The following is a 288,358-nucleotide window of genomic DNA, read 5'->3' on the forward strand; positions in this document are numbered from 1 at the left end:
GTTTTTTGTGGGGTTATTGTTGCTGAGGTTTTCTATTTTGGGTTTTGTGAACTGTTGTTTTTTCTGTTGGTATTTTTCTTTATTAGTTTGAACGTCCCGCGTCTGGTGCATATATAAAATGGCTGTCCTGGTATCTACTGTGGATTCATTATTATTCGTTGGATAGCAATTTTCTTAGGTTTCGTTGGTACAGGTGAATTTAAATGTTCAATGAAATAAAAATTCCCACCACGAAATGACATATCCACTAAAAATCAAGTTTTCAACAATCATCAAAGATTGTTACCCAGGGAAAAATGACTCCAAGGTATGATGAGTTTATTTAATACCACTGGTTCGATGCCACTACTGGTGATATGTTTATTAACCGATGGTATCACCAGCCCAATAGTCAGCACTTATGTGATGACATTAATTATCATTGATATGGTCATAACTATGAATTAACTTCGAATTGTTGAAATAATAAGGCCTTTCTACCCCAGGAATAGATTACCTTGGCTGTATTTGTCAAAACTTTTAGGAATTGTTGGTCCTCAATGCTCTCCAACTGTGTACTTTATTTTGGCCTTTTTAAATAAATTAAGAAACGCGCGTCTATGAAATTTATATCCTGATGTCTATCATTAGTTAATTTGCAACCGCTGGGTCGATATCACTGCTGGTGCAGTTTTTATTCCCCGAAGATATCACTAGCTCAGTAGTCAGCACGTATATGTTGAAATGTATTATCTTGTATATGGTTATAACTTTAAATTAACTGTTTACAAAACTATTAGGAATTTTTGGTCCTCAATGCTCTTCAACTTCGTACCTTATTTGGCCTTTTTAACATTGTTTTATTCAAGCGTCCCTGATGAGTCTTTTGTAGACAAAACGCGCGTCTTGCGTTAGTATAAAATTATCCTGGTATTTATGATGAGTTTATTTGATATCTTTCGGATTTCTCTTTTTTTAAACGTAATTTGTAAACGATCGTCGACGTTTTGACGATCATTTAATTAGACACAGAAAACACATATTTAATAGAATTGTTGTATGTAAAAACATCGAAATCTTTTCTATGCGAATTTTTCATTTTAAATATAGATTGCTCCTTCTTCCAGATTTTGACCTTATACTGAGTGTAGAAACGCTATTTTTTTTCGACAAACCAGTCTAGCTGCTAAGGCGATTGCCGCGGTTTTTTGTATTTTAGATTGGTTTGTATCTTCTAAACGGATTTATGAATAATGTAGGGTGCATCTAATGTATAATTCAATAGAAAACTTTCGAGTTCGTTGCATTTTCATCAAAAACTTTGGTATTAGTTCGTGCGTTTTCGGAACGACGTCACATCCGTTCCTATGTTGAGTGATATGGTCATAGTTTGTTAATTCCTCAAGAAACAATTGTGTGTATACCAATGGGGTCCTATAGAAAATACATCACACATAATTGCGCTCTTGTAACCATCAACTGTAACTATGAAGTCACTGCAATTAAACAAGGCGTTTATATCTAGTGATAATAGTGTTAAAATTGTATGAATCTTGCGCGTCCGATAACTGTTAAACCAATGTATCCATATGAACAAGTTTAAAGTGTAAAAATTAGGGAAAAAATTTTGAATATAAAAGGCAATGGAAAATGATGATTATAAACAATTTTACTGAAATGCTTTTTAATCATTCATTCCTTAGTTAGTAACAAATGAACGTTAGTCTTCTTGTTTTACACTCGATTGCTTTATATACTCGGTTCCTTTATTATATTATAGTTATTACATGTGTTAATTGACCTTTTATTTACTTCTTAATATCTTATTAAGGAGACTATTATGGTCAAGAGAGATAAATCATCGATAAATTATTCATCAATTAATAACGTGAAAACGAGTGCTGAATGTTTTGTTTTAAACTGTTTTTGATTATGATGACGTCGTAAAGATGAATCTCATCTCAAGTCTTCAAATCTAGTTTGTTCTAATTACGCAGGCATATAATCAGATTCAATAGTATTAGTTTGTAATTTTGAAATAGAACAAATAGCGAAATGAGTGTTTTTTTCATAAAATGATTTTTTTTATTACGCTCTGTATTTAGAATTTGACCGGAATTGTTTAACTTTTATTATGTTGGAAATTTATTGGCATGCAAAGGATTAGACGGCAATCGGGAAAGTACACTCAAAGAAATAATCTTAGCGGGTTTTTTTTTTTTTTTTTTTTTATAGAAAACACATGTAATTAAGATACAGTTTTGATCCCGTATTTACAGTTTAATGAAAATTTCCATATAGGCTTTTTTTGCCTGATTAAATCAAATATGTAAAAAAAATATACCGTCATGTGCTATTTTTTGAGTTAAATGAGGTCGAAATTTTGTATATTTGCTCAAAATTTGGATTTGTGGCCGTATTTTCTCTTTCTAAAGAAAGCCATAACTTTTGTGTTATAAAAGAAAAACACAAATTGTTTTTTTTTTAAATAATTTGTAATGTCTGTATTTCATAAGTATCCTAAAAAAATGTGCATGTTTTATTCAGAAATAACTCATATTAATCAAATGGTCATGAATTGAGAAAAAAACGTAATTTTTTGCTGTATATTTATTAACATAAAAAAAATTCCACTATTTACAGTTTTATAAAATTTGGTCCACATAATCTCCCTGCAGAATGAAACAAAATGTCGTTTTAAAAATAGGGGTCCATGCACTCGTTTTCAAATTAAATCAGTTTGAATGATAAAAATCAGTCCAAAAATGCATCTTTTCTCGATATGTCACAGTTTGACGTCGCGAAAATAACATTTTACGTTAGCAACGTCATTACCTCCCCTGTAACTGTATCGTATGCCCTTAAGCCAACAGAAGTTTACATATGGTCAAATCTCGTAAATCGATTCATACGCAAAGTCTCAGACGCATTTGGAAAAGTACATTCAAGGACAAATTCTTGGCGTTTTCAATTTTAAAAAATCACGTTAAATTAAGCTAACAGAGGTTCACAATTACTCAATTATTGTTAATCAATTCAGAAGAAAAATCAAAATGACAAACAATGAGGGGAAATATAAAAAAGAAGATGCGGTATGATTGCCAATGAGACAACTCTCCATAAGAGATCAAATGACACAAAAATCAACTTATATAGGTCACTGTATGGCTCTCAACAATGAACAAAGCCTATACCGCAATGTCAGTTACAAAAGGCCCCGAAATTACAAATGTAAAACAATTCAAACGAGAAAACTTACATCCAATTTATGTTAAAAAAAATGAACTAAAAACAAATATGCAACACATCAACAAACGACAACCACTGAATTACAGGTACCTGACTTGGGATAGGCACATACATACCAGAATGTGGCGGGGTTATTAGTTATCAAATGTACCAGGATTATAATTTAATACGCCAGATGCGCGTTTCATCTACATATGACTCATCAGTGACGTTCTGATCAAAACACTTAAAAAGCCAAACAAGTACAAAGTTGAAGAGCATTGAGGACCGAATATTCCAAACAGTTGTGCCAAATACGGCTAAGATAATCTACTCATGGGATAAGAAAACCCTTAGTTTATCCAAATATTCAAAGTTTTGAAAACAAGAATTTATAAAAATGACCATATAATTGATATTCATGTCAACACCAAAGTGCTGACAACTGGGCTAGTGATACCCTCGGGGACGAAACGTCCACCAGCAGTGGCATCGACACAGTGGTGTAAATAGTTATCAAAGGTACCAGGATTATAATTTAATACGGCAAACGCACGTTTCGTCTACATAAGACTCATCAGTGACGCTCAGATCAAAACACTTAAAAAGCCAAACAAGTTGAAGAGCATTGAGGTTAAACACGTTACCGGGATTTCAACCCTCCCTCTAACTTGTGACAGTGGTGTAACGGTACACCATAATAAGCATGAACTCGGAAATGAAAGAAACCGATTTCGTTGACAGTTTGCCTTCTGATATATGTGCATCACACGCCTCGAGTTACATAGACTGCTTTTCATCCTAGAGGTATGCTTGGCAGAACGTTCCAAGTAGGCAGGTTTAGCCACATCGGTAACAATAATATTGGATGGTCTTCATACTTAGGTAAGGGTTTGCATGATAATAAAATGAATTTGAAGTGTGATATTCCTATTCTCATGGAAATATCGTATTATTAGTTTAAAATTTCTTGAAAATATAAATTGTGCATAAACTGATGACGAAATGAAACATCATTGAAATAGGGATGACCATGTTGCTCATGTCTTTAAGAATGTGACCTCAAGTGAGAAACTTTATTCCGTATTTGCAGTTTTCAGTCTTGAATTGTTCCATGTCAAATTACAGATAACGAATCATCGTAACATTACTTATTACACATGGTAATGCTTTCATTCCATCATGTATTAAGAAATGATGATTTAATGAACACATGTGTTTTATCTGGTGTTTTCTTCACTTTTGTTCGTTCTATTTGGCTGTCCTTACATAATAGTTATCAAAGGTACCAGGATTATAATTTAGTACGCCAGACGCGCGTTTCGTCTACATAAGACTCATCAGTGACGCTCAGATCAAAATATTTATAAAGCCAAACAAGTACAAAGTTGAAGAGCATTGAGGACCCAACATTCCAAAAAGTTGTGCTAAATACGGCTAAGGTAATCTACTCCTGGGATAAGAAAATCCATAGATTTTCGAAAAATTTACAGTTTTGTAACAGGAAATTTATAAAAATTACCATACATTTGATATGCATGTCAGCACCGAAGAGCTGACTACTGGGCTGGTGATACCCTCGGTGACGAAACGTCCACCAGCAGTGGCATCGACCCAGTGGTGTAAATAGTTATCAAAGGTAACAGGATTATAATTTTAAACGCCAGACAAAGAGAGACAACTTGAAAATGTTTCTTAAATCCACATCGCTTTAAATATGTAAAGTTTATTTTTCCTTGGTTACCTCTCTGTACAAAATTATATAAAATAATTATATATATATACATGTGTATATATAAGATTCATATTCATGGCCGGTTCCGGTTCTATTTCAGATCCCAATTCTATGGTATATATCAAGTCATGCCATCCTAAATCTTTAAATACAAACCTATGGCAAATTTTATAGTTACCTAATCAATGGCAGATTTTTCAGATTGCAGATATTCTACCAATGGAGGACCAGTCAGTACATATCTGACAAAGGACTTTGCTATAAACGAGTGGTCTTCTCCTGAAAAAGATTTAAAAAGCCTTCAAATGTATTAAAAATCTAAGACGGCAGACCTTCTCCTTTTGGTAGTTTCCTCATCTCAAGTTCACTGGGATAGATGATATATATCTGTTGGAATTTATTGAATTTATTTACTCAAACTCACTTACAGAGAGTTTACTTAACATGAAATCAACATGTTCAACATAAAAACAAATTAGTGTTTTAAATACAATTACATTTATGAACATATGACTATAGTAAATTAGTCTATATATGTGTATTATTCAGGCAGGGATTCCTTTAACATAAATTACTTAAAACCTTTTGTGGCGATGTTAGTTTATTTTCGAATAATGACTTTGAATGTGCATGCGTTATATTTTGTCTCTCTTTGTCTAAGATCTTCAATGTTTACAAATAATTCGCTTGTATGTGTGACTGTAAATGTACAAAATATTTATAAAACTACCAATTCTATATGTGCCTATCACATGTATCACAGGTCAAATTTCCTTACAATCTCGAATTTTTCTCCAATTACAGAAGTCAAACAAATCTTAAAAATAACTTAGTTTCATGAAATTGTTCTTAATGTATAAAACCTAACACAACGAACTTTTTATTTGGGATTCTTTGATTCGATATATCAAGGGGCCCTGGCGATCCCGCCCCCTTTTTTTTGAAAACATTTGGTTGATTATATAGGGAATTACTGCAGTATGACTGGAGCCCCCCCCCCCCTTTAGACCAGTCAGCGTCCCTCCCTCCTAATGAAAAGTTCTGGATCCGCCAATGTATATCCAAATACTCAACAATGTTTTATCACTGTTGAATATAATTTAAATTTGATTTCACCCTTATTACTAGATATGACGTCAATCGTGTGACAGTTGGTAAATGCATATTAAACTCCGTTACCTTGTCAACGTCCCATGGCACCTGGTTCCGGCTTCGTTAAAATAAGATTGTCCCGCACCTTCATTATAAGATACATATCCTGACAATTATGTTGATCATGTATATGAATTAAAACACAGCAACCTCTATTTTAAAAAATTCAGAAAATCAAGATTTTTATAGATTGACTTTAAAAACATTTTAGTTGATTTGTATAACCCTAAATGTCTTAATTTAGCAATACGCGTATGCCGTTTTGATACAAATGATCAATGATTAATGAAAAAATCACTTATTCTATAAGAGAGAGGCGAAAGTTACTTAAGGAGTGTTAAAACTTCTAAGCCGAAAAGAAACTGACAATACCTTTGTAAATAACGGAAAACATCCGTACACAAAAAACTTTAGCGAAAACTTTATACATAGCAACACGTACCCTACCAAAAATCGGGGTGGTCTCAGTTGTTCATCTATTGTATAACCAATCACTATGTGCATTTTATTATTTTTCCTACAGATTAAAACCATGTCAGTATAAAATGATCGATGACCTCATTTTTCAATTTACGTTATTTTAATCTGAATATGATCGAATAATCGTTATGTTTTCAACAACAATCAAAATATCAATTTCAAAATGTACAAGTGTTTAGGTTTAATCAATTGAACAGATGATAAAGTAATGTTAAACTGTTCATTAATAAAAGAAAAATCTAACAATGAAAATATGTAATTGGTTCTGATCAAAAGATAGGCGAAATATACACAAATACCAGAGACACATTCAAACTCATACGTCGAAAATAAACAAACAACGTCATGGCTAAAAAATAAAAAAGACAAACAGACAAACAATAGTACACAAAACACAACATATAAATCTAGAAATTGGGCACCACTAATCCTGACCTTAAACTGGGGGTTATGTTAGTTGCTCCGGAAGGTTGAGCAGATCTTTTTCAACATGGGAAGACCGACGAGTATAACAGTTACCTCAAGGGTTGTGCTTTATAAAGATCTAATTATACTAATACTTGATCAACAATGCTATGATATACGTATTGAAGCAAAAACAAGTTAATAAGTCACCTTATCAAGAGACAATCAATGTGTGCCAGTTGTAATAAGAATATCAGGAATATATTATCAACGTGATATTTCCAGATAATTTAACATTTAGACACTCGAAACGAAAAAGGTTCCCGACGTTAGTACTTTGACAAAGGTTCATATTTACGGGTTGTGGGATTTTTAAAACAATTTTGATTAAACCAGTAGTACAACTCAATGGAAATTATTTTTTATAAATTTTATAGACGATATTGATATAGCGGGAATACTCAATTTAAAATTTTTTTTAAACAAGAGATGAATTTGTACATAACTTCAATACCTGTCCGAATCTCGTACCCTTTTCATCAAAAGCAAAAAATATTTTAGAACACTTTGAGAGTCTAGATCCAGATTAGTTTTTTTTAAATAAAAGTTAGAGCGTTATAACCACTCCTGTGTTCTCTTTCAAATACATTCTGTTTCTGGACCAGTGTGAATAACTAATCACCAAAATGACTTTAACAAAATAATCAATATATTTTAGTAGAGAATCCGAGAGTAAATCTGCTAAGAAATTAAACACAGAAAAAACATAAACATAAGGCGATTGTATTGCAAAATATTCCATAACTTGGGCTTCGGGTATACTCAATGAAAGTTAATCCATAAACAGATGTCGATGTATTATTGTGAAATTGGTATTATTAGTCTATCTATAATACTAAAATTACGAGGCCCAATTTGTCAGCCGTCATCACGTAAATACGACGAACCAAAGAATTCAACTTTATATTTAACTAATATAGTACAAAGGTGTAGATTAAAAAATTACACCACTCCAGGCCCTTTTGTTTTCCACGTAAGTAATATTGCCAATAATTAAGAAGTTCAAGGTCGAGTCCGATACCGATACCAATAATGTATTCACCTGTTACCTATTACCTTATCTGTACGTTCCTGACAGCACCACCAAACGATGTATTCAGGATTAATATGCTATATACACGGGTCATAATCACAGGGTTGACACTACTAAATTGTCAAATTGTTACCTATTGTAGTATTCTAATCAGTAAGACTTTCTAACATAACAAATCTGGACTAACAATAAGGCGTATAGGTACGGTTTTCAATTTGTTAGTGGGCATGCATGACACAAAACAGCGAATCAAAGAATTCAACTTTATTTATAACTAATATATGACAATGCTGTTGATTAAAAAAAATACTCAATTCCAGGACCTTTTGTTTTCCAAATAATTAATATTACCAATAATTAATAAGTTTCAGTTCGACGGGTTTAAACAGAAAGATTTGAAAGCAGAGATAACTGTGTATCTTATAATCGGCATGACTTTATCAGATGACAATACTAATACTAAAATAAGGCTTGCGCATAGTTATATACTTTAATTCATTCACGGACCCGCGATATCACGGGTGTGTTCTAGTATATATAATTTTTGTCATATGTTCAGGATTACAGAAATGTAAAATAAAAATAATAATAACTAATTTTGAAAATGTGGGTACTATTAATTGACAATTAAATCTAGTGGTCGGGATAAGAACCATATTTACACTATACATTTGAGAGAGAGTACCAAATACACAAATCCCTTTACTATAAAAATGAATAAAGGAGATTTCAATTTATGTGGTAGATTTTCTGCGTTTCAGTGTAGGAACATCACAGAAGCATATACTCGTTGAGCATGTATTTCCTCATAAAACAGAGCTTGTATTTCCCATCATAATTTCCTTCATATAGTGTTGCTTTTTGATGATAAAACCAAACTCTTAACTTCTAAAGTTTTACGAATGTTATTAGTTTAAACATATTTATTTTTGAGTGGATTGGGAAGCAAGTTTTGCAATATTAATCCCTTTCCACTTTGCGGGTGCGAGTGCTGCCTTGTAGCGGCATTAGCCTGCTCTTTTCCGAAATCTACAAGGGTGTCTTTAACGTGCAAGAGATATGGCTCTCTCTTAACACGTCAGTCATTTATCATCCCCTTCCGACGGACTATCATCGTTTCCTCAAGACCATACTCGCAAATGGTGTCAAGGGAGAGCCGAAAATTACGGATGTTATTATGAATTGGTTGACTGTTATGGAATTATACATGTATATCCATACAGATCTAGGTATGTCCTATTTATTGTGGGAAAATTCCCATCCGATTTTAAGATGAGAACTAATGAAGTAGTGCATTAAAGCAGAGAAGCAACTTTGTGAAACGAAACCATAAACACACCTAGAATTAAAGAAATAATGAATTTTAGAGTAAGAACCTGTTCTTCCAGCGGGTCAATTAATATTAAGAGTTACCAATTATAGTCAAATCATTTACATTTATGTACAATAGAACATGGCTAATAGAGCGACATCGATCAATGATATAGGTTACCCCACCCTCTATAGTACACAACAATCTGTTACCGTGGTGTGGGATCGACTTTATTGCAACAATCAAAACAACATTGTAAAGCCTTGTTGTTTGTGCTAGAAATTCAAAAGAAATATATATTGATCAATAGAATCCGTTCCTAATTAGACGAATTAAGGAGAAACCTCATTAAAACTACAGTAAATATAATATTTATTTAATAGTTAGATGTAATCTCCAATTAAAATCACCTCTATAGAATATTCATTAAGTTTATCAACTTCTTTTTATTCTTTCTCGTCATACCATACATTTTTTTCATAACATCCACCGTGTAGAACGCCACATGCGGAGTGCCGGCTAAGTTTGATATGGGAAGGAGGTTTTGGAGCGAAAAAAAAACTATCAAGGCAAATTCAAGTATCAAAATTCTTTTTTTGAGAATTGTTAGTACCTAATAATGTATTGCACCGAACCATAATTGTTTTCCAGCAAACAGAAGCAGACGTTTGCAGTGCTCTGGTTTCTCAAATACTTCTCTCTAGTTTCCGTGCTACAGATTTTTGGGCTTCATAAGCAAGTTTCAGGATAAAACACTGCTGCTTTTGACGATTGTTTCCCGTATGATTACTATAGAAATACATTTCAATCAAGGAAGTTTACCAGTGCCAGGTTCCGACCCCAACACTATTGGTTTCAAAACTGTTTTTTCATCAAAATATAACATGTTGCCCGGGTTGTCAATTTTGCGTCGCAGGGTAGAGGCATTTATTACTTTGACAAATTACAAACTTATGGTATTTCATTTTGCTCGGGGTTTTTTAGTTTGATAAGTTGTGTGCTTTTTGATTTTAAAAATTGCGAAATAAATTATCGGAGTATTTTGTTTTATACCTGAACATGATTTGTTTTCCTTTACATTCATTATGATAGTCAGGAAAAGTCACGACCATGGCTCAATGCATCCTAAAAGGAAGCAAAATCACTCCAAATCAAAAAGGAACTACGAATAAGATTTGCCTGAGGTCACCAACAGTTAAAATCCATCAACTATCCTCAACAGTTTCCTCTATTGGCCATTCGTGCACGCCGCAAAAAGCGCTCACTCCCAAACGATTTCGATAACTCTCTTCATAGAAATACTCACCGGCATCTATATGAACAAATGATAATACAGCTCCAAGTAGAACAGAAGACGATGACGCGTCTATTCTAAACGATTTCAAAACAGCATTCTCAATTATACAATGTTTCTCTTCTTTTTCGGGAGACAGTCAGATTAATGTCAACAATAATTACAACGGAAATGTGGAAAGCCAAAAGATACTATCAGATTTCATCGCCATGAACCTTGATTATTCAAAATGACATTCTCGAGGAAAAGAAGCAGAGCAATAATGTCTACTGAAAATTTGTCTACTTTTGCCATTTGCAATGAAGGAATGAAAGAACATCAGCAGCAAGTTTTTCTAGATTCTGAATTGCTGTTTTGGAAATCTTGCAAATGGAAGTGTTTTCGTCTTTAGTTCTTCTTGAAGCTGTTTTGCCATTTGTTGATATAGATGCCAGGGAGTATATATGTGGAGAGAGTAATCATGGTCTTTTATAATTATTTCTGAAATTAAAAAGCACATAACTTATAAGACTTAAAAACGGACAAATTGAAATACCCTAAGTTTGAAATTTGTCATCATAACAAAGTAGGTTCGTTTGAATTACAAAGTATCAGATAAAAGTCGAGTTATATGCAAATATCTTATTTTTTTTAATAAATGCCTCTACCCCTTGAGACACACAATCTGACACCCAAGCGACACATTATATTTTGATGAAAAAATTGTTATAAAACCAATAACTAGGAAGCTGATATGTGGTTAAGTTCCTTGATAGGAATTCATTTCTATATAAATCATACCGGGGAAAATCGTAAAAAGTATTTTTTTATTCTAAAAGTTGCATATGAAGCCTCAAAATCTGCAACACAGAAAACTAAGGAGAGGTGTTTGAGAAACCAGAGCACACTGTATATATATACATGTTTGTTTCTGCTTGCTTGAAATAGATTATGGTTCGGTTCCTTCCGTGCAATCTTATTATTTGGTATAAACAATTGTAAATATTGTTATTTTGTTACTAGAACTTGCCTTGATAGTTTTTCTACGCTTCAAAACCATTCCTTGTCAAAAGTAGACGACACCCGCAAGTGACATTTGAAAAGAGAATTTATACCATTAACTTTCGCTAGAACAATTATAGAAGAAGAAAATCTATCCGGGTAAAGTATTTGGAAAGTATAATCATGTTTGTGTAAAAACGTTATGTTTACTTTGGTCAATATTGAAGTCGCTTCAGAGGGGGGAAATAATATCAAACTTAATATTATCTACATATATATTCTATTTTTTACTTTTTGTCAAGCGAAATATACAAATGGATACAAAACACATAACCAGTCTTGAGGCATCAATAAATATGGCCAGTTAATAATGCGTTTATATATCTTTTAATTGTTTTCATTTATTTGCAAATACTGTGCTTAGTTTTTGTTTATGAATTATAAGGTTACTGATCGAGTTTGCAAATTTCCGATAATTGCTCCTCTAAAAAGCTCGTTCATTGAAATTGAAATTTTCAGAACCTTATTCCTGTGGATATTGAGTTGAAAAAAGGTTCACTAGAGTTTAATTTTTTTTAAACACTCAGCTCAGCATATGATCTATGGATCACGGAATTGCGATGGGCCTTTGTGTCTTCCCACAATTTAAGTTTGATTTTAGTTTTTATTTCCATTTTTTGCAGATAAGATTGCTTAATCTATAATGATGTTTTACAAGCTGGTTGAAAAAGATCGAGATCAATATAAAAACAATTAATCGTTGAGCTGTAATATTTTTTTGTCATATGACTAAGATTAGATCGGTAATAGTTCTCATCTCAATTAAAATATCAGATTTAAAATTACAACGAGTAAAAAATGTGACAATTGTGTTTATAATGTAGCAACTTAATATTGAAGTATAAGTATTGTATGTACATTCTGTCAATATTCATGTAATAGGAATGTTCACTACTTTAAAGCATATAGTTTTACAAGTATCAATTTAATTATTACAAAATATCACTAGTTATAATAACAAAATTATTATTATTATATTGAATTACCATCCCTATGAGATAATGGAAAGGAGAGATGTTTCCTAATGTTTGGTAAGTTTTTAACTTAGTTTTGTATGTCGTTGTGCAGGTTTTAAGTTAGATAAATAAATCTAATCTGCTTAACTGTTATGAAGAGGACGACTGAGATAGTGCTTGTTTAAACCCAACAATAAAATGTTATTTAAAGGCAATTTTTTTTTTAAATCTAACAAGAGCTTGCATTGCAATTGATTAACCACAAATCAACCCATGGTTACAACTTAATTAATGTTTATGTAGATCGTGTGAATGAATACCAGGGAAATACCTTTTCCGTTCCGTCTTTTATCTGTTTGCCATGGTGTTACGTGTGAAAGAATCATGATTTTCGTGTCTGTTACTACACCTTGGTACTCTCTAACTTTTAGTGTCAAAGACGAACGGACGTACTCAACGATCAAAAATATAATATGCTATAAAAAAAAACACAATACGAAACCGTTCTTTTTACGGAAGAAATAAAGCAGATATAGATAACTTTAAAAGTGATGCTTTACAATAAGTGTAGCAGAGCTAGCAATATAAGTAGAGAATTGTTCCTAAAAATATATCAACAGATTGATAAATGCCTGTTTAACGACCATCGGCATATATTACATGAATACTTAAGACGATAGCATAATGATATAAAAGAAAAATAAAAATAAGTATATGTGGTATGAATGTCAATTATACTACTATTCCTTTTATACAACACTTACAATCTGAATCGAGTTTATTGTACGAGGCTTGCTCGTGAGGTCCGCAAAATGATACATTATACTGACTTAAAACCGTCAAGTCTTGCAATTATCGCATGATTATTAGAGTATAAGCACCACATACAAATCTTTTTAAAATTCTTTGGTTTGACTCACCAATGATCCCTTGCGTTTGAGTCGAGCACACTTCCAGTTTACCATTGAGTTGTGTTTTTTTTTCTAAAAACAATTATATATATATAATAGTGAAGACTTATGTTATAACTTTAAGAGGTACATGTAAAAACAAAGAGATCGAATAAACTGGTTGCCATAAAAACTAAAAGTATTTTAACAAATACAAAACTGTAATCAATACATTGGAACTATGATTATTGCTCACATTGTAAAAGGTAGAGGTTTTCACAAGATTTATATGCTAAACGTTTATAGATTTCGTTACAATTACTTCACTTTATATAGTAAGTTCGTACAGGGTGTTACTTTGTGTAGACAAGTAGATCAAGACAATAGCTTATGGTAATATTTACACGTAACATTGAGTAGCGTGGATTTTCATTATCAAACTGACATAAATCTGTTCAAATCAACCACAATAGATGCATATAGTCATGTGGTTTCTAGTTTACTTTTTATTAAACTCTAGACATTAATTTGTCCGTTTAATATAGAAAAAGACCATAGTTCCCTACAATCAAACTCTTTGGAAATAGATGAAAGCACTTGTCTGGGGTTTTTTCATACAATAACACTTTGATACAAAAGCGGACATGAACTAGAATATAAGCACGGGTGTCATTCGGTTTGACGAGAGAAATGATCGTGAAAGAATAGCTAATGGTGGTCAAGTATTGCGAGACGATCGTGAAAGCTCTGGTACCGGATTGGGAAAGACATTTAATGTAAATTCTAGTTCAGTTTCTGTGAAAAAATCGCTTAATTTTCAAAACGCGGAACAAATCCGAAGAAAAAAATATGTCTGTCAAAATGGTTCAACTTCCTCAGCATAACTGTGCAGTAAGATAAAAAAAAATATGCAGTACTTTATGAAAAAACACAAAAGGCGCAATGCATGTCTATTGAATTAATTTTAAAAACCACGCTATTTGTACCTATAATGCTCATATTTCAATATATCATGATATATTTGAAACTTAATCTTTAGTGTATCTGATAGTACAGTAAAATAAAGGTATGCTCTTTCCTTAAAAGCGTTAATTTGTTTATGAAAACCTTGAATTTTGTTGAATTTTCATCAAACTTGATCGTGAAAGATCAGGCAACGCATTATTTTGATCGTGAAAAATAATGCGTGACCAGACTTTATACTAGTAATCCGAAATCAATATTTCTTTTACCATTTGATATACCTGCAATTTGATAAATATGTTAAAGCCTGTAACTATTTTGATAAGAATGAACATTAAAGCTATCCTTTTTTTTTAATTCAACACTTAAACTCGAAAGTTAGGGAAAAAACACAACTTAAAACGTGTCTAAATCAGTTTGAAAAATTCAGTTCTGGGAATCGGTCTAGTTTAACGTTTCGTCCCCGAGAGTATCACCAGCCCAGTAGTCAACATTTCGGTGTTGACATGAATATCAATAATGTGGTAATTTTTATATATTTTCTGTTTACAAAACTTTGAATTTTACGAAAAACTAAGGATTTTCTTATCCCAGGCATAGATTACCTTAGACGTAATTGGCACCACTTTTTGGAATTTTGGATTCTCAATACTATTCAGCTTTGTTCTTGTTTGGCTTTATTAATATTTTGATATGAGCGTCACTGATGAGTCTGATGTAGACGAAACGCGCGTCTGGCGTACTAAATTATAATCCTGGTTCCTTTGATAACTATTAATTCAGGCAGACCGCCACTATTTACTCAATAATATGGGTATGTCACGTTTAAACTAAAATGTTAACCATCAACCATAACTTATAGCAAAAACAGCATCTTTCATGAACAATTTGAGATTGAAAGATAAGCAACATTTTGTGCAACAGTTTTTTTCTTTTTTATGCATCTTTATATACAACGTATCATATGTGGATTGATTTCCAATGAGATACCTATATACTACAGACTAAATAATACCAGAGCGCAAATGCTGAAATGTCTCGTCTGTTTTACTTATGATAGTATATTTGTTGAACGTCTGTAATATTAAGGGTTTTACTTGAAGTGTCAAATACACTTACGATTGTAAATGGTTCATAAAAAGGGGTCATGGTAAGATGAACCATGCCATACAGATCTCTACAAACATGCCGTACACCAAATATAGGTGTTCCGATCCTTACAGTACCTTAGAAAATGACAAATGTAAAAGTTATGTTCGGCCTATTAACTAACCTAATGCTCTCATTTTCCAACGTAACTTGGCAAATATATTTTTTTTTACCAAGTTTCAGATTATGTTTATACAAAATAACTATGAGAACCATATGATTCATTCAAATGGAATGCCCTTATTTGGATAAAAGTAGTTCATTTTATTAGAATTTGTGACAAAATCATGTTTGTTTAAATTTTTTATGTCATTGAAATGTCGAGAAGCAATCTGCATTTTGTTGTTTTGTAAAAACTATGTACTTTTAAAACGGGAATTTCTCATATATTGATCATAATGTTGAACCTTTTTGACAAACAGTTTTATTTTGTTGTAAAATTGTCTGTTTAATTAATAAAATTAGATTATTTAATGACCTTTCATATGTCTTCTCGATTAAATGTCTTTCATGATCCGGTACCAGAGCTTTCACGATCGTCTCGAAATACTTGACCACCGTTAGATATTCTTTCACGATCTTTTCTCTCATTAAACCGAATGACAACCGTGTTGAGGCTTAGCTCCTTTTCCAATCCAATTAGATCTTAAAAGATTAAAATGACGACGTTATGACAAATGTTAATAATTTCTTTCCGAACAATTCAGATGCATTGTAGATAGACCCATATTGTGCTATATCAATTATCGATGACTTATTGTGTTATGAGTATCAAAGCGGAAAATCAGTATTGTAGCTGTAATCTTATTACAAATGATAATATTATGCTTCATGGTTATAAAGTAAAACACCACCGTGAAAACTCTCTAGTTCACGTAGTAAACTTTAGTACAAATGTCTTTAATAATCTATGAGAACTAAATATTCACATGTTTCTAACTTTTGTCATTTTATGTCATTACGTGATTTTCTTATACCCTTTGTACTTTTTTGGGATTAAGAACGAATTGGTGTACTCAAAGATCAAAAATATAATATACCTAAATATATCACGATAACACAACCTTTATTTTTACTCAGTGATTAAAGTCAGTAGATATATCACAATTGATGATAAACCTTAAGTGTAACAGAACGAGCTATTAAAGTAGAGTATGATTAATGAAATAAATCAACAGATTGTTTAACGACCATCGACATATAGTACATGCATATTTAAGATGATAAGGTTGAAGAAATCTAAAAATAAGGATATATGGTATGTGGTATGGATGTCAATTATACCACTATTCCTTTGTACAACACCAACTATCGGAATAGAGTTTATGATACGAGGCTTGCTCGAAAGGTCCGCAAAATGACACATTATATTGACTTCTAGTCGTTGAGTTATCGCGTGGTTATTAATTAGTAGCACCGCATACAAATCTTTTTTTTAAATTCTTTGGTTTGAACCACCAAATGATGCCTTGTATCCAATTATATAATTGAGTTGGGATTTTTTCTAAAGACAATTATATTTATATAGTAGTGTATATAACTATAACACGTAAAAATAAAGAGACCAGATAAACTGGTTTCTAAAAAAGCTTTGAAGTTACATAAAAGTATTTTCAGCCAATGCAACGCTGTAATCAATAGATTGGCACTATAATTATTGTTCAGATACTGAACTTCAAGGTGGCGGTCTTCAAAAGATATGTATGCTAATCGTATATATAGATTTCGTAATAATCACTTACCTCATATAGTTAGATCGTACAGGATGTTACTTTGTGTAGACAAGAAGATCAGGACAATAGCTTATGGTTATATTTACACGTAATATTGAGTAGCTTGGATCTTTCATTATCAAACTTACATAAACTAGTTTAAACTAAACACAATAGATTCATATAGTTATGTGGTTTCTAGTTTACTTTCTATTAAACTCTAGAAATTAATTTGTCCGTTTTATATAGAAAAAGACCATAGTCCGCTACAATCAAACTCTTCAGAAATAGATGGAAGCATTTGTTTGTGTGTTTTTATTTTAATACAAAACACTTTGATACAAAAGCGGACATGAACTAGAATATAAGCACGGGTGTCATTCGGTTTAACGAGAGAAATGGTCGTGAAAGAATATCTAACGGTGGTCAAGTATTGTGAGGCGATCGTGAAAGCTCTATTCACATGTTTCTAATTTATGTAATTTTATGCTATTAGGTGATATGTAAATGGTCAAAATATCCTCAACGATTGCAGGCTTCAAATAAAGGACGTCTGGGGAGCGTTTCCTGAACATAAGATACATCAGTGGCGGTTAAATCAAACATATGGAAGAGCGAATCAATTACCAAGTTTATGCAAAGGACATCACGTCCGAATGAACTTCTAATTGACATTTATTATTTAGTAAATTACCCCTAGAGAAGATTATTATACATCTATTGTTCAGAAAAGGTTATTTATATCTTCTTCGATCAAATGGTCCTCGGATCATTTTTCGGATCAATCGATTTCTGGGAAGTATAACTATTTGTTTTAATTGTATTGATGTAGACCTCGTCTGGAAATAACACTCGAAGGGATTATTCAATTTGTTTTTTCTTCGAATAACAATTAAAATATCAAGTTTAAGAATTACAGTGTTATAATCTACAATTGTAGTTTTATTAATGGAATAATTGAAACAGATAAAATCTAACGACACGTACGATGAACTGTCCTGTGTTAAACAACTGTCCAAATCCAACTGGAAATATTGCACATTCTGGACCTACAATTAACAACACTAGCAGTACGGTTCTGACATTGATATCAGTGATAACCTACCTCAAGTGGACATCTGTTTGTGTTGTCTTTGATAATGATACCGGTAAGTTTTACTTTGTTAGTAGAATAACCATTTCTTCCAAATGACAATTAGAAAATTCAAATATTAGTAGTTCAGTGTGTATAACTAAGGTTACAAATAGGCACTTAATAGTTGAGATTTCTGTGTTTATAACCAGTGTTTCAGATTTCATTTATTATTGCGTAATGTTTATTATATAATCTGTATAAAAATCTGTAGACAAGTATGTGACCCTTTAATAAAATAAATTATTATTAATATATTTTACATGTGACTAATGGGAGTATCGTCAGTGAGTAAGCAACTCCATGACCCCAATAACCAAAAGACATCAGATTCTACAGTACTATGTACAGATTTTTAAAAATTGACAGGTGTCTCTACATTATGTCAAGCTGTTAATCGTTGCCAGTCTAAATGTGTTAAAATTAAATTAAATAGAAACTGTCAAAGATCCACCGTCTACCAATTTCTCCCCATTACAAAAACTTAGAACATGTGATAACCACTGTCGACTCGATGTTCAATATGTTTGATACTAAGTATGTTTTACTACTAATTTTACAAACACACAATCATATATGACAAAAAGTGTAATGACACAAAAACCTTATTTTGCCTAAAGTATTAGTGCAAATTACAGCATAAAAATACGTCATTTTATATTTCACCAAACAATGTTATAACAAAATGTGTATAGAAAAAAAAAAAAAAAAAAAATTCACGAGTTAACATGGCAAGATATCGTGACGACATTTTGTATGTTTTTTAATAGTTTCGCCTTTTTTCTTGTTTTTCATCAACTTTATAATAGAAATAGAGAATGTTAACTTAAAGACAATATTGCATTCCTTCGGCAATCGTTCGTGCTTCAATAAATAGAAATGATTGCTAAAAGCACCATGGGATATAGAACCCTGCAATCATATCACGGTGGATGGATATTATTTCTCTATCATGACCTTATTATTCATTTTTAATTATTTTCTAATGATTAAACTAAATTCAAGGCTCATTGTTGTGGTCCGTTATATACACTAGCCTATGCAAAACAACTTATACGTCATCGACGTTTTTGTTTGAGAGAAAAATATAGAAACAAAATTTAATATTAATTCAATTCAAAACAATCAAATGCTTCTTAGCTTTTTAAAAAAAAAATGTCTATTTTAATACAACTACCGGGGTACCTCAAAGATTCCCGAGCTCTACTGTTTAGCTAGCCTAATTGCGAGTTTAGAACGTCAACTATATGCGTTTCTCGAGTCGTCGTAAGTCAATCAGATTCTTTGAAGTCCAGAGTCCATTTGAAATAGTCAAATGTTTTTGCACAATATTGAATTTTAAAGAATAAAACAATTCCATCACGATGAATTCTAAAAGATTTTTTAATTATATTTAAAAATGAACTATTGATACTAAGTATCTTGGTTTTATCGTTTATCAATACAATCTATTACACGCTTTTAATATTTTCCTGTTTTCTGTGAAGAACTAGGAAAACATTTGAAATCTGATAATTGGATACTATAAACAGTATTTAAAGGTAGATATGCAGATACTACACTAGGAAATGTAATGGGGGTATCTGGTTTCATTTTACATATTTAAAATAGAAAATCATGACATTAGACATAAAACACTAAATATTCACGGTCTTATCAGTCTGTTCAAGCGTGATCCTTTATGTTAGAAAGAAAACAATAGAAAATGTCATAGAATTTTTAGTCCAAATTAAATTCGTTGTAAATAGATACAAGTAACATACACTCAGAAGCTTTTAATGAAAATACACTTCAATATAAAACAAACATAGTTTGTTAGATCCATGTCATCTGTATTCTATTGGATAATTATATCATTGGCAATCAAACCACATCTCCTTATTTTTATGTAGGAAGCATGCATGTATCAAAAACAATAGCATCAACATTAAAGCATTGGTAAAACCATTACATGTATAAGCCCTTTTTTATTTATTTAGGATGCATGCATGCAGAGGATTGACATTCCAGTAATATTTTGTAAAATTAACAATATGTTGTTCCTAGCGTGATTATTTTTTTTTAAACAATACAATTCAACTATAATACAATCACACAATTAGTAGTAAACCATGCAGATAAATCAATGAATATTTATGGTATGATTAGTCTAATCAAGCATGGTGCTTTATATATTAGAAAGAAAACATAAGACAAAATGATTTCAGAGAGATTCAAATAACACTGTTTAAGTTAGTTATTCATAACTCTTACAGAAACAAAAATATTAATCAACATTTACCTTTTTCTTTGAATAATGAATGACACTTATTGCATTGCGCAACTTATATATTCTTATTGTGGAAAACTAATCGTTTATCAAATCGTTTGTATGAATTTTGATTTGCTTTTGTTAATCAGATATTAAAAGGACGAGTAATATGCATAAAAAAGACACAGGCTTGGACTTTATTTTTTTCAGAATATGAGGCAATAGATTTACAAAATAGTCTATCAACTATTGGAATATTTGCTGTGTTGTACAGAATGGATGAAATGACTTCGTCTAACATAGATGCTCTTTCGCTTAATGAACCTAACAGCGATCCAGACAGATTGAATTTTACCGTCCTATGTCGTCTTAGCTCATGCCAGTCATTTCTTCCAAAGGTAATCATATTCATTTTCATTGCAGTTATCAATTTTTTGTTTCGTAAGTTGTGTTTTACGATAAACATGTTTATTATATTTCCTTTCTAGACAACAACCTTATGAAAAAAGGAGACAAATATTTTGAAAAAATATGACACCCGTTATGATACATAGGGTTGTGAAAGTCCGGTGATTAATCACGCTACGATAAACGGAAAACAATCCGGATTGATTCATGGTTATCTGTGACAAAGATATCATATATAATGCAATAAATGAAACATTTGAGAAGAAATGAGAAATCCAATATTTACAAATGAGAATAACACCTTAAAAGTTTCGTGCGTCCAAAGCACTTTTTCCAGGTTTTCCTCCACCAGGGATGCTCAAATCAAACATTTAAAAGCCCGGAATGTATATGCAAACGTACTGAGGATGTAAGGAGCTTGAAATAATATATTGTATATTATAAGCTATAAAAGGCCCCGGGATAACCAAAAATAAATGAACAAACAATGTTGGATGTGTACGGATTGATAATTTAGTCTTAGATGCATGATTTTTTTATTAGTTGTTTGTGGTTTTGAACTAGCTGTCAGTTAACTGCGAGTACTCTCAGATCTGTACCTAGTGTCTTTTTATTGTTGTGATGTACAAGTACCCGGCCACGTTCACTTGTATTTTTGTCCGTCTGATGAGTTAAGCCCTTGTTAACTGATTTTTATAGTTCGTTCTTATGTTGTACTTGTATACCACTGTCCCAGGTTAGGGGAGGGTTGAGATCCCTCTAACAAGTTCAACCCCGCCACATTATGTATGTATATGTGCCTGTCCCAAGTTAGGAGCCTGTAATTCAGTGTTTATCGTTTGTTACATATTTGTTTTTCGTTCATTTTTTGTACATAAATAAGGCCGTTAGTTTTCTCGTTTGAATTGTTTTACATTGTCATTTCGGGGCCTTTTATAGCTGACTATGCGGTATGGGCTTTTCTCATTGTTGAAGGCCATACGGTAACCTATAGTTGTCAATTTCTGTGTCATTTTGGTCTCTTGTGGAGAGTTGTCTCATTGGCAATCATACAACACCTTCTTTTTAAATTGAGCTTATGATATTAAATAATATCATGTTATGGTCGATTATTACCAACAAAAGACATCTGGCCTACAAGCTGCTGTTTTGGGGCAACTGTATACAGGATGTGGCGTGGATTGAACATGTTTGTGAACACTTAAACCACACACAATCTGTTTAAATGGTTTCTTTGAGTACAATTGCAGAACAAACTATAGAAATCATGTCCTTAATAAATCAGAGCTAAATCACTTTTTTTTATTTCAGCCTTTCGATTATGGACGGAAAAACATTTGGAGGAATTCCTTACTGTATTTTTCCAGTTGGTTAGTTGGTATATTCGACACAAGAAACTTGACGATCCTAGAAAGTAATAGTAGTTGTCCATTTGATAATATAGCTATAATAAATTATCCAACAGTAATGTTGAAAAGTGAGCATCAACGACAAGTGGTAAATTAAATTTTATAACTTTTCATTATTATTTCCAATTTATATATAGTATTCGAATTCATTAATCAAGCAAGCTATATATTGTATATTAGAAAGAAAAATAACCACAGTGATAATTCAAACCTTCTCCTTACAAATTGCATTAAATAGATTACAATCGAAACATATGGGACTATCAAGTTGCTATAGAATTTTCACAAACTCAAATCTTATTTGTTTTAAATATTATCTTTCAAATCAATGAACTTTTGATATGGAGATAAATTATCAATTGATACATGTGTTACATATGAAGTCCTGTTATGAACTGTATGATAGTATGGAGGATCATATGATGATAAAATCAAAGCGCTTCAACTTAGCAAGTTTAATTGTTTATACGTCTTATTAAAATTGCCCATCCAAACCGCATGGGAAGATTCTATTCTTAATTCATTTAAAATGAGTAACGTTGTAATATAAAACCTTCAATACATCATTCAAGTCAAGTGGTCCAGAATTGATGGATATAGATTCTGACAAGGTGAAGATAATCTACAATAGGGTTCAGTAGAAAACTTTTGGTCACTTTTGCCGCAATGTATGCTAATCAATGCGCACATTGGGAAGATCTTTGTTGAGGGGTAGCCCATATGAAGTCTACAATTTGATGAACACTTAGCGAATGGACAGTTGGTACCTTGTAATAGTAACCATCATATACTGGTCATTAGGACTACGTGAGCTAAATTGATTAAGACCTGTCTATTTTTTAAACAAATTACAAGTACCATATCGATGTTATTTAAAGTCAAATAGAAAATAAAAATCAACGCTATATAGAAAGTTGCTAGCGGATTTATAATTGTTTCTTTACAAATGATCCTGTAGTGTTACTTGTATGTCTTCAGGTTAAAGATACTACCAGTGATTGTGAATGGTCCCCAATCCACACGATGATGTGGCATACAAAAGGGCGTGGTTTATTACAGGTTGGATTTGTCCATTTGAATGGAAGCTTAATCAAAGTAAAAGAGATATTTCCGAATGTGAGATTTGGTTATAATCAACGAAAACTTCTTGTTAGCACCCTACCAGTAAGTAAACTATTAGTTTATGTATTGCCTGATAGACAATAAAATATATAAAAAAGTGTTCACCGCTATTTTCTATTTGAAAAATGATTGAGCAATTTTAGGGATAGCTAGTAGTCTATGGGACCTGATACCGTTCATTTTTTAGTCCGAGGTAGTATATCATTCTTACACTTAGGGTTACATGAAAACTGGTCTACAGTCGAATACCATCTGTTGGCTTCTTTTGTCATGTATGTTCTGCTTACCGTCTTATTGACAAAATAAACATAACTACTTTTTTCTCAAATTTAAACGAACTTTATGTATACAGGTGTTAACACGTTTTCGAGAAAAACTATTCGGATTTACAGAATAACAGAAAATGTCTAAATATTTTAATGATGACTTTCAGTTATTAAGATTTTTTGTGAAAAAGAAGATGTGGTATGATTGCGAATGAGACAACTCTCCACAAGAGACCAAAATGACACAGAAATTTACAACTGTAGGTCACCGTACGGCCTTCAGCAAAGCCCATACCGCATAGTCAGCTATTAAAGGCCCCGAAATGACTATGTAAAACAATTCAAACGAGAAAACTAACGGCCTTATTTATATAAGAAAATGAATTGCATGTCATGTAGTTCATGGTAATTGTTAAATTAATAAATAGACAATTTACGAAGATATGTTATAAAACAGTACCGGAATACTAACTTCTATGTTGATGATATTCCGTGGCTAAAAGTCGACCAACTACGGTATCGACACAGTGTTACAAATATAAAAGAAGAAAATAATGCTTGATAATTGTTTTTATGCGTCCGAAGCATTAAAAGGAAAAGCAAAATCCATACGGTAATTACTATTAGGTTATAACCTATTTAGGATTTGTTTTCCATCAACAAATTATGTACACATTCAATAAAAAAAGGAAGTGATTAACAATTAAAATATCAAATAACCAATAACGAATACCAATTAGCCACAGTTATAAATCGAATTATCATTTAAATCACGTTTTTAGCATTACAAGCGAAATCAAATAATTAATATCAGTCGTAATATGCGTTGGCACAGATGTTGACGACTCGACACATCCATAATAAATATGTAGTAATCGCAGGGATAGTAGTCGAAATTCAATATGATAGTGTTGTGTTGTTGGTACATTCAATTTCCACCCTAGCCTATAAGTATTATTTTTGATTAATCAATAACAAAGATATTGATGCTATTTTGCTTCTGGAATTTGTATACCATGAATAAAATACACATCTTTTTTGATAGAGTAAAAATGAATATTAAAAAAATACATGTACTGTAATGACGGTTCATATTTAAAAATGGTAATAATTTTCATTTTATATTTAACGTTTGTTGCTTTATTCAATTTCCTTGGTATTTTTCCAATGTCTGATGTGTATGCTTTGAAATTTTGGAGAAGATTGCGTATGCGTCTATTCCTCTTTTAAAATAAGCATTGTTTAAGACTGATTAATTCATGTTGTTCATTCTCCGAGCACAGGTCAGTGACTTCTCTTCGATTTTCTCTTCTGCTTGGTAGGGTGTTAAAATGTGTTAAATATTTTTTTCATCGTTGCCATGACATAAAGCAGAAGAAAACTCTTCAAACCCCATAGCTATTGTTTTTGTGTTGTGTTGTGTTTTATATAGTTTTGTATTGTGATTTGGTTTTAATTTTGGTATGATTTTGTTGTTGAAGTTCCGTATTTACCATAATCCCTTACACAAATAATCCAATAAATATATCAAAACGTTTCAGTGGCCACCGTTTGTAATACTGGATAATAAAACAAAACAGTATAGTGGAATAACAATTGAATTGCTGAAACAACTTTCTTACAATCTGAATTTTACGTAAGTACTATTAAAGATTATTATTACCTATAGATGAAATGAAATTGTGCATCCTTCATTTTTATGGGGATATAATTGTTTAGGATATTTAAAACTTCTTATGTTATACATGTATTTGCTATAAGGAAGACTATCACTCATGATTTAAGGGCATCTTATTGACAGTTGGTCCATTGTACTTTATTGGGCATTGTATCATTACGTATTTATTCACTATATTATGTATATCTTCTTCAGTTTATAAATCGATTTTACATGTTTTGGTTTCTGTTTTTCCGTTGTTTTACTCTTGTGGTTGATGTGTTTCCCTCGGTTATAGTTTGTGACCCGAATTTTTTCTTTTCTCTTATGTCTTTTGAATAGCGGTATACTACTGTTGTCTTTATTTTGCTTTACACAAGTCATGAAACATTATTGTTTTACACTTGATAATTTTGATAATTTTGATATTTTTTCTGTATAAAATCTATCTTGAATAACATTTATCTATTCTAAAAGATAAAAATAAATTAATAAATGTGTGCCAATGCTACCTAACAATAAAAACTATTAAAGAAGCATAATTGTATGATTATGATGCTACATACGAATTCATTCAGAGCACATGAATTCATTGATGTTGCGTATGGTTTTTTTTTTTTTTTTTTTTTAGGTTTTTATGGGGGTAAATATATACCACCTTAACACATCGCATGATTGTTGTCTGTCTATAAACTAATCGAATACTATATCAATGGAACGTCTAGTCGAAATTATGCATGAACAAGTTGATCTTTATAACTCCGCCAGTGGCGGAAACACGACTTCCAAAAATATAGAGCAGAGTAAAAAAGATCTTGACAAAAATTAAAAAAAGTTTCAGTCTCCTGTCTCATTCTCTTTCACCTTCGATTTTTTAAAACCAATTTTAAAATTTTATCTTCCCTATAACATTACAGATATGAAATAATCCCACCACCAGACGGGAAGTGGGGCGTAGGATCTGATAATAACTCATGGAATGGAATGATTGGCCAACTACAGCGCAGAGTGAGTAAAACAAACTTTCCAAATCGCAAGACGTAGTCAGTTTTCCATTCAGACATATCAAGCTATCAAATTATAAGCTATGTTGCAAGCAGATATAAGTCTAGTAGGGTTGTTTTTGTTTTAAAAAATACAAATTTACAGATTGTTGGCAGACAATATACATTCTCATTTCAAATATATTTGATTCCAATATGTATTAGATACCATATTACCACAATTTAATTGACGAAATAATGTATTGATCAAACTTCAAAATATCTTGCCACAGTGAATGCTTATGCAATATTATAGAGTTCTGAATAAGTTAAACTAAATGGTAGTTTTAAGGTAGATTATATGAAATTTAATAATTCTCGTATGTTTGAATTGATGAGTGCTGTAATAGTAACACTTTTTTTTCACTGTATCATGTAAAACGTCAAGAAAGGTCGTTAACAATGTTTGATATGTTTTGACATTGAATAAATTCTGCTGTTTACGGATCTCTAATTCTGTATTCTTATTTTCAGGAAATAGATATGATAGCAGCACCTTTGGGTGTCCAGTCACACAGAGAAACCGTAATGGATTTCACGCATCCATATTACTACGAGTTCTCTGCTATCCTAATGAAGAAACCTAATCAAAATGATACACGCTGGGCAACATTACTAGATCCTTTTAGTCCAACAGTATTAATGTACATTGGAATTTCATTGCCAGTTGTATCGCTTTTCCTGGTTGTATTCGAGAAGTATAATCCGTTTTACGGCTACGTACAGAACCGAATGAAGACAAGAGGACTCCATCACTTCTCAGATTCATTTTGGTATATGTATGGTGCATTGCTAACTCAAGGTAAACTGTTAATGATCTTTTGTTTTCTTAAAATTTCAAATACGAGTACTCGATTGTTAAAAAAGATATAAAAAATCAAATGTTTTACCTGATATTCAAATGTCATAAGACTAACAGAAACATAATAGCACGAAGACAAATAACAGAAAGGGTTTGAACAAAAGTCAGAGTAAATGTTTGCTTATAAACAACATTTACAACGGATGACGTTTTACAGTTATTTCGTTCATTTACAGGCGGAGAACATATTGCCAGGTCTTCGGCTGGACGAACACTCTTATGTTTCTGGTGGATCTTTTGTATTATAATGGTGGCAACATACAGTGGCAACTTTGTGGCCTTTCTAACAGTCTCCAAAACTAAATTACCGTTTACGGACCTTGAAGGACTAGTTGCTCAAAGTTCATATAAATGGGGCACAGCAGGTGCAACAATATATGAAACAATTTTTAAGGTACTAGTATTCTTCAAATGTAAAGAAAAATCAAACTATTAAGGAAGACAAAGAAAAAATAGTTTTATTAGCTTTATCTTTACAATACAAGAGATACTTTCTAAAGTTCATGCTTTACCAGTTCTATTGTAAATGAAACAAAATGCTATAATAGAATAATAGAATACTAGTAATACGGACAAAGATAGAAAAATACACATAAAAAAAAAAAAGAAATTGAAGAAAAGGAAGGAAAATTGAACAATTAATAGTCATGCATTTCATGTTTAAACTTGTTCATTTAATTAAAGTTTCATTTGAACAAGGTTTTTCAAATGTTTGCATTCCTTTTTAACAGAACTCTGAGTTACCAGAAAGAAAGGAACTTTGGTATGGAATTATAAAATACAATGCGACTGACTCGTCCGTATTAAGTAGTGATCCAGGAGTACATATTTCAAAGGTTCTAAAAGGAGAATACGCTTACGTTGCTGATAAAACATTCATGGATCTTGCAATGACGAACAACTGTGATTTAGCCATTGCTACATCCGACATTTTACCTGTCCAGTATGCTATTGGTCTACCTAACAATTCTCCATTTGTTCAGATGTTCTCTGATGAGTGAGTATTTTCTAATATGCGACAGTAGTGCAAAATGAAAATTAGTGTATTGAACAAATAAATAAATACAAAAATAGAAATAAAATGATACCCCGCAAATGAATAAAACTATCCTACTCACTAGAATAACAAAATATAATGAAATAATTGCAATAATTTCAAATTAGTATATATAAAGTATAATACCAGAAATAACAAACTTCAATGAATACTAAGAACGAAAAGTCCCTAATCAAATAGCAGACACATCAAACGAATGGAGATCAACTGTCTTACTCTTGACTTGGTACAGGCAATTACTTATGCAGAAAATAGTATATATTTATAAAGACAAACGTATTCCGGTTTTCAAAAGACATAAATCGATTGAGAGAAACAAATCCGTGTTACAAACTAAACCCGAGGGAAGCACAAGAGGAAAACAATCGGAATACTGAAGTGCAACCAAACAAAAACAAACGCCAACAAACATCTGTGTTATTCCTGACTCGTGTAGGGAATTTTATGAAAAAATTGTGAGTTGAACCTGTGATTAATGGCTATCCGAACCTCCCGCTTTATGGCAATGTTAAAACATATCACGGAAATTACAACACTACGTGACGGATATACATCTCAAACAAGCGCAAGGACATTCATCACAGAAAAATGCACAAACAAATAATTTAATTTGGACAAACATGCAAAGTGTAAAGCAACAACGAACAAATTCAATCAACGACATACACCACAGGATATATAAAAAAAACAGTGACGCGCTTACGTAACTATCATGCAAATCACAAACTGTATACAATTATTTTCACTGTACTCGTCCAAAGAACTTTCATGACAATGATGTTATGGAAAGGCAATTTTATAATTATTTGAACTGCAAGCGATAAGGTGACAAAAATAAGTATTCTAAAAACAAACATCTAAATATAATTAGACTCATTCATTTAGTGGTTAGAATTTGAAATTGTTTGATAGATGAAAGACACTTAAATATTGATCCAACTTTTTTTAGAAATTAAATCAAATGTCAGCTGGATGAAAGACGAACATTTACTCTTTCCACTAAATTCATATTACTAGTGACCGTTCGGCACCAAATTGGGATTGAATCTATTGACCCTTTTTGGATGAAATTGTCTGTTCAAGGACTATTTTCTCAATAAGAGGGGGAAATGTATAAGTTACTTGTCGATACTACTACTTATTGACTTTAGTTTTTAACAGAATCATCAGCTTAGTACTCCGTCAGTTCCCCAGCCGAACATATAATATTTTCTCGAAAAATATTACTAGTATTCTGCTCAATCGCTTAGTTCCAAAATCTAAAATGTGAAACACATACATCTTTTATTTGTCCTTCTTTTGACGAAACCATGATGAATTTAAGTTTAAGAACATCACTAATTCCTGATTAAAGGTCAAACTGTATATCATCAGCTATTCTTTATCTCGGTAGTTGTCTATCTCGTTTCAGAATAATTGCTATACTTGAAAGTGGTCTCATTCAAATCTGGATGATGCAGATCTGGCCTAGAAATGGGGTTTGTCAAAAAATGTCTGTCACAGAAGCAAAGACTATTGAATTAGTTGATATACAAAGCGGATTTTATCTAATAGGTGTAGGAGTTGGTTTGGCTTGTTTATTACTATTTTACGAATTTATCAGAAACAAATGCTGCAAACGGCTATATAGGAGTGAACAAATACAAAGAAGAAATTCACTCCGATATATAGGAACGAGGCCAAATATAACACCAAAGAACACCAATGCATTGAGATAATTTACAACCTACCCACAATATATGGTCACATCAAAGAAAAATGCATAAACTGATGATGTCAAATTAATCAGAGTCAGGTGGCCTTTTTTTAATTCATCGAATAAAAAAAGGATAGTCGCATAAGATGCTTGTCGATACCGCTGCGACTTGACTTGCTAGTCCTCGAAGGTATCCTCAACTCAGTAGTCAGTACTTCGACGCTGACATGCTTTATTACAAATTTTACTATTATTTCCCTTGATATAAGTTTCAAATGATTTTAAAACGAGGGTTCCAACTCCCTCAGACAAAGTTGACCTTAGGTGGATTGGGTTAATTTTTTTAAATTAATTTTTCATGAAGTAATCATATAGCTATACGTCCTTTGCGTTTTTCTTTTTTTGTTACGTCCTTGATAAATGTATATCCAATAAAAGCTTTTGACGAGTCAAATTCCTATTGGGTATTTTTCATATGCAACCGTTTTAAGAGCTCTGGTCTTGTTTCCTGTTACAAAACTTTGCATTTTTCGAAAAACTAAGGATTTTCTTATCCCAGGAATAGATTACCTTAGCCGAATTAGGCACAACCTTTTGGAATTTAGGGTCCTCAATGCTCTTCAACTTTGTACTTGTTTGGCTTTACAACTATTTTGATCTGAGCGTCACTGATGAGTCTTATGTAGACGAAACGCGCGTCTGGCGTATTAAATTATAATCCTTTTTCATGATAATATGTTAAAAATAATTTAAAAATTCATACGAAAGGTTAAACTCTATATTCTAAACCATTTCTTATTCAGATAGATGTCTGTCTCGTTTCAGAATAATTGCTATACTTGAAAGTGGTCTCATTCAAATCTGGATGATGCAGATCTGGCCTAGAAATGGGGTTTGTCAAAAAATGTCTGTCACAGAAGCAAAGACTATTGAATTAGTTGATATACAAAGCGGATTTTATCTAATAGGTGTAGGAGTTGGTTTGGCTTGTTTATTACTATTTTACGAATTTATCAGAAACAAATGCTGCAAACGGCTATATAGGAGTGAACAAATACAAAGAAGAAATTCACTCCGATATATAGGAACGAGGCCAAATATAACACCAAAGAACACCAATGCATTGAGATAATTTACAACCTACCCACAATATATGGTCACATCAAAGAAAAATGCATAAACTGATGATGTCAAATTAATCAGAGTCAGGTGGCCTTTTTTTAATTCATCGAATAAAAAAAGGATAGTCGCATAAGATGCTTGTCGATACCGCTGCGACTTGACTTGCTAGTCCTCGAAGGTATCCTCAACTCAGTAGTCAGTACTTCGACGCTGACATGCTTTATTACAAATTTTACTATTATTTCCCTTGATATAAGTTTCAAATGATTTTAAAACGAGGGTTCCAACTCCCTCAGACAAAGTTGACCTTAGGTGGATTGGGTTAATTTTTTTAAATTAATTTTTCATGAAGTAATCATATAGCTATACGTCCTTTGCGTTTTTCTTTTTTTGTTACGTCCTTGATAAATGTATATCCAATAAAAGCTTTTGACGAGTCAAATTCCTATTGGGTATTTTTCATATGCAACCGTTTTAAGAGCTCTGGTCTTGTTTCCTGTTACAAAACTTTGCATTTTTCGAAAAACTAAGGATTTTCTTATCCCAGGAATAGATTACCTTAGCCGAATTAGGCACAACCTTTTGGAATTTAGGGTCCTCAATGCTCTTCAACTTTGTACTTGTTTGGCTTTACAACTATTTTGATCTGAGCGTCACTGATGAGTCTTATGTAGACGAAACGCGCGTCTGGCGTATTAAATTATAATCCTTTTTCATGATAATATGTTAAAAATAAGTTAAAAAATTCATACGAAAGTTTAAACTCTATATTCTAAACCATTTCTTATTCAGATAGATGTCTGTCTCGTTTCAGAATAATTGCTATACTTGAAAGTGGTCTCATTCAAATCTGGATGATGCAGATCTGGCCTAGAAATGGGGTTTGTCAAAAAATGTCTGTCACAGAAGCGAAGACTATTGAATTACTTGATATACAAATCGGATTTTATTTAATAGGATTAGGTGTTGGTCTAGCTTGTTTATCGCTTTTGTATGAATTTCTCAGAAACAAATGTTGCCAATGGCTACGACGAAGTGGGCGAATGCAGAGAAGAAGTCCAGTCCAATATATGGGAACGAGACCAAACATAGAAGACTTCTTTTCATCAAATAGCAATGATTCGCCAATAAATCGAGCTATTTCACAACAAATAGGCAACAGTTGGTCACATAACAGACACAATGAGTCAAATGTGGCTACTGTTGCACATGACAGTCAAAATGAATCAAATGGTATTACTGTTTCACATGACAGACAAAATGAATATAATGGGATTACTGTTTCACATGACAGTCAAAATGAATCAAATGGTATTACTGTTGCACATGACAGTCAAAATGAATCAAATGGTATTACTGTTTCACATGACAGACAAAATGAATATAATGGGATTACTGTTTCACATGACAGTCAAAATGAATCAAATGGTATTACTGTTTCACATGACAGACAAAATGAATATAATGGTATTACTGTTTCACATGACAGTCAAAATGAATCAAATGGTATTACTGTTTCACATGACAATCACAATAAATCAAATGTGTTTACTGTTTTACCAAGTATAGACGTGTATGCATTAGATGGACTGTTCGAATAACAGTTAACGAACAGTCCGTAGCCATTAACTTCACGAAGTTCCCCCAAAAAATGATCATTTTAATGCAAAAAAAATGATAACTAATCATGTGTGTGATTAAATAAAAAGGAATTAAAATTTTAATCAGCTTTTTATTCTTTTTACAAGCTAACCGCAAAATTGATTCAATAATATACACTAAATATAAATGAACTATGGTTTATATTATTATGGAAACAAACCAAACCACAAAAAACTAACAGTTTTCAAATGGACCATGAGAATAAGGTCAAGGTCATTTGAACCCTGCCAAACAGTGATGTTCAACTTACAATCATTTAATACTAACAATATTATGAACACTCATCATTGACCAATGAGCCAAGAAAATGAGGTTAAGGTCGTATGAATCATGTATAAAGACAGATAAGTTCGCCTCACAATTGTTTCAATACACTAAATATAATTGAACTACTCCGTATAATATATGAGAAATAAACCAAACCACAAAACCGAATTGTTGTCCAAGTCTTATGAAACCTACCCGACGGATATGTTCACTTTAAAAAATTTCCATACACCAAATAAATTGCTTATAGTATCTGAGAAAAAGACTAAACAACAAATACGAAACATAGTCAGATGAACCATGAAATTCATGTTAAGGTCAGGTGAAATCTTGTCAGTCGGATATTTACACCTTACAATCATTCCATACATCCAATATAGTTATGCTATTACGTATTGTATCTGAGATACGGATTTTAACATGTAACTTCAACCTTGATCACTGATCCATGGAATAAGTTTGAGGTCTTATTGAGCATTATAGTCTACAAAACTGGCAATTCATGATAACTGTAGATTAGACCAACTATTATACTTTGAATAGAGTAAAGATAATGAATTGGTTTTGTACTATTTTCAACTTAACAATAAATGTTTTTGAAAAATAATATCAAACCGTGGCGATGGGTCCATATATTATACAATACTCTAAAAAAATTACAGCAGTTATGATAATGCCCAAGTCAATCAAAACTTTTTTTTCTTCAGGCATTTGGAAAGCATTTTATATATTGCTCTAAAGGTTGTTTAATAGTTCCTCAAATTTTGAAATTATCAACTAAATTTCGAAGACAAAACCACCTAGCGTTGATTACTGACAAACCCTATCACATACCATTATATTTTGTTTGTCATGCTTTTTTTTTTAGCAAATTATCTTAGCAAGTCTCATGTACAGGTGTTCTAGCAGTATTTTCAATGATGTCACATCTACCATTTTTTTCATTAAATGTCCTGTACCAAGTCAGGAAAATGGCAGTTGTTATCTTATAGTTCGTTTCTGTGCGTGTTGCATTGTCGTTTGTTTTTGTTGCTGTTTAGTGTTTCTGATGTTTCGTTGTTTTCCTCTCATAGATGTGTTTCCCTCGGTTTTAGTTTGTAACCTAGATTTGTTTCTTCTCAATCGATTTATAACTTTTGAATAGTGGTATACTTCTGTCACCTTTATTTACAAGTTTACATGAGTAGTTACATAAGTTTTTCATTAACTTGAGAAACAGGAAATGTAAAATTATGATAGTATAGTTTGTGGCTTCATGTTTCCATATGTTATCAAAAACTTTGGCATTATAAGAGAGGTGAAGAATGCAAGAGTTCATTACACAAGTAATACATCAAAAAAGATAAATATACAGAAAAATTCTAAATAGAACCCTACATAAAAGCTGGATCCCTAACTTTTTTTAGAAGGTCTGTCCATCCATATACGGTTTATTATCACCATTTCTTCAATGCTCTTCAACTTCGTACTTTATTTGGCCTTTTTAACTTTTTTGATTCAAGCGTCACTGGTGAGTCTTTTGAAAACGAAACGTGCATCAGGCGTAAATACAAATGTTATCTAGGTATCTCTGATGAGTTTATTCTCTTACAGAATGATTTGTAATTGAGAGAATTTTTACCAATTCTTTAATGTCAATTTTAGATGTAGTGTCTTATGAGGTTTAGCTAGCTATAAAACCAGGTTCAACCCACCTTTTTCTACATGAGGAATATGACAGTTGTTATCCATTAGTTTGATGCATTTATCTTTTGATTTTGCTATTTGATTGGGGACTTTCCGTTTTGAATTTTCCTCGAAGTTCAGTAATTTTGTGATTTTACTTTTTGTAAACTTATCTGTCAGACTATCAACAACTTATGATGAACCCTATTGCAGGCTTATAACAATCAAACATTTGACTCAATCTGGTCTAGATTCATTTACCAGTAACATAATGTCAATATGTGACATGTGACTATCATACAAACAAAATGTTCAGTCTTAAAACAGACTAGTAATATAAAACTAAAGAGATGTGGTATAATTGCCAATGAGACAACTATCCACCAAAGTTTAAATGATGTAAGCAATAATAGGCAACAGTACCACCTACAACAATAATAATAGATTGATATCACAGAGATATGTCTCGCTTTTTTGTAATTTCAATAATGTAAATGTTGAAATTAAAATAGCTACACTTTAACATGTTAGTTTTGTAAATATTCAAAGTCAATGAACCATGACTGAAGGTACATGCCTAAACAATCTCCATGGAAATGAGATGTGCCAATGCTAATACAACTGCATAATATACATGAAAATTAAGCAAACATTTCAAAGTCAATAGACCATGACTGAGGGAGCGGGGCCAAATAATCTCCATGGAAATGAGATATGCCAATGGTTATACAACTGCATACCAATTACCATTAACTTACTACCAGTGGTTCTCCATAAACTGACCTAATCACAAACTAATACATAAAAAATTAGCAAAAGTTTCAGTCAATAGACAATAACTGAGGGGGAGGGGCCAAATAATCTCCATGGTAATGAGATGTGCCAATATCACTACAACTGCATACAAAATATCACAAAATATCATTGACTTACCACTAGTGGTTCACCATAAAAACTAGACCTATAATCACAAACTAATACATTGTTGACGCCGCAGTCGCCGCCGACACCAGAAACAGTATACATATGTCTCGTTTTTTGACACAGTCAAGCGAGACAAAAACCCCTACCAAATAGTCGGCAATATAATCTGAACGATTACTTCAGAAAGTTTTTCCCTTCACTAGAAATGCCAAACAAATCAAGAAACTAAACACCTAACTCAAACAAATAATAATTGTACAGTTACTTCATCGTCATATCAGTAACTGTACAATAATTGTTGACAGATTTTGTTGAAATTCTCTGTTTTTGGATAAATGCACTGAATCAATTGGGAAATAGTATTATTCGGACATCAATATGTGCAGATTTTCAGCTTGATATAAAACAATTATGGTTTTGTGTAATGCTTCCTCTCTATCAGAGTGAAACTAAAGTATAACTGTTATCTGTGTACTTTACATTCTATAATCATGCTACAACTCATTATGATTTTATTTGACATAAAATTATTAGGCTTAAAGCACATCACTGAAGAAAAAAAAAGGATATTAAGTTGTGGTATATATGTATGATGGTGCTGTATCACTCTTATTAGTTACCAAACTGTTCATGAAATGTATGTGAAATATTTAGTTGTTGATAACTAAGGATAATAAACAGAAAGAAATACACATAAACAATGTTTCATATTTTATATAAAAATATTTATCACAGATATGACATCATAATTACATATGCATGATATGTAATACAATATGACAATGAATAACAAAATTGACATACAAATTCTATTTTCCTGGTATGGAACATGACTGATTCTTTAAGAAATTTCAGTGAAATTATTTATAGAACAATCATACTTTTGTAAAATAATCATAACTCGGAACAATTGGCTTAAAATTTAAGATAGCACTGTAAAAAATAAGGATTCCATTAAAAGTGTCTCAATACAAAATATGATAAAATTGGCAGGAATTGTACAACGAATTTACTAAATATATAACAAAAACAAAAACATTAACATTCTTATATAAATCTTTGAACAAATATATATTATTGGTCTATATAAAAAGTTCTTTACAGTCAAAATAGTTTATCTTAGAAATAAAAGAAAACTTTCATACAGTTCTTATGTTAACAACAATCATATTCCTTTTATTCATAGCTAACAATTCATCAGTTCCCAAAGTTTCTCATAAGTCTGTTTACAGAAATTGGTTTCTATAAGAATATTGTTTTTTTCCTGAAGAAATCTAACAATGTCAGCACAATTTTCTCCCCTAGCAGGAAAAATGTCTCAAGGTTTCCATGTGATCACTTTGACAGCAATATTGGCAGCTTTTACAACAGCAGGAATGGAATCTGTTGTTCTGTTTTTTATCTGTAATATAATGATTTTAAAGTTTAGTAAAGTATCCAACTTAACATAAGGAATTACCTTTTAAGGAGGCTTGAAGGTACAAAAAGTTCATTACAAATATTATCTATTACACTACTAGTTGTTACTTTATTATATGCTTCAAAAGTCAACCAAAAAATCAATTCGTTTTGGCCCCAGATGACTTTTAAAATGTTTATAGCATTGAAAAAGCTATAAATTATCTCCCTTTGGTGCAAAAATTCCCTTTTTTTGGCACTCATATTGAAAATCTTTTTTTAATTGATTGGTGACCTATATTTTTATTATTTTTTTTTCAAATAAGCTGTACTTCACCTAACAATTGTAAAATTTAAGCGATTTCTGTAATTTAAAGTTCTTTTTTTATTTCCATATTACATCTATTTTTCCTATTTATTATCCAGAAAAAAAGTTCCTAAACAAAAATGCATGCTACATTTGAAGGCAGATTGCGAGTTTAAATGACTGGTGACCCCATTATTTTATTTTTGTTTTCTATCAAGTATATGATAAAGTTCATTTATAGAAAAAATAGAGAAATCCTATATTTGAAAAAACATAGATTTTTACCCGGGAGCACCCTTAACTGATAGATTAGCACTTTGTTTAGAAGTTCATTTAGTCTGTCAAACAGTTAAAATAAAGATATAATTCGAAATTTGAACACTGAAGAAACAGTAAATAAAGTCTTTAAAGTGAAAGTAATTTAATCATATTTTTTATATTTTAAAAATGAAAAAAAAAGAAGGAAAATAGTGTGTGAAAAACTAATGATTGTTGTAAAATTAAAAATTAAAATATAAATACCTTTTCCACATGATCTAATAATACTTTTCTTCCTTCTGGTGCTTCTGATAAACATGTCAAAGCCTAAAAATAGAAAACAAAATAGTAAGTTAAAAGTATCCTCAACAAAACCTTTTAACGATAAAATACAATAATCTTGACATTGAATTTATTAGAAACGAGTGCACTCCTCTGTAGAAAAATAAAACTAACTACATGAAACTAATTGGCCCACACACATATTGCTTTATCAATCAGATGCTCAGAATATGTTGCAATTTTCATTCCAAAATCACCATAATAAAACATTTCTCAAAAATTCCAAGAAGTTTTCCAAACTTAATAAACAAAAAAGAAGAAACTTAAATATTCTTGTTTCTTTTGTCTATAGCACAACAATCGCCATTATAATTCATGATCATTGTTGACATTAATCTATTAAGATTTTTAGAAGAAAAAAAAAGGAACCCATATGCCAAACAATGAATGCATGATTCAGAATATTTTTTTCAAAAGTTGAAATAAATTCCAAATAAATGGGAGATAACTCTACCTTTAATGCATTCAGTCGAACTTCACTTTTCTCATCATCTACTAGATCCACCAATGGTTGAATTGCTTTTCCTTCATTTATTGCTGTGTATTTTCCTTTTGTTGTAATTGTTATCCTGAAAAAAAAACCATATAATAAAATTGAATCTTCTTTTGATGATGGTGTATGATAATTAGTAGAGACAAATGTTTTAATAATAAAGACTCAAAGTTGGATGTTAAGGATTTGAAAACAAGATAATGTATCTTACAAAAACCACAAATCTATCACATTTTTCATGTTCATGAACTATTATACCTGACTAAAATGGTATGAGTTTTTCTGATTGTTGAAGGCCTTAATGTGACCAACGATTGTTAACATTAACATCATTTGAACTTTGGTGGACAGTTGTCTCATTGATATCATACCCTGTTTTCATATTTTTATGTCCTCTACAGATCTATGAAAAGTCACCATTGTCTAACTTACATCATAAGTGCTCCTGCAGCATTAGCTCTGACATCAGCATCTTTATCCTTGAGAAGTTTGACTAATTCTGGAACTGATTTTACTTCAACTGCCTTATTTTTACCATCTAAAGGCACACTGTAAGCAAATAAATAAATTAATTAAATAATCTGTATTACCAGTACAAATAGCCTCACAAGACTAGAATTTACTAAAAAATTCAAGAACAACTAAAAACAGGTAAATTAAGGACCTATATATATATATATATAGTTAAATTGGTGTATACTGGTAGAAAATGTATTTGCACATTAGATTTGTTATTTTAAAGTTATGATTACTATATTCTCAATATTCGCTTATAATTGTTACCCTTAATATCAATAACGTTTTTTAAGTTATGTCATGTCAGGTTTTTGTTGGCAGATAGGACCAAGGATTATCTTCCCTTCAATATTTTGTAAGATTCTGTCTTGACTGTTCTTTTATCAGATTTTATGATTTTGAACATTTTCTTCGCTTTCAAAAAATAGTTTTACCGCTTTTTCCCTGATTTAATACTTTGTATAAGCTCAACAAAGTACATGTATTTACTTCATCAAATATTCTAAATAATAAATGCAACCATGGTGACCTTACCTTAAATTCATGATATCTCTTGAAGCTTTGGCCCTTATTACAGGTGACTTGTGTTCTAAAAGTTTGGTGAACATTTCCATAGCTCCAGCTTTTAATGCTTGTTCTGTGTCAACTGCCATGCAAAAATGTAGGGTATCTAATATTAATATCTGAAAATAAAGATAATTTCTCTGTGAAATGATAGTGAATTTAAAGAATATTGTTTTTTCAAATACATTGGTAAAATAATCCCTAAAATATGTTACTCAGAATAAAGTATGCATCATGAACTAAGAGACATTATTCTGTCAATTATGAATTTGTAGAAACAAATACTTGTTATATGTATTGTCATCTTAGCCAGGGTCTACACAGAAATTTATATTTACATGTATTAATTATTTTGTAATACTGCACTCTTTGATAATTGTCCTTTTGATATTACCCAATAACATGCATTGCAATTAAAATTGGATTTCAAGAACAAGCATACATTTTAGTTGTTCTTATTCAACTAAATACACAAACGTTCAAATGTTCAGTATGTTCAGCAGAACATTTAAAGAAACATGAATTCATAATCTGAACATACATGAAATTAACAGATAACAATGTCCAAGTCCTCTAAGATTAAAGTTATCTGGCCGGAATAAATATTTGAATAAAAGTGTTGGTGTGGTACCGTAAACATATGTACCATTATTTTACTTTTAAAATATTTACTTTTATTTCTTCTGTTTCTAAAGATAACTTTTTAACTAATGTTGGTACTAATTTGGCATTTACTATTCCTTGTGCACCTGAAAGTAAAAAAAATACAGTAATAAAGATTACAAACAAATTTAACTATTTCAGAGATTGTTCATTGTATCAAATTATTTTCAGTGAACTCAAGTTTTGTTTCAACTTGTTAGAATCTGTCAATTTGTGCATATTCTTGGAAAATAATTATAGACTTTTGTAAAAAAAAAATGATAGAAGTTAACAACTATAGGTCATTGTGCAGCCTTAATTTTCAGTGTTATTTTCTATTTGTTTAAATTCTTCATTTAGAAGATCTAGATTAACTGCAAACAAATTAAATCTGCTAATAATTAAACAAACTTTCATTTTGGATTCATATCTATTATTGGGTATATCATATTTCCTTTTTAAAAAAAAAATCACTATTGATTTCAATTTTAATGTTATGATGATTTACATATTGACATAATAAATTCATAAGATAAACTGAAAAATTTAAACTATTTATGTAAAACATAAAAAAAAATGCTGGAACCTTTTCATATAAATGTGGACTGTATTTACCTAAGGGTGTTTCGGAGATCATTTCTATTGCTTGGTGTGCATTTCTTCTGGCTACATCTTCCTTATCATCAAACAATTTAGATACTGGTTCTACAATTCCTTGTGCTAGAAAGGAGTCTCTTCCAATTGCATGTCCTATAGCAACAAAAAAACAAAATATTAATCTACTGAATTTAGGCATAGCTGTTTATTTCTAAGGCAAATTTCATGTGATATTTAAATGAAGAATGTATTCTTTTGGGACACAGATGATGCCCTAGTCTGCATATAATGTTATAGAGGGGGAAACCTTAAGAACACTTAAAGGGATACTACCCATATTCAAACTTTTTCCGAGTTGTGTGATAATAGGCCTTGTGTACAAGTTTCATCATATTTGGTTGAGGCTAACTAAAGTTATAGAATGGAAACCAATTTCATCTGAAAAATCAGTCACAATCAATATGAAAATGGATCTTTTCTCTACAAAGTTTTGACATAACTGTAACTTAATATCAATATAATACAATTGAATAAAAGTTTAATAAGATTCCCCTTTTTTTCAATTGACTCCCGGGGGGCATTCCAAAAGTAAAATTTTATGCCTGTATAAATTTAACATTGATGACAACACATGCTTTCCATGATGGATAGCTAAAATAAATCAAAGGCTCCTAATATCATGCATTTGGTTTTACATTTAGCATAAAAATTAAATTATAAGAATTGATTCTTTTTGCACTTTTTAGGCTTGAAAAAATGTTGAACCTGCACACATTTATTGTACATTGAAGGGCTTCTAGTTATTTGACAGCTTTAATTGTGTAAAACTCATTTAATTTACTTTAGCAAATGAAAATATTGTTGAACAAGAATGTGTCTATTGTACACTAATGCCCTACTCCCACTATCATTTTCTATGTTCAGTGGACCATGAAATTGGGATAAAAACTCTCATTTGGCATTAAAATTAGAATTATCATATCATAGGGAACATGTGTACTAATTATCATATCATAGGGAACACGTGTACTAAGTTTTAAGTTGTTTGGAATTCAACTTCATCAAAAACTACATTGACCAAAAACTTTAACCTGAAGTGGGACAGCTAGATGAATGGACGAACAGATGGACGAATGGACGCACAGACCAGAAAACATAATGCCCCCTACTACCGTAGGTGGGGCATAATAAAATTACTGTATTGCAAGCTCTCTACTACATGTTGTAATAACAATTTCGCTTTTATATTAATGTCAAAACATTATTTTTTCAATGTTTAAGATCATTTTTTATCAATTCATGTATAAGTACTGATGTGCATAAAAAGTCTTCTTTAAATTTTTAGGTACATGTCTCATGTGGTGATTTTGTTTTATGCAAATGTAATATTATTTACTATGACTTCACTAAACACACCTCCAATTACAAACAAACATTCTGTAGCTTTTTGTCGAACTGTAAGATCTGTGTCTGATAACAGTTTCTTCAAACTCTCAGCAGTGCCTATATAGAGAAAAATCTTCAATTGATCAATCATTATTTAGCAGACAGGCAAGTAAAAATTGCTTTTAAATCAATATCATTTCATCGCAATAAGTGCTGTATTTTTTGGTAAATTAAAAAAAAAAAAACAATTTGCTTCTGGTTTGAAACTTGTTATTCTTATCTATATTCTAGGTAGGGCTGAATGAACATGATTGCAGTTTTATAAACATATATTTTACTTGTGTTAAAGGTTATAACTTATCTAGGTTATATTCAAAATATGTGTTAATGATTTATTGAATACTTTTGACAACCATTTGTAAATCACACAAATTTTGTTTTTTTGTTTTACCACACTGTAAATTAACCTCTTCAGCAAATTATACTTTCATAAGATGCTTTTGCTAACATTTTTAATTGTGCATTCAATGTTTATACTTACTTTCAAAACTTGTTTCCATATAAATACAATTTATCTATGAATTTACAATACAGGTACAATGTACATAATTCTAACATACCGATGGCCAGAGCTTCTGCTATATGTTCAGGGTCATGTAGGTAGTCACATAATGACATAACAGCCCTCTGTCTGACAAGTAATGTGGAATCATTTAATTCTCTGTTCTGAAAGTAAAAAATGACAATATTTTAATATTATAGTACATTTTACAATATTAATAACCTGTACCAAATAACGTTCTTCTTGTTTTAAAAATATTTTTTACTAAAAAAAAGTCACCAAAAGGATTATATGGCAACCATATACATGTATGTATATCTTTTTTTTTATAATAAAATTAAAATAAAAGATCTAATACTATTATATCTATGTTATGGACCAAACCAATGATAAAAAGGAACAGACACAGTCAGAAAGTCTACTCCATAACAGAACTACATGTAAGGAGTAGGCTTTAGTAGTGTCTTGGCTTGAATAGTTTGTATTAAACATGTTATACATTTATATCTATTATTTTATCTTGCAGACAGTACATTGAGCCATATCATTATAGACATCCATTGTCATTTAAGCTTGTACAGTTGTTAACAATAGAAATGTACAAGACATATGTAACTTGTGTTAATTTCTTTGCCATGGATTATAAATACACCTAATTGCTATTTGGAAATCTCTGCCTGTTGACACAAGTACATGTAGGTGGACATGAGAATCTGCGCTGCTTGAACTATTGACATCAAGCAACAATTACTTTTCCATTGTCGCATCAGATATTTTGTATTATGATGTCAGAATTTTACAGGAACCTTTGAGATGTTCAGTTATGGGGGACAAATAGCCAGTGATATTGTTGGCTTTTTTCAAAACTACCTCTACCCTTTTTTATTGGGAAAATATGTGTAATTTTCAACAAATTGGGAAATTTAGAATAAACCATGAATTTGACTGAAACTTCAATTTACAGACCCCCTTTCAAGAGTCAAACCCTGCTTTGAAATAAGACTCCTTTTTGTCAGTGATGATACATAAATAGAACTTCAAATCTGCCCATATAGTCATTTTAGGCATGACAAATGTATAAATGAGTGTTTTTCAGTTTGTAATCATGCACAATTACTACTGAGACTGCACTGTTTGGGGAAGAAGTTGTCTTTTTGGGAATAATTTTTAGCCATTTTTTTTTCAAATTGGGATTCCTCTCCAGGGGAAAAAGCCTTTATTCTCCACTAATTTAAGGCAAACAATATCACTGATAGCAATTGATGTAGAACAGGCTTGTTACTGTAATTAGTAAGCAATAGGTCTTACTCTTCATTGTAGTTATATATGGGCTATTTCAAAAAAAATGATGCCAAAGTGTGACAAACATGGTAAAAAATTAAGTCATTGCTAATCTTTTTTCTATCATTTTTCTTTAATCCAGAGACATTCAAGTTTACAAAACTACCAAGGGTTAATGCAAAATAATAAAAACAAAAATTTTAACAACATTTTACTCATAAGAATTCATTCACTTTTCAAAGGAAACAACAAAATAATAATATCAACTGACAAACATAAATAAGAATATAAATATCAATGTAATTTTTTTGTTTGTTGCAATAAAGGTACTAAATGATTTTCCTGCAATTTTTTTTATTACTAATAAACATTTTTTTTTAAATATGTAAATTTCACCAATTTTTAGTGTATTCTTTAATATCTTATTTCAAAAGTTTTATATCTCTTTGCAAAAGCTTTAATTTTATATAAAAAGTATAAGGAAGCAAACATATATGATCTAATTACATCCTCTGAAAATTTCACAACAATTGCTTCAGTCAATTCTAAGTTTTCTTCATTTAAAAAATACAAACATGTGTTTTTTATCCTTTTGTTACACTCCTGACATATTTTTTCAGTAACTGTAAGACTGTTTTTTAATGGAATGTTTAGAAAATCAGTAATGATATCTATTTTAAATTTACAATCTCACAAATAAATAAATTTATTAGATATTTGATTACATATTTTTTTAATTTCTGAGCAAAGAGCAAACCTTTAACATGTTTAATGAGAATTACACTTTAATTTTTAAGAATCTTTGGTGAATAGTGTGCAGAAAAAATCACTTTTACAAGACAGATCGGCTTTCTCATTACATTGTAAAGATGTTACAATTATTTTAATAAAGAATCATGTTGAATTTTGTTATAGATAAGCTACATCAGAAACTTGTCAGGAGTGTAACACTCCTGACCATAATTTATTGCTACCATATTTTAACCTGAAACTGACCTGAAATCATGTAGAGTCTTTATATTTCACATATTATTTTAGTGCAAATTAAGAACAGGTTAAAAAAAATTATATACTTCTTACATATTTACAAATTTTGCTAATTGTCTATTTAAAAAAAAAGATGGCTTTCCTTTAAACCTTGTTCAGTCTCTTGTTTGATACTATATATATGCTGTTTTTATGTCAGATAATGTGTTATGATAAGTTTGTTCGTACTTCCAAAGATGGTAGCAGTATGTGCTCTGTATATTAAAAATTGTCCAAAAATGTACCCAAAAATGTCAGGAGTGTAACGCTTTAAAATGTTTAAGTGTAACATTCATGTCATTCTTTATAGAAACAATGTTGTTATTATTGGTTTTCTTTTCTGGAATTTGAGTGTGAACACCATCTGTTGCATATTTTCAGTAACAAACATGCCATTATTATGGCCTTTATTGCTTGTTTATGCTCAATACTTGTATGTCAGGACTGTAACACATTTAAACAAGCTAGTTCAATTGCAATTTTAGTTCAAAAATTTCAAAAGTAATGATGTAGACTTGTATTCTGTGTTAAGCTGAGGTGTAGTAATGTCATTTTATAATAATTGTCAGCTTGTTTTTCTTCCAATAACTTACCTTTGCTAATAAGATTGAAATAAGGCATTTTTTTGTGTTACACTCCTGACATTGAAGTATTGAGCATACAAAAGCAATGAAGGCCATAATAATGGAATGTTTGTTACTGATAAACTGTAACAGGTAATGTTCACTGAAATTCAAGAAAAAACAACAACTATAACAACATTGTTTCTAAAAAAAATACATCTTAACCCAGTTGTTACACTCCTGACAGACCTGGGTAGTCCTCTTATTGTAACCATAATATTCCAGTAGTAGAACTTCAGGATCAACTGGATGCACCTGTGCCAAGCTATGATACTAAACAAAAAAAATAAACCGGGCAAGATGTACAGAAACATGTTATTTCACCTACAAAGACATTTTCTGGCAGCATATTGACTTTTACTAACATTTTTTTTTTTTACACAAACTTATTTGACTTACCTTATGAGGCTCATAAAAATGTAAATATATGGAAGAATTGAACAAGAAATCATAGTCAAGATATAATAGTTGGATGAAAGATATTGTTTGGTATTGTATCTGCCCTTATTTATTCTATATCATCAATGAATGCACATGCTTTATTCTAAATATCACACTAAAAGCGTTACACTCCTGACATTTTGAGGTACAATTTTGGACAATTTTTTTTAAACAGAGCACATACTGCTATTATCTTTGGTAGTTAGGACCAACTAATCATAATACATTATCTGACCTAAAAACATTACAGAAATAGTATCATACAAGAGACTGACAAAGGTTTAAAGGAAAGGCATCATTTTTTTTGAAATAGCCCATATACATTATGTATTTATTTATCAGTTATTGTATATATAGAAAAACAATACATTGTCTTACTTTGTAACATTTGTACAAGGCTTAGAAACAGGTAGAAGCGAGGCTGTTCCGAGTAAAAATAACATTTATATTTCCAGACAATGACAATGTACATGATGTATGGTTATTCTTTATATACTGCCATTCTAATAACTGTTTCAAATTAATTATTTAGGGTAAAAACTATAATTTTTTTTAATTTCCCCGAAACTGCATATTTTATTGACGTCATATATAAAACTCTACGGAAACGCACTGTCTATGTCATAAACAAGGCGATATATATGTGGTCAGTGACTGTATATCGCATAAGAATATAAGGTCAATGCAATTTGACTGCACAAATAGCACAGCTGCAGTATATATTTTCATATACATTATACACATGTACAATGTATATATAATTATAATACATGTCACTGACACTGTGCTGATGAGCATTATTATTTAAACGGATACATGTCAACTCGTACTTTCGGCAACTCGTACTCAGCCAACTCGTACTTTCGGCAACTCGTACTTCTACCAACTCGTACTTCTACTAAGTCGTACCCTATATTTTTTTAGCATTATAATACAAGTTTTCTACGTTTATATCCGTAGATATGAATATTTTAACTCCCTGAAGTATCCCAATGCATCCTGAGGTAGATCCATATAGAATATGAAAAGGATATTTTTTAGTGAACATTGCGTTGAACATGCCTGTCTTAGTTTTTTCGTGTAAGTAGTAAATATTTATCTCTTCTTCCTGTTGTACTAGCTGATTATACAACTCTTTATAAATGCCTATAAGAATTAAAATGTATTGGTTTAATTTTTTATAATTATGATAGATAATTTTATTTCATAATCCAATTTACTTACAATTCTATGCAAAGGCACTTGACATCACGTATATTTAAACATTATTGATAATTTTTTAACCTATAAGAAATCACAAGTAATATGTGACACTTTAATAAACAAATTATGTATTGCAGTTCGCGTGCCGGTGATTCATTGATCATTGTTTCACACCTGAAGCATGTCGATTACCAGTAAATCGGCCCTTATTCACACACGAAGTGTGCCATTAATTAACCGTTATCAAAACAACTTCATGTCTGATCTAATCTTTCTGCATGTACGTTTGCACAATATTTTAATATGTATATTTCATCACAATACTACTATCATTTATATACGTATTGACATCAATTATACAGTAGCACATTTGGCTTGTAAAAGTATAAAAGTTAAAACAAAAATTAAGCCAATATTTAGAAGAATTATGAGAGACGTATTAAAAAAAAACTACTAGTATCACTAATATTTACACACACATTGTAAGAGTTTTATCATAAAACATTTTTACAAGGCTTTGTTGTTATATTAATAATAGTAATATGGGTTTCTCAAAACTTGGTTTTTTTCAACGTTTAAGCCATGCATTTTCTTTTCGGTGAGGATGGTGATTGTTTAAGTATAACTCAACGGTCTTTGATGTTCATAGTGCCGCACTTATACCGATTTTTTGTTTTCATTTACTTCTCTCTGATTATTCGACTTTTAACAAATCCATTCTATTTTTGTAAGTATGTTATCCACAGATGACCACTGATTAGCATATTTTAACGATTAGCATTACATAAGCTTATTTAAAACAATTATAATTGCATTTTATTAACATTGAAAGTTGTTTTTTCATTTGTATTTTGCTATATAATGATATACGAAAGAAAGTTACAATAACTATGCATATAAACTAGATAAATAATATCAAATAAAACATGGTTACGAGTTGGTAAAAATAGGGTACGAGTTGGTTGAGTACGACTTGCCGAAAGTACGAGTTGTCGTGTACCCTATTTAAACTATATAAGTCTAAAGTTAAGTTATTTACCAGTCTGGGAACTGCTCTGTCTCCATAAGCTAATGGTGTTCTTGTTGGGTCGATATGTGGAGGATATTTGGCTGAAATAACTGTGTGTGCCATTTTCAAAGGATGTTTTCATAAAAACAACCAAACTGTTACAAACAAGCTGTTTATGACCAACTTCCGTTTGGTCGTAACTATGGTTTGGCGCAGGTCGGCACCTGTTTAGACAAAGCTAGGAAGAACTAATAAATGTTTGATTATGTTTACCTGGTTTAATTAATATAATTTCGTAACAATGATTTAATTACTGGACAATTAATTGATTAAATAAGTAATATAAAAAAAAATAGTAGTTTCGTACAAGGAAAAACAAAATGGCCTGCAGCAGCGGGAAGATTTAAAAAGTGTTTAAAACCCTTTCTTTATTAAGTAATTAGAATGACACAGATTAATTATTTTTATCTTTAGAAACAGGTCAACTTTGTCTGTCTAATACATTAGACAAATATTCCTGTACGATTTATCAAGGTTGCTTAAAGGGATGTCTCTTGAAAGTAAAATTTGACAAAAAAATCAAATATTTATTATTTTAGTGGTTAAGAGGCTGCAGTGCATGCTGAAGGTCCTGGGTTAGATTATGACATGGCATCACTCACATGGGGTGCTGGAAATTTTAGTAAAACAGAAGGGGGGATTTTCACCTAATAAGTTATTGTAGTACTATATGCACATCTGTTGCATATCTAGTGTATGTTGAATCCGTATATTTTCCGGAACTGTACAATGTATTGCCTTATCCATGCTTGTTGTGATTGTTACATGTATCAGCTTTTTTTAGCTCGCATGGCCCAAAGGGTCAAGTGAGCTTTTCTCATCACTGGCGTCTGTTGTCTTTTAAATTCTCCTCTGAAACTATTGGGCCAAATTTAACCAAACTTGGCCACAATCATCATTTGGGTATCTAATTTAAAAAATGCGTCTGATGACCTGGTTAACAGACCAAGATGGATGCCATGGCTAAAAAGAGAACATAGGGGTAAAATGTAGATTTTGGCTTATATTTGTTACAGAGACAATAACCAGACAAAAGAGATAACAAAAGACTCATCAGGCGCGTAGCTCCATATACGCTAACACGCAGTTGCGTGCACATCGATTCGGCAAGCAAAAAAAAAATGCCAAAATAAAAATTTACAAATTAATTATGGTTAAAGGAAACACATATGTTGTTACTTTTTTAATTGATGAACTTTCATTAAATAACGGCATTTCAAATTAAACGTTTTATTAGAGATCATGTAAAAATTGGACAGTAACTTGTATTTTTTACCAGATTTGAATTTATTATACTCAGTCTAAGACGTGTAGTTTCGGAGCACATTTTACAGAGTACGGCTTATCTGTTTGCGATGCGATGTACCAATCAAGATTTATCAAAACCATTTGATATTATTGAAAATATGCCGAGGCGATGTATTCGACAGACTACCAGAGCCAATCACCCTGAAAACACACCAAAAGAGCATTGGAAAGTCTCATTATATTTTGTGTTCACACACGAAGACCATATGATAATGGAATTGGAGAGTAGAGGATGTCTGGTATTATCAGAAAATAGCTTCTTTGTGTCGTATCTGCTTCCTCGTGTTGTAGGACATATAACCAACGAATAATTCTCAACATTGTTTGAGACATTATGTCATACAAAATGACCTGGCATGTATTTGGCGGACAATTTCAATCGGGAGGTCGCTCGATGGAGAACACGTACGCTGGTTTATAACATCTCGCGAGTGCTACCATGCAGATCTATCAGTTTATTAAGTCTGTTGAAAATTAACAACGTCAGGTTATCATCGCTAGCATTACTGCATATTGATCGGGATTTCAGTGTGAATGTTGACAAAGTAATAGAGAAGTTCGTTTCTGCTTAGACCGGAAGAGCAGATTTTGGTAAATGTTGAGTAAATTCTGTAATTCAAACATGTGTTGTTTATGTATTAAATTAAACATGATTTACTCTATTTAGAAGATTCAAGTATTAATAGTTTTACGTTCATAAATTGTTTATAAGTCCTATATACATGTAGCTCCTCTTTAAACCGTCCTTTGACCGAAAACCGAAAAAAAAACATTTTTCTGCATTAAAGGGTCCCAAAAATTTTTCGCCTCGCTCTGCTCGGCGGTACTTGCTTGCACATCGTTTTCTTCTGGCTACGCCCCTGCTCATTAGGCCACCTACACAGTGAAGAAATCCCACACACATGGGCAGGCTTCCAATGGCCCTAAACAAAAATGTGTACTAGTTCTTATAGATTTATACATTTGTACAACATGTATGTAATAAGGAATTATATATAGATAAATTCATAAGCTTCCCAAACCCATTTCATAGTCATGATAGTTGTGAGCATTTATATCATTTAGTTTAAGGACTTTTATCATGTCAGCAATAAATCATTTTATTTGTAAAACATGGCATGCCTGGGATTCAATGTTTTACAATGCAATGTTTCATGAAATCCCTTTACATTGTTTATATCGATCACAAATTCATTTATATATATGTAAGACTCAGATCGACATCTGGTCTCTAATTATAGACATCCGTTCCTCAAATCGATGTCCAAATCTGACGTCACAATAAAATATCCTTCCAAATCGACGGCCAATTTTCTGCATATCTTATCGGCCTCCATTATTTTGGCTTCTCTAATCAACTTCCAATTTTTAGCTTCTCTAATCAACGTCCGTTTTGGACACAGAATACACAATTGACCAGAACCGACAGCAGCTAAAACCTTAAGACCTTTAAACATATTATGTGTGACAAATAGGTTATATTTTTTAAAAAAGAAGTTTTTTTAAAAAGATTTATAACATACTAGACTAAATATGTAAACAGGTCGTGATATAATTTTTATTTTATTTAAGAGGTTATATAAAACATGGAGATGGGGTATGACATGAATAATGTAATCAATTCAATTTATAAAAAAAAATCTGAATAACAAATATGACCAATGAAAACTACTGCACTACAGGCCCATAAAGAATATGTTGGGGTTAAACATGTGTGTGAGCACTTAACCTAGAACAGTTGTGTAACATAATTCCAATTTTCTTGCGTATATACCTCGTCCTAAACATGCATGACATATTTGCCACTGGACGTTTAGCAACCAACAATCATCCAATCTTGCGTATATATGTTTCACTTCAGGTGTAAAACTCTAAAATTTGGAGTCCGAATTATCTTATTAAAAAACAATTGGCTGTATTTCTTTATTTTGTCTTATGTTGAAGATTGAATAATGTCCTCTAGATGACATTTGTTTTTTTTTTGTCGTTAGGTTTCTTTCTCCTTGACATACACTTACATGCATGTCATTTATTAACAGGAATAGGAATGACTCACTACTATGTAGATCGATTGGATTAATTTTTTATCAAGATAAACTTTAATGTGCATGATAAAATTGAGAAATGAGACAACAGCCGAAGGCCACCAATGGGTGTTAATTGCAGCAAGAAACTCCCATACCCGGAGGTGACCCCTGAACAAATATGTATACTAGTTCAGTGATAATGGACGTCATACTAAACTCTGAATTATACACAAGTAACTAAAATTAAAAATCATACAAGACTAACAAATGCCAGAGGCTCCTGACTAAATAATACCTATTCAGGTTGAAAAAAAATCTGTATGGAAAGTATGTGTAATTGTTTGAACCCTACAAAACATGTACATGTATGAGTGTAAACAATTAAGTCCAGTAATTTATTTAATTGATATTTGACATCGATTAAATACGACTACAATCAATCAGGCGTAGTTTTGTCTGACAATACATGCAGATACATCAGATGTCGATTAGAGTTTTAAAATATTGGATGTCGATTTGAAAACGTGACCTCAGATTTGGACATCGACTTGAGAAACGGCCGTAGATTAGAGGCCAGACGTCGATCTGAGTCTAACATTTATATATATACATATATCATTTGTTTATTTGAACTAATATTTCACATCTATACACTTTACCATGTTTTCAGTTTTAATGTATAATTTATATGTTTTTGTGTTTTAGAATATGACCTCTAACCATTTCTAACACAATGTCTAATGGGAAAGAAAAACAGGAAAAGGTATAAAGACCCAATTTTATCTGAAATAGAAGAAAGAGAAAGAATCAAACAGTCTGTGCTACAAGGTAACTAACTATATCTTCCCAGTATTTCTTTAGAAAAACTAAAGTGTCTTCTGTATTTTGTTTTACTGTTAGGTTGCTGTCCTATTGACTAATACCACACATTTCTTTTTATTTATCATGTTTGTGTGTAAACTCATACACACACAAACATCTTGCTTTTTTCAAATTTTCATTCATTTTGTTCTTTGAACTGATGCTATATTTTGAATTTGTATTAACAGACATGACAGATTTTACTTTTCGATTTCTTTACCATCAATTTTTGAAAACATATTTGACGTGATCACTGCAGTGCTCATAATATAAGAATGCGTTCAATTTTGATGGTTTTCTTTTTTTCCCCAAAGTTTTCAGAGCAAGGTATTCAGTACCAAGTAGTAGTGGAGCTATAGTCATTGGAAAGGATCAACAAAGTTGTATAGACCTTACAAAGAGCAAGACAGTTCATGAAGTGGCAGGAGAGAGCTCATCTAGCATGAACGAGTCTGAATCGTCTACTAGTTCTGATAAAAAGACAAACAAAAAAAGACGAAGAAGGAAAAGACAAAAACCACAGAGAAAAGTGAAAAAGGTGAAACCATAAAATTTGATTATTACTGTAGTTTTCAGGGTTTGACATTAAAGGATTTTCACATTTTTAAAATACACATTTTGTGCATATTTAAACATGTTTAAAAGTACATGGGAGAAAAGAAATCTTAAAATTGTAACTCAAAATGGTATTATCCATCATCTTGCATAAAATATATGCTGAACATGCTTTCTATGAAGAGTGGTGCCTAATTTTCCGGTAAAAATTGATGAAACTTCAGAGGGGTTTATACATGAGTTCATCTGCTGAATCTTTTAATAAAACAAACGTAAAAAAACAAATTTAGTTAGACACAGCATGAAAAACGATAAATTAGATTCGAAATGTTTTTATCTTTATTTTTATTTCCATTCAGGTAGAAACGACAGACAGACATGATGTTGCCAAGCATCTGAAGATAGCTAATGATGTTAGTCATGTAAGTTTTTAGTTAAGTCAATATTTTAATTTTTGATTTTCGCTAACATGATCAATATGCAAAATTCATTTCCATCAGGTTAAATGATTTTCTTTGGTTCCTTTGTCAATTTCATAAACCTGGATGTACGATAGTTCTTTTTGAAGCTGAGAAATATATTCAAATATGTAATTCAATTTGCTGGGTTCAAAATGAGTCATTTTACTGCAATTTTACATTGCCCATAAAACAGTTTTTGATGCGACTCTTCCTATTTTCACACCAAAGGTTCTTTAGAAATTTATTTCTTTGCACTCATTAATTTTACACTTTATTCCATGATTCTCTGCTCTTCAAATCAGCACAAATGGCTAAGCTCACTGTCTGGCGACCAAGGGATATAACTCAAACTCAAATTTAAAACCTATCTATTCACATGCATATTATTGTTTACAATATCCATGATACCACTGCAAAGAGATATATTGAAGACCATACATTGACTTCTTGCTGTCTTTTTGTGTTATCTTTTGTTAACATTGACCTTTGCACCACATTTATATCTTACATGGTTTATATACAAATATGGTAAAGTCTGACTTGAAATTGATAAATTGTAATTGATAATTATAATTACTTTCTTCTTTCAGATATTGAGACCTACTATAGATCCATCTAAAGTTAGCAGTATATGTCAAAACAGATTGACCGTATGTTATATCTATTTGAAATATTTTTTTTACTTCTGCTTGCATTTAAAACATGTGTGCACAAGTTAAAAAATGAAGTTTGGGATACATTTTTAGCTCACCTTGCCTAAAAGGCCAAGTGAGCTTTTCTCACTACTTGGTGTCTGTCTTTCGTTGTCGTCCGTCGTTGTTAACTTTTACAAAAATCTTCTCCACTTAAACTACTGAGCCAAATTTAACCAAACTTGGCCACTAGTTTAAAAAATGTGTCCAGTGACCCGGCCAACCAACCAAGATGGCCGCCATGGCTAAAAATAGAACATAGGGGTAAAATATAGATTTTGGCTTATAACTCTGAAACAGAAGCATTCAGAGCAAATCTGACATGGGGGTTAAATTGTTTATCAAGTCAAGATCTATCTGCTCTGAAATTTTCAGATGAATTGGACAACCCGTTGTTGGGTTGCTGCCCCTGAATTGGTAATTTTAAGGAAATTTTGCCGTGTTTGGACGGTTATTATCTTTAATATTATTATAGATAGAGATAAACTGTAAACAGCAGTAATGTTCAGCAAAGTAAGATCTACAAAAAAGTCAACATGACCAAAATGGTCAGTTGACCCCTTAAGGAGTTATTGCCCTTTATAGTCATTTTTGTCGAGCCTTCGACTTTAGTCGAAAAAGCGAGACTAAGCGATCCTACATTCCGTCGTCGTCGGCGTCGGCGGCGGCGTCAACAAATATTCACTCTGTGGTTAAAGTTTTTGAAATTTTAATAACTTTCTTAAACTATACTGGATTTCTACCAAACTTTGACAGAAGCTTGTTTATGATCATAAGATAGTATCCAGAAGTAAATTTTGTAAAAATAAAATTCCATTTTTTCCGTATTTTACTATAAATGGACTTAGTTTTTTCTGCGGGGAAACAAAACATTCACTCTGTGGTTAAAGTTTTTAGAATTTTAATAACTTTCTCAAACTATCCTGGGTTTGTACCAAACTTGGACAGAAGCTTGTTTATGATCATAAGATAATATCCAGAAGTAAATTTTGTAAAAATAAAATTCCATTTTTTCCGTATTTTACTTATAAATGGACTTAGTTTTTTCTGCGGGGAAACATTACATTCACTCTGTGGTTAAAGTTTTTAGAATTTTAATAACTTTCTTTAACTATCCTGGGTTTGTACCAAACTTAGACAGAAGCTTGTTTATGATCATAAGATAGTATCCAGAAGAAAATTTTGTAAAAATAAAATTCAATTTTTTCCGTATTTTACTTATAAATGGACTTAGTTTTTTCTGCAGGGAACCATTACATTCACTCTGTGGTTAAAGTTTTTAAAATTTAAATAACTTTCTTAAACTATCCTGGGTTTGTACCAAACTTGGAAATAACCTTATTTATGATCATAAGATTGTATCCAGAAGTAAAGTTTGTAAAAAGATTACTCTGTTTTTTTCTGTAATTTACTTTCAAATGGACTTAGATTTTCTTACAATCATACAAGTGTGGACACAGATGAGTGTGGATAGTATGTATGGATGTTTGACAGTGTCTTATGACAAAATGAGTTCTATGTTTTTTCTATATGGTGTTATTAACTATGTTGCACGATGACAACCAATCTGAGCATTATGAGTGTTATTTATTAAATTTTTTATGCCCCCACCTACAATAGTAGATAGGCATTATGTTTTCTGGTCTGTGGGTCCGTTCGTTCGTTTGTCCCGCTTTAGGTTAAAGTTTTTGGTCAAGGTAGTTTTTGGAAAATGACGCAGTCATTGTTCCATAACTGCCGACCTGAACTTCATTACATTGCTCTGCCTACCGCGCTTGGTTTCGTATTTCCTATTTTCCAAACAAACTGGAATCTGCTTGTGTTATCATTATGCATCATTGTGTAGTATTAAACCAGCCAGGACCCAGTTTACACTGGTTTTTGCTTGTATTCCACTACACTCGAACAAAGTGTTGTAGTTTGACGGGAACCAGTTTTAGAATTTGTAAACTACAAAACGTAATCGGTTATTGTTCATTCCGTTTTGGTGTTTCATACCGACTTATATGGTTTGAATAAGCTTAAGACCATTCAAACATTAATGTGATAGGTATATTAAAGATTGTTTTACAAAAGGATTGAACTGCTTTACTTTCAAAGTCGTACAATAGGGATATCTGTCATATACGGATTTCCACTCTCACCGGTTAATTTCTTCTTTTACACGTGCTTTGGAAACTTCCTGTTTAATCGCAAGTTTTAAAATTGTTTTTGAGTGAATTAAACTTATTTTAACAATCATGAAGCGTTCCAGAATCATTTTAAAGCAGTTTCTTCTTCTCTTTGATGATGGAAAATAGGTTTTCTCAAGAAAATACCGCAAACGATCGCAGAGGAATTGAAACGTACAAGTCAAGTCGGCACCTGGTTAAATTGGCATCTAGTCAAATCGGCACCTATTCGACGTCAATTCGGCATCCAATAATATTTGATATAATATTTTCTATTCAATTAATTAATTACTGTTACCAAGTACATAGTGAATATGTTGTTGTGTATTTTGGTAAACCACGAAACGAAAGTGAATATGTAGTGTATAAAGGTAAACAACGAAGCCCTTTATACCAAAGCTGTTGTTTTAACAATTAGACAATTTGTGTAATTGTAAAAACAAGTCAATTATTAAAATAAAATGGAAAACTATGAGTCCCTTTCAATAAATCAAACTTTCATGCCAAATAATTAGCAAATTTAAGGTGTTTGTTTTTCAGTAAAGTTTAAACAGCATTAAACCAACAATCCTGTAAAATGCTCAACTGGTTAAAATAATGCAGAAAAATACACAATATCTCATGTATTAGTCCAAATAATTATGACGTCTGGCAAGGCTATTTTATTATTTTTCTGGGACGCCTTCCTACGACGTTCAGGTGCCAATTTAACTAGGTGCCAGTTTGACTAGAATTCTTTGACAAATGTTTGAAACTATCTGAGTTTCATTAGACCTTTGATAGCAGTAACAAAAAGATTATTTACTTAATATTTTGTGGGAGAAGGGGGTTCAGACTGTGTGGCATCAGGTCTGTTTGTGCCCAATACATTTTCGCACCCTACACGTTCGCACATTCACACTCTACTCATTCACGCCCAATTTTAATTCAAATTCAAGTTGAATAATTGGAAAATTATGGTTGTTGCTTTAAATTGCTTTGGTGTAAATACTGAATGTATTTATAGCTTGGTATGAGTAAAACATTGAAGATTTTAAAGGAAAAAACACAAAAGATAATTGTTTTTAACAGCTTGGTCCCATTGATCTGAAACAACGAAACAATAAAACATAGAAACCAAAATATAGCAATCCACTAATATAACCAAAACATGATAAAATTTATTCAACACGCAGAAACAAACATAGTCAGAATCTCACTTCATTTTGAAACAAGTCAATGAAACAAGTTATAGCAATACACTAACCAAAACATGATTAAGAGTTATTCAACACAAAATAAAACGTTGACAAAATACCACTTTATTTAGAAAGGATTATTATTATTTTTAGCAATACCTTATCCAAAACATAATTAAGATTTATTCAACACAAAAAAAAAATTGCTGTCTCACTTTATTTTGAGACAATGACAACAATTATACTTATAAGAAAACACTTGCTTACATAGTTATTAAAAACACAAAACCAATTAAGATTGGGTGCGAACATGTAGGGTGTGAAAGTGAAAGGGGTGAAAATGAGTGGGCGCAAACGTGAATGGAAGCGAACGGACTCAGATTCAGACTATGTACCAGTGAGAAATATACAAGCCTTTCTACGGTATTTATTTGTACAATTCAGCTAGTCTTGACCTATTCATTTGTCTTAAAAAACCAGCCAGTTGTCACCTTCACTTCACACACACACACATATACGAATATCAATTATATGCTTACGATACATGTTGCATTGTTAAACTAATTACGGTATGTGAAAATCAAGACTTGCATAAAAACTATCCCAATATTAGAGACAGTGGCGTCATTTTTCTTCAGAGCTTTCAGCTCTTTGATTGATGAAGCTGAAGTCCAATCAACTCGAAACTTAGTACACATGTTCATTATGATATGATCTTTCTAATTTTAAAGCCAAATTAGACTTTTGACCCCAATTTCATGGTCCATTGAACATAGAAAATGGAAGTGGGAGTTTCAGGTTAAAGTTTTTGGTCAAAGTAGTTTTTGATGAAGCTGAATTCCAATCAACTTGAAACTTACTACACTTGTTGCATATGATATGATCTTTCTAATTTCAAAACTCATAACTGCTCCAAAAGTAATCTGATAGAATTTCAAGCATTTTAAGCCAATATTATCAACATCTACTAATGAGTCTTAATATGTCTACATATCTAAAAAGTCATAGTATTCAAAAGGTAATGCAAAATTATTCCTTTTCATTTTTTTTGTTATATGGATACACATTTGAGTGATACATGTACCAATACAATATATGTTGTGGTATGAAAGTGCAGTAATTAGCATTTACTGTAACTATGTTAATTCACACAAATTGAAAAATAAACAAATGAATGGACCAGATGCTCCGCAGAGCCCAGCTTTATACGACTGCAGAGGTCGAAGCCTGAACAGTTGGGGCTAGTATTGACACAACATTCAAGCTGGAAACAGCTCTGAGTTTGAATTGTGATTAAATAGATGACACAGCTTAGGTTTCTGACACAGAATGAATGTGGTCTAATGAACTTAAATATTTGTTTTGCTTTTGTGTTAGGAGCAATTCACTATACTGCTGAATATTACTCCTTTCAAACAAAAATATCTAAAGAAATTTTCTTTTTAATTTCTGAAATGAGAAACATTTAGAGGAGACAAACTTCAGTTAAGAGATCAGAAACTAAAAAAATGTATAATTTTTCCATTTGTAAAAGGGCATACCCTAGAAAGTGCTTGCAATCACTGAATGGTTATTAATGACTGCTTTTATTTATCAGTTGGTAATAAAGTGAATATTGCATTGTATATTGTATAATTGATTTAAGTTGACTGAACAAAGAAAGATAACTCTAATTTTCAAAGAAGATTTCATAAAGCATTGGTATTAGGTAATTCAAGAACCATTCTGGACAAACTCCAATTAAGGGTCTTGAATTTACAAAAATGTTTGTTTTTGGTCCGTAATTATTAGACTGTTTGTCCCATAACCCACACAATATATCCGAACCTTCTACTTATGGTATTAAACATTGTGGTACAATTTCAGAACAATTGAAATACTTATACACAACTTTTTAAACCGACACTAGATTAAAGCTTGTTTTGGGCACCTTTGTACCCCTTATTCCTAAACCTTAGGGACCATAACCCCCAAAATCAATCCCAAGCTTCCTTTTGTGGTTATAAACGTTGTGTTATAATTTTGTTGATTTCTGTTGACTTATAATAAAGTTATTATCCAGAAACCATCTTTCGGACAGGATACCAATTTACGACCCCAAATTTTACAATCATAAAATAGTAACAAGAGGAATATTTTTATTGATTTTTTTCCTCATTGTTGTTGAGCCTGCGATTTACAGCAAAAATAGGCGAGACACTGGGTTCTGCGGAACCCTTACAAATTTTTTACCAATTTTTTGTAAATTTTTGTAATCTTTTACCAAAATCTTCTCCTCTGAAACTACTGAGCCAAATTTAACCATATTTGGCCACAATCATCATTGGGGTATCTTGTTTAAAAAATGTGTGCAGTGACCTAGCCAACCAACCAAGATGGCCGCCATAGCTAAAAATAGAACATAGGGGTAAAATGTAGATTTTGGCTTATAACTCTGAAACCAAAGCATTTAGAGCAAATCCGACATAGGGTTAAATTGTTTATAACATCTATCTGCCCTGAAATTTTCTGATGAATTGGACAACCGGTTGTTTGGTGACTCCCCTGAATTGGTAATTTTTGGTGGAAGAAGATGTCAAGTCTTCTGAAGACCTATGGGACCGACTTTAAATTCATTGAGCCTCCGTATGCCGCATTCGTTTCTGTGTATTACAATTTCATAACAACTTAAGATTCCCGACACCGATTTTTACACATGATTAAGCATCTGAATCATTTAATTTGTAAATTAGGATTGAAAAACAATCACTATCGTAAATATGACCTTTTTATTTATGTAAATTAATAGATTTCCTCTCATCCACATGAAATCCATGAACGTTATTTGTTTACTTGTAACCGGATGTTTTTACTGTAGATATTTGTAGTACGCATGCGTGAATTTGGTATCGGGACAACTCGCCCCGTTTACAAGTTCGCCCTTGAAGTTACGAATTTGCAATCTTGCAGACAAGAAGATTTTGTTTTTAATAAATAAAAAAGGATCTATTTCTTATTAAATTGGTGTCTTTATTCATTGTTTTCCTTGGCATGTGAATTAGATGCCTTTCTACTTCAAATGGTATGAATCTATTTATAAAATTATTTCAGTTGACAAGAGCAGTACGTTACTGTTGGGAGAATTTGATTAAACTCTAAATGGTCATAGAATAAGAAATATAATTGAAACTGAATGTACCTCCTTCTGAATAATTTATTGCAATATAAATATAAATCCCTTTTGACAAGAGAAATCTGACTATTGTCAGAAATATTTTTTCACATGTGCAAAGGTAATCACGTGTGGCGGCCATATTGGTTTATTTACAAATATGTGAAGAAGCCTCTAGAACCATGACCTAAACATAAATAGTCTCTGAAAGCGTAAACTTTATGCAATACTATTTTATCAATCATGATTATTTTCATAAATTTAAATTTGATTATGTAAAGAAATAAAATTATAACAATTACGATGTTAAATTAGAGATTCTACTCAGACATGCTTTGATCTGCTTATAGCCAAATTAGTTTACCTGTGTGAAAATGTAAATAATTTGTTTACTAAACAAGTAAAGACAAACTATGGATGGAAGATAATAATTTACATAAATATTTCAGGACATTTGATTGATTTTAATAAATATAGGATTTAAAAACTGCAAGTGGAAACAAATTTAATCATTAGCTACATAATCAGCTGATAATTTTTCTGCAAACATCGTGGTGATGTAACTGATAAAAATCACTCCATCAATCCTCCAGCCCTTTAAGCAATAGATCTACTTATTATTGTAGAATATTCATTGAATATACATTCATCGTCTAATTGAATATATCGGGTAATCGGATATTTTTAGCTGACATTTTGGGTATCCGATTGTCCGGAGTCTACTGTACTACCATAAACATGATAAGGATAGTAAATAGTATTTTTTTCACTAATTTATTGACACTGGTTGTAACATATTTTATTTTTGTATTCAGGTTGGGACCCTCCCCCCCCCCCCCCCAATTATGAGTGGTGTCCCTTAAATAAGGGACTGTTCCTAAAACAAGTGGTCATTTTACTGTTGAAAAAAAAGAAAGAACATTTTTAAGATTTATATTAAACTCAAAAGTAGGAAAATTCTTATAATTGGAACAACTTTTCTAAATGAGGGGTCAAATTAATAAAGAAGATATAAGTTTAGAAACAACAGAAAATTCTTTTGACATATTTTGACCATTTAGTACTTAATAGATGCATAGTTCTTTGGGGAAAGTTTCATCTAATAATATGAATAAAAATGTGCTCATTTTTTACAGTGGGTTGTAATGTTCTTCCAATAAGGTTACCCCTCATTTGGAGTATTATTCCCAACCTGTTAAAGGTCCATCTTTGTGTGCATAATTCAAAATTGGAAATTTCAACAAGCATCTAATATTCTTACGCAAGAAAATAAACCCTGATCTGCTAGCTTCATTTCTTCTACCGATTTAATAACTAGAATCATGCAAACAGACTTAAGAAAAAGGCATGTAAGTTCATCATACAAATATGACACTTTTTCTAGACAATCCAGATCGTGCAAAATACTTCGCTTAAAATTGTAACCTTAAAATTGCTGTTGTGCACTAAAAACCCCTATGGGAACTTTCAAAAGTTGGCGGGTATGTAACAAGCCTTACTATTTTTATGCTCCATTTATGGGCATTATGTTTTCTGGTCTGTCCGTTCGTCCTGCTTCTGGTTATAAAGTTTATGGTCGAGGTAGTTTTTGATGAAGTTGAAATCCAATCAACTTGAAACTTAGTGCACATGTGTTCCTTAAGATATGATCTTCTTAATTTTACTGCCAATTTAAAGATTTTACCTAATTTTCACAGTCCACTGAACATAGAAAATGATTGTACGGATGGGAAATCCATGTACTTATGACCTTTTCTTGTTTGAAGAAAAAAAAAATACATCATAACGATAATGAAACAAAGCAGCTTGGGTTAGTGGGGCTGCTTTTGTGGTAATTCAGGTTACCTTTTATTCACCTTCTTCCACCTCAGAGCTATCAGCTCTTTGATTAAGGAATTTTGCTGCTTTTGGTTATTATCTTGAATATTAGTATAGATAGAGATAAACTGTAAACAGCAATAATGTTCAGCAAAGAAAGATCTACAATTGAGTCAACATGACAACAATGGTCATTTGACCCCTTAAGGAGTTATTGCCCTTTACAGTCAATTTTTAACAATTTTCAAAAAAAATTTGTAATTTTCTGTAAATGTTAACAAAATATTTTCCTCTGTAACTAATGGGCCAAGTTCATTATAGATAGAGATAATTGTAAGTAGCATGAAATTTCAGTAAAGTAAGATCTACAAACACATTACCATCACCAAAACACAATTTTGTCATTAATCCATCTGTGTCTTTTGTTTAAAATATGCACATAGACCAAGGTGAGCAACACTTGATATACCAAATGCCAAATAAACTGTTGCATGTGATAAATGACGATCATGTCATGAAAAAAATCAATTTTAACAATTTTTATCTTTTTTCTTCAATCACTGACCACATCTTTAATAACTTTATTGACTAACTTTCACTTTTACCTATATACCAGATTCTTATTTTACTTTCACTTTCTATTTATATCTATAACGTCGTCATAACAACCTCAATTGTTCTGCGAACCATAAAACCGCAAAATTTGTACTTCACTGTTTGATTTCATGTGTAATATTGTCCTGAAGATGCCGCCCTTGTTGGCGAAACGTGTCGACCAGAGTAAACTCTTACCATGCGGTAATTGATGGATGTTGTTGTCTTTATTATCGTTTTAAGTGTAAGATTTTTAAATATGAAGTATTGGTAAAATTGTAATAGTTTGCTGTGCCCTGCATGGGCAATGACCTTAAGAAGTTCTAAGCTGGAAAAGAATAAGTTTTGCATATTGGGAGGCCAATCAATTAAAAGTTTATATATTTAAATTAGTAAATATGTTTTCCTTTTCAACCATGCAACCATGGCTGATAATAGTTATATGCATAAGTTTAACAAAGTTTTGTATAGATTTCAGATTTTGTTTTATTTGTTCTTTCAGAGGAAAATGGGTCTTTTCAATGCAGGAAAGAAATCTTCAACAATATCCAGAGGTAAATATGAGAACATCATAGCTAAAAGATACGGAATTGAGAAATATTTGCATGCATTTATCATTGTGATTTTTAGCAAAGGACACACATTGTGATTAATTATTACAATTTTACTATTTACTACATATGCAATTTAAACCATTTTTGTATCATAAGGAGTTTTAACTTTTTGCAGATCTTTTCTCATCATAATTTTCACCATAATTAATAAACACAGCAATAAACCCTTGGTACACCTGTAGCCCTTTAGATTTTGAAATTTGGAATGAACAGCTAGTATTTCCATTTAAATCTTTTATAAAAGAATACATGTATTAAGACAAAACAATTTTTGATTATCTGTTATTTTGTTATACATGTACAACATCACTACTAACATGACTAAAGTTATGTACTTTGTTTTCTCTCTAGAAATATATATTCCTGATGCAGTAAAGAAAAAAACACAAGAAGATTTGAAGAAGATTTTAAATCAGAGTGACAAAGAAGATGATAACCAGTCACATGATGATCAACTTAATATAAGTCACAGGTCTGTATGTTAATCTCAAATGAAAAATGTTCTACTTTTGTCAGCTTTACAGAAAAATTGAAGTATTTCAATACAACTTGAGTAAAAATGGATAAGAAAGTGAATTCATTTTTTGTTTGTTTAATTTTTGTATACATTCCTTATAAATAGTAATGATATTATCATTGATAATAATTAACATTAATAAATTGTTTGAAATTTTGTAGTCCTTTGATATTACCCAAACCAAGTTACAGAGCTTCATCTACATCTAACAGTAACAAGAGGTCTGATCTGGGATACAGAAGTGCTGGTAGTAATTCTATCACACCTTCATCACCAAAGATTAGAACAACAGTCAGGTAGGATTGGTTTAAATAGGGGTTAATAACAGTGTCAAATAAATCTTTTGTAGATTACATAGAATTAACCCTTTTTCAAAGGAGTCAAAATTGAAATAAAATGCAACAGTGACTTTATAAATACCCATGTTCAAATCCAATGAATCAATTATGAATTAAAAAATGATCGAAAACAAAACAAAATCACTTGAATTCACAATGGAGCCACACTGAATGTGTGGACAGTGTTAACCCTAGTACTGTAAGCTATAGATAGATTATCAGTTCACTGCAGTGCCATGATGCTAATTAGCCTCTGCATCTCACTGTGCCGAGTTTTTCCAGAAATTTATCAGTTTTACACCATCATTTATTGTTTTGTTAATTTTCTTTAATTTCTGATCATTTTAGAAAATAACATTGAATGTATTTGTTTTGCAGAATTGAATGCAGAATTTCATAGTGTAAAATAAGTGACAGTGGATTATGAAATTATTTAGTTAAATCAAATAAAAGTAGAAAAAAAGTTTATAGTGTATCGGTTTGTTTCTTCAACTAATTTATTTATGAAATTTTAATCAATAATTAAACTAAAGAAATCTATCATCACTGGATTTTGTCCAACAGCAGAGTTTTTACTTCTTCAAAGCATCAAAAGTGAGAACATGTGTATCCAGGTTTACACGTGTCCTCAAACGTCGTTATTTTTTTCATCATTTTCTAGATCATCCTCATCAAACATAAAAATCCTTTATTACATTCATCGTTTAGAATTATTTCTTCAACAAAATCACGATTTTCAGGGTCTTCTTGCTATAAAAACACATCTCTGTCCGCTACATCTTTGACGACTTCCATTGTTTCAAACTCAAATGTAAACAAACTACGGGGTCAACTTTGTCATCAAAATAATTTTAGAATGGAATGCTGGAAGCAACCAATGAAAACATCTTTCTACGGGGAAATCCTTCTTCTGACGTAATATTGACTAAAAATAAGAATATCTGCGTGATTTGATTGGCTAGAACTCGAAACCTTTACCTTATATAGAAAGTCTATATAGCGACGACCTGCAATGAATGAAACTACCGGAAGTTATCAATATATCGACGACCGGCAGTAGAGTAAAGTTATACAGATCGTCACTATATCGACGTCCTGCAGTACTAGGGTTAAGTTTCTCAAGCTATGTAAAATTGCACTCTGTCAAAAGATTGCTATAGGAATAAAACAAAGGTGGTAAATATACAGATTAAATTACTTTTCTATAAAGATTTAAGGCTGAAAACATGTCTCTTGTGAGTTGAGACTGGGCTATTGATTTTTTAATAAATCAATGAAAAAAATACCCAAACCTGTACATTTCTATAGACCTACATATTTTCAACAAGATACTGGGTTTTCTGTTTTCCAGATTTCCCAAAAATCAGAGCAAAATATTTCACAACTGCAATGGGAAAAAAATAGATATTTAACAATTGAACCATGAAGAATTTCTCTTGCACCAATCTATCATTTTATTTTGGTAGACTAATCCTTTGTAAAATCCCACTTTTAGGACCAGATAACAAATAACCTATTTTCCTAATATACATTTTTAACCCTGCACTAAAATTAAATGTTTATTTGGGATTTTCTTGCTTTAATAATGATTACTTAATATAAACCAAAATCTATAAAAGTATAAACATAAAGATTTTATCTTTTAGCTCTGCTAGCTGTGTAAGTGCTGCAAATTCTGAAGATTTGAGAGAAATTTTACCTGAGGTAAAGTACAAGCATCTGTTTAAGTATCTTAATTTAGTATCTGAATCGGATTTAAAATCTAAGATTAATTTTTTTTCACTGACTAAAACAGCTACTGAAAAGCCAATGAAAATGTAGCAATTTCTTATCACATAGCATTTGATTGTTGATTGCTTAACGTTCAGTGGCAAATATTTCATGCATGTTCCGGATGAAAGGTAATTACAGAAATATAATATTTAAATAATTTTGTGCCTTGCTGCAATATAGCCTATTCCATTGACATTATAGGCAATACATACATGTCTCTTCATGCAGGAAATAAAAGAATACGTTTTTATGTGTATTAAACTATTATATTTGATTATAATATTGGATAGGGAAATAGTACCTTACAATACCATATGTTGTGCCTGATTAATTTGAGAATGAATAAAACACAATCCACATGTAAAACATTGGCTTGTACCATCAGCATGCTATTTTAAGGTCACAATTACCATTGAAAATTTAACATGTTAATTTTCTTAATACTTCCAAAAATTATGATTCTATTTGTATAATGAATAGCTGGTGTAAATGGTCAATTAAAGGGAAATATAAATGCTGTGGAGAAGAAACTCAGTAGATTTTTTCTGTTTATACTTGATGCATATATTTTGCTGTAAATGTATTTTTCACAGACTTTGACATTAATACTTAGATTGTAAATTTCAGGAACCTCCAATGGAAGACATTTCTGAATTACTTATTAAGAATTTAAACTTAAAACAGTTCTTTCCTGGCAGAAGTAAGCAAATGAATTTCGTGGTTGAATATATTATCTTAGATCTTAGATTAATGTAAAACATGTACATATCAACACTGTTCTTTACGCTCTGGGTTATTGAATTTTGATAAGTTGATGTGATTTGATAGAAATGACAAATATGAAACAAAAATTGGGAAACATTTGTAAATTGTTGAACATTTGAAAAGACCAGAATATAAGATTCAGCGGTCAGGAAATGACACATGCAAATAATGCTGTCAAAAATATAAATTTGAGATAACGATAAATTTTGCAAAACTTATCCCATCTCACATTTTGTTCAATAGTAAAAGCAAATTTTTAAATTTTGCAAAAACATCTAAATTAACATTAGTGTATATTTTTTTTATTCTATGGTAAGTTTTGTATTTCCTATCTGTATGATTTCAGATTTGTTTGAAGAGACTGTAGAAGAACTGAGAAAGATTATGAAACAGAAGTAAGTATGATGCCAAAATCTCTATAATAGAATTCAGGGGCACTGTTTCATAATATCCTTGTTTCTAAGTGTACATTCATCTGTCCTGTTATGCGTTTGTCAAATTATTATGTTGTTGATATTAAACTTATTAAAAATTATTTTATATTTTTTTTAAAATTCAGAAAATGTTCTTCCCTAATATCACAAGATAGTGGTCTTCGCTGAGAACTGACAATCTATTGTTTTGGCTGATTATTGTAAGCATGATAACAGTTATTGAATGTAAGTGTGTCTATGCTGAATATTGAAGAATTAATTGTTGAATTATATTAAAATTGTCTGAGGATTGTGGTGGTTATTAGGTAAACGGGCAGAAAGTCACAGGACAAAAAGTGACAAAAAGTTACAGGGCAAAAAGTCACAAATAATTTGTTGACAATTGTTTTATTATATAAGAAAATGTCTTGAAATATTTACTTTTTAATACATATATTCATATTTAAGTTTAGGAAATGTGTCATTATACTTGAAAAATGAAGATTTATTTAATTTTAATCATGCAAAATATATATTTCTTGGCACCATGAAGCCATTTAAGTGCCAATTCACTTTGACATTTTGTTTCTTTAACAATTATTTGATCAACTTTGATATTTTTTATATCTGCCCTTTATAGTCGATTTTTAACCATTTTTCGTAAATTTTAGTAATCTTTAACAAAAATCTTCTCCTCTGAAACTACTGAAACTACTGGGCCAAATTAATCAAAACTTGGCCACAATCATCTTTAGGGAATTTAGTTTGAAAAATGTATCCGGTGACCCAGCCATCCAACCAAGATGGTCGCCATGACTAAAAATAGAACATAGGGGTAAAATGCAGTTTTTGGCTGATAACTGAAAAACCATAGCATTTAGAGCAAATCTGACGTGGGGTTAAATTGTTTATCTGGTCAAGAACTATTTGCTCTGAAATTTTCAGAAGAATCAGACAACCCGTTGTTGGGTTGCTGCCCCTGAATTGGTAATTTTAAGGAAATTTTGCTGTTTTTGGTTATTATCTTGAATATTATTATAGATAGAGATAAACTGTAAACAGCAGTAATGTTCAGCAAAGTAAGATTTACAAATAAGTCAACATGACCGAAATGGTTAGTTGGCCCCTTTAGGAGTTATTGCCCTTTATAGTCAATTTTTAAATTTTTACTAACATTTTCCACTGAAACTACTGGGGCACTTAGTTCATTATAGATAGAGATAATTGTAAGCAGCAAGAATGTTCAGTAAAGCAAGATGTACAAACACATCACCATCACCAAAACACAATTTTTTCATGAATCCATCTGCTTCCTTTGTTTAATATTCACATAGACCAAGGTGAGCGACACAGGCTCTTTAGAGCCTCTAGTTATAAATGGCTTCCTTAATTTAGTATGTCACAAGAGCATTTATATTATGTTTCTTTGATAAACCACCAACCCTACTAAATAGACTAGAGGAGCACTCATCATGGTGAAGAAAACAAATGTCAAAACAAATCTGTGCAGCTATAAATTATGATCAATTATTCACTTTTAAATGGCATATTCATTTTGATCTCTTGCAGTTCTTTTAGTTCCACTCCTATCTCCAAGAAATTGCATGTCCAGCAGTTAGATTCAGTAAAAAGATCACTTCTTGATGTATATTCTCCAGCAAAGCAACAAGGTAAAACATTTAAAATGAAGTAAACAGTTGGGAAAATGTTAAAACTTGCAAAGTGAATTTATTTTTCCTGTTTTATACATGACTTTTAAACAAATTGAGATGTGAAACTTCTACTATTGCTTAAAAGTCTGAGAGATGAAAGATCCTACTCCTAAAAAATTAAAAACAATTAAATAATGCCAGATGGTAAAAAAACAAAATATGACCAAAAAAAAACAAAAAACAGTACAAAAACAACACAGAATTTAAAAAAACTCAGCATCATGAAGCCAACCGAAAACAGGGTTGACATCAGTAACTCAGAAAAGGTAAGTAGATCCTGCTCCACATGTTGCACACATTGTGTTTCTCATTTAAGTACAAATCTGGTGACCAGTCTAATTCAATAGGTCACATTCAATTGTAATACACTAGCTTTAAGGATTAATTATGATAAAGAATATATTTTTCTGACAGTTTTACTGTCAATACAATATGAGGTTCAAGATTAATTATGATAGAGAATGAATTTATAATTTCAACAGGTAATGTCAATGTACCTTCAAGACCATCAAGTGTCAAGATTACATCATCAACCAATATGTCACAGTCTCCAAAGATGTCAAAGATTCAGCCATGTACAACAATGCATAAATCAACCAGATCATCCATGAACTGTGATAAATATCTTTTCCCTAAAACAAATGGTGTTACATATGAATCTTCTTCTCAAGAGAAACAATATTTAGATGGGAAAACTCTGATAAACAGGTGTAATAATCCTCCAATTTACAGCATGGCTAATATAAATTACAAACATTCGTCAACAGTAACTCAATCTCCTCGTAAATACCTCAGAAAAGACTCGGATGCAAAGACTTTGTTGAAGTGCAATGATAAGATGATAGCAGAAGCTTGTCATCAGATGGAGCAGTTAGTCTCCAAACCTCAGCCCATGGAAACAGATGATACAAATACTTCAGACTCAAATGCTTTGAATTTATTAAAGGTAATGTAACGTTTTTCGTTTATTACATGCATCATTGGATTTTATTATCATGGTATAATTAGATTACTTATTCTCATTAACCGTTATAAAGTAATTCCTTACAATCTATTTTTATCGCCTTCAATCAGATTGTACTTATTAAATGTCAAATCAATCATGTTAAATCAGCTGGTGCCCCGTTGCTTTGTTTATACAGGTGCCTCGGTTGACCTCAGTTTCGGTTGACCTGAGCTCCGGGCTCCGGGCTCCTGTAATATAACTCCTGTAGAATATTTCTTTGTTCAGAGTCATTTAACCATATTGTAATCAGGCTACTAGAGTAGTATAAAAGAGAGAAATAGATAGTGAGAAGATAGACGAGATACAATATACGAGGAAATACGATTTGTATACGAGAGGAGTGTACCTAGCAGATTTAGGATTATGTCACCGTATCGTTGAGCCTGCAGTTTTAGATGTTGTAAACTTGTATAACTGTAACATGTACTTTGGATTTTGAATAATACATTATTGAGCTTTTAATCGACTTTGTGTTTATGTAACTTGCAAGACTTCGTTCAGACTACACCAGGATCCATTTATTTATTTATGTGACCAGGATTCCCTTAATCACGCTACCAGAGATTTTTAGGGTTACCCTGTTAAAGAGTATACTTGGCATTTGTCGTCTGTAGACGTGTGAAACGTAGACACCAAACAACAAAGCACAAACACAAGAATACACACTTGAGTTCAAGTTGCATCACGGTAAACTAACCTACCAAACACTTTTTCGTCACAGGAATTATAATAAATTAGATATCAAAAAAACATTCATGTGCAAATAATGGACAAATGATTGACTTAATTTTTTCAGATTTTGCATCATTACTTTAAAGAGTGGCTGATATTAAAAATTTATTAAAATTTTAGTGTATCTTGAGGTTTACGGTATTCTATCATGTTTTATCTTTGTACTTGAATATTTGCATGATACATATCATGTGAAACGTTACTGTTTTTTGAGGTGTAAAACTAATTCAAATGACAGATGGATTAACAGAAGGCTCTCTATAGTAACGGTAGGATTTTTTGCCAGCATATTGTTATACTATCATTTAAATCAACCAATTAGCTTTTGAACTGATACCATTCAACTCTATGCTGTTTGAATGATTTTATTCCTCATTTACATAATGGCAGGAGACATCTGCCTCAGCGTAGCAATCTTGTTCATATGAAAAGGATTAGCTTATACCATTACATAACAGGAAAATTCAGTAACCTTTTTGTTTGCTTTTAAGTTTTATCTATCTCATTATAGCAAGATGAAGCAAAGAAAATGAGAAGACAGATGAGTTACCATGGTGATACACTTAGAGAAATTCAGAGAGACATTTTAAGCTTATTGCCAGATGACATTGCACAAAACAGTTCCCAATCCTCAGGTTACCAAGGCAGCCAGAACAGTAGATATGGACACGAAGAACAGACATCTAGGCTAGCTGATCAGGTGAGTTATATCGGTAGAATAGATAATTATTCTGTAGTTTTTTATGGTCACTCAGCTAACCCTTTAACAGTTAAGGTCAAGTAACAGTAAATGAACGCCGTCTAGCGGATTCCGCGAAATATTGCGACGTTTTGTACGAATTACGTCCCTTTGACCAGATTTTGCAAAAACTTCGATGGGACAACGTCAACGGTAAATTTGACGGAAAGTATGTTACTTCTTTTAGAATGAACTTGTTTTTCTAAAATTAAAAATTGAAAATGAATATGAAAACAGTCATGAAGACGATCTTTAAAATAAAAATCAGGAGTTTGACTGTATATCTACCGACCAGTGTGAAAACTGTTGCTCACTACTATTTCTACATAATTGTGACGAGAAAAAACAGCGTTGTCTCAGAAGTATTCTATATGTAGTATGTCAGAACTGTCCTTACAAAAACCCTTTATTAACTGGGAAAAGACATCGTCTAGCAGAAGGGGGTGCAAGTTTGGGATATTAATAGTTTATTGAATATAATGCACATTTGTACCCATATGGGTTGAAGGCATACATAAATCAACATAGTAATTTTACAATACATCATACAGAAAAAACCAACAAAAGAACCAAACATTATATAAATACTAAAGTTAAAACTTACGTATTGTACGGTAAGACTATATATCCCATATTTTGAAAATTATCACACCAGTCGGAACTAGTAAAACTATTTTCAAATTAGAGAAAAGGAAATGAACCACATAAACTAATACTGGTCATAAATTCGCCGCTGCTGTCAGTCAGTCATAGATGGCACTAAACTATAATACACTTAAATTAATTAACCTTGTTCACGGTTTGAACAACAGTTAAATATTCATACACAGTTTTTAGATTATAAAAAATTAAAAATAAACAAAAATGATGTTTCACGATCATTAATCCGTTGCTACATTTTGCATTCTAATGGTTTTTTTTTAATGGTGTTTTCTTTCACGTCCGCAATTTCGATGTTAAAAATAGAACACAAATCTTTAAATACGGATACATGTATAAATAGTATATGGTATGAAGATTTATACGTGGCTTTGTATCATAATAGTATTGATTCGTATGGTTGTCTCCTCAAAGGAAATTGTTATATATATATATAATTATATATATGGGTAAAAATTAACCGAAAAAAAAAAAATGTACCCTTGCTGAAAGTAGCATCTCAAATATAAAATAGAACTGTTCTCAATTCTATTTCACTCATAAAACTTGAAGGTTGAGAACGAGATTATATCGATCATTTCTATATCATACTACTACTATATATATACCCTACTGAAAAAAATGCCCAGTGTCGCAGACTTTCAGTACCTAAAGTAAAATGTAAATCCCGTAAGTAGTCAGTACGTCAATAAGATATCAACCAGACAACAACACAAGGCCAAAAGAAAATTAAAAAGGAAAAGACATCTTATGATAAGCATTTGTAAGGGGGGTTGCAGGGATCCTGATCCCGAAACCCCAGACTTTAAAACATGAAATCCTGAGGTCCCGAATTTATAGAAATTCAAATCCCGCCATCCTGAAATTCGAAAAAAGAATAGCCGGATCCAGAAAGGATCAATCCTGAAATCCCGTGCTTAAAAACACCTGATCCCGGAGTCCCGTGAAAGGTCCCCCCCCCTCATTTGTGTAGATGGACTAAATAACAAAACACAATATTTCCAGTTGTGTCCCAGCCTGTGTGCGATTGTTTTTTTCTTGTTTTTTTTCGGGGGGGGGGGGGTATTTTAGTATTTTTGTAGGTATATTAAACATAAATATGTACATCTGTTTTTATGTCATATCTCAAGCTCCGTATGTTTGGTTTCCTTGGAAATGTTTTTACACGATGTATTTTCTGGAAAATACACTGTACTACAAAGACCGTGCAATGTCTTGAGAGAAAGCGAAATTCAGAGAGAGAAGCACATTAATTTATTGTCACATATAATTAGATCTCAAAGGGAGTTGCAGAATAACGGATACTGGCGAATGTCAAAATTGAACAAAAAATTTTGCAAAATTATAAAGAATAACAACGGAAAATAAAATAATTATTTAATACAATAGTGTAGACCATGTGCAGAATTAAGAAATCATGTAATGATAGAAGAATGTCAAAATTGAACCAAAAATTTTGCAAAATTATAAAGAATAACAACGGAAAATAAAATAATTATTTAATACAATAGTGTAGACCATGTACAGAATTAAGAAATCATGTAATGATAGAAGAATTTTACAAAATCGTTAATTGAAGATTTTACATAATAAGCGTTATATTTAAAGATAAAGAACATTTAGGTCCACACTTAATATGGACCCTTAAAAAATCTTTGGATTATCTCGGTGTTGCTGGTCAGTAATGAATAAAAAAATCACTGGTCAATTTAAAGGTTGTTGTAAGTGATGCAATATATTCTTATTTTCCTGTTCCCCTTACGTAACTTCCAGTTTTATTGAAGTTTACATCCATCAAAGCCTTAGTTTAATTTAGTTTCCTGTTATTACTACCCCCCCCCCCCTCCTTTATTTGTCGCATGTTGTGTATCATGTACTGATTCTATATATACTTCGAGCATACATATGTACACTGATGGAACAATAACCATTTAGTAAACTTTTTAAAACGTTTATGTAGACTTGTATATAATAAATTTTATACAGAACAAAAAAGATATTAACAAAGATGTCAGTTTGTCTGCGTGTTTTACTTGTTAACTTGCAGATGTATAAATAACCACACGACACTCTTTCAAGACTTTGTAGAATCATCGATATAATGTTTGTTTATATATGCGATGTTAAGCAGCAGTATATGGACAAAACACAATCTGTCGTGATATTATAAGTACCAAAACTATCTTTCATTAGAGCAAATCTATAAGGCTAAAATAACGAGGTCCAATTTGTCAGCCGTCATCGGGTAAAAACGATAAATCAAAGAATTCAACTTTATATATAACCATGGAAGTATTATATTGACAATATAATACTTCCATGATATAACTAATATAGGACAATGGTGTAGATTAAAAATTACACCACTCCACACCCTTTTGTTTTCCACATAATTAATATTGCCAATAATTAACAAGTTCCGAGTCGAATCCAATACCGATACCAATAGGCAATAGTATAATCACGAGTTGGTTGACCTTTATGGAATAACCGTTTCACAAATGATATCGGATATGTTCCTTACGTTGTAACTACAATCTCCTTCCCTTTCTTGAATGTGACCTACTGAATTAGACTATTTACCGGATTTGTTATCGCATAAGCAACACGACGGGTGCCGCATGTGGAGCAGGATCTGCTTACCCTTCTGGAGCACCTGAGATCACCCCTAGTTTTTTGGTGGGGTTCGTGTTGTTTATTCTTTAGTTTTCTATGTTGTGTCGTGTGTGCTGTTGTTTGTTTGTCTTTTTCATTTTTAGCCATGGTGTTGTCAGTTTGTTTTAGATTTATGAGTTTGACTGTCCCTTTGGTATCTTTCGTTCCTCTTTTACCTATTACCTTATCTGTACGTTCCGCATCTGACAGGCGCACCCCCAAACGGTGTATTTAGGATTTTGCTATATACACGGGTCATAATCACAGGGTTGACACTACTAAATTCAATCATTGTCAAATTGTTCCCTATTGCAGTATTTTAATCAGTAAGACTTTCTAAGATAACAATACGAATACTAAAAATCTGGACTTAAAATAAGGCGTATATGTACAGTTTTCAATTTGTTAGCGAGGATGACGTAAAAACAGCGAATAAAAGAATTCAATTTTATTTACAATACTGTTGATTAAAAATTACTCCATTCCAGGACCTTTTGTTTTCCAAATAATTAATATTACCAATAATTAATAAGTTCCAGGTCGACTTGGTTCAAACAGAAAGATTTTGAAAGCAGAAAAAACTATGTATCTTATAATTGGCATAACTTTATCATATGACAATGCCAATACTAAAATAAGGCTTACGCATAGTTATATACCTTCATTCAGTCACGGACCCGCGATATCACGGGCGTGTTGTAGTATTAATAAAGATCAAAACCCTGACTACATGCAAACAGACAGCAAAGTGAAAACGTTCTAGGATTCAAACTGTAGATGTTTTGCGGAATAACTATAAAGGGGGACGGGCGGACGGAAGGACGGGCGGACAGACGTACAGGGGTAGTTGAGGGGGGGGGCATACAAAAATATAGCTTCAATTACATCTTTAATTGCGTCAACTTGTAGACAGCATAAACCCTGATGATTTCTATTTTTAAGTTTTTACCATTTTTGCGTTCATGTACTTACAATGTATTTTGGTCTGAATTAGTAATTGTTTTAGATATATATTGATAATGAACATACATGTATCATTTTTTTTACAACGTATAATTTCTTTTTAAAATGTTCCATAAAAGAGGGTCTGATTGGAGTTTACGGAATACAGAATAATGGGCAAAAATTGCAGAATAAAATGCAAAAAAGAAAAAAAGAAAAAGAGTATAATGGGGTGCTAAAATACAAAGAATAAAGAATATTGGTAATACTAAATAAAAATTAATGATAATTATCCAGACTCTTATGATAAAAAAAATCTATCAATACGAAACACATAATCATTGTGCATAATCAACACGAAGAACGTTGGAAATTATAAGCATGATAACTTGACGTTATGTAATAAACTTACGACGTCACGAATTTTGATGGTTTTTTTTTCCAAAATGTTGGGTTTGCGTCGCTTCTACAGGGAAAACGAAGTCGGTGACCATATATTTTTTTAATATTATCTAATTCGTAAGACAAAGAGGAACAAAATATTAATTTAAAAAAAAATTCTATGGAGCGGTTCACGTGATTTATACCGGAAACCGAAAATTGTAGAAGAAAAATATAGATTTCCCCTATATATTCAATGTAATTTAGTACCCTCTCGGACCATTTTAAAAATGGATTTTTCTTGAAAACGAAGTCGGTGACATATACTTTTTTTTTATATTTTCTGATGTAGATTTTCAATACCTAATTGAGTTCTAAATTTTTTTTAAATCTATGGACTAGTTCATTTACTGATCCTTGACCTTAAATGGTATTTTCAGATAATTTTGTAAATGTTTACATAGATATTTCATATTACCAATGGTTATGACCTGAATTATTTTTTTTAATTTTTTTTTACTTCTACTAAGAGTATATTTATTGCTGTTATTGATCAATTAAGTATTGAAATGAATTTGCAAGTGTCAAAAATTAACTAAAAAAAGTGTTCATACATGTAAGTAAGTAAATTGATATCAAATAGTGTTGTTTTTGCATGTGGACCCATTTAAGGTGGTACCAAACACCTTGACTAAAATTAATTAGGTTTGTTTAATTTTCATAAAATTTGGACAAAATATTTACTTTGACCCTTTGACAAAAATTTCGAAATTTCAAAAACATTGAGCCACCCACTTACTCAGAAAAATTTCATTGGATATATAGCAGTTTGACAAACACTAATTTGATCATTGAGAATTCCTTGACAATAGAACGTGATTAAAACGTTCAGCTGATTTTACAGAGTTATCTCCCTTTAGTGTTAGGTACCACTTAAAGACTTTCAAAAGCAAAAGCAAAGAATCAAATGTTTAGAAATGCATATCCAATAAATAAATGATTTCTTTCATTATACAGACTACAAGGAATACTACCTATATGCCACAGTTTCATACAAATAACCATGGCGATGGCAACGTTACTGATTACAAAGAAAATGTTTGTGAGGTATTAATTTAACTTAAGTCTTTAAAAAAACCAGATTAATGATGTAAACAACCACTAGGTCCAATGGTCCGGAAACGGTCATATATGCCAGTCTTGACCTAAACTGAAAGTAGTTTGTCCTAAATGAGTAATTGGGATTTATGACAAATTTTATTTTTTTACAGAAATAATTTCGGTCATTCAATGTCATTTCGTTGAGATCGAGTTTCTAACATTGTCTAAATCGCCATTTTGAACTTATTTTTTGTTGTTATCCTTTTCCTGTAATAAAACTGCCACTCCAGTAAAGTGTTATAATCCTGACGGCCCTCCTAATAACTATAGTAATGCCTCGGGGAAATATTGGCTAATGATCGCTAATCTCTTTACCTGTGTTTTTAATTAAATTTTTTATTGATCACGAGCTCAGAACTAATGTTTTAAAGAAATTAAAAGTTCATAACAACTGTCTGCATTATTTAATTACTTTTCTCAGCTTAGACAATTGTCAATTCTGATTTAAAATTAAATTAAAATTAAATTAATTTACGTAGAACAAAATATTGTTTCACTACAAACACACATGCTTTGTTTACTAATACGCATGCTTGAAATTCTCTTCCGCAAATTAGACACTAAATCGTAAATTAAAAATGATTTCATGCTAAATTAAACAAGTCCAACTATTATAATTAATATTCAAACACTATTAAAGGTAAGACAGTTAAAAGCCGACGATTTCCTGTGAATTTGATAAACAAAACTAATCTTGGAAATGAGTCCGGAATTGGTCGTTTTACTATTGTCGTAAAACATCCGGTTATAATATTGTCTTCAAAATCAAAGAAACGTAAGCGAAGTTTGAGAAATTTATCGTTTTGAGTCATTAAAATCATTTCATTTTTAAACTGGTGCATTCCTTTTATTACTCAAGATCGATTTTAAGGAACATGGTAGGGAAATTTCTGAAGTAAATGCGATGCAACAGTTAAACAAGTTCGTTGATGCTACGAGTATGACTGTATGAGCATTCACACAATCTTTGTTTAAAAAGGGCACCAACTTTTAAGTTATCCCAAAATGACAAAATTAGGTGAAAAAATTTCCGGATCCTTGACTAGGTCAACTAGGCATGTTTGTAAACATGTGTGAAGTAAAATCTCTTTAAAAATAAAAGCTTGAGAAATATCCGAAAAAATACACCAGTTATAAAGGAAATAAAAAAAAAAGATGTTTTGGGATCCCTATTGAGACAATTATTTATCATAGATAAACAAAAATTAAAAAATAATAGTGTAAGCAACCACAGGTCACCTAGGCATATGAACAGACATTTGGCTGCTTTTATAACTAATTAATTTATCAATTTATATTTTCTTAAACCTGCATGTGTGATCATCACACATGTTTTTTCAAAAACTATCAACATATTATTAAGTAGTAATTGATTTGTCATGCATTATATTATGAGCATTGTATAGGCAATAATTGATGTTGAAAATGAGTCCTCCCAAAAATGTTGATACCAGTAATAGGCAAATGTAGAAAAGACATTCATGTTTATTCTATGACGAGTATCTGTATCATTATGTGCGAAGGCATCCCTTGCTTTCTAATACAAGTAAATTTTATACATAATTTGCTTTTCACAGAAAATGGACATTTTAGACTATTTGGATGGTCCACCTCAGTCAGAGACAAGAGTGAGAAAGCAGACAAATCCTAGACAGGTGACATCAACAACAGATACTGATGGAATACAAATGTGGGTTCCTCCAAATGTACATGTTGTATTACTACCAAAGAAACCAACATTTGAATCACCAAGTCCAGAGAAAATGAGACCAAGATTTATGCACTAAATATGATTTTCTGTTTAAAACTTTTCACATTCCTAGATAATGGAAAATATATGTGAATGATATTAGCAATAATTATATATTTTCTCTTTGTTAACACTTATTTAATGTTATAAAGCCTATGAAATTTGATAAAAGTTGTTTTATTTAAAACATGCAATAAAAACATTGCATGCATGTTGTGATTTAGTTATTTAACATTTTAGAGTAAAAAATGTTGTTTTTATGTTTGCGAACACATGTTTAGTTAGGTAGGTTTATTTATGAAAGTATATCTTTGTTTTTATAATGAGATTTTCTAGTGCTGTATAATTAACTAGTGTTTTGTTTTTGTTTTATATTATTTTGTTAAGATTTTGTTGTTTTTATTCAAAACTTTTTATTTTATGATTTACTTTTGTTTCTGTTTTTGAAAATAACTGTTACTAGTAATAAAATCTATAACAGCTGTAGTGATTTTTTACTCGCAAAAGTTGGAAGTTAAAAAAAAAAGAACTGTCAATATATTTCTCCTCAGAATATGCATGAAATACTTGCAATAGCATTTGATATTATACAAAAAGCAATCAACCATATTATTGATTTGCATATCTAAAGATGTTTCAACTTTTACTTAACTATCCGAAGAAAGGCAATATAATGGTAATAGTATTTTCATTTTTGTCTCACCAGCAACAAATATTGCAGAATGCAAGACAAATGGTTGCCAATCTGGAAGCGACAGAGTAATCTATTTGTATAAAGCTAGATTTTCCAGGGGGTAGAAGAGCTGAAAAAATCTATCTCTTAATACTAAAGTTTATAATTATGTCAGGCAAATGTCAGTTGTATTTGACCTGTTTTCATGTTTCATTGAATTCATAACAGCAGTATAGAAACAGAATACATGTCCATCAGATGGGGTTAACCTGACCTTGACCTAATTTCAATATTTCGTAGATCAGTGCTTGATTTTTTATTGGTTTAGGTTCACTTAAATACTTTAAGTGAAAGGGTTAGATTTAAGGTATATGCAAATTTTCTATATGGTGTATACAATTGGTGTTATGTTTACATTTCTGTCTGACCTAGACCTCAGTTTCATAGTTCAGTGATCAACAAAGCCTTTGTAATTAGGTCAGGTTTTCCATCATTATTAGAAGTAGGTCAATTATACTTGTATTGACTCATTGTTCGTTGAACAAGTGTTTCTGATCAGGTTCACAGCTCTATGTCTGTATTGATCAACATTTAGTGTATTTGATTCTATAGTATATGTATATTGATTGATTGGTGTTATCATCACTCTTAGGACTATTGTGCTATTTCTTGGCGGTCATACTTTATTGGTGGAGGAATCCGAAAGAAACACTGACCTTCAGTAGAAAAATAAACAATCATAAATATTGAATTCGAGCCAACCTGCCACATGTGGTTTCAAACTCAGACCTGTTGACAAGCTTGTGGTACAGTATTATGACTACTAAGACCACATGGCTACCAATGCCCCACTATGTGTATAAGTTATGGATCAAATCTGTATATTTCATTGTCTACCAATAAAAGTAAACTAAGTGCCATGATATGATAAAAGTTGCTGAATGGCATAATACACTAACCCACAACAATCATACTTGTAAGCTATAAAACACCAACCCACAACCATCATACTTGGAAGCTAAAAAAACATCAACCCACAACAATCATACTTGGAAGCTAAAAAACACCAACCCACAACAATCATCCTTGGAAGCTAAAAAACACCAACCCACAACAATCATCCTTGGAAGCTAAAAAACACCAACCCACAACAATCATCCTTGGAAGCTAAAAAACACCAACCCACAACAATCATACTTGGAAGCTAAAAAAACACCAACCCACAACAATCATACTTGGAAGCTAAAAAACACCAACCCACAACAATCATCCTTGGAAGCTATAAACCAACAACCCACAACAATCATACTTGGAAGCTAAAAAACACCAACCCACAACAATCATCCTTGGAAGCTATAAAACGCCAACCCACAACAATCATCCTTGGAAGCTATAAAACACCAACCCACAACAATCATACTTGGAAGCTAAAAAACGCCAACCCACAACAATCATCCTTGGAAGCTATAAAACACCAACCCACAACAATCATACTTGGAAGCTATAAAACACCAACCCACAACAATCATACTTGGAAGCTATAAAACACCAACCCACAACAATCATACTTGGAAGCTATAAAACGCCAACCCACAACAATCATACTTGGAAGCTAAAAAACGCCAACCCACAACAATCATACTTGGAAGCTATAAAACGCCAACCCACAACAATCATCCTTGGAAGCTATAAAACACCAACCCACAACAATCATACTTGGAAGCTAAACAACGCCAACCCACAACAATCATACTAGGAAGCTATAAAACACTCCTCTCCTATTTTCTGAAAATGTATGTGTCTGTAGAACAGTGCTTTAACTGCGGTTCTTACATTTTGTGGTCTTAAACTTAAAGCTGGATCTCAACTCAAATTATGTTCAAAATGGGCCTTGGCATCAAAGTACAATGTACATTAAACGTTCTAGAACATAAGCATCAACATTTCAGTTTTCTATACCAGATCTTTACCAAACTTAGTTCAACAATGCCAAAGGAAAGAGCAAATTTTAAGGTCACAAAATCCAAGTCAAAGCAGCTACTTATATATTGAAATCATGTCAAAACTTTAGTTCTAAATATTTTGTTTTGTAGCATATGTCTAACATCCACTAATATAAGGTTCAAAATACCCTTGGGAAGAACAAGTTGGGTCAGTAAATCAAAGGTCAAGGTCACTTCATATAGATAGAATGAAATTCTGGATAAATATGTTTCCTGGACATTTTTTCAGCCTAAATTACAGCTTTTACATTAATGCTAGCAAGACAAATCTTTGTTTGGCTTGCTTGCTTTGTTTGTATCAATGTTTGCTCAAGCATGGCAATTAAGATAGGCGGGGCTTTAGTCTGTATACATCATACTTAAATTTTATTGGACGTTATGTTTGAGATTAAGGACACTAAATTTTAAAACCTCCCGTGACTCATATTCTCAAATGTTTCCTTATCTGTAACATGTAACATGGTTCATATGTGATTGTCAATTCATAAACAGAAAGTTTCTAACTAGAAATAGTACTATAAAGTTTTTGCTCTGGTACATTGTGCTTAACTGTATAACTGAAAATTTACAATTGGTGGAGTTCAATGCAAGTAAGCATCATTGTGTTTAGTGTTCCTGATTCATCGCTTGACCTTCTCACAAAAGTGACAATATTTAAACTTTTTAATGTATGAGCAAAATTCATATAATCCTTCTTGGACCAATAATTGGAGGATGTTGGCCACTGATTATAACATAAATTGCTTTAAAAATATCCAACAGCAATATACAGCTTGAATAAACATGTATGGACACAAATGTTGACCTCAAGATGATTTTTTGTTATTTGTGTTGTTGGTTTGCTGTCTTATTGGTGTATTTCCCAAATCTTCTTTTTTTCATACATGCTCATTGTTGAAGGCTGTACAGTGACCTGTAGTTCTTTTTACTCTCTGTGTGGTTTGGTCTTTTGTCTCTTGTCTCATTAGCAATAAAACCACATCTTCTTTTTATGCCCCACCTACGATAGTAGAGGGGCATTATGTTTTCTGGTCTGTGGGTCCATTCCTTTGTTCGTCTGTCCGTCCCCCTTCAGGTTAAAGTTTTTAGTCAAGGTAGTTTTTGATGAAGTTGAAGTCCAATCAACTTGAAACTTAGTACACATGTTCCCCATGATATGATCTTTCTAATTTTAATGCCAAATTAAAGTTTTTACCCTAATTTCATGGTCCACTGAACATAGAAAATGATGGTGGGAAGTTCAGGTTAAAGTTTTTGGTCGAGGTAGTTTTTGATGAAGTTGAAGTCGCATCAACTTGAAACTTAGTACACATGTTCCCTATGGTATGATCTTTCTAATTTTAATTCCAAATTAAAGTTTTGATCCCAATTTCAAGGTCCACTGAACATGGAAAATGATAGTGGGAGTGGGGTATCTGTGTACTATGGACACATTCTTGTTTTATAAAGACTTATAAAGAGCTTGTTTTAAAAGGCTACCATGGAGTGTATCTGAATAAATGATAATAAAAAGACATATGGTTTTATTTCATTATTTTTGTTAAACATTTAATCTTTCTGCATCAAGGTTGTGGTAAATCTGGTGCTTCTTCATCTGAATCAAATTCTGCATCTTCATCTTTAACCCACTTTCCAAATAAATCTTTCTTCCAACCAGCCCTGTTACAAGAAAAACATACTTAAATAATTATGACATGTAAGGAAAAATTCAATAATACTTTTAACCTTTTTATGCTGGTTATGGTCATGATGGTAACTAGCATGTCTTGCATGCTTTTGTGTGAGATGCAGAACCAAACAAATAATACTGATAAAAACAAAGAAATACATGATGGATATAAAATTACAAATGTAACTAGATCTCATGGTACAAGAGACATTTACTTATATTAGATCCCTTATCAACTCTAGGTCAATATCATATGTCACGCTAGCCAACAGGCTCGAGTGGTGATTTTGACCAAGGGCTGATAAAAGGTCTGATATGAAAAATTACATTTTATGTTCTTTTTATCATTTACTTCAGCAGAAGACATACAGACAAGAACTTTATCATGTTTATCAAATTTTATTTTTTTTGCATTTTGTAATAAAAAAATTCCTGTTCCTAATATTTGTTTTTTATCCTTCTACGTTATATTTTCACTTTGAGTGTACCATTGAGGTGTATTTGTCTGGGACTTGCAGAATGATGTCGAAATGACAAAGATAACATTAAAGAAACGCATGTAAAAATTTCAAGAAGTTTATAAACGAAAGTCATATCACATGGCTAAGACAATTCTTCAAATTTAATTAATAAACATATAAACTAATTAGTTTTATCAAGGGATACAATTATACCATTACTTTCTATATGTATATGATATACACTAATATTGATCATTGAAAAGCTTAATATTTCCTTAACAATAGAATGTCATAAAAACTTTCAGATGATTTTTACAGAGTTATCTCCCTGTGCAGTTTTATATACCACCTCAAAAATTGTCAAGGAGTAAATATCAAGCAACAACTTGTTTTGTCATTACATTTGACATTATTTAATATAACATTATTTTTTTACAAATTACTTTAGTCTTAAAATGGGATCACAGCATTTTCAGAATGCTACCCTGCACCAATATAATTTATTTCACTGGCTAAAAATTAAATAAAAACCTTACCCTCTTAAATGCAGGTATTTTTCAGCTTTTTCTGTCTGCGCCTGAATGTCACTATTTGATTCTGGAGTATTTTGTGTGACTGTATTATTAGGATGCTGTTTTTGGTGTTTTTTCTTTGGTTTATCAGATGGATCTTTCATAATAACACTAGGTTTTGCTGACAGCTTGACCTGGCATTCTTTAATTATAGACGACTTTGTTATTTTAGTTTGTGAGTGAGATGGTTCATCTACTGTAATCCTTTCAAGGAGACTGGAAGAAACAGTATGTCTAGATGATATCTGGTGTTTTAAATGTATATCTCCTTTGGGTTTCACTCGTATCTTTTTGCTTTGATAAGGAGTAATATGTATTGGTTCATTAAAAGGCTGTACAAATAGATTCTTCAGTTGATGTGAATGTAAAATAGGTCCTTCTAATTGTTTTTCCAGTATCATATCAAAAGCTGTGCCAGTCTGTTTTTGTTTAAGTTCATCCTGAGAGCTACCCTGTGATGCATTTAAATCTTTGTTAGGATTTGATGGATCAATATTATTACAAAGTTTATGTTTGTCAATAGGTTCTGTAGTGTCATTAGATTTCTTAGTATAACTGCTGTTTTTATCCTCACTGTTGCTAGGTGAACTATATCTGTTGCCAGGCAACTGATTAATGTTTGTTGCTTCAGGAACTGAAATCTGTCTATTATTCAAGTCTAGCTTGATCTTTGGCTGCTTATTTTTAGTTCTTTGACATCTAGGATCATATGAAGGTCCTAGACAAAGCTTCTTACTGTTTGAAACCTCTGGCTCTGCTGCCTAGAAAAGACATGAAACTTGTAAATGCATATTACAAAATATCACTGCAGGCCTTTTAAGAGTCCAAATCACTTGACTAGCCAGAGTTTTTAACTAATGATTTACAAATCTAAGATTCCCATTAATTCCAATTATGTAAAAACTGGGTTTTTTGTGTTAATCAGAGAGTGTCAGAAATTAATCTGTTATAGGATAATTCCTGCCATTCTTATTTTTTATATTGGTATAATAAAATTGAGAATGGAAATGGGGAATGTGTCAAAGAGACAACAACCCGACCAAATAAAAAACAACAGCAGACGGTCACCAACAGGTCTTCAATGTAGCAAGAAATTCCCGCACCCTGAGGCGTCCTTCAACTAGCCCCTAAACAAATATATACTAGTTCAGTGATAATGAACGCCATACTAATTTCCAAATTGTACACAAGAAACTAAAATTAAAATAATACAAGACTAACAAAGGCCAGAGGCTCCTGACTTGGGACAGGCGCAAAAATGCGGCGGGGTTAAACATGTTTGTGAGATCTCAACCCTCCCCCTATACCTCTAACCAATGTAGTAAAGTAAACGCATAACAATACGCACATTAAAATTCAGTTCAAGAGCAATCCGAGTCTGATGTCAGAAGATGTAACCAAAGAAAATAAACAAAATGACAATAATACATAAATAACAACAGACTACTGGCAGTTAACTGACATGCCAGCTCCAGACTTCCATTAAACTGACTGAAAGATTATGATTTCATCATATGAACATCAGGCACAATCCTTCCCGTTAGGGGTTTAGTATCATACCATCATAACATATATGAGAAGAACATAACCCGTGTCATGCCAACAACTGTTTTTAGAATAAATGTGTTTAGTTCTGATGCAAAGACCTTATCAGTGACTCAATATTAACGCCAAAATATAATATAATGTATATTAAATTGTTCTTTTTAAGACTATCCTCTTGGTACCAGAGAACCAACATAATTTGAATCTGGCATGGGAGATTTATTTTATTGTTTAGGTATGATTGCCAATGAGACAACTCTCCATCAAAGGCTTAAAATAAAATAATGTTTGTTTCCCCAATCCCGACCAACCCTGTAAAAACGGTGCTACTCATAAAATTGTATTGTCAAAACTAAGTCGAATATATTATTTTATTCATTTCCGATTTTCAGGCTAGCCGGAATGTCCAATATTGTTCAAGCTTTTTGGAAAAATAAAATTATTTCCCTACCTTCCTAACCCACCTTGCTGGGCAGGGTAGGGATTGGGGATACAAACAATATATTAATTTAGGCCCAAGCAACAATTTATAAAAGTAAACCATTATAGTTCAAGGTACTCTACGGCCTTCAACACGAAGCCTTGGCTCACACCAAACAGCAAGCTATAAAAATATATAGATTATGAATTCCCAAGTAATATGGGCATGTCAAGTAACAATTATTTTCTTTAAAGAAAAAAACCTTTATAGCTATTGTTTAAATTTAAATTTACAATACCTGTTTTATATATGTGGTTCCATCCTTCAGGTATTGCTCATGTTTTCTTTTCAGAATCAGCTGCTGAAGCTCTTTTTTCTCCTGTTTCTTATATTCAACACCTGAAATATAGATACATGTATACTGTTCTATATTTAACAACAGTAAATAAAATATTCTTTAAATATATCTTAATTAAATAATTTGCAAATTTAAATTGATAATGTGCATTTGATACAAAAATTTATATGTTTCTAGTTTAAAATAGAAACTTTAAACTGTTTCAAAATATGTTTAAAGCTTCACTGTGTTACAATTAAAATTGCCTTATAAGGAGGTCTCATTGGGAGGTCTAGGATCCTGCTTACTGTTTTGTCAGATGCTCCTATCCCGCTAACACTATGTAGGTAAGCAATTCTCATTTTTTGTAATTTCCCATTTTCATGGCACAATAATTTGACTTTCACCTGTCACCCTTACAAAAAAAATCAGCAATCCCGCGTCTTGCTTAGACCCCAATGAGACCCACTTAAAAGCCACGCTATTTAAAATTTTCATATTTCAATATGATAATAACATGAATAAGAGATGTCATAAAAACAGCAACCAAACAATATAATCAATCCAGAGAAACAATCAAGAGATCAAAATATGCTTTCAACAATAGATTCAAGTGTGCAAAATGCAGTTAATCAGCAAAAGTTCAGTCAGAGTTGCTTCCCTTTGAATCAAATATTTTCTTTAATATATATATTATCAGATTATCTCTACATCAATCCACACTGGAATGCATCTATTTCTACATACAGAAATGAATTTGATACAGATAACCACAAGTAAATTTTATTATAAAGACTTGATTTTAAAGTTATGAAATGTAGGAAAATATGCCTGACTGTTGGATTTTTTAAAATATTGTTTCACATTTTGTCATTTCATGGTCTTAAATGGCTTTATCAATGGAATATCTTTTGTTCTTTCTAAAGACCATAAAACTGCCTAAATTCATAGCCTTTTGTTAGTTGCTTCATTTGCAATCATACCATATCTCCTCAGTCGGTTAAAGAGCTCTTAAGAGCTCATGTTCTTTGTTAATATGTATATATGCAACCCGACTTTAAATAAAGATTACTTTACTTTACTTTACTTTACTATTGTCAAAATGGTATTTTTTAAATACAAGTAGTCAATAAATACCTGCTAAATGCTTTTTGCCTTGTCTATGAATTAGCAACATTTCCAGTGTATCAAATATTGGTCTGTGATAACATACAGTACAGGACAATCTGCAAAATAAATAGGTCACAATGATTTCAAGCAAAAATAAACTGTAAATTTATTTAAAAAGAATACAAATACAAAATAATAATTTATACATTTGGAGTGCTATATTTGTTTTTCTGTGCTTAAACACGACTTTTAAGCACCGCTTTTGGGCTATTTCATTGTAGTCAGTTGTTTTTATTGACGTGTGGAGAAAGCAGGATTGCATGGAGAAAACCACTGACCTTGGATAGGAAAGCTTACAATCCTAGTAAATTATGATTGGAGTGGAGAGGGGTTCGAACTCATAACCATAGTGTTGACTGGGTAGTGATTACAGTAGTAACTACTATTGTTGGAAGCACTCTTCTGGGTTAAATTTCATTATATACTTTAAAACACAGAATTGATGGTAAGAAAACAATGTTTCATGCTAAATTATGGGTGCATAACACATTTCTATGTCTGTAATATCATTTATCAGGTACATTCAGGACCTAAAGGCAAATAATTAAAAATACATTAATCCAGAAACAAAGGGGAGATTAATTCAATAGACAATACCATATTGAGTTAACTTTGCATAAGGGAGGCAACCTTTGTTTTTGTATAAGTATTTCATTTGATAACTGATAATTTGGAGATGAAAGTGACATCATGAAACATGAATACACTGGTACAAAAATGAAGGTCTGATTAAAAAAAAAGTAATATGGACAGAAAGTTGATTGAAACATGCCTGCCATTGCTGGTTAACAATGCTTCATCTTCAGGAATATTTACAGCTAACAAGTCTTTAATTCTTCTTTGCTATTAATAAACAAATAAAAGTTATTTAGACATTTGCCATTATCATGGAGCAATGGTTTTTGTACAAGAAATTACTTAGACAGTCTGATAGCTAAAAAATAGTAAAAAAGAAATTATCTTGAAATGAAAAGAGACAATCAGCATGTCCCTTTACTACAGAGCAATATAGAAATGTGGTAACAACTTTATCTTGATTTGCATTTTATTAGAATAATAAATTTGTTCTGTATGATCATGATGATTGAATGAATTTTCTTTGTTCTGCTTTTAGTCTGGCTTCCCATTGTACAACAGTATTTTGTTTTCTGAAATTTGAATGTCTACTAGTATTTGATAAAAACATATAGAGGCAGATGCTAGTTTAGCACTGCACAATTTAATATGTTGAACTTTTCCTTTACCAAAAAGACTGTCATATCATAGAAATATAAACCTGTACAGGTAGATCTCTGACAAAAACAAGTCTTGATGAGTACCTGTACCAAGTCAGGAATATTCAAAACAAATCAAATATAAAATTGAGAAGAGACATGTGGAATGTGTCAAAAAGGCAACAACACAACTAAAGAGCAGAAAACAGCCGATATAAATACATGATGTATATATCACTCAGCTTATTAATTTTGTGATTCAATCTGAAGCTTGATAAATCAAAGTTTTATAAGTTTACCCGTAATATTCCAAGCAAGCTTTTATCATCACCTTCTCTTTTGAATGACATCTCAAAACAATACTTTCAGCAGCCCTGAAAAATGAAAAAAAAAGATTCTTAATGTAATCCTTGAAATCAGATATTTTGAAGATACTGATATAAATACAATCAATCATCAATAAATAAACTACTTTGATAATAATATCTGTGTTTCTGCTAACATACTGAAAAAATTTGGAAGGTAGAAAGGTAGACAAAAAATGTCATCTTTTAAAAAGTTTTTGACTGGAATTAACCATGTTAACAGAGAAAACAGATGGCATATATATAGTAGTATATATAATCATGACTATATGACTTAAATAGTGCTTGTTCAAAAATTACAAAAAAAATCATCACAGTCCTAAATATTAATGACCAATTCAGTGTATTTGACAATAAACCTGAATTTCTTTTAAAAGCATGACTAGTTTAAAGGGACATGCTCAAATGCGGGCATGATTCCTTATATATTTATAAAAGAATGAACTTGAGCAAACCCCTTGAACATGTTGAAATGATGTGGAGTAAACTATTTTAACACAATAACAAACAACTTCATTTTCTGTAATTATAAAAGATTGGTGAAAAGGTAGAAAAAAAGGCTGGGACACAATTTATATATGTTGTTTAAAGTACAAGAATAGAAGGTGACTGAAGGTCACAGAAAAAGGTCATGACAGTTGTGGAGCTAAATTAATAAATCATTAAGATTTGCATCATGATCATGACATCAGCAGTTTGAAACAAGTTAAATGCACAAAAAAGATAAAATTCCTCCTATAAATGAAACAGTTGCATAATATGACAGTTATCCTGATTTACAGGGGATTTTCCCCATGAGAGGTATTTTGAAATTCTTTAAACTGAACACCTCAAAATATTCATAAGAATGAGTTAAAAGGGTATTTAAAAAGTAAAATCACAAAACTGATTGTCTTTACCGGGACTCAAACCTGAGACCTGTGTGTTAACATTTTCTAGGGGACACAATCCTGTCACAATATATTTCCGAGATTTAATACTTTTTCATCAGAAATTTAGCTATAGAACTGTATCTCTTCGGTCCTTCTCATATTCTTATTTTTGGTCCGCACAAATACATTGTAGTTAAAAAATGATGACATAAGGACCTAAGAGCTACGGTTCCTCAGTTACCAGAAGAGCTTTCCTACCATCATATATATTGCACTCCTTAGCCAGCCAACTTACTTGTTCCTGAGCAACTTGTCAAACTTGTTTGAAACAACAGCCGAAAGGAATTAATGCGACCCCATGTGAAAGGTGATGAACTGGCCAAACCATGACAGGGTTGCATATTTTGGCGTTAATATTGAGTCACTGATAAGGTCTTTGCATTGGAACTAAACACATTATTTTTTAAAAACAGTTGTTGGCATGACACGGGTTATGTTCTTCTCAATACATATATGTTATGATGGTATGATACTAAACCCCTAACGGGAAGGATTATGCCTGATGTTCATATGATGAAATCATAATCTTTCAGTCAGTTTAATTGAAGTCTGGAGCTGGCATGTCAGTTAACTGCTAGTAGTCTGTTGTTATTTATGTATTATTGTCATTTTGTTTATTTTCTTTGGTTACATCTTCTGACATCAGACTCGGATTTCTCTTGAACTGAATTTTAATGTGCGTATTGTTATGCGTTTACTCTACTACATTGGTTAGAGGTATAGGGGGAGGGTTGAGATCTCACAAACATGTTTAACCCCGCCGCATTTTTGCGCCTGTCCCAAGTCAGGAGCCTCTGGCCTTTGTTAGTCTTGTATTATTTTAATTTTAGTTTCTTGTGTACAATTTGGAAATTAGTATGGCGTTCATTATCACTGGACTAGTATATATTTGTTTAGGGGCCAGCTGAAGGACGCCTCCGGGTGCGGGAATTTCTCGCTACATTGAAGACCTGTTGGTGACCCTCTGCTGTTGTTTTTTTATTTGGTTGGGTTGTTGTCTCTTTGACACATTCCCCATTTCCATTCTCAATTTTATTGTTGTAAAGTATTCTGGTTTTGGCAGTTCGTCGCCTTTCACAGATATAACAACTGTCTCATAATGACATATGAAAAAAGTATATCCTTTTTCACATTATAATTTAATAATTCATTTATTGTGGTGTTCCTAAATTCAAGGAGGATTTCATGACACAAGAGCATGCCACATATAATACTAGTAAAGTAAAGCACATGCCAAATCTAATGACTGTAAGATGTAGAACGCCCTTTTCCACATAATTTACATACTTTTTATAAGGTAAATACTTGGTTTATTTACAAATTGGGATTGTTTTGGGCCTCCGTTAGATACTTGGGATCTCATCTCAGCCTCAGGTCAATATTTGTGTCGTTATTTCAGAAGCCAAACGTTATCGTAACGTGGAATTTTTGGTGAACGAGAGTTGAGCGATACATCCGGGTAATCTTACTGCGTTAAATTAATGCGCAAGAGTGATATTACTGTCATCAGTAATTTTTGAAGGGGAAATTTGTAAGAAATAGACGAAAGTAGAACCATTTACACACTTAAAATTAGGGTTTTATGAATGTTTAATGACATAATAACACATTTAAAAACAAACAAACGTCGTATTACCTACAGTTGAGAGTGACGAGTTGAATATTCTTGAAACGCCCGTCCAAAGTCGGTAGTTCGACCAGATTTAGAAATTCCCTTCGATTTGACTTCCACCTGTATAATATTTTTCTGAAACTCTTGTTTCCATTTATCCTATTAAGAGAAGTTAGATTTATTTTCTTATGATTTTAAAGAATGTAGACTGTGTACATTAAGTAGTTATTTGTGATAAATGGTACAGTCTGTTGGCATCCTGTATACTGGATATTTGCCAAGTAAATGTTGACAGTTGGTGACACATATTTGCATTCAGCTTATACATTTATATCAAGAATGGGGTGCAGACCTTATAAAAGATAAAAATTTGCCTATGATAATAAAACTAGCTGAACAATAAGCATTTTTCTAGATTCATCTTACATTTAATGTTAACTTACACAGGCATACAGTATGTTTGAAACTGTTTTAGGGTTTGTCTGACTAAAAAGATAGATGCTATTTCTACTATATTCAATTTAAAAATCTACAAATTTCTTTCCGACTTGACTGAATGATTTTTTGTCTGACATTTTGATGGTCTGACAGAGTTTGGGATACACTGTGAACAAGATAAATGTATCATACCCGTAGCCAGGGGGGTTCGATGGGTTCGGATGAACCCTGCCTTGAAAACAAATAAGCACTGTTAAAGTCAACGTTCTGTTCGAATTGTGACTGTTAAAGTCGTGTTCGTGAGTCCAAATACCCCTCCCCCCTTGGAAATTCCTGGCCACGGGCCTGTGTATACACCATGTACACCTTTCTGCAATTTGTTCTCCACAACGATATCAAAGGTCCTTGTACCATTTTAATGTAGCAAAAGAAAATGTTGTTGGGTCACAATTGAAAAGAGATAAATGTATGTCATCAATAGGTCAAGTGTCACCAATTTTTCTAGTTTTGATACATGTATACCAATATTTAATAATTCCATTGTTTGTAGTCAATGCTTACACCTCTTTTCTAATTCTAAAGAAATAAATTGTTAATGTCATCGAATTCTTAAGTTAACTTATAATTGAAAAGTTGTTGTAATGCTGTAACATTGACATACTAAGTCAAGTGCCAGATGGAAATGCAACTTCTTCGTCCTTTATGATGACCCTTATACATGTACATTTAATATAGATGACTTGTATCTGTACTGCAGTCACTTCGGTTACCGGTGTAATTTGCAGGCAGTTGATACATATTTCTGCATTAACAGAACTTTACAATTTTTAATGCAAAATTCTTGTAGTATCAGTAATTAGACTACTTACTTCTTTAACATTTATAACATACATTGTAACATGAAAAAAGTGAAAATTTGACAGAGATGACAGAAACACTTTGGAAAATAACATTAATGAGAAGTGACAATTACAGCTGAAATATGTTCCTTTAAAGTTTTAATTATACAACCATGAGACATATTAGATCAAAACTGATAGCATAACATATTGAAACTGGCATTTTAACCAGCAGGATAAGAAATTAATGCTTATTTTTTTCTCTTTAGAATTTTTGTCTGAGCATAAAGAGATAATATGGCTAGTGAAGAACCAGTAGAGGTAAGATGGAATATCATAAATTTATACTGTTAAGCTCCTGACATTCTTTTATACATTGAAAACAAACAATAAAATGAATTTTTCAACATAATAATTAATATCTCTAAGGTTGAAAACAACTTTTACTACATCTTCCCATTTGATCTTGTAATCATCTTGTGACTGATTAAGCTTGGAGGTAAAATGGTGTAATCACTACAGACTTCATAAGTATGATTAAGTTGTGTCTAATCCATTTTGCTTTAATCATTTGTTAATTCAGCAACTAAAATATATATATATGCTTAAACTTAACCCTTTCAACGCTACACAAAAAAATAGAAAAATGGCTGCTGCTGCTGCATTTTTTTTGTGTTCATTCATTAGAACAGTATATTCCTTTTCAGACTACTGTATCTTTTTTATTATAAGAGATACAGAAAAAGTTATTGCATGAAAAATGCTCAGGAAAGTATGAACTGTAATGTTAGGCAGTTATTTCAGTAAAATTTTTATCAGGTTACCTGCATTTTCAGGTAATTAACAGGTAAAAGGTGTAATTTGTTACATTTGTGTTGAATTTTGAATAAAAACAACTTTTCGTCTTCATCTATTTTGTTTTTTTATCTGCTATATAATAAAGAAGACACCAATTGCTCGATTCCGTAGCGTATTGCACCATACACAACGTATTATGTAATCATGGCACAAATCAGTGGCTCCGTCCTCAAAATTTCAGTCAACCTCCGTTTTCCCCCCTTTTTCTACGTCTCGTAATGATCGATCAAATCATATTTCCCACACGAATTGAATATAATAAACACATTGAGATAACAAGAAACCTTTTAACTAATCCTCGTCATCAGTTTCGCCATAGAAATGCTGAAATATTTCCATATTTACAGCTTCGTTTCCGATTTCCGCCATTTGCATTTGTCAAAATATTTGTTTTTATTTTCCTTCAATTTTCCTTCTACTGCATGATTTTACAATAAAAATTGCCGGGATTTCAAGCGCAAATGAGACCTTGCATATCCTCGATTCATACAAGGAAAAATTAGAGAGGACCCGAATGAAAACCGAATGGTTTAAGAGTCCTTATGAAAAATCCGTTGTCATCGCGGCATATGTCGCGAATAGCAGTGGCGGACGGCGTATGTCATCGCGGCATATGCCGTGTATAGCGTTGAAAGGGTTAAAACACTACAGAGATACTGGTTCTAAGGTATCTCTAGATGTAAATTAATGTCGAAATCTCTGAGCACTGGCATATTATGTAATGCGTTCAAAAGTTTAATCTGGACTAGTTTCTCACTTCTATAAGGTATATGTTGTAATATTTATTTAGATATCTATCCTGATAGACCACACAAGAAAATGTTATCATTTTACCTAAAAAAAATGCCATTTAAAAAGAACAAACGTAAGGGTACATGTAACCACTGATTTTCTGTTAAAAATAATCCCTAATTGAGATGTCTTTACTTGTGTCAAAATTGAAATGCTAGATATATATGTTGGTTATGTGGATTCATTATTTAACCAGGGCTACCAATGTTCATGGTTTTCATTAGTTTAGATTAACAACAAAATAGAATGTTCTAAAAGTACACATTTTCTACAGGCTTGTATGCAACATTTTCTATATCCCCTAAAGATGGTAACCACAAAAAATAAATGAATCTACAGCTTATCATGCTTATGAATTGGGCATAAATCATATGAAAATGTATTATTTATATTTCATTGTTGTTATATGTGCATCAGAAAAACTCAAGAAATGATTGAATTACTGATTTATGTCATCATGTTCATCATATGAAAATTATCTAAAAATGATATGTATAATTTCAGTGTCCGTTGTGTATGGAACCATTAGAAATAGATGATGTCAACTTTTTCCCATGCACCTGTGGATACCAGGTATAATATTCCTCACTTTATTTTATGATTAGTTGAATAGATAATTCATATTCATGGTAGAATGCAGATGAAATTATTTGTTTAATAGTGATAACTTCTTAGTCAACTTAGATTTATCTTTAGACAGACAGAAGTGATATTAGGTAACCTGTTGATTTGAACTTGCTGACATCAATTTAAATCATGTTTCATATCAAACATTCTTTTCTGTTTTATTGTTTTATGTACTTGTTTATATATTGTATCTCTTCTTTTGCAACTTTTTAAAAGTGAAATATTCAAGCCAACCCAGTCACCTTCACACATGTATTTACCAAGAAATAAATAAAATGAAAAACCTCATTTAATGTTTAATAGCTATGCCAAACACAAATTTTCACTGACAACTTTTTACTGACTGTAAGAATATTAAACATGAGTATTTCAAATACTTTTAAAGATATCAACATTTAATATTCTCTTGTTGCTAGGCTTTTTTTGAAAGATTTTATTTAATTTCCAAACATGCCAAATGAAATTCACATTGAATTTTAAATTTTTCTTCCATTCATACATGTATATTTAATATCATCAATTTTACAGATTTGTAGATTTTGTTGGCACAGAATTAGAACAGATGAAAATGGTCTTTGTCCAGCTTGCAGAAAGGTAAAGTTAAAGTAGTAAACATGTCTTAACTAATCAAGAACATTTAAAACTGAATCTATATGAAATAAAATGTTGTCCCTAAAGTGACTTATTTCTGGGATGGATTTGATATCTGACATCACATGTTGATTGATTCTGGTCTTCCTAGAATGTAAAAAAACAAAATTGAAGAAAATAGTAGACTGTTCATAGCTACTGTCAGAGTTGTAAAGTATAGTGAAAATGATATAATTTTGAAGGGCTATGTACAGATAACAGACTTTTACAGACATATGTCAGATGAACTTTAATTACATATGACCAGACTCAGCTTGATAGTTACTGGATTTTTACTATAAAATAATATGGGCGTTCTGACCCTATAATGTTGAGGAAAAATAACCTTAAACACATATTAATTTTTGGGAATATTGCTTAAAGTCTGAATTGCATAGTTTATTCATAAACCCAGACCCCATCCATAGTAATAGCACTGTCTGACTGATTATCTACTTTTGTATTAACTTGTTTCAGAATTATCCAGAAGATCCAGCAGAGTTCAAGCCCTTGACAGAGGATGAGTAAGTATTATGCTACATAAGTCTATATTTCTGTAGAATATATGTCTTAATACAGGTCTGTTAAACTTGATTCTGTAGTATACTTGTTTCTCAAATGAATTTAGGTTTGGTTCAGTTCACACTTAATATATATCAACCTCTATGGTTTCATTGAAGAGTATTCTATGCCCTGAGTTGTGGAGGTCATTATCAAATCAAAACCATAAGTATTTGTATTTGCTGTTTCTCTACTAAGCACACAGCATTTAGCATGTTAAGGAGTAAGTGCAAACATGTTGGCTTAGATTTAGACTAATTCACTAATAATATGATTACCATGGAACAGGAAAATAAACATAAAATTGTAAGTATCTATGTGTAATTAAAAACAGTTAAAACAAGCCAATATGTAAAATTATAATTGCAGACTCTCAAGAATCAAGAAAGAAAGAAAACAAAAAGATCTTCAGAGAAAACAGAAAGCTGCAGAAAATAGGAAACATTTAGCTAATGTCAGGTAAAATCAATGTTCTAATTATCTTTTACAGTCAAATTAAGACACATAGATAAAGACTTAGGTCGAAATTAGAAAAATACTCAAGAAAATGAACTGCATAGAGAACTTTTAATAACAGAGAAATTGATTTTAATTTTAAAGCCCCTGCAGAAGCAGTTGGGGCATTAAGTTTAACCCTTGTACGTCTGTTGTCTTAAAGTGATACATGTTAAAAAAAGGAATGTTTCTGTTCTCTTACTTTTGTTTAGCTCAACCAAATGTTATAAAATTTATACACAATGCTTATTACCACCTAAAAACCAGATCAAGTTTGAATTTTGGTGACATCACTTTTACATTGCTAGAGTTATGTCCCTTTACTAATGAAAAAATTGCGGAATTGCATTTGGTAATATTTATTTCCATAAAAAAGTAAAGGTTATTGACAAAGTAACAACCAAATAAATGATCAGAATTTTATGTTCATGACTGAAGGACTTGTTCTTTGATTTCAGAGTTGTACAGAAGAATCTAGTGTTTGTTGTTGGCTTGTCTAAAAAGTTAGCAGAGACAGAAACATTAAAGAAACAGGAGTATTTTGGAAAGTTTGGAAAGATTCATAAAGTTGTGATAAACCAAAGCACATCGTATGCTGGAGCACAGGTAACAACTACAATCCCTTATAAATAGGACACATTATAGCTCTTGATTGAATAGAATCTTCATACTGCACTTGACACACTGAATACTGTAGATAAAAGATGAAAAAATCAAAGGTCCGTACAATGTCAGACATCCTTTTACTGAAATTAGTAAAAAGGACTATCTTCAATAAAAAAATATCTCTATTTTGTGCATTTTTCATTTGATCTTTTTTGTGATAATTTTTCATATCATGCTACTCGCTTGAGATGGATAATTATCGCTAGAAACTAAAGAGGCACGTGGGGTTGCTAATGAAATTGACAACTTCGTCATAGGTAAAATAGCGATAAACAGATTATCATTGGTTATCTCAATTTGATTGCCTTTTTCGCTTTCGCCGTACCTGCTGAAGCGAGAAAATCAATCTCGGTGAGATGAACAACAATAATCTATAAGTCCTACAAACTTTGAATACCTGAAGATCTTACACCAACAGGTGATTTCTTCATTTAAGACATTTCCTTTATAACCATGTCAAAAGATCTACTGACCATTTGGACTTAACTTTCTGATGAAAACCAATTCATTACCATAGTCTTTATTAGTGGCAGTGTTCTCCCCAGTGCCTTTTAACATCATGGTAATGTGATGCTGTCTGAAGTGGTTTTCTTATAGATTATGTTATGGATGTGATGCTATGATTTTTAGAAAACAAAAAGGTATTTCAATTTTCCCTGTTTACCAGGATTCTTAATGAAATATTTGGGGAGAACGCTGAGTGGTTATCATGTATTTTCCACATTTAGATTTAAACTTTATTACTAAGGTGGTAAGTTAAATTGGCTAATTTTATCCTTTTATTTTTACAGGGTCCTAGTGCTAGTGCTTATGTTACATACAACAAAGCTGAGGATGCTTTAAAGGCTATACTGGCTGTTAATAATGTACATATTGATGGACGGACATTAAAGGCTTCATTGGGGACTACAAAATATTGTAGTCATTTTCTTAAAGGCTCCCAATGTCAAAAACAAGTAAGTTTGTGTTACATGTTATTATCTTCCAGATGCACTAAAACAGTGTAAAACTTGAAAAGGAAATTCAATTTTTATACGACCGCAAAATTTGAAAATTTTTTCGTCGTATATTGCTATCCCGTTGGCGTTGGCGTCGTCGTCGTCGTCGTCCGGCGTCCAAATACTTTTAGTTTTCGCACTCTAACTTTAGTAAAAGTGAATGGAAATCTATGAAATTTTAACACAAGGTTTATGACCACAAAAGGAAGGTTGGTATTGATTTTGGGAGTTTTGGTCCCAACATTTTAGGAATTAGGGGCCAAAAAGGGCCCAAATAAGCATTTTCTTGGTTTTCGCACTATAACTTTAGTTTAAGTTAATAGAAATCTATGAAATTTTGACACAAGGTTTATGACCACAAAAGAACGGTTGGGATTGATTTTGAGAGTTTAGGTTTCAACAGTTTAGGAATTAGGGGCCAAAAAAGGGCCCAAATAAGCATTATTCTTGGTTTTCGTACAATAACTTTAGTTTAAGTATATAGAAATCAATGAAATTTAAACACAATGTTAATGACTACAAAAGGAAGATTGGTATTGATTTTGGGAGTTTTGGTCCCAACAGAATAAGGGGCCCAAAGGGTCCAAAATTAAACTTTGTTTGATTTCATCAAAATTGAATAATTGGGGTTCTTTGATATGCCGAATCTAACTGTCATGACTGTGTATGTAGATTCTTAACTTTTGGTCCCGTTTTCAAATTGGTCTACATTAAGGTCCAAAGGGTCCAAAATTAAACTTAGTTTGATTTTGACAAAAAATGAATCAGTTAGGTTCTTTGATATGCTGAATCTAAAAATGTACTTAGATTCTTGATTATTGGCCCAGTTTTCAAGTTGGTCCAAATCGGGGTCCAAAATTAAACTTTGTTTGATTTCATCAAAAATTGAATAAATGGGGTTCTTTGATATACCAAATCTAACTGTGTATGTAGATTCTTCATTTTTGGTCCTGTTTTCAAATTGGTCTACACTAAAGTCCAAAGGGTCCAAAATTAAACTTAGTCTGATTTCAACAAAAATTGAAATCTTGGGGTTCTTTGATATGCTGAATCCAAAAATGTACTTAGATTTTTTATTATGGGCCCAGTTTTCAAGTTGGTCCAAATCAGGATCTAAAATTATTATATTAAGTGTTGTGCAATAGCAAGTCTTTTCAATTGCACAGTATTGCGCAATGGCAAGAAATATCTAATTGCACAATATTGTGAAATAGCAAATTTTTTTTTAATTAGAGTTATCTTTCTTTGTCCAGAATAGTAAGCAAGAAATATCTAATTGCAAAATATTGTGCAATAGCAAGATTTTTTTTTAATTGGAGTTATCTTTCTTTGTCAAGAATCAACTTAAATCTTTGTTATATACAATATACAATGTATATTCACTTTTTACTACCAACTGATAAATTATAATAAATAACATTCAGTGATAACAAGCAGTTTTTTTTACATCTTAATATTTTATGATGTATTTAAATGAGTAGTTATTGTTGCAAACTCCATTAGAAATTTTAATTGAGATTAGTTTTGGAATAAGGGAAAGGGGGATGTGATTAAAAAAATTGGGTTCAATTTTTCTCATTTGAAATTTCATAAATAAAAAAACATTTTTATGCCCCACCTACGATAGTAGAGGGGCATTATGTTTTCTGGTCTGTGCGTCTGTCCGTTCGTTCGTCCGTCCGTTCGTCCGTCCGTCTGTCCCGCTTCAGGTTAAAGTTTTTGGTCAAGGTAGTTTTTGATGAAGTTTAAGTCCAATCGACTTCAAACTTAGTACACATGTCCCCTATGATATGATCTTTCTAATTTTAATGCCAAATTAGAGTTTTTACCCCAATTTCACGGTCCACTGAACATGGAAAATGATAGTGCGAGTGGGGCATTCGTGTACTGAGGACACATTCTTGTTTTGAGAGGATTAATATTCAACAGCATAGTGAATTGCTCTAAGAGAAAACAAAAATTTTAAGTTCATTAGAACACATTCATTCTGTGTCAGAAACCTATGCTGTGTCAACTATTTAATCACAATCCAAATTTAGAGCTGAATCCAGCTTGAATGTTGTGTCCATACTTGCCCCAACCGGTCAGGGTTCAACCTCTGCGGTCGTATAAAGCTACGCCCTGCGGAGCATCTGGTTTAAGAAGGTGAAATATTTTATCCAACTTACATAAATGTGAGGATTAGATCATCCTCAAGCTATTTAAAGGTAGATTTTGGATACCACAGTACATTGATAAATTGTGAATGCAATTTATTGCATGGGTACTTTAATCGAATAATATGTATAATGACATATGTTATGGCAAACCTTGACTTCTTTCTACAAAAGCTAATTTAGCTTGATATAATGAAATAGGAAATATTAAATAGTGGCAATTTCAAAGTTAGAAAGCAATATATATTATTTATCTGATGATGAACCTTCAATTTACAACATACTAAACATGGTCTCACTTGCGTGTACATTTCCTGCTGGTGAGATTTTCTATTTCAAATATCCAGACAGAAGCTTTGACATTTTAAGTTCAGAATATTTCCTAATTGTCTGTTGTAATTTTATTATTGACATTATGTATGCATTGTAGTAGATTTCAACAATATTCAAGTAATATATATTAATTGGTCATATTGATATATTGTTTTAACAATCAGTTATACATTGTTCTTATAGGATTGTATGTACTTACATGATTTTGGTGAAGAAGCCGCCAGTTTTACTAAAGAGGAAATGCAGTTAGGGTAAGTTACCTAAGCTTTTACAGAAAAAGTAGAGAAAATTCATTCTATAGAATTAAAGAAAAATACTTATAGATATGTATCTTCTTCTAATCCATCCTCTGGAGATAATGACCCTATCCTTCTATTAGACTTCTGTTGCAGTTATAGTGAAAATTTAAATGGCTTATCTCTCAAATTATTTAGATAAATAAAGTAGTGTATGAGTGGAAAACCAAGTTAACCATGCGATATTCTCTATCAATCATATTTGTTAAGCAATTATATAGATTTGTGATATATTTTTTTGGAAGGAGAAAATGAGAATGCGATGTCATACAATAAATGAATTTCTCCTTGTGTTCATGACCAATGGGACCATGATTTAACAATGATTTTTACTATACTTCATCTGTATCTTTGGATTGTGCCATATGTAGTATCTAGCAAGGCAATACACTTGTGTAAGATGCTTTTTATGTGTATAACTTTGTAAATTTGCCTATCATTTCAGAAAACACCAAGAATATGAACAAAAGTTACTAGAGAATTATATGAACATGCAGAATTCTGCCAATAACCATGTGATAACTACTGGCAGTAAACCCATTCCTACTAGGTATATACATTTTAAAGACCTCATATAACCTTTGATGATCAAATAGGAATTATCTAGATTAAGATTAAAAACAAATGCAGGATGCTTTAATAATTTATAAAGATGCACTCTAAATAAAAATAGTTTTCAGATATCTCGCAGGAAAGGTTTTACGCTTTAAATGTATTTAATTACTTATTTCTATACTTTTCACTTTGCAGAAAGAAAGAGACTTCTCCGTTAACAGTGACAACATCCTCTTCTCCTGAATCACAGGGAACTCCTCCCTCAATTATGTCTAATCACAGTCCAAACTCGCCCTCCAGTAATAAAGATGCATGGCCATCGTTACAACCGGGGTCTAAACCAAATAACAAACCAACACGTACAGATCAACATAATAAGTTGAACAATAAAATTAGAACAAAATCAGAAGAGGACACAGATCACAGGTATACATATAATAAAAGATATTTTATAATGACAAGTGGACCAAAGCAGTGGAATATAAAAACAAAAAAAATGAGTTACTGTAAATTCAGAAATTATTGTGTGCATTTATTGCAATTTTGCCATTTTAGACTGAAATGCAACTTATTTTTTGCAATATTGAGAAAAATCCTATTTCATTCATATAAAAAAAAAATCAAAATGCATGTTTGAATTATTGCGAGTATAACACTGTTATATTTTTCACAATAATTAAAACATTGCAATAATTTCTGAATTTATAGTATGTAAAAAAGTTAATAAGATCAAGCATACAGCATCATTTAAAACAATCTAAATGTTTTACTACACCAGGAACTCTTACAGACAAAATTATGAACATCTAAAGAACAGCCAAATATGTCAGAAGTTGCAACCTGACTTTTTCTTAAAATTTTAAAATAATATATACAATGTTTTGATGAAGTAATCAAATGTTCAGCCCAGCATTTTTCTTTTGTACTTATCTTTTATATTACTGTTTACCTGTAAGATGTAGCACTGTATATCTTAAATTGAAAACAAAGATTTGAATATTCTCTGATTTGAATAGTTCATCAGTAGAATAACTTTACAGTGCTAATACATATGTTATAAAATGTAAATGTTTGAAAATGTACATGTTTCTATGATTTCAGTTCGCAAATAACAGACAGATTTAATGGTACTGGTAACACAATAAACAGAACTACAGATCCTCAACAGAGTAACACAACACACAGAACTACAGACCCTCAACATATATCTCCGCCACAACAGACAAAACCTCCTTCAAGTCAACCAAGAATTGTCAATTCTGGAGTACCAGGAGTCAAAACTGTTGTGTTTGATAACCCAGCCCAAAGTCTTTCATTATTTAGTGGAAATGTATTTTATGGCAACAGAAATCAGAAAATACCAGTACCTACACAAACAGGTTAGATTTATGTATAAAACTTTATCATTGACAGGCAAAACCTGAACAAACAATCAGAATACAGATGAAGAAGAAATATCATTAATACTAACATCACTAATTAAATGGAAAGTAATTCAGCATTTTTCTTTGTTTGAAAACATAGATGTCAACCATTACGATTTTTCCGTTATTTTTCCGATTTTGCAATCAAAACTACACTATTACAGTCCAAGTTGAATAGTTACGGATTCCCTTTCTTTACCATTCAATTTTGTAAAACACAGATTTTTATCATTGCTTTTCCGGCCTGGTCCAGTATTTAGAAAACGCCAATGTAATGCTTCCGGTTTCTCAGGAGTAATCGACCTATCTCTTGGTAACTAACTGACTTCTGAAGAGGCAAACTTGCATTTTATGAAGTGGCTTTCCCCCCTTTCTGGAATACATACTTCAGATAACATATTTAACGAAACATATTATTGCACATCACTTTGCAACCATTCTTCAGTATTTTTTTGGTAAATTCACGTTTTTGAATGATTACTGAAAAGTTTTCAAAATTACTGAATATTTGATAGATTGTTACTGAATATGTCAAAAGGGGGTTGGCATCTATGTGAAAAGAAAATATAATTCAGTTATTTAGGAAAATGAAAAGATGGCTAATAGTTCAAAGTTAAGATCAACAAAGGTAATAAAAAAATATCAGCAACAACTATTATCTGTTATCTTTATTCTTGATTCATTTTCATGTAAAAATATGATGTATTAAATACTGTGAGGTGACATGAATTTCCTCTGTTAGGCCATTCCAATTCTGAACAACTGAAGATAGAAAATTCAACAGATGTATATGGTGATAAAACTTACAAGGTGAAAACGAACAAATTATCTAAAACTTAAAAAACTTGTGCCAAATATTAGTTGCTACATATTTTCAGATATTTTTCAATAGAATATCACATTTTCAAACTAATTTCAGAAGTACCAGACATACCAACAACAGAGATTTCAGAATCAATACAAGTGTCAAGTTGTACGGATTGGCAAGCAGCATTTGGTTTTACATCAAAATCTAGAGAGTCACAGGATGATGACTTAGGTATGTTATAAATATCACATTCAATTTAATAATCTTTGTTTCTGAATGTGAAAAGGATAAGTCCAAAATAGTTGTAATGCTGGTTCAAAACTTCATCATAAAAATCTTGTAGGTGATTTGCATTACTATAAAATTGTACTTAACTTAGTATTAAAAATATTGGTCAGTGGAGAGTATTCTTTAATAATAGATTGGATGAAAACCTTCAAAAGGTAATGCATTATTGGACAGGTGTGTTCTTCTATCTTGACTTTATAATATAAAATTGAGAATGGAAATGGGGAATGTGTCATAGAGACAACAACCCAACCAAAAAGCAGACAACACTTCAAAGTTTGAAATCATTTAATAAATGATACTTTGATAATTACCTTTCCTTCCTTTTTCTGTAGGTTTTGATCCATGGGATGAATCATCAAAAGGTTTAGCAGATTTGCTGGAAAAAGAAAATGTAACTACAAATATCCATCAGCAAAACAATACTCACAATCAGAAATATGACCAGAGGCCAACACAGAATCTTCCCCCAGGTAAGTGTGGGAGGGGCCAAACTATGTTTGCACAATATTTGTTGTTTATGTTGAATTGTTTGGCAGACAATAAATCAATTAAAAGTTAATAGTCTTTTTTTAATATTCAAATTTTTTTTGTCACTAAAATAATAAATTTTATTTTGACAAACTTCTCAGATTGTTCTGCCAAACAATTTCTACCTCATGTAAAGTAAACCTATACCTTTCATTCATTTAACTTGTGTGTGGTCACACTGTGGGTGACAATTTTGGAACATTTGACACCCGCTGAAGAATAATCACAAAAAATTGTCATGTGCTTTTAGAATTTTAGTTCTCAGTATAGTATTAAACCATTTTAAAGCAAATGTCATTTACAATTATTTTGTGAAGAATAGGCATTAGCTATAAGAAAAAATGATATAAAGAAACAATAACATTTACATGATAATTATTTTTGTATTGATTGGTTAGTGTAAATTTTGTTAGTATTATGGATGCATTATATGTTAATAACAGTAATCATACAGCACAAGACCTAATTTTCAGTGGCATTTCTTCAGTGATCAATGCAATGCGATTGCTGGGATATATATTCATTTTGTTATTGTTTTATTAAGAGAATTGTGAAAGTTGAACTAGTTCTACATACAGAGTAGAATTTGTGCCAAATTAAAAGAATCCATTTTGGGGCCCATTTCAGGTTTTACACTAAGTCACATACAGAATCAACAGAGACCTGTCCAGCACCCAGCATTCCTACAGAATGGTACGATACTTTATATTGTCGCTAAGATCAAGATACTTCTCAATAAATGAGGAATTGTTTCATGTGATGGTTATTTCTCAAACTTCTCTATAAATCTAGTAGTGTGGTAAAAAAACAGGACCATAACATGATATTTGGGGTGTTACTTTGAGTGTGAATTGTTATGGTATCTATTGGATAGATTAGGTAAATTGTATAAATGTTAGTCTTATTTGTACTATCCAGATAATAATCTCCCCTGAATTGACCACATGATTGCATTTTTCCTCTGAAAATAAGAAATTCCTTTATGCATGAACATTTACCGTTTCTTCTAATGTTTTCAAATTTTGATATATTTTATACCAACTTTCTTAATAAACAAACATCAAATCAATGGTGTCAACCCAATCAATATATGCTCTGTTTAAGTGTTTAGTTATCTCAGAATGGTCAGAAATAAACAGTTTATTTCGTTTTAAAACTTGTAACATTTTGATATTCACGTTAATATAGTTCACTTTTATTGAAATGATTGAAAAATTATAAACTGCTTTCTTTAATTTTACCAAAAAATGAATTTAGACACACTTTTGATTTTTAGTTGAAGTTCTACATGTTCTATGTCTTGCCTCTTTTAATAAACGAATGAGAAACAATAAACTGTTTATTTAAAGAATTAATACGTGATAACTAAATATAATGGATAGATATGTTCTATTTTCAGAACTAGTCGGAAGTAGAATGATGGGGTTTTTACAACAAAATCCATCTATGATGTCAAACAGACGAGAACAGACAAATCTTCAGGTATAGTTATGAATATTTAAAGGGTTGCATTACCCAACGATAGAAAAACTGAACTCACAGTATAGTTTTCAGTCTGTGCCAAACTGTTTGAGGGTTTGTCTGGGCGAAGAGAAATTTGAACTTTTCTACTATATATTCAACCAAATAATCTTAAAAGTTCTGTTTGACCGAATGATTTTTTGTCTGACATTTTGTGAATCAGAGAGAGTTTGGGATACACTGAGTCCTTAATATCATTTTCACATTTATTCAAAGTGCAACTTAACTGATAGAGATTATGTCATAGGATATGTTTAAAAATAATAATGAATTTTTGGTATGTCAGAAAATTTCCAATTCAACTGAGATTTATTCCTGAATTCATTAGTGTCCAGATTGTGCTTTAGATCTGTTATTCATTGTTAGATAAGGGTTAACTTGGGTATATCTTACAAACATATTTATAAATTTTCAGCATCCAGAGTCATACAATAAAGATTGGCAAGATGGACTACGGGCATTATTACCAAATATTAATATTAGTTTTGGTGCACCACCTCCAGGAAGTGCTAACTCACAAAAGTCATCACAAAACAGTAAGTCTTGGCATGATCAGAAGATGTCTCTGTATTTGTGTGTTTGTCTGGAGTAATATACTGCTCTGAGCTGTGTAACACAATTTTTTATTTGATTTAGGTTAAACCTAATGAAGATTAAATAACAAAATAGGTGTTTGATTGATATTGTTATGCCCTATTTATGGCTAACGTGTTTTCTGGTCTGTGCGTCTGTTCGTTTGTCCGTTCATCCGTCCGTCTTCAGGTTAAAGTTTTTTAGGTCGAGGTAGTTTTTGATGAAGCGGAAGTCCAATCAACTTGAAACTTATCACACATGTTCCTTATGATATGATCTTTCTAATTTTAATACCAAATTAGAGATTTTCCCTCATTTTCACGGTTCTTTGAACATAGAAAATGATAGTGCGGATGGTGCATCCATGTACTAAGGACACATTCTTGTTTTCTTATCTTTAAGATCTGCTATAGCATTGCACTTTTGAATTGTACATTATGTCTAACAAGGGACAGAAAGTTACATGAAAATTATATTTCACTATAAATAGCATTATAATAAACATTGGATTTACAAGTCAGGTGGATACAGATTTCAATATAGCTTAAACAAACAGACTTTTTAGTTCAATAAGTGAAGTTACTTCCCTTTGATTCTAAAGTGTTCAAAGAAATAAGAAGAGGTTTATGTTGTTACTTTGGTAAAATTTAATTAAAGATGGCAAGATAATAATGATGAATGTTTGCTCTAAATACACAGCATTCTTTCACGGTGAAATAGGGAAACGGAAATTGACATATTAATAATGGAAAAGTGACCGCTAAAACAAAGATTATCTATAGCTAGATCAGGCTATTTTTTAGACAAAGTTGAATTTTAAATTTCATATATCGTGATATTTTTGTGTCACTTTTTTTATGAATAACAAAAATGAAGATTATGATAATGTTTAATAGCTAATAGTCAGATTGATAATTTTGCCTCTTGTTTTCATTGTTTGATTTTTATGCCCCACCTACGATAGTAGGGGGGCATTATGTTTTCTGGTCTGTGCGTCCGTTCGTCCGTCTGTCCGTTTGTTCGTCCGTTCGTCCGTCCGTCTGTTCGTTCGTCCGTCTGTCCCGCTTCAGGTTAAAGTTTTTGGTCAAGGTAGTTTTTGATGAAGTTGAAGTCCAATCAACTTGAAACTTAGTACACATGTTCCTTATGGTATGATCTTTCTAATTTTAAAGCCAAATTAAACTTTTGACCCCAATTTCACGGTCCACTGAACATAGAAAATGAAAGTGCATGTTTCAGGTTAAAGTTTTTGGTCAAGGTAGTTTTTGATGAAGTTTAAGTCCAATCAACTTGAAACTTAGTACACATTTTCCTTATGATATGATCTTTCTAATTTTAAAGACAAATTAAACTTTTGACCCCAATTTCACGGTCCACTGAACATAGAAAATGAAAGTGCATGTTTCAGGTTAAAGTTTTTGGTCAAGGTAGTTTTTGATGAAGTTTTAGTCCAATCAACTTGAAACTTAGTACACATGTTCCCTATGATATTATCTTTCTAATTTTAATGCCTAATTATATTTTTTATCCAATTTCGTGGTCCATTAAACATGGAAAATGATAGTGCGAGTGGGGCATCCGTGTACTTTGGACACATTCTTGTTTATCCAATTTCACGGTCCATTGAACATGGAAAATGATAGTGCGAGTGGGGCATTCGTGTACTTTGGACACATTCTTGTTGCTTTACTTTTTAAAACTCCATTTTATAAACAGCTTTAACTTCACAATTAACCAATTGCAGCCTTTCTTTTGTCCCCATTCTTTCAAATTAACAAAGAACTTTTGTCACATTATAAAGCATGTTAGGAGTCAAAACAAACAAAACATCCAAAGAAAATCATGAAATTTCAATATTGTACCACTGCCAAAGGTGATTTTTGTTTCCACTTGCATAGATTTCACTAGTTTTTGCTAATGGCTATGGAAGATTGTGTGTTCCATTTACTACATTATGAATGTTGTGTGAACATATTTATAATTAATATATTTGTGAGTGAATTTTATGTTGCAGTCAGCTCCAAAGCTTTTGCTACTGTGTAGATTATATTTATTAAATGCAACCTGAAAAGCATGATTTACCTTTTAAGTCCCTGTGGTGTGGAAAATATTAATCAGTTTTGCACAAATACATAATCATGTATATTTTCATTTATGGTGTTTATAAAGTATAACTTGTAACTTTAATTTATTGCAAAATATAACAAGTTGAAAAGGATTTAACAGAAATGTTTCACATATGATAAAGTAATGATTTTTAAGGTTAAATTTTATGGAGTTGACTGTTCATAAATTTTGCAGACCACAAATCAAGGCGATGTTTGTCAAAGAACTCGTACTTTGATGGGCCAAGGACAATATTTGATCCAGCCATTTTATCTTCAGGAAAATACTCAGACGGTTGGTATTTTATGGGTATAGTTTACATGTTGATCATTCAGTGATATTGTTTGCCTTTAATTGGTGGAGAATAAAGGCTTTTTCCCCTGGAGAAGAATCCCAATTTGAAAAAAAATGGCTTAAAATTATTCCCAAAAAGACAACTTTTTTCCCAAACAGTGCAGTCTCAGTAGTAATTGTGCATGAATACAAACTGAAAAACACGCATTTAAACAATTTTCTTGCCTAAAATGACTATATGTGCTCATTTGAGGGTCTATTTATGTATCCTCACTGACAAAAGGGAAAGGGGGTCTTATTTCAAAGCAGGGTTTGACGCTTGAAAATGGGCCTGTAAATTGAAGTTTCAGTCAAATTCCTGGTTTATTTTAAATTTCCCAATTTGATGAAAATGACGCATATTCTCCCAATAAAAAAGGGTAGAGGTAGTTTTGAAAAAAGCCAACAATATCACTGTCATTGTTGATATCTTTATACGCATGTTTACGGAACATATTATGATATATCATTGTCTGTCCATCCGTCATCTATATGACAGACATTAACTCAAAAACGCTTTACCAAAGTTGCATTTAACTTTGGCGAATTGTATATAAGTATTGACATGAGCTCCCTTTCGTTTTTCACAAATTTTAGATTTTACGTTTCCCAGAAATGAGGTTTATTCTTAAAAATTTTTTTTTTTTCTAGTTTTCAGACAACTCCAAAATGCTTTCTCCAATTTGCAAGAAACTTTTTTAATATATTTTTTATAAATTTCCAAGGTATGAGGTTTTATTCATTAAAAAAAAGGGAGATTTGCCAGTTTTCGAACTAAAACTAAAAAAGCTTTCAGCAGTTCTCATAAAACTGTGGTAAATTGTAAATATCTATTGATTTAAGCTCCCTTTTGATTTTTAGATTTTACATTTCTGAGTTATGGGGTTTAATTTATTGAAAAACAGGGAATTTTTCAGTTTTAAGAAAGTACTTTTTAAAGTGCTTTGAGCAGTATTCATAAAACTTCAGTGCCTAAATTATATCTATTAAGATAACCTCCCTTTATTTTTTCATAAATTTCTGACATTCTGATATGACATTGAGAAGTTATGTAACTTTATTCTTAGAAAACATGATGGGCATATCATGCGCTCATGGCGTAGCTGTTTATTTTATTTCATCATCACTGTTGTAGATACTTTTGATTTTTATACCCCATTTATTGGCATTATGTTTTCTGGTCTGTTCTGTTCGTCTGTTTGTTCGTCCATTTGATCTTCATCTGACCCGCTTTAGGTGAAAGTTTTTGGTCGAGGTAGTTTTTGATGAAGTTGAAGTCCAATCAACTTACAACTTAGTACACATGTTTTCTATGATAGGATCTTTCCAATTTTAATGCCAATTTTTTTTTACCCCATTTTTATGGTCCATTGAACATCCGGGAACTAGGGACACATTCTTGTTCTTATCTGCAAATAACTTTGCACATAGAGACTGTTGTTACTTTGCCTGAAGTTATGTTGGTATTGTCACCGACCCTTTATTATATTTAAATTGCTGCTTTCTGATAGATATATTTCAGAATAACTATGTGTGATAGACTGTTGATAGATTTACCTTTTCATAAACATCCATAAACACCCTCTGTACGTATGTCTCAAAGTTGGTTTCCATCCCTTTATTAAGTTTGCCTTAACTAAATGTTATGAAACTGATGCACAATGCTTATTACCGCATAACACAGATCAAGTTTGAATTTTGGTGGTGTCACTTTAACAGTTCTAGAGTTATTCCCTTTTATAAGTGGAAAAATTGCTCTACCAAATGTTATGAAACTTATAGACAATACTTATTACCACAAAACAAAGATCAAGTAGGAATTTTATAAATGGAAAAATTCATAACATTCACAATTTCACCTCTTTCTCCCCTTTTTATATGATGGCAAAAATTTGAATTTTAAACATTGTGCAAAAAGAAGGTTGGGATTGATTTTGGGAGTTTTGGTCCTAACATTTTAGGAATTAGGGGCCAAAAAGGGCCCAAATAAGCATTTTCTTGGTTTTCTCACAATAACTTTAGTTTAAGTAAATAGAAATCTATGAAATTTTGACACAAGGTTTATGACCACTAAAGGAAGGTTGGGATTGATTTTGGGAGTTTAAGTTCAAATAGTTAAGGAATTAGGGGCCAAAAAAGGGCCCAAATAAGCATTATTCTTGGTTTTCGCACAATAACTTAAGTATTAGTAAATAGAAATCAATGAAATTTTACCACAAGGTGTATGACCACAAAAGCAAGGTTGGGATTGATTTTGGGAGTTGAGGTCTGAACAGTTTAGGAATTAGGGGCCAAAAAGGGGCCTAAGTAAGCATTATTCTTGGTTTTCGCACCATAACTTTAGTATAAGTAAATAGAAATCTATGAAATTTAAACACAAGGTTCATGACCACTAAAGGAAGGTTGGGTTTGATTTTGGGAGTTTTGGTCCAAACAGTTTAGGAATAAGGGGTCCAAAGGGTCCAAAATTGAACTTTGTTTGATTTCATCAAAAATTGAATAATTGGGGTTCTTTGATATGCCGAATCTAACTGTGTATGTAGATTCTTAATTTTTGGTCCCATTTTCAAATTGGTCTACATTAAGGTCCAAAGGGTCCATAATTAAACTTAGTTTGATTTTAACAAAAATTGAATCCTTTGGGTTCTTTGATATGCTGAATCTAAAAATGTACTTAGATTTTTTATTATTGGCCCAGTTTTCAAGTTGGTCCGAATCGGGGTTCAAAATTAAACTTTGTTTGATTTCATCAAAAATTGAATAATTGGGTTCTTTGATATGCCAAATCTAACTGTGTATGTAGATTCTTAATTTTTAGTCCTGTTCTTTAAATTGGTCTACATTAAAGTCCAAAGGGTCCAAAATTAAACTAAGTTTGATTTTAACAAAAATTGAATCCTTGGGGTTCTTTGATATGCTGAATCTAAAAATGTACTTAGATTTTTGATTATTGGCCCAGTTTTCAAGTTGGTTCAAATCAGGATCCAAAATTATTATATTAAGTATTGTGCAATAGCAAGAAATTTTCGATTGCACAGTATTCAGCAATAGCAAGAAATCTTCAATTGCACAGTATTGTGCAATAGCAAGAAATTTTCAATTGCTCAGTATTGCGCAATAGCAAGAAATCTTCAATTGCACAGTATTGTGCAATAGCAAATATTTTTAATTGCACAGTATTGCGCAATAGCAAGAAATATCTAATTGCACAATATTGTGCAATAGCAAGAAATTTTCAATTGATTGGAGTTATCTTTCTTTGTCCAGAATAGTAGTTAAATCAACTTAAATCATTGTTTTATACAATATACAATGTATATTCACTTTTACTACCAACTGATAAATTAAAAGAATCGTTACCATTCAGTGATAACAAGCACCTTTTGTTACATTTTAATATTTTATGATGTATTTAAATGAGTAGTTATTGTTGCAAACTCCATAAGAAATTAGTTACAAAGAAATTTCTTAGGTCTTTCAGATTTTTAATTTGTATTTTATATTTGCTGATTGAAATTTCTCCAACAGGTCTAGAATAAGTCATCTAATAGGTATTTGCCTTCAAGTTAGACTCCTAAAACTGCAGGGTCTTTCAAATACTCACTTTTGATTTAAATGAAAAGCATTTCTGTGTTCATAGCTTGTGAAGTAAACATTTCTTTATCATATTAAAACCATTACATTATTTTTTTGAAACATTGTCATATTGTTTTCATGCAAATAGAGAATGTATAGAAATTGCTATATAGGCATAAGACCAATTTATTTTGACTTGACCTTTTTTATCAGATATTTAAAAAAAAAAAAAAACATTCATTTCAATGTTCCAGTGGCGTTTTAACAAGCTCTTTATGCTTCATCTTAAATAAATAGGAAGAAGAATGAAGGGTAATAAACATAAATGACAATTAATTTGGCAGATACCATGTTAAGTTACTAAATACAAATTGACTTAATCCTCAGACTGTTTTCTCTGTAAATATGTTATTATGTTGATTTACTGTTATCCACTTCAATAGAAATCGACATCACTTTATATCCCATGAAAATGGTACAGTTGTGTATATTGTTAATCAAAACTCTAATACTTTATTAAAGTTCATTGATTAAACATTTGATTCTGCAAAACAGAGACAATTTGAAATACATTTGATTTTTGGCATTTGTACTTCTCCTTTACATTTCTACCACTGATTTAATATATGTTCATCACCTTATTCTAGAAATTACTATTTTGTTGATCATGTTGATTGTGTTTTTACAGGTTCTATGACAGATTGTCCTCCACATTGGTTAAAGTCAATTACACAATTAACAGAATTAGAAGGACAGAGCCAAAACCACAGATTGCCATTTGTACAACAGTTTCCAATCAGAAGTACGTTTAAAATAAAAAAGTTTTCTTATTGTTTTCTGTGGATTCATTAATAAGTGTGGATTCATTAATAAGTGTGGATTCATTAATAAGTGAGGATACCAATTTTCCAGGATTTCGTGGGTTAAGAGAAACCACAAATTTAAAAGTTCAATGAATTACAAATTTTCTAATTGAAAGTATGCAGACTTTGCCAAAACCACAAAATTAATTATCCACAAATATGCAAGTTTTCCTCAAACCACGAAAATTGGTACACAGGAAAATAAATGAATCAACAGTATACTAATATATCACACATATATTAACAGTGATATAGTAGTTATATAGAATTTTTGTAGTTGTACATTTGAGAGTGGGGATGTCAAAAACTATTGGCTCTGCAGACATGTGGGTCTGCCTTCATTTTGTATCGCAGATCTTACTTGTAAGAGGTACTTAACACATTGAAAGTCATTAGGAATGATGGAAACATCTGTCCAGACTTATAATTGTAAATCAACAAATAGGGAAATGTTTTGCCATTGTATAAATTTGTTTTTAATTGCAATTTTGCTTTTGGTATATGATTTACAAATTATCTTTTGATTTTTGGGTAAAGATTGCATTTATACAATTAAAACCCTGGTGGGACTGACTTGATAGTTATCAGTTTTACAGACTATATCACTACATTTGAACTTTTGCTGATTCTGCAATATAAATGTCATGATAGACTAACATGTTGGTGTTTAATATGATGACATTATGAACCTATATATATATATTATTTTCATTTGTTATAGATTCTGGCTGGCCCACACAAACACAGAATCCTCCCCCAGGTTTCCAGACAAGACCCCCAACACAACATTCAGAACCACACAAAATTTCAGAAGGTAAGAAAAGTGATAATCAATAATAATTCTTACATATGTACATGACATATAGTATCATTTATCACAAAAAAGGGGGAAGTGGTCATTCAAGTTACTGATGATATCTAGAGCTAAACAGCAGAGAAAAGTGGATTTGAGACTGAACGCATTGAAGACCTGTTGGTGACCTTCTGCTGTTGTCTGCTCTATGGTCGGGTTGTTGTCTCTTTGGCACATTCCCCATTTCCATTCTCAATTTTACTAGACAATGAAAAAGCATAACAAAACAGCTTCATTTATATATCATAACCAATACTGGCAATAGTATGTATTATGACTTTTGATGAGGCCTGTATTTTTGGGTGTCACAGCAGTATGATGATACAGAGAATATTAGTCAAGATCAATGTACATAAGTTCTATCATCAATAATACCTTCTTACAATTGTAATCCAAAGGAACAGTCATGAGATCACAGTATTCTACCAATGAAATTAAATATGATTTGAATTCATCATCTCATAATAAAAATAATAGAGAACAATCTTTAAGTTTTACATCAAATATACACTTGTTTTTTTGAGGTTTTCTTTTAACATTTGTTAAAATATTTGTTGGCACAAATCAAGAAGTGTGTTTTATTTGTATGTTTATTTTGCAGGTTTACAGTAAAACAAATTGTTATAAAGACAAAGACATTAAACCAGGATCGTTCTCCTACAGCCAGCCATCATCATTGGAACCAGTGTTATTTATAAACATTTTGTCATAAAAATACTTAAATATGTATTTGACTAGCATTTAAATATTCTTTGCTAAATCCATTTTCAGTTTGAATTATAGAAAGATGTATAACATTTGAATAAAAAAGGAGGTTTAGTGAAAAATCATTTTCATCAGGGTAAAATTGAATCATTTCTATTGCATATTACACATTTTCGACAGTTTCCCCATGAAAAGATAAATTTATTAAAATGTTTAAAGTCCGTTTGGGTTATTCAATTAAACTGAATATGGGAGGGTACAAATGGAAGTTTTATTTTTGTGATGGGTCGTCTATTTGATGTCTGCAAATTAATTTAAGGAAAGTATTTAGGTTGTTGGGAGATTTAAATAGTACGTTATTACTCTCTCATATTCATATAATGGAATAGCCCTATGAATTTAAGATAGTCTTGCAAAATGAAATGCACATTTTTTTTATAATAAAAAAATTCTAAATCCACAATGACAGGTGAACTGCTGCATTATTCTCTTTCAGTTGATTTTTCAAGCTACGCAAGAACTATTACTCCTTTAAATAATCAAAGGAAACTCTTACCAAGCTCTGTCAGACTCGAGTGATTCTAATCTTTCATTTTCTGTGAGCATTTGCCTATGTATGCATTCTACCAAAAAAGTACTTTTTGTTGCCATGTACAAACTTTTATTTTATTTAAGTTGGTACAAAAGTGGTGTTATTGTTAGATATGATTAGTGATGTAACATTTTACATTTTATTGAATGAAAATGAACAAAATGCTTTATGAAAGTCCCAAGATTTATAGAGAAATGATAAGATTGTACTATTTTTTACATGTGTATGAAATGTTATAATATCCCAAAATTTGCACATAATAATGAGTAGCAGATACTTTGAAAGAAATTAAGAGTACAAAACATCAATGTCCCCAAAAGTTTCATTTTTCAGAATGCTTTGGTAGATTAAAACATTTCATTTGCTTCACCTGCTCACAAGTCTTCCATTTTCTTTCCAATGAAGATTCAGTATTCATTTATGCTTTTAAATGTTATTTACTGTTTATGTTAGTATCACTAAGAATTAAGAGAATATTCTGGTTTTAGTAAATTTTGATTTTACTTTTAATTTTTGCGGCCATTACGTTAGAAAATTATTTTTTTTAAGTTGAATTAATAATTTAACACTTTCACTAATCTTTTTTTAATAAGATTCAAAGTTTAGGAGGCTGATTTTTTTTGCACATCTTTCTTGATAGATCTATCATAGCTGAAGTATTTTAAACTATTGTACTATTGTGACTTGCTTATCTGTGATACAAAGAAGTTTCCCCTGAAAATGGTTCTGATTAAGTTTGTCATACACTTTTCTTCTTTTTACTACATTTGCTTAAAGCTTTTAACAAACAATGTCATTGCAAATAGAAATATCAATAAAAAAGGTTGGGTTGTCCAGATAATTAATTTTTTTTAGGAGAAAGTAACTAAATAGATTAGATCTGTAATCTGGTTTGTCTCCTCAGTTATGTGAAAATGGTCTTGATTTTATTTTATAGATATGATTTGAATGATCAAAATGAAGTAATTTTCAAACTGATGAATTATACTGACTGATGCTATTTTGTTGAGGGGAAGAGCATACTGCTAAACATGACAAAAATGTTATAGAGAAAGTATTAAAGTGCTGGTAGTTGTAATTTTAAAATGAATTTTAATAGTGATGGGTAAACCATATATCTGTTGTGTATTGATTCCAAATAGAGAGCTGTTATCAACAGCAACAAGGTGATAAATAAAAAATAAACAGAAGGATTTATCTTACCTCTTGTTTGTTATTTTTGTTTTTATGCCCCACCATAGCAGAGGGGAGCATCAAGTTTTACCCTTGTCTGTCTGTCTGTAGGTCTGTACATCATTAGCTTTAGTTTGCCCCAACCAAACCAACACAGATCAAGTTTGAAATTTTGTTGGGTCACGTTTATCATTCTAGAGTTATGTCTCTTTATAATGTATGCAAACCAGGGCATCATCTGTGTCCCATGGACACATTTCCCCTTTATTTTATCAATTTTGTTGAGCATGTTATCTGTATTCGATTGAATATGATTAAAATACAGATCCTGTGTCCACTGTTTGCTTATAAGGATCTAACTGTCAACACTGTTCTACTTTCTGTTTTGGTAATCATTCCATCAGCCAATGAAATATCTGCCTCCAAACTTAAAAGTGTGTATCATTATGACAGAACAAGATGAAATTGAAAGGTATTAAATGCAGAAACTATAACCAAATGTTGTTTGATCCTTGTAGGCCATGTTTTTATGCAGTTAAGCTGCATTATGCGAGCACCCTAGTTTTGTGTTCTACCCAATAAATGCTGAAATACTTGCCATTGTTATTATCTAGCTCACTACTATGTTATATATAACTATTTGAACACTTTTTTAATACTTTTTATTCTGGATTACAAAAAATATGACCAGAAAAACCTTAAATGATCGTCGATTTATCCAAAAGTTTTGAAGTTACACATAGGAAGTAGTGCTTATTAAGAATCCTTGTGTAGTTCATTATAACTTGGGTATCCGGTCGTTCCGGCCCCAAACCGATCCGGCCCCAAGTCAATCCGGCCCAAAGTCGATCCGGCCCAAGTCGATCCGGCCCACGTCGATCCGGCCCCAAGTCGATCCGGCCCCATAATAAAATATGAAATAACTATATTGATTTTGGAGGAATTTGTTACACATTTTAACAGTATAAATGGAATTGCAAAAAGTGTCTGATGATGGATGACAACAGGTAAGTGAAGTATTGGAGTACCAGTTAAAAAAAACTATTTTAAATCAATACGAATATGAGTGTTATTGTGTCGCTGGTTGTATAGCAGCTTCAACATATTTTAAAATATGAAGTTATTTTCCATGATAACTTTAACTTCGAATGTTTTGCGATTTCATTTTTTTAGTTCATACACAGAATATCTAAATAAATATTAACAGTCCACTGGAACCTATAAAATTTAACTCATCATAATGACTTGATTAATCAAATCATTAGTCTATAATTGGTTTGTTTATTCAATAATTGTCTGATGATTGTGAACTAAGGTAATGCCCTTGTAATCACTTAATCAAATAAAATCCTGATTAATTAAAGTTATGTTATCAACAAGGTCTTTATAGTTTGATCTTATGGTTCAGGTTGGTGTATATAATAATAATTAATTGTATTTTTTTTTCTGGTAACATCACAGGCTTCTATAACACTTGTTTGTTTTTTTTTGTAATATCAACAATGTCTTTATAGTTTGATATTTTGTTGGTGTATATAATAATAATTAATTTCAGGTAACATATCATAGGCTTCTATCATTCTATAACACTTGGTTTTTATTTTTGTAATATTAAATATAGTCAATAAGACAGTTGGTTTTCCCGTTTGAATGGTTTAACACAATTAAATTTGGGGCCCTTTATAGCTTGTTGTTCGGTGTGAGCCAAGGCTCCATCTCGAAGGCCGTACATTGACCTATAATGGTTTCCTTTTATAAACTGTTATTTGGATGGAGTTTGCTGCCACTTGGAACATTGCTCACATTGAAGTGCATGCTGTCGAGGTCTAACACCACACAAGGAAAAGCCATTGTGATATTAAAATCAAACGCATTCTGTCTTTTCTTTTATAGAAAGGATTCGGCAAATCAAACTACATTTCTCAATTTGAGAAATTTTAAGAACTTAAAAGAAAAACAAATTTTGTATGTATCAGCTTGGGGATCGGCTTGTAAAGTTGTGTATGTAACTATTTGTTATTACACAAGATGAAAGACTTGTTAGGATCAGTCAATTGAAAAAAATGCTAATTACTGCTGATTAATGTTGATGTCTGAATTCTTCTATATACGTTTTAATATAATTATACCCAATAATCTTGAAAACTTGTAATAAAACATAATCAACCTAGTTGTTTTATACTCATCTGAAGAAAATATTTTTTTAATTGTTTTTACCGTACACCTCTTACATTGTAATAAAAATCATAAACATTTATGAATTACATTAATATATATCTTTATTTTTATTCCTTATAAATATATTTTTTATTGGGGCCGGATCGACTTTACATATGGGCCGGATCGACGTGGGGCCGGATCGACTTGGGCCGGATCGACGTGGGGCCGGATCGACCCGAAAGCATAACTTGTGCTTTTAGCTAAGATGTCAAAGAACAATTGTATGAAATATTTAATCGCCGAAAATCTCTTAAGACAAGTAGTTTAGATTTCCCAAATGGCGAAAGTCGTAGGGATATACACCTTATCGCTATTTCCGCTTGACCCGAGAATCTGTTCCGCTTGAACTATTGGCGTCATACAACAATCACTTTTCCATTGTGGCGTCAGACATTTTGAATTATGACGTCAAAATTTTACGGGACCCTGTGTGATGTCCAGTAATGGCGGACAAATAGCGATAAGGTGTATTGTTTGTCATCAATACGTAGCACAACTACGTCAGTAGTCTGTTATATAATAAGTTCAACTGTTCATTTTGTTGGCGGCAATTTCAAATTAGAAAAAGAAATTTTCGGAGCTTTTCAATTGGGAGGCAGGTGTGCAAATTAGCGGTGGTCCGAGGTCCGCGACCTTCCACTTTTGCAAGCGGAATTTCGACTAGGATATTTGGTTTCTAGCTACGCCCGACGTAGTCACCTTCCACTTGAAAGAAAATAAGAGTTTACTTTGCAAACCTTCCAAGTCACCAAAGTCTCCAATTAAACGAGCTAAAATCTTATTTTTATCATTATTATTCATGACATCGATGTTCAATTTGTTCAACCGCTAGCTTTATACAGAAAATCGCCGACAAATATTGTATAAATTCGAGTAAAATCGTATCTGATTGACGAAAACAACATTGTAAACACATAACAATGGCGGCCGTGAAGACAAAATTTTACAATATCGGATCCGATTCCGGAAGCGGATAAGGATAATTCCGGGTTTGGCGATCAATTACAAAATAAATCAAAGCAGGTGAAAAAATAAAGCCATGCATGGTAAATGAATATAAACACTAGAATTGTAAACCAAAAGATATATATGTAAAAGAAAGAAAAAGCAGAAAAATATTTTATACAGAAACTCAAAATAACTTTTTGACAAATTTTAATTTAAAAATCCAATACAACGTGACAGTTGGGAACAGTTATATATCTAACAATATATATGTTCATGGTCACAGTCTAAATTTTCTTTATCAGTGATAAATGATAATGCATTTGAGATGCTTTTAAAGTGTAAACATATTACTGCAATTTCGAAGGTTTATTTGTTTTTCTCAATTTTGAAGGGTCAATTAAAGTAGCTGAAAGTTTCTTTCTTTATTTTCACAAATAATGCAACTATATATATATTATCAGAATATTCTTTATCAATAACATTAACGGTACCAATTTTCCTGCACCAGATGCGCATTTCGACAATACATGTCTCTTCAGTGATGCTCATATTAAGCTGAGAACAACCCATGCTTTGCAAATTTAAGGTGGAAGAAAATGCAATATAGGAACAGTCGCTGGGGTCACCCCAACCTTCCTGTTTTAGAATTTAAAAATGGTCCAGATCCCCGCCCCTAAACCAGATATATTCATGTATGGGACAATATACCAAATCAGATGAAATATAGGGGAGTCCCTTGCGTCACCCCACCCCCTCCTGTTTGAGAATTTGAAACCCGTTGAGATCGCCACCCCTTAACCATATATTCATGTACGGGACAATATAACAATTCAAATGAAAGATAGGGGGAGTCCCTGAGGTCACTGTACACCCTTCTGTTTGAGAACTTGGAAATGGTCAAGATCCTTACCCCTAAACCGTATATACTCATGTATGGGACAATATAACAAATCAAATAAAATATAGGGGAAGTCCTTGTAGTCACCCCAACCCTCCTGTTTGAGAACTTGGTAACGGTTGAGATCCCCACACCAAAACAATACATATTCATGTATGGGCTAATATAACTAATTAAATGAAATATAGGTGGAGTCCCTGGGGTCACCCTAACCCTCCTGTTTGAGAACTTGGAAACCAATGAGATCCCAACCCCTAAACCATATATATTCATGTATGGGACAATGTAACAAATAAAATGAAATGTAGGGGAAGTCCCTAGGGTCACCCTACCCCCAGTGGTGGATCCAGAAATTTTCATAAGTGGGGGCCCGCTGACTGACCTGAGGGGGCCTTGTCCAGTCACGCTTCAGTGATTCCCTATATAAGCAACCAATTTTTTTCCCAAAAAAAGGGGGGGGGGGCTCCTGCCCCCTAAATCCTCTGCCTACCCCTACCTGTTTGAGAACTTGAAAACCGTTGAGATCCCCACCCCTAAATCATATATATTCATATGTATGGGACAAAATAACAAATCATTTACATTTACTATGGGCAGGTCAGTCAGACCTCACTTTTGATCCCTGTTGTAGTGAACATTTGTCTGATTCATGTCTTGTAACTTTTGTACTATAGAACACAAATTCAGTTTTCTTTCCAGGGAAACCAGTCCATTCATACTATTACATGTTCATACTAAGTCAACTTGAACTTCTAACAGTCAAATAAAACCAAGGTTAACTACCAAGCAGAACAACTGCAATCATTGGGAACTTGTACCACTGCAGACTCACCATAAAAAAATATACATTGATATATGCATTGCTTTTGAAACCTTGATAACATATTAATTATTTGCCTTAATAAAGAAATCATTAGATAAACATGAATGTACTATATATGAATGTTTAATGTTGAGGCAACATTGCCACAGTTTTCATAATTACGGTTGCCTTGGTTTTTGGTTAACTGCCTTCAGCGCTTACAGCGCTTTGATTTCAATCTGATTGTATACACTTGAAATGGGTCAATTGTCAAATTTAAGATTTTGAAATATACTAACCCTTACTAGAGTTTGCTTTAAACACAAGACTTTCAAAACTTGTCAGAAAATGTCTAGGATAATACAATTTTTCACCACTGCCTGTAACAACCAGTCTCCATATTGATAATTCATAATCCTTATCAATTGAGTATTGACAATATTTTCTTGTTAATGGGAAAATATTTTATTTGTTATTTCTGTAGTCTTTGTAAATTGATGTGAATGGAAGTCTTCAAGGTGACATGTAGGTTATATCAATTAGATACAAAGAACCAAGAAACAAAATGGAAATGGTAGATTTTTCAGAGTACAAGAATTAATTGCAGTTTGAAAATAAGGAATATGATTTCCTATATTATTTTGTAAAATGTCTCATAAACATTAAGTTTATTTGTCTGTGAAGATCTTATCTGCATAGTAAAGTCAAAGATAGTAGCATTAAGATATATTCAGCAATTTATTAGATTTAATGTAATTTCAGAGAAAACATAAATCAGGCTATTAGTTTTATTAATTGAATTGTTTTACATTTGTGATTTTGGTGCCTTTTATAGAACTTGACTATAAGGTATGAGTTTTACTCATTGTTGAAGCCAGTAGGGTGACAGTTGTTAACTTCTGTGTCATTTGGTCTCTTTTAGAGTTTTCTCATTGGCAATCATACCACATCTTATCTTTAAATAAAATAGCAGAGCATAAATTGTCATCCTTTAAAAGTTACGGTCATCCTTCACAAATTACGGTCATCTTTTAGCCAATTACGGTCACCCTTGTTATGAATCGCTGATCCTGTTACGGTCATCTCGATTATGATTTACAGTCATCTTAACTATTTTTCAAATCCAATTTCCTGTTTCATACACATTTCTCGGTAGAAATTTGTTGATTCCGTGTCAATCTTTTACAAATTTACATCGTACCAATGTATGCTTTGTAAAGAAAATGCTTTAGAAACACTTAAACAGACAATACAAATACTGACCTAATTTTTCATCCGACATCTTGGGATGACCGTTAATGCAGTTACGGTCATCAGCTTTACCCCAGTGATCTTTGTTGTTGGAACGGCTTACTGTTGACTATGTTAAAAAGACGAAGCTGGAATGCATCATAATATATCCGGCGCCTAGAGTAACAACGGCAATTGTGGAACTATCCAACTCCATCCTTACCACTCATTGTTCATTGGAGCACAGTGATGTGGCATTTTTATTGGACAATGAAGCAATCTTCGATCTATGTACAAAGAAACTTGATATTCTGAGGCCTACATATACCAACATAAATCGACTGGTCGCACAGATAATAAGTTCTATTACGGCATCTCTTCGGTTTGACGGAGCCCTAAATGTTGACCTTACAGAGTTTCAGACCAACCTGGTACACTATCCAAGAATTCATTTTCCTCTTATAAACTTTGCACCAGTAATATCAGCAGAAAAAGCATACCACGAAAGTCTGACTGTTACTGAACTTACAGAAGCGTGTTTTAATCCCGCTAATCAAATGGTGAATGTGATCCTTCACATGGAAAATATATGTCAAGTTGTATGATGTATCGAGGCGACGTGGTTCCAAAAGACGTAAACAGTGCGAATGCAACCATTAAATCAAAGAGAAGCATCCACTTTGTTGATTGGTGTCCAACAGGTTTTAAGGTTGGCATCAACGAGGGGGGGGGGGGGGGGGGTCATCAACCATCAACCACCACAGGTGGTTCCGGGAGGAGATCTAGCTAAAGTCCAAAGATAGCTCTGTATGATAAGTAACACAACGGGTATAGGAGTCTCTTGTGTCAGTCTCTTGGTTAAAGTTGTCTCATTGACAATATTAATCATATCACAGTTTCTGTTTTATATTAACATCGGCACACACAACATAAACATCCTTTATATCCTAATAAAAACGTGTGACAATATAAGATTCGCTAAATAATGACTTAGCGCATGATTTATTTATTGAATGCTTCATGTTGTCAAAAAAACTATGATTCGAACATTTCAGTTTGTTTCATTTGTTGGTTGATTAAAAAATTAAAACCTATAACAAAAATAATCGCTATCAAATGATTGTTTTAAACAACATAAATAGTAATTTTACAATAAGATAACATGTGTCGTAAATAAGTCGCGAGCATTTGAAACATCTGTTAAAGAATTAACATAAACCTGTGTTAAATGTATAGTTGATTTCTGCTTTAATAATGATAAAAACAAGGATTAAGTTTGGAAGAACTATTTTCTTAATCAACATTTTTATGTGTTTTATGTACATGTTATTAACAGCATATTATATATTATCAATGACCACAATTTCAGCAAACGTGAATGTAGCAAACCGAAAATTGCCAGAAAAAATGCAACATAAAAATTATACAAAAAATGACCTCGAAAGGAATGAATTTGTGAGGTTAAAGAAAGGTGAAAAGGCTAATTACTTTGGACCAGGTATGTGATAACTCAACATTTACTTAGTTGTATCTGACAACACCTTCCAGAATTTTAGAACCCTAAAGCTCTGCGTACTTGGCCTTTTTAACATTTTTGAATCACGTCACTGACGAGTCTTTTCTAGACAAAACGTGCGTCTGGCGTTCACAAATGTAATCTTAGTATCTGCCAGTGAGTACTCCAATGAAAATTCTACAAGGACTATTTTATACGGCATGCAACATACCTAACTTGAAAAAAAGTAAACATGATATCTTATCAGTTTTATCTTTAAATTTTCAATTTTGAACTCTTGTTCGGATCCCAGAACGATATTTAAGTGGGCAATACCTTTCCGTTGAGCACAGAAATGCAGTATTTATATCTTCTGCAAGTCTAATCCTATTGTAGTACAAATGTGTATTGTTTTGAAAGAAAAATATAATCATATAATGTGAGGGTAACGAAATTGCACCATTTGTGACAGTTTTTTCACCTACGTTTATGTATGACCCAAACAAAAGATGCGATTCGGTGTTTATTTTGTATATGTCTCCTTATTTACTGTATAGTCTCACCAATTTGATTTTAAATCTATATTGAATCATAGAAAAATGGGTTCGAATCGACCTTCAAACGATCGATGGTGCTGTACTAAAATTCCATCCATGCTTAAATTTGCATCCCTAAAAATCTTACAACTGATGATTTGTTATATTTCTCCAAATATTTAGATAAATTTGACAATAGTCCATGCTTACTATTTATTTTAAAAGAATGGATGCCAGTAACATATTTTAATTGCTTACTTTTATAAGTTGACTTTTTAAGGACGTCGCATACCGACATTTCCGTAGATTTTACATTATCCAGCGAATACTTCATCTGTTGATATATACTGTAAAAGTTTTGCATGTATTCAAATATTTTTAGCTATGATGAAACATGTGCATACTGTCATAAAAATGAAAAGATTTCCGCTGCTATTTTTTTTTGCTAAATTCGGGAACTCGGTTCAATAATTTGTGTACTGTGATGTTATATCATTCATATGGTAAAAAGGCCAAGTACAAATCCAATGGCGTTGATTGTCTACAAGTGTTGAATTTCAAAAACTTTTACAAATAAATATGTAAAATAAAGAGAAATGTGTTTGAAACATAAAAGTATATTGATTTGAAAAACGAAGAATATGTTTAAAATAAATCGTTTTCCCACTAATTTAATAACATTAACGTACCAACTTTACTGCAACATATGTTCATTTCTTAAAATATTTAGTTTCAAAGCATAAAACGTGATTATGTTTGATTGAAATATATAAAAAGAAGATGTGGTATGATTGCCATGAGACAGTTTTTCACAAGAAACAAATGGACACAGAGGTTAACAACAATAGGTCATTGCAAAGCCTTCAACAACGATGAAAAACCCATATATTCTTCTGATACGTCTCTAGATCACGCAAGGGTTCGTAAATATGTGAAGCAAATGTCGACACGTTCAGGATAAATGTACCAGCGATATCGATTATAATATACCGGATATCTTAGAAATATCGATAGATCAACAATATCGATTTATATAAAGGAAAGATCAGAAATATCGATTGATATACCGGAGAGATCAGAAATATTGATAGATATAACAGCACTGTCGATTTATATTCCGGATAGATCAGCAATATCGATTGATATACCGGCAAGATCACCAATATCGATTGATATACCAGATATATCAGCTATATTGATTGATACTGGATAGATTCAGCAATATCGATTGATTTACTGGATAGACAACCTATATCGATTAATACTGAACTTATATCAGCAATATTGATATACCGAGTATACCAGCAGATATTTTCTTACCTCATTCCTATGTAAATAGTTTAACGGAAACTCATTTTTATGCCCCACCTACGATAGTAGAGGGGCATTATGTTTTCTGGTCTGTGCGTCCGTTCGTCCGTCCGTTCGTTCGTTCGTTCGTTCGTTCGTCCGTCTGTCCCGCTTCAGGTTAAAGTTTTTGGTCAAGGTAGTTTTTGATGAAGTTGAATTCCAATCAACTTGAAACTTAGTACACATGTTCCTTATGATATGATCTTTCTAATTTTAAAGCCAAATTAAACTTTTGACCCCAATTTCACGGTCCACTGAACATAGAAAATGAAGGTGCATGTTTCAGGTTAAAGTTTTTGGTCAAGGTAGTTTTTGATGAAGTTGAAGTCCAATCAACTTGAAACTTAGTACACATGTTCCCTATTATATTATCTTTCTAATTTTAATGCCTAATTATATTTGTTATCCAATTTCACGGTCCATTGAACATGGAAAATGATAGTGGGAGTGGGGCATCCGTGTACTTTGGACACATTCTTGTTTATTAATGTTTTCCTTTAGTCTTGAATAAACATTAATTTACAGACTTTATATCGATGTTATCAAAAAGTTACTGAGTCCTCTGCCTTTCCTACAACTTTTAAGTTCGTTTTTGATTTATTAAAAGACCCTCTGTGTCATATATATTATTTAATATTTAAGGAGAATTTGGGCAGCCAGTAAAACTTGACAAAGTTGATTTGGGTCCTTCCGACCTCAAACGATTGAAAGCAGGATTCGAAAAGCATGGATTTAATGAGTTTGCCTCGGATCTTATATCCTCCCACCGCAGAATTGGTACCATTAATGTTGATCCTGGGTAAGACTATGGTTATTTTAGATCAGCAATGAGTCCATATCAAACATATGAGTAGATATGTAGATAGATATAACGTTAACACTCATTAAACTCAGTAAACGTATGTAAGCAGATGACTTATCATTACCACTAAAACATTTATAAGATTAATCCAAAACTATTTACATAAAAAAAAACATTTAAAAAAAGAGTAAAACAAAAGTAAAAAACAGAAATTAACAAAAAAATCACAGAAAAAAATAATACAAACCCATAAAGAGTTGAAAGACAAATGTCAGCTTTTAATTTATGATCTGTTATCTGTATGTTTAAAACAGATACTATAGTAGGTCAACAGATAATTCAATATGCGAAAACAACTGTCATACACCAGTTCATATCCACTAACCTTTATTATAAAACAGTAGTAATCCATTGCATTCGTACATTGTTTTCGCTAAGAAGAGATAATTTTTTTAATGATATCAGAATATAATTAACATGCATTTACAATACAATGGATGAATGTATTAAAGTTTAAATATCCAGATACGTCTTATATTTAAATCATTGCATTTTACACTCATTATATAGTAACAATCTAGATAAATCCTTTTAAATATTAGATTAAAATCTGTTTTTCTTTTTTCTTTCTTGCAACACAATCAGATGTGCCAATAATATCTACGACAACCTATCCCCAGCCAGTATAGTAATTCCAGTCAGGGATGAGTCTTGGTCAATTTTATTGAGAACACTTCATAGCATTCTGTCCAGAACACCTTTAAATCTTTTACAAGAAATTATACTTGTGGACGACAATTCTAAAATGGGTAAGTTAACTTGTGAACCCTTTTCGATATTTATTTGGCATCAACTAAAACTGCTTTCATTTGTTTTTTTTGCTGCTAAAATATTTCAATGCCAAGTAGGAGGAAGGAAATATTTTTTTTCTGGTAAAAAACACTTATTTTCCTTGTCAATATGTTAAATGCCCAAAATTTGATTTATAGAAGAAAGCGTTTGATTTTTTGAAGTTGAAACTACACATTGCATGATGGACATATTTGCGTTTCAAAACACATGAAAATGAAAATAACACGTTACAAATTTTGTGTGTTTCGAAGTACGCTTCTGGATTTTCCAATTCAGCAACTATCAAGTCTAAACACTAAAAAAAACCCAAATATTTATAAATACATTGAAAGGTAATAGAGAGTAAACAAAAAGTTAAATTAACCCCAATGTGGTACTCTCTCATCTCAACTCTGTAACTTTAGGGAACAACTATTTAACCTCAAAATGGGAGGGGGGTTATCGGTTTTTCATGATTATGATCCCCAATTTGATGAAAAAATAATCTGGCCCATACCTTATAGTGTTAAATATTGAAATACAAATGTTTTTTTATTGATAGCGTTGAATTTGATTTGCATAAAGCGACGACAAATGAATTTTTACCAAAGAAAACTTGAATAGATAACACTCATACTTTGCGATTTAAGTTAACGATTCGAAAATGCTGTAGATAACGTATATGATTTTTGTCTCGCCTTAACGGAGTCAAAAAGCGAGATATAGGTATGCTGTTTCCGGCATCGGCGGCGTCGGCGGCGTCGGCGTCAACAATATATTAGTTTGTAATTAGGTCTAGTTTATGGTGAACCACAAGTGGTAGGTCAATCATATTTGGTATACAGTTGTATAAGCATTGGCACATCTCATTTTCATGGAGATTATTTGGCCCTGTCCCCTCAGTCATGGTCTATTGACTTCGAAACTTTTGCTTATTTTACATGTATTAGTTTGTGATTAAGTCAGTTTATGGGGAACCACAAGTGGTAGGTCAATGATATTTAGTATGCAGTTGTATAAGCATTGGCATATCTCATTTCCGTGGAGATAATTTGGCTCCGCCCCTTTAGTCATGGTCTATTGACTAAAAAAATTTTTAAGTTGTCATGTGTTAGTTTGTGATTAGGTCAGTTCAAGGGGAACCATTAGTGGTAGGCCAATGTTAATTGGTATTCAGTTGTGTAAGCATTGGCACATCTCATTTCCATGGAGATTATTTGGCCTCGTCCCTCAGTCACAGTCTAATGACTTTGAAACTTATCTTAGTTTACATGTATTAGTTTGTGATTAGATCAGTTTAAGATGAACTGTTAATGTTAAGTCAATGATATTTGGTATGCACATTTATTGGCATTTGCAAGTATTGTTTCCATGGAGATTATTTAACCCCACCCTCCTTCATGGTTCATTGACTTTGAAACTTTTACATAGTTTACAAGTAAATGTTTGTATTTAGGTTTGGGAACACTTTATAATAAGTCTATGGTATTTGGTATGCAGTTGTATTAGCATTGGCACATCTCATTTACTGTGAGATTGTTTATCCGTGTAACTCAGTCATGGTTCATTGCATACTTGCATAATTTGTGTAAGATGTTAAAGTATTGCTATTTTGATTTCAACATTTGCACAATCAAAATTACAAAAAGGCGAGACATATCTCTGTGATAACAGTTTATTTTTGTTTTGATTTAACCCAATTTTGAAATTCTATTGTAAGATAACATGAAAGGCAGACTAGACTGGTATATTTCCCATCTACAAAAAGTAAAAATACTGCGACTTGATGAAAAGAGAGGAAGAAGTCTCATGGTGGCAAGACAAGAAGGGATAAATAAAGCTGTATCAGATATTGTTATAGTCATAGACTCGCATACAGAAGTTACTGAAGGTTAGAATTGTAAATTGTTGTAATGGTAACACAATGCTTGCAAAGAAATACTTGTACAATTTGATTACTGTCAAAGAAATATAGTTAAGTGAAAAGGTACTTAATATCTAAATATAATAACCATATAGCCATATAACGTGTAGGCCAGATAGATATACTTCAAACCACACTTCAAAATCATTTCACAAATGAGACAAAAGCATTGAAACATAGTCGTCAAAACAATTGTTGATTCGACTAATTTGATATCAGGTCTCTTATCTGAAGCTAAAAAGTAAATGTCCTAAAAATAATGAAAAGAAAATGAAGAGGTTGTCTGTTAGCTTTTTCATAAGCTTTATTTATTGTAAATGATATAGATGAGTATAATAAAATAATGAAGGTTACCAACGATATCTATTTTTTTCACTATAGGATGGATTGAACCATTAATTCAAAGAATCAGAGAAAAGCCTAATTTTCTAGTGGCTCCCATTGTTGATCAGATATTTCCCCAAACTTTAGAGTACGACTACAAGAAACCCAAACCTAGAGCTATGTCATTTGACTTTCATTTGGAACAGGACTGGATATCATATAAACAGGAATATCTTAATTCTATATCATGGTCCAAACCTTATAGGTAAGTCATTGCTTATGTCTTTATTACCAATATAGAACGATTACAAAACCTTTGACTTGTTGCCTTATCATATATTAATTCATACTAATTTTAAATATCAAAACGAATTAAAAGATGCAGACATCTAATTCTTGCTATTTGATTAGAGTTGTATGAATTGTATTCGCAAAATTATGCTTCAAAAATGTGATATTATAGTAGAATTGTAGGCATAGTTTAACGAAACACTCTTACACTTTATTTGTCATTTTATTACATATTACAAGTATGGACACAGACGCAAATTGTCAGTGGGGTTAAAAGTTGTTACAAATGTATTGAAAGCTAGACTGGAAATGTGTATTAACAAATTGAGTTGATGTGTACATGTCTTCATTCAAATGCATTGACTGATAAAAAAAGGGGGCTTCAACTTCCACCCCTCTCTATGAATAAGTTGTTTGAGTGTTTGAATATGGAGTTTGTTAATAAATAGCTGCACAGTAAGCGCATGATATGTCTCCAATGGGTTTTCAATGTAGCCAGAAACTCCTGCACTTATAGGTGTCCAAAAACTATAAAAACCCTTCTTTTTTTAAGCATATATAAAAATTCATAACACAGAAATGTATAATCTGAAATTTATTACAATCAAAAGGGACCTTAGGTCAATAGTTTAAACAATTCACCAAAGTTTAATTAAAGGTGATGGATGCATTTTTGTGTTATTGTTCAAAATTGGAAAATTCTCTCTTTTTTAAGGATAAAACCTCTCTTCATAACATGGAAACGAAAATTCTAAAATTTATAAAATCGATGTGGAGCTAATGTCAATAGATATAAGCATTTCAACAAAGTTTCTTGAAAGTAGGGGAAGTGTTTTCTAGTTATTGTCTGAAGCAGACTTTGGGTAATTGTAATTGTAATCGTTAATCAGCTGTAATTGAGTACAATTTTTCAAGTAATCAGTGTAATCATTAATCAGCCAAAAATCTGTACATGTAATTTAATTTAATCAATTACTTTTCAAAATACCCTGTAATCATGATTACTTTTTGATTACATTCTGATTACAATGAAAAAAATCTAAAATTGTGTTTTTGGTCATTAAATGAATCCCTTTGTTCATATTTGATAATTTTTTAACATACTAAAATGGTTTGGTTACTTTAAGCTTGTCTACTTCATTAAAAAATAAACTGTTACAGTATTAAAAAGTCATCATTAGCCTAAGCAGAGACATATAATACAATTATAAACCTTTTATCTTGGTAAAAGATATTGTAAATACATGTATATTCATCGTTTTATATTGATCTTCATATTAATATTTGATAATAACTGTTATATACTCAAGTAATACTTTTCTTTAACCCTGAATTATAATCTTTTGTTAATTTTTGTCAACTTTGAATTGACAGGTAGGAGACTAATTAAGGTTTGTTTTTATTGCAATTACCAATTGAGTATATATAGCTGTAGGGAAATATATATGAGAAAAGATAAATCAGACATGAAAATTTATCTAATTAGCACAAACTAAATTAAAACTTGGACAAATATGTTGTTTAAACTTTTTTTTGTATTTGGACTGGACGTGTAAAATGCAATGGTTTTTAATACTTTAATACATATTGTTTACAATTTGATTAAACATTTCTATTAAAATTTAACATAGTTTTAACTGGTACAAATGTTACTTTATTTCATCCATATTTAAACTTCCATAAATTGCAACTTGGAATACATATAAATTATGAAAGAGGTAAGAAGACAAACAAAAAAACTCTTGATTATGATATATCTTTATAAAATTTAATTCAAAATAATTTAGAGATCATTGGTGATAAAGTGTAATGTATATATATGTAGTGAAATTTGGTGTTTATTTAAATAGATGACGTTTAATTTGAAGTTATCATTTTATAATTGAACCAAATAAAATACGTTCTCAAAAAAGTTATATTAAACTTTTATTCATCCACATCATTCAAAATGTTTTGTTTTTAAATTCATTGTAATCAGATGTAATCATGATTACTTTGCCAATGTAATCATTAATTTAATCAGATACTTTCAGAAATGATGTAATCATTAATTTGATTTAATCGTACAAATGACAAAGTAATTGTAATTTAATCAATTACATTGAAAGTAATCGGACCCATCTCTGGTCTGAAGTGTGGATGATGGACTGATAGACAACAGTATACTATAATATGTTGTGTGTGAGACATTGGTATAATAAAAAGGTTTTGAATGAATAATGATTAGAAACTGTTTAATGCAGTTATTGAGGGAACGACAGTGAAGAAATTGCTGAGATCAATGCGTTTGAATCCTAAGAATTCAATTTTTGTTGAAATGAAATAAAGTTCAATTTTTTACCCTTTGGATCTTAATGTAGACCAATTTGAAAACGGGACAATCCTGTGCAATTGAATATTTCTGGCTATTGGCAATACTGTGCAATTGAAAATTTCTTGCTATTGCGCAATATTGTGCAATTAGATATTTCTTGCTATTGTGCAATACTGTGCAATTGAAGATTTCTTGCTATTGCAGAATACTGCGCAATTGAAAATTTCTTGCTATTGCACAATATAGTATAATAATTTATGACCCCGATTTGGACCAACTTGAAAACTGGGCCCATAATCAAAAATCTAAGTACATGTTAAGACTCACCATATCAAAGAACCCCAAGAATTCAATTCTTATTAAAATCAAGCTTATTTTAATTTTGGACCCTTTAGACTTTAATGTAGATCGACCAATTAGAAAACAGGACCTAAAATTAAAAATTTTTTGACATGGTTAGATTTGGCATATCAAAGAAGCACAATACCGTAATTCATTTTTTTGCTGAAATCAAACAAAGTTTAATTTTGGCCCCTTATTCCTTGGGACCAAAACTCCAAAATTAATCCAAACCTTCCTTTTGTGGTCATAAACCTTTGTAGATTTCTATTAACTTATACTAAAGTTATTGTTCAAAAACCAAGAAAAATGCTTATTTGGGGCCTGTCTGTTGGAACTAAAATTACCAAAATCTATCCCAACCCTCCTTATGTGGCCATAGACCTTATGTTAAAATATCATAGATTTCTGTTTACTAATACTTAAGTTATAGAGCAAAAACCAAGAACAATTCTTATTTGGCCCCTTATTCCTAAACTGTTGAGACCAAAATACCCAAAATCAATCCCACCCTTCCTTTCATGGTCATAAATCTTGTGTCTAAATTTCATATATATCTATTTTACTTTTACTGAAGTTAGAGTGCGAAAACCGAATGTCTTTGGATGAAGACGAAGATGCCAACGTGATTCCAATGTACAACCAAAAAGTTTTCAATTTTTGCGGTTGTATAAAAATGATCTCAAATCAAATTTTTAATGGAGTTTGCAACAGTAATTATTCAACTACTCATTTTAATACATCATAAAGTATTAAAGTGTAAATGTCATAGTCATGGTGATGATGCCTCCGCTAGCATATAACGTTATAAAGGTACATAAATCAAGAACTGTAAAAGTGAAGCTGCTAAAAATTGAACTTAAACCGAGTTTAGAGGTACCGGTAATAAGCATTATATACACATTTCACTAAATTTAGTTGAGACAAACTTGAGAAATTTTTCCATTTGTGAAAGGGGATAACCCTAGAATGATAATCAAAGTGCTTGTAATCACAGAATGGCTATTAAAGACTGCTTAAATTTATCAGTTGGTAGTAAAGTGAATTTTGCATTGTATATTGTATATATAGCATTATTTTTAGTCGATTCAACTACTATTCTGGACAGAGAAAGATAACTCCAATTTTCAAAGAAGATTTCATAAAGCAATGGTTTTAGGTTATATTAATTCAACAACCATTCTGGACAAAGAAAGATAACTCCAATTTATTGTCTTGAATCTACAAAAATGTTTGTTTTTGGCCCTCAATTCCTCGACTGTTTGCCCCATAACCCACAAAATAGACCCCAAACTTCTACTTATGGTATTAAATATTATGGTACAGTTTCAGAACAATTGAAATACTTATACACAACTTTTTGTACTGACACAAGATTAATGCTTGTTTTGGGCACCTTTGGAACCTTTATTTATAAACCTTAGGGACTATATATATATATAACCGCCCCAAAACAATCCCAAGCTTCCTTTTATGATTATAAATATTATGTTATAATTAAATGGCTTCCTTTTTACTTATACTGGTTATTATCTGGAAACCATCCGTCTTGGGAAGACGACGACAGGATACCTACATGTATTTCAACTGCAAAAATTTCTGTGGTTGTATAAAAATTTCAAATATGTACAATGAAATAGAGTTTTAGAAATTGATAAGCCTAGATAGGCCTTATAATTTTCCCCCACATAGTTGAAGGACCATTTACACTCAGGACCGAGTCATAAGTAGGCAGTACAGTCTACAGATGTATTAAAACAACCTCGCATCATATTGCTAGTAGTGGGAGTAGCATTCTCGGGAAAATTTGTTCTTTTTTTTTATAATATGTTTGGTTCAAATCAAAATAGAATGCTTTTATCTCCCTAATACTTACATTGTAAATAGAGGTGGTACTACTTTGACAAATCCTTGTACATGAGAGTTTTCTGTCAAATCTGTATTTCACAAAGAATGAATTGCATAACAATGAACTGAGCTCAAAGCAAAGTACTTTAATAATACACTTAGACAAAGAGCTAAATCCAGTGATATACTTTGTACTACAGGTCCTTCATTAACATCCATTGACCAAAACCATATCTCATCAACATTCCATACTACATGGTTGGATTCTGAAGTCCTGAAAAAGACATGATTTTTTTTATCATATTTTAAGTATATAAACACAGGTTTAAACTTTCTTGTTGTATAATCATTCCATATCTAGCAACTATCAATTTGCTTAATGCACATATTGATATATGTTGAGTGTACCTCTGTTGGAAATAAGAACACACAAACCTCCACCTAGTTTTATTCAATGGACAAAACATTCAAAACTATAAAATATTATAGATCTAAGACTTGTCAGTGTCTATTTACCATTGCCACTGAATCAGTGATATATGTATTGTACACATAATTATATACATGCAAGACTAAAATTATAAAGTACATACATGTTTGTATATAAGACTAAAACTGACATTCATTCCCAAAGTCATTTTCAAATCTGACTTCATGGTAAAATAAGATTCCATATCTACAACCAATTAAAAGGAAAAATCCCTCTGATAGACTAGCATTTAAATCCGATTTCTAAAATGGAAGCTAGGTCACCTTGGAACTTAGAACTAAAAAAAATCGAAACAATATATGATATATTTCAAATGCATGTACATGAAATAATATAAATCTCTAAAATTCACCATATTGTTCCCTTTTTCATCTTCTGTTAGATACTGTATATCCAGTGGCGGATCCAGAAATTTTCTCAAGTGGGGGCCCACTGACTGACCTAAGAGGGGGCTCGCTCAAGTCATGATTCAGTGATTCCCTATATAAGCAAACAAATTTTTTCTCAAAAAGCAGGCCCCCCCCCTAAATCCGCCTCTGATATCAACCTCTAGATGTCTTTCAATTACATTCAGTTTAGTGTGGGTTGATCTTTGATTGTTGTACATGTTACAACCAGATTCCCGGCAGGGGGCAACTTTGTAAGACCGCAGAGGTTCAAGCTTAGATTTTGAAATAAGGGGGAAAATGTAACCTTTTCAATTTATAAAACAGGCTCAACATCATTTCTAAACATATATAAACATATTCTAAATTGTGGACACACCTTCATTAAATATTCTACTTCAATTAGTGGAGGAGATCAAATTAAAAAGTTGCAATGGTTAAATACTCCAATCACAGTCTTTCCTGCTAAAATCTCATGTGTAGAATGTGATAGATGGTTTTTGGGTCTATATATTGTCCTTGATATTGAGGTTATTTTGACACAGCAAAATATAAAGAAAATGTAAACTATGATCTGGAAATTGACTTCGTTTTCGCAAAATAAGCCCACTTAAACTGAACTTTAAATGCAAAAGACCTCTAAATGGCTAACAGATATTGCTATATAAAAGAATAGTCCATGATTATACATGTACATGATCAGAGCTCCAGATAAGAATTCATAAATTGGGGTTTTTACCCACCATTTTCTTATATAATTGGGTGATAAAGTTTTTTAATTGCATTATCAATTCCAATTCACCCCTCAGGTTAATATAAAATTGGGTTTTTCACCACCAAGCTCCTTCATGTATTGGGTTTTTTCATCAACACAATATTGAATATTTAGGCAATATCAACCCCAATTTTTTTCCATCTTAAATTAATACATGTAATATGTTTCTGTCTTTGTTTAGCTCTTTTATTTGGTTTAGGGTTTTGGTTAGGGTTATTTGCTAGCTGTTTTATTTGGTTTATTCACTGAGAAGCAATTGTAGGTTAAATTTGTGTCCAGTTTCAAACAGTTTTTTTTCAAAAAAAGGATATGTGTATTCACAGGCACTCGTCTTATACCTTTATATGATAAATTCTGAGACCAGTGCCTGATCAGTGGCTGTGTGCATGGTGTGTGTATTCATTAATTAACCGTAAAATGAATAAACCAGATGCTTCGCAGGGCGTAGCTTTATACGACCGCAGAGGTTGAACCCTGAACGGTTGGGGCAAGTTTGGACACAACATTCAAGCTGGATTCAGCTCTAAATTTGAATTGTGATTAAATAGTTGACACAGCATAGGTTTCTGACACAGAATGAATGTGTTCTAATGAACTTAAAATTTGTGTTTTCTCTTAGAGCAATTCACTATGCTGTTCAATATTAATCCTCTCAAAAAAATGTTTGAAGAAATTTTCTTTTTATTTATGAAATTTCAAATGAGAAAAATTGAACCCATTTTTAATCACATCCCCCTTTCCCTTATTCCAAAACTAATCTCAATTAAAATATTCTAATGGAGTTTGCAACAATAACTACTCATTTAAATACATCATAAAATATTGAGATGTAAAAAACTGCTTGTTATCACTGAATGGTAAAAATGGTAGTAAAAAGTGAATATACATTGTATATTGTATATAACAAAGATTTAAGTTGATTCTGGACAAAGAAAGATAACTCCAATTAAAAAAATTTCTTGCAATAAGATATTTCTTGCTTACTATTTTGGACAAAGAAAGATAACTCTAATTAAAAAAAAAATTGCTATTTCACAATATTGTGAAATTGGATATTTCTTGCCATTGCACAATACTGTGCAATTGAAGACTTGCTATTGCACAATACTTAATATAATAATTTTAGATCCTGATTTGGACCAACTTGAAAACTGGGCCCATAATCAAAAATCTAAGTACATGTTTAGATTCAGCATATCAAAGAGGCCCAAGAATTTAATTTTTGTTAAAATCAAACTTAGTTTAATTTTGGACCCTTTGGACCTTAATGTAGGCCAATTTGAAAACGGGACCAAAAATGAAGAATCTACATACACAGTTTGATTTGGCATATCAAAGAACCCCATTTATTCAATTTTTGATGAAATCAAAAAAGTTTAATTTTGGACCCAGATTTGGACCAACTTGAAAACTGGGCCAATAATCAAGAATCTATATACATTTTTAGATTCAACATATCAAAGAACCCAACCGATTCATTTTTTGTCAAAATCAAACTAAGTTTAATTTTGGACCCTTTGGACCTTAATCATTAATGTAGACCAATTTGAAAACATGACCAAAAGTTAAGAATCTACATACACAGTTAGATTCGGCATATCAAAGAACCCCAATTATTCAATTTTGATGAAGTCAAACAAAGTTTAATTTTGGACCCTTTGGGCCCCTTTTTCCTAAACTGTTGGGACCAAAACTCCCAAAATCAATACCAATCTTCCTTTTATGGTCATTAACCTTGTGTTTAAATTTCATAGATTTCTATTTACTTATACTAACGTTATGGTGCGAAAACCAAGAAAAATGCTTATTTGGGTCCCTTTTTGGCCCCTTATTCCTAAACTGTTTGGACCTCAACTCCCAAAATCAATACCAATCTTCCTTTTGTGGTCATAAACATTATGTTCAAATTTCATTGATTTCTATTTACTTAAACTAAAGTTATTGTGCGAAAACCAAGAATAATGCTTATTTGGGCCCTTTTTTGGCCCCTAATTCCTTAACTGTTGAAACCAAAACTCCCAAAATCAATCCCAACCTTTCTTTTGTGGTCATCAACCTTGTGTCAAAATTTCATAGATTTCTATTAACTTAAACTAAAGTTATAGTGCGAAAACCAAGAAAATGCTTATTTGGGCCCTTTTTGGCCCCTAATTCCTAAAATGTTGGGACCCAAACTCCCAAAATCAATACCAACCTTCCTTTTATGGTCATAAACCTTGTGTTAAAATTTCAAAGATTTCTATTCACTTTTACTAAAGTCAGAGTGCGAAAACTAAAAGTATTCGGACGACGACGACGACGACGACAACAACGACGACGACGACGCCAACGTGATAGCAATATACGACGAAAATTTTTTCAAAATTTGCGGTCGTATAAAAATAGTATATAAACTAATTATACTTGAATGATTTTCTTTTATTCAATTTACATAAATCTGGGTTTAGTTGTATTTTATTAGAACTTTTGATTTCTGATGCTTTATCATTTCATAATTGATTGGGCCTTTCACTTTTTCCAACTGAATTCGTTTTTGATGAAACCCTGTGTTTATTAGCAATGTTTTCGTTACGGTACGCACACACGCCCGTGCGTTCGATGGACTGTTCCTAAAGACACTAGCTGAGTCTTGTTATCATAACTTTCCCTCAATTTTCCAAAATAAGCCGAAAACATGCTTCTATTCAATATTTTAACCGGACATTCACTTTCGTTTTAATTCGATGTATGTTATGAAAAATCCCGAGCAATGCGAAAGAAAATATGACTACATGACACACGCTAATTGGATAAACACCGAGAAGATCGAAATATTTACAAAAACACGTGTACCTATCAAGCAACGGAAAACTCAAACAGGGACCCATTACAGCTACTTGATGCAGGGATCTATTTTTAGAACGACAGGAAATTTCCAATAATAAATATTATAAAAAAAAGTTTAAGTGACGACTGTAAACAGATAAGGGTAAATAACACAAACGGTAGCCAATAAAAGGGTTGAGAACTCAAGGTTTTGGCATATAATTGGGTTTTCCGTTGAATTAATTGGGTTGTTGAACCCTTCAATGGACAATTGCATTGGGTTTTCTATTATTTGTATTGCGGGATCACGCAAATACGCAGCTTATCTGGAGCTCTGCATGATATTAAAGAATTCATGAAATTTACACTGATTCTGTCAGTTGAATGGACTAGAATGAGATAAGTTATATACATGTACATGATAGACATAAAGGTTTTTTCCAACAGGACTGTGGTGTAAATTAAATTAGTTGTATTTTATGGTTGATATATTTATGTATATACATGTATGTAAATCATTGGCTCTTCAACCAATGATATTTTACAATATCGATTATTTGTTTATTTTTCAGCATACTAAAAATGTTTTAACACAACACGAGCGCAAGCTTGATAGGGTGTCCTCACACAGGGTTTCCACTGGTGGTCGCCATTTTCCCAAATTTGCGAAAAATAATACTTGTGGCGATAAAAATTCGTCATTTGCTTAAGAATTTGGCGAAAGAAATATATAGAAAGATTTATTTTCCTCCTTCTTGTTTATTTACTTTTTTCGAGTTTCTCGGACTTTAACTTATCAGACAATACTCGGAATTCACCTTGACCTCAATGCATTCTAGCGTCACAATTTCAAATGACATAGGATAACATATGATCTGTCCATATACATGTATGAGGGTAGAAATGGGGGTATTTTACTGAAGTATTCTTGCCAAATGAAGATTAAACAGTAATTCTTAGACATGACCATAAAAGAGGGGGGGATAGGACCTTTATCGGGACTCCGGGATCGGGTGTTTTTAAGCTTGGGATTATCCCCCCTCATAAAATGTACACTTTTTTCCAGACGATTAAAAAATCAGCTGAATTTGACAAATCACACTATTTGTTTTCCAAAAATAACCGTAATTGGATGGGGGTTCTGTGTATTCACATTATTTGAACAACTCTCCTTGGGCCGAGAAAAAAAAGATCCCTGTTTCAGGTAACCCGACCGACCCTGTTTTTAAACCCCGACCCTAACTTTTTTATTGGATCTTTCAAAAAAAAAAATTAAAAAAAAAATTAAAAATCGACCCTGTTTTTGACACAGGCTTCTGATAAATGACATATTTTTTTCTCTCTTGCTTCCTCTTGCATAGAAAGGCAGTAAAACATTTTATTAATGTCAAAAGGTATTCCAAATAGGTTAAAATCCAAGAAATTTGCACAGCAGGTGCTTCATAAACATTGCAAATGGCCCAAGACCACAATTAATGACCCCGCTTTTCGTAGTTCCTTTTAATTAAAGTGTATTTTTCCTTAATTTTTTTTCTTTCCCTTCCCCACTCATTTCTTAGATTTTATTGGGTGGAAATGAAAGATGAGAGGTGAAATAATTTTTTGGATGTTGTATTTAAACTGATTTTGATATGGAATGAGTGATTAGGCCAAGTGCAAAAAGGTCATATTTACAGTTTTCGGAACATCTCTTGACTTGTCCATAGGGGTATGGATGTATATTGGCTAAATTTGTAAAAGTGATTGCTTCAATCTTTCTGAATTTTGGATATATTTTTGGACTAGTGCTATACATAAGACACACAAAAAATTTGACAAAAGTGCATGGTGCAATTTTTTTAATGATACAAAATGTTCTAAAGAAATGATAGAGAAATTAATTGTGGTCTGTGGCCAAATGGCACACTTCCGGTTTTTGATACTTAGGGAGTTACCATTTGATTTTTATGGGGGGGCTAGGATGAAAAATTTTCTCCTGCTTTTTTTTTTAGTTGTAATCTCTGTCCTGCCTTTTTATTTTTTACTCTATTCGGTCCTGCATTTTTTTTTACTAGTTATCCTGACTTTTTTTTACACAAATTGTCATCCTGCCTTTTTTTTTTACCAAGTTGCTTATCCTGCCTTTTTTTTTTTACTCAAAACTCCTGTCCTGCCTATTTTTTTCAAATTTCATCCTAGCCCCCCCATAAAAATCAAATGGTAGCTCCCTTATTATGGATCCGGACTTGGAAAAAACATGATAAATACTCAATAACTCAAAAATGAAATTTTGAATCATCACCAAAAAGTATACAGATATTAAGATTAATGTAACTAAGAAGTGTTTAAAGTTTTAAGCCATAATCAAGAATTGGTTTTGAGATACGGTGTGACATGTGAAAAAAACACACCCCTGTTTAAGTTGCAATGTGTCGTAACTCAAAAAGTTTTAATCTTATTTTCACCAAAAAGTATACAGATCATGTGACCATCATAAGAAACAACAATATTAAGTTTCATGAAAATTTGGATAAGTCGTTCTCAAGTTACGGTGCCACATGTTTACGCTGGACAGACAGACGGACACCGGACATTTGTATACCATAATACGTCACGTCTTTGACGGACGTATAAAAAGCAGTACTAAGCGTGCATGTTACGCTAGAAACATATTCAAAGAATAAAGTTTTATAACTTTTAATGTCATATTCAATATTTATCAAAACCTAAAGGGGAGTTACATGTATTTTACTTTCTATATTTTTTCGTGGATGTCAATACACCTAATCGCTATTTATTCCATACCGGATAAATTCTAAAATTACACAACTTTTCATCCAGTTGAAGCTATCTGGGGGCTGTTGAAACAATTCACCATGCACAATACTTTTTAATGAGACCCGTTTTAACTTATTGTAAATACTTTAAACAAAATAATTTTTTACTTCAATTTTAATTTGGAAAAAAAGTGGATCATACTCTATTAAAGTTTCTTGATGATCGCTTTCTAAAGTTTTCCTCCCTCAGCCCTCTACTAAAAAACCTTTATTTTCGGCCGCATGACCCCAATAGGAAGTTGTACATACAGTGTATGACTGTTTTTCCCAGATTGGACTAAATAGCGATAATTAAATAAGGTGTAATTTCCGGGATTGTTGAAAACTTGCATATTCATCACTATCTGATTTTGTGGTTTTAACAATCCGGACAGACAAATAGCAATAAGGTGTTTAGGAAAACATGACCTAAAACCTCCTTCATATAAGACAAAAAACATCGGAACTCATACTGAATGGTCAAATGTGTTCAATATGAAAATTTCAGTTAAGATGGTAAAATCACAAATCAGCCGTTAATGTAAATGGACTATAAGTATGACTTTTGAGCAAATTTAAAGGGAAATGACGGGAAAGGGGCAAATTAGCTTTCAAGGGGAGCAAATGCTGTTTAAATTGTTAAGCGGGTTTTAAATATAGAGGGAAAGTGGAGTCATCTTTTTAGACTTTAGACTTTAATTTAGTTACATGTACATATAACTTATGTAGACTTACCTTCTAATTCTATAGACTATAGACCTAAATGGTTCGCGAAAATTAATATTTTTATATATAGTATAGTAATTAAGTCCGTACTTATGTATTTTGTTAGAACAACTGGAATCCAAGGCAATGCACTAGTATTCAACAAGACGTTTTTCAATAAACTTGGTGGACTAGACACTGGTATGAAGGTCTGGGGAGGAGAACAACAGGAACTCATGTTTAAGGTATGTTTTATTATTTCTCTGGTGCCTTTATATAACAGCAAATGTGAAGTTGAAAGGTTCGTTGTCTTATGACCAAATTTACTTTAGAGATAATTTGTTTCATTTTTTTAAAGGCAGTGCTTTAAGGCCTGACTTTCAAGTCATGAGGTTCATCTTTCCTTACGCAAATCTTTGCTGGGGGTCATTTTGCAAGAAATAGATCCGGAAATGTTTAAATTTCTCCTCTACTTTTTGTGGTATGTATTGGTTTTTGTTCCTTTCATTTACATTGGGAAATAAAGAAACGATCAGTGTGTATTGTTCGTTTTAAAAATCTGTTTATTAATGTGTTTTTTGCATTATAAGCAGTCAATCTGATTACAAACTATCATTATTCGAATTCCGTGTGGAAAGAGGTCCGTTCAATTTCGAGTACTATTTGCGATCTAAAGATATTTTAAAATCATTTCACTCGTTGATATAACATGATATTATAATTAAAAGTCGACTGACCGTGAATTATATTGCATAATATACAATTTAAAGTATTTCTGTACGTGAAGCCGTATGACGTTATTGTTATTTCGGTCTCAGTTATGTAAAATATGAAATTATCGTTCCTGAATAGGGTTCCACTAATTAAAGACAAGAAGCGTCAAAAAGTGATAAGAAGCGAAAATAAAATTAAAATAGCGATAAGAAGCGACAATATAATTAATTTAGCGAGAAGAAGCGTCAAGAAGACTATATAGCGACTATACATAAATAAAAAAAATGTCATTGCAACAACTTATTCCCCATAGATATTAAAAAAAACATGCATTATTTTTTATTATAGGGGCGGTTATGAAACATTTTTTTATATTACTGTACATTGATAGATAAAAATATGTTTTTATTAAGAAGAAAGGGATTAGTTTTTATTAGATATAAAAAAAAATATATTTTATGCACACGCTAAAAATTGGCCATCTAAACAAAAAAAAATCAATTTCCTTTTAAAGAATTTATTGAATCAAAACCATGCAATATCATTTCCTTTCTAACAGTGAAATTCTTCTTTTTCATAGGGACATATTTGATAGGTGTAGCTTCACCCTATCACATCAAATGAGAATAGCCTCGTGAGAGAATTACGATTCGCTTGTCCCTTGTTAGTTATTGTCGCTTCGTCACTAAATGAAACTTCTTGTCGCTGTTTGTCTCTAAAATTCTTCTTGTCTCTTATTAGTGAGACCAGTCAGTTACGTCCTTAACTTCCGTTTTTGCACTGCAAAACAATCACACAATATTAACGATGCCTAGTCCTTGTTGGTGTGTACCTGAGTGTCATTTAAGAGGAGGACTTGCATTTCTAAATGACTAAATAAGAAGGAAAAGTTGGATCAACGCCATGGCTCAAACGTAGATTGTCATGTGCGATGCAATCGTAGAACCCATATCAATCAGCTGTTGTTTGCAAGGCACATTTTAGTGAAAACGACTACGTTCAGGAAACTATTCATGGTAAAACTTTATTTTCTTTAAGAAATATATACTGTTATTTATATAATCGCCATGCAAGTAAACCAAAGTCTGTTTGTAACCGCAATTATCGTTTTAGAATAAAAAGGGGGGTGAATTCAAGACGTCATAACTTTTGGGATTACGATTCAATATCATCTGTTTGACATTTTTTGGTTAATACTACAATTGTATGGTTTTTCTACAAGAGATATATTATACTGATAATTATTTTAGCAGTAATTATGTAAATTTCGGTTGTAATGACAAGAATTCATGAGCTATGCCTCGGGCTTTCTTGAAAAATATCAATGACAATGTAAACAGGAACAAAACATTGACATGAATGATGCTCTCCACCTATGTTATAGTTATTTAAGTATGTGTGTTGCACAAGTCTTTCACAAGTTTCAAAAAAGCTAATGTTATAAAACTTTTTTCAGGGCACATACCCACTTTATAGAGACTTGTCTACTGCCATGCATTCCCATCCTATTTTCATGCACCATTTGTAAGCAAGAGACTGAATGGTTTGCAAAATTAAAAATCAGGACGGTGTCCCGTTAAACCAAAAGAACTAAACTGGATGAATATTGTAGGAGAAATCTAGAGGAAAGTTTTGATTTGTGAAATTGGTTTTCCTGAACAGATGTACATTCATCCTGCAGGAAAGATTTATAACTGTCCACCACCAACTGACGAGCTAATGTTGAGCTTCACAGATGGAATTACTCAAACACCATAAATGCCTATGTTTTCAGCACAGATTTCACAAATCATGACACAGCTGTGCATTTTTATGCCCCACCTACGATAGTAGGGGGGCATTATGTTTTCTGGTATGTGCGTCCGTTCGTCTGTTCGTCCGTTCGTCCGTCCGTCTGTCCCTCTTCAGATTAAAGTTTTTGGTCAAGGTAGTTTTTGATGAAGTTGAAGTCCAATCGACTTCAAACTTGGTACACATGTTCCCTATGATATGATCTTTTTAATTTTAATGCCAAATTAGAGTTTTTACCCCAATGTCACGGTCCACTGAACATGGAAAATGATAGTGCGAGTGGGGTATTCGTGTACTGGGGACACATTCTTGTTTATACCTGTTAAGAGTCGAAAACTAAATATTATTTTTATATAAATAAACATATATTGTGTCATTTTAGAACTTATATTTTTCCAAAGGATGCATGAATGAAAGTAGTGAAATTCATTTTGAATTACAATTGTTCATGTTATTGTAATGCATATAAAAATAAGGAGATGTGGCACAATTTAAATATATGATATTCTGTGAGTTTATCAAACTAAAGGGGATAAGAAATGGGTATAAGCAGTTACAGGACTGTACTACTATACAATCTCCAACAATGAGAAAAACTCATACTGTAAAGAGAATTTCATATTTACAAGTAAGTTTTGTTTTTGCATTGAACAATTTTCTTCTATTGTCTTAAAAGCAAATATGGGAAGTGGTTAAAATGCTAATGAGACAGCTTTTATGGCACCAGATGTAATTGTTACCTTGATTAAAAACTCCTTTTTAGCTCACCTGACCTGACTCATCACTTGCTTTCGTCGTCCATAAACTTTTACAAAAAATCTTCTCTGAAACTACTGTGCCAAATTTAACCAAACTTAGCCAAAATCATCATTGCGGTATCTAATTGTAACATAAAAATGTGTGGTTAGACCCGGTCAACCAACCGAGATGGCCACTATGGTCAAAAATAGAACATACAGGTAAAATGTAGATTTTGGCTTATAACTCTGAAACCAAAGCATTTAGAGCAAATCTGACATAGGGTGAAATTGTCTCTTCAGTGAAGATCTATCTGCCCAGGAATTTTCAGACAAATCTGACAACCCGTTGATTGATTGCTGCCCCCAAATTAGTAATTTGAAGGAAATTTCGCAGAGTTTGGTTATTATCTTAAATATTATTATAGATAGAGATAAACTGTAAACAGCAATAATGTTCTGCAAAGTAAGATCTACAAATAAGTCAATATGACCAAAATTTTAAGTTGACCCCTTAAAGAGTTATTGCCCTTTATAGTCAATTTTTAACAATTTTCATAAATTTTTGTATTTTTTGTTAATTTTTAAAAAATATTTTCAACTGTAAATACTGGGCCATGTTTATTATAGATAGAGATAATTGTAGCACCAAGAATGTTCAGTAAAGAAAGATCTACAAACACATCCCCATCATCAAAAACACAATTTTGTCATTTTATATGTGTCCGTTGTTTAATATGCACATAGACCGTCCAAGGTGAGCGACACAGGCTCTTGAGAGTCTCTAGGTCATTAATACAGGTAGATAACTTTATCATGTTTATACTGAAAAATAATTTTGCTTGGAGGGAGAATTTTAAAAAAGTTCTGTCTTCAAAAGAGTTGACATATGTTACTTGATGTTCTAGCAATACACACAGAACGGAGACCAGTCAATCTTTGTGAATTATTTTTCATAGGATAGGAGTAATTGAATATGTGTATATAATCAATAATTAAAAATAGTTTTATTTACATTAAAAAGGAAAAGTTCTTATGTCTTAAAAATGCATTTCATGGCGAGGTACAGAAAATATACTGTAAACAGTAGACTATAGATATAGGTGAACTAGGTACAAGAGAACTCTAAATCTTAAATACTACAAACCACCTCTGTTCTAATGTTATAACTGGACTAGAAATACACACAACCTGTAATTAACTGCCTTTACAGCGCTTTCGCGCTTTGATTAAATTTTACACGACTGTTTTTTTATTTTTTTTATTTTATGTGATAATTAAAACAAAAACAGAAATGAAAAAAAAAGTTAAGGATATCAGAAAGTTGACAAAAAGTTTTAAAACGTGTAACATAACGGGAAAATAAATCAATGTTTGCAGTTTTTTTTTCGTGAACTTTACATACACTACATTTTTTTATGAATGATACTTTCTAGCATTGTCGAATTAAACATTGTTTTTGTAGTCAGTTTAAAAAAAAATGTTTAACTATATTTTCAGTATGTCATGTGTGGTGGTGATATAGAAATTATACCATGTTCTATATTTTCAGTATGTTATGTGTGGCGGTGATATAGAAATTGTACCATGTTCTCACATCGGGCATGTATACAGACAAAAACTTATCTGGTCTAATGAGCTGCACAATAAGACTATAATGGATGAAATGTGTAACCAGTATAGAGTAGCAGAAGTATGGATGGATGAATATAAACATCTGGTCTTCAACAGACTTGGTAACTATACGGCAAGTATTAAAATCTGCATCTGAATTCTAAAGAAATTATTTTGGAATGCAATTTTGTCTAGTTAATAGGACAGACATGAAGGAATGAAACATTTCTTTTTCCCCCTATTTTGTCATAGTTGTAACAAAATAAGAATAGCAGGTTTAAGTATTGACATATTGTTTATACAAAGCCGTGGTAAAAATAGCGTGGCTGCGTATTGTATCAATAATTTTAATCGGTCATTGATCTTTCTTTTGATATTGTATTTGCTTCGTCTTTTTAGCTCACCTGGCCTAAAAGGCCATGTGAGCTTTTCTCATCACTTGGCGTCCGTCGTCGTCGTCGTTAACAATTTTTCAAACATCTTCTCCTCTGAAACTACTGAATGGATTTGGATGAAACTTAGCATGATTGTTCCTTAAATTATCCTGCACAAAGTGTGTGCTTCGATTTTCGATCCGTCAAAAAACATGGCCGTCGTTGCTTAAAATAGAACATAGGGGTCAAATGCAGTTTTTGGCTTATATCTCAAAAACGATAGCATTTAGAGCAAATCTGACATGGAGTAAAAATGTTCATTAGGTCAAGATCTATCAGCCCTGAAATTTTCAGATGAATCAAACAAACCATTGTTGGGTTGCTGCCACTTAATTGGTAATTTTAAGGAAATTTTGCAGTTTTTGGTCATTATCTTGAATATTATTATAGATAAAGATAAACTGTAAACAGCAAAAATGATCAGCAAAGTAAGATCTACAAATAAGTTAATGTGACCAAAATTGTCAAATGACCCCTTAAGGGGTTATTGTCCTTTAATGACAATTTTTCACAATTTGTTCATCACATTTGCTAACTTTAAAAAATCTTCTCCTCTGAAACTACTGAATGGATTTGGATGAAACTTAGCATGATTGTTCCTTAGATTATCCTGCACAAAGTGTGTGCTTCGATTTTTGATCCTTCAAAAAACATGGCCGCCATTACTTAAAATAGAACATAGGGGTCAAATGCAGTTTTTGGCTTATATCTCAAAAACGAAAGCATTTAGAGCAAATCTGACAAGGGGTAAAAATGTTCATTAGGTCAAGATCTATCAGCCCTGAAATTTTCAGATGAATCAAACAAACCATTGTTGGGTTGCTGCCACTTAATTGGTAATTTTAAGGAAATTTTGCAGTTTTTGGTCATTATCTTGAATATTATTATAGATAAAGATAAACTGTAAACAGCAAAAATGATCAGCAAAGTAAGATCTACAAATAAGTTAATATGACCAAAATTGTCAAATGACCCCTTAAGGGGTTATTGTCCTTTAATGACAATTTTTCACAATTTGTTCATCACATTTGCTAACTTTAAAAAATCTTCTCCTCTGAAACTACTGAATGGATTTGGATGAAACTTAGCATGATTGTTCCTTAGATTATCCTGCACAAAGTGTGTGCTTCGATTTTTGATCCTTCAAAAAACATGGCCGCCATTACTTAAAATAGAACATAGGGGTCAAATGCAGTTTTTGGCTTATATCTCAAAAACGAAAGCATTTAGAGCAAATCTGACATGGGGTAAAAATGTTCATTAGGTCAAGATCTATCAGCCCTGAAATTTTCAGATGAATCAAACAAACCATTGTTGGGTTGCTGCCACTTAATTGGTAATTTTAAGGAAATTTTGCAGTTTTTGGTCATTATCTTGAATATTATTATAGATAAAGATGAACTGTAAACAGCAAAAATGATCAGCAAAGTAAGATCTACAAATAAGTTGATATGACCAAAATTGTCAATTGACCCCTTAAGGGGTTATTGTCCTTTAATGACAATTTTTCACAATTTGTTCATCATATTTGCTAACTTTAAAAAATCTTCTCCTCTAAAACTACTAAACCAAATTCAACCAAACTTCAACTGAATGATCAGTAGGGTGTATAAAATAAAGTTTGTGCTTTATTGATTATTTCGTCAAAAAACATGGCCGTCATGGCTAAAAATAGAACACAGGGTAAAATGCAGTTTTTGGCTTATATCTCAAAAACTCCAGCATTTAGAGCAAATAAGACAAGAAGTTGAAGTATTTATTAGGTCAAGGTCTACCTGTCCTGAAATTTTCAGCCGAATTGGGTAACTGGTTTTTCAGGTATAATGCCCATGAATTGATGATTTTAAAGAAATTTTGCAGTTTTTGGTTATTATCTTGAATATTATTATAGATACAGATAAACTGTTAATAGCAAAAATGTTAAGCAAAGTAAGATCTACAAATAAGTCAATTTGACCAAAATTGTCAATTGACCCCTTAAGGAGTTATTGCCCTTTAAAGACTTTTTTCACAATTTGTTCATCATGTTGACTTACTTCTCCTTTGAAACTGCTGTATCAATTTCAGCCAAACTTAGGCTAAATGAGTTTCAGAGTATCTAGTATAAATTTTATATTTCATTTCCTTGTATGTCAGAAACATAGCTCCTATGGCTAAAATAGAACATAGGAGAAAATGATTTTTTTTTTGCTTTTGAAGAAAATAGGACGATTCAAAGAACATTTAAATAAATTGAAAAGCCAAAATAATCATTGATGAGAGATTTAACCAAAAAAATTAAGGTGAGCGATTCAGGCTCTTGAGAGCCTCTTGTTTTTTAATAGACCTATACAATATTGAAGGTACATGCATCCAATTGTTTTGTACACGAATTGTTCATCTGTAACTATTTCATCGTCTTTCAGTTTGAATAGTTTTATTGACAAAAAACGTTTTGTTTTTATATATTCTTAGAGGTTAGATATATACAATGAATCAGTAGTATAGTTGACGTGTTTGTGTCCTAATTATATAAAATATAAATGATCTTAAAACTCAATAAGTTTCATGTTATATTTAGCTTTAAACAATATGCGCTTTTGGAGTTTTAGATTCTATGGAATAAATGTCAGGCTACAATAGTTATTTAATTCAAAAGACAGTCCTTGTAATGTCTTATATAATGTGTTTGCAGAGGAAAACCGGTGATGTATCCAGCAGGAAACGAATAAGAGAAGAGAACAAATGTAAACCATTCCAATATGTCTTAGATAGAATAACACAGATGATAGATTTATATATACCAGTTAATTTACAAGCTTCGGGAGCGGTAAGTATAGCGGACTATATTTTATGCATGGTAAATCGTTTAAAAGGTATACACATTGATATCTAGATAATTCTGTAAATATTTTAGTTGATGATGCTCCACATCTGAAATAAAACTGGCATACAAACCTGATCATAATAATTATGAATTAATCAATTAATCAATAGGGAGCACCAAAAACTATAATCATCTCTAATTTCGTGTTATCAAATGGACTATTTTCTTCTTCAGTAGGACTTGGAATAAATTGAGGTCGAATTAAACCGCCATGCTACTTACATCGAACTAAAGACTACTAGGGTTGAGATCTCATAAACATGTTTAACCCCGCCGCAATTTTGCGCCTGTCCCAAGTCAGGAACCTCTGGCCTTTTTTAGTCTTGTATGCTTTTTAATTTTAGTTTCTTGTGTATAATTCGGAGTTTAGTGTGACGTCCATTATCACTATACTAGTATACATATTTTTTAAGGGGCCGACTGAAGGACACATACGGGTGCGGGAGTTTCTCGCTACATTGGAGACCCATTGGTGGCCTACGGCTGTTGTCTGCTCTATGGTCGGGTTGTTGTCGCTTTGACACATTCCCCATTTCCTTTCTCAATTTTATTTTTATACATGTAACATTATATATAATATAGTATATTCTACAGATTGTACATTCAGAAACAAAGCTTTGTTTATCTTATTGGGGAGAGAAACCATTTGTAGGGAAATGTCATGGACATGGATATTCACAGGTAATTAATAACCTATGTACAAAACTGTGAAATATTTGAACATTCATGTATATATATATTTGTAAAATGCATGTTATGATAGTTTTCATTTAGCTTGAGTTTAATGTTTGCAAAGAAGAAATTTTAAAAAAAAAAAACCAAACTTTTAAATACATAAAAACAAAACAAAAAAGGCATAGCACGTTAACGACCACAATGTATGAGAGATTTTGTACAACACATTACAACAATTTGATAATTTTAAAATAAGCAAACAAAACATATAATTTAAGACATAAAAACGGAAGCATTGGCCACTAGATGAATTCTTGTACTCCACCAGGAACGATCCAAAAGTTCAAAACTATATATGTGGTACAATGTAAGTTATTTGATTAATTTAGGTACACCAAGTGGTTGGAAAACATTGATTGGGGATGCGTAGGATTAAAACTTGAAATGCAAATAAAACAATGTAAAACTATCAAGGTCTCAATGTATCTAATGAAAGTAAATCCACATATTAAAGCGCTTTGTACACACGAAACTGTAAAGTGTTATTTTCATTGAATTTACAGAATGTGTATCTTTGTGATTAATTGGATGAGATTGGAGTCAAAATAGATATATGAGTGCCAATGAGACAACTCTCCATCCTAGTCACAATTATAAAAGTAAACCATTATAGGTCAAAGTAAAGTTCAGAAATGTCAATTGAAAAGTGAACGTTAATACACCACTGAACAAATGAAGATCTTGGCTTAAATAGATTCAATAAATATTTGAAGTGAAGAACCCGAAATATTTCAATAATGATATCGCGCGGTTGTATCCGTTATAGCGTTTTTTCCATTGAATAGTCAGGGTTACTATTAAAGAAGAGGGACGAACGATACCAGAGGGACAGTCAAACTAACAGATTGAAAACAAACTGACAACGTCATGGCTGAAAAATATAAAGACAAACAGACAAATAATGGTACAGAAGACACAACATAGAAAACTAAAGACTATGCAACACGAACCCCACCAAAAGTTGGGGGTGATCTCAGGTGCTCCGGAAGGGTAAGCAGATCCTGCTCCACATGTGGCACCCGTCGTATTGCTTATGTGATAACACATCCGGTAAATAGTCTAATTCGGTCGGTCACATTCATGAAAGGGAAGGGGATTGTAGTTACGACTTAAGGAACATATCCGATATCATTTGTGAAACGGTTATTCTATAACGGTCAACCAACTCGTGATGGCGTCCGTAAAATTTAAGAAGTGATGATTTCAACTTTACCATTTGGAACTCTTGATTTAATAGCTTCCTTGTGAGCAACAACCCTTATCAAGAAAATCATGATAGGAAATGCAAGCACGGGAATATCGTATCAATTGGGAGATATATACACCGTATGTAGGTGCTGCTAGAATGTTGCTACTTAGAAATGGAAAGTTCACAATTGGAAAGCTGAAATCATCTCTTTTGTCGTAAAGTTTTTTTTCAACCGACCCTCATTGTCAATTTCTAGATGTAAGTCAAAATATAAGGCCGACTTAACTGTATCTGTTGTAATCTTTATCTCTTGTTTAAATGTACAAGATGGTAAAACATTAACCCGACAACACTTTCAAAAGATATCAAGTGGACAAACGGACTGCAATGATAGACAGAAACTTTTATGTGCCAATGAATATTTTAAATGAGTAGACTATTAGTAAATAAATTTATTGGTTAATGAATTTAACAGGGAGAGTTGCAACACGACGAGTGTAGATTGCAATGCACATTTGCTGCTTCTAGTCCATTTCGGTATTACTTTTATTTAGTCGAAACCACTTTTACTTTACTATAAATCATGTAGGATAGTACTAGCCCGGTAGTAAATGATTTAAAGTTTTATACGTTTTGCTTTGATATCGATGATAGGAAAAGTTGTACAAAAAAAAATGTTAACTGTAATTTGTTTTCTGTGGGCTGTTTTGAGTATTCTTTGGCGTCAATTATTGACTTGCAATGCCATATTTATTATAATATATTTTTGTTAAGATAATAGACTTAATCGTTCTTTAAGTAATACGAACTAGTAATATATATGATGTTTAGTAAAGTTTTGACTTTCAAATATTTCACTTGAGCGTTTCTGATGAAGGTAAAACCAGAAAAGCTCTTAGGACGCATGACATTCACATAACGTTTTGTTTTCAGTGTTTACGAAACTATACCTTTACCAATCTTAAGACATTAGACTATCTAATCGTTTTTGAAGTAATACTAACCAATAGTATATATAATGTTATGTCAATTCGTGGGTATAAAACTGTTTAGCAGCGACTTTCATAACAAAATTCAAATCTTTCAACTGTACACTATCAACTTTAAAATATTGTTGATTTTGGTTAGAACCACTTTGTAGCTGATTCGTTGTTGTGCACCTTCTCATTTCTTTTGCAGTTTTGGGACTTGTCCAAAGATTTCCAAATCCGATGTGAGAACCAATGTCTTGTGTATGAGGATAACAAAATCAAAACTAAACGATGTGAATATTATAAAAATCAGAAATGGAAGTACTTACAGGTGATTTATTTTTGTGTCTTATTCTCTCTTCATTGAGGTTTAACTGCGTAACTCAGGATAACCGTAATGTAATCGTTTGATTCAATGCAACCGTTTGTTTAAAGCCAAACTTTAACCAAAACATAGAAAGAGGTATTTTTTTTGTTTAGATGCCTTGCATTTTTTGTTTCTATTTGTTTTGTTTCGGGTTGTTTTGTGTTTTATAATAATTTAATTACATTTATTTTAATGATAATCAACATTCAGATGTAATATTGCTTATTTTGTTGTAGAATAATTGGATACAGCATATTGAATCAGGAATGTGCTTAAAGGTTGTAAATGACTATACACTGTCATTAGAAGGATGTTCACAAACAAAACAACAAACATGGTATTGGGAGAGGAAATCTTGAAAATGTTTATACATCTATATATGGCTTTTAAATGAAAATAGTTAAAATATATTATCAAAGAATATTACATAATAGCATTTAATGTATACAGTGTATAGCAATAAGTTTTCAATCAATGTTGTTTAGAAATCATACATTTTTTAATACGTTCGAAATATAATGAAAGTGGCGAAATTAAAATGCGGTGTTGCGCAAATGTAAAACACCGCCAATAGAGTGGTATTTTAGGTGGATATTATTTTTATATTATGTCAAAGTTTTTTAAGGGAAAATTATGAACACACTAGCAAACTCTATGAGAATCTATAAAGAGTGCATTCTATTGATACCCGTGTCCTAATTTCACTTTAAAATGTTATTTGGAGTCAATATTCCTACTAATGTTTGTTGATACCCTCTTCCGTTTAGAAAATCCTGTTTCGTTTTATGATGAACAATTGCTTCCGTTGTTTTTAACTTATAATGTCATTTTTTTTATTGATAGTTTGTTTTTTCGTGTTTGAAGCCACTTTGATTAAACTTGGCGTTATCATAATTTCTGGGTTATATTGGCGGAGGAAGTATCTAAAGGAAACTAATGACCTGGAAAACAATCATATTTTGATTTAATTTCTTATGATAATAACCTAAATGTGTTGACAATTTATAAAGAACACACTATTTTACTAATCGATTAAGAACTAATTCCTTGGCTAGACAGTGATTCATTGGAACGGTTTGAAGAAAATATAGGATGCATCAAGTCAGTCGAGAGATACAAATCATCTCTCAAACACCGTCATTAGGTGCTCCTGCTTCCGACGTGTAAATTAAAAAAAATTGTATTGCCAACGTAAGACAATGATACATGCAGATACAGATAATACCTATCATTAACAAGTTATTGTGAAATGACAGTATTTCGGCATCAGTTTATTGTAGAAAACAATTATTTGCCACTCAAGTGTCCTTATGTCTTTTTCCATTGGCTGGGAAACTTATTAAAACATATACATGTGAAATAATGAGCTCGGGGAAAATTCAAATCCTTATCCCTAACGTTTATTAAGCGTAACTACTACTTTATTGGCTGTGAAACCATACAAAACTGTTCCTTGTTTGCCCGGTTTTACCAAGTTTGTAGTCCACATTAACCTGTGAATTGCAGTTAGGCTTCAGAAATATGCCTTACTATCAATGGTACAATGCAATAGAGCATACAAGAAAACGTAATACATTAGAAACAAAACCTCCAAAAAATATATAATGATAATTGATATTAAACCACTTCCATATTCAAGTCGAAAGAAGTATCATAAATCTAATCATTCTTTTCTTTTATTTGAATTCGCGTCGATTATTTCCTGCGCGGGCATTTGCTACATAGATAATAGTTTATAATAAAATAGGAAGGAAAACTGAAATTGCTCAAAGCAATCAGCAGTGAGTTTCCACCAGTCATAAAAATTGTATCTATCATTTTTATATATAGTTAATATACAGATTAGTTATCTATAATACATTGCTTTAGAATGTACCTTTTTTTAATTTCGAATTTACGTAATAGGTTAAAACATTTTGATTGATAACAAATCTAGTACTAGTAAACAAATTTGTCATGCAGGGTTAGGTTTAGGGTCAGACACGGTATAGATTTTATCGCTGGCAACTCGACAAGAACAGCCGTTCTTGTAGACTGTTTAAATGCTGTCTTACTGACATGTCCTTTACATATCCTTATAATCCAAGTCAAACAAAACAATTTTCCTAAGACGATGTAGTTTTATTTAAACATGTTTCACGGATCTGCTTATCCTTCATAAGCACTTGCGATCGATCCTAGTTTTTGGTGTGGTTCATGTTACTCAGTCATTAGTTTTCTTTGTTGCGTTTTGTATTGTATACTGATGACGTTTGGTCTTTTTTTATTTAGTACAATGACGTTGTCAGTTTATTTTCGACTTATGTCTTGCAAAACCCTTTGGTATATTTCGCCTCTCTTATCCTTTTGATTGATAAACTTAAAGACATTATGGTTGAAAAGGCAACATAATTGTTATTCGATGACGTTTTGTATTTTAACGAAATGTTTGTGTTCATTTAAAAGAACTTGTTAAGCTGCAGTTCCAAATCGTAAAACTGGAACTGGCATAGGTATCATTTAAACTTCTAGAGAAACATTTAATGTGTAATAAATTTATATAGTATATCCATAAAAAGTGCCGCTCCTCCCTTGTTTAATAACCGATTTGCAAATTTCTCGGAAATATGGTTCTGTTAAACAAGTTCTATCATTTTGACGTGAACGTTTTAATGATATGAAAATAATTGCTGTCGAAATCCATTTTGTTTGAGTGTTGTACATATTAATAGGAAGATGGGGTATGAGTGCAAATACGACAACTCTTCATCCAAGTCACAATGTGTAAAAAGTAAACAATTGGTCTGGCGTATTAAATTGTAATCCTGGTACCTTTGATAACTATTTACACCACTGGGTTGATGAAACGGCTGGTGGACGTTTCGGTGTTGACATGAATATCCATCATATGGTCATATGTATATAAATTTCCTGTTAACAAAACTTTAAATGTTTCGAAAAACTAAGGAGTTTCTCATCCCAGATATATATTACCTAAGCCGTATTTGGCTCGTCTTTTTGGAATTTTGGGTCCTCAATGCTCTTCAACTTTGTACTTGTTTGGCTTTATAACTATATTGATCTGAGCGTATGTAGACGAAACGCATGTCTGGCGTATTAAATTATAATCCTGGTAAGTTTGATGACTATAAACGCGTTTGCAATGACATAGAAAACGACGTTTCAATAATTTATCATTTTTGCTCTTTTCTTCACTCACCTATCAATCGAGCCTATTGGTTTCTAGTGAACAAGTTTATTTCCCACCTATAATCCATCCAAAGAATTGATATAATCAATTGTATTAATTATACCAGTTTATTTATCTAATTTTAAATGCGTTACCTGTGTCTGTACGTCCAAATTAAGACCTACTTTATCTACTATTATTACTGTTAATAGTGTTTCAACTACGAGAGCCATAAATGTGTTGACTCCAAACACAAACCCATACCGTTGTCTGGTGAGGGATTTAGCAATTTGTAACCTGTAAGATAAAATATGAAATATAATAACTTAATTTGTGTACTGTTTCATTATTAAAACTGCTACGATTGACTTGCACGCATAAAGTAGCAACAGCGTAATTGGTTACTCTTGAATCATGGAACACACGTAATAATCCCAGTGATCACCTTTCTTTTTGTTTTTCATATGATATATGGAAGGCATTAAAAGTTTCTTTTTAAGCGGGAGGCACAATTAGAGCAATTATATTGGTCCCTGAAAATGAGTAAAATCAAAGTTGTATTAATGTTATTGATAATCAAACACCTTGATATAATCTGAATAAAGAAAGGCATATTTGATAGTACTTTGACGCCCTAAATATATCGAAATAATTATACACGTTTTAGAACAGCAAACTTACGCGTAGACTTTTAACAATATAGCTGTGAGTCAATATTCTACTTTACACATATAAAAAGCAAAATTTCAAAAATATTGAAATCTAATATTCGGAGAAGAGATGACGGGACTTTGGGTTCGACAATTAGAACTATTCGTCAGATCAACCAACTCGTGATGGCGTTTGACCATTTTTTCGAGTGAATGATTTGAACTTAACCGCTTGTGAGGAGCAACCCTCTATAAATGAATGAACATTTATTTGCAAAAGTATAAATAACATGCAATGGCAATACATAGACAAATAGAAAGGAAATCATGATTGGAAAAGCATGCCCTGGAATGACGTTTCAACGAGAAATTGTGAATTTCTAGATGTCAGTCAAGATATGAGCAGACTTAACATTATCTTTTGTATTCTTTATTTAAAGTTCGATGGGATAGATGCATTGAACATAGTCACCAAACCTATGAATACTTATGAAATGCTATAAACATCTTTTTAAAAACATCATATCTGTACTAAATATCTTATTTGCTCATATCTGATTATATTTGACAAGATTTAATACTGATGCTATTATGGCAGTTTTTTGCAGATACACACTAAATGGAAGACGTGTGAAGCCCAAATATAATAGGCAAGACACGTTTCAAATAAATGTATACTGACGTCTGAAAAAAAGTAATATTTTGTGAACATCTAAAGGTTATTTATTATATGACATATAAATATAATAGATATGATTGTTGAATTTAGGGAACAAAACGGTAGACCTAACCATGCTTATTCCTGTATTTGAAACGTTCTAGCCTTAGTGTCAAATATCTTGAACACCCATTTCATTGATAATAACTTGTTAACTGTAGTAATGAGATTAATATATCTATTTTGATTACCCTTAAATAGAGACTTGAACTCGTCAATGTAGGAAGAAAAAGCAGCAAAAACAGCAGTTCAGAGTTATTATGATGATCACTCTCGCGGGAGTTATACATAAAAATGAGTATTATCTGTTCTTTGGATAATCATAATGAATCTCACGTGAAATATGTATAATGTCATTTGAACGCTTGAGTTCACAAGTTACAAAATCAAAGAGAAAGTTCAGATCTAGAATATGACAAGCACAACTAAAAGTTTTCAGAAATGTTAAAACAACTATTCACCTAATTCTTACAAAATTAATCAGCCGACAGTTAAACAGATATTTAGAATAAGTGGTTAGATATATAACACTTACGTTGCTAATGATATCACTGTATGATATGTAGCTCTAAAGCCGCTGTACACTGCATACGAAACCCATATATTTGTTGATAGCCCCATTACTGTAAGGCCAGCGGCATTCAAAACACATACCATGGCCATTATTGTTTCTGATAGTCCTGGGCGGGACCAATTCACAGGTAAAAATCCAAATACTAATACACCTATGAAACCTGATGAATACGAAATATACAAATATAGCGGCATAAATACAAAATTAAACTCTTCGGCTTGCATGTGCATTATATGCATAAAATGCCACCAAACGGTATAAAGAAGCACGAATGAAATTTCAGGTTTTTATACGCCCGTCAAAATTTTGACGGGACGTATTATGGTATACAAATGTCCGGTGTCCGTCCGTCTGTCCGTCCGTCCGTCTGTCCTGCCGTCGTAAACATGTCGCACCGTAACTTGAGAACGACTTCTCCAAATTTCATGAACTTATTATAGTTGTTCCTTATGATGGTCAAATGATCTGTATACTTTTTGGTGAAAATAAGATTAATACTTTTTGAGTTACGGCACTTTGTAACTAAAACAAGGGAGTGTTTTTTTCGCACCGTATCTCAAAAACGATTCTTGATTATGGCTTAAATATCTGTATACTTTTTGGTGATGATTCAAAGTTTCATTTTTGAGTTATTGAGTATTTTGTAAAAAAGGGGGAAGTTTTTTTTACATGTCGCGCCATATCTCAAAAAAGATTTATGATTATTGCTTAAAACTTTACACATGTCTTTGTTATATTAAGCTAAAGATCTGTATACTTTTTGGTGAAGATTCAAAATTTCATTTTTGAGTTATTGAGTATTTTGTAAAAATGAGGGAGGGTTTTTTTACATGTTGTGCCGTATCTCAAATACAATTTATGATTATTGCTTAAAACTTTACACACTATTTTGTTATATTAATCTTAAGATCTGTATACTTTTTGGTTTGATTCAAAATTCTATTTTAGTGATATTTAGGTTTTTGTAAAAAAACAAAACAGGGTGGGGGGTTTCAAATGTCCCGCCGTGTCTCAAAAAGAATATATGGTTATTGCTTAAAACTTTCTCAGAAATTATTTATGATTATTGCATAAAACTTCCACACAAGACGTCGGGCGTATCATGCGCTCATGGCGCAGCTGTTTATTAAGTATTATTCTATATGTTTAAAATGTATTAGCATATACAGCTATATTCTAATATTCACGATATGATATATACGTGTGATGCTCATCATAGTTACACACCTGAATATTCAAAAATACATATTGAAAGTAAATAATTAACGATATGTGTTTTGTATTTCTTTTTTTTTTAAAGAATATATCAGTAGCATTAAATTTACTAACACGTGTAAAATTTACTACATTAGGGGTGAAAGATTCAAACTCACAAATCGAAAATAAAACTGACAACGCCATGGCTGAAAAAGAAAAAGACTCATATCTTACGCGTTAAAAATCGCTTTGTTTATCCTGGTGCCAAATTCTCTCTTATTAGCTCACCTGACCCGAAGGACCAAGTGAGCTTTCTAATCACTTGGCGTCCGTAGTCCGTCGTCTGTCGTCGTCGTCGTTAACATTTTACATTTTGAACTTCTTCTAGAGAACCACTGAATGGAATGAAACCAAATATGGCATGAATGTTCCTTATGAGATGCTGACCAAGTGTTGTTACTTTGTAGCCGATCCATCATCCAAGATGGCCGCCAGCGGGGAACTTAGTTTAACATAGGACCCTATGGGAAATGCATACAAATGACTTCTTTTAGAGAACCACTGAATGCAATGAAACCAAACATGACATGAACGTTCCGTATGAGGTGCTGACCAAGTGTTGTTACTTTGTAACCGATCCATCATCCAAGATAGCTGCCAGCGGGGAACTTAGTTTAACATAGGACCCTATGAGAAATGCATACAAATGACTTCTTTTAAAGAACCACTGAATGCAATGAAACCAAACATGACATGAATGTTCCTTATGAGGTGCTGACCAAGTGTTGTTACTTTGTAGCCGATTTATCATCCAAGATGGGCGCCAGCGGGGGACTTAGTTTAACATAGGACCCCATATGAAATGCATACAAATGACTTCTTTTAGAGAACCACTGAATGAAATGAAACCAAACATGGCATGAATGTTCCTTATGAGGTGATGACCAAGTGTTGTTACTTTGTAGCCGATCCATCATCCAAGATGGCCGCCACCTGGGGACTTAGTTTAAAATAGGACCCAATGTGAAATGCATACAAATGACTCTTTTAGAGAACCACTGAATTGAATGAAACCAAACATGGCATGAATATACCTTATGAGGTGCTGACCAAGTGTTGTTACTTTGTAGCCGATCCATCATTCAAGATGGTCGACAGCGGGGGACTTAATTTAACATAGGACCCTATGGGAAATGCATACAAATGGTTTCTTCTAGAGAACCACTGAATTGAATGAAACTTAACATGGCATGAATATACCTTATGAGGTGTTGACCAAGTGTTGTTACTTTGTAGCCGATCAATCATCTAAGATGGCCGCCAGCGGGGGACTTAGTTTAACGTAGGACAATATGGGGAATACATAAAAATGACTTCTTTTAGTGAACCATTGAATGGAATGAAACAAAACATAGCATGCATGTTCCTAATGATATGCTGACCAAGTGTTGTTACTTTGTAGCCGATCTATTATCCAAGATGGTCGTCAGTGGGGGGACTTAGTTTAACATAGGACCCCATATAAAATGCATACAAATGACTTCTTTTAGAGAACCACTGAATGAAATGAAACCAAAAATGGCATGAATGTTCCTTATGAGGTGATGACCAAGTGTTGTTACTTTGTAGCCGATCCATCATCCAAGATGGCCGCCAACTGGGGACTTAGTTTAACATAGGACCCAATGAGAAATGCATACAAATGACTCTTTTAGAGAACCACTGAATTGAATGAAACCAAACATGGCATGAATATACCTTATGAGGTGCTGACCAAGTGTTGTTACTTTGTAGCCGATCCATCATTCAAGATGGTCGACAGCGAGGGACTTAATTTAACATAGGACCCTATGGGAAATGCATACAAATAGTTTCTTCTAGAGAACCACTGAATGGAATGAAACTTAACATGGCATGAATATACCTTATGAAGTGTTGACCAAGTGTTGTTACTTTATAGCCGATCAATCATCTTAGATGGCCGCCAGCGGTATACTTAGTTTAACGTAGGACAATATGGGGAATACATACAAATGACTTCTTTTAGTGAACCATTGAATGGAATGAAACAAAACATAGCATGAATGTTCCTAATGATATGCTGACCAAGTGTTGTTACTTTGTAGCCGATTTATCATCCAAGATGGTCGTCAGCGGGGGGACTTAGTTTAACATAGGACACTATGGGAAATACATTCAAATTGGACCACAAAATGGAATGAAATCAAACATAGCATTAATGTTTCTTATAAGATGCTGACCAAGTATTGTTACTTTGTAGCCGATCCATCATCCATGATGTCCACCAGCGGTGGGTTTAGTTTAACATAGGACCCTATGGGAAATGCATACACAAGTCTTCTTTTTAGAGAACCACGGAATGGAATGGAACCCAACATAGCATGAATGTTCCTTATGAGGTGCTGACCAAGTGTTGTTACTTTGTAGCCGATCCATCATCCAAGATGGCCGCCAGTGGTGGGTTTAGTTTAACATAGGACCCTATGGGAAATGCATACAAAAGTCTTCTTTTTAGAGAACCACTGAATGGAATGGAACCCAACATAGCATGAATGTTCCTTATGAGGTGTTGACCAAGTTTTGTAATTTTGTAGCCAAATTTTATCTTATTTTATATGATTTCAAAACCAATGTAGAGTCAGGTGAGCGATACAGGCTCTTGAGAGCCTCTAGTTGGACAATTACTCTCACTTTTTTTGTGACAATTGTTTTCTTGATTATAGCTTGAAATTTTCGCATTAATCATCGATAACTAATATAAGAAGAAACACAAATCAGGTGGTTTGTATTGGTATATTTTAGTATCTAGTAAATGGTTTCGACTATCAAAGCTTTTAAATTAGAATCCTAAAATGACAACATGTGTAAGGCATACAAATACTTGATTGAAACAATTCGCAAACTCACTTATTAGGGTACCAAATGCCTCTACAGCTCCGTTGTAAATGGTTCCATTTTGATCATCTGATGTAATTACTTCCCAAAGGTTCTGAATATAATTCCTGACTTGGCCATGTCCACATGATGCAAATGCCCAAAATACAGACCAAGCTATTACAGACTTATCTGAGTATGCAGTTTTCAGTTCATTCCATAAGAATAAAATTCCGCTCTTAAAAGTTGGTTTTTGAACATTCGGACTTTCATGATTGGCTGAAGATCCAGTTTTGTCGTTGTTTTCGTCGTGCTTTTTAGAGTGAAATATCTCCGAATTGCTTGGTCTTTTTAATGTCAAGGCTAAACAAAATGCCATCGAAACACTTACCATTGATATTATATTTAGTTGTTTATAGTCCATTAAATTAAAAGATACGAGCAACTGTCCAGTCAAATATGCAGAACAACGACCGATGAGAAGTGCAGCTCGTGTAAAGCTTGTTATTATCTTGTACTGTTCATTTGAAACCATTGCAAAGAGATATGCATAGTAAGCTATGTCAGAAGCTGTTATGAGTCCATAGCAGACTTCCATGAATTGAAAAGCCAGAACACCTTGTGCCCACAAAAGAAATGACCATGTTGCAATGTATGTTGCACCTGAAATATATAAAATATTTTTCAAATATCAAAAAACTATTTAGATCTGAGCGTCACTGATGAGTCTTATGTAGACGAAACGCGCGTCTGGCGTATTAAATTCTAAGCATGGTACCTTTAATAACTATTTCATATATTGATGGACTTATTATTGATATTTAAAGAAATGTCTCTTAATACTTTATTTTGTCAAAAACATGGGGTTGCAAACATGTAATATACCAAGAGGTATGACTTCAATCTGACCTTGATCTTTTGATGATGTTTTTTTCAAATACTGACGATATGAATTCGATATTAATTAGAACTGTTGTAGAAATTGTACTGTATGTGTGTGTGTGTGTATTTGTGTGTGTGTGTGAGCATTATCGTGTAAACGTGTTAACAACTTTTAAATCCCAACAAAATTGATTGATTGGTTGATTTATTAATTAATGTTTAATGCATCATTCGCGTTATTGTGCTTTTTCGTGATAGTACGTTTTTATCGGTGGAGTAAGGCGGAATACAAGAAGAAAAAACACTTCCTTTGTAGGGTAAACTGACAATCCAAGTTAACAAAAATTGGAATAGAACGCAGCTGCCACATGCGGTGTTTATACTCACTACCTCATTATTGACAGGCTAGTGACACAGTAGTTCGACAGCTTAGAATACCTTACCAACGAGACCCCTCAATAAAATTACAGTAACCAGGTAATACTCATAAGTGGCACATTTCTTCTTTTATCTGTTATCAATGATTGTATATAAGTATAATACCTTCAATCACTAATATTGGCTGGTAGCGGACATAATCAGTCAGGAGAAATACAGGTACGAGCCATAGCAGGTACGCATAAGTCCATATAGGATATATTTCATTATTGATTTCTTCAATTGTCAGATTTTTCCAAGGTCCGGTTAGATATGCTGACATATAAGCCTCAGATGGTCTGAATTCTTTTAAAAAGCCAAAGAGGCATACCAAAAATGTCAACACCTTCCAATGCATTATTTATCTGTCAAAAACAACAACACTTTATTAATTTATCATTGTTTATAGTAGTACATAACGAACTAATTTCCCCAGAAAATCTTTGAAAATAAGATATGTCAAAATTCATAATCGACGGTCTCTTAACGAAAAGAACTTATTAAAAGTTAACACTCACGATTTGTTTTTCAATGGGACAGACGCGTGCAGGTTTTCTTTTGATCAGATATGAACCTATCTCAGTGAAGTGGATTAACAAATGGTTCATAGAAGATGGTATAACGTACGAAAGTCAGTGCACGATTTGCTGCTGGATCCACATTATTGTTATACTTTAACCACCTATTATGTCTATTTGAGTTGCTCATCAAATTCTGTCAATATAACCGAACTATAAAACTGTTCGACGAGTCAGGGTTTAGCTAGCTGAAAATAAATAGTGTGCGTTGTCCTCGCTATACCAAAAACCATACACTCCGAAAGATAGGTCAGTGTGGGTTATCCGCGCTATACCAAACATCAATCTAGTGTATATTAATATTTTTATTCTATTTTTGAAATTAATAGGTTAGTGTTGGTTGTCCGCGCTATACCGAATACCAAACACTCAGAAAGATAGGTCAGTGTGGGTTGTCCGCGCTATACCAAACATCAATCTAGTGTATATTAATACTTATATTTTACTCTGGATTAAATTTGAATTAAAACCAGGAAAATACTTTGTAATAGAATTAAGCACTGGAACATACGACACCACCAAAGGTGAAATACTAAACATCCTTCAAAGTGAGGTAATAAAAGACCAATTTGTAACTCTACCCGTCCAAAATGGTGTAGAAAATTCAGGACTAACAGTAAACTCGTGTTACAAAGTATTTAACAAAAATCTTAATGAAGAAAAAGGAAATATGCTAACATTTTCTATAAATATGTATCACACAACTTGCAAATCAATGTGAATGGCAGCAGAGTGGATTAATTTATCAACAACATATTTGATAAGCTATGTGAAAAGCTAACAAAAGACCACGGAGAGATCAACATCGTCAACAAAAATATTCAAACATACTTATCTCAGTTGAGAAATTGTTCCTCAGAAATTAAACAAAAATCAATAATACAGGAAAAGAGTAAGAAAGAACAGCTGAATAACCCGAATGAGGAGATGTTATGTTTTGAATAAACCGCCAATACAGAGGTTAAAAAAGGCAGATTAGAAACATGCCTGAGAGGAAAAAGGAACAGGACGAAACTGAACAGACAAATACAGATGGTAATACTAACATCGCAAGCCCAGACAATTTTATCTGTCCGTATTGCAAAAAAATACTAAGAGGAAGGGAATGAATGTGACAGATGTGACTACTGGTACCACTACCATGGTGAAAATCTGTCTAGCAAAGCTGGAGAAAATGAGCTGAAACAGTTAGATTACATCTGCACATTATGTAATGATGATATAATGTATGAAAGAAGAAACATAACAGAGTGCGATCCATCCTCGGAAGATAACAACATAGACATAAGTATTAACACAAGAAGCACACAATATGAGCATGAAGAAACACGACACAATGATCAGATTAGAACACGGATAGAACCTGATCCCATAATCATTAGTATAGACAAAGATTTACCATCCAGGTCTAATAATATACAAAACCAGACGAGAGAAAAGACAGATATGGAAGAAACTGACTTGAAATTGATTTTTACACCTACCATCAATGAAAGAACAAAAGGAACAGCAAAATCAAAACAAAGACCAGTCATGGGTAATGAAACAGGACCAACAATAACCATGGCAGAAAATGTGAAGGAGAAAAGAACAAATGAGAGTCTGGTGAAAAAGAATCAAAAGGGCACTAAAAGCCAAAACGACAAAGAGGAAACTATCATTGCTAAAAAAACAAGGATACTTAACCTAGAGAATGAAATTAGGCACATGAAGTCAGTCCTAGACACAGTTAATAGAAGAGAAGAATCTCAACAAAATGCTCAAGCGCAACCAACAGCGTACAACGGTCAACATTCATGTAGGACCAAATAGTGATACACACAATACATACATGTACCAACAGTTACAAAACCAAATGAAGAAAATGCATCTGGAGAATAGATTGAAAATAATGGAAAACCAAATGATACAGAACATGTGTATACAAACTGCGCTAACCACCCAAATGGCGATACAAAATAAATATAGCATACCACATTATTATGTCTTATACCAAGTAAAATTGAGAATGGAAATGGGGAATGTGTCAAAGAGACAACAACCCGCCCAAATAAAAAACAACAGCAGAGGGTCACCAACAGGTCTTCAATGTAGCGAGAAATTCCCGCACCCGGAGGCGTCCTTCAGCTGGCCCCTAAACAAATATATACTAGTCCAGTGATAATGAACGCCATACTAATTTCCAAATTGTACACAAGAAACTAAAATTAAAATAATACAAGACTAACAAAGGCCAAAGGCTCCTGACTTGGGACAGGCGCAAAAATGCGGCGGGGTTAAACATGTTTGTGAGATCTCAACCCTCCCCCTATACCTCTAACCAATGTAGTAAAGTAAACGCATAACAATACGCACATTAAAATTCAGTTCAAGAGAAATCCGAGTCTGATGTCAGAAGATGTAACCAAAGAAAATAAACAAAATGACAATAATACATAAATAACAACAGACTACTAGCAGTTAACTGACATGCCAGCTCCAGACTTCAACTAAACTGACTGAAAGATTATGATTTCATCATATGAACATCAGGCACAATCCTTCCCGTTAGGGGTTTAGTATCATACCATCATAACATATATGAGAAGAACATAACCCGTGTCATGCCAACAACTGTTTTTAGAATAAATGTGTTTAGTTCCGATGAAAAGACCTTATCAATGACTCAATATTAACGCCAAAATATGCAATCTTTAATGACTTGACAACAGTATCGTAATTATATCCCTTCTTAATAAGTCTATTCAAAGGTTTTGTAAGTTTCTGAGGTGAATACTGACACCTTTGTGCTTTATAAAGAATATTACCATAAAATATTGGATGTGAAATACCTGAACGTATTAAAAGTCTGCATGTTGAGCTATATTCACGAATAATGTCTTTATACCGATGATAAAATTTAGTAAATGTTTTGACTAGTTTGTGATATCGAAAACCCTGGTGTAATAATATTTCAGTAATACATAAATTTCTCTCGTTAAAATCTAAAACATTGTTACATACACGAGCGAATCGTACAAGTTGAGATATATAAACACCGTAAGATGGTGACAAGGGAACGTCACCATCTAAAAACGGATAATTAACGATAGGAAATGAAAAATCATCCCTTTTATCATAAATTTTAGTATTCAGCTTTCCATTAGTGATATAGATATCAAGATCGAGAAAAGGGCAGTGGTCATTGTTAGTATTAGCTTTATTTAAAGTAAGTTCAACAGGATAAATTTCATTAATATACATACTGAAGTCGTCATTATTGAGAGCCAAAATATCATCCAAATATCTAAAAGTATTATTAAATTTGTTTATCAGATGTTGTTTCGATGGGTCTTTACTTATTTTTGTCATAAATTGTAACTCATAACAATACAAACACAGGTCCGCAATAAGTGGTGCACAGTTAGTCCCCATTGGAATTCCGATAATCTGACGATATACGGAATCCCCAAAGCGAACAAAAATGTTATCTAGTAAAAATTCAAGGGCATATATAGTATCAAAGCATGTCAAATTAACATAGTTTTTTTGTTTATTGCTACTAAAAAATGACCTAAAAGAGTTTGAACATATATATTCACATTCTGATTTTTTGAATGCCCATTTAATTAGGTGTGTGAATTTTTTCTTAATGAGAATGTAAGGCAATGTGGTATACAGGGTAGATAAAATCAAAACTTTGAACAGATTCAAAATCACCAATATAAGCATGCAATTTATCAAGTACTTCCAACGAGTTCTTGACACTCCAAAAGTAATTTATTCCACTATTTTCGAAGGCCTTATTTGAACAATTTATTATCAGGTTTTTAATTGTACCAAGTATGCTGGTAAGAAGAATAGACAATTTAGTAGTTGAACAATGGCTTGAAGACGAAATAAATCTATATTTGTAAGGGGTTTTGTGTAGCTTCGGAAGCCAATACATAGTTGGGACTTTCATTGTATTTGGCTCTGCTTGTAAAGCGGTGCCTAAAAGTTTATGTTTGTTACAGATTTCGTTTTCTGAAAATGGAGTCAGTTGGAATGTTGGTGAATTGGTGATTTCCTTTTTCAGAACCTCAATGTAAAATTTACGTCAAACAATAATAATATTATTAGCAGCTTTATCTGCCGGGACAAAAACAAATTCCTTGGCTAGTTCTTTTAGTTTATGTTTGATACGAGAAATAGGTTTATTGTTGAAAGGGTTTATAGTAAAATGTTCTTTAAAATGTTGAATACGTATATCAACTATCTTCATTACTGAATTAAAAAAAGAGTCCAAAGATTTTTTGTCAGCTTTTTCCCGTTTTATCCATTTCATCCAAGGACTACCTGGAAACGGTCACTATATACAACCAAATGTGATGCAAACCTATATGCATGCACCACCTTATGCATTCCATAATACACATATACCAGCACAGCCAGTCCTAAATCCAATGGAGATGCCACCAATTCCAATGCATATGCCACCAATTCCAATACATATGCCACCAAATCTAATGCATATGGCACCAAATCTAATGCAAATGACGCCAACTCCAATGCACAACTTTATGCAAATACCAACGAATCGAATGCACACTTTCAGCCAGGCACAACCAAACTCTATGCATAACATACAAATGCCTCCAGTAACTATAGAGGCATAACAGTAACACCAATAACTGGGAAAACCTTTGAATACTCATTTCTAAACAAAATGATGATAGAGCCAAAACAGACCTCTAATTTGGATGCACCAAAGGTTTTTCGCCAATCATGGCAAGTTTAATTATTTCAGAAGCTAGATATGAGACAAAAAGGGGAATGACAATTTCTATATAAATATTTTGGATGTAAAATCAGCATTTGATGTACTCCAACACACTATACTGATGGATAAAATGCTTAATCAAGAAATCCATCCAATTAACTGGAAAATATTAACAACACTATATGCTGACCTAACTACAAAAGTTAAATGGCTTGATGGTATAAGTAAACCTTTCCAAATTAAACAAGGTGTAAGACAGGGAGGTACACTATCAACTCATCTATACAAAATCTTTGTCCAAGATCTTTTGTTAGAATTGGAACAAAATTCAATAGGATACCAGTTAGGAAATATATATGACGATATAGCCTTTATATCGAATGACAAGCATGAACTACAACTAATGCTAAATGTGCTCCGCAGATATGCAAATGAACACCACTACAGTATACATCCAACAAAAATCCAAATCAAAGATTGTTTCAAAACAAAAAGAGATTACAACTGGACATTAGATGGAAATGATGTAACAATAGCTAAATCAGGTATACACCTTGGATTAACAAGAGCTGAAAACAACGAAAGTCATATAAATGTACAAGAGAGAATAAAATTAGCAAAAAGAACTAAATACGCATTCATGGGATCAGGGTGTCATGGTACAAATGGTCTAGACCCACCAATCTCATATCAAATTTACAAGAATTATGTCATTCTAAGGTTAATTTATGAACTACAAGTGCTACCTCTAACAAGATCTGATATTGAACAGAAAAAAATCTTCGCCAGTTACAATCTCTTCCAGAAAGAACCGCTAATTCTGCAGTGTTACTACTGTTAGGAGCACTACCAATAGAAGCAGAAATACATAAAAGAGCTCTGTCTCTCCTACTTGCACTACTAACATGCAAAAATTAAAAAATACATCAGCTTATGGAAAGACAAATAACAACAAATTTTGATAACAAAAATAGCTTCTTTTCTAGAGTTATGGATATATTAGATATGTATGAACTTCCAACCATTATACAACTGCAAAGCAATGTTCCAAGGAAAAAACAATAGAAAAGAACTATCAAGCTGAAAGAAGACAAATTTTGGAATAGAATCTGAAAGAAAATCTAGCTTAAAATTCATGGATACGGAAAACTTTGAGATCAACAAACATCACAGAGTTTGGAAAATAAAGCATTTGCCTCGTTTTGAACTTGGAAAAGCAATACTCAAGACTAGGATGGTAACTGGAACATACATGCTTCAGGCAGACCAACATAAATTCACCCCATATACAGTAGATCCAACTTGCCAATTATGTAAAACTGACAATGAAGACATAACTCATTTCCTGACAACCTGTCCCATACTCAGTACTACGAGAGAAAAAGATTTCCTTGTTATAAGAAAAGAGATCACAAATAAAATCACACCAGCAAAATGGAACTGCACCTTCATGAACAAAACTGCAATAGTACAATTGCTAATAGACTGTTGAAAATATAAGGAGTTGATTGATAACTGTGAAAAATTCATGGAAAATATTGAAAACCAAACTAGAAACATGTTATTTCAAATGCACATAGAGAGACTTAAAATTTTAGACAACAAACAAAACACACATTGTGCATATTGTTATATAAAGATACATATATCGTAAGGTGGAGGAATTGACAACCAAACGAGAATACTGATTATCATAAGTAACATATGTATACCTACACAGAGTCTGTCATTTACTAATTGTAAGAAGCTTAAATAATTAATGTTCACTCCTATCCTTAACTGGCTAATACATATATGATATGGTCCTTATCATTTATATAACCTTTTTAAATTTTTTTATACATTGATCATGAAGTACATATAACATTCTACTGCGAAAATCTGCCTTTTTTTAATTTTATTAAATTTTTCCATCTTAACTTATTATTTTATGTCCAGTTTTTAGTTAAAGTATTACTTCACGTTGGTCTTAACTTTAATATAAAACAATACACAACTTAGAATATATATAAAAAATAATATAAAATAACATTATAAATTTTAATTAAGATATTGATGTTACTAAGGTACTAGTTTGTGCCCTATAGCTTAACATAATTAAATTGTTGACGTAAGTTGACCATCTCAACCACTGTCCAAAGTTTGTGACTTGTTTGTTAATCTTTTACTTTCAAACAAAGGTTAAGTAATATTTGTTCTATCAGAAAATTAGTTTGACTAACGTGAAGTAATACTTGAACTAAAAAATGGACATGAAAGTTTGGCCTTTAAAGTATATATCAGTTAAACAATAATTTATTATAAAATATTTTTCACATTAAAATTTATATGTTCTAATTAATGAACTATATGAAATTAAATAAAGTGCATTTTTCTATTACAATAGTGCTCCTAATTAAAGGAGGCTCATACAAGGAAGAAGAAGAAGACGTGTTGTCACAAGTAATTAACAAGAACAGACTTCAAAATATGTTAATGTGCCTTCTCATAAAGTGCTATTTAAAGGGGAATATACATAGTTTAATAAATAATCTTATTCGTTCCGAAATTACATCCAACCAGCTCGCAGTAAACAGGGGCAGACGGATGGGGTATTGCATGTATTCATATCAATAAATTGTATACAAATATGTATATAGTAAATATATGTAAATAGTCGCAAATGTGAAAATAGACGAGACACAGTTAAAATGCTTTTTGGCACAAATGTAAAACGCTTTCAATAGAGTGGTATTTCCGGTTATTAATAATTCGATATTGTTTCAATGGTATGTCGTAGTTTTTCCTTTTATATTTGATGCGTTTCCCTCGTTTTTTTTCCTCAATAGATTTATGAATTTCGAAAGGTGGTATACTACTGTTGCAAACTCTACGGGTAGCTCGAAAGAGCGCATATTATTAACATCAATTCTAATTTCTCTTAAAAAGGTTATTTTTCACGTGGGCTAATTCCTATTAACGGTATTTATGACTATGGGATAGCTGATCTTTTCTTCAAACTAATGAGTTAGTTAAGGATCGTATCAAAGCCATCGATTAATATCTTTCTTCCGAAGGTATCATTTGATCACATAGAAATGGTAGACCACGCACAAGTAAAGGCAATTAAGAAGGTCGAGTTAACAACAAGTTTCAGCCTCCTTATCAAATTATTTTCAAGATTAAGAAACATAATATTAAAGAGAGGAACCCCTGATGCAGACAATTTCTAGACGGAGAAAATGATTTATAAGTACGCAAAAACAACTGAAGACCTGACTTAGCCGAGGAATGCCATTATATATAAAACTAGACAGCTCAGTATTGAGCATCGTCTTAGAGACACGTGGACAGTAAAGGACAATAAAACGCAAGTCCATGTTATTAACACAATGCCAGCGTTCCTACATTTTGTATCGATATACTGCTGTCCTGGTTCCATGGACTTCGTTCATAAGCTAGACTACAACAAAAAACAAAACAGACGCGAGTAGACACCACCACAACTCATAAAATATGCGGAAGCATCATCAAATACATCAGATGAAAACACGAGTGTCCGAATGTCTTGATTAAACTTTGAATGAAACTTCATTTATTAACTACATTTGTTGTACATATTTCTACATGTACATGATATATTCAGACTATTTAACTGACAGTCTAATTGACACCATTCATGTATATCATAACAGACTTGTTGTTCTTTCTTCACAATTTGTAAAAAAAAAACCAACTGTACACTTATTAAACATAGTGATGTCAAATAGTCTGAACTGACGTTTTGCTTTTTTTGTTTGTTTTGTTTATTTTTAGACAACAAAAAGAAAGACACATTGTGCATATAGTTATATAAAGATACATATATCGTAAAGTGGAGGAATTGACAACCAAATGAGAATAATGATTATCATAAGTAACATTATGTATACCTACACAGAGTCTGTCATTTACTAATTGTAAGAAGCTTAAATAATTAATGATTACTTTAACAATTCTTGTGCATATATCGGATTTGTAAATTATCGTCAGTCCTGTTAATTACAAGTGCATACTTACCTTGATCGCTGATATGTCATGAGACAATTTAAACGTATGGAAGTTACAACACAAACTCTCATAGTAAAGTTAATTACTCATGCGTGAAAATGATAAAAGTATAACGATTGTTTTTACATGATGTTAAAATGATTGGTTAAAAAAGTTTCATGGTTAATTTAATTTCCTATAACATAGAAACATAATCAGCTTAAGGAGATATCATATTAAATTGGTAAATTTTATCGCAGACAAGCGAAATTTAAACAACACGTACAGCGAATTGCATTGCTTAAAACGTGTATGCTTACTATATATTGTTAATTGTATCGACAGATCTTGTCAAATTCAAACAATCGATTAGGCAATCACAACTAAATCGAGGTGCTTTGACACTGTTGGTAGTAACATTTGTTTTGAATTTATACGTTGATAAAGTGTTATCATTCATCAATTATTGCTATACATGTGTTTATTTGTAACACTCCCAAACGTGTCCTGTCCCCCAAACGTGTCCGATTCCCCCAAACGTGTCTATTCTCCCTAAACGTGTCCGTAATATCCAATATTCCCCAAACGTGTCTGATTTTATAACCCCCAAACGTGTCCGATAATTGTTATTCGCCAAAACGTGTCCACTATTTAACGCCAGGACGTCTCGCGTCTTTTAGCGCTAATACATGAATAAAATCAATAACGTTTACGGCAATTCTATAATGGAGGACACAGTTGATGAAGTGATCATTTATTAGTATTAGTTTGTTCAATGCCGGTTGTTATTGCACATTTAATCTGTAACATATAAATCGACTTTTGACTGAAATTGCTAATAGCCCAGTTGCAAGTATTAGGCTCGTTTAGAGCGCACAAACATGTACAAACAATTCTAGTTCAGTTGGATTAAGCGTTTACCATAGGATAACACCAAATTAAATTCAAATATAATATATTCAGGTTAAACTATGCCTATACATATTGTTTAAAGATGTCAATCTTATTTACAAAGCTTGTATTAACAATTACACAAACACAGCAAGCAAGCCAAACAAAGTTTACTTTGCAAGCATTAGGAAATCAGCTGTAATCCGCGAATACTGCACGGTAGGATTTTAAAAGAATTGACTTCCTTTTTTTCAACAGTTCTGATATTTTAAAAGATATTCAAATCATAAACTGGTTATCAGGTATTTTTATAAATTTTAGATTTCCAGCATCACTACTAAAGTGAAGACATACAAACAAGAGTCATACATCGTAAGTCCAGTGCCAAATATTTCATGCATTATTTGAACGATATCATATTAACAATAAATACTATACATACGTTTTATTATAATACCGGGGATTTAGGATTGGGCCTAAATTTGTTTACGATTATTCGGGATAAACCTTAGTTAAACTTAAAAATCTAAAGAGCCAGTAAAGACCGATTTTTTTTAAAACTTCACTAAGAAACTATTTGATTCTCTCAAAAAATGGAAAAAAAGCTCTAAAAATTATAAACGCAATCAAGAGACATTACGTCCAGTGGCAAATATTTCATGCATGGACAGGACGACAACATATTTTGGATAAGTTATATAATGAGATGCGGAAGAATATTTGCCAGAACTCTTGGATTGTACCTCAATTATTCCGGGAATTTGGGATTAGGCCTAAATGAATTGTGTACAGTTATAAGAATTTACACTTTACGGTTTTTAGGAATCTACACTAATCGTAACTCGGAATTAAATTATATTTTTTTGGAGCGGAAAAGGACAGTTTTATTTCTACGGAATATCAGTGTAACAATCTTTTAGTTCCCTTTATATTATAGGACAAGTTTGGGGGATTGGGCACGTTTGGGTGTTTATTAAAAAATGGACACGTTTAGGCGTTTAAATAATACAAATGACACGCTTTGACGGCCTTTTCACAACTAGACATGTTTTGCAGTTCAGTGACGTCGATGTGGACACGTTTGGCAGTATCGGACACGTTTGGGGGGAAGGATACGTTTCTGAGTGTTACATATTCATTCCTCCAGTGTTACATATTCATTCCTCCAAACTACCTGTTCAATGCATGCACATTTGCATCCTTTTTCTTTTGTTTCATACTTTTTTCATGTTTTTATATTTTTTACTTACATTTTTCACAAAACAGATGAAATGTTATGGTTTATTTCACTTTACATACGGCCGCTCTCAGTTTGGCCAATTCAGCTAGATATAACATAATTCATGGGCCAATACTCCCCAGGCAAAACATCAAACAAAGGCTAACTTAAATTGATTTTATCTGTATCAACTTATATCTCGTTTGTTAAAGTGTATAGCAGGCATTGGTGTTATCAATATAAATCTTCACTCTGTCGCATCAATTAGGCGTATTCATTTAACCTTCAGAGATCAAACATGAAGACTCAAATGTACAGGTAACACCAATTGTAAATGTAAATCTTAGACTATTTATTAATTCATTTTTCTTTTTTTTATTTATGAATTTTGCTAATCTTAGTAGCAATAGAGATAAATTCAGGTCATATTGACGATTTCGATTCTTCTGAAGGTTTAACTTAGCAACTGACATTTTGGATTTTGGTGTTTTTTTAATCAAAATAAGTCTCAATTCTTCACTTATCCTAGCCCTTAAAATAGATCTGATACTAGCTGAATACTCTGAATTCGACATGTTAGCGTGAAGATAAACATAGTTGAACAATAATCATACAGACGAATCAATTAAAATCGTAAATTACCAGCATCCCTTGCGTCGTTACAGAGGTTCACACAAGGATTGAGAGTGTGTAATTGTTTATATAAGAAATGATATTATCGTAAAGTGGTTTTACTAAAACTTCATATGTAATAAGAAAGACGTCTAAACTGTATGGATTTGTATTGATGACTGAAGTACAAGGTAACGTCATAAGTACACGACGTTGGATATACAATAATGCCGTGTTACGTTAACGTTCTCTTCTGTGCGTTATTTCCAACAGATATACATAATCAACGTCGAACTGACATTGAAAGCACAAATTTGGCAGCAGTATTGTTAGAAAATTTAAATATAAAACGGCTTTACTCGGAACTTTTTATATACCGGATCAGATTTCTAGGGGAAAATTGAATATTCTCTTGATATGGCGTCCAATGATAATGATAGTAGTTACATAATGACCACAGACGAGTTAAACGATAAACAAATAGCACCTGTCATTTTAAAACAAGGACGAAAGATACTAGAGGGACAGTCAAGCACATAAAAAGAAATTAACCGAGAAACCGACAAATGATAGTACACAAGACACAACCTAGAAAACTAAAGACTAACCAACACGAACCCCACGAAAATCTGGGGGTGATCTCCGGTTCTCCGGAAGGGTAAGCAAATCCTGCTCCAAATGTGGCACCTGTCGTGTTGCTCACGTTAATACAAACCCGTAAAACGTCTAATTCGGTAGGTCACATTCGCGAAAAGGGAAGGGGATTGTAGTGACGACACAAGGAACATATCTGATATCATCTGTGAAACGGTTATTCCATAACGGTAATAAGTTGCATCTTTGGTAAGCCAAGTTTGTCTTACTCAAATGATAGATGAACCTCCTAATTTTACGGAATCGTCGTCATCATTGCCTGATGTTTTTTAAAACAAACGATGCGCACATAATAACATACTTATATGATAAATGAGGTTATGACAGATATCGTGACATCTTATAAAAAAATATGGGATTCCGTAATAAGCTTAGATAACGTTGAACAATTTACAACGGAATAAGCTGATAAATACCTTCTAAATAAAATAATAACTGTTGGTAAAATGAACCTCCATGGCTAACAAATGAAGATTTTAATATGCTCTTTTCAAATATATAATAAAAAGGAGGGGTCACCGTGCTATTTTTCAAGCTATGAGTCGTTGAAAATTACCTAAATTTGGTTAGATTGTTCATGGGAAAACACATTTGTGTGCATAAAAAAAAATCTATGAGATAGAATTTTGAAAAAAAATTGTGAAAAGATAGGTTTTGTAATATGTTTTAAGAAAATAAAAAGAAAAAATGGTGTCACCGAACTTGTTTTCTTGCTACAAGTAAAAAGAAAAAAATTCCCTATCTGTCCAGTATAAATTTTATACTAAAAGAGTTATCTTCCCTTAAATGGCTCGTTTGAAAAAAATGATTCTAAAAGCAAGAAAAGTTATATTTGTTTAAATATTTTGGATTATACAATAAATTGCCAAGTTTTCTTTATATTATTAAACAGTCTAACCATTAAATTGCAAATCTGTCTTCAAATTTGCAGATTTAGGCAAATAACTAGACCGATTTTTTTACTGTGATTGTTCAATCCAAGATGGCGGTATACCATGAATCTACCTTAATCGATTTTTTCCTTCCCAGTCAAATATTTATGTTTCAAGTGCTATGTAACCTGAAGAATTTTTTAATAATATTAGTGATGGCACTATTTATATAAAACTTACTGTTACTGAGGTTGAAAATAAAAAAATTGTTAATCCCACAAAAGATTCTGGCTCAGACCTCATAATTCACAAACTGTTAAAAGAATCATCTTCTGTATTGAAGTATCCATAATGTAAGCTATTCAACTTATCTTTAGGTACGTCAATTTTTCCAGTCAACAGAAAAAAGGAAACAGTACCCAAGTTTATAAAAATAGTAAACCGAATGATGTGAAAAAGTAAAATCGCTGTGTATATAAACATGTTTAAAATCTAAAAGAGTAATAATATTTTAACAACTTTAAAATCAGTCATGCTTCACACAGGGGGATTCAATGGTTAATCAATTAGTTAACATCTCAAAAGAATTTGGGAAGACTTTAGACAGCGGTAAAGAAATTACGGTAGTATTTAATAGTTATCCCATTCGGACTTGGTGTGTCAGTGTTAGATCACCCTCTGGCATTAACTGCTTACAAAATTTTGAATTTTTTGAAATACTAAGGCTTTTCTACCTCAGGCACAGATTACCTTAGCTGTATTTGGCAACACTTTTAGGAATTTTGGATCTCAATGCTCTTCAAATTCGTACTTTATTTCAAACTTTTTTGGATTCGAGCGTCACTGATGAGTCTTTTGTAGACGAAACACGCGTCTCGCGTATATATAAAATTTAGTCCTGGTATCTATGATGAGTTTATTTACATCCCAGCTGTTTTAATTTAGACGAAAAACCATTTACAATTCATAAAATTTAGTTTAGAACGCCACACCACAATTTTAATATACTTTATACATTATATATTGCTATGTGATGTATACCATTTATGACCCCCTCCGGCCATCGGGATGATCTTACACTGACACACCGAGTCATCGTGGGATAACTATTAATTATCTAACATATACTGAATAGTTATATCACTGAATAAAGGTCTGCCAACTCGCCCAACTTATAAAAATATCTTGCTTCCTTTAAGTAAGTTAAATTACTGATAGTTCGTATCCAGTCGTCCTGGTGTAGAAGTTGTGTCGTGGTTTGATATGCTAAAGGTCTGGAGTTTGAATCCCAGCATATACACTGGATTTTTTCTACGTGATTTTTAAAAGTCTTTTCCGTATAATTGTATATTTAATTATAAGTTTTATAGTGGATTTGACATTCCCTCAAAAAACAGAACAAAGGGAAGCATGCATAACAAAGAAACTCAAACTGGAGTGATCTGGTAGGGTGATCCGGCTCAGATCACCGCTGTTAGAACAAAGGAGCTGGGATGTAATGATACAAACAATGCGTATCATTGACAAGTTATGTGAAATGACAACATTTTGACATCAGTATATTGTAGAAGACAATAATTTACCATCCAGATAAGTCTTTTTTCAGACGTAAAACATACCCAAAATTTAGCTTTTTGTTTCACATAATCAAAGCAAAAAGCAAAAGGCCTTTAACGTTTCATTTTACCTAAAATCTTTATGAACATCAAAACAGCGAATTTAAAAACAAAAAATTATGTTATATATAAATGGACAGCGTAAAACAGGAGGAAGATTCTTCACTTTCTGCTGACATATCTTTATGGTCAAATGTTGCACTGTGTATTAAGCATAACTACTTATTAATTAGCTGTTTAAACATACTGAGTTGTTCCTTGTTTGCCTGGTTTCATTAAGTTTGTGGTCCACATTTTTCTGTTTATTACAAAGAATATGCCTTACTATCCGTCTTTTCTCTTATACATAGTCTAATGTAAAGTGTACAAGGGCGTATAAGTAAAAGCAATACAACATTTAGAGAGAATTACAAATGAAACATAAAGAAAAAAGAAGTCCATAATAAAATGGCAAATTCAAAAGCTCAAACACATTAAACGAATGGATAACACCTGTAAAATTCCTGACTTGGTTTGATTTTTCTCATGTAGAAAATGGTAGATTTATAGCGAGCCACACCTACACCTTAAATGATAGTCGCATTATATTGGCAACGATGTGTGAACAAAACAAACAGAAATAATAAGTAAACATGTCAAAATTAAGGGTACAATAGTAATCATTGTGTATAATCTTAAACACTATAAACACAAACAAATATGTTACAAAGAAACACAAAAAGGCATTTAGACAAAGCTCATCATCAAAACTAAAAGACAAGAATGCGGAAATTTACAATAGCACAATAACACAAAGATGGGATGTGCAAGTACAGAGCCACGTCAAATTTATATCACCAAAGAGAGACTAAACAGTGAAAGTAAAATTTATAGAAACAAATAAAAGAATAAACGTCATAAAGATTAAAAAAAACAACGTCAGTAACTGGAATCTTTACTTCAAGACCATCGTGTATTATTTGTGAAGTTGTAATACTTATCAACAAGGGGTTGATACCATCCGATGAACTTTTATTTAGAAAAAGGACACGATGGTTTTTGACTTAACCCTGGTTCATAAACTTCCATATTCAAGTCGAAACAAGCACCAAAACTAAAGCTATTCTTTTATGTTATTTTGAATTCGTGTCGATTATCTTCTGCGAGTTCATTTGCTGCATAGATAATACTCAGCGGTATGCGTTTACTTTTCTACATTGGCTAGAGGTATAGGGGGAGGGTTGAGATCTCATAAACATGTTTAACCCCGCCGCAATTCCGCGCCTGTCCCCAGTAAGGAGTCTCTGGCCTTTGTTAGTCTTGTATGATTTTTAATTTTAGTTTCTTGTGTATATTCTGAAGGACGCCTACGAGCACGGTAGTTTCTCGCTACATTGAAGACCCATTGGTGGCCTTCGGCTGTTGTCTGCTCTATGGTCGGGTTGTTGTCGCTTTAAATTTGACACATTCCCAATTTCCTTTCTCAATTTTATCAATGATAAAAAATGTAGGAAAAATGGAAATTGCATAAAGCAGTCACCAGTGTGTTTCCACCAGCCAAAATAATTGATATATTACTCATATTTATGTAAATGTATAGATTAAATGTAAAGGTTATCTATATATTGCCTTACAATGTATCTTTTTTAATTTCAAATTCAAAAAATAGGATTAAACGTTATAATTGATATAAAATCTAGTAAACAAATTTGTCATGCAGAAACGGTATAGCTTTGATCATCGGCAACTCGGTAAGAGCAGCCGTTCTTGTAGACTGTGTAGAACGCCACTGCTAGGAACAAACAACCAATAACACCAAAATATCCACCATATACTGTAAACTGAAAAGAAATATTCTGTGTTGATTGGTTCTATTTGTATAGTATATTGTGGTATCTTATGAGATTATAACAAAACATTTCAACACAGATTTTTTTTATGAGTTACAGGTGTTTACTAAATTCATATCTTGTTTTTTTATTAATTTTTATATAATATTGAAATACAAAGTAAATGTAAATGAATACAATTTCAGGATTCACACTAATATTCACATAACTGAATCTATTGTTTTATGTAGATCACTAGCTGTCTTAGCAACGAATTTCAGAAGACGATTAATTTGTTTTTATTTAAAATAATTTCCACAGTTGGAGCAGAATCTCCTTACCCATCCTGAGCACCTGAGACCACCTTTGGCTTTTGGTGGTGATCATGTTACTCAATCTTTAGTTTCTATATTGTATTTTGTATAGTTATTTGTCTTATGGTCTTGTTGTAAAGTGAGAACTCATTAAGCTACACCCTCCTACCTTAAAACTGATAATGATATAGCATTTTTACTTCTAAAGATACAGTCAATGGGAAAATAAAGTGTATACGTAAAGGTCCTTGGATATTAACAGTTTACGGGTTCTCGTAATTATGGTTCCGTACCAAATATTGTGTTAAAGAAAATTCTATATTATTGCTGTGAACGTTTTGATGATAAAAAAATAATTCCTGTTTAATTTGATATTTTCTTTTTCACTCGAAATATCCATCGAGCCTTTGGTTTCTAGTGATGAAGTAAATGTTCCTCACAGAATTATTTCATAGAAATGATTTAATTAATTGTATTCATGATAAAAATTAATCAAATTTTAAATGATTTACCTGAGTCTGTACGTCTACACCTAGACCTACTTTATCTACTACAATAACTGTTAGTATTGTTTCTACTACCAAAGCCATAAACATGTTGGCTCCGAAAACAAACCCATACCGTTGTCTGGTGAGGGATTTAGCAATCTGTAATCTGTAAGATAAAACATATTTATCTAATTCTATGGAAATATATCCCTATCCGCACCCATTGTATAAAAAAAATTAATCAACGTGTGGTTGCCGGTGATCTCAGAAAAAGATGATTGACTGAGTTTATGGGTCAACACTTTTCTCAGCTCACCGAATGAATCAAAATGTTCTAACAGGTGTTAATGAAATTGACAACTTTGTGGACATAGAAAGGCACTTGAAGGGGATCTTCGTTAAGAAAAAAAGGAAAATTTGTCTTTTAATCATTAGAGAAACAGTTTATTACACAGTTGCGCGTGAATTATCGGATTTATCCAATCTCGATATTTAAATTATAAATTTTAAAGTCCTCGCCGAGGCTCGGATTTTAAAACTGATAATTTAACTATCTCGATTGGATAAATCCGATAATCCACTGGTATCAATGTAATAATCTATATTTACTTAATTTTTTGTGTACTGATAGGTAAATAAATATACAAAATGTTTGTAGTTTCTTCATTTAAACTATTACGATTGATTAACATGTCAGTGCATGTATGCAAATGCAGTTGAATTGAAACTAGGTAAAGATTGGTAACTATCTAATAATGGAATATAGGTTAAAACGCCAGGTGTCACATTTAGTTATATTTGATTTTTTTTAGAAAATAGGGGAAGGTACGATAAGAGCCATCATTAGTTCCCAGAGTAAAAGTTGAATTGTTGAGCCTTTCCTATTTTTGGGAAATTTTTAGAAATTCAAATGTGACGTCACTTTGTGCGTTTCTCGCTTTGGTAGCAATACACAGTTAGGAAACAATCTTAAAATTGACACTTATACTTTATAACCACCCACTTTTCCTTCCAATCTAACAAATAAGGCTTACTATTTGTGTTATGCATGTGTATATTTCTGGAAAGAGCATCTTCCATAGATTTCATTTTAAATAGTTAAAAAGGTTAAATGTAATCTCTTTTTGGTGTAACCATGGCAACAATATGCATTTATTTGATACAAAACATTGCAAAAAAGGGGGGGTGAACATGTCACAAAAGTCTCAAAAACTTGGTCCAAAAATGCTATCTTTGGTTACCTCGGCTGTGAATTTTTATGTGCTGGTTTAGGTCTTTTTATGTATCGTTTTTTTTTTTTTGGTCACCAATTTGGGTTTATCATATATATCTATTATATAGTCATTTTATAAAAACTTACTGTTTGCAAAAGTATGAATTATTCTATATAATAAGATTGTTCTTATCCCAGGCAGAAAACCCTAACCATATAAGGCACAACTTTTTGGAATTTTTGGTCCTCAATGCTCTTCAACTTTGTACATGTTTTGGCTTTCGAACGTTTTTCATCTGAACGTCACTGGTTAGTTTTGTGTGGACGAAACGCGCGTCTGGCGCATTAAATCATTAACCTGGTACCTTTTGTTAGCTATTATTTGTGTGTTTCTCTGTCCTTTATGTTCTCCTATTTATTTGAGTTCTAGTCCTGTCATGTAATGTTGTAATTTTAATGATATATTTAACTTCGCAAAACAGCGGGAGATTTGGCATGCCACAAAACCAGGTTCAACCCAACATTTTTTTTCTTAAAATGTTTTGTACCAAGTCAGGAAAATGGCCATTATTATATAATAGTTCGTTTCTGTGTGTGTTACATTTTAATGTTGTGTTTCTGTTGTGTCGTAGTTCTCCTCTTATGTTTGATGTGTTTCCCTCAGTTTTAGTTTGTAACCCAGATTTGTTTTTTTTCTCCATCGATTTATGAATTTCGAACAGGGGTATACTACTGTTGACTTTATTCATTCATAGTTACGTATCTTAATTTTAGTGATAGATGAAAGCGTTGATAGAATCTGACAATTTTAGTACAGAAAGGCATTTGGGATGGCACTTTGTCGCCCTAAGTAAGTCGAAGCTTCATACCAACATACATATTACACATTTTAAAGAGAGACGAAAGATACCAAAGGGATTTCAAACTGATAGGACGAAAATGAACAGACAACACTATGGCAACAAAAAGGCAAACAACATAATGCAAAACACAACATAGTAAACAAAAGAGCAGCACGAACTGTACCAAAAACATGGGGTGATCTAAGGTGCTACGAAAAGGTTAGCAGATCGAGCTCCGGATGTGGCAAATGTACATGTATTGTAAGAAAAAATACGGCGATAAGTCAATTCTTGGTGCCCCATCCGTAGAGCAAACGTTTGAATTTTGGTTTTAACAATGGAAAAGTATCCATCGTCATCAGTGAAACAGATATTTTATAACGGTCAACGCACTTGATTGCGTCCGAATTTATTCATAAGGAATGATTCAAACTCCACCAAATGTAACTCTTGGTCTAATGGCTTCTTTGTGAACAGCAGCCCTTTAAAAATGGAAATCATAATAGAAAATGTAAGCTCTGGAATATCTTATCTACAGGATATTGTCAATATTTAGAGGTAATATAAAAAAAGAAGATATAGTATGATTGCCAATGAGACAACTATTTACAAAAAAAGGAGAAATGACACAAAGCTATAGGTCACCCTACGGCCTTCAACACTAAACAAAGCCCATACTGCATAGTCAGCTAAAAAAGGGCAAAATGACAAATGTAAAGCAACTAAAACGAGAAAACTAACGGCCCAAATAATGTACAAAATAATTACAGGTTCCTAACTTGGGACCGACACATCTTACATAATGTGGAGAGGTTAAACATGTTAGCGGGATCTCAACCCTCCTTACATGGGATGGTGCTGTAAAAGAACTAACGATAAAAATCAGTTAAAAAAGTCGTAACTCATCAGATGGTACAAAAAGAGACACATCTAACAAAAACACAAAGTAGACGTGGCCGGGTACTTGTGCATCTGAACAACAAAAAGATTCTTTGGATTACAATAGTGAATATAGATTATTAATTATAGTTTTAAAATTAGAAATTCTAAATTTATATTCAAGGCATACACGAGTGATACTTATTTGACTGAATATATAGTGTCCAATTTGATAGTAAAGTTGAGTTTAGGTGGGTTAATTGATTTTATATAATATACATATAGTGTGAAGAATTCTTATTGTTGACATTAGAGTGTTTCTTGTCTGTTTATAATACAATACAAAAACCGGTTTTTTTCTAAAGTGAACATTGATTGGTTAAATATTTCTCAGTCATGTCCTGTTTTTGAATTTGTTTGTTAGCTTTTTGGTCATGAATGTTTGTCTCTAATATTTAATTAACTGTGCATTTGTATTCAGATATCGCAGATCAAATTTATTCGTTCATTGTTTAATCATACGTTTTTTGATTGAGTTAAGTCTGCCAATTGATATTTTATCGTATGTTTTTCTTTGTTGTGATGTTATGCTATTGTTTCAGAAAAAGGGAGAAGGTTTGGATCCATTAAAACGTTTAATCCCGCTGCAAATGTTTGCACCTGTCCTAAGTCAGGAATCTGATGTACAGTAGTTGTCGTTTGTTTATGTAATATATACGTGTTTCTCGTTTCTCGTTTTGTTTATATAGATTAGACCGTTGGTTTTCCCGTTTGAATGGTTTTACACTAGTAATTTTGGGGCCCTTTATAGCTTGTTGTTCGGTGTGAGCTAAGGCTCCGTGTTGAAGGCCGTACTTTAACCTATAATGGTTTACTTTTTAAATTGTTATTTGTATGGAGAGTTGTCTCATTGGCACTCACACCACATCTTCCTATATCTAATTACTGTGATAACAGGTTAGAGTATTTCATTTACTATCCAGTGATCTTTTGATAGATAGTGTAAAATGGAAGTGCTGTTTGTATTGCTGTATTACATTGTGTTACACAAAGTAATAATAGGCTACCGTATGTGTTGCTATACTATCCGTTATCAGTTTGATAGATATCATAGATAGTGTTAATTGCTGCTCAATATTATAGTGGTGTTTGAAACTGTATCTTTCTTCAATGTTATATATGTATTGAGGTGATATGCAGATAAAATTCAGATTGATCTTTTAATATATTTTTTCCAGCTTAGTCTGCCAACAGTAATCAGCTGACATTAAAACAGTATTGAACATAGATGTAACAAATGTTTACTTGTACTTAAGTTGCTAAATATATAAAACTTACGTTGCTAATGTAATCACTGTATGATATGTAGCTCTAAAGACGCTGTACAATGCATACGAAGCCCATATGTTTGTTGATTGTCCCATGACGGTTAAGACAGCGGTATTAAAAACACATACGATGGCCATTACTGTTTCCGATAGTCCAGGACGAGACCAATTCACAGGTAAAAATCCCAATACTAATACACAGATGGTACCTAATGAATAAAAATATGTATAAATATATCTGCATATATAAAATTCAAACGTTTATTCATATATATAACAATATCTAATTGAAGAGTATAAAGAAGCACGAATTAAACGCATATATTATGACATAAATATCTGATTAACTAACCATTGCTTAGAACCATATCGTATAAAATTTCTCAAAAAAATGACACGACACAAACGTTAACGTATTAAATTCATTTTGGCGTCGTTGTTTCAAATTCCCTCTTCTCGGAAAGATACTCTCAACCAATTTGACAGAAGTTTCCGTCATTATAGTTTGAAATGTTAGAACAACTGTTTGGTTTACAAGAAGTCGTGAAAATAAAACATTGTATGACGTAGATCATCGAGCCTTATACATTCAGAAGCACAGAGTTTCCCTTTAAGATTAGTTTGAGTATATTTTGTCTATTAAGTGGTGTCGACGATCAAAGTTGTAAAAATAGAAAAGTAAAATATAAATATGTGGTAGGCATACAATTAATTGGCAAACTCACTTAGAAGGGTACCAACTGCCTCTACAGCTCCATTGTAAATAGTCCCTTTTTGGTCTTCTGGTGTAATTACTTCCCAAAGGTTCTGAATATAGTTCTGGACTTGCAAATGTCCACATGATGCAAATGCCCACCAAAACGACCAAGCTATCACAGACTTATCTGAATATGCAGTTTTCAGTTCATTCCATAAGAACAAAATTCCTCGTATAAAAGTGGGTTTTTGAACATTTGAACTTTCTTGAATGGCTGAGAATCCAATTTTGTTGTCCGACTCTTTGTTTGTTACGTCTTTGTTTTTGTCGTGCAAAGTCGAGTGAAATATATCCGAATTGCTTGGTCTTCTTAATGTTACGGCTAAAATGAATGCTAGCGAAACACTAACCATTGATATTATATTTAGCTGCTTATAGTCCATTACATTAAAAGATACGAGCAACTGTCCAGTCAAATATGCAGCAAAACGACCAATTAGAATTGCAGCTCGTGTAAAGCTTGTTATTACCTTGTAGTGTTCATTAGAAACCATTGCAAAGAGATACGAATAGTAAGCTATTTCAGTAGCTGTTACGAGACCGTAGCAGACTTCCATGAATTTAAAAGCCAGAACACCTTGTGCCCACAAAAGAATTGACCATGTTGCAATGTATGTTGCACCTACAATGTATAAGTCATTTCCTGAATCCTATGAACTTTCTCTTCTTATTGACACTTAAAAAATGCATCTCAATGTTCTCGATATCATAAGTCTAGCACACGTGGCTGCAACTATGTGTTATACCAAGGTGTATAACTTGGAAATTCAATCTGACATTTTTTTAAATTTGTTTTATAACATACAAACATAAACTAACGATATGAATCTTACATGAATAAGAACTTTTTAGAACTTAATTAATATCTGTGTGTGTGAGTGTATAAAAATAAAAATCGAATTTTAAATCCCACAAAATTGATTGATTGATTATTTGGTGTTTAATTTCACTTTCAGCACAATTTGCTTTTTCGTGATGATCCGTTTTTATTGGTAGAAGAAGCCGGAGTGCGGTGAGAGAACAACCAACCTACCAAGTACGGGGTTGGATCTCGCAATCTCAGTATTTACAGGCTAGTGTTATAAAAGTTTTTCTAATTTGATCACTAAAGCCCCTAAAAATTGAAGTTACCAGGTAAAACAACAAGAGGCACATTTCCTCTTTGATCTGCTAACACTAACAGTATATCTAGTAACATACCTTCAAGGACTAACATTGGCTGGTAGCGAAAAAAATCAGCCAGGAGAAATACAGGTACAAGCCACAGAAGGTATGCATAAGTCCATATAGGATATATTTCATTATCGACTTCTTCAACTGTCAGATTTTTCCATGGTCCGGTTAGATATGCCGACAAATAAGCCTCAGATGGTCTGTATTCTTTTAAAAAGCCATAGAGGCATACCAAAAAAGTCAAAACCTTCCAATGCATGATTTATCTATTTAAAGCAAAACCAAAATTCAAAATACAAAATACAAAATACACAAAAATATTAATCTGGTACAATAATTAACTAAATTTTTAAGAACATCTCAGAAAAGACTGAGATGTCAAAGTTCATAATCGACCGTGTCTAAATTTAATTTTACGAAGGCACTACATATTTTTCTTTGTAATAGACTATTTTTATGTTATTAATTTTGACGCCGGAGATAAGGTTTTGTCGACCGGTTAACTAATCTTTAGTACGACATCTTGGTACTCGGTAAAGTAAAAGCATCGTAAAGATGTAAAATCAAACTTTTAATCGATATAATTTTGGGCAGAAATCAACTGTTTTAGATTTTCTATAGTCGACAAAATAATCGGAAAACGGTAAAAATTTGCCGCTCTTATTGCACTGATTACATGTTTGATGTTACTGCTATTGGTTTGTCTTTGGTTACCGAATACGGCGATTTCATACCACCGGTTAGGTTACCTGTCGAAAAAGTATGTTATCTGGGGTTAAAAGTCTGAAATATGACAATAGACTTTTGGACAGACAAATGCATGTTTGACGGGACATATATGGTATAATATATATGCTCAGAAATCAAACTTCCTAGAGAAAAGAAGATGAACAAAAGGTTCATAGGAAACGACAACGTACACAAGTCAGCTCAGAGAGAAGCTGAATTATATTATATGAAACTGCTTTAATATAAATCGTACCGTGTTGTTTTAATGTGTTTACACATCTCTTTATATTTCAATTTTAATATATGAATAACACATAGCTGAAAGGGTGATAAAGGAGATTGTTACCCCAGGAAACACTGTCAACAGCGGCGAAGCCAAGGCTGACAATGCTTTTTCGAGGGGTAACAATCTGCTCTATCACCCTCTTAGCTAGCTATGTGTTATTTAATTTATTATACTGAATGTCCTAGCATTATTATCTTTTACAGATTAATTTCATTTGAAAAGTATTTTCTATGACGTCATGTGCATAACAACATTACGGGTACATAAGCAAAAGAAAAGAAAAAGTTAAGCAAGATGTTTTATTTGTTTTAATTTGAAAAGTGACATAATAAAATCTGAGTCTAAAAGTAGAACTTAAGCATTGTATTTAATAACTTGATGTAAATTCAATTCATGGTCCTTTAAATTATCAATTTTTGATTGGTCTACACGAGAGGGTAACATTCAAAAAAATTGTCACCCGGTCAGCCATGTGATAGAGTAAATTAACACCCTCGTATTAACCAATCAAAATATGACATTTTAACGTGAAGTATAATAATCTTAAATATCGAACTTAAATTAATCCATTATTGAAAAAATGTCATCTCTTATTTGCCGACTATTTTTACACTAATTTGATTTCATTTTAATATGTATAATAAGTAATCACATAATTATTGTGGCAATTGTTCATTAGGAACTGTGAAACACCGGAACATTTGAGCAATAACATTTAGATCCATGTTTAAAAACCTTACAAATATAGATTTATTTCATCTTCTAGCCATTGTTCAACTACTAAATTGTCTGTTTTACTTACTAGTACACTTGGTACAATAAAAAACCTGATAATAAATTGTTCAAATAAGGCCTTTGAAAATAGTGGAATTAATTACTTTTGGAGTGTCAAAAACTCGTTGGAAGTACTTGATAAATTGCATGCATATATTGGTGATTTTGAATCTGTTCAAAGTTTTGATTTTTCTACCCTATATACCACTTTGCCTCATATTCTTATTAAGAAAAAATTCACATCCCTAATTAACTGGGCATTTAAAAAGTCGGAATGCGAGTACATATGTTCAAACTCTTTTAGATCATTTTTTAGTAGCAATAAACAAAAGAACTATGTCAATTGGACATGCTTTGATACTATTTATGCACTTGAATTTTTACTTGATAACATTTTTGTTCGCTTTGGAGATTCCGTATATCGTCAAGTTATTGGAATTCCAATGGGGACTAACTGTGCACCACTTATTGCGGACCTGTTTTTGCATTGTTATGAGTTGCAATTTATGACTAAAATTAGCAAAGACCCATCAAAACAACATTTGATACAAAAATTTAACAATACTTTTAGATATTTGGATAAAATATTGGCTCTAAATAATGACGACTTCAGTATGTATACTAAAGAAAATTATCCTGTAGAACTTACTTTAAATAAAGCTAATGATAACAATGACCACTGCCCTTTCCTCGATCTTGATATCTATATCATAAACGGAAGCTTAATACAAAAATTTATGATAAAAGAGATGATTTTTTCATTTCCTATTGTTAATTATCCATTTTTAGATGGTGACGTTCCCTTGTCACCATCTTATGGTGTTTATATATCTCAACTTGTACGATTCGCTCGTGTATGTAACAATGTATTAGATTTTAGCGAGAGAAATTTATGTATTACTGAAAAATTATTACACCAGGGTTTTCGATATCACAAACTGGTCAAAACATTTACTAAATTTTATCACCGGTATAAGGAAATAATTCGTAAATATAACTCAACATGCAGACATCTTATACGTTCAGGTATTTCACATCCAAAATTTTATGGAAATATTCTTTATAAAGCACAAAAATGTCAGTATTCTCCTCAGAAACTAACAAAACCTTTAAATAGACTTATTAAAAGGGGATATAGTTACGATACTGTTGTCAGGTCATTAAAGATTGCATATTTTGGCTTTAACATTGATTCACTGATAGGGTCTTTGCATCGGAACTAAACACATTTATTTCTAAAAAAACAGTTGTTGGCATGACACGGGTTATGTTCTTCTCATATATTTTATGATAGTATGATACTAAACCCCTAACGGGAGGGATTGTACCTGATATTCATATGATGAAGACATAATCTTTCAATCAGTTTAATTGAGGTCTGGAGCTGGCATGTCAGTTAACTGCTAGTAGTCTGTTGTTATTTATGTATTATTGTCATTTTATTTATTTTCTTTTGTTACATCTTTTGACATCGGACTCGGACTTCTCTTGAACTGAATTTTAATGTGCGTATTGTTATTCTTTTACTTTTCTACATTGGCTAGAGGTATAGGGGGAGGGTTGAGATCTCATAAACATATTTAACCCCGCCGCAATTTTGCGCCTGTCCCAAGTCAGGAGCCTCTGGCCTTTGTTAGTCTTGTATGATTTTAAATTTTAGTTTCTTGTGTATAATTCGGAGTTTAGTATGACGTCCATTATCACTGTACTATTATGCATATTTTAGGGGCCAGCTGAAGGACACCTACGGGTGCGGGAATTCTCGCTACATTGAAGACCCATTGGTTGCCTTCGGCTGTTGTTTGCTCTATGGTCGGGTGGTTGTCGCTTTGACATATTCACCATTTCCTTTCTCAATTTTATTAATATTTGCAATATCTGGTGATGATATAGTAGTTGTTCACACAAACTCTGAATTCAAAGTCAGAGTTCAATTGAATGACCTAAGATGGATTAGACTTATATTTGTTAGATCCTTTTTGGGAATATATTTCGGTTTTCATACATCTTTGGATTTCAAATATTCTGCTTAGGACGTTCCTTGTGAACATAAATCCAGAAAGCACTTTGAACGTACGTTTCTAAATTGTTTACACTTATACATGCCCGTTTCATTGTTCTTCTGAAACCGATCAAAACTACAGCAAGAAAATCTATCGAAGGAACAATTCTAAGGGATTTGCGCACCGTCCGCAAAAAACATATCGACTAATTGAACCAAAACTTCATTAGGTCTGAAGAGCAATACATGTATTCGGAAATAAATGTCATCAAGTATCTTTTAGTTCTTAGTTGAACTGCAACATAGTTGTTGTATGATAAAAAGTTTTAACTATTAAAACAACACGTGCATTTCTGAATTAACCTTCATCCAAACACTGAATAAAAGCAGACAATGAAAGCAAGCACCGCACATATTTTAATCCTTATGGAGCTTTATGTCCAAACGGGAAAACTAAAACAGATTTTCAAATTTACCTAAAAAGAATTGAGAGTGGAAACGGAAAGAGTGTCAAAAAGACACGAACTCGACAAAAGGGCAGACACCAGTCCAATGCCACCAATGAGTTTTTAACGCAGCAAGAAAATTTCCACACCAGGAGACGGCCTTCAGCTGGCCGCTAAAGAAATATTTTACTAGTTCAATAGAATGCACACTCAACTCCAAAATATATAAATAGAACCAAAATAAAAAAAAGACTAAAAAAGGCCTAATAAGGAATACACAAATACAAAGCAAAACGTCCAGTAAAATTCCTTTTGAAAGAAGTTTGAGTCAGGTGTTAGAATATGTCACATGAGGAACGAACCAAATGACAATGATCAACACAATTTAACAAAGCACTTCTAGCAATTACTGGTATGCTATATCAAGACCTCATTTAACCGATTGTCAATGTTAAAGGAGTTGGAAAGTAAGTTTCGTCATAAGTTCTATATATAAAAAGGTTGTGTTACAAAAGTTTTTATTATATAAACACTTACAACTTATCTTAGATGATACCTGATGCAACTAATGGCCAATCAGCAGCGGTATCTATCTAGTGAATTAAAGAATTATAAAGAACGATTTGCGTCCCACGCACTTTTCACGAGTTGCATTCAGGAACTGAAATCCGAGGAAAATTCAAAAAGAAAGTTCCTAATCAAATGGCAATATCAAAAGCTCAAACACATCAAACAAATTGATGACATACTATCATATTCCTGATGTGGTACAGACATTATCTTATGTTGAAAACGGTTCTTTATTCAAAGCAAATGATGTTTGAATACTTTATTTTTACCTATTTTTTTAACAAATATCTCTGAAATCTACCGTTTGACTGGCGAGAACCCAAAAACAACTTTTATGTGACTCATTGGTACCAGAGTGAATATTTTCGTGTACATTATTGTTAGTTACAAACTTGCGAAACCGACTCTACACTCTATATGTTAAACCCTAGAAGTTTGTTGTGTGATGTCATTGACTGATTAATGGCAACATGGACTTTAATTACTTTGAATTCGTAAAATTGTTTCTTTACGATTTCAAGTTGTCATTGCTGTTTGATCAGATCTGAATTTTAATCATTCATATTCAATAGGTGTTTATTGAATCATTAATAACGTTGTTGTTTATTCAACAAGTACATGTAGCAAATGAGCTATTAATTACAACCAAAGAACATTTTGATAGTGTGTAAGAATCGTTTTTTAGTAGGTTGTTAGCTGAAGGGATTTTGAACATCACTTGTTTTATTTAGGTCGGTATTCTAAATTGAATTAGTATTTTGTAAAGCTTCAAACTGCGAACAATTATTGTTCCAAAGATAAAAAAAACCCAAATATTGCTAAAAATAATTCATCAACTAAGAAGAAATGTCAGTTGTAATACTGGTATTTTAAACATATTATTAAAGAAATCTGTAAGTGAAACAAACGGTTGATAATAATATAAACATACCTCTTGATGATTACAGGTACATAACGACAATATAATGTCAATACTTCTACCCATATAGTTAATACTAACTTATATAATAATTGTGGCGAATACATCAGTGTATATAAAGTGCGAATCCAGATAGTCATTTACACTGTCATATGCGAGTATTACTTACTACTGTAAAATCAAGGATGATGGGAAAACTGTGTTTGTTTACATTTTGAAAATACAAAATAATCGATTTGAATATAGTTTGTTAATGCCAATAGAATATATGACTTAACAATGTAAAATAATAGGAGATAAGTCCAACAATATATTATTTAAGCAACATAATCTAAATTAAATACTGACACTTGGTGCGATACGATCATTTCTGGTGTTGAATTTATTTTTTGTGCGTTTGATTTTCATTATGGTTTTATGTGATAATTGGACTACAGAAACTGGCAATAGTCATTTAATGAATTAAATATTGATGATATTTAGAATTTCAAAATACAAACTTATCACACAAGCTTGGAGAAGCCGATATTTGATATCAAAAATATGAGATGTGTACACAGTTGCCAAACGTAAATATATTATACACGTTTAAATCATTTTCAGTCAACAATATTAATAAAATACTCTGAATTTTAACTCTAATTGTACTTACAACATGATAAACGCACATCCCTTTGTAAACCTTGGGAGAAAAATCTGGCTAAAAAAGGATTCAAAATGCAAACGGTAAATAAAGGCAACAGTAGTATACCGCTGTTCAAACTCATAAATCCATGGACAAAAAACAAAATCAGGGTAACAAACTAAAACTGAGGGAAACGCATAAATATAAGAGGAGAACAACGACACAACACTACAATGTAACTAACACACACAGAAACGGACCAAGCATCAGACAAAATCCCACGAGAATAACAAATATAACATCAAAACCAAATACATGAATTTGGAATGGACAAGTACCGTGACACGTCTTATCGCAATGTCAATTTACACTAAAAATAAGAGAAAACAAACGACGCAACGTTAAATTGTAACACACACAGAAACGAACTATAATATAACAATGGCCATATTCCTGACTTGGTACAGGTCATTTTTAAAGGGCAAAATGGTGGGTTGAACCTGGTTTTGTGGCATGCCAAACCTCGCACTTTAATGGCAATGTTAAATATAACATAGAAATGACAACATAATATTACAGGACTACAATACAAATAAATAGGAAAACGTATTAGACAAAGAAACACATGATTAATGAATAACAAAAAGCATCGGGTTTAAAATTTATTACGCCAAAAACGCGCCTCGTCCACACAAGACTCACCAGTGACGCCCAGATATAAAAGATCGAAAGCGAAAAAAAAGTACAAAGTTGTACAGCACTGAAGATCAAAAGTTGAAAAAGGTTGTGTCAAATACGGCTAAGTTTGTATGCTTGGGATAAGAACATCCTAATTATTTAGAACAATTAATGCTATTGCAAACAGTAAATTTTATCAAATGAATATAACAGATATACATAATGAAACTGAAGTATTAACTCATTACATAAAACAAACACGAATACATTATGAATGACCAACACAGAATAGACACACCCAACTCAGTCCAGGCCTCAACGCAGTAAATTATGAAATGACGTCACATACGACGGTGAAAAGGCAATAAAAATTACGTCACATACGATGGTGAAAAGGCATTAAAAATTTGAATATATGAAATTTCTGAAACAGCAGAAAAATTACGTCACATATGAAAAACTATATCTCAAAAGTAAGATAGAATTTGGATTGATTAACGATTAAAATAGAACTAAATACTGATATTGCATTTAAACACAATGCATATTGCAATACTTATTAATAGCAATTAACTATAATATATATATATGTGCAGTTTGTTATGAATCCAACTTCAAACGTAAATTATCGTACAGATTATGTTGACCAAAATTAAATCTAATAAATGACGGCGGTGATTAATTTTTGTTTCCATAACACATAAATATAATAGAAAAGACGTCAACACATTTGACAAAATCCGATGAGAATTACAAATATAACATTAAACATTTAAACTAAATACATGAGTTTGGGATAGACAAGTACCGTAACACGTCTTATAGTAATGCGAATTCACACTCAGCAAAACAGTCACAATCGAGAATAAGTCACGTTTGGTAATTAAAAGATTAGACGACGTAATGACAAACCACAATCTACCATGTGGTAAAAATGTCCTTAGCTAGTTTGGTTAAACACACATCGTATGGATCCACCAATTCGTGATGGTGTCCATAAAATTTACGGAGTGTCAATTTTAATCTGTCCTCCTCATAACTTTGTTGGAGAAGTTTCTGCGTAAGTAGCACACTCCTGTATATGAAGTCCGTATAGTGTGAACAAGCACGTGAATAACGTATCAATTGTGATATGTAAACACCATACGAAGGGGCAGATGGTATGTTACTGCTGAGAAATGGGAAATTGATAATTGGGAAGTTGAAATCGTCCCGTTTGTCATAGATTTTCGTGTGAAGTCGTCCATCTACGTCAATATTGAGGAAAAGATCAAGGTATGAAGCAGTCCTTCTAGTATCAGTAGTATCCTTAATTTCAAGTTCACTGGGATATATGAGATGTAAGTATTGGCTGAAGTATGGGTTAAGATAACAACAATGTGCAGTTTAGTAAGTGTATCTTCATCCAGAATATACCCAGTTCATTGTAATAATTATGATTTTCTGAAAAAAATCATCAGTTTATACTGTAGCGTTCGTTGCGCGTTTCTGCAACAGTACCTTTTATAGCTAAATATATCGAGAAGAAAATGTGTTGTCTCTTTTGAAATACCTATCTTATATTTATTCAGTAAGACTTAACTATTTGACATTTCTAATATAGCATATTGAAAATTAAATCAACATGACTGTATATGCCTCGAACTTCTAAGACTTTAAACTTATACTAAAATTCTTAACTACCCCTAACCTCACCGTAGGTCTTTCTCAGAATTCAATTCCCCCGCTTATCATGTGCATTTATACTGGTAATTTCGTTAAGTAACGATTAAAAAATGAATATAGGGTAAAAAACACAAGGTACAGTGAAAAAAATATTTCTGAGGCAGACACAAAAAAAGGTAGGGGTTATAAAGAATTTCAGTATAAGTTTTAAACTCTTAAGAAGTTCGGAGCATGCAAGTATTGAAAATATGCAGCACAGCCCAATGTTTTACATAAAAGAAAGTAGTGCATATCAACTTTCCGTTAAAGAATATATTTTTTTACAAAACTTCATAGTAAAAGTTGAACCGCTTAAGACGCAAAGGGAGTCTATGATAAATTGAATTATCTATATATTTCAGAAGTGAAACGTCAAGCATGCCTTGCAGGTGAAACTATCATTGTCGACGCGTATGATATCACTTCCTGATTATATAATACAATAAAACATAAACATAAGGGGAATAGGAAGAAAATTTCGTGAGAATTGGATATTGCTTGATATCTACTCTCGTTATTTAATTTAAATAGCAATATAACATTCGTCAAATGTGCGTTCATTATTGTATTGAAATAAAATAACTCGAGGTAATAATATCCAATACTCACTCGTTATAAAACCTGTAAGACAGAATCGTGAAGAGATAGCAGTTGCATAACCAATTTAGTTGTTATTTTCCTTCAATTTGTTATAAAATATAATATTTACACAAAATCAGAAGTGATGTTAAAAGTATCGAACAACCACAAAACTACAAATATGAAATAATATAATCTTGTTATCCCTAATTTTTGGGAAACAATAATATTGGTTTAGCAGAATCTGATATTTATAAAGACAGTATGGATCTATACGATGGAAATAGAGTATGTTAATATAATAGTAAAATACAAAAAAAAATAATATCGAAATAGCCGTTATTTTTTCCATGTTCATTTCAGAATTTCTAAGAAAGGAAGTCGAAATATTTTGAAAATTTTAAATCTATATTAATGGTTTTTGAACATCTGGCGTACATAATCTTTTAAATTTATCATAAACAAAATATTTGTTGATGGAAAATCCATAATTTCTACCTATCTATATTCCTTATATAGGTTCAATGAATCAACTGTGGAAACGAATAATCACGTTTTCTAGCTATTTCCTTGTTTGAAAAATTCTCGTTGGCTCGTATCGTGAATCATAATAAAAATAGAGGAAATGATTACTCGTTTTAATTAATTGAATAAAAGGAAATGCATTTACTTAATTACATCACTTTATTAAATCCCCTTGAATTTTCAGGAATACGATGATATGGATGTTTTAATTTATATGTGTTTAACTACTTTTGTCTGGTATTATATAGCAGCAGGTATGTGCGAACATATATTTACTTTATTTTACCATTGATCAAATCAAATTCATGTATTCTTTTATGCACAGAAACTGTGCATAAATACGATTCTGAAACGAGGACTCTGGCGGAGAAAACATATAAATGATAGAAAATTATAAATAATAACAATCTACATGTTTCCAATTTAAATATTTTTTTTAACGAAATGTCAGAATATTCCCTCTTTAACTATGTGCATGTTGACCTGTATATGGGGTATGTGTATCAAAGCACAATGCTATGTAATAAATAACAAAGTTATTGAAACTTATGTTTAAGAAAAAAAAATATTTTCTCAGAAAATTTACAATTGATTTTAATTTGATATTGCAGACGACGTGTTTGTTAAATCTGGAGGTAATATCACACTTCATTGTTCGCTTCTTGGACACTCCTATTTTTGGACAAAAGATTTCTTCAATCATCTTTTCGACAACCATAAATATGATGGTACCAGAACCGTTTCCTTAACGGTAAACAGTGCTCATTGTGACGACTCTGGTTTGTTTCGATGCACTGTATACACGGGCATGGGTCCATATCATCATGGTCCGTATCATAATTTGAACATTATTGGTAAGTTAATCATGATAATTATTTTATCGTCGTCGAAAACAGCATACAATGCTTTTCTGAAGGTAATAAGAATGAAATGCACTTGTTGTGCTGTACTCATATATATATTTAACGAAAATGGATGATTTTCCATACCCACCTGCATAACGAGTACATAAGATAGTATATATTTATTATAATAAAACATAATTATATAAATTGAAAATATTTGTTTAAATATAAGGTTGTGGTGTGTAATTGTTTTTTTTTAATGATTAAATTGTTAAAACTGTTGACATTAATATATGATTGACAATGATTACGTTTACTTTAAATGTTCAAATTTGTTATTTGCATCGCGCGTAGAGCAAAAAATACAAAATACAGGTATTTTAGTACAAATGTAGTTCCCTATATCTTAATAGTTTGAATGTGGAAATTCTTTTTTATCATATAAATATATTTCTTTAATTCTTAATCGGTTTATCCTTTTCCTGACCTGTTGATAACTTTAATTTTATCAACGTATGGTTCGTTTGATCTTTAGTTCACCATTGGTCCAAATTCGATTATGATGTCGAATTTTCTTGCTTTCCTCAGAAATTCCTATTGTGACGTCATGAAAATTGCGACCATGCCTAATGACGCCACGCAGAAAAAAAACAACTTTTTGCAAGTCGTTCGAAAAAATGGTCTTCATATAGTCTATAAATCATTAAAGAAACAGAGTCCACAACCCGATCTCGTGAATACGAAATTTATACATTCTCAACAGTTGAATTCTAAACATTTAAAACCATAGGGGAGCCTGCTGTTTTAAATTTGAAAATGTATCTGTCTCGAGTGGATAAATACCTTATCACACCCGATGGAGTGATAGAATCTACATATACATATATATACCTCGTCTCAAATTGAGTCAAACCATGTTAGATCCATTAACTTCAATCAGCGGGATTCGAAACCCAACCTCTGTAACATTGTAAACACTATATATGCCAATGAGAAAAGGTATTACCCGACTAACGAAGGTACATTTGAGTGGTCCAGGGAGATGGACAAAGTGACATAAGAAGATAATTTCGCGTATCACTTGTGCCGATCTATCATTATTTGTCTAAATTTAAGACACATCATATACATTATGGTATTGTATGTTACCCGATGAATATCTTCTGTCATATTCATATATGTTAACAGAGCCCATTACTATTTTTATTACGTTTACAAATTGTGACTTAGATGGATAGTTGTCTCATTGGAACTTCTTAATTCTTCTTATATCTTTATGATGATAAATTATGCTATGGCAACTATTCATCTATATAACTGATTTAGATAAGAAATATTTCTGTTCAATGAAATCGCCTTTTGATATTTCAGTTTTTATTTCTAGATCTAGATATGAAGCAGTATGTTTCGGTAATGTGATACATAGTTCATTTTATGTTTCCCGATAGTTTCCCCGTCTGAAATAAAAAGTTCGAAAAGAGATATAATTTAAATAGAAACATATTTGTAGAATTCATTCGCAATTTAGCAAATGCAATGCTTTTGTTACTCGACATATAAATCCAGTCCACGACTTCTTGTCGTATATTCCCCACATTATCCTTTAAAAATGCTCTTCGAAGTGAAAGAATATTCGTTGAAAAAATCAGGATAATTTCAAAAACATAATCTTCTGACCAGGAATTATAAAGGTGTGGAAACAAATACAATATAGCTCTTATATATATGTTTTTGTTATTCTTTCAGACAACAACACATCTACAAGATGTAATATTGGAGGGGACATGGAAACTGATATACAACTTACAACAGTGAATAAAGGTAAATGTATTCCCTGTTTTTAAAAGAATATAAAAAACCCAATGCAAAATGCATTTACAGTTTTGTTTCATTTTCATCAATGTTTACCTCTCTGGCGTAGCATTTGATATTTCATTAATCAATTCACTTTAAAAGATTATAAGACACTTTTTAAATTACTTTTATAAATTTTATTTTGTAAAATATATAAAAAGTAGATCTTCTGACTTTCGAAGGCATCCTAACTGAATCATATGTTTTAATCAACGTAAAATGCTTTGTAGGACAACATCAGACAACAACAGAATTTAAATGCCTACTTCTAAAATATGTCATAAATATAATGTTTGTATACATACAGATTATAACATGGAGATCTCTATTTCGGTCATCCTTTATAACTATGTGTTTGTTAAGGTGTTAGCAACAAGAAATGTTCGGACAATACTTTAAAATCGAACATTACCGTTGTTTTGATGCAAATCATTTCATTTTCGGTTTAATAAAAACAGATGTATCTTGGTTATATACTAGATAAATATATCAAATAATTTTTACCTCAATAATAACAAACCATAATCACGATAACCATTCTTGCTTATAGTTATGATAGGATTAAAGATAGTTTTGTCTTTTATGTTTATTTTAGAAGAAACATCAAGTCGGTTTAGGACAGACATGAAGTTCATGGGAACATTGTCAGATGTAACTATAGGTAAACACAAATTTATGTATTTTATATAAACATGCGTGATAATGTCTGATCGAATATACAAAACACTTGACAGTAAATGATGCATAAAGGCTTCACATGATCAGATAGTCTGAAAAAAAAAACACGTGACATTTTGACGCAGTTCCTTTTTTACTGTTGTATAAATGAAAAACAAAATATATATATATATATAAGAACGAGACAGTAACTATCTTTTCAGAAGATAACATATGCATTCACAATCTAAAATAAACAGTACACTTTGAGCTTTCGCAATATTGTAAAAGACATCCTCAAATATCGAGTCATTTTGCCTTAATGCAAGTTCTGCTATGTAAAATTCTTACGAATGGCAGTATCGACATATTGATCCAATTTCGTAGCTGAACAAAAATAAGTTTCAAACGATTATACTTTAGTACCGTCAACGATTTGCTGCAAAACAAGCAATATCATTGATGATATTACATGGAGGAATTATTGGATAAACATCTTTTTGCATTTCTGCTAAATTATTCCATTTAGAAATTAATTTATTAAGAAACAATGAACTTAAAAACCAAATTAAATATTTGATTTCAGGCATCATCGTTGTAGGAACTGGATTTATAATTATTGTCATAGCGGCTGGTGTTTTTGCCATACTGTGTCACCTATGTCGTACACCAAAAAGATTACCATTACGACAGACACGTAGACATATTCTCCGAATTTTGTCGGATAATACTGAGTCAAAGTTGAAAAGTCCAATCTATCTACCTACTGACCAAAGATACGAGTATATTGAAATTGACGAAAAACTGTCGATTTACGCCCAATATGATAATGCAGAATTCTCGTACGAAGACCTAACTACGAGAAGACAGTATACATATATGCCAATCAATCAAAGTATAAACATTGACGGGAACTCAAGGTTCGAACCTAATGATTATGGCTATATAGACGGACAGTCATCATTTCAACCTATTGGTTATGGATATATAGCCGGGGAGTCATCATTTAAACCTATTGATTATGGCTATATAGACGGAAAGTCATCAGTACAACCTATTGATTATGGCTATATAGACGGAAAGTCATCAGTACAACCTATTGATTATGGCTATATAGACGGACAGTCATCTTTTCAACCACCTGATTATGAGTCATAATTCAATGGGTGATAGGAACTTAATAGATGAGTCCGTGTGATTTCAATTACCAAGAATTATGGCTATATTGATGAATAACCATGACTTTAGTCAAGAAACCAAAATTCATTATGTCGACTGTCAAACCAAAAACTTAATTGACAGCTAATACAATATCCCACTCATACACCTGTATTAATCATTCACCTCAGAAGTTTTGAATCCGCCCACTCTCATTTTGATATCAACATTAAAAGGGCTAGTCACAACTCCCTTTTCCATAATGGATACCAAAATCGAAACAAACTTACCTATAAAAACAATATATATAGTCAACTCGTCTTATATTTTGACTAAATTGCTTTCTTAAAATCCACATACCTTTCCTTTTACAGTACAGAATTGAAAGAATAACTCCACAATAAGATGTATCCAACCTCCAGGGATATTCTTAAAGACTCTTAAGATCTTTAACAAATTGTTATTACAAAGTTATCAAAGGTACCAGGATTCTAATTTAGAACGTCAGACGCGCGTTTCGTCTACATACGACTCATCAGTGACGCTCATATCAAAATATTTATAAAGCCAAACAAGTACAAAGTTGAAGAGCATTGAGGATTCAAAATTCCAAAAAGTTGTGCCAAATACGGCTAAAGGAATCTAATCCAGAGATAAGAAAATCCTTACAAGTTTTACTGCGATACTAAAACATAAGAATGTCCTACATACTTCACCGATTTTTCCAAACGCTCAATTTAAAGATCTCCTAATTAAGCATTGATTTTGCAATAAAAAAAATCATAAATCGTAGCTACATGTATCTTGTGTTGTTTATTCTTTAGTTTTCTATGTTGTGTCATGTGTACTATTGTTTGTCTGTTTGTCGTTTTCATTTTTAGCCATGGCGTTGTCAGTTTATTTTCGATTTATGACTTTGACTGTCCCTTTGGTATCTTTCGTCCCTCCTTTGTTAAAATTCACCAAAAATCGTATTTTGAGAAAAACAACACTGTTTCAAACAAAACAAATACATCATAAACGATATCCCAGAATTCTTGACATAGTTTTTTAGTTTTGTGGGTTTATTCTTCAACAAACAGTCGGTATTTCATTATGTACTTATTGTACAACCCTGCTGGACTACTTGTGGTTGAACTCCTATCCTCAATAAGGATACTGCCAAAACTAAAAATTCTGTTTTCAATATTGATACAAGTTACAGATGATCAATAACCTTTTATATCTATATATACCTTTTTACGTTATCAAATTACCAAATAACCAAATATTGATATTTTATATGATATAAAAGCAACGCACTTTTAAAAAAAGGGGGTATAAAATTATGATTCTGAAGACATGTTTAGCTAAACAAAGGTAAATTATTCTAAAATAATTAGTTTTAGAAAATATTAGAAAAATAATTGCTTATCGGCTATAAAAATGCACTGGAAAAAAACACAAAACCATGTCATAACCCTTTCTTACTAAGTTGGTACGATAAAAAACATACAAAGGGTCAGGTATTTTTTTATACACAGTTATCGGGCGGTAATAATTCATATGTAATAATGCATATGTGTCCTGCTCCATGCAGATCCAGTAATATTTTCATTGTGCCTGGATAACAAATTTTCAAGTTCATATCCATTAGTGAATTTTATTTCACATTACAAATGAATCGTTGAACAAATCAAGAAGTGTTTATGCTAACATAAGTTAAAACTATCCCTGTGCGCATTAAAACCTGAATTTATCAGAAAAAATATCCCACTTTTGTATGGTCGGTAAAATAGAATGCAAAGCTTGCACATTTTTTCAGAAAATAATATGTAATGGCGAAATGTAAGTCAGATAAATGCATATTTAAATTTTTTTTGAGTTGTAGATTGCCCATTTGAAAAATTCTGAAATACCCTCGGTGTGTTATTTGACAAGAAAAACTAACAAAAACAAAAAAAAATCTTTTATTCATATGCATTCCCTTTGGAAACACTGAAAACTGAATTTCTGTATGTTTGTTCAACCGCATGATGAATGAACATTATACCACAGTATGATAAGGGTAATTCAAAACGGAAAGTCCATTATACAATGGCAAAATCAGAAGCTCAAACACACTAATGAATTGACAGCAACTGTTATATTCCCGACTTGATACAGGCATTTCCTTATGTAGAAATGGTGGCTTAAACCTAGTTTTCTAGCCAGCTAAACCTCTCATTAAATAGAAGTCGCATAGAAATCCATTATATTGACACCAATGTGTGCGTAAAAAAACCCCAAAAACTGACATGATAGATTAAAATGTCAAAAGTTAGGGGCGAAGATATAAATACATACACTATATCTACTTTCCACAAAACTTAAAAGCAAACCCACGAAAAACAGATAATTTAAAATTTTAGTGGTAGCTTACTCGTGTTCTTACAGCCTTATCTATAACACTTTTACACAAAACATGAAGGTCCGACGATAATAATATAAATTATAGATAATGCATATTTAGGGTTAAATGAAAACCATAATTGAATTCGGCAAATATATGCTATGTTGTTATACAAGGCAAAATGAAGAAAAACACATATCCATAAACACGTTCATTATACTTTATCGAACAATTCGAAAATCTAATTGAACAAAATGTAACAATTGAGTATTTTCATATCATTATATTCTTATGATAAATAGATATAAGAAGATGTGGTATGAGTGCCAATGAGACAACTCTCCATCCAAGACACAATTTATGAAAGTAAACAATGTAGGTGAAAAGTACGATCTTCAACACGAAGCCTTGGCTTACACCGCACAGAAAGCTATAAAGGGCCCCAGAAATTATAAGTGTAAAACCATTCACAAAGCACAAGTATTATTCGGTTACAGATGATGCAATCATAGTCCAACAACAATATTCTAAACCAGGATATGCCTCGGAAACGTGATTATGACCTAACGGAAAGTTGATGAATTGAAACTATATATATATATAAACTGAAACAAAAATCACATTAAAAATTCACCACTGGTATCAATATTTCGGTAAATGTGATGTGTCAACTTTATATGTTAAGTTTTTTTTTATCTATCTTTAGTTGATTATTTCACTTTTTAAAGTTTAAACTTTAATTTGCCTTTGTGCAAGCAAGTCTCTATTTCAATTGTTGCCTTAACTCATACTGAATAATCAGTTATGAAGTGTATATGTCATGAGATATTTTTAAAAGTTATTTTAAGAGACATTATGAGCAAACCATACTCACCATAATATACATTTAGCACTTCTATTTTCTGTCAGTTGTGGCATAGAGAACGGCTTTATAAAGTTAATAGGTTATATTGACCAAAATTGAATAATTTGTAACTTAACTATGTTTCGCCAAGTTCGGATGGAACTCGAGTTCTGACTACAGTTCCATATGAACGGTAAATAATTTTGAAAAGTAAGGTTTCTAGATTATCGGAAGTACAAGGCCCCTACTCTGAATATGTTTACATTCAAATTTGATTGGATTGACGGAATAACATCCGGGACATCGAGTCGATCTCGAGGAACCCTGCCACAACAAAGGGCTCCTAGAGTTTTAATGGCGGGAAAGCTATATCCAATCATAACAGGTGTTATATATGACCATGTCAATCCCATCTACTCTAGAAATACATACGAACTTGGCCTTTTTTACAATTTGCGTACTGACTTTATGTCATAAAGGGGTGCAATAACAATACTTTTTATCATTAAACCTAACATTCCACCGAATAAATTTACTTCATTCACTAAACGATCCTCAAAATTTCTTACTATTTTAATAGTTTATTTCTATGCTTAAAATAAAGGATAACAGCTGAACAGTACTGATTAACACTAGTAAATCGATAGCAAAGTTCCGTTCCTACCAAATGTTTAAACCAATTAAGATGACTATACAATTTCATCTAGTGAACTTTTCATATTTACATAACTGTATAATCTACATATGGAGTATACTCTTTTAAATGATACGGTATTGCATAGAATTTTCTATGGGATGTCATACAAGGAGAGTTCATACTGTCAAAATCCTTTTGCACAAAGGTTTATTGATCGTAAGGTTGAAAACATCACTTCGAACTTGTATATAAACATTAAAATTTATGGTCGGGATATTAGATAATAAACAGAGTACTATCTTGTTGTGTATCTTGTGTATATAGGAATCGTAAGCAGGATGTATACGATATATCCTAACCACTAAGCGACTCTCGTATTATTCATTAAATAAAACTAATAAGTCTACTCAACATTTGATATAGCTGAATACGACGAAAAACACGATGTGTCTATTTTCAGGCTATTTGCTTGTCATTAAAAAGCAATAATAAATCGGCGCGACCTTTGCAAAATCAAAGATGATATGATGTTTTCACCAAAAGATATTCTGATCGACAATTTGATGAAAATGAATATTGTGATCAAGCTGATGACAAAATAAATATCTTCTCAATCCAGATTTTCCCAATTCCTTATTGTGTGAAAAAATAATTTTATTGATGACGTCGAATAAAAATTGTTTCCGCTTTGTGCGAAAAAAATATCCGACTGTTTCGATTGTAAAACTAAGGAGACCATTTTTTGTTTGTTCGAAAATGTTACCACCCTTTTTCCATATTTAAAGAAAAATTCTATATTTGAAAACTAATCCTTGTATGCAAATAACACACACTTTTCATAGAGAATAGGATAGTCATTTGTATAACTCTCATCTTTTTTATGATAAGATTATTTGCTATGACTATTTTTTTTTATTAATTCATAAATTCTTTGATTTTCTGATAGTCTAGTGTTTCATTTTCATGTTTGTTTTATCATTTTATCATACCACGTATTTTATTTTATAATTTTATCATACCACGTATTATACTTTATTTCTATAGAAAAATGTAAAAAAAAAGAATGATTAGAATAATCAACCAGTTCCTCAAATATCAATATCAACTATTTTTCAGAGCCAGTGATGTTTCATGCTATTATAAAAAAACCGGAGTACATTTTTGAACAACGAACAACAATCATACCACCAAACTAGCAACGTTTAAAAGGCAAGAAAATGAAAAACAAATGAAACGATAGGGTGTTACTGTTCAACATAAGATTAAGATCAAACTATAAAAAATAGTTGAAAGGGGTTCATCACATCAAATCGATACGGCGCACGAAAAAATTAACGAAACACAGTTGACACAATGCATACATCTGTGAGTACTCGCAATTGTGTTGTTGTTGTTTCTACAATCGTAGATGAGCCGTTTCAGTCATATGAAATAGATGGATTAATTTGAGAAAGCACCGTTGAATGGGTACATGAAAACTCTATTAAATTTGCACGAAGTCATCATGAAATAAAACTGAAAACCTAATTCTATTTTTATTATTATAAAGAGAATAAATGGCGAATACAGAGTAAAAAAAGGTTTTCCTAAAAGTTTAACATATCTGCTTTTACTTCTAAGTAAGAACTATAAACACAATGATACTTGATCAGTTCATATACAGAACACACAATATATCGCACGGCAAAACAAAAACACTCTCGCAAACTTTTACCTTTTTATCATAGTCAGTGTAAATATTAAAAATTTTATTTTTAATTATTCCCAATTTCTTCTTAACAGATTTTCATACAACTGTTTGTCGTACTTCTACTCAATGAAAGAATATTCTTTTAAAGTAAGCGATTTTTAATTAATGATCAACACGAAAAATGAACACTTTATACAGCACAAATTAGAGAAGACATAAAAATAACAGACACAAATATGAAGATTTTCAGTAATAATAAACTATGCTAAAAAAAAAACCAAAAATACATGATTTTAAAGAACATTTAAAAATTTGATCTATTTTATTACAGGATTAAGTCGTTTGCAGTTTTACATCCTGTTGTTTTGTTTAAAAGCTGTAGATCTACTAATAAAACAAACGTACCGTTTCACAAAGCCTTCGTAAGTCTACGTGTCATCGTAAGTCCATCGTAAATAAATCGTAGGATTTACAGCCGTTTCAAAAAGCCGTCGTAAGTTAAGATGATCGTAAATAAAGCGTACATCCTGGCGTAACTTACTACAGCTATACCCAGTCGTAACTCCATCGCAGTTTTTCTACGAAAATAAATTAATCCATCTAACATGGCTGCAGCGTTCTTTATTCGTTGTCAAGATGCCTCAAATGTTAGAAGACGAAGAAGAATCTTCAATATTATAGAACTACACTTAGAGTCTTTCTTCGTTTGATTATTTGTATATTCAAGCAACTAACTTAATGCAAATCTAAGGTATTAATCATTGTTTACTCATCTTATTTCCCACCGGCGTACGTCTTCACAATTTAATAGATAGGCTTTCTATCACGTCCGCGTTCTGAAAGCTATTTATGATTATATCACTACAGGCACAGTGGTAATCGATAAAACGTTTAAAGAAGGATGTTTTATTCCCATTTTTAAAGTCATATGAAACCTCAAATTAAAAAAAAATATGCATATGTTTTTTAATACTAAATAGATAGTTTTCATTATTCAACTTATGTACATATACTTTTTTCTGAGGAAAATTCTTTAATTTGTCCACATTTAGAAGGAGTTTACTTATTTTTATTTGCTTGCTGCCAGGAAGCAATTCGCCGACATATTTTCCGTATGCATAGTGCCCTAAGCATGACCCTCCTCGTAAAAATCCGGTGATAGCAATACGCATGGATCTGTCATTAAAAATAAACAATTACCTGAGTGTATATGTTAAACACGTGCTAAATACCCATGCTTTTTCTTGATTATTTACTATAAGGTGACAATCGGTAAACTTCGGCTTCAAAACACGTCATTTAATGAGTAGCCATATTTGTTAAATCATAACAGACAGATAGAAAAAAAAATTGACGATTATACGATATATTAGTGTTAAAAATGATAAAATCGTGCACAGAGGACTAAGTTTATGATATATACATGCATTGGTTCAAGAATTGGATGAACATTATTTTTCACCAGTCACTCGTTTCTTATGACTTTAAAGTTATGTGTACAATATAAATCTGGAATCAGTGTTTCACAGTCAAACCAGATAATAATTATTTTTTTTGTAATTTTGGCCAAAAAAGAAATGTATTTTAATAAGAATATCGAAATAAATATCTGACTGTAATTAGTTTCGTGGTTAATGGAACTTATTGCAAATATTTAGATATATATGACTTTCGAGTGACTATTTTTGACTCGAATTTAATGTAGATCATATATATCAAAACTAATAGGGGGTAAGCTGCAGATCAATAAGACTTTGTGTAGATGCGACATGTCTTCAAAAATTAATACAGTAGAAACAAAATTTGGAAGCGGGAGGGGAAGTTAAAGATTGAAAAGTGAAGCATTTTTTTCTGTTTACTTTAATTTTTTTTATTTAGGGACATCGCCACATGCACCTGTTTCTATCAATGGGAAGGTCGACTATCAATATTTAATATATATGGATAGTCGACCTTCCCATTGATAGATCGAAACAAGTGCCTGTGCACATCTCTCCTCGGTCCTTCTTCTTTTAAGCATATTATTTAGGGAAAGAAAGACAATTATTCTATACACATTAGCCGTTTTAGCTATACAAAACTGTTGGAAATGTAGGTTATACGTTAATGAGACAGCTACCAAATGACAAAGACAAACTAAGGACATCCAGAAGGCAACATAGTATAGTATAGTTTTCAATAATATAGATAGATGTCTATGTTCCAGACCATATGAGTATTTGTACCGTACGCGTACTTTTTCAAAATACGCGGCATACGTCGGACTGTTCGCGGACGGTCTGTCAGATTTTAAGAAGTTGGTCAAGTTTTAATATAAATAAATATATTGCAGATCAACATGACATAAATTTCGAATTGATATTAAAAGTTCAATTGTAATTGGAATAAAAACTTATTGTTTTGACTATTTTAATAGGTCGCGTTAATTTAATCTGGTAAGCTCCTGTATTTAGTATGAAATTCAATATTGCTCACTGAATTGAAGCTGACAAAATGTGGGTGAAAAGTTTTTAGAAAATTTAGGATTTTTTTCTAGAAAAAAACGTCAAAACAGCTGTTTCCTTGTGAGACAACAGATCAATTTCTAGTTTTAATATAAGAATAAAATTTGATAGAAACGATACAAAAAAATAACATTAAATCGCAATTCTCCAAATAATGTAACAATTTAGGAAAAAAAGGAAGAAGCCTAAATGTAAAAAAAGTTAATAATTTAAAATTACCAATTTTTAACTACATAAAGGCGTATTTCCCGCTTTACGTAACACTACATGAAACTTTCCTAGGAGCCGTGGATTGCGAAATATCGTCTGTATATTTCCAAAATATTTACGTAAATTGATGGCGTCGTGTGTTAAAACATTTATTGGCCAATCAAATCGGTATATATTATTTAATATTCACGATTGGGAACCCCTTTAACCCGAACTCCTGCGTTGTAAAAATTACATGCTTTGCATATTCTTTAGCTTTTATATACTTAGTAGGCAACCCTTTTTGTTGGTTGGTTGTAGCATAATATTCTCATGCACCGACTTTTAAAAGAGACCACAAAAAATCTACATGTGGATACTCTTATAGTATTAAGCATCCTATCCCATTAACAGGCGCTTGAATACCAGATATGTATTTGGAATAACCCAAGATATATGAGGTTGTGAATGAGGTTTACTCACCAGAAGATCAAAGGAAAATTTACCATTTATGTTACAATGAAATTTCGTGAAAGAGTTCAAACAAAATTCTCGATTTTTGGAACGAAGCATGCACAAAAAACAGAAACAGTTGAAGAGCTATCAGACCAAATCGAACCGAATAAATAGCCAAATCATGCAGACGAAGATCAACTTTGTCTAATGGAGTTGAAACCTTAGTTTCTTTATAATTTTAAAATTTATGGATAATTTTAAGGGAGTCACAGAATACAAACGTCTCTTTCGCCGGAATGATTCCTACGTCCTCAGTTTCATATTTGAGAGATCCATAATTCATTCCAATTTAAAAAAAACCCAAAAAAACCAATATATTTTATATAAGATCTGGAAGACGAATGCTCGAAGACGGATGACATTGTTTTTATTTTTTTGGGGGGGGGGGGGGGGGGGGGAACCTATTTTTCTCTCACTACGAATCAAAGTTAAAAAAAAATTTAAATCCTCCAAAACGATTATATTGATCAGCATTTTTATCTATATTGGGCTATCAATAATAAATCTAACCTGTTCTGGTGATAAATTTTTTACTTTTTCAGATTCCAGATAACTCTGTATGTCGGATAACTAATAATGCTGTATATGTTATAAAACTTTATGCTCAGCGCTAGCTTCTCATTACTATTTCCTCATATATTACAAACTAGATAAGATCAAATATAACTAATTTCATCTAATCTAATGCTTAAATAATTTTTATTGTTATTCCATATATCCAAATTATTACAAATAAGCTAAGTTACAATATTTATATTTTTCTGTGTTTCGTTTCAATCAGAAATTTAACAAAATTGATAAATGGTTTCATTTGTGTAGTGCAAATTCTAAAGGGGCACACAATTTAAAGTATAAGCATATTTTTAATGCTGAAAAGATAAGAATGGCTAAAAGAATTACAGAACAAAGAAATGCACCCCCCCCCCACCCCTCGTTGCCCCTAATCTAAACCCTCACTTTGTCGGATAGTTTCGTTGAATATATTTGACTGTGTTTGCCTCCAAAAAGAATATTGGTACAAAGTGTTGTTAACATATGTATTTTAAATTACTGACGAGTGAACACAAAGAAAAATATTGCTCGACTCACGGTAAAGTTTGCTATGTATTCTAACCAAATTAAAATCGTAAAAAAATTCATTTGTGTTTAACCCATTCAATAATGAAAAAGAACCTCACTAAAAATATGGCCAAATAAACAATTAAACTTCGGACATTTCTGCATCTTATGGTATCTATTTTATAAAAATCACTCATAGACTTACTTGGTAATATTTTTTTGAAAAGTACCGATTTTAGTTGAAATGACCTGAAATGATCGGACATTTTTTGAGTGGGAACTCACTTTTGTCCTATGACTGTAAGCGTCATATATCTTGAATTAATATTGAAAACGGACTAATATTCTTTAGGTGTATTAATATTGATATAAAAATATCTCCATAATTCGCCATCCATGATACTTATTTTTAAAAATGTTTATTTGGCATGCCATACTCGATAAAAGTGCGGACGTGAAAGAAAGCACTCTACTCGGTTTACGATACACACGACGTAACTTGCGATCAACTTAGTAGTTCTTTACGATGCCTTTGTGAAACACACGTAACGGGAACGTAGAACCACACGTAAACCGATCGTAAACTGATACGATCATCGTAAGTTAAGAAGGATTTGTGAAACGGTGGCCTGATCAGATTACAAAACACACACATAAATAAACTTATTAGATATACAGAAAAAGGGGAAATCAAAATAGTTGATACGGAATTTCTCATACCACATACATTCAATAAAAATTATTTGAAATATCTTTAAACTAATTTATTGTGACTTAGAGGGAGGGTTGTCTTATTGGCACTCATACCACATTTTCTTATATCTAATTATTTATATTTATTTCAACCTTTTATTAATGGAACTTAAAACAAAACAAAAAATAAAGTGAAGTTTACTTCGATTCCTGTTCAACTTTTATTCAACATTTTTAATGTCATGCTTTTTTTTCCACACAAGTCGATGGGGATCACTGTACACAATTTTATTTTCAATCAATTGCTTTGAAATATTTCATCGACGCTAAGTTTTTTTTGTTCACTAAGGTAATGTAAAAGAGATGAAATGTTCAATACATATCGGAGACAAGTATAAAAAGTGAGAACGGATCCATGATTATCTTTTTTCATAGAAAAAAATCATAGTTGTTATTTGTCATCTAATAGCAAATATTACACGCCTAGTTATAACCATTTACCCTGGGTCAATGCGAATTGAGTATTGACAGAATTAAATGATAAAAATACCTAGCTTACTTTATCTACTTATCTAGAAAGAAAATGTAAACTGGCGTCGAAAAGTCCATTATGTAGATATCTCAATCGGACTTTCGGATGACCCCTGTCTACATCTACGACAAAAAAAATGAAGCAATAAGCTCCTTGTAACCTTCTCTGAAAAAGAACTTGTCATTGTATGAATAACAGTATTAACTGAAAAATTAGAAAGTTCTAGATAAGTGACGATTAAATATATCAATTGACGGTCATCGCCTTCATTATACCAGCTAAAAAAAACGACCTGGTACCATGCAGACGAAGTATACACTGGTAACAGTCATGACCATTCTTGTGATGGCTGCTTCTTGTTGCATTCTATCCCTTTCCAATTTATCATTTTTCATCTTGCTCAAAATTTGGTTATTTTTTACCAGTCCACAAACAAGAAGTGTGTTCGTTACCAAAATAACAGAAAAAGGAATTCCACGAATAAGTATATAATACGGCACATACAAGTATTTATCGTAGAACGGGTCATTAAACTCTGTATACACGTGTTTTACAATAACAATAATTATCATCATGACTTGTATGACAACATATAGTTTAACCGTTAGACTGATGCTCCATTTTTCCTTGAATTTAAAAGGATTTCGTATGGCAAAACTTCTTTCCATCCCAATTATCATTGCACTGATGCAGCTACTTGTTATAAAATATATCTTATCAATGTTGTTAGCCAATAAATGTCCTTGCCCAGAAACTTGTGTGTTTGCGTACTAGCGATGGACGGAAGTGCGAGGGTATCAGATATTGATATAATCACAATAAGAACGTTAACTGAAGTCCAAAATTTTCTTTTGAACAGTAAAGGTAACATACTACATATCAATAGGATGCCTTAACAATATAGGTAACGTAAGTACTACATATCAATAGGATGCCTTAACAATATAGGTAAAGTACTACATATCAATAGGATGCCTTGACAATAAAGGTAAAGTACTACATATCAATAGGATGCCTTAACAATAAAGGTAAAGTACTACATATCAATAGGATGCCTTGACAATAAAGGTAAAGTACTACATATCAATAGGATGCCTTGGCAATAAAGGTAAAGTACTACATATCAATAGGATGCCTTAGCAATAAAGGTAAAGTACTACATATCAATAGGATGCCTTGACAATAAAGGTAAAGTACTACATATCAATAGGATGCCTTAACAATATAGGTAAAGTACTACATATCAATAGGATGCCTTAACAATAAAGGTAAAGTACTACATATCAATAGGATGCCTTAACAATACTACATATCAATAGGATGCCTTAGCAATAAAGATAAAGTACTACATATCAATAGGATGCCTAAACAATAAAGGTAAAGTACTACATATCAATAGGATGCATTGACAATAAAGGTAAAGTACTACATATCAATAGAATGCCTTAACAATACTACATATCAATAGGATGCCTTAACAATAAAGGTAAAGTACTACATATCAATAGGATGCCTAAACAATAAAGGTAAAGAACTACATATCAATAGGATGCCTTAACAATAAAGGTAAAGAACTACATATCAATAGGATGCCTTAACAATATAGGTAAAGTACTACATATCAATGGGATGCCTTAACAATATAGGTAACGTAAGTACTACATATCAATAGGATGCCTTAGCAATAAAGGTAAAGTACTACATATCAATGGGATGCCTTAGCAATAAAGGTAAAGTACTACATATCAATGGGATGCCTTAACAATATAGGTAACGTAAGTACTACATATCAATAGGATGCCTTAGCAATAAAGGTAAAGTACTACATATCAATAGGATGCCTTGACAATATAGGTAAAGTACTACATATCAATAGGATGCCTTAAAAATAAAGGTAAAATACTACATATCAATAGGATGCCTTAGCAATAAAGGTAAAGTACTACATATCAATAGGATGCCTTAGCAATATAGGTAAAGTACTACATATCAATAGGATGCCTTGACAATAAAGGTAAAGTACTACATATCAATAGGATGCCTTAAAAATAAAGGTAAAATACTACATATCAATAGGATGCCTTAGCAATAAAGGTAAAGTACTACATATCAATAGGATGCCTTAACAATAAAGGTAAAGTACTACATATCAATAGGATGCCTTAAAAATAAAGGTAAAATACTACATATCAATAGGATGCCTTAGCAATAAAGGTAAAGTACTACATATCAATAGGATGCCTTGAAAATAAGGTAAAGTACTACATATCAATAGGATGCCTTGACAATAAAGGTAAAGTACTACATATCAATAGGATGCCTTGGCAATAAAGGTAAAGTACTACATATCAATAGGATGCCTTAGCAATATAGGTAAAGTACTACATATCAATAGGATGCCTTGACAATAAAGGTAAAGTACTACATATCAATAGGATGCCTTAACAATAAAGATAAAGTACTACATATCAATAGGATGCATTGACAATAAAGGTAAAGTACTACATATCAATAGGATGCCTTAACAATAAAGATAAAGTACTACATATCAATAGGATGCATTGACAATAAAGGTAAAGTACTACATATCAATAGGATGCCTTAACAATATAGGTAAAGTACTACATATCAATAGGATGCCTTGACAATAAAGGTAAAGTACTACATATCAATAGGATGCCTTGACAATAAAGGTAAAGTACTACATATCAATAGGATGCCTTGAAAAAAAGGTAAAGAACTACATATCAATGGGATGCCTTGACAATAAAGGTAAAGTACTACATATCAATAGGATGCCTTAGCAATAAAGGTAAAGTACTACATATCAATAGGATGCCTTAACAATAAAGGTAAAGTACTACATATCAATAGGATGCCTTACCAATAAAGGTAAAGTACTACATATCAATAGGATGCCTTGACAATAAAGGTAAAGTACTACATATCAATAGGATGCCTTAAAAATAAAGGTAAAATACTACATATCAATAGGATGCCTTAGCAATAAAGGTAAAGTACTACATATCAATAGGATGCCTTGACAATAAAGGTAAAGTACTACATATCAATAGGATGCCTTAGCAATAAAGGTAAAGTACTACATATCAATAGGATGCCTTAACAATACTACATATCAATAGGATGCCTTAGCAATAAAGGTAAAGTACTACATATCAATAGGATGCCTTGACAATAAAGGTAAAATACTACATATCAATAGGATGCCTTAGCAATAAAGGTAAAGTACTACATATCAATAGGATGCCTTGACAATAAAGGTAAAGTACTACATATCAATAGGATGCCTCGACAATAAAGGTAAATTACTACATATCAATAGGATGCCTTAACAATATAGGTAAAGTACTACATATCAATAGGATGCCTTAACAATAAAGGTAAAGTACTACATATCATAGGATGCATTGACAATAAAGGTAAAGTACTACATATCAATAGAATGCCTTAACAATACTACATATCAATAGGATGCCTAAACAATAAAGGTAAAGAACTACATATCAATAGGATGCATTGACAATAAAGGTAAAGTACTACATATCAATAGGATGCCTTGACAATAAAGGTAAAGTACTACATATCAATAGGATGCCTTGAAAAAAAGGTAAAGAACTACATATCAATGGGATGCCTTGACAATAAAGGTAAAGTACTACATATCAATAGGATGCCTTGGCAATAAAGGTAAAGTACTACATATCAATAGGATGCCTTAACAATAAAGGTAAAGTACTACATATCATAGGATGCATTGACAATAAAGGTAAAGTACTACATATCAATAGAATGCCTTAACAATACTACATATCAATAGGATGCCTAAACAATAAAGGTAAAGAACTACATATCAATAGGATGCATTGACAATAAAGGTAAAGTACTACATATCAATAGGATGCCTTGACAATAAAGGTAAAGTACTACATATCAATAGGATGCCTTGAAAAAAAGGTAAAGAACTACATATCAATGGGATGCCTTGACAATAAAGGTAAAGTACTACATATCAATAGGATGCCTTGGCAATAAAGGTAAAGTACTACATATCAATAGGATGCCTTAACAATAAAGGTAAAGTACTACATATCAATAGGATGCCTTAAAAATAAAGGTAAAATACTACATATCAATAGGATGCCTTAGCAATAAAGGTAAAGTACTACATATCAATAGGATGCCTTGACAATAAAGGTAAAGTACTACATATCAATAGGATGCCTTAGCAATAAAGGTAAAGTACTACATATCAATAGGATGCCTTAACAATAAAGGTAAAGTACTACATATCAATAGGATGCCTTAGCAATAAAGGTAAAGTACTACATATCAATGGGATGCCTTGACAATAAAGGTAAAGTACTACATATCAATAGGATGCCTTGGCAATAAAGGTAAAGTACTACATATCAATAGGATGCCTTGACAATAAAGATAAAGTACTACATATCAATAGGATGCCTTAACAATAAAGGTAAAGTACTACATATCAATAGGATGCCTTGACAATAAAGGTAAAGTACTATATATCAATAGGATGCCTTAGCAATAAAGGTAAAGTACTACATATCAATAGGATGCCTTAGCAATAAAGGTAAAGTACTACATATCAATAGGATGCCTTGACAATAAAGGTAAAATACTACATATCAATAGGATGCCTTAGCAATAAAGATAAAGTACTACATATCAATAGGATGCCTTGACAATAAAGGTAAAGAACTACATATCAATAGGATGCCCTAACAATAAAGGTAAAGTACTACATATCAATAGGATGCCTTAACAATAAAGGTAAAGTACTACATATCAATAGGATGCCTTAACAATAAAGGTAAAGAACTACATATCAATAGGATGCCTTGACAATAAAGGTAAAGTACTACATATCAATAGGATGCCTTAGCAATAAAGGTAAAGTACTACATATCAATAGGATGCCTTAGCAATAAAGGTAAAGTACTACATATCAATAGGATGCATTGACAATAAAGGTAAAGTACTACATATCAATAGGATGCCTTGACAATAAAGGTAAAGTACTACATATCAATAGGATGCATTGACAATAAAGGTAAAGTACTACATATCAATAGGATGCCTTGAAAATAAGGTAAAGTACTACATATCAATAGGATGCCCTAACAATAAAGGTAAAGTACTACATATCAATAGGATGCCTTGACAATAAAGGTAAAGTACTACATATCAATAGGATGCCTTAACAATAAAGGTAAAGTACTACATATCAATAGGATGCATTGACAATAAAGGTAAAGTACTACATATCAATAGGATGCCTTAACAATATAGGTAAAGTACTACATATCAATAGGATGCCTTAACAATAAAGGTAAAGTACTACATATCAATAGGATGCCTTAACAATACTACATATCAATAGGATGCCTTAGCAATAAAGATAAAGTACTACATATCAATAGGATGCATTGACAATAAAGGTAAAGTACTACATATCAATAGGATGCCTTAGCAATAAAGATAAAGTACTACATATCAATAGGATGCCTTGACAATAAAGGTAAAGTACTACATATCAATAGGATGCCTTAACAATAAAGGTAAAGTACTACATATCAATAGGATGCATTGACAATAAAGGTAAAGTACTACATATCAATAGGATGCCTTGACAATAAAGGTAAAGTACTACATATCAATAGGATGCCTTAACAATAAAGGTAAAGTACTACATATCAATAGGATGCCTTAACAATAAAGGTAAAGTACTACATATCAATAGGATGCCTTAACAATATAGGTAAAGTACTACATATCAATAGGATGCTTTAACAATAAAGGTAAAGTACTACATATCAATAGGATGCCTTAACAATACTACATATCAATAGGATGCCTTAGCAATAAAGATAAAGTACTACATATCAATAGGATGCATTGACAATAAAGGTAAAGTACTACATATCAATAGGATGCCTTAGCAATAAAGATAAAGTACTACATATCAATAGGATGCCTTAACAATACTACATATCAATAGGATGCCTTAGCAATAAAGATAAAGTACTACATATCAATAGGATGCCTTAGCAATAAAGATAAAGTACTACATATCAATAGGATGCCTTGACAATAAAGGTAAAGTACTACATATCAATAGGATGCCTTAACAATATAGGTAAAGTACTACATATCAATAGGATGCCTTGACAATAAAGGTAAAGTACTACATATCAATAGGATGCCTTAACAATAAAGGTAAAGTACTACATATCAATAGGATGCATTGACAATAAAGGTAAAGTACAACATATCAATAGGATGCCTTGGCAATAAAGGTAAAGTACTACATATCAATAGGATGCCTTGACAATAAAGGTAAAGTACTACATATCAATGGGATGCCTTGACAATAAAGGTAAAGTACTATATATCAATAGGATGCCTTAACAATCAAGGTAACGTAAGTACTACATATCAATAGGATGCCTTGACAATAAAGGTAAAGTACTACATATCAATAGGATGCATTGACAATAAAGGTAAAGTACTACATATCAATAGGATGCCTTGACAATAAAGGTAAAGTACTACATATCAATGGGATGCCTTGACAATAATGGTAAAGTACTACATATCAATAGGATGCCTTAACAATAAAGGTAAAGTACTACATATCAATAGGATGCATTGACAATAAAGGTAAAGTACTACATATCAATAGGATGCCTTGGCAATAAAGGTAAAGTACTACATATCAATAGGATGCCTTAACAATAAAGGTAAAGTACTACATATCAATAGGATGCCTTAAAAATAAAAGTAAAATACTACATATCAATAGGATGCCTTAGCAATAAAGGTAAAGTACTACATATCAATAGGATGCCTTGACAATAAAGATAAAGTACTACATATCAATAGGATGCCTTAACAATATAAATAACGTAAGTACTACATATCAATAGGATGCCTTGACAATAAAGATAAAGTACTACATATCAATAGGATGCCTTAGCAATAAAGGTAAAGTACTACATATCAATAGGATGCCCTAACAATAAAGGTAAAGTACTACATATCATAGGATGCATTGACAATAAAGGTAAAGTACTACATATCAATAGGATGCCTTGACAATAAAGGTAAAGTACTACATATCAATAGGATGCCTTGACAATAAAGGTAAAGTACTACATATCAATAGGATGCCTTGAAAAAAGGTAAAGAACTACATATCAATGGGATGCCTTGACAATACTACATATCAATAGGATGCCTAAACATTAAGGTAAAGAACTACATATCAATAGGATGCATTGAGAATAAAGGTAAAGTACTACATATCAATAGGATGCCTTGACAATAAAGGTAAAGTACTACATATCAATAGGATGCCTTGAAAAAAGGTAAAGAACTACATATCAATGGGATGCCTTGACAATAAAGGTAAAGTACTACATATCAATAGGATGCCTTTGCAATAAAGGAAAAGAACTACATATCAATATGATGCCTTGGCAATAAAGGTAAAGAACTACATATCAATAGGATGCCTTGGCAATAAAGATAAAGTACTACATATCAATAGGATGCCTTAACAATAAAGGTAAAGTACTACATATCAATAGGATGCCTTAGCAATAAAGGTAAAGTACTACATATCAATAGGATGCATTGACAATAAAGGTAAAGTACTACATATCAATAGGATGCCTTAACAATACTACATATCAATAGGATGCCTAAACAATAAAGGTAAAGAACTACATATCAATAGGATGCATTGACAATAAAGGTAAAGTACTACATATCAATAGGATGCATTGACAATAAAGGTAAAGTACTACATATCAATATGATGCCTTAACAATACTACATATCAATAGGATGCCTAAACAATAAAGGTAAAGAACTACATATGAATAGGATGCATTGACAATAAAGGTAAAGTACTACATATCAATAGGATGCCTTGACAATAAAGGTAAAGTACTACATATCATAGGATGCATTGACAATAAAGGTAAAGTACTACATATCAATAGGATGCCTTAACAATACTACATATCAATAGGATGCCTAAACAATAAAGGTAAAGAACTACATATCAATAGGATGCATTGACAATAAAGGTAAAGTACTACATATCAATAGGATGCCTTGACAATAAAGGTAAAGTACTACATATCAATAGGATGCCTTGACAATAAAGGTAAAGTACTACATATCAATAGGATGCCTTAACAATACTACATATCAATAGGATGCCTAAACAATAAAGGTAAAGAACTACATATCAATAGGATGCATTGACAATAAAGGTAAAGTACTACATATCAATAGGATGCCTTGACAATAAAGGTAAAGTACTACATATCATTGGATGCATTGACAATAAAGGTAAAGTACTACATATCAATAGGATGCCTTAACAATACTACATATCAATAGGATGCCTAAACAATAAAGGTAAAGAACTACATATCAATAGGATGCATTGACAATAAAGGTAAAGTACTACATATCAATAGGATGCCTTGACAATAAAGGTAAAGTACTACATATCAATAGGATGCCTTGACAATAAAGGTAAAGTACTACATATCAATAGGATGCCTAAACAATAAAGGTAAAGTACTACATATCAATAGGATGCCTAAACAATAAAGGTAAAGTACTACATATCAATAGGATGCCTTAACAATACTACATATCAATAGGATGCCTAAACAATAAAGGTAAAGAACTACATATCAATAGGATGCATTGACAATAAAGGTAAAGTACTACATATCAATAGGATGCCTTGACAATAAAGGTAAAGTACTACATATCAATAGGATGCCTTGACAATAAAGGTAAAGTACTACATATCAATAGGATGCCTAAACAATAAAGGTAAAGTACTACATATCAATAGGATGCCTAAACAATAAAGGTAAAGTACTACATATCAATAGGATGCCTTAACAATACTACATATCAATAGGATGCCTTAACAATAAAGGTAAGGAACTACATATCAATTGGATGCCTTACCAATAAAGGTAAAGTACTACATATCAATAGGATGCCTTAAAAATAACACAGGAATGCTTTATTCTCATTGTGTCATGCCAAATCTCAAAGCAATGCATTATTTCGTTTTCATTAGCAGCTAAAGAGCAATAAAATTCCTTATCAAAATTTATCATACATGTGTATAAACTACGCATCTGCTCTTTAGCCGTGTTATTTCTTTGAAACATTCTCCATTTCCATTCTCAATTTTATAGAAGACAGTATGTCTATATAGTAAACAATAGTTTTGTTTTAAATCTTTATTTGTAGTAAGTGCCGGATTTTCCATGATGTAGTTTTTTTGTGTTTATGCAACTTTGTCATTCTCCCTTTCATGTCAAGTTGTTTCCAATTGCGTTAACGTTGAAAACGTTTGTTATTACCTGCGGTAGTTTTATTAGAAATGAATTAATGATTCAAACGTAAGTTCCTTAACAAAAACATCATAATGGTAACAAACTTGATTTAATTTTGGAATGGTTCGAAAGTTCGCTGTTGAACATGCATTCAAATTTTAAGTGTTTGTTACTAAACTGTGAGATCTGCAATTCGTTTGATTAAATGTATTTATCATACTGCTTTTTCAAAAACTCATTACGTCAAATGTGTAACTGCTTATATAAAACAAATTGCTATTGACATTATTTTTGGTGACCCAGAGTTGCGCTTGCTAAACGAGTGTCTAATTATCATTGTCAGACAGTTCTATCTAAATCTTCAAACTTTATCTAAAATTCTTAAATAAGCTTAGTTGAAATCTACAATTTGTTTTGTTGCATGGCTGAATTCATTTGGATTTGTTCATGATGCTTTGGTTATTTGTTTTGTATATGATTTTATATTTCTATATTCAGTAAAAGTAAACGAGAGCTTGTGCTTATCAGTTTTATAATATGCAGAATTGAAATACAGTTGTCTATTTCTGTATGTACAGCAATGTCAAAAAGTAACACCTGTCAACAGGTGGTTTAAGGTTGAAATCTAGCATTGCAGTCTATTCATCTACTGTCAAGAAAAGGAAGAACAATAAAAACGATGTATTTTATATTGTTTATTTCTATAGTAACTGAAGGGGTGTTTTGATGCTAATACGCCTTCCATTTTTTTCTGTCCCTAGAGAACTTAACCTCTTTAGATGAAATGCATAGTTTTGTTTTGAAAGAACACGTTTACAGAAAAGATTGAAATATGATGAACACTTAACATACTTACATTCACATGTAGGAACTTGGTTACTCCAAGTTGTACCATCACAAGTGATCAATTTCTTGCCTGTTAATTGGAGTGGTGAAGCACATGTGAAATCTAATACAGCACCGTCATAACTTCTAGTGACTGTAAGATTTTCTGAAGATTGAATATCATCACAACCTTGTCCTGAAAATAGATAATTTTCTGGTAATATTTGTTTAATTGATGATATCTCGTCTACTTTTCTAATTATACATTAAGTAAATTTACTTTCATTCATTTGTGTATTTAAGGATGTTTGTTTGTCATGTTTTGGAATTTTCGATATCCTCTGGTTTTATCCAATTAAATGCCTTAAAAATATTTGCCCATGGACCCCCATTTTTCTTTTCATAAATCTTTTACATGTATAATTATAAGCAATTTGTAAAAGTCTTATAAAATCTTATTTATTTTTTAATAGTTTTTGAGAACCTAAACTGGTCAATGATAAAGCTATGAAAAAGCAAGAGCGAACATTTTCCCGCCAAAATTCCAACGGGTAATATCTCGAAAACAAGCACATTGACCCCTATATTTTATTTGCTTTTTTGATTCCTCATTTAATTCACTATCAATATATACTAGTGTTAAGGAAAGTTGTTTATTTTGAAACTGAGCAGCAAACTTTCTTAATCTTAAACAGTATTTTTGCAATTGCATGTACTTGTATGTTCATGTCTGATTGATTTGTGTCTTGCCTGTGATGAAATTTGTAGAAGCTGGACATTCATTAATGGCTTACGTTCTGTATTGATCAAATTTGTAAAATAATTGGTTAAATATGTTTATATTGAACGTGTATATACAATCGAAATTTAGATAAAGGATACAACAGATGCAGCTAAGTCTGCCTCATATCTTGCATTTCATCTAGAAATTGTCAATGAGGGTCGATTTCAAGCAAAACCCCACAACAAAAGAGATGATTTCAGCTTCCCAATTGTCATTACTATACATGTACCAGCGTTCCGGAAGCGCTTACATACGAAGTATACATTTCACAGTTGATACGGTATTGCAGGGCTTATATTTCCTATTATGATATCCGTGATAGAAGGTTGCTTCTAACAAGGAAAAAAACTTGACCAAGAGTTCCAAGTGGTGAAGTTGTGGTAAATTTTACGGGCAACTTTATGAGTTTGTTGACCTTTATGGAATATCTGTTTCACAGATGACAACGGGCGTATTCAATTTGCCTAACTAATAACCCGTTCTCTTTTCTAAGGATTAGAATATTTAAATACCTGAAAGTTTACATAGTAACCTATTGTTCAGAGGTTGTAGTTTGTTGATGAGGTTCGTAAGTGTTTCTTGTTTCTCGTTTTTTATATAAATAAGACCGTTGGTTTTCCTGTTTGAATTGTTTTGACGTTACGCGCGATGTTCGTACATGAAAGCGTAACACATCGTCGCGAATATTTCGTAACGTTCAAACCAAAAATTGGACTGAAACGTTGTGTTAAGCAAGTGCGACATTATTGTAAGACTCCGCAAAATCGACGGTGCTTTTTAACTACTTATCGAAAATTGATATATTTTAGTTTTTTGAAAAATTAAGAAAAATTACATTTTACAAAATCATAAAATTCTACCATTATAAGAGCAGTGATAAGCAAACAATTGTCGTGAATTTGAGTTGAGTTCGGTTTTACGTCAAAAAATGGCGGTGCGACAACCTTGTAAGCCTTTGAAAAATCGCTCATAAATTACCATATATCATTTTTCAGGATATTTGTCTTTAAATTCATAAAATTAAGCAAATTAACATTGATTTAGTAAATACAAATACTTACATTTTAGATAAATTTTTTTTTGATTCTCAAATCTGGAATCCCATTTTTTTCCGCCGTGGGACAGATTTGCCCTTGTAGTATGGAACGCGTTTTTTGTCTATGAAGTCATCATGACTTACTTGACTTAATCCACTTCGTCCCAAGGGGGACATAGGGCGACTACAGTTTCTCTCCATTTCTTCCTGTCCATGGCTATTCGTTTTGTTTCTTTCCAGGTCATCCCAATTTTACTCAGCTCGGTTGTTAGTCCCCTGCGCCAGGTGTTTTTTGGCCTTCCCCTTTTTCGATGTCCTTGGGGGTTCCATTCTAGGGCTTGCTTGGTAATGTGTGTGTCTTTTTTTCTGAGGGTATGCCCGATCCACTTCCACTTTCTTGCTCTTATTGTCTGGGTTGTTGGTTGTTGTTTGGTTCTTCTCTTTATAATTCATTGTTGGATATTTTGTTTGGCCATCTGATGTTGAGGATGTTTCTCAAACATTTATTGACAAAAGTCTGGATAGCTTTGATGGATGCAGCTGTTTCTCTCCAGGTTTCTGATCCGTATAAGAGTACAGATTTGACATTGGTGGTAAATATCCTTAACTTTGTGCTAGTTCTTAAAGCATTACTCCTCCAAACAGGTTTAAGCATGGAAAATACCTGTTGAGCTTTCTTTTTTCTTGCCGATATGTCTTCATCTGTGCCTCCTGATGTACTGACAATACTTCCAAGATAGGTGAATTGTTGAACATCTTCAACAGTAGAGTCATCGGTCTTAAGACAATCTTGCTGGTTTGTATTTAGCCTCATTGATTTAGTTTTCTGTGCGTTGATGTATAGGCCTGTTTGTTTTGCTACTGTTTCAAGACTTTTGGTCTGATGTTGTGCATCTTGAAAGCGATGGGATAGTGCACAAATGTCATTCGAGATCTTCAAGACGTGTTGTGAGGGTCCATCCGATGCCTTTTGGATCTTTGTAGGCTGATTTACCAACCCAGTCAACTACAATTAGGAAAAGGAGAGGAGAGAGAAGACAACCTTGACGTACCCCAGTTGTAACTGGGAATGATTCGATGAAGTCATCATAACGTCTTAAAAAATGCATAAAAGACTGAATGAGTCATTCTGTTTAATAATGGGAAAAAACGTTTTTCAAAATATTAAATAGTTTAGTGGTTACAATAAATGAAATATGGTACGCGGGACAACCTATAGTACGGTCGTTTTGATTGGAATATTTAGTTTACGCACGAGTGAACTCGGGTGGTTTAAAGTCATTCGAGCCATTGCAATCAAAGTGTACTGTAGCATTTGGCCAAGTAAAAAATATTATTAATTAAATTATCTATTTTCAGATTTGTAGACAATTAGTATTATGGGAAACCAGTACCAGCATCGTAATATTGGTGTATTTAAAGAAGACATTATTGTTTAATAAACTGAATGTTATTTTCTTCCTTTGCTATTTCAAGCATTCCTAGGTCCGAGACCACAATTATTTCGTAGTGCATTTCTTTTAGAAGATAAATGAAAATTAAAAAAATCCCACCTGCGCTTTCTCAATGAAATTTTTACAGTGTGTTGTACTACTTTTGGGACAAATTATATCAAAATTATAGAAAACTTCATCGGCTCTAATTCAAAATATGGACAATTTTATGTTTAGGGCATCTTGAAATCTTTTGACAGCTTCCGAAATGCAAATTTTCAACCTTTTTCAGCTGGACCAAATCACTACTTTCCTTTAAAATTCTGAACCCAAATTGTTTAACAGTGTAATTTCACCCCCTTCTTGCAATATGAGGCATTACACATGGAGAAATAAATTTGGAAGAGGTATAAAAATTAATGGCAAGTAACCCACTGTCAACACTAGGGACTATATTTGTTACCTAATGTAAAGTTTGTCATAATCAGTTCAATAGTTTGAGAAAAATCTAGTATAATACATGACGACATCTACAGCGATTCGAGCAAGTTTTGAATAGGATACACAAGATAATTTTAGGATAAATTTTAAAATATTACATATGGACTTCTTTGTCTTCTTTATAAGGTCCCTTTTGGTCAATCTATACCTTTCATTTCCTCAAAATGTCAACTTTTCAGGTCAATAGATAAAAAATAATGCGGTAACTTTCACTCATTTATCATAAAAATGTTATAAAAAATGAGAAATTGAAGTATTCAAGCAGAATGAACAATCCATATAAAAGTCTCCAAGGAGGTTTCAATAAGTCCTTACGTAAAAATTAAATTTACGCCGCGTTCCAGAGAGGTACATAAAAGGCTTCTCTTTAAGTGAATAATTTGTTGTTAGTTTACAGCATTAAAAATAGTTTCATTTACTTATAACTATATATTTATTAAAGTATTTCCTAGGAAAATGTTCTAGCATAGCAGAATAAAAGAAATAAGGAGAAAAACCTCTCCAAAACACTATGGCTTGTTCTGTCAACTGAATATTCATGGTAGAGTCTTATTTCAAGAACAGTTTTTCATAAATGTGTTTTGCAGACTAAAATGCAATCCATTCAGAAAATATAATTTTTTTTGTAATATTTCACTTAAATAGCAAGTACCTTCAACACATGAGAGTACTCACAAGGTCAAAGGTGCATGTGCAGCTTCCCATATTAGGTGTAATACCCCATTGATTTTCCCCTATTAGTCTTTGTTAAATTTGCACTTTTCAAAATAATGTGCAGAATTGTTTTTTTTTTCAAATAAAGAAAACTTGGCATGGGTAAAGTTTTATCCTGTCAAGTACTTTAGGAAAAAATTCACATAACATTTCATTGCATTTAAGAAAATAAATAGTTTATTGTGTAAGTAATTGCTTAGTGCGCTTTAATCAAGAATAAATGTGTTGGCAAATCTGTCAAAATCAAATCATTTTAATTTTTTCATACACAAAACTTCGCGGTTTGTTTATGAATAGTAACAAAAGATTATTTCATTAATATAGCTTTCAAAGGACATGACGTTTTCAATTTTGCAGGATAAATTTTAAAAAAGCCGGTTGTATTTCGTCTGGAGTGCATTGTTGAATCATACATCTGTGCTAATTAATTACAGCGTCGTGTGCCAACAGACAAAAATCACTCACAAGAAACAAAACTGCTGTTAGACACTCCATTCTGTACAAGCAAATTCCTTAGACTTTCATTGCTGCCGAAAAGCTTTTAAAGAGAATTCGGGAAAGATCTTAGATAGTTTAGAACATATTATTAGACATACTCACGTATACATACAGGTGGTGGGAGACTCCATTTGTCGCCTGAACAGATAAGAATTTTTGCTCCAAATAACTTGTATTTACGAAAGCATCTGAATTTTGCGATTCTGCCTCTTGCTCGCAGTCTTACTCTACCATGTGCTAGATTTTCTAAGATTGCACATCTTTTGCCCAAAACTGAAATCAAAATTATGAATATTAGTAAAAGGAGATATGTCAAATATAGATACCTTAAGTCCAAAAGGACCAACAAAAACTTGCTGTTACATTTGTGACATTGAAATAGCCCAGAAGACAAATATGCTGTCTTTAGTAATGAAAAAAAATCCCAAACATGAAATACCAACTTAGTTTAATGTATTTGCATTTGAGTAAGCAATACATTATATAAGAATTCACGTGTAAATATGAATTATATACACAAACGTCACACAATTACTATGGATGTAGTATAAAAGGATTCACGTGGAGGGCCCTAATTTTGGAGAACCTTTTCATATGTTTTTTTATTGTAAAAGTTCAAATGAAGTTGATGTAAGCAATAATAGGAATAAAACATACGGACTCCAACAATGAGGAAAACCCACAACGAATAGTCGGCTATGAAAAATATAAAATGAGAAAGCAAACGACCTACTTTTTATAACAAAACAATTTAATAAAAACAAATATGACATACATAAACCAAAGACAACCACTTAACTACTGGCTCCTGACTTGGAACAGGCACAAATAGAATATGGTTTGAATGATTTTAACATAATATTTGGAGCCTCGCTCTATCCGTGGTCTAACCTGAGGATCGTCGAAGACAATCTCCATATACGCTAATTTTACCCTTTGTCGAATTGCTGAAATATAGATTTGAAAAACTATATAGAACAACTCTAGCCAGAGGAAGGGACATTGCAACTATATTAAACAATTAAGCTTGAAAAGTAAAATGGAGCATCAATAACTTACAATGAAGTAACAAATATTAATGTCCGAAATAAATGTGCCACATGAAAAGAATACAGGAAGTTCTTATGACAATTAAAGTCAAATGACGAGAAATATCAATTGCATCAACAAAATGTTATAAAGTTCTTGACTTATACATACAAGTCACTAGTTCAAATTTGATTCTCATGGGGATTCGACCACCTGTATATAGGAATATTACAATAATTATATGTTCAATCGCTGACAAATAATAGTTTTTTTTTCTAAATGAAAAATACTTATTGACTTTAACAATAAAACTATAATTATTTAGCTGACCAATAAATAATACTATTATTTTAATAGAGATACGAAATATATATAATTATATAGAATATATGTAAAGAATTTTCTATTTATTTTTATTAATAATATCGATCCAGAAGAAGAAAATGATGCATTAGTATGTGTATCTAAAACGGGCACTCCTGAACTATTTTAAGATATAGTTTAGGACAGGTGAGGTCACAAATACACGTGCATGTATCTGTGACGTATATAGAATCAACCAATCAGCATACGAGATCTTGCAATCACGTGGAAGCGATTAAATAGAAATATTTGACTGGTAAAATACACATACCTATCTATCACACAGTGCAGGATCTATATACATGGATTAAAGTCAAATAAAATCATAAAAAATTAAACACATATTACTGTTTATGTTGTTCCTCGCCTTTAAGCTTTTGTTAAAAAGTAAAAATGTAATATTGTACATTGACCAGTCTCAAACGGTAGAATAATGGGTTTCCGTCATTATAATCGAAAATACAACTCAAAGTATGTATAGTATAGCTATGTAGACTTACAAAATAACGCTACGAACAAAATTTGATTTTAACCGAAACTTTTATAATGAAAAAAAACTAGAGGCTCTAAAGAGCCTGTGTCGCTCACCTTGGTCTATGTGAATATTAAACAATGGACACAGATGGATTCATGACAAAATTGTGTTTTGGTGATGGTGATGTGTTTGTAGATCTTACTTTACTAAACATTCTTGCTGGCTGCTTACAATTATCTCTATCTATAACAGTACTTTCTGTGGAAAATGTTATTGAAAATCTTCAAATTTTAAGAAAATTGTTAAAAATTGACTATGAAGGGCAATAACTCCTTAGGGGGTCAATTGACTATTTTGGTCATACTGACTTATTTTTAGTTCTTACTTTGCTGTACATTATTGCTGTTTACAGTTTATCTATATCTATAATAATATTCAAGATAACAAAAAAACAGCAAAATTTCCTCAAAATTACCAATTCAGGGGCAGCAACCTAACAACCGATTATCCTATTCATCTGAAAATTCCAGGGCAGATAGATCGTGACCTGATCAACAATTTTACTTCCTGTCAGATTTGCTCTTTATGCTTTGGTTTTTAAGTTATAAGCCAAAAACTGCATTTTACCCCCATGTTCTATTTTTAGCCATGGCGGCCATCTTGGTTTGTTGGCCGAGTTACCAGAAACATTTTTTTAACTAGATACCCGAATAATGAATATGGCTAAGTTTGGTTAAATTTGGCCCAGTAGTTTCAGAGGAGAAGATTTTTCTAAAAGATTACTAAGATTTACGAAAAATGGTTAAAAATTGACTATAAAGGGCAATAACTCCTAAAGTGGTCAACTGACCATTTTGGTCATGTCGACTTATTTGTAGATCTTATTTTGCTGAACATTATTGCTGTTTACAGTTTATCTCTATCTATAATATTATTCAAGATAATAACCAAAAACAGCAAAATTTCCTTAAAATTACCATTTCAGGGGCAGCAACCCAACAACCGATTATCTGATTCATCTGAAAATTGCAGGGCAGATAGATTATGACCTGATCAACAATTTTACTTCCTGTCAGATTTGCTCTTAATGCTTTGGTTTTTGAGCTATAAGCCAAAAACTGCATTTTACCCCTATGTTTTATTTTTAGCCATGGCGGCCATCTTGGTTGGTTGGCCGGGTCACTGGACACATTTTTAAAACTAGATACCCCAATGATAATTATGGCTAAGCTTGGTTAAATTTGGCCAAGTAGTTTCAGAGAAGAAGATTTTTCTAAAAGATTACTAAGATTTACGAAAAATGGTTAAAAATTGACTATAAAGGGCAATAACTCCTAAAGTGGTCAACTGACCATTTTGGTCATGTTGACTTATTTGTAGATCTTACTTTGCTAAACATTATTGCTGTTTAAAGTTTATCTCTATCTATAATAATATTCAAGATAATAACCAAAAACAGCAAAATTTCCTTAAAATTACCATTTCAGGGGCAGCAACCTAACAACCGATTATCCGATTCATCTGAAAATTTCAGGGCAGATAGATCGTGACCTGATCAACAATTTTACTTCCTGTCAGATTTGCTCTTTATGCTTTGGTTTTTGAGTTATAAGCCAAAAACTGTATTTTACCCCCATGTTCTATTTTTAGCCATGGCGGCCATCTTGGTTTGTTGGCCGAGTTACCAGAAACATTTTTTTAACTAGATACCCGAATAATGATTATGGCTAAGTTTGGTTAAATTTGGCCCAGTAGTTCATCAGAGAAGATTTTTCTTAAAGATTACTAAGATTTACGAAAAATGGTTAAAAATTGACTATAAAGGGCAATAACTCCTAAAGTGGTCAACTGACCATTTTGGTCATATTGACTTATTTGTAGATCTTATTTTGCTGAACATTATTGCTGTTTACAGTTTATCTCTATCTATAATATTATTCAAGATAATAAGCAAAAACAGCAAAATTTCCTTAAAATTACCATTTCAGGTGCAGCAACCCAACAACCGATTATCTGATTCATCTGAAAATTGCAGGGCAGATAGATTATGACCTGATCAACAATTTTACTTCCTGTCAGATTTGCTCTTAATGCTTTGGTTTTTGAGCTATAAGCCAAAAACTGCATTTTACCCCTATGTTCTATTTTTAGCCATGGCGGCCATCTTGGTTGGTTGGGCGGGGCACCGGACACATTTTTAAAACTAGATACCCCAATGATGATTATGGCCAAGTTTGGTTAAATTTGGCCAAGTAGTTTCAGAGGAGAAGATTTTTCTAAAAGATTACTAAGATTTACGAAAAATGGTTAAAAATTGACTATAAAGGGCAATAACTCCTAAAGTGGTCAACTGACCATTTTGATCATGTTGACTTATTTGTAGATCTTACTTTGCTGAACATTATTGCTGTTTAAAGTTTATCTCTATCTATAATAATATTCAAGATAATAACCAAAAACAGCAAAATTTCCTTAAAATTACCATTTCAGGGGCAGCAACCCAACAACGGAATGTCCGATTCATCTGAAAATTTCAGGGCAGATAGATCTTGACCTGATGAACAATTTTACCACAGTCAGATTTGCTCTAAATGCTTTGGTTTTTGAGTTATAAGCCAAAAACTGCATTTTACCCCTATGTTCTATTTTTAGCCATGGCGGCCATCTTGGTTTGTTGGGCGGGGCACCGGACACATTTTTAAAACTAGATACCCCAATGATGATTATGGCCAAGTTTGGTTAAATTTGGCCCAGTAGTTTCAGAGGAGAAGATTTTTGTAAAAGTTAACGCAGGACGACGACGACGACGACAGACGACGGACGCCGGACGCCAAGTGATGAGAAAAGCTCACTTGGCCTTTCGGCCAGGTGAGCTAAAAACCCAATAATCCTTGTAACGGCGAGAAAAAAGTTTAGCAATTATAATAGTAAAATTTAAGCAAAGAATGTAGGTCAGGTAATCCATAGGTTTATTTCACACACTGATTGCATTTTTTACAGGTCTTTTAATCTGTTCAAAAATCATTATAGGTAAATTTCTTCAACATTGTTTGGAATTCATGAATATTTACTATCCAGATTTTAATGCTTCCAATTAGTTGCTTTACAAGTCAAATTTTGACATATGTTTGGAATTTTAGAGATAAAAAAAAACCACACACAAACAAATCAAAACTGAAGTCATTAGGGAAGTATAGGTAACATGTTTCGTCTTATGGAATTCGATAACTCAGCAGATCTCTTAACGTACAAACTTCCCCATAAATGTTATTAGGAAGTTCAACTGAAATACACGAGAAGGAACCGATTCAATTGACAATACACAAATTTTACGTTTTAACTGCTACTTAATAGACGTTTATCACACACCTTTTTTTATTCATGTATATTTGTTTGATTGACTTGTCTTGGACCGTTCTACCTTGATTACGTTTGATTTCTCTTTTTGTTATATTTTCGTTCTTTTTTATGATGGAATATCCAAATTAGTAGCATGAACAGTAAAATAACATTGGAGGCCAATTCATCATCGAATGTTCTTGAACAGGACAAATGGGAAGAAAAAAGAGGGCTTTAAGGGCATACGATACATACAGTTTTGAATCCCATAATGACATTTTGATGAAAATTTGCAAATAGGCTATTTTAAAATTTAATATGTAATAAAAATTATACCTTCATGTGCTACTTTTTTTTTGTAGAATGAGGTAGAAATTTTAGATATTAGCTCAAAATTAATTCGGATTTGTTGACGTGTTTTTCCTCCCGACAGAAATGTATAGCTTTTTTTATTTTAAAAGATACATATAAGCACACCAGTAAGCCGCTAGAATACTGAATTAACTATGTTGAGGTTCGTTTTTGAGTTTTGTGGATAGTGTTTGTCCCTCTATCTTCTAATAAGTTACAGTTATTATGATGTAAGTGTGGAGTAATATTCATTCATTATAAGGTTGTACAGAAAATGAGATTTTTAAGGCTTTCGAAAGGGAATGCATATGAATAAAAAGGAAATGATGGTATGCATATTTACGTTTCGTCAATGTCTATTAGATATTAGCTGTATAATACAGAATTATGTCCTTACTACAAGTATCTGTCGAAGTAATGTTGAATGTCCATCTGGTATCGTTCGCCACTCTTTTAGTATACTGAAGGCTGTTTTCAATCAAAATATGCATTAACAAAAGGTTGACATAATGACTTCCCGTCTGTATAGTCATGATTAATAGGTTCGTATGAAAAGTTCCCGTCGATGTTTTCACCTTTTATACTTTGATTCAAGGACACACACGTGTAATGTTTCTTTCTAATAAGTCATCGTACGAATAGTATGCACGTTCCAATGGTTAATTACTCGAAGATATTTTAACAACGTCAATATATTTATATATTGGGTAAATTGATAGATGTACTTAGCTACTCAATTATCCTCAAAATTGCGTAACTTTGTTCATCGTATATTTCAAAATTTTAATGAAGGATTGCAAAGGTACAGTATTGACGATCACAAATAAATCGATAGAGATTGTCGGTTCATGACAAATGTTTAAGCCAATTGAGATGACTATACAATTTCTCATAGTGAACTTTTCATATCTAGATAACTTATATGGAGTATTTTTAGGATCCCATTATAGATTGCTGTCCGTTGTGAGCGAAGACTACATGTTGAAGACCTTACTTTGACCTGATTCGTTAGGTCATTGATGACTATCAAAGATTAGGAAGATTATTATATCTTCCCTTGTATTGGACATCTGTGATTTCTTCAATAATATAAATTACATGCACACACACTTTTCGAGCGACAATATTTTTTTGGGTATATTTTTAATCATTCTGAAGCGTACAAAAAGTCTTCAATAGTTATCAAAGGTACCAGGATTATAATTTAGTACGCCAGACGCGTGTTTCGTCTACATAAGACTCATCAGTGACGCTCATATCAAAATATTAATAAAGCCAAACAAGTACAAAGTTGAAGAGCATTGAGGATCCGAAATTCCAAAAGGTTGTGCCAAATACGGCTAAGGTAATCTATGCCTGGGATAAGAAAATCCTTAGTATTTCGAAAAATTTAAAGTTGTGTAAAAAGGAAATTTATAAAAATGACCACATTATTGATATTCATGCCAAAACCGAAATGTTGACTATTGGTTGGTGATACCCTCGGGGATGAAACGTCCACCAGCAGTGGCATCGACCCAGTGGTGTAAATAGTTATCAAAGGTACCAGGATGATAATTTGGTACGCCAGACGCGCGTTTCGTCTACATAAGACTCATCAGTGACGCTCATATCAAAATATTAATAAAGCCAAACAAGTGTATATATGATATTCATGTTTGCACATTCTAATATTTGATGTGCGGTAATTGCATAAATTGCCGTAACAGCTCATGAATATCTCTAATCTTTGTTCTTGCTTCTGAACATACTTTACTGTAAATGACAGTTTTTAAAAAAATGTAGTGTTTTGACAAATGAACATATGTTCATGTCGGAAGGAAGCGGTCTACAAATATACAATATATACTAACTAATAAATACGCCACTGAAATACATTAAACCAACACAATTCTACTCACCTTTTTTTTTTAAAAGCTGATAGGAATGAAGAACTTCGTGTTATTATTCCTGATTTTGGGAAATTTTCTGGCTGTTTGCTTGTCGTTACAAAGCAATATTACATCGACGCAACACTTGCAAGATGAAAGAATATCAGCTCTGGAAAGAGGTCTACAAAAATATGACAATATGTTGCATAATCTGTGTGAAGATTATAAAAAAAGGTATGTTATTATATATCTAGTCTTTGTAAAATAAATATAATAATGAGCTCGTACATATTTTTTTTGCAAAATTATGGTATGACCATTTATCTTAAAAAAAGGTGGGGTTCTTCATAAAATATTATTGTGATAAAGCAGATGACAAAAAAATATCTTCTGAATCCAGATTTTCACCATACCTTATAGTGTTTGTGAAAAATAATTTGAGAGATAACGTCAAAAAAAGAAATTTTGACTTGAACAAAAAACCAAAACCCCTTTTTTAAAGGTTAACTGGTTGCTCCCTTAGTCTAATCGTAAGAGTATACATATTTAGGAATGACGCAATAAGAGACATCAATAATAAAACTCAAGTGATGCAACATTGCATAAACTATGCTTGGTGTACATGTGTCATCATCCAAGAAATGATGATCATGGTAAATTTCGAATGTCAAACTAAGGAGACACTTTTTTGTTTGATCGAAAATGTTTCCACTCCCTTGCCCATATTCAAACAATAATTCTAAAATTGAAAACTTATCCTTGAATGCAAATTACACACATTTCATAGAGAAAAGTATAGCTATTTGTACAACTTTCATCTTTTTTATGATTAGATTATTAGCAATGGCCATTTTTTTTATTCATTCATTATTTTTTTTATTTTCTGAGTGTCTACTGTTTTATTTTTCAGTTTTGTTTCATCATTTAATCATACCACGTATTTTTTTTTATCATTTCATCATACCACGTATTTTATTTTATTTTTATAGAAAAATAAACAAGAATGATTAGAATAATCAACCGGTTCAATACATATAACCTAATTTTCAGAGCCAGTGATGTTCTATGCAATAATAAAGAACCGAAGATTCGATCTACAAAAAGATTCCACTGTGGTTTTTGAGGAGCTAGTTATTAACAAAGGTCATCATTACAATCAAAACAGTGGAATTTTTGTAGCTCCAAAAAGTGGTATTTACCTTTTCTCCTGAACCGTCTCAACAGAAACAACAGGATATATAATAGCCGAACTGGTCATAGAGAACAATGTAATATCTTCAACCGGAAATACAGATACAAATGGCGGATATCAATCAGCGTCAATGACAGCTTTGGGTAGAATGGAAAAGAATGACCACGCTTTCATTAGAACGACAGGGCTTAGGACCACTCACAGTTTTAGAAGTCGACAATTACCCACAATCATCCTTTCTCGGAGTTCTGATCAGTAACGAACTGTAGAGCTTCATTTTCGAAACACTGTTAATCTAATTACTGATATTCTATTGTTCATAGTATGATATTATTGCATCGATATGTACGAATATAATGCCGAGTCATAAATTAGGAGCACGTTTAAATTAGTATTCTCAATTCTAACAGCATATTTTTTTTATTTTCAGACTCTGTTTATATAATTAACAATGTATACAAGTTAAAAGATAACCCAATATTTTTTTTCTATTTTTTTTTACCCCTTTTCAAAACTTAAAACACTTCACCTTGCCCGGACTTATAATGGCAAGTTTGTAAGGCATATTTTGTCCAACAAAAAAAACCAGGACCATAAAGACATAACGCACACATGTTCAGTAGAACATTCGCGTGATTATATTGACATAAGAAAGTTGTAGTAACTATGATTGCCAATGAGACAAATATTTTTCAAAGTCCAAAAAACAAACTATAAAAATAACTTTAAACGGGAATCATCGCATCAAATCAATACTGCGCATGATTTTTTTTTGTAAAACACAATTTACACGCAGCATAACATCTCAGAGTACTCGAAATTTAATTTGTGTTGTTTCTATATTCGTAGATCATCTTAATCAATCATGAAATGAATGGATTGATTGATGTAAGAAAACAGCTTTTGTTGATATACACCTTACATGTACTAAGTTTTAGAATAGTTTTATTGATATATAAGAAATATCTTGGTATTCCTAAACGGAAGATTATACAGAGAGAAGAAAAAGAAGTATACTAAACAACCAAATCATCTTCATTTACCTGTGTTAATATGACGTAATTTGATGTGGTTCATAAGGGTTTCTCGTTTTTTATATAGATTAGCTCGTTGGTTTTCCCATTGAAATGGTTTTACACTAGTAATTTTTGGGGCCCTTCATAGATTTCTGTTTGGTGTGAGCCAAGGCTCCGTGTTGAAGACCGTACCTGTGATGGTGTACTTTTATAAATTGTAACTTGGATGGAGAGTCTCATTGGCTCTAATACCACATCTTATATCTTTTAAACGGGTACATGAAAACTCTATTTCATTTACATGATGTCATCATAAAATATAACTAAAAAATACTTCTATTTTTATTATTATAAAGAAAAGAAATGGCAATTACAGAGTAAAAGAAAGGCTTTCCTGACAGTTTAATATATCTGTTATAACTTCTGAACTAAGTAAAAACTATAAACACAATGATACATGATCAGTTCATATACAGAACACACAATATATTACACGACAAAACAAGAACACTCTCGCAAACTTTTACTTTTAGTCTCATAGTCAGTGTAAAAAGGTGCCCATATACTGTTCATTGTACTTTTTCTCAATGAAAGCATATACGATTATAGTAGGCGATTTTGAATTAATGATAAACATGATAAATGAACACTTTATACAGCCCAGATTAAAGAAGACATACAAATAAAAGACTCAAATAGTATGTTGTATAATAATAATGAACCATGCTTAAGAATAAACAAAAAGAGATGATTTGAATGTTCATTCAAAAATGTGATCTAGTTTATCACAGGATTAAGTCGTTTGCAGTGTCCGGCAGTACTACCTTTTGTCTTGAGTTAAAGCTCTACTAATAAAGCATACATCACGACCGGATTTGATTATAAAACAAACATAAATAGACTTGTAAGAGTTACAGAAAAAAATATATTCAAAATCGGAATTTAAGTGAAAATTCTTGATTATTAAACAGGGATTACCTTGAATTCAAACAGTTGACACGGAATTCCGAATACCACATACATTCAATTAAAAATTAGTTGAATTATTTTAAAATGAATTCATTGTGACTTGGATGTATAGTTGTCTTATTGGCACTCATCCACAATTTATTATATCTAATTAATTTTCTTTTATTCAGAGAACTTAGAACAAAACAACAAAAAATGTCAATTTTACCTCGATCCCTTTTCAAGTTTTATTCAACATTTCGAATGTCATGGTTTTTTTTTCCACAGCAGTCGATGGAGATTACTTTACACAATTTTTTTCTTCAATAAATTGCTTTGAAATATCTCATCGTCCGTTTTTGTTTTGAAAACATTACACTAAACCTGCACCGTCCCCACTTCTCGAATATTAAACTCGGGTAATGTAAAAGATATGAAATATTCAATAAATATCGGAGAATAGTATAAAAAAAATGGACAACGGATCATATATATAATTATCTTTTATTTTAATAGAAAAAAAAAGATCGCTGTTTTTTTGTTATCCAGTAGCAAATATTACACGCCTAGTTTTAACCATTAATCATTGAGTCAATGCAAATTGAATATTGACAGAATTAAATGATAAAAATTACTAGCATACTTTATCTTCTAGTCGAAAAAGAACGAAAAATGATAACGAGCGTCGAAAAGTCCATTATGTAGATTTTTCAATCGGACTTTCGGATGACCCTTGTCTACACCTACGACAAAAGCATGAAACAATAAGCTCCCTGTAACCTTCTCTGAAAAAAGAACTTGTCATTGTATAAATAATAGTATTCACTGAAAAATTTGAAAGTTCTAGGTAAGTGACGATTAAATATATATACTGACGTTCATCGCGCAACAAACCGGCCTTAATTACACCAGCTAATAAACGACCTGGTACCATGCAGACGAAGTATACACTGGTTACAGTCATTACCATTCTTGTGATGGCTACTTCTTGTCGCATTCTCTCCCTTTCCAATTTTTCATTTGTCATCTTGCTCAAAATTTGGTTATTTTTTACCAGTCCACAAACAAGAAGTATGTTCGTTACCAAAATAACAGAGAAAGGAATTCCACGAATTAGTATATAATACGGCACATACAAGTATTTATCGTAGAACGGGTCATCAACCTCTGTATACACGTGTTTAACAATAACAATTATTACCATCATGACTTGTATGACAACATATAGTTTCACCGTTAGATTGATCTTCCATGTTTCCTTGAATTTGAAAGGATTTCGTATGGCAAAACTTCTTTCCATCCCAATTATCATTGCACTGATGCAGCTACTTGTTGTAAAAATATCTCTTACCAGAGTTGTCAGCCAATTAATGTCTTTGCCCAGGAATTTCTGTGTTTGCGTACTAGTGATAAACGGACGTGCGAGGGAATCGGACACCGACATAATCATAATAAGAATGTTAACTGAAGTCCAAAGTTTTCTTTTGAACAAAACAATCAATGTTATCCCATTTCCGATGATTCCAAAAAGCGATATTATCCAAAATATTATAACAGTTTGTAGCGACCGCCCGGCTCTACCGTAGCGTACTTGGAAATTTTCTGTTGAAGTGTTTTCAGTAACGCAAATGTTCCTCAATGAGTAATTCGATTCCATTAATTCAAACGAAAAAATAAAAACCCAATAAGTTCATGTTTGTTTGTATGTTTCAATTTTTGCACCTAGTGAATTTCTTATAAATAAAAGTAAGTCGATGGTCATATGTATATGATATTATCTTTAAATCTCGAATCTGTATGAAAGAAAATTATTTATATAAGTCTGTCTAAATCTATGTGCATGCATAAGTTAATCATTTTGATGTTCATGAAATTACTACAATTCTAATTTATTTTCTACATAGAAACGAAAAAAAAAACCTGAGATATATTTATCATTACTTTAATAAATATGTATATCTAGATCTTAGTTCTGTCTTACTTTGATGTCCGCTGTAGTATATATATGTTCTTCGAAATTCAATCGTCAACTCTTTTCAATTCTCAGCTTTTGAGAAAAAAAACCTTGTTAGGCGTAAGAAGATGAAAGTCTAGTAACAAACGTATAATCAAGATGATCCAATATGCCAATAAGACCTATCCTAATGTTATCATCCATTTTCATTACTGGAAAGATAAAAGATTAATTCTAAAATCTAATGACTGATTGCATTGCAAGTTTATGATACTTTTCTTTGATTTAATTTTCCAGTCTTTAAAAGTTTTTATGTTCAAGACAAGTATTTACGCATAAGAATCAGACACCGCATGTGTATGTGACGCTTGTGTTAAACTCCCCGTTCATACTGATTGCAAACCTTTGCCATATGAATCTCCAACGAAACTCCATTGACCTTTAACGTGAAATGCACATTTCTATGTTGTGATGTTATGCTATTGTTTCAGAAAAAGGGAGAAAGTTTGGTACCATTAAAACGTTTAATCCCGCTGCAAATTTTTGCACCTGTCCTAAGTCAGGAATCTGATGGACAGTAGTTGTCGTTTGTTTATGTAATTTATACGTGTTTCTCGTTTCTCGTTTTTTATATAGATTAGACCGTTGGTTTTCCCGTTTGAATGTTTCTACACTAGTAATTTTGGGGCCCTTTATAGCTTGCTGTTCGGTGTGAGCCAAGGCTCCGTGTCGAAGGCCGTACATTGACCTATAATGGTTTACTTTTATAAATTGTTATTTGGATGGATAGTTGTCTCATTGGCACTCACACCACATCTTCCCATATCTACATGTACATCTTCACGTGAAATAAAATCAACAGAATCTCACGTGAAAGTATAATCACATAAAATTTATAAACAAAGATTGTAAAAGTCATTTACTTAAATATTCATTAAAATAACGCAATCTTTGTAATTATGAGATAACTAACTTTTTTTACCCCCCCCCCCCCCCCCGCCCCCCATGAAAAAAATATAACAATTTTATAGTATATACACTTTATGGAAATAATTTGGACGTCATTTGAATGTATTCTGTCGGACATATTATACATCATAATCATAACAGAGAAGTTTCAAGTTAGTTAAAAAAAAGAATTGCATTGTCACTTTCAATTACATTATCTTAAACGATGTCATCATCAGTCATCGTTTGTGCAAAATAACGTCTGCTTTTCAAACAAAATAATCGATTTGCTTTAAAGATGCTGGAAATTTCTTTGACCTTGATTCCATGTTCCTAGAAAAAAAAGAAATCCAAAACTACTCACAAAATACCACCCCATTTTTCTAAAAAAAAAGAAAGAAAAAATTAAAACAAAATAACTGTTTATCTTTTTTGTTTTTCGTATGTTGTTTCTAATTTGTAGCGTCAGGGCTTTTGATGGCTATTTCTTTCGGTGTGTCATTTTCTCGCGTTTCAAAGCCGTATGACAACCTATAGAACCTACTACTTCATTTGATTTCTGGTGGAGAGTCGTTCATTTGTAGTAATCACACAATCTATCTATAATACTAAAATTACGAGGTCCAATTTGTCAGCCGTCATCACGTAAAAACGACGAATCAAAGAATTCAACTTTATATATAACTAATATAGTACAATGGTGTAGATTAAAAATTACACCACTCCAGGCCCTTTTGTTTTCCACGTAATTAGTATTGCCAATAATTAAGAAGTTCCGGGTTGAGTCCGATACCGATACCAATGGTATATTCACCTGTTACCTATTACCTTATTTGTACGTTCGCATCTGACAGGCGCACCACCAAACGGTGTATTCAGGATTAATATGCTATATACACGGGTCATATTCACAGGGTTGACACTACTAGATTGTCAAATTGTTACCTATTGTATCATTTTAATCAGTAAAACTTTCTAAGATAACAATACGAATACTAACAAGAGGCTCTCAAGAGCCTGAATCGCTCACCTTAATTCTTTTGGTTAAATCTCTCATCAATGATTATTTTGGCTTTTCAATTTATTTAAATGTTTTTTGGATCGTCCTATTTTCTTCAAAAGCCAAAAAAAAATAATCATTTTCTCCTATGTTCTATTTTAGCCATAGGAGCTATGTTTCTTGACATACAAGGAAATAAAATATAAAATGTATACTAGATACTCTGAAACTCATTTAGCCTAAGTTTGGCTGAAATTGATACAGCAGTTTCAAAGGAGAAGATTTTTTAAAGTAAGTCAACATGATGAACAAATTGTGAAAAAAGTCTTTAAAGGGCAATAACTCCTTAAGGGGTCAATTGACTATTTTGGTCAAATTGACTTAATTGAAGATCTTACTTTGCTGAACATTATTGCTGTTTACAGTTTATTTCTATCTATAATTATATTCAAGATAATAAACAAAAACAGCAAAATTTCCTTAAAATTATCAATTCAGGGGCAGCAACCCAACAACAAGTTGTCTGATTCATCTGAAAATTTCAGGGCAGATAGATCTTGACCTGATAAACAATATTACCCAACGTCAGATTTGCTCTAAATGCTTTGTTTTTGAGTTATAAGCCAAAAACTGCATTTGACCCCTATGTTCTATTTTTAGCAATGGCGACCATGTTTGTTGATAGATCATAACTTCGGATACAATTTACAAACTAGATATCCTAAGGAACATTCAGTTAAAGTTTGGAAGTATTTGGCCCAGTAGTTTCAGAGGAGAAGATTTTTGTAAAAGATTACTAAGATTTACGAAAAATGGTTAAAAATTGACTATAAAGGGCAATAACTCCTAAAGGGGTCAACTGACCATTTCTGTCATGTTGACTTATTTGTAAATCTTACTTTGCTGAACATTATTCCTGTTTACAGTTTATCTCTATCTATAATAATATTCAAGATAATAACCAAAAACAGCAAAATTTCCTTAAAATTACCAATTCAGGGGCAGCAACCCAACAACGGGTTGTCTGATTCATCTGAAAATTTCAGGGCAGATAGATCTTGACCTGATAAACAATACTATCCCTTGTCAGATTTGCTCTAAATGCTTTGGTTTTTGAGTTATAAGCCAAAAACTGCATTTGACCCCTATGTTCTATTTTTAGCAATGGCGACCATGTTTGTTGATAGATCACAACTTCTGATACAATTTACAAACTAGATACCCTAAGGAACATTCAGTTAAAGTTTGGAAGTATTTGGCCCAGTAGTTTCAGAGGAGAAGATTTTTGTAAAAGATTACTAAGATTTACGAAAAATGGTTAAAAATTGACTATAAAGGGCAATAACTCCTAAAGGGGTCAACTGACCATTTCCGTCATGTTGACTTATTTGTAAATCTTACTTTGCTGAACATTATTCCTGTTTACAGTTTATCTCTGTCTATAATAATATTCAAGATAATAACCAAAAACAGCAAAATTTCCTTAAAATTACCAATGCAGGGGCAGCAACCCAACAACGGGTTGTCTGATTCATCTGAAAATTTCAGGGCAGATAGATCTTGACCTGATAAACAATATTACCCCAGTCAGATTTGCTCTAAATGCTTTGGTTTTTGAGTTATAAGCCAAAAACTGCATTTGACTCCTATGTTCTATTTTTAGCAATGGCGACCATGTTTGTTGATAGATCAAAACTTCGGATAAAATTTATAAATAAGATACCCTAAGGAACATTCAGTTAAAGTTTGAAAGTATTTGGCCCAGTAGTTTCAGAGGAGAAGATTCTTGAAATAGTTTACGACGACAGACGACAGACGACAGACGACGGACGCCAAGTGATGTCATAAGCTCACTTGACCCTTCGGGACAGGTGAGCTAAAAATCTGGACTAAAATAAGGCGTATAGGTACAGTTTTCAATTTGTTAGCGGGCATGACGTAAAACAGCGAATCAAAGAATTCAACTTTATAACTAATATAAGTACACACCCGTGATATCGCGGGTCCGTGACTGAATTAAAGTATATAACTATGCCTAAGCCTTATTTTAGTAATTGGTATTGTCATCTGATAAAGTCATGTCGATTATAAGATACACAGTTTTCTCTGCTTTCAAATCTTTCTGTTTGAACCCATCGACCTGGAACTTATCAATTATTGGAAATATTAATTTTGTGGAAAACAAAAGGTCCAGGCTATCCAGGAATGGTTTTTTTTTTAATCAACAGCATTGTCCTATATTAGTTATCTTAGAAAGTCTTGCTGATTGCTGAATAAAGCTACAATGGGGAACAATTTGACAATGATTGAATTTAGTAGTGTCAGCCCATTGATTATGACCCGTGTATATAGCAAAATCCTAAATACACCGTTTAGTGGTGCGCCTGTCAAATGTGGAACGTACAGATAAGGTAATAGCTAACAGGTGAATATACTATTGGTATCGGTATCGGATTAGACCCGGAACTTGTTAATTATTGGCAATATTAATTATGTGGAAAACAAAAGGGTCTGGAGTGGTGTAATTTTTAATCTACACCATTGTCCTATATTAGTTATATATAGAGTTGAATTCTTTGATTTGTCGTTTTTACCCGATGACGGCTGACAAATTGGACCTCGTCATTTTAGTATTATAGATAGGACAATGCTGTTGATTAAAAAATATTCCATTCCAGGACCTTTTGTTTTACAACTAATTAATATTACCAATAATTGATAAGTTCCAGTTCGACGGATTCAAACAGAAAGATTTGAAAGCAGACAAAACTGCGTATCTTATAATCGGCATGACTTTATCAGATGACAATACTAATATCAAAATAAGGCTTGCGCATAGTTATATACTTTAATTCAGTCACGGACCCGCGATATCACGGGTGTGTTCTAGTATCTACTAAGAAGCCACTATTTAACTTTAAAAAAAGGGGGGGGGGTGCTTAAGTTTGTTTTTGTCTGAGTCAGAAATGAATGTGCAGAAAGCAGCCGGTTCGTTATTTGATATTCGATATTAAAATTTAGTGGAAACTATCAATATTGAAACATTCAAAAACACAAACAGCATGATACAAAGAGTTGAAAGAGTTAGAAGTAGAGAAAAGATATGTAGGAAATCGTTTTTACCCTTTCAAGCAATTGTAAATTCTCTTTGTCTGTCCTCAAATAACCCTTATGTAAATCGCACATTTGACTTTATGAAATTTAGATTTTTATCAATAAAACAACATCAAATATGTTCTTTTGTATATGATATTTCTAGAAAAAAAGAAGATCACTCTAGTAACATTCAAAAAAATAAATATCTATAATTATGGACAGCCAAAATAAACAGAAAAATAAAGTGAAAACATACAGGAGACCACTTAAATGTCATTTAGACCCCTCTGATCTTTCCTAAAATTAGACAGGTCGGTAGTTAATATAAAGATAAAATCAATACTAAAAGCAATTTGGATAAACTTTTTGTCTTCTAAATTTACGCAGGGCTCAAAGATCCAGTTTGATATTCAAAATATATAGAGAAATTCTATCAGAGACCACTCAAATGACGATGAGATCCCCATGGTCATTCAATGTTCATAAAATTCAATGAACGTTTAGAAAATATATAATATTCGGATGTTAGCAAAAGGATTTCCTAGAATGACGATATCTACGGAGGGCTAAAATTGTCACTTTTTAGCTAACAATCGTCTAAAAATCTTGTCAGAAAGCTAATTTATGTATCGTGTATAGTATACGCAGATAAAAATCATTACTATGCTAATTACTACACTAAGTTCTTAGACTCATGTTTCAACTTTTGAATCTTGAGTTCGTTAAAATTATGAGATGTAGTAATTAAAAACGAAGATTTTGTTTGAATATAGTCATTTTCTTCTGTATTGAAAGCCAACTAACTTTTAAATCCTAATTTTTTATTATGTTGTTGAGCGATTCGTGTGAGAATATGTCACCGTCCTAGCCTGACTTAAGTACTAAGAAAGCAAATGCTCTAATCAATTTGTGCGTGTAATTTGTGTAAAATGTTTCTTCCTTAAATTACAGCATATCTCATACTTTTGCTTTTTGGATGAGTGGTACACAAAACATATAAACGTTGGAACTGACTTTTTTTTTTTATTGATTGATAAAGTGCCAGTCAATCTTAATAAATTACTTTTCTTGTGAAATGATCGTTAGTAAGAGGATCGGTGTAATAGAAAACTTTACCATCTGAACAGTTGTACAATTTAGGATCATCCACAGCAATATCACCCAAGAAACTTTTCAACTTTTCTCCTTCAATTATGAACTGGAAATACAAAGATAATACGAAATTCTATAGTTTCAAATGCAGAGTGCACTTATATGAGTGATAAAGAAGAAAAAAACCAGTAAAGTAACGAGAGTATACGAAAACTGAAAAAAATATATAGGGAAAAATACCAAAGGGACATTTGCACTCATAAATCGAAACCAAACTGACAATGCAATGGTTGATCGTTCCAGATGAATGTAAATAACAAAATAACAAAAATGGCTCCTGCTGCATGAAATTTATAAAGTATTGCTTTCATTTCTTTTTGGGTAAACTTAACAGTAAACTTGGTTCCAACATGTGTCGGTAAAGCAAAGCACAACGTACAGTTTTTCACAAGTTCCGCAAAGCATTTTATGTATTCTTTTCAAAAGGAACGCTCATAGCAATAGTTTACAAAAAGGATGAATATGTATATAAATGCGTTAAGAGTTATGTATGGCTGGACTGGGTTGCACAAACGTCTATTAAGTTAATAGACTATTTACTTCTAATAGACTATTAAATATCTAATTGACAATTAGTTAATAGAGTGATTTAATAGCGTTTTCAAAGTTTGTTACAAATATGAGTTATACATATTTTGATCCAATCAAGTGTTTATTTGTTGTTTTTTTTTGGTGCTATTATCACGTTAGCGATTGCTACAAGATATTTGTGGGACATAGAATCTGATATAAGTTAAAAGTATATCTAAATAAAATCTGATCTAATTAAGAGATTTTACACTTTTTGTAATAAAGGACAGTGCTGGTGCTGAAGTTATGTTGACGTTAGGACATTTGTGAATAAAAAATCAAGTTTGCTAATTATGGAAGATCAACATTTATCTTACCTCCTCTACAGTTCTATGAATATTAATTGGTTAACAGCGTGTATATTCCATATAAGATTAGTAGGAAGGCGGGGCTTATTTCAATACACGGTTAGTAATGGAGTTACGATTGTTTGGCACTATTTGGTCATTTAAATGTACTGGAAGTTCTGTTTAATATTGTTATATTAAGGTTGTTAATATTAAATTGTTATTGTTCACATTAGTGTTTTTGTGCAGACCAATGGAAGCAGGTTCTTAAAATTGAACACTTTGACACTTTAATATAAAAATAAGAATAGGTGGTATGATTGCAATGAGACAACTCTTATCGGTGAGGTAAATTCGTTACACAGTGTGCTTGTGACCTAATAGCGAAGCTGGAACCTCATATAAAATTTACTGACCCCCGTATATATTGTATTAGGTCACTAACACAATAGGTAACTTATAGTATCTCATTGTAAAAAATGAATTGAATACGAAACTTGTATAAAACTACAATTTGTACATAAATATTATTACAAAATGGTACCACAACAAATCATTATTACAAAATGGTACCACAACAAAACTGGCCAAAACTATCTAGGGTATTCATGCAAATGAAAACAACTTTACATGTGGTGTTTTCGACGCGCTTTTCTGGATTGACCTTCGTTAGTAGGGCTCAAAACCAAAATTTGAATGTATTTATAGTATGAATAAGTGAGGAGCTTGATGGCTAAAATGGGACATAAATGGAATAGGCACCTAAAGTTAAATTACTTGAGAGTTGGAAAAAAAAAGAAATTTGAGAACTGTAAGTAACTATTCAATATCTGCCTGGAGCACTCTCTGCTTGATAGTATCGCTAATTTTCGTAAAATAAAAAAGAAAATAAGTTGACTAAGTGAAAAGTATTTAGTAAATAAAGGTCCACGACTAAACTTAAAGAAATAAACAAAACAAGCCAAGGGTTATGCTGCATGATGTGTGACTCACAATTGTGTAAATATTATTGGTATCTCTAGTACCAAGAAAACGTTTTAATTTTTTTAATGGCGAAAAATGGAGGTCTATGAGTGTTTTCTCTATTCTATCATAAATAAAATTCTAATTATAACTTAAAAGGGGCGTGACACTATTTTATCTTAATCTATTTGGTAATCTTGAATGTATGAAACAATGGACTACATGTGGAGTCGTCCATGCAAAATTATGCATCTACAAATGCACTTAATTTCAAAATATTTCAAAATCAATGTTCACATTTACTGCATCTTTTTGGAGAAAGTTCGATAAATAACTTTCGGGATATTTCCTAATTGCTTTAGCAAAACTTTAGAATTTTATTTCAGTTGATATATGCTGATCAACGTATTGTAATGAGGAAATATATAGAGATAACTTTTATTTTCTATTTAAATTGCCTCTGAATGAAAATTGTAAATTTCTAGAATCTGAAAGACTTGTGTTATTTGATTTTTAAAAGCATAAATACCCTGAAAGACTTTGTTTGTTCACCGACTGGAAATTGTGCTTTTATCCATTCGTCTCCTTGATTCCCAGAAACCTGGAACGCTGCTTGTTGTGATAACGTACCTGTTTGTCCCATTTGTTTAATATAAACTTTCAATCTTCCAACTTCTGTTTAGAAAAAATATGATTGATCTTTTGGGTCATTTGCATAAAAAATCCCCTCGCTTTATTTCCTTTTAATATTACTAATGTATAAAATTCAATTTATCTACATAATTTTTGTAAAAAAAAAAAAAAATAATAATCTTAAAAAAAACCCTTATAATAAAAATATTGTTTATATTATTGATTGTTTAAATTTTTATATTTAATAACGGTAAAAATGCAAAAAAAAAACCCAAACAGTTATGTTGATGTCGATTGTAGCTCAAATCTTAATTTGTATTTTCTTGAGTGTTTTTTTTCGGAATTAACACCGTTTGTTTAAAAGGAGCTGTGAAATAAATGTTCATTAACACAAAACACTGAAAACTGAATTATATCGAGACTATACCGACTTAGTACTCAGTTCGTTGTACCAGAAATGTTGTTTTTGCAGAGTGATTTTATCTTTATTTTACATTCTTTGTCCGTTTTCTTTTAAATAGAAACCATTTTCAAGCTATAGATAAGTTGAAAAGAGATGTTTAAAACCATTTGAATAATTTCTACGAACATTGCACTGCTGTTTTGCCTCGGTCTTCAGTTCTCTTTCTAAGTCGTAATTTAAAAGAGGCGGAAGATTTCAAAAGGGACATTTCCGCCTGTCCTAAGTCAGGAACCTGATGTACAGTAGTTGTCGTTTGTTTATGTAATTTATACGACGTCGTGTTTCTCGTTTGTCGTTTTTTATATAGATTAAATCGTTGGTTCTCCCGTTTAAATGGTTTTACACTAGTCATTTTGGGGCCCTTTATAGCTTCTTGTTCGGTGTGAGCCAAGGCTCCATGTTGAAGGCCGTACCTTGACCTATAATGGTTTACTTTTATAAATTGTTATTTGGAATGAGAGTTGTCTCATTGGCACTCATACCACATTTCCTATATCTATTCATCCTCGAGAAAAACTAACATCGCCATTGGGAAAAAGTAAAAACAACGAAAAGTAAAACACGTTTATGAAACACAACTAAGAAATATAAAGAACGTACAACAAACCCTAACACAACTGAGGGGATAACAGGTAATCCGATCTTATTTGCTAGTGGCAACTGTCTTATTACACATTGTTAGTACACATCATTTTGTGATTGTGTTTATGACAGCTGGAACATATAAGAAAAGAAGATGTGGTATGATTGCCAATGAGACAACAATGTGTTCACCAGTGACATGAACTGTTTTGTAATGAAGTATAATAACTGTGACTACTGTACCTAAACAGCTATATCTAACAATAAGAACATGTGGTATCAATAAATACCATGTAGTATAACAAGCTATGGAAGATGTGATCAATTTGAAGCCACTAGTATTTCATGCAATGGTTTCATAATTTGTTGACAAATGCTTACGGTTGTATCCAGCTACTCCCCACATATGATACCATAATTCAAAACAAAGACCACATGTTGTAGCGGGAAAGTACGGAGATAGTATTCTTGCTTTGTCATTTTCTTTTATAGGAGATGATGATTCCATAAACATATAATGCCCTGAAATAAATAAGAAATTTTATTCATTTAGCTGTAATATGAAGCAATTATAAATTCAAATAACATATAACTTTATATTTTGAAATATATATATTTTCTTACTTAATTTCTTCTAGTTCATAAGGAAATAATTCTTTGATACATTTAGATCAGCAGATATGGATGTGAAGTTAGCAGCCAGTTTGTTATTCTTTATTCAATATTCAATATCCAACCGGCTGCTAGCAGTCGGTTGGATATTCAAATTTATTTTAAAATCATAAAAAAATATAATATTTGATAACATTAAAAGCATGATTTTTATAGTTGAAAGGAGCAAAAAGATACATAGGAAATCGTCTTATGACCCCATCAAGTTGTCTTAAAATCTCGTTGTCCTCGAATATAAACCCTTATCAATGCGTAAATAAAGGCAACAGTAGTATACCGCTGTTAAAAACTCGTAAATCTATGGACAAAAAACAACAAAATCGGGATAACAAACTAAAACTGAGGGAAACGCATTACATATAAGAGAACAACGACACAACATTAAAATGTAACACACACAGCAACAGACTAAGCATTAGACAAAATCCGATGAGAATAACAAATATAACATCAAAACCAAATACATGAATTTGGGATAGAAAAGTACCGTGACACGTCTTATAGTAATGTGAATTCACACTCAAATATATTAGAAAACAAATGACACAACGGAAACACAACGTAAAAACGTTACACACAGAAACGAACTATGATATAACAATGGCTATTTTCCTGACTTGGTACAGGACATTTTTAAAGAAAAAAATGGTGGGTTGAACCTGGTTTTGTGGCATGCCAAACCTCGCATTGTTAAATATAACATTAAAATGACAACATAATATTACAGGACTACAATACAAATAAACAGGAGAACGTATTAGGCAAAGAAACACATGAATAATAGATAACAAAAGGCATCAGGTATACAATTCAATACGTCAAAAACGCGCCTCGTCCACACAAGACTTACCACTGACACCCAGATATAAAAGTTCGAAAGTAAAAAAAAGGTACAAAGTTGTACAGTTCTGAGGATCAAAAGTTGAAAAAGGTTTTGCCAAATACGGCTAGGGTTTTCTGCTTGTGTTAATAACATCCTTATTATTTAGAACAATTTATGCTATTGCAAACAGTAAATTTTATCAAATGAATATAAAAGATATACATTATAAAACTGACGTCTTAACTAATTACAGAAAACAAAACCCTCCAATACATAAGGAATACATAATAGATAATACATTGAAGACCAACACAGAAAAGTAAGTTGCATATTTGTCTTGATAATATATAGGTTTTTATCAATAAACGACGCTTAAAATGTTATTTTATAAGTAATATTTCTTAAAACAAAAACTGACTCATCACTCTAGAAACATATAGAACTATAAATAGAAATAAATATGGAAAGCCTAAAAAACAGAAATATATAGTGAAACCCTACCTAAGACCGCTTACATGAGGGTGAAACCCACCAGGTCTTTCAAAGTCTCTCTGCATTGAAGACCTGTTGGTGACCTTCTGCTTTTGTCTTCTCTATGGTCGAGTTGTTGTCTCTTTGACAGATTCCCCATTTCCATATTAATTTTATTTAGATAATAGGTAGATACAAACGTGACTAAAAGGAGTATATAGTGAAAACCTACCTAAGACCGCTTAAATGAGGGTGAAACCCACCTGGTCTTTCAAAATCCATAAAATTCAAGTAAATCATAGAATCTGTATATATAAAGGTTGTATCAAAAGGATTTCCGAAAATAATGTCATCTTCGATATCTACAGACTGCTTTAATTGTCAAAATTTCAGGACAAAGGGCACAGGGCACTGGTGAGAGCCCCAATATCTCTCAATCTTTCTAATATTATACAGACATTTAGATAATAGGTAGATACAAACGTGACTAAAAGGAATTTGGATACACTTCCTGTCTTCCATGTTTACGGAGCACCCAAAGTGCCAGTTGAATTTTCAAGTTATGTAGTGAAAACCTACCTGAGACCGCTTAAATGAGGGCGAAATCCACCTGGTCTTTCAACGTCTATAAAATTCAAGTAAATCTTACACTCTGTATATATAAAGGTTGTATCAAAAGGATTTTCGAAAATAATGTCATCTTCGATATCTACGGAGGGCTTTGATCGTCACTTTTCAGCTAAAATTGTCAAAATTTCAGGGCAAAGGGCACAGGGTACTGGTGAGAGCCCCCATGATCTCTCAATCTTTCGAATATCATGCAGACATTTAGACAATAGGGAGATACAAACGTGACTAAAAGGAGTTTGGGTACACTTCCTGTATTCTATGTTAACGGAAGGCCCCAAGGCTAGTTGGTGCTCTGAAAACATTGGGGACAGGAAGTGTCACAAAATTCCCTTTAGTCACGTTTGTTTCTACCTATTAAATATTTATTTGGCTTTTTTTAAGTTTTTGGATTCGAGCGTCACTGATGTGTCTTTTGTAGACGAAACGCACGTCTGGCGTATATATAAAATTTAGTCCTGGTATCTATGATGAGTTTATTTACAACCACTGGGTCGATGCCACTGCTGGTGGAGATTTATTTCCCCGATGGTATGAAAGCCCAGTAGTCAGCACTTTTTGTGCTGACATGAATTATCATTGATATTGTTATATTTATAAATTAACTATTTACAAAATTTAGAATTTTTTGAAATACTAAGGCTTTTCTACCTCAGGCATAGATTACCTTAGCTGTATTTGGAAACACTTTTAGGAATTTTGGATCTCAATGCTCTTCATCTTCGTACATTATTTGGCCTTTTTTAAAGTTTTGAGTTTTAAGTTGGATAGTGGTGTAAATCATAGAATAATAATATTGTTTTTATCACACTTTGTGTTTTTTTTTCTTACAACGTTCATTATTTTGTTCGAAAACGAAAAATATAAGGATCTCCCATAATTGTATGTTTATTTTCCTACCGTTGCCACCTCTCCCCAAGGTATGGTCATATGTCGGACCTGTGCGTCGAGTAGGTGTAGTACCAGAATTCCATATCCATACAAAGTTTGCTTGTTCATCATGTTGCCAGCCACACATATTTTCATCTTCAAAATCACAATAATTTACTGGTTCTACATCTGCATAAAAAATAAAGGTAAAGTACTACATATTAATATGATACCTTGAAAATAACACAGGAATGCTTTATTCTCATTGTGTTATGCCAAATCTTAAAGCAATACATTATTTCGTTTTATGTACAGCAATGCCAAAAAGTAACGCCTCAGTCAACAGGTTGAAATCTATCATTACAGTCTAGTCATCTATATTGTCAAGGAAGAACAATAGAAACGATGTATTTTGTATTATTTATTTCTATAGTAACTGAAGGGGTGTTTTGATGCTAATACGCCTTCCATTTTTCTGTCCGTAGATAACTTAACCCCTTTTGATGAAATACATGGTTTAGCTAAGTTTTATTTTGAAAGAACACGTTTGCAGGAAAGAATGAAATATGATGAACACTTAACAGACTTACATTCACATGTAGGAACTTGGTTACTCCAAGTTGTACCATCACAAGTGATCAGTTTCTCGCCAGTTATTTTGAGTGGTGGAGCACATGTGAATTCTGATACAGCACCATCATGACTTCTAGTGACTGTAATATTTTCTGAAGATTGAATATCATCACAACCTTGTCCTGAAAATAAATAATTTTCTTGTAATATTTGTTAAATTGATGATATCTCGTCTGCTTTTCTAGATGATTATACATGTATTCATTAAGTAAATTTGACTGTATGTTTATGTGTGATTGATTTATGTCTTGCCTGTATGTTTATGTCTGATTGATTTATGTCTTGACTGTATGTTTATGTCTGATTGATTTATGTCTTGACTGTATGTTTATGTCTGATTGATTTATGTCTTGACTGTATGTTTATGTCTGATTGATTTATGTCTTGCCTGTATGTTTATGTCTGATTGATTTATGTCTTGACTGTATGTTTATGTCTGATTGATTTATGTCTTGACTGTATGTTTATGTCTGATTGATTTATGTCTTGACTGTATGTTTATGTCTGATTGATTTATGTCTTGACTGTATGTTTATGTCTGATTGATTTATGTCTTGACTGTATGTTTATGTCTGATTGATTTACGTCTTGCCTGTGATGGAATTTGTAGAAGCTGGACATTGATGGCTTACGTTCTGTTTTGATCGAATTTGTAAAATAGTTGGTTAAATATTTCAGCTTCACGGAATTTACCGAAGATGTAATTTCGTTTCCCGTGCTTTCATCGCTTCATTGATTTCTGGTGTAAATAAACAAACCCGACGATACTGATTAGAAGAATACAAAACTTACAAGGTGAGCAATATGGTTTCTTATGTGCAAAGAAGCCTACACCAAGCATCACGGTATTGTTATTGGCAAGGGTTTCAGTGCACTATAGGATACTATAGTGTCAGCTGTTGCAAATTTAATTATATAATTTAGCTTTTAACAATGCACAGTTCTATATTTGACAATGACCCCCAAGACAATCATTTATACGATCCATCAAACCCAAAAAACATGCAACACAGTGAACTCCCAAAAAGATGTTCGCATGTGGGGTAGACAGTTTGATGATCTTTGAAGTACTCGTACATGATGATTTATTCTCTGGAGTTGTCAGAGGCTGATTTAGAGGGGGACAGGGGGCATGCCATCCTTTTCTGGGAAAATTTCTGGATCGGCCACTGGTTGTTGGACCATAATAGTCCCAGTTTGGACACAGTGGTGATCAGCAGTCATTATAAAAAAGAAGATGTGGTATGATTGCCAATGAGACAACTGTCTAAAAGAGACCAAAATGACACAGACATTAACAAATATAGGTCACCATACGGCCTTCAACAATGATCAAAGCCTGTACAACATAGTCAGCTTTAAAAGGCCCTGATATGACATGTAAAACAATTGGAACCAGAAAACTAACGGCCTTATTTATATAAAAAAAATGAACAAAAACAAACATGTAACACATAAACAAACGACAACCACTGAATTACAGGCTCCTGACTTGGGACAGACACATACATAAATAATGTGGCGGGGTAAAACATGTAAGAGGGATTCCGATCCTCCACCTAACCTGGGACAGTGGTACATGTATAACAGTACAACACAAGAACGAACTATAAAAATCAGTCAAAAAAGGCTTAACTCATCAGATTGCCCATTGATATATCAAAAGCACTGACAACTTCATTTGATATGTCTGATTTCAATTTATTCACATCATCAGGTCTTACACTTAGTATATTTTTTCGTGATTACTATTTGGTTGATTATGTAGGGAATCACTGAAGCATGACTGGAGAAGTCGCCCCCCTCCCCCTTATTGTCCCAGCTGACTTGAGAATCTGTCCCTCTTTAACCGTTAACAGTGGCGGATCCAGAGGGGGCGTAGAGGGCGTACGCCCCCCCCCTTTGCTCGGACTTTTTTTTTTTTTGTAAAATGTTTAATCAGACTAGGTTTCGTAAACTTTGCCATTCCCGTGTACTACGATTTAATTTTTATGCGACAACTCTTGACTTATAAAGATATTTTTCTCTGGAATTTACTGATTATCAAAGTCATGTGATTCGCTATGATGGCTTTGACCTACAGTGCGTCGAAGAAAACGTCTCTCAGTCATTTTGGAATTCAAATTACAGTAACACATTGCGTAGGCTGAGGATGACAATCATGACACCTTCAAAGCGACACAGGATTTAACAAGAACGTATTGACTTCTATTTCACTATTCCACCAAACAGAAAGTAATGCTCTAGACTATTACACTCTCATGAAAAAAAGTTCCACAGCAATAGTATCTAACTACGGAAACATGTTTAACCCCAAACGCCCCAGCCTATTTTAAAATAATATAGCTGAATAATAATCCCCAGTCAGTATAAGCTCTATATAGATTTAAAGTTGTAAGTACGAACCATTTGAATTGAGGAGGCAGTCTTAGATATTTGAGAGAGAAAAAAATACTGATTTTTGCCTTAAACAAAAATTCTGGACGCAAAACAAAAATCTTGTCCACGTTTTTGCTATTAGAAACGAAAATTCCCAACAGAATTATTTAGCATTAAATGAACATGATGAATAAAAGCGGGCATATTATTTTGTGGCAGGGGTTTTCATGTCTGACCGAATGTCTGTTTCGCCGAACTGATATATATGGAATACTTTTTCAAGACCAGACTGCAACCTGCCTGCTGGGTATGACCTTTATGTATCCATTTGTCGGCCGTCATTCATATATTCGTTGTCATTTCAGACTCATTCTTAGCCTTTGACTGATTTGGAACCCTTTACTTCACATAATGTTGTTGGTGAAACATATCAACCAAACATTTGGATAAAAATTGCTTGTAGGTTTTTTTAACTCGTGTCGGTCGTATTTCAAATTCAATCGAATAGCCCAGCGTATATCGTGTTTACAACAAGAAATCTGTGAGGTTATTCTAACTTAACTTACAACATACAGTCGTGCGAGAATTTTCCATGTCTATGTTATAAGCTGAATCAATTTCTTGTTTGTCTGTAAAAGTGTTTCAGGTCAAATATAGAAGGTCGTCAAATTCCTGACTGGAAAAAGTTTCTTTGCGTCAGTGAGAACCAGCAGGCCTTAATCAGATTTCTTGGCGAATCGATTGTTCAGCATCATGGTAGATCAACTGTTACTATGATACATGAGAAAGTCATTTATCTAGATAGCACTTCCAGGGACCCTTGATCTGCTCAGAAGGAGTATTCAGGTTTAAAGAATTATTTTGTACGCCCGACGAAGTAGATACCCGCATGATTTTACATGCTGATCATGTAGACAAAGAGTTCGGTGGGAAAGGCACCAAGGGTAGGATTATGATACATTCACGGGATACAGATAATCTGATCTTATGCGTTCATTACTTCCCCTCCATGCAGCATACGCGTGAGCTATGGTTTTAAACAGGCACTATAACTTGCACACAAGATTTGCGCCGCTATCTACCTGTCCACGAAATATGTAAAGTCTCGGGTTTGTCCTCTGTAACATTCTACCAGCCGCACATGTTTTAACATGATGCAATACAACGTCATCCCTGTTAAGGATCGGTAAGCGCACTGTTTTTTTAGTCTTGAAGGACAACCCAGATGTTTTTTTCCGATTTGTCAAACCTTTCTAATTGTGACATCGATGGAATCTATAATGCAGCTCGAGATCTTGTTGAAACATGATCTCAAGTCAAAACTCAAAAAAGATCATTGTGACCTTAACAAATTGAGCGTAAAATTGGCTAAAATTGTCTGTTCTATGGTCGGGTTGTTGTCTCTTAGGTACTTTCCCCATTTCAATTCTCAATTTTACAATTCAAAATTTCTCCCTTGTCAAACTTCCTACTTGTGAATCTACTTTTAAACAATATGTAATAAGAGCCTCACTCCAGACATAAGAAAAGAAGAATGACTTGTTTCTTTCTATCTCGAATGTCAGATGTCGTATGAATTTCTGCAAGATTTAGTTTGCATTTGCTTCGAAAAAAATCTATCATGTACAAATGCATGCCCATGTCAGGCAAATGACATTTGTCGAAATGTTAATACTCGTCTGGTTGCAGTTAGAAACATTGATGACGACGAAGATGTAGATGTATAAGATTTCATTTTTCTGTTTGTACCTTATAAATCATTGTTAGCAATCGAATGTAAATTAAGCAGTCCATAATCTTTTCTAAACAATAAATATAAAATCTGCTCAATTTCGAAATCGTGGGAAATATAGTAATAATCTATCTTGTGGAAAAAGATATGTGAAAAAAAACAACAACAAAAAACCCGGCCGCATGGTCTCTGACCTTGACGTGGTTGCTGGGCTTAAACTATAGGAGACCATAGAACGTAGTAGGTAATACCAGCTTCGATCATAATTTTCTATTTGCATTTGTTCTTTTTTCTTCGTGTTTTTGCAATGCTGTTGTCAGCTTGTCTTCATTTTATAAGTTTTTAATGTCCCTTTGGTTTCTCACGCCTTTTTTGTTTACAAATGTTTGTAAAAAACATCTGTGCTGTACATAACCCTCTCCCTGATCATATTTTTGGAATACTTGTAAACATTATAGCCAACTGTTGCTCATTTAGTCATCTGTATATGTAGGATGGGGTGTTTTACCTGTTTCTAATAGACGTTTTGTTTTTATAACTTTAACCCCCCCTTTTTCTTCGTTTGCATTAATTTTTACTTCTGTAAAGCAAAGCTATACACAGAGCTTTATATTCAACCAATTTTGACGTTAATGTTACACAAATTTCGAAACAAATCATTTATATATAATAAATACTCTTTCACATCCAATAACAGAAATTTTACATTTACCTAGAAATTGACGAACACCTTACTATCAAAAGACGTAAAAAACACATTTTGTTTTTGACAAATTATTAAAGTTCAAATCTAAAAAAAACATCTTTATATCTTACTAGTAATGAATTGAATACAAAAAAAAAAATCAAATTTAGAAATTGAAATAGGTCAAGGTCATTGTTATTCAACAGCTGTTTGAAAATTTCAAATTTGCACCATATATGCAAAAAAGTCTATCTAAAGTAATTTTTGACGATAAAAATATAAAATAAGTTCTAAATGTAGATACAAAAGATATTTTTTCTATAAATTAGGTGTTTTTGTTTTGCTCCAAACGCATATATTTAGGAGAAACAAGCTATCTAAATGTGACTGTGCATTTTCTGAAATTTTTGCTTTGACCTTTGACCCTTATTTAAAAAAAAAACGTGACCACGGCAGACAACGACGACAACGGTATTTCGATGAGGTTTGTTCTCTTCTTCCCAATGATATAAAATATAGCCGTGTGTTATTCCGTTAAGGCAAATCGATCAAATTTGTTGATTGGGCACCCTACTACATGTGTTTGGTTATTTATAATACGGTCGTTTTGATTGCGATATTTTAGTACAGCGGCTTCGTGATGAATTGTGCACATCCTGCTACAAGCATGAAATTTGGCATAGACCTTCCTCAACTATATCTCTTTTATTTCAGATAGGGAGGCATTTGAAAAAAATGTCTCACTTCCGGTGAAATTCAAAATGGCGGACATGAGAGTTGTCTCATTGGCACTCACACCACATCTTTCTATATCTATCATACTTAAATTAGCCAAATATCGAAGGCTAGTATGTTAAAAGCTGTTATCAACATGCTACTATCATAATATTTGGTACACACCTTTGTTATGTACTACTTTTGGATATATGATATAGATTAGATGTCTTCAAAAACCCTACTTCCGGTAAAATATAAGGGAGGGTAATTGAAATGTGTTTTAAAGTAGTGCTACTATCATTATATTGTGCAGGAACCTTTCGTCGGTGCTTCTAATGGATACAATGTATAAGACATATGTCTTTAAAACCCTTACTTCCGGTGATATCCAATATGGTGGACATAGAAATATTGATAATGTTTCATTTTAATATTCTTTTTTTTTCAAAATCTAAAGAAAATGTTTTTTTTAGCCAGTCATTAAACTTTTGGCTTTAAGTCATCGTCAAAACAAATAATTCTATTCAGCTTTATATGTTTAAATACAAAGTTAACACTTCCGGTAAAAAAACAACCAAATTGAATATGGCGTAAATTACAAAGATGAGTCCTCAATCAATATCTTCGATGTAGAGTTTTGGCTAGATCGATTAAAACAACATAAAATAGCTAAAGTTCTTAAACATCTTTAGAATGACTAATTTATGGCCGCAAAAACTTGTTTATTCACAGTCGGAGAGCTGATTTTGATCGTGGTATTGTTTCTTACATCTGTAATGTACAAGCTCCTGATAAGATGAAGAGGCCTCACAAAGAGTTGTCCAAAAGGGTTCCCATAGATCATATTTTTCCCTTCGCCATTCATAAGCGTCTGGACTAGTTAGCATGGGAACCTATTCCAAGCTTGTTACTCATTCGCACCCGCCATGGTATATTGCACGTTTTACTTGCTGACCAGAGACTAGACCAAGTCGTGGGAATAGCCCCAATAAGTCCTCCCTCTTCCAAAAACCATGTGTTCTTGCTTCGTTAACCCCATCTCATAAGTTTGTTCCATCTTATAACAAAACCACGTATCGTTCTATCAATGACTGGTGATGTTGGCTGATCAATCATCATTCTAAATGATAGAGTCACATCTTCAAACACCATCCATATCACCAACGCAGTTCATTTTCCAGCAAACGTGTAATCTCTCAATGCCTAGTGTATTTGAAAGGTCATGGACATATTTATATATATCTCTGAAGCTTTTCCCACTTCCAATTGCAAGCCAAAGTTCGTCTGCCCCTATGTCACTGAATAGCGAAACAGCAATGACAGCAACATCAGTATCGACTGTTCGAGTCATCATGACTCAGTTAAGTCTGTGTTTCACTGCATCAGATACATGCATCTTGATTTAAGTGTCAGCCTCTTCATGTAAACATGGTGCTGAACCTGAAACATCATCATGTGGTGGATAACACAGAACATCCTGACAATTGTTGCTACAACTACCTTTTCCTCAAAATCTATTGAGCAAGCTGTTGCGAATAAAAACTAAAAAGTTCTTTCTTATTGTCGTCATCTATCAGAAAACTTTGCCAATTTTGAGGATTTTTTTTTACCCTGGATTCGTCTGTGTTTCCCCTTTCCCCTTATGTAGCTCTTGCTTCTAATAACACATGCTCAGGATATTCTATCTCATCTACCTCGTGATGTATTTCAAGTGTATCACCATGCTCAGATTAAGAGACTGATACTAGAAAAATGTTGCATGTGTCTGATGCAATGAAACACGAACTTGCACGAGTCATGATTCAAATAGTCGTTACTGATGATGCTGTCATTACTGTTTCGCTATTCCGTGACATAGGGGTAGACGAACTATGGATTGTGTGTGGGTTCAATGCCAAAACAATTCTACATCCTATGCATCAGAAACAAGAGCCATAATATTTACAGTGTAAATGGACACACACTACAACAAGTCAAGCATAACCCGTACCTAGGCCTACAAATTACGGAAGACCGAAAAATTGACCACCGACATATCAAACATGACACAGAAATCAAATTCAACACTAGACTTTCTTAGACGAAACTTGAAATACTGCCCATAAGATTGCTAAAACCAGCTTCATCTCGCTCGTCAGATCAACGATGGAATATGGAGCCATAGTATGGGACCCCTACACGGTAACAAGCATAAATAAGCTAGAAAGGATATGTAACGTCAAACGGCAAGATTTATCACCAGAGATTACAAGTCAAGAGAGGACGGATGTGTCTCCAATATGCTTGCCTAACTGGAACTACAAGACCTCCAGACAAGACAAACAAGCCAGAAGTTGATATTTATGTACAAAGTGGTTGAGGGGCTGATTCCCGCTATTGAACCAGACGAATTTCTCAAAAAAGCTCGTCCTTAGAGAAACATAACTGCCAAGAAATTCGAAGAATACCACGCAACAAATATTGTGGAAAAGCAAGTAAAGAATAGCTCTAAGTATTTTGATATTCCACTAAGCAAAACACCACAATACTCTAACTCATTCTTTGTAAAGACAGCGATCGCGTCGAATCAGCTAGACGACACTATAGTGGGCAAATCAAGCGTAGAGAGCATCAAATCTGCTAAATCGGCGGCGCTCTCTCAAGTCATTAAAATCAATTCAGAATTGCTATCGACAATGAATTCATACAGATACAAATACAGAGGATGCCGCGGTCGTTGTTAATGTGGAAAATCGGTTCTCCCGTGCACTACTTTGTTTGGTGATGACTGTGAATAAACATGTATTTTTAGCTAAATAGTAGTAATTTGAAAAATGTTTAAGTACTTAAGTAATTTTATTTTGTTTTAATCAATCTATCCAAAACTCTAAATCAAAGATATTATAAAAAAAATTTAAAACAGAATAATATAAGTGGTTTTGAGGATAACTTGAAGCCACAAGTTTAATGATAAGCACAAAAGAAACAAAAAACATTTTCTTTACATTTTGAAAAAAATTGAATATTGAAATAGAAAATTGATATTTCTATGTTCGCCATTTTGGATATTACCGGAAGTAAGGTTTTTAAAGACATATGTCTTATACATTATATTCATGAGAAGCACAAAAGAAATGTTCCTGCACAATGTAATGATAGTAGCAATACATTAAAACACATTCCAATTACCCTCCCTAATCAAAGCTTATTCTAGTACTATGTCCGCCATGTTTGAATTTACCGAAAGTAGGGTCTTTGCAGACATCTTATCTATATCATATATCCAAAAGTAGTATATAACAAAGGTTTGCACCAAATATAATGTTAGTAGCCTGATAATAACACCTTTTCACATACTAGGCTTCGATGTAGGCCTGATTTAAGTATGATGTCCGCCATTTTGGATTTTACCGGAAGTGAGCCATTTTTTTCAAATGCCTCCCTATCTGAAATAAAAGAGTAATAATTGAGGAAGGTCTATGCCAAATTTCATGCTTGTAGCAGGATGTGCACAATTCGTCTGAAATATGCTTGTAGCCGCCGGACTATTTAGTTTACGCACGAGTGAACTCGGGTGGTTTACAGTCATTCGAGCCATTGCAGTCAAAGTGTACAGTAGCATTTTGCCAAGTAAAAATATAATAAATTAAATAATTTATTTTCAGATTTGCAGACCACTTGTATATATGGGAAACCGGTACCAGCTTCGTAATATTGGTGTATTTAAAGAAGACATTATTGTTTAATAAACTGAATGTTACTTTTTTCCTTTGTTATTTCAAGCATTCCTGTAAAGTTTTGTCATATCAGTTCAATAGTTTGAGAAAAATCTGCCATGTGAGAGTTTGTGGTTATTTGATAAATAGTTTATGTTCGTTTGAGTTTACAAATAAGAATTAAAAGGTTATTATCCTGAAATGATTAACCATTTTGTTTTTAAATATCCCCCAAGTTGATATGAAACCTGGTAAAACTGGTACAGGACATATCAAACTCATGAGAACCTATAGCGTAATTCCACCTGATAAGTCTTCTCTTCTTTTGTTTATGGACAAATGATGGATAGTGTATTGTGTAAATAATTGCTTAGTGCGATTGAATCAAGAATAAATATGTTGGCAAATCTGTCACAATCAAATTATTTTTATTTTTTACTTTTTCATAATACAAATATTCGCGGTTTGTTTATGAATAGTTACAACAGTTTGTTTCATTCATAGGTGTAATACCACCAAATCATGGTACGTCACATCCGATTGTATTAATACCACCAAATCATGGTACGTCACATCCGGTTGTATTAATACCACCATCTCATGGTACGTCACATCCGGTTGTATACGAAAGTAGGTATACAAAAATATTCCCTTGAATTTGGCAGTTGTAGAAAATTAACCCTGCATTTCAATGCACTTAAATTTTTCTGAGTCATAAACATGTATGTTGGGTGTCTGAAAGCATCATTCCTTTTTTAATTGATGGTCTTATAAAATATTTTGGAAAGTTAACGTTCCATAGTTTCCAAAGCAGGTAACCAGTAAATAACAGTGTAAAATTTGGGTTGTTTACTTCCGGTGATGGTTACTTTCTAATATATGCAATGAAATGTAGTGTGAAATTTTCACTGTAGCACTGGAAAGGATTAAACTTTATTCATGCAAAGTATTTCTTTGGTTGAAATAAAGGTTAATACTGTAAAAAAAAAATTAAAATGCCAATTTAACAAAGACTAATAGGGGAAAATCAATGGTGGTATTACACCTAATATAGCTTTCGAAGGACATGACGTTTTCAATTTTGCAGGATAAATTTAAAAAAAAGTCGGTTGTATTTCGTCTGAAGTGCATTGTTGAATCATACATCCATGCTAATTAATAACAGCGTCGATTTTCAACACACAAACGTCCCTCACAAGAAGCAAAACTGGTGTTAGACACCACATTCAGTACAAGCAGATTCCTTAGACTGTTATTGCTTCTGGGGATATATTAAAGATAATTCGGGAAATATCTTAGATAGTTTGGGGCATACTAGGCATACTCACGTATACATATAGGTGGTGGGCGACTCCATCTGTCGCCTGAACATATGACAATTTTTGTTCCAAACAACTTGTATTTACGATAGCATCTGAACTTTGCGATTCTACCTCTTGCTCGCAGTCTCACTCTACCATGTGCTGGATTTTCTAAGGTTGCACAATTTTGACCCAAAACTGAAATCCAATTTATAAACATTAGTAAAAGGAGATTTAGCAAATACTTTAAGTCCAATAGGACAAACTAAAGACTACTGTTACATTTTGTGACAGCATATACAAAAAAAAAAAACCCAAAAAAAAAACATGAGAGACCAGCTTAGTTTAATCTATTAGCATTTAAATAAGCAATTAAATTGAATAATATTATGTGGAAAAAGGTGGATTAAACCTTGGTTTATAGCTAGCTAAACCCCTCACTTGCATTACAGTCATATAAAATTCCATTATAATGTAAAGTTATCCTTGATATTTCACTATAAATTGAAGGAAAGAAAAAAATATGACATAATTGACGTTGATAAATACTGAAATTTTGCCAAAATCTGTCAAATTGCTGTTTGGTATATCATTAGGCGTTCATAGTTTAATGGTCTTTTCACAAATAATCTATCATTTTGTAAGAAATTCAAAGTACATGTAAGTGCTGTAATACTGTGAATTCAAGTTTGGAAGACTTTATAAAAAATACCGTGGCTGTAAACAAATTCAGAGCAAAAATTTAGAAAGTTTGTAATGATAGAATAAAAAACAGTCATGTTCTTTATAACTTCATTTGAATATTGGTAGTTAATTTTAACCGCCAGTAAACATAATAATGCATGTCAAGTAGAAGGTGAAAGGTACCGTATGGCTCAACTAATTATCAGTATATCTATATCATATTTCTCTGTTTCCGTTTTTTGTATGTTGCATCACAACCATTAACAATGTATTCAGAATATTTGAAAAAAGAAAGAGCACCTCATAATTAAAGTGTTGAAAACGCAAGACCCCTTTATATCGCTTTTACCGTAAGATGTGCAATATTTCTAGACCGTTTAAAAGAAATCCAATAGTCCTGACACATGTTACTGTACACACTTTATTATCTTAAAAACTTTAAATATGAAATTTTTATTTTGATCAGAATCTTTCAATTTACATAAACTATTTCAAATATAAAAGAAATATTGTCTAATTCAATTCCGAAAACACAGAGCGTGATTTCTGTTTCACATACATTACATTTCATAATCCTACTATTTCTTTCGAGTTAAGTTGGCCTAACCAAATCTATTATTTTCCAATGACGGGTGTTTGTCAAGCAGGATCATTTCATGTATTACTTTTTTCCATTTGATTATGGACTTTACGTTTTGAATTTTCCTCGGAGTTCAGTACTTTTGTTATTTTACTTTTTATAACTTATAGGAGTTTTTTTAATCTCTATAAATTTGACGTCGAATCACAAACACAGTATTCAATGGATTTTAATATTAGACTTTGTCCGCGACTTTTTGGCTGTGACTTTTTGTCCTGTGACTTTCTGTCCTACATTATTTATGACCTGTCTTTTTGTATTATTAAATGTAATTCAATTACCTGTTAAACGTTAACATTTTTAAGAAATCTCTCTTTATTTTTGGTGAAATTGATTATTGATATATTATATCGGCATTGGTTGAAAGATCGTCAATGTCGGATGACGAATTTATATCTTCTACTTGATTATTTTCAACAAGTAACGGCTCAAACTGATACGGTTGAATATGTGAGAATTGCCTTGAAAACTGCTGTCAACACCGTTCATTGTTTAATTTTACAGGAATATGATCGACTTCGTCCTTTTTGAGACATTTTCTCAGATTGTATCCACTGACGTCATCACGATCACGTGACCGGTATCTCATTAAAAATCAAAGATTACGACAAGCGCTGGATTCTTTGACCATTAAAAGGCTGTTAAATGAGGTTTTGACAAGAAAAAAATATTACAATATGTTATTTGACCAATATTTATTAATTAATTAAAAAAAAAAAAAATTAAAAAAAATTGTGTCACGTCTCCTTTAAATGACAAAAAAATATCATAATAATGATTGGTTTGCTTGGTGTTTTGATAGGTTTAACCTATGATGCTATGATTGTATAAAAAAGTGCTTTTTCAAAGTCTCGCGAGAATATGACAGTTACTTGCCATTTGTTCCGTTGTTTGATATAGTCGTTCGCTCGGTTTTGACAGGTTTTTTTATACAAAGATGCACTCCAGGAATTCTTACCTTGCAAAGTATTCAACATTAAAAATGATAACATTAATTGCAAAATTATATTCCTCATATTCGTAAATAAATTTAGCAAATTTCCATTCAAATAATGACCACAAAAATCCTTTTAAACCGCCACAGTCAAAAGTCACAAGTACTTGAAGACAGGAAGTTAGTACACATTGCATTATGTACTAATTGGTTACATGATATATACTACTAAGTATTTGTATATCCTCCGTTATAAGCAGCAATTTACTCTTTCAACACCACACCATGCTTAAGAGATATCATAAACATGTTTAATTTGGTTGTATTATCATAATTATAACTGTCCAAAGGCAGGAGCCTGAAATTCAGTGGTTGTCGTTAGTTGCTGTCTGCAATATTTGTTTCTCGTTTATTGATTTAAACATAACTCACTACGTTGACTTTTTCTTTTGAATTGTTTCTCGTGGTCTTATGCTGGTTTACTATACCGTATTAGTTTTGCTCAATATAAAAGGTCATACGATGAATTACAGTTGTCAAAATCTTCGTTCTTTAGTCACGGGTGGATAGAAATGGTGACAATCTACCGGCGACCGCTTAAATGATGACGAGACGCCCTAGTCTTTCAATGTCCATGAAATTCAATGAACCTTTTAGAAAATGTATATATACAGATGATATCAAAAGGATTTTCCAGAATGATGTTATCTTTGATATCTACGTAGGGCTAAAATTTTCACTTTTCAGCTGAAAATCGTCAAACAATCAGTTCAAAGGGCATATGGCGCTGTCAATCTTTCTTATATTGTGCAGGAAGTTAGGTAATATGAAAATACAAACGATACCAAAATGAATTTGAATAAACACCATGTCTTCTTTGTTTACGGAGGGTTCAAAGTGCCAGTTTGATATTCAATATATACTGGTCTTTCAATGTCCATAAATTCAATGGACGTTTAGAAATCTCTTGTGGACAGTTGTCTCTTTGGAAATCATACCACATCTTCATTTTATATATACAGATGGTATCAAAAGGATTTACAAGAATGATGTCATCTTCAATATCTATTGAGGGCTAAAATTGTCACTTTTCAGCTAAAAATTGTAATAAAAATCGAGTCAAAGGGCATAGGGTGATGTCTAGAACCCTCAATCTCTCAGGCTTCCGAAAATTGTTCAGGTAGTTCGGTAATATAAAGATACAAACGAGACCAAAGGAATTTGGATCAACTTGTTGTCTTCTTTATCATGATGAAAGAAAGAAAAAGCTCATCATAAAAGAGAAAAAGCTCATCATAATAGAGAAAAAGCTCATCATAATAGAGAAAAAGCTCATCATGATAATGAAAAACTTTATCATAATAAAGAAAAGCCTCATCACGATAAAGAAAAACCTCATCATGATATATAAAGAAGGAAGTACCATAAGGCAGTTACGTCGTTCCATACTATAGTGTTATTAACTGGCTGTTTCTGTATTAGCACTGGTATAGATTCAAGTTTGCTGTATCGGCCTCGAGACCAGTAGGCATCTGACCGAGAACCAGTGCCAATACAGAAACAGCCAGTTCAAAACACTTTTATTAAATGATTATAAGAAAATTAAAAACCGGAAGTGAACGTCCCGTATTAGCCCATGGGCCAATACGGCTTTTTTTTTATGTATTGGCCCTGTTTTTCCGTTTCAAAACTTTGAGACGCTACAAAACATTGCACATCATTTAACCTGTTTATTTTATGATTTTGATTTAAAAATCATTATACAAATGTTTTTATGCATAATGATACTTCCAAAGTTAAGTAATGACGTAAGAAAATTGAAAACCGGAAGTGAACATCCAGTATTAGCCATAGGGCCAATACGGCTTTTTTCCCGCTTTTTTTAGTATTGACCCTGTTCGAAGAGCAATATTAAATCTTATTTATGTCGACAGTGGAACGTTTTCAGTATTTCACATGCCGATTTATCCGTATTAGGGCTTATTTGCTCATATCATTTAATAAATACATGTACATATTTATAAAACACTGGTATTATGTCAAGATCTAAATAGTTTCTATAAAATATCGAATTTCGAAAACGCGTGATCTTGTATCCTGTATAAGGGTCTACACTCATGTGAAAGTTTTTTTTTAATTTTTTGCTGAATACATGTATATATATAACATAACATATCACTTTCACATGTTATATTCATCACGTTCGCTGTTAAGTCATGCATGATTTATTAAAAGCATGTACACACGTTTTTTAGTCACACATTTATTTCCATCAACAATCACACTTGTTTTACACACATCATATTTATCTACTTTTATTTATCCAGGTTGTATTTAAACTTTATACTTTAAGAAGTGCACTACACATATATGTACACTACAGGTAAGTGACAATACAAATTAAGTTACAAATAGTCATTGACATACATGTGTTTCATGATAAGAGATGCCTTTTAAAACAACACATCTATAAATCGACTTGGCTGTTTAAAGATGTGAATCTTATAACTATCGCAGAGACGATTATCATTCCAAAAGTTTTAAAGTGGGATAATATACTGCTTACTATCATTTGACTATAGCATGTATATAATAGTAGCGAGACGAACAATTTTTATTGACGATTTATTTTTAGGGAAAAGTAATATAGCTATTTTTGGGGGCGATTATAAAGGTAAGGGAAAGGATGAATACGCCCTCTACTCCCTTTTTATCCACAATTATACCGTTGTTAACTTGCATGTCTATTTTAACGATATAACCTCATGATTGTGTTCTGCAATTCATAATTTAAAATCAGTTTGCACAGAATTTCACTCAAACCAGTGCTATAGTAGCCGTTTTAAACATGCAGTAAAAGGCCTTTCTCTGTACAGTCCCCTACCGATGAAGTCAAATGGGACTTAAGGTTTGCACTCCGTTTGTCTGTCTGTCGGTCTGTCCGGCAAATCAGTTTTCCACACTTTTTTCTTTATGCTTGAAAATATTGATTTGATATTTTGTGCATTGTTTTTTACATGACAAGTTACAGATCAATTTTGATTTTATTTTGGTCTGATTATTTTGTGCAGAGAAAGTAGACGATTTACTGGATTTGTTATCACATCTAAGCAACACGACGTTGCCATATGTGGAGCAGGATCTGCTTACCCTTCCGGAGCACCTGAGATCACCCCTAGTTTTTGGTGGGGTTCGTTTTGCTTATTATTTAGTTTTTCTATGTTGTGTCATGTGTACTATTGTTTGTCTGTTTGTCCTTTTCTATTTTTAGTCATGGTGTTGTCAGTTTATTTTCGATTTATGAGTTTGACTTTTTTTGGGTCATTCTTGAAGATATTGATTGAATAATTATTCCGGTCTGATTATTTTGTGCAGAAAAATGGTCTTTGCATTAGAAAATTCACTTAAATAATCAGATTCCAACACTTCGTCATGCTTGGAAGATATTGACAAGATATTTGTTATATAATTTACACCATGACATGTTATATATGAAGTTAAAATTGTGTTCCAATATATAATGAATTTCAATTAGAAGGTGACTATGTATTGACATGCAATACTCAGAGAATGTTTGTTCTGGTTATTTCTTGCTACTTAAATTTAATTCACAAATTATAATTTGTCGATGCTTGATTGTTGCTTGCTATGTTGCTTAATTAAGAATAAAATACTTCTTTTTGTAACTTTATTAGGGTGAAGAAAACGTGTAACAATAAAGTTCATTTTGTATGAAACATTAAAACATAAAAAAAACCCAGGTTATAACATACAATTGATATGGCATACCAGAAGATTTTTTTAATTGATATTTAAAAAAGATCAAATAAAAACATAGTTATTCACAATTGATATTCTATTTCTGATTTCAGGTCAGTTTCTTTAATGGTAACTGATCCATATTTGACAACTCCGTTTTTGCATGAAGCTATGTGGTTTTATGTCATTACTTCATTTATAGTTCTGTGGTTTACATGGAGATGGCTTCGTAATCGTCAAAAAGTAGGAAACTATAGACATCGATATGTTGTGATAACGGGTTGTGATTCTGGATTTGGTAATTTATTAGCGAAAAGATTAGATGTTCTTGGCTTCCATGTATTCGCTGGTTGTTTTTCTCAACAAGGAATAGACATGCTTAATAAGGAAACTTCCGATAACGTTAAAGCAATCCAACTAGACGTCTCCAAAACTGAAAGCATAAACAAGGCACTAGAGAAAGTTAAAGCATCGTTACCAGAAAATACAGGTGAATAATATTATACTTCATTTGATAGATTTAGGTCTTTAGATAAAATTTTCTTAAAACATTTCTACACACTTCATTTGTAAGATTTAGGTCTTTAGATAACATTTTCTTAAAACATTTCTGCACATGAAATTAAAATGAATGTTTCTGATAATTGATAGGATAGGTTTTGTTTAATAATCCTCCCTTTTAACTTTTATGATTCGAGCGACACTGGTGAGTCTTTCGTAGTTTGTCGTTCATCCCTTAATCCCATGTATCAACGATCATAATAAATATAAGAAGATGTTGTATGAGTTCCAAGTTAGAATTGTTAAAAGATAACCATTATAGGTCAAAGTTCGGCCTTTAACACGTATCATTGGCTGACACCAAACAGCAAGCTATACAAGGGCTACACAATGACTAATGTAAAACCATTCAAGGTCGTTAAACACTTCCAGTTAGTTAGTGTAAAACCATTCAAACAGGAGAACCAACGGTCTAATCTACATGTATATATATACAAAACGAGAAAGGAGAAACACATATGAACCACGTCAGCACACATAAGTCTACATCCCACAACACTTTATGATAGAGAGTTATCAATAGCGATGTCTTCGGACACAAACTAAATACATCATTTTCAAAGCTTACGGTTTGAATGTATTAAAACATATAATGATTAATTTTGATTTATATTTCAGGAATATGGGGATTGGTGAATAATGCTGGGATTGTTGGGTCACCAGTACCAGTAGAATGGTTGTCAAGGGAGGACTATCAGGAAACGTTAGCAGTAAATACGTTCGGAATGATAGAGATGTGCCGAGTTTTTCTTCCATTACTTCTGAAAGCTAACGGTCGTATTATCAACATGTCCAGCATTGCGGGGAGAATAGCTATTGCCACAGCACCTTATACAATATCAAAATATGCTGTAGAAGGATATTCAGATGTATTAAGGTAGGCTAAGTAATATATTTACTAAGTTTCTAACTATTAACTTTTTTTATAGATGATTATGCGGTATGGGCTTGAATCATTGCTAAACACGCTAAAGGCCGTACGGTTACCTATAGATGTTAATTTCTGTGCCATTTGGTCTCTTGTGAAGAGTTGATTGATTTGCAATCACACCACATCTTCCCTTTTTATATGTACGAGAAATGTATTGTTTTTTCACTGTTAATACAGTTTAAATAACAATCCAATCTTCTTTTATGGTTAAAACTCTTCATGTATTTATGTTGTCCGACCTAACATTACTTCAGTCACATGATATTTCAGGTATTTTAAGACTTATCATCGTAGGGTGATAATGCATTTCAGTAAACCTATATATATATGAACGCCTGGAAACGCAAGCAATTCACATCTCTATGTTATAGTAGGTGATTTATTTCCCGTTGTGATAAATTACACTATTATCTCAGACTGAAAACAACCGTTTATTTTCACTCTCAAGTTTTCTATTCCTTTCGTCGGAACATCAGCTGAAACTTCTAGCTGACATTTGCGCCTTTATACTTAAAGGTAATTGTTTAAGTGTATCAACATTTAATTAAATGTCCGGTTGCATTTAAACATATTTTATTTGCATCAATCGTGTCAAAAGGACGAACTGCCAACTAAAAGCAATTCACATATAATGTAAATAGTATAGATTGTTATCTATTTATTTCAAGCTAACCACACTTAGAGGAGATAACTAAGATAAACGAATAGTGTACAGTGGTAACCCTAAATACCAATGTTTTGTAGAAAGAGAATGATACCATTAACAGATTTATTTTTTATGCCCCGCAACGAAGTTGTCGGTCCTATATAAGTTTGCCCTTGTCCGTCATTCCGTCATTCCGCAACAAACCATTCAATGGATTTTTTTTCTAAACGCCTTGAGATATTGGCTGATATTTGGTATGTGAGCTAACCGTGATGAGTTACAGATCACGTTAAAGTTTCGTTCCGCGCCGCTAATTTTTGCCGAAATTACTCGCTTTGGACTTTGATAAATTGTTGAAAATCACAATTAAACGGAGTTTTTTTAAACACCTTGAGATATTGGGCTGATTTTTGGTATGTGAGTTAACCATGATGAGATACAGATTATTATGGCCTCTCAACGTTGTTGTCGGTGATATATAGTTTTACCCTTGTTCGTCATTCCGTCATTCCGCAACAAACCATTATACGGAGTTTTTTTTCTCAACACCTTGAGATATTAAGCTGATTTTTGTAATTTGAGCTAACCATGATGAGTTACAGATCAAGTTTAAGTTAAGTTCCGCTCCGCTATTTTTTGCCGAAATTACGGGTTTTGGGCTTTAATAATTTGTTGAAAATCACAGTTATCCGGAGTTTTTTTCTAAACCCCTTGAGATATTGGGCTGATGTTTGGTATGTGAGTTAACCATGATGAGTTATAGATTAAGTTAAAGTTTCGTTACACTCCAGTTTTTGTTTGCGAAATTACAGACTTTCATAAATCGTTGAAAATCACAGTTATACGGATTATTTTCTAAACGCCTTCAGAAATTGGGCTGATTTTTTTTCCGCTCCGCTAATTTCTGTCGAATTCACGTGCTTTGGACTTTGATAAATTGTTGAAAATCACAGTAATACGGACTTTTATTCTTAATTCCTTGAGATATTGGGCTGATTTTTGGTATGTAATTAACCATGATGAATTACAGATCAAGTTTAAGTTAAGTTCTGCTCAGCTCATTGTTGCCGAAATTAAGGGTTTAAGACTTTGAAAAATCACAGTTATATGGACTTTTTTCAATACGCCTTCAGATTTTGAGCTGAGTTGTGAGACTACCATCGTGTTTGTGTCCCCATGTGTTGTTGAAATTGCTGTCTTAAAACTTTTTGAGACGGGCCATTCGTGTCGTTTTGAGACATCTAATTTTCTTCTGAAACACAATTTAAGAGCTACAACATGCGGCAGATACCTATAAGACATTCAAATCTTAAGTTGAAAATAAACTGACAACGCCATGGATGAAAACAAAAAGTCCATCAGACAAACAACAGTACACAACATGGTGTACTAAGGACTGAGACGCACAAACCACACCAAAATCTTTTGGGGATATCAGGTGCTCCGGAGAACCACTAGAACCCGCTCCATATTTGGCACCTGCCATATTACTCATGTTAGTACGCATTTGTTGATAAGTCACATCCGGTAGATGACATTCGGGTAAAAAGTCGACCGAATTGTACACAATTTAAAAAAAATCCATCTGTGAAGCAGATAAATTCCATAATGGCCAACGCTCGGATTTTCTGAAGGTGTCCGTAACATTTACGGAGAGATGATTTCAACTTCAACATGTTTATCTCTTAGTTTAATAGCTTGCTTTTGAGGATTGGGAGCAGAAACCGTATATCATAGAAATCGTGATTACCTATCAACTGGGACATAGTTACTACGTATGCAAGTGCCACGGGAATGATGGTAAAAAGAAATGTAAAGGTCACAACTCTTTTGTCTTGTAATTGCCAAGTTCTAGATGGCAATCAAGATAAAGGAAATACTTCGCTGTATCTGTTGTATTCTTTATCTCAAATTCGAATGCATAGATTCTAATCAACATATTCACCAAATTTTGAAATATTTAGCGGCTTAAAAAAAGACAAAAGATGTCAGTTTTAAATATCTTAGTATTTTTTTTATTTATTTAAACATACGATGCATGTCTGGCACTCTATATTAAACATCCAACTTCGATACAATTGTATATAGTGTATATAATGTAACGGAATGTAGGCAGGTTTATACATCATCGTTATAACAGAAAGTAAAATTAAAGGATACTGCTAGGTTCATCAGCCTCATGAATAAGGGAACAAATTGGCAAGAAAATGAGCACAGTTGGTTCCCATTGTACTGCAGATTGATAAAGAACACGTCCTCCAAACGTGACAAATATGTTGTCAGTCAATCTTCTCATTTTATTTATTCAACATTCGCATTTCCATGTATAATTTGAGGCAATTATGCACAATCTTTAGCTTGAAAAAGAGTTCCGTCACCAATACCTTTTATTCCACTCTTGAAAAAAAATTGAGTTGATAAATTTTAAAAGAAATGAACTGAATTAAGACTGTATGATTTTCGTAAATTATGGTAATAATTGAATATTTGAATAATTCTATTATAGACGTGAGCTTTATCGCAGAGGAGTAACAGTGCATATTATAGAACCTGGACACTTTAGAACAAGTATGTCAGATCCTGATACAATTTGTAATGCAGTAACAAACAAGTTTAACAGTTTATCAACACACATGCAGATATATTATGGAAAGGAGTATGTTGAAAAAGGCAAGTAACTTATTTTTCTAATTAATATTATCACTCCTGTGTAAACAATGTACTCTATAATTATACGGCATCAATTACTAGTAACGTGACTGTTAACAGTATCCGTATGATTTCCTGAATAACCTAACATATTATCAACTTCTCAGCATTCATCATATTCAATTAAGAGTCAAAGCTGTGTTGGTAATACGACAAAATGTTATGGTTGAATAATTTGACAGTTTAAGCTCATAGGCGACAGAAAATAAAGGCAACAGTAGTATATCGCTGCTCGAAAGTCCTAAATCTATTGAGAGAAAACAAATCCGGATTATAAACTAAGACAGAGCGAAACATATCAATTATAAGAGGAAAACAACGAAACATAAACAAAACCTGTCCTCCCTATCTCTCTGTTGACTCAATTTTGTTTAAAGCGAGGATAACATTATGTTTTCGTTTACTTTCAGTAAAGAAAGTTATTCGGACAGGAATTGATTACATAGGTTCACCAAGAGTGAACCTAGTCTACGAAGCTTATATTCATGCGCTTACAGCAAAACACCCACAGCAACGCTATCTAGTTGGATATGATGCTAAACTTTTGTTTCGGATTCTTTGGAATTTACCAGAGTGGATGAGTGATTATGTACTATGCCAAGGTAGACCAATACCTGCAGCTGAAAAAACTTAGTGTTTATTATTAGTTGGCGTTAAATAATTGTGAATCTTGCTTAATGCATAGAAAATGTTAAATATAGTACTTGTTTGAATTGTACAGGTTGTATTTTCTTAAAATCGTAAAATTTCTTTTCATATAATTTCAAATGTTTTTGTATGCAGTTTGGAACAGAACTATTTTCGTTAATTATGTTAAATCTAGAATATTTATAAGAAACTGCTGTTCAAAATCATTAAACATGCACGTTGACGCATTATGATATGATCTGCTAGAATCTATGTCACTTCGCCCTATATATATCTGTAAATTCTTAGCTTATTTTTAGTCCGGTTCTCCATACAAAAACAATTTTTAGATTGTCTGTTGTAGTGAGTATACGTGAGTATACTAGTCATCGTCACATACGAATAAAATGTAGAATACAGATCTAGTCATCGTCACATAGAAGTAGAATGTAGAGTAAGGAGCATGTCATCGTCATATACAAGTAGAATGTAGAATAAGGATGTAATCATTGGCATATACAAGTAGAATGTAGAATAAGGATCTAATCATTGTCAGATACAAGTAGTATGTAGAATAAGGATCTAATCATTGTCATATACAAGTAGAATGTAGAATAAGGATCTAATCATTGTCAGATACAAGTAGAATGTAGAATAAGGATCTAATCATTGTCATATACAAGTAGAATATAGAATAAGGATCTAATCATTGTCATATACAAGTAGAATGTAGAATAAGGATCTAATCATCGTCAGATACAAGTAGAATGTAGAATAAGGATCTAATCATCGTCAGATACAAGTAGAATATAGAATAAGGATCTAATCATTGTCATATACAAGTAGAATGTAGAATAAGGATCTAATCATCGTCAGATACAAGTAGAATGTAGAATAAGGATCTAATCATTGTCATATACAAGTAGAATGTAGAATAAGGATCTAATCATTGTCATATACAAGTAGAATGTAGAATAAGGATCTAATCATCGTCAGATACAAGTAGAATGTAGAGTAAGGATCTAATCATTGTCAGATACAGGTAGAATGTAGAATAAGGATCTAATCATTGTCATATACAAGTAGAATGTAGAATAAGGATCTAATCATTGTCATATACAAGTAGAATGTAGAATAAGGATCTAATCATTGTCATATACAAGTAGAATGTAGAATAAGGATCTAATCATCGTCAGATACAAGTAGAATGTAGAATAAGGATCTAATCATTGTCATATACAAGTAGAATGTAGAATCTGATCATTGTCATATACAAGTAGAATGTAGAATAAGGATCTAATCATCGTCAGATTTAAGTAGAATGTAGAGTAAGGATCTAATCATTGTCAGATACAGGTAGAATGTAGAATAAGGAACTAGTCATTGTCATATACAAGTAGAATGTAGAATAAGGATCTAATCATTGTCAGATACAAGTAGAATGTAGAATAAGGATCTAATCATTGTCATATACAAGTAGAATGTAGAATAAGGATCTAATCATTGTCATATACAAGTAGAATGTAGAATAATGATCTTATCATCGTCAGATACAAGTAGAATGTAGAATAAGGATCTAATCATCGTCAGATACAAGTAGAATGTAGAATAAGGATCTAATCATTGTCATATACAAGTAGAATGTAGAATAAGGATCTAATCATTGTCATATACAAGTAGAATGTAGAATAAGGATCTAATCATTGTCATATACAAGTAGAATGTAGAATAAGGATCTAATCATTGTCAGATACAAGTAGAATGTAGAATAAGGATCTAATCATTGTCAGATACAAGTAGAATGTAGAATAAGGATCTAATCATCGTCATGTACAAGTAGAATGTAGAATAAGGATCTAATCATCGTCATGTACAAGTAGAATGTAGAATAAGGATCTAATCATCGTCATGTACAAGTAGAATGTAGAATAAGGATCTAATCATCGTCATGTACAAGTAGAATGTAGAATAAGGAACTAATCATCGTCATATACAAGAAGAATGTAGAATAAGGATCTAATCATTGTCATATACAAGTAGAATGTAGAATAAGGATCTAATCATTGTCATATACAAGTAGAATGTAGAATACGGATCTAATCATTGTCATATACAAGTAGAATGTAGAATAAGGATCTAATCATTGTCATATTCAAGTAGAATGTAGAATAAGGATCTAATCATTGTCATATACAAGTAGAATGTAGAATAAGGATCTAATCATCGTCATATACAAGTAGAATGTAGAATAATGATCTAATCATCGTCAGATACAAGTAGAATGTAGAATAAGGATCTAATCATCGTCAGATACAAGTAGAATGTAGAATAAGGATCTAATCATCGTCAGATACAAGTAGAATGTAGAATAAGGATCTAATCATTGTCAGATACAAGTAGAATGTAGAATAAGGATCTAATCATTGTCATATACAAGTAGAATGTAGAATATACAAGTAGAATGTAGAATAAGGATCTAATCATTGTCATATACAAGTAGAATGTAGAATAAGGATGTAGATTCAGCGAATAAATGTCCACGTTACCTTAACGTAGAGTAACAAGCATACGTATCGATTATGTCAAATAAATTTAAAAGAGTGGGTTTATACTACCGCATTTGTAATATTATAAATTAAGGCAGCATTTTAAAATGAAATTAAGAATGAAAATGGGGAATGTGTCAAAGAGACAAACACCTGACCAAAGAGCAGAAAACAGGTGAAGACCACCAATGAGTTTGCAACACAGCGAGAAAATCCTGTACCCGTAGGCGTGCTTCAGCTGCCATATGTGTACTAGTTCAGTGATAAGACGTTATACTAAACTTCGATATATATACAAATAAACTCAAATTAAAAATCATACAAGACTAACAAAGGCCGGAGGCTCATGACTTGGGACAGGCGCAAAAATGCGGCAGGGTTAAACATGTACAATGTATTTGGAGATCCCAACTCTCCCCTTTTAACTCTAGCCAATGTAGAATAAACAAACTCACAGTACTACACTCATTAAAAATCAGTTTATCAGAAGTCTGATTCCGATGTCAGAAAAGGGAAAAAAACACAAAAAAACAACAAATTAAAATGACAATAATACATAAATTAACAAAGGACTACTAGAAGTTACTGACAAGACAGCTCAAGACTTCAATTAAACTGATTGAAAGATCATGTCTTCATCATATGAATATCAAGCTTTTAAAGCCTTAGTTAATATTTATGGGCAAAATGTAGACACTGCTTGCTCTTATCAAAAGGTGGCAGACATAATGGTGGAATTTGATATCCAGTCGTGTATTCTTTGTGTTGATTTGAACCTAATTCAAAGTTTCAATCTTGACACTCATAATTATGTAAACATAAAAAAAACAAAGTCTAGAGAAAAAATACAGATAATGGAAGACTTTAATCTAGTTGAGCCATTTAGAAAATTGTACCCCAATAGGAAAAGGTTTACTTGGAGAGAAAAAATCTCGTTTACACTTTTTTGTAATTTCTGATAATATCTTTTACTTTGCTAGCGATGTTAAAATTGATGTTAGTTACAGGTCTGACCATTCACCACTGACCTTTTCTTTCAAGATTGTTGAATTTATAATAGGCAGAGGCCTTTGGAAATTTATTAATCCTTCATGATACTAACTATGTTAAGGAAATGAAAAAAACCCTCATAAGTACAGTCAAAGAACAATATGCAGTCAAGATATATAGAAATGAAAATTTAAAAAATATTTACAACTCTAAAATTGAATTTTCCATAAATGGCTAGTTATTTTTCGAAACTTTACTTACAAAAATACGTGGTTGAACTATTCATCTTATAAAGAAAGAGAGAGTGTAAAAAATGAAAAATGAGATTATTTAAAAATTAAAACAATGAAAAGAACATGTATTAACAGAGGAAAATCTGGAAGAGATTGACCAGAAAAAGGCAGAACTAAAAATGTGTAGACAACAGAAGGTTTAGGAACAATATATCAGGTCAAGAAACCAGTGGAATGAAGAAGGGGAAAAACCTACAATTTTTTAAAAATCTAGCGACTAGAAATTACATTAATAAGACTATTCAAAAACTAACTTTAGAAATTGGGGTTGCAGTGGAAGAAAAAACGAATTCTTAAGTCAGACAAAAGTGTTTTATGAGAAACTTAAAAAAAAAACAAGATTGTTTGAAAAGGGTTGATTTAGCGCGGGACATTTGTATGATGATATAACAAATCTGAGCGAGGATGAAAAGTAGGTATTGGAGGGAAATATTACTTTTTCTGAATTAACTGCTGCATTTAAGAAATAAAAAATAACAAGAGCTCCAGGATCTGTTGGTTACACTGCAGAATTTATATTAAAAAAATTGGATTGATATTTGTAAATTTGTTCTTAGATTTATAAATTTTGGATATGGGAAAAATAAAATCTGTTTTGTCAAATCTAATTTCTGATCAAACTGGTTTTATTCCAGGTAGATATATAGGGAAAGCTGTCCATTGATATATGATATTCTTCATTTTTCAGAAGAAAATAATATTATAGGAAATCTTTTGTTGCTTGATTTTAAGAAGATATTTGATTCCATATCTTGGTCTTTTCTTTTTTATACATTAAGATATATTAATTTTGGCGATTCAGTTTTATCCTTGGTTTATACTTTCTATAATAATATAACAACTGAAGTGACACAAAACAGTTTCCTGTCAGAATTCTTCCCTGTTGAGAGAGGCTGTAGACAAGGGGATACTTTATGCCCTTATATTTATATTTTCTTGCAATGTGGAGAAATATTAGGCATTTTAGTAAGAAATAGTACGGAGATAAAAGGCATTACTATAGGTAATACAAAATTTGTACTTTCTCAATATGCAGACGATACATCATTGATATTAGATGCCTCGTCAGAATCACTTGATGCATCTCTTCGTGTTCTCCAATTTTACGCTGAAATCTCGGGACTATTATATATTAATATAGAAAAAAAATATTTGGATAGGTAGCATAAATCATAGCCAAGATCAAATTTGTGTTAAGTGGGGGTTGAAATGGGGCACCAGTACATTTCACCTCCTTGGAATTACCTTTTCAGTTGACCTGAATAGAAAAATTATTTTGAATTATAGGCCAGTGTTAAACAATATAGACAAAACTTTGAAAAAAGGGTCATAACAATATCTCTCCCCCTTTGGAAAGATTACCATTTTAAAAACTTTGGTCATATCAAATTAAATCATCTGTTAATAGGTTGCATTTCTGTAAATATTGACAATGCAATTTCCCATAGGAACTCCTTTTACGGCTAAAACTGTACCACTTTTACTATGAAGTTTTGAAAAAAATCTTATCCTAGAATTGAAAGTTCATATGCACCACAATTTTTTTCAAAGGTCAAAATATAGGGCTGTGCGGCATATTTTCAACGTTTATATGCCCTGAACTTCTCAGAGTTTAAACTTACACTAATTTTCTTAACTACCCCTACCTCGAATGAAAGGTTACCACATATTTCAATGTAAACAATATGCACGTGTTTATTTACTGGTAACATTCCCAAGTTCTGTCTCTGCGATATGGAACACAGAGAGCATAACTGGGAACCAGTATGTAAACAAAATTAATTTTCTATGAATATTCTATTACTCCCCAAAAGAGGCGTGTTTTGAGAAACAGCTGTATTTACAAAGTACAACCTCTATCTATCCCTAGTCCAGATGAAAATATGTTACGTAATTGAACAAATAAAATGATGCTTTTATCTTGGATATAAAACCAGATAAGGTCAAGCGAGATATTTTTTGTCAAGATTATTATATTGGTTGTTTCAACAGATTAGGCCCTATGGTTGATCAAATTAATTTTATTAAAATAAGTCACATTGGTCCTATGAGAGTCATCAAACTTTTGGCAAGAGGTTTTTGAATGATGCTTGGAAAACCCTTAATCAAATTAGAAAAACCTAGACGCATTGATGAAGTTCTGTCTTATCCTTTATGGGAGGGAAAAAACATTAAGATTGGTGGTTCAAGTATCTACTATAAAAACTGGACTAAAGCTGGAACTTGGACAGTGCATGACTTGTTAGAATCAGGGCAAAATTATGTCATTTCAAAATTTCCTAAAATTATATCAATTTAGGCCATTTTTTTAACATTATTTTGGTATAGAACATTCGCTTAAACAGTGGTTAAACTCGATCAGTGTTGATGTAAAGGAGAAAAAAATTCAAATAATGCTACCTTTCAATATGAGTATTTTCTTTGAATCAAAGAAAGGGTCTAAGGACATATACAAAATATCGAATGAGAAATATATTACTTTTGCTGCAAAAGATAAATGGTAAAACCATCTAAATATGACTGGTGATAACTGGAAAAAAATAAACACTTCATGTACGAAATAAACAAGAAGCACTAAGCTTTGCTGGTTCCAATATAGAAGTTTTCCGTGAATTCTGAGAACTAATACACTACTTTGCAAGATGAAAATAAATAGTAGCAACATATGTAAATTTGGCAAAGACGAATCAGAGACCATAGAACATCTATTTTTGAGCCGTCATTTAAAAACCTCTCTGGTGAAGAATATAACAAATACTGGAGCCCCGGGTCCCTTTGATATATTAATTAAGAAATGTCGAATTTTGGTTAATTAATTTTGATTTAAACACCACAAAAAGATATTCCAAGAACGAAATAAGATTCCATTACAATTAGATAATTATTCATGTTTACCATAATATTGCACCATTATATATTCGATTGTTGTTTTGATTTAAAACATCTTTGCTGTGAAAATACCATTCTGTATACCTTTGTTTATACATGCTGAGCTAGTTTATTTTTTACAATTAAGCAAAATCATTATAAAAAAATACCATTCTCCGGTTATATTCGCATTTAAAACATGTACAAATGATGCCCAAACTATCAAACGTTTTGTCGTAGAAGCCTGAATATTTATCACATATGTTTATCTAAAAAACCTCAAAGTTATCATAGCATTCCAACACTTCTCGTCTCTTGTTTCCGTACATAAATGGATGTTAATTAAAAGTGATATATTAAAACTCATAAGTTGACACAATTGACAACGCTATGACAAGAAACATAATGACAACTCCATTGCATCATCCGTAAAAGACAAAAGACAAACAACAGTTGCATAATGCTTCGTTATCTGGAATGATATCTAAATGGAAATACACGAAATAAGCAAGGTAAAATCATTGATCAATTGACACTGTTTTTTTTACCATCCATGCAATAAAAAAATCACATTTTCTATAGCAAAACTGGAGGTTTAATCAGGCACATTTTATGACCCATTTGACGTTTACAGGTTCAGCTGTTTCTAAAACCAAGCCTCTTTTGGGGAGATCTTGAATAAGCATAGACAATTAATTTTGTTTACATACTGGTTCCCAGTTTTGCTGTCTGTGTTCAATCTCATAGAGATATAACTTGGGAATGTTACCAATAAATATACATGTGTTTATATATCTCAACTTGTACGATTCGCTCGTGTATGTAACAATGTTTTAGATTTTAACGAGAGAAATTTATGTATTACTGAAAAATTATTACACCAGGGTTTTCGATATCACAAACTAGTCAAAACATTTACTAAATGTTATCATCGGTATAAAGACATCATTCGTAAATATAGCTCAACATGCAGACTTCTAATACGTTCAGGTATTTCACATCCAATTTTTTATGGAAATATTCTTTATAAAGCACAAAGGTGTCAGTATTCACCTCAGAAACTTACAAAACCTTTGAATAGACTTATTAAGAAGGGATATAATTACGATACTGTTGTCAAGTCATTAAAGATTGCATATTTTGGCGTTAATATTGAGTCACTGATAAGGTCTTTGCATCGGAACTAAACACATTTATTCTAAAAACAGTTGTTGGCATGACACGGGTTATGTTCTTCTCATATATGTTATGATGGTATGATACTAAACCCCTAACGGGAAGGATTGTGCCTGATGTTCATATGATGAAATCATAATCTTTCAGTCAGTTTAATTGAAGTCTGGAGCTGGCATGTCAGTTAACTGCTAGTAGTCTGTTGTTATTTATGTATTATTGTCATTTTGTTTATTTTCTTTGGTTACATCTTCTGACATCAGACTCGGACTTCTCTTGAACTGAATTTTAATGTGCGTATTGCTATGCGTTTACTTTTCTACATTGGTTAGGGGTATAGGGGGAGGGTTGAGATCTCACAAACATGTTTAACCCCGCCGCACTTTTGCGCCTGTCCCAAGTCAGGAGCCTCTGGCCTTTGTTAGTCTTGTATTATTTTAATTTTAGTTTCTTGTGTACAATTTGGAAATTAGTATGGCGTTCATTATCACTGGACTAGTATATATTTGTTTAGGGGCCAGCTGAAGGACGCCTCCGGGTGCGGGAATTTCTCGCTACATTGAAGACCTGTTGGTGACCCTCTGCTGTTGTTTTTTATTTGGTCGGGTTGTTGTCTCTTTGACACATTCCCCATTTCCATTCTCAATTTTATGTGCATATTGTTTATATTGAAATGTATGGTAACCCTTCATTTGAAGTAGGGGTAATTCAGAAAATTAGTGTTAGTTTAAACTCTGAGAAGTTCAGGGCATATAAATGTTGAAAACATGCCACACAGCCCTATATTTTGACCTTTGTAAAAAAGTGTAGTGCATATGAACTTTCAATTCTAGGATAAGATTTTTTTCAAAACTTCATAGTAAAAGTGGTACAGTTTTAACCGTAAAAGGAGTTACTATGGGGAATTGCATTGCCAATATTTTACAGAAATGCAACATTATATAGGGTGAAAAAAGAGAACATTCAGAATATAACCAAATTTGCGTTTTCTCACAGATTTAAAAGAAATTTACTCAATTATGAAGTTTTATAAGTATTTCATGAAGATTGATAGAATCTTGGTCCTTAGATAATTAGAGGCCCCAGGGGTAAAACATATAGAAAATTGCCTACCCCCGGGATCTTAAAACAAATAATTTAACTTGTAACTCCTATGGTTTTATGATTTTAAAGTTCTTGATATAGACAACCATAACTATGCTTTGAAGTTATGTAAAAATCAGATGTTAGGAGCCATCTCTATAACATTTTCAGTGAATTTGTGTCTCAGACTGGTATTTGCATACATACAACTATTGCAAATATGGCTTTGTTTGAACACTTCTATTATATATGTTATCTAAATTGTATGAGATATATGGT

The 288,358-nt window shown here is 32.1% G+C and overlaps 13 protein-coding genes, 1 long non-coding RNA gene and 2 pseudogenes across 23 annotated transcripts; 10 read left to right on the plus strand and 6 right to left on the minus strand.

The window, feature by feature from the left end:
- Nucleotides 1–17,773: 17,773 nt before the first annotated feature.
- LOC139483035 (uncharacterized) lies at nt 17,774–22,686 on the plus strand. Its single transcript, XM_071267064.1, has 3 exons — nt 17,774–18,537; nt 20,983–21,170; nt 22,492–22,686. The coding sequence occupies exons 1-3, from the start codon at nt 18,378–18,380 to the stop codon at nt 22,684–22,686; spliced, it is 543 nt and encodes a 180-aa protein (XP_071123165.1). The 5' UTR covers nt 17,774–18,377.
- Nucleotides 22,687–23,572: 886 nt separating this feature from the next.
- LOC139481104 (glutamate receptor ionotropic, kainate 2-like) lies at nt 23,573–31,008 on the plus strand. The gene is made up of 7 exons (XM_071264205.1): nt 23,573–23,753; nt 25,519–25,613; nt 26,552–26,642; nt 27,152–27,479; nt 27,716–27,933; nt 28,271–28,536; nt 30,008–31,008. Exons 1-7 carry the CDS (start codon nt 23,613–23,615, stop codon nt 30,312–30,314), a joined length of 1,446 nt encoding a protein of 481 aa, XP_071120306.1. The 5' UTR covers nt 23,573–23,612; the 3' UTR covers nt 30,315–31,008.
- Nucleotides 31,009–36,630: 5,622 nt separating this feature from the next.
- LOC139481107 (radial spoke head 14 homolog) lies at nt 36,631–48,814 on the minus strand. The gene is made up of 10 exons (XM_071264208.1): nt 48,611–48,814; nt 43,056–43,161; nt 42,466–42,552; nt 41,068–41,202; nt 40,483–40,559; nt 39,781–39,929; nt 39,163–39,279; nt 38,692–38,806; nt 38,160–38,222; nt 36,631–37,334 (listed from the first exon to the last, which is right to left on the minus strand). The coding sequence occupies exons 1-10, from the start codon at nt 48,701–48,703 to the stop codon at nt 37,251–37,253; spliced, it is 1,026 nt and encodes a 341-aa protein (XP_071120309.1). The 5' UTR covers nt 48,704–48,814; the 3' UTR covers nt 36,631–37,250.
- A 120-nt stretch (nt 48,815–48,934) lies between these two features.
- LOC139481106 (uncharacterized) lies at nt 48,935–80,100 on the plus strand. 2 transcript variants are annotated; one of them, XM_071264206.1, is made up of 16 exons: nt 48,935–49,015; nt 52,681–52,803; nt 53,151–53,374; nt 53,751–53,813; nt 54,443–54,502; nt 63,959–64,010; nt 64,422–64,542; nt 64,749–64,883; nt 66,572–66,629; nt 67,326–67,398; nt 67,810–67,858; nt 69,446–69,546; nt 70,071–70,534; nt 71,838–72,026; nt 77,721–77,810; nt 79,442–80,100. In XM_071264206.1, the coding sequence occupies exons 2-16, from the start codon at nt 52,716–52,718 to the stop codon at nt 79,649–79,651; spliced, it is 1,977 nt and encodes a 658-aa protein (XP_071120307.1). In that variant the 5' UTR covers nt 48,935–49,015; nt 52,681–52,715; the 3' UTR covers nt 79,652–80,100. The 2 variants fall into 2 exon arrangements, with proteins under 2 accessions (XP_071120307.1, XP_071120308.1); XM_071264207.1 differs by having other exon boundaries at nt 48,946–48,990.
- Nucleotides 80,101–83,796: 3,696 nt separating this feature from the next.
- Nucleotides 83,797–92,392, minus strand: LOC139481108 (sodium channel modifier 1-like). Its single transcript, XM_071264210.1, has 7 exons — nt 92,264–92,392; nt 89,979–90,053; nt 89,238–89,308; nt 88,433–88,521; nt 87,257–87,357; nt 84,957–85,753; nt 83,797–83,949 (listed from the first exon to the last, which is right to left on the minus strand). The coding sequence occupies exons 2-7, from the start codon at nt 90,027–90,029 to the stop codon at nt 83,853–83,855; spliced, it is 1,206 nt and encodes a 401-aa protein (XP_071120311.1). The 5' UTR covers nt 90,030–90,053; nt 92,264–92,392; the 3' UTR covers nt 83,797–83,852.
- Nucleotides 92,393–92,412: 20 nt separating this feature from the next.
- On the plus strand, nt 92,413–118,207 carry LOC139481109 (CCR4-NOT transcription complex subunit 4-like). Of its 8 annotated transcripts, none has more exons than XM_071264211.1 (21): nt 92,413–92,507; nt 94,135–94,186; nt 96,020–96,088; nt 96,671–96,736; nt 97,250–97,296; nt 97,703–97,792; nt 98,287–98,434; nt 99,286–99,450; nt 102,165–102,232; nt 102,723–102,827; nt 103,028–103,258; nt 103,934–104,211; nt 105,176–105,295; nt 105,688–105,825; nt 106,511–106,576; nt 107,283–107,365; nt 107,820–107,940; nt 110,279–110,377; nt 114,681–114,794; nt 115,577–115,669; nt 116,310–118,207. In XM_071264211.1, the coding sequence occupies exons 2-21, from the start codon at nt 94,163–94,165 to the stop codon at nt 116,318–116,320; spliced, it is 2,136 nt and encodes a 711-aa protein (XP_071120312.1). In that variant the 5' UTR covers nt 92,413–92,507; nt 94,135–94,162; the 3' UTR covers nt 116,321–118,207. The 8 variants fall into 8 exon arrangements, with proteins under 8 accessions (XP_071120312.1, XP_071120316.1, XP_071120314.1 ...); XM_071264212.1 differs by having other exon boundaries at nt 92,452–92,524; XM_071264215.1 differs by lacking the exon at nt 110,279–110,377.
- A 6,173-nt stretch (nt 118,208–124,380) lies between these two features.
- On the plus strand, nt 124,381–125,262 carry LOC139483036 (tubulin alpha-2/alpha-4 chain-like; annotated as a pseudogene).
- Nucleotides 125,263–125,486: 224 nt separating this feature from the next.
- On the plus strand, nt 125,487–156,595 carry LOC139481112 (polypeptide N-acetylgalactosaminyltransferase 5-like). Its single transcript, XM_071264219.1, has 11 exons — nt 125,487–125,774; nt 128,300–128,456; nt 129,105–129,268; nt 131,011–131,181; nt 131,596–131,803; nt 144,414–144,531; nt 149,081–149,275; nt 152,251–152,385; nt 153,037–153,123; nt 155,546–155,668; nt 155,941–156,595. Exons 1-11 carry the CDS (start codon nt 125,531–125,533, stop codon nt 156,061–156,063), a joined length of 1,725 nt encoding a protein of 574 aa, XP_071120320.1. The 5' UTR covers nt 125,487–125,530; the 3' UTR covers nt 156,064–156,595.
- LOC139481111 (uncharacterized) lies at nt 144,631–147,167 on the plus strand. The gene is made up of 2 exons (XR_011654562.1): nt 144,631–146,016; nt 146,457–147,167. It is a non-coding gene; the product is annotated as an uncharacterized lncRNA (long non-coding RNA).
- A 2,406-nt stretch (nt 156,596–159,001) lies between the features above and the next one.
- Nucleotides 159,002–165,540, minus strand: LOC139483037 (thiamine transporter 2-like). Its single transcript, XM_071267065.1, has 3 exons — nt 164,941–165,540; nt 160,777–160,975; nt 159,002–159,170 (listed from the first exon to the last, which is right to left on the minus strand). Exons 1-3 carry the CDS (start codon nt 165,503–165,505, stop codon nt 159,002–159,004), a joined length of 933 nt encoding a protein of 310 aa, XP_071123166.1. The 5' UTR covers nt 165,506–165,540.
- A 17,502-nt stretch (nt 165,541–183,042) lies between these two features.
- LOC139482825 (thiamine transporter 1-like) lies at nt 183,043–190,464 on the minus strand. Its single transcript, XM_071266871.1, has 5 exons — nt 190,227–190,464; nt 188,995–189,648; nt 188,280–188,478; nt 184,032–184,173; nt 183,043–183,217 (listed from the first exon to the last, which is right to left on the minus strand). The coding sequence occupies exons 1-5, from the start codon at nt 190,456–190,458 to the stop codon at nt 183,089–183,091; spliced, it is 1,356 nt and encodes a 451-aa protein (XP_071122972.1). The 5' UTR covers nt 190,459–190,464; the 3' UTR covers nt 183,043–183,088.
- A 9,728-nt stretch (nt 190,465–200,192) lies between these two features.
- LOC139482827 (uncharacterized) lies at nt 200,193–205,342 on the plus strand. The gene is made up of 5 exons (XM_071266872.1): nt 200,193–200,290; nt 200,648–200,890; nt 202,628–202,702; nt 203,331–203,396; nt 203,979–205,342. Exons 1-5 carry the CDS (start codon nt 200,233–200,235, stop codon nt 204,548–204,550), a joined length of 1,014 nt encoding a protein of 337 aa, XP_071122973.1. The 5' UTR covers nt 200,193–200,232; the 3' UTR covers nt 204,551–205,342.
- Nucleotides 205,343–238,237: 32,895 nt separating this feature from the next.
- On the plus strand, nt 238,238–239,822 carry LOC139481115 (collagen alpha-1(X) chain-like; annotated as a pseudogene).
- A 1,007-nt stretch (nt 239,823–240,829) lies between these two features.
- Nucleotides 240,830–243,162, minus strand: LOC139481114 (QRFP-like peptide receptor). The gene has a single exon (XM_071264221.1). It carries the CDS (start codon nt 243,037–243,039, stop codon nt 242,080–242,082), a length of 960 nt encoding a protein of 319 aa, XP_071120322.1. The 5' UTR covers nt 243,040–243,162; the 3' UTR covers nt 240,830–242,079.
- A 1,197-nt stretch (nt 243,163–244,359) lies between these two features.
- On the minus strand, nt 244,360–270,080 carry LOC139481113 (MAM domain-containing glycosylphosphatidylinositol anchor protein 2-like). Its single transcript, XM_071264220.1, has 8 exons — nt 269,918–270,080; nt 267,663–267,833; nt 257,084–257,248; nt 256,524–256,682; nt 253,412–253,552; nt 251,882–252,027; nt 249,497–249,578; nt 244,360–244,617 (listed from the first exon to the last, which is right to left on the minus strand). Exons 1-8 carry the CDS (start codon nt 269,973–269,975, stop codon nt 244,577–244,579), a joined length of 963 nt encoding a protein of 320 aa, XP_071120321.1. The 5' UTR covers nt 269,976–270,080; the 3' UTR covers nt 244,360–244,576.
- Nucleotides 270,081–272,160: 2,080 nt separating this feature from the next.
- Nucleotides 272,161–279,375, plus strand: LOC139481116 (17-beta-hydroxysteroid dehydrogenase type 6-like). Of its 2 annotated transcripts, none has more exons than XM_071264224.1 (5): nt 272,161–272,276; nt 273,766–274,142; nt 274,832–275,090; nt 278,297–278,460; nt 278,910–279,375. In XM_071264224.1, exons 2-5 carry the CDS (start codon nt 273,779–273,781, stop codon nt 279,131–279,133), a joined length of 1,011 nt encoding a protein of 336 aa, XP_071120325.1. In that variant the 5' UTR covers nt 272,161–272,276; nt 273,766–273,778; the 3' UTR covers nt 279,134–279,375. The 2 variants fall into 2 exon arrangements, with proteins under 2 accessions (XP_071120325.1, XP_071120324.1); XM_071264223.1 differs by lacking the exon at nt 272,161–272,276 and adding an exon at nt 272,362–272,567.
- Nucleotides 279,376–288,358: the final 8,983 nt, after the last annotated feature.

This window comes from Mytilus edulis, chromosome 7, assembly GCF_963676685.1.
Source record: "Mytilus edulis chromosome 7, xbMytEdul2.2, whole genome shotgun sequence".
Classification (NCBI taxonomy): Eukaryota; Metazoa; Mollusca; class Bivalvia; order Mytilida; family Mytilidae; genus Mytilus; species Mytilus edulis.

Bases quoted from the DNA above. Each gene is read 5' to 3' on its own strand.
- LOC139483035 (XM_071267064.1), top strand. From the start codon at position 18,378: ATGAACTGTCCTGTGTTAAACAACTGTCCAAATCCAACTGGAAATATT. The intron at 18,538-20,982 runs GTAAGTTTTACT...TATTTTTTTCAG, and splicing joins TGTCTTTGATAATGATACCG to AATATGAGGCAATAGATTTA. The intron at 21,171-22,491 runs GTAATCATATTC...TTTTTATTTCAG, and splicing joins GCCAGTCATTTCTTCCAAAG to CCTTTCGATTATGGACGGAA.
- LOC139481104 (XM_071264205.1), top strand. From the start codon at position 23,613: ATGATGTGGCATACAAAAGGGCGTGGTTTATTACAGGTTGGATTTGTC. The intron at 27,480-27,715 runs GTAAACTGTTAA...GTTCATTTACAG, and splicing joins TGGTGCATTGCTAACTCAAG to GCGGAGAACATATTGCCAGG. The intron at 27,934-28,270 runs GTACTAGTATTC...CCTTTTTAACAG, and splicing joins TATATGAAACAATTTTTAAG to AACTCTGAGTTACCAGAAAG.
- LOC139481107 (XM_071264208.1), bottom strand. From the start codon at position 48,703: ATGGCACACACAGTTATTTCAGCCAAATATCCTCCACATATCGACCCA. The intron at 43,162-48,610 runs GTAAATAACTTA...TTTTACTTTCAG, and splicing joins ACAGAGCAGTTCCCAGACTG to AACAGAGAATTAAATGATTC. The intron at 42,553-43,055 runs GTATGTTAGAAT...TTCTCTATATAG, and splicing joins AGCAGAAGCTCTGGCCATCG to GCACTGCTGAGAGTTTGAAG.
- LOC139481106 (XM_071264206.1), top strand. From the start codon at position 52,716: ATGGGAAAGAAAAACAGGAAAAGGTATAAAGACCCAATTTTATCTGAA. The intron at 52,804-53,150 runs GTAACTAACTAT...TTTTCCCCAAAG, and splicing joins CAAACAGTCTGTGCTACAAG to TTTTCAGAGCAAGGTATTCA. The intron at 66,630-67,325 runs GTAAAGTACAAG...TGTAAATTTCAG, and splicing joins TGAGAGAAATTTTACCTGAG to GAACCTCCAATGGAAGACAT.
- LOC139481108 (XM_071264210.1), bottom strand. From the start codon at position 90,029: ATGTCATTCAAAAGAGAAGGTGATGATAAAAGCTTGCTTGGAATATTA. The intron at 88,522-89,237 runs GCATGTTTCAAT...TTTATTTTGCAG, and splicing joins TTGTTAACCAGCAATGGCAG to ATTGTCCTGTACTGTATGTT. The intron at 83,950-84,956 runs GTAAGGTTTTTA...TTCTTGTAACAG, and splicing joins AAATACCTGCATTTAAGAGG to GGCTGGTTGGAAGAAAGATT.
- LOC139481109 (XM_071264211.1), top strand. From the start codon at position 94,163: ATGGCTAGTGAAGAACCAGTAGAG. The intron at 106,577-107,282 runs GTACGATACTTT...TTCTATTTTCAG, and splicing joins CCCAGCATTCCTACAGAATG to AACTAGTCGGAAGTAGAATG. The intron at 107,366-107,819 runs GTATAGTTATGA...ATAAATTTTCAG, and splicing joins GAGAACAGACAAATCTTCAG to CATCCAGAGTCATACAATAA.
- LOC139481112 (XM_071264219.1), top strand. From the start codon at position 125,531: ATGATAAAAACAAGGATTAAGTTTGGAAGAACTATTTTCTTAATCAAC. The intron at 125,775-128,299 runs GTATGTGATAAC...TTAATATTTAAG, and splicing joins GGCTAATTACTTTGGACCAG to GAGAATTTGGGCAGCCAGTA. The intron at 149,276-152,250 runs GCAAGTATTAAA...ATGTGTTTGCAG, and splicing joins ACAGACTTGGTAACTATACG to AGGAAAACCGGTGATGTATC.
- LOC139483037 (XM_071267065.1), bottom strand. From the start codon at position 165,505: ATGGAAGTCTGCTATGGACTCATAACAGCTTCTGACATAGCTTACTAT. The intron at 160,976-164,940 runs GTGAGTTTGCGA...CGTATTCATCAG, and splicing joins GGCATTTGGTACCCTAATAA to GTTTCATAGGTGTATTAGTA. The intron at 159,171-160,776 runs GTAAGTGTTATA...TTTATCTTACAG, and splicing joins ACAGTGATATCATTAGCAAC to GTTACAAATTGCTAAATCCC.
- LOC139482825 (XM_071266871.1), bottom strand. From the start codon at position 190,458: ATGCATTGGAAGGTTTTGACTTTTTTGGTATGCCTCTATGGCTTTTTA. The intron at 189,649-190,226 runs GTATGTTACTAG...TATACATTGTAG, and splicing joins GCCAATGTTAGTCCTTGAAG to GTGCAACATACATTGCAACA. The intron at 188,479-188,994 runs GTGAGTTTGCCA...TTTATTCATTAG, and splicing joins GGCAGTTGGTACCCTTCTAA to GTACCATCTGTGTATTAGTA.
- LOC139482827 (XM_071266872.1), top strand. From the start codon at position 200,233: ATGGATGTTTTAATTTATATGTGTTTAACTACTTTTGTCTGGTATTAT. The intron at 200,291-200,647 runs GTATGTGCGAAC...TTGATATTGCAG, and splicing joins CTGGTATTATATAGCAGCAG to ACGACGTGTTTGTTAAATCT. The intron at 203,397-203,978 runs GTAAACACAAAT...ATTTGATTTCAG, and splicing joins ATTGTCAGATGTAACTATAG to GCATCATCGTTGTAGGAACT.
- LOC139481114 (XM_071264221.1), bottom strand. From the start codon at position 243,039: ATGGAATCGAATTACTCATTGAGGAACATTTGCGTTACTGAAAACACT.
- LOC139481113 (XM_071264220.1), bottom strand. From the start codon at position 269,975: ATGAGGAATATAATTTTGCAATTAATGTTATCATTTTTAATGTTGAAT. The intron at 253,553-256,523 runs GTAGGAAAATAA...TATTTATTTCAG, and splicing joins CTTGGGGAGAGGTGGCAACG to GGCATTATATGTTTATGGAA. The intron at 252,028-253,411 runs GTAAGCATTTGT...TTTTCTAAACAG, and splicing joins GGGAGTAGCTGGATACAACC to AAGTTGGAAGATTGAAAGTT.
- LOC139481116 (XM_071264224.1), top strand. From the start codon at position 273,779: ATGGTAACTGATCCATATTTGACAACTCCGTTTTTGCATGAAGCTATG. The intron at 274,143-274,831 runs GTGAATAATATT...TTTATATTTCAG, and splicing joins ATCGTTACCAGAAAATACAG to GAATATGGGGATTGGTGAAT. The intron at 275,091-278,296 runs GTAGGCTAAGTA...ATTCTATTATAG, and splicing joins GGATATTCAGATGTATTAAG to ACGTGAGCTTTATCGCAGAG.